General features: G+C 43.0%; 4 protein-coding genes, 2 non-coding genes and 2 pseudogenes across 6 annotated transcripts; 3 read left to right on the forward strand and 5 right to left on the reverse strand.

Annotated features, from left to right (window-relative positions):
* Window positions 1–7,883: 7,883 nt before the first annotated feature.
* LOC114200000 (thioredoxin-like) lies at window positions 7,884–8,405 on the forward strand (annotated as a pseudogene).
* A 35,938-nt stretch (window positions 8,406–44,343) lies between these two features.
* On the reverse strand, window positions 44,344–50,417 carry CNGA2 (cyclic nucleotide gated channel subunit alpha 2). Its single transcript, XM_028091979.1, has 6 exons — window positions 50,308–50,417; window positions 49,996–50,088; window positions 49,202–49,372; window positions 47,998–48,105; window positions 46,097–46,203; window positions 44,344–45,749 (listed from the first exon to the last, which is right to left on the reverse strand). The coding sequence occupies exons 1-6, from the start codon at window positions 50,415–50,417 to the stop codon at window positions 44,344–44,346; spliced, it is 1,995 nt and encodes a 664-aa protein (XP_027947780.1).
* Window positions 50,418–61,597: 11,180 nt separating this feature from the next.
* On the reverse strand, window positions 61,598–68,815 carry FATE1 (fetal and adult testis expressed 1). The gene is made up of 5 exons (XM_028091982.1): window positions 68,710–68,815; window positions 67,569–67,696; window positions 62,933–63,039; window positions 62,447–62,525; window positions 61,598–61,729 (listed from the first exon to the last, which is right to left on the reverse strand). The coding sequence occupies exons 1-5, from the start codon at window positions 68,813–68,815 to the stop codon at window positions 61,598–61,600; spliced, it is 552 nt and encodes a 183-aa protein (XP_027947783.1).
* Window positions 68,816–86,558: 17,743 nt separating this feature from the next.
* Window positions 86,559–87,636, reverse strand: PRRG3 (proline rich and Gla domain 3). Its single transcript, XM_028091980.2, has 2 exons — window positions 87,457–87,636; window positions 86,559–87,086 (listed from the first exon to the last, which is right to left on the reverse strand). The coding sequence occupies exons 1-2, from the start codon at window positions 87,514–87,516 to the stop codon at window positions 86,559–86,561; spliced, it is 588 nt and encodes a 195-aa protein (XP_027947781.2). The 5' UTR covers window positions 87,517–87,636.
* A 26,066-nt stretch (window positions 87,637–113,702) lies between these two features.
* Window positions 113,703–207,263, reverse strand: PASD1 (PAS domain containing repressor 1). The gene is made up of 17 exons (XM_028091963.2): window positions 207,062–207,263; window positions 169,730–169,778; window positions 168,344–168,498; window positions 164,404–164,492; window positions 162,201–162,290; window positions 154,807–154,906; window positions 154,267–154,380; window positions 151,465–151,595; window positions 148,795–148,880; window positions 128,281–128,350; window positions 123,796–123,922; window positions 121,738–121,964; window positions 118,835–119,014; window positions 118,350–118,526; window positions 117,666–117,979; window positions 116,154–116,415; window positions 113,703–114,376 (listed from the first exon to the last, which is right to left on the reverse strand). Exons 2-17 carry the CDS (start codon window positions 169,756–169,758, stop codon window positions 114,236–114,238), a joined length of 2,292 nt encoding a protein of 763 aa, XP_027947764.1. The 5' UTR covers window positions 169,759–169,778; window positions 207,062–207,263; the 3' UTR covers window positions 113,703–114,235.
* On the reverse strand, window positions 133,587–135,745 carry LOC114200006 (mitogen-activated protein kinase kinase kinase kinase 4 pseudogene; annotated as a pseudogene).
* On the forward strand, window positions 188,061–188,167 carry LOC114200024 (U6 spliceosomal RNA). The gene has a single exon (XR_003607381.1). It is a non-coding gene; the product is annotated as a U6 spliceosomal RNA (small nuclear RNA).
* On the forward strand, window positions 189,628–189,731 carry LOC114200026 (U6 spliceosomal RNA). Its single transcript, XR_003607383.1, has one exon. It is a non-coding gene; the product is annotated as a U6 spliceosomal RNA (small nuclear RNA).
* Window positions 207,264–288,358: the final 81,095 nt, after the last annotated feature.

Consider the following 288,358-nt stretch of genomic DNA (forward strand, 5'->3'; position numbering starts at 1 on the left):
GAACCTGCTCCAGACCAGGATTTGCACAAGCCCTGTTGGGGTGACAGGGCTGAGTCAGCTTTGCCAACAGCAACCCCAGGTCACTTGTACAAACCTAACTCTGCCACCAAACAGAGGAAAAGTAGACTGGAGAGTGTAGGTGTCAAGATGGGCTTCTTGGAAAAAGTGGAATTTGGACTGGGCCTTGAATGGTGAGTAGGTGAGTGATGTGTGAGGGGCAGGTGTAGTTGTCAGAGGGTTAAAAAAAAAACTTGAACAAAAGCACAATAGCAGGGAGAGGCATGAGTTTGGGGAACAGCAAGTCAGTCCATGTGACTGAAGAGAAGGGTTTGTGACTGAGAGGAGAGGTGACAGATCAATCTAAAGAGGTAGTGTGGAAGCAGCTCATGGAGTGACTCAAGGTACCTAAGGAGTTTTGACTTTGTTCTGCAGGAAATGGGGAGGAACTGGTGACCAGTGCCTTCCAACTTCCCTGGCCTTACCTGGCCTCCCACTGTGTTCTGAGCAATGTAAGTCAGAAAAAAATTCTTTGATGAGACATACTCCATGGAACTTCAGTTTGGCTTGTTCCCATCCTAAGCAGAATTAACTGTAGCCAAAAGAAGTGGTTGACCATGTCCTCTGCAGCTCAGAAAAGCAGCTCTCTATATAAGTCTCCCCAGGGTCCCAGGAAGACCAAGCTCTGCCTCAGCCAGACAGCCCTCTGCTAGACAGTGGGAGGCCATGAGCACTCTGGCAAGACCCTACTGATTCTTATCCTCCTCACCCTCCCTCAAATGTTTTTCTCCTCATTTGTGGCTTCTCTTCCCATTGTTCCCCCCAACCCGCCTCCTGGTCACTTCTGAATTCTAATACTCTTACGTTAATTTTAATGCCTATAGACCTAGCTAGCCTTTGACTTTTGACAATTTTCCAGCCACGGCTCCCCTGTCTGCTACTTGCCCCTTCTCCGGAAAATACACACAAGCAGGAAAATCCCTGCTAATGTGCATAGGTAGGCTTAGCAGGGTCTTTGAGCACAAATTCCTCCATCTTGTTAGTACTGGGGAGCCATTCTGTCTGGGTAGATCAGCCCTTTACAAACCTGACAATGACTAATCTGCCAAATGTTTATCATTGTCTAAACGTTCATAGCTTTGTTCAGAAAAGGTCAAACTTGTTGGTTTTAGTCAATTAGAGAATAATTTATTGTCTTTCTTCTTTCTGTGACCTCCAAGACCATATGTGGTTTATCAGTAAGGGGCCAGTCTCCAAGGCAAAACCAGGCACACCAATAATCCCCCAAAAGGCAGAAATGGGACAAATGAACTATCTGACATGCTCCAGGTTAGAAGTCTCACTGGGATTTGTTCCCCACAGATCCCCATCACAAGGAAGTTAAAGTAGGCTCCAGGTTCATCAAACACACTGGAAATTGCCAGTATTTTACAAATGTGAAGTTGTATAGTCAGACTTTAAGGTAACTATTCCCTCTCTAAAATTATCCTACTATTAGAACAGTCGCCGGGTAGTAAGTATCAGAGCCTTGGTTATATCCTTCTGGTAAAAACAGCTAGATTATTTTGGGGGAATGGCTAAGTGAATAGATTTAATAAGATTTACTACTCAATTTTAACCTAACAAGGAGACCGCTTCATTAATACAGCCTGGTATCAAGATAAACTAGAATGACTAAATGGATACACAATTAGAGCAAGGTTTAGAGAAATACAAGTCCCTAAGAACTTTAAAGAAACTTCCTTGCTAAGCCTAAAATGATCAACCTAGTACTTTCTTTCTCTTTCCCTTGCTTTAATCTGCTGGTTTCAATGTCAGGATTATACCAAGATTACTTCAAATTATTGACTGCCTGCTATCTCAAGCAAAGAATCTATGGAAGAAGAACGACTTGGTCATCTCTCCTTTAACACCACCCTCCCCAATCATGAGCTGTGATATTGAAGAAATCATTCTGTGGCTCTTCCCTAATAACCCTCTACTGAAGTCATTAATCACAGATGTCATTTTCTTCTCATCACAGTATTTCTGCGTTTGTTTCCAAGGAATCTGAGAGAATCCAAAAGGAAAAGAAAGATGGCCATGTATGAGCTGCTTCCCAATATAAAACCCTATGATTGCCTTTTCCCCAAACAGGAGGGATTAAATGTTCCTTCTCCAAACCTGAGTTCCTTGCCCTCAAGCCAGAGTGTATGGTATTCATAATATATGTTGGTCCCTTATATATATGGGACCACCATAATATATGATGGTCCCTTAGAAATCACTACTCCTCAAACTGTTTTCTGTTACAATTTGGACTTGGGAAACTTAATTATGCCAGAATGGAATGTTTAATATTCCAAGACCATAAGCAGATTTCTAAACAAGTGTATGTAAATGTTTTTTTTTTCCATATGTGCTGTGAAATCAGACCCAACATCAGAGTCCTCCACTGTAACTCTGCTCTAGGCTCCTTGTAGGAAATGCCTAATTGTGAGTTTTTTCCTATGGAGTGAGAATAGGGACTCTGGGACTAAGGCATTGCTTGGTCTGCAGCTGCTGAAGTGGGAAAGATTCAAGTCTGATTGGGAGATAGGCATCTATTTTTTGTTTAGATCAAACACTGGAAAGAACCTGCAGATCCAAGGAATGGAGAAGCACTGAAAAATAGAAAAAGTGTGATGAGCTTTCCCCACCCCAGGGACAAAAAAAGGAATTCTAAGGCATGGGATTCTGGACACTAAAATACAGAAGTTGGGGGAAAGGGAAGAAATGAAGACCAGAGACAAAAGGTGTTACAGGAGACCTTTGGAAGATTCCAGAACATTTCCCAGAAGTCCCTAGTACAAAAGGCCTGTGACTTCTTTAGGGCAGGAGAAATGAAAGTGGGAGCCAGGGGGCGCCGGGGTGGCTCAGTTGGTTGGGCGACTGCCTTCAGCTCGGGTCATGATCCTGGAGTCCCAGGATCGAGTCCCGCATTGGGCTCCCTGCTCAGCAGGGAGTCTGCTTCTCCCTCTGACCCTCTCATGCTCTCTCTCTCGATCTCATTCTCTCTCTCTCAAATAAATAAATGAAATCTTTAAAAAAAAAAAAAAGAAAGAAAGTGGGAACCAGGAAGATTCTCTCAGATCATTGCCCAAATGAAGGAGAGAAACCCAAAGGAGCAAGAGGAGGGGAATGGAAGCAAACAGTGGCCTTAGAACAGTAGGATGGAAGTAAAGAGTGCTAGGAATGACCCCAGGTTCTAGGAAATACCTTGAGGGTTTCACAGAACTCAGAGACTCCTATTAGCCCTTTGTCACTTCCAAACTGTCAGGAGACTAATCTGAAACACGCTGAGTCCTTGCAATCTCACCTGGCATTTCTACTGTGACCAGTCTGGGACTCTTGGCTTCAAAGAGGGCCTCTGCCCATTTTGGATTGGCATGGATTCTCCAACAAAACCTATCTCTGCACCACTCTTCCCCCACATCTGTCTCTGTCTGGCCAGAGGTCCATACCAAGAAACCTAGGTCTCCAGCCCAAACCCAGAGAAGCCTCTAGCCCACATTAGTGGTCTATCTCCTCTTAACTTTACTGTTTATGGTTCTTCTCCTGCTTCAGCCACTCATCTGGCTTTTGGCTCTTCTCTAGAAGAAGCCCTTCTCTAGAACAAATGACCAACCCTGTTTGGAGTGACTCTGGATGACCAGAAGATTGGCATTTGCCAGCATCCCTTCCTTTCCTTACCACTTTGTGTTTCTAGCCTCCCCTGCTACCCTCCTGGTTAAGTCTATGCAATGGCTGCCTGATCCCTGAACCTGAGTGTGTCATTCCTGGCCTGTGGCTTAGCTCTGGCTCTGCTCTGAGACTCATGGTACTGACTACTGGCTGAACTCCTTCATTGATTACTTGCAGCAGTATACCTTTCCCAATCCAGGCCTTGACCCAGATGTCAGTGTGCAGACCTTTACCTCAGCTTTGGATGTTCTTCCCATTTCTCTAGTCAGCCTATGTGGCAGTGACAGTGGAGAGGCCTAGATAAGCCTATGCTTAATCTTCCACATGGGGTTTAGAGGGTTACAGCAAAGCAAATTATCCAAGTCCTTGGCTCACAGCACCAAGGTCTGACAAGAGATAATAAGTGAAATTAAGGAGGCTAACGAACTCTGTCTAAAGAGCCATCAGAATTCTCTGACTGAGCTGGGATTGTCCCAGGAGCACTCAGAGAGCCAGAGGTTATAACCAGCAAGAGAGACCAAAAGAAACCGGTCCATAAATGGAATTAGTATATATGGGGATTGAAACTAAAGACAATTAAGAATATCCTGGTGCTGTATGTTTGATGGCCCAAGTGCTCATATGATTAATCAAAATCTTCATACCACCTCAAATCCCAAGCTTACCTAGAAATCAATGTTCCAGATCAGCACTGTCCAATAGTGGCTATAATACTGGATAATGCAGATATAGAACATTGCCTTTTTCTCCAAATGAATTTCTGGAATAAGGACAAAGAAAGAATGTACAAATGATTAGTCAACAGCTCACCAGCCAAAGGGGCTAGACAAGAAGGGAGGGATTGGTGCCACATGGGGAGAGAGAGAAGGATTCTGGTGTTTTGTTATTCCCAGGCCAGCTCTTTGCTCAGTGAGGAGCTTGGGACTGGTGGTCCTACCTTGCCTTCTTATATCTCTGCCTCATTGGCCATTTCAATTTTTACTTATATGACAAACACTATAAAATTCTATTGTCATTTAAGGACATTTAAACAAATGAAGAAAGAGAGCTTATTCCTATATGTGAAACCTCATTATCCTTGTTATCAAAGAAATGTCAACTCTCCACAAATCAATCTACAGATTTAAAATAATCCTAACTGGATTTTTGGGAACCTAGACAGGATGATTCTAAAGCTGATGTGGGATATAAACAATTGGTATAACTAAAAATATATTTTAAAAGCAAATAAGGGGACTCTTGCTATAACAGATATTAAAATATATTTTGAAGTCACAATAATTATGAGATGTGACATAAAAGAATAGTGTACAGAATAGATCTAAAAACAGACTCACATATATGAATATTTAGTATATAATAAAGGAGACATCTCAAATCAGTACAGAAATATGTTGAGATAGGGGCGCCTGGGTGGCTCAGTCATTAAGTGTCTGCCTTCGGCTCAGGCTATGATCCTGGGGTCCTGGGATCAAACCCCACCATTTGGCTCCCTGCTCAGCAGGGAGTCTGCTTCTCCCTCTGCCTCTCCCCCTGCTTATGCTCTCTCTTGCTCTCTCAAATAAATAAATAAAATCTTTTTTAAAAAAAGAAATATGTTGAGATAAATGGATAAGTATTCGGAGGGGGGAGGAAAACTAACTTAGATCTTGTCATGTAGAAGACAAAAAAGGAAAGGGAAGGGAAGGGAAGGGAAGGGAAGGGAAGGGAAGGGAAGGGAAGGGAAGGGAAGGGAAGGGAAGGGAAGGGAAGGAAAGGAAAGGAAAGGAAAGGAAAGGAAAGGAAAGGAAAGGAAAGAGAAAAGAGCAAGACATAATCTAATAGTAGTCTCTTCTACAGTGTCATCTGGAGAAAGCAGAAATTTGAATCTGAACAACAATTTACTCTTTTGTGTCTGGATTATTTCACTCAGCATGATGCTTTTGGGATTCATCCAGGCTATTGCATGCATCAGCAATTCTTTTTTATTGCTAAGCAGTGCTTTATTGGATGAATATGCCACAGTTTGTTTATCCCTTTTGTGTATCCAGTTTGTGCATATAAGTCTATCCAGTTTATTATTGTCTTGTTGATGGACATCTGGGTTGTTTCCATGTTTTAAGCTATTATTTATAAAGCTGTTATGAACATTCTTGTATGATTCTTTTTATAGGCATGTATTTTCATGGCTCTTGGGTAAATACCTAGGAGTTGAATGTTTAGGTCACAGGCTAAGTGGATGCTGAGTTTTATAAGAAACTACCAGACCCTTTCCCAAAGTGATTATATAATTTTATATTCTTACCAACAGTGTGTGACAGTTCCTTTCTCCACATCCTCGTCAATATCTACTATTGTCAGTCTTTTCATTTTTAACTACTCTGGTGAGTGTGTAGTGGTGTCTCATTGTGCTTTTCATTTTCATTTCCAAGATGACTAATGATGTAAGCAATTTTTATGTGTTTATTGGCCATTTGTATATCTTTTGTAAAGTGTTTGTTCAAATATTTTTGCCCATTTTCAGTTGTCTGTCTTTTTATTATTGAGTTGTAGTTCTTTACATATCCTGAATGCCAGTCCCTTATCAAATGTAAGTTTTTAAAAATAATTTCCTCCAATATATATTTTGCCCATTAATTTTGTTAGCAGTGTCATTTGATAAGCAGAAGTTTTAAAATTTCTGTGAAGTCTAATTTATCAATTTCTCTCATTGCTTCTGTTTTCTGTATCCTGGCTAAGAAACTGACTACTTCCAAGTGGCAAAAATATTCTTCTATAATTTTCCTTAAAAGGTTTATGGCATTTCACTGTATGCGTAGGTCCCTGATCCATGACAAATTAATTTTTGTGTATGGTGTGAGGTTAGGTTCAAAGTTCATTTATTCATAATAGATGGACAGTTATATAAATGCCATTTGCTGAAAATATTTTTCCTTTTTCATTGTGTTGCTTTGGCACATTTGTCAAAAATAAAATGACTATAAGTGTGGATCTATTCTGAGATATTTATTCTGTCACAGTGATATATTAGTCAATATTTATGCCAGTAACACACTATCTTGATTAATATAGCTTTAGAGAAAGGCTTGACATCAGGTAAAGTTTAATCCTCCAACTTTGCTTATATTTTTCAATATTGCTTCAGGTTTTCCAGGTCCTTTGCATTCCCATATAAATTCTATAAGTAGCTTGTCAATTTCTACCAATATGAAGTGTAGATTGAAAGTATGGATACCACTTGAGATGCTATTGTGGTTGTCCATAGATAAGAAATATGCACTTGAGTCAATGCAGTGGTAAAGTGGAAATTAGGAAATGCATTCTAGAAATTATCAGGACTTAATGATTGATTGGATGTGAAGACTGAAAAAGATGATGGAGAATTAGATTACTCTGATATTTCTGTCCTGGATGAACATAAGGATGAAAGTTCCATGATATATAAACCCTCTTTCATCTAGAAAGTATTTATTAAATGCATATTATGTAACAGAGGCTGTGCTTGGCACTGGGAACATAACAAAGCAAAAGCATACTCGGTCCCTACCGTACTGGAACACCTTGTGGATGAGGAAGACATTCATTAAATAATCAGACAAACAGATGTAAAATTGCAACTAATAAAAGTGTACTACAGCAAGCACACCTAACACCTAGATCTTGGTTCCTAATACCTTTCTCCAATAAAAAGAACCAAGAGCTCCTTGGAGAAACAGCTGCTTCTAGGACTGGGGTAGAAAATATACAACATAAGCCAAGTATCTTGTAAGACCAGAAAATAAAGTGCCAAAAGCATTAGCTTCAGGTGTACAACATAAGTGATTTAACAAGTCTATGTGTTATACTGTGCTCAGCACAAGTGTAGCTACCATTTGTTACCACACACCACCATTACAGTGTCATTGACTATATTCTCTATGCTATGCCTTTTTTTCCTGTGGCTTATTCATTTCATAACTAGAAGTGGGTATTTCCCATGTTTCTTCACCCATTTTGTCCATCCCCTAGGCCCCCTTTCCTCTGGCAACCATCAGTTTGTGTGTCAACTCTATTCAAATAAAAAAATTAAATACACAATTTAAAAAAAAATAAGTGCTAGTTGCTATGAAGGGAAGGCAGACTGCATGCTTTGCAAGCTCTGTCTAGCATTTTTGGATCCATTCTCATCAGTCTTCACCATTGTTCGTCAGACCCCAACTGCCAAAATGGTGAAACAGATAAAGAGCAAGTATGCTTTTCAGGAAGCTGCGAACAGTGCAGGAGATAAACTAGTTGTAGTTGACTTCTCAGCCATATGGTGTGGGCCTTGCAAAATGATCAAGCCTTTCCCTCTTTGAGAAGTATTCCAACGTGGTATCCCTTGAAGTAAATGTGGATGACTGTCAGGATGTTCCTTCAGAATGTGAAGTCAAATGCATGCCAACCTTCCAGTTTTTTGTTTTTTGGTTTTTGTTTTGTTTTGTTTTTAAAGAGGGAGGGGGTGTGGGGTAGGAGCAGAGGGAAAGAGAGTATCTTAAGCAGGCTCTATGCCCAGCACAGAGCACATCAAAGGGCTCCATTTCACAACCCTGAGATCATGACCTGAACCAAAATCAAGAGTCAGATGCTTAACCCACTGAGCCACCCAGGCACCCCATCCTTCCAGTTTTTTAAAAGGGACAAAATTGGGTGAATTTTCTGGTGCTAATAAGGGAAAACTTTAAGCCACCATTAATGAATTAATCTAATTATGTTCTCTGAAAATATAACCATTCATTGGCTATTTAAAATTTATAATTTTGTTTATTTACAAAAAGAAAGATCAGATATTAAGACTATATACTCAACTGCCATCTAATTATGTGACAAAAAAATATAATTTTACCCTCTAAAAAAGAAGTGCTAAAAATGAAACAACAAAATCCCACTATAATAGAGCATGTCAAAATGACACAGGAGCCAACTGAAAGACTTCTCAGTGGCCAAACCTGGAATAATTTAAGCACCAAAATAAAGTAATATTAGAATGTAACTCAAAGTATAAAGTAAATATTCATGAGTCCATAGTGATAGAAATAACTGATTGAATAAGATAATCGATGGGGGATAAGAGCCTCTCACACACAGGAATTACAAATAAATTGTATAGATACTAAAAGAAGGTAAGCATAACACCTACTCCTTGTGTGAGGGCTGCACATACTGATTTCTTTATAAAGAAGACAGTATGGAAAGCAGGGGAAGAAGAATCATTTTACAGTGTAGAAACCTAACCAGCACTACTTTAGCCAGGTGATCGAGGTCAACACCAACTATCATAAATCATGTAGATAATGTGTTGCCTTGATATGATGTGATGAAAATGTCATTTTACTTCTGAGGTTTTGCTCCCAAATATCATAACTCCTGTCTAATCATGAGAAAAACATCAGACAAATCCCAATAGTGGGGCATTCTACAAAATACTGGATGAGTCCTCCTCAAAACTGTCAAAGTCACCAAAAATAAGGAAAGTCTGAGAAATTGTCCAACCAGGAAAAGCCTATGAAGATATATATTTAGACAACTAAATATAGTATTGTATTTTGGAACACAAAAAGGACATTAGGTAAAAAGTAAGGAAATTTGAATAAATTACAGATTTTAGTTAATAATGTATAAATATTGGTTCATTATTATAACTAAAATTCTACACTAATGTAAGATGTTAATAATAGGGAAAACTATTGTAGGTATATGGGAACTCTCTGTACTATCTGCTTAATTTTTCTGTAAATCTAAAACTGTTCTAAGAAATACAGTTTATTAATTTTTCTAAAAGTTCTCTAAAAGAGAAGTGCATGGTCTAAGGGGGACTTGAGGCCAGAGACAGAAGCAATTGTGTGTTCAAGGAACAGAAATAAAATCATTGTGATTTAAGTTGCATGATCAAAGGTGAATATGGTGCAAACTACAATGGAACTGATAGATAAGGGCCAGAATGTGCAAAGCTTTGTAGACCATATTAAATATTGTTGTCTTTATCTTGAGAGCAGTGATGTTAAGTAGCAGGGGATGAGAGGTGACATGAGGCAAAGGGAGAGGTAAAGGATGACACCCACATTTTAGTTTGACCAACTGAATGCCTGATGCAGAATTTACTGAGACTGGAACACTGGAAGTGTGCAGGAGATCAATTTTAACCATGTGGGATTTAAGGTGCCTGTGGGACATCCAAGTAGAGTGGTGGTGGTGGTGGTGGTGGTGGTAACTTTATTGTTATGGCTTCAAGAAAGAATGAGAACAGACTACTTCTTTCAAAAATTTGGTGGTAAAAAGGAGAAGGCTGGGACAGTCATTGTGCAGGAATGAAAATTCAAGGGAGATAGAGACAGAAGAGAAGGGATAAGCAATAGAATAAAGTCTTGCCAAGCACCAAATTTAAATTCAATCATTAGGCATTACAATATTTGATGACTATCTTCTCCCCAACTTAATGGTGCCAGTGAATAGCTTACTCTATACTTCATCACAGGCATGGTTGTAGAGTGGTTGGGGCTTGTGATAGATGGGGAGGCCATAAAAATCTAGGTGCTGGTTTGAGATTTACCCTATATCAATATTTACTATGGATATAATCAATACAGCTGCTCAGAATGATGTTTCCAATGAAATAAGTATTTTCTCCAAAGTCAGTCCTTCCTCTACTTCAGGCATAAAAGAAGCAACTTTTGAATCCATTGCAGTCTTGTTTTTTGAGTGACTCTGAGTTGGTTGGATGGTAATTTGTAGCTCAGGCTGCAGCCAAGGAGCAGGCTTTGCTTCTGGCCCCCTCCTAGGCAAGATCTTTAATTCAACAGTGATTTAACCAACCCTTTCTCCACAACCTGCTCTGCTTCAGTCTTGTCTATTCCCTTGCCCACACTTCAGATCACCAACCCATGGACTTCCTTCCAGCAGCTAAAACACGGGAGCCCTGACTTTCTGGCGCAGTTCCATTCCTATTAGGTTTGTGGTTAGTAAGCTAGGTTCTTAGAATTGACTTAGGCTGGGACTTGGGTAATGGTAAGTAACTACATGTAGCCACCTCTGGATGTATTCTAGGTCCAGCATTGGGGTTGCCTTCATGTACTGTAACTACCATAAGGCAAACTACATTATCAAAAACCATCCTGCCTGCACAGAAACTTAGTCTGCCTGTCCCCTTAGAGTTAGGCATGGTACCCACCACTTCAGCTACACACACATAAAGACCCAAGTGTTCCAGCCTGTTGGCAACAGCTCTTCCTATCTTCACTGAGTGTTAGATACCAGACAGGTTTGCAGCCTGCACTGGTACACACTCTCTGCCCTGCTCTGTACTGGGCACAAATGAGATGCCCAGAGATGAAATAAAAAGTTTTATCCTCAAAGAACATAAGCAATCATCTAAATACAAACAGGGCAGATACCTAAAGACACAAGAAGAGCATGAACACAGAGCTTCACAGTTTACCAAGTACTCACATGACCTCACCTAGTTCTCACAAAGCCCTGCATAATAAATCTTATTCTTACTATACCCAAATTATAGAGGAGGCAACTGAGGTTCAGAGAGGTGAATCTCTTTGCTACAGTCAAGTTTTGTAAGTAGAAAATACAAGATTCAAATCCAGATCTGTTTGACTCTAAATTGTGTCTTCTTAACATCTTCTTAAGACTCTGCAAGGCTGTCTCAGAAAACACTGACCTTGCCAGTAATCCCCACTATCAAAAGCTGATAGCAACACCTGCTACAGGATGGGGGCATGTGGCTGGGGTTTCTGGGAAGGGGATGCACTGGAAGAGTAGAAACATAACCTGAGTACTATTAGTGTTGGCAGGTGCATACCACACCTCAACATAGCTGCTCTATTCCTCCATTGTGTCCAGGCTAATCCTGTCCTAGAAGATGTGGCATTTCATTGAATATGACCTTTGCCTCTGTAACAAGATTCCCTTCTCCAAGCAAAAATGATGGATTGGACTTCTGTTTGCTTAGCTGCTTACCTTTGAAAAGCCATCTCAGTTGACCCAACTTTTGAATCATTTACAGGAAAATAGTTCTGCTGCTAACACCTGCATTATGGCCTGACTAGGGTGTGATGGTGGATAAATCTCCCTGGGTCTCAGCTTTTCCATTTGTAAAAGATAGATATGTTGGATTTATTCCATCTATGTTCTATCAATTGAGGAAGATAGATTTAGTTATTCAATCAACCAACAAAAAATTATTGAAGACATCTTATGTACCAGGCATACTGACATACAAAGCATACAGTGATGAATAAGACAGGAATGATCCTGGTCCTCATGGGGTTTAGCATCTGTTGAGAGAAGTAGCCATGTAGCAGGTACATCATAACACATTGTAATCATAGCAGGAGGGCTAAGAGACCAGGTTGTCTAACTCTGCCTGGGGGATTGGGTAAGTTTGCCTTCCTTACCATTACCTTTCCCTGGATAATTTCTATGCATCATTCATTCCTTCATTCACTCCCCAAACATTTCCTGAGTGCCTGCTGAGTGTCAGGCACTGGAAATACAGTGAAGGTCAAGGTAGACAATGTCTTGGTCCTGTGGAGCTTACATTTAAGTAAAGAAGATGCACAGTAAGCAAGTAAACAAATACACATACAGACATAACTCAGAGTGATGAGTCATAAGGAAGAAAGTTCCTTATGTGGCAAGGAACCAATGTGCTCATAACCCTGTAGTTACTTTAGGTTGGCTAGTTCAGAGAAGGTCTCTCTGAGGAAATAACATTTAAGTTGAGGGTAATTAACAAGAAGGAGTCAGTCACATAGTGATCTGAGAGGTAGAGCTTTTCAAGCAAGTAGAAAAGTAAGCTCCAAAGTCCTAAATATAGACTGAGCTTGATCTGTTTAAGAAAAAATAGGGGGAAAGGCCCATGGGGCTGGCATATGGGGAATGACAAGAGAGTGACACCAGATGAGGTTGGAGTAGTAGGTGAAGCTAGGTAACTCAGAGCCTTGGAGGTCAGGATAAGAAGGGTGAATTTTATTTTGTCTGCAGTAAGAAGCCATGGAAGGTTTGAAAAGCAGGATAGTAAAGTGATTTACATTTTTAAATCACTCTATATCAGATATATGATTTGCAAATATTTTCTCCCATTCTGTAGCTTGCCTTTTCATTTTGATTGTTTCCTTTGTGGTGCAAAAGCCTTTTGGTTTGATGTAATCTCACTTGTCTATTTTTGCTTTTGTTGCCTGTGCTTTTGGTGTTATATCCAATAAACCATCGTCAAGGCCAATGTCAATAAGTTTTTTCCCTATGCTTTCTTCTAGGAGTTTTACATCAAGTCTTTAATCCATTGTGAGTTGATTTTTGTGTATGGTGTAAGATAAGAGTTCAATTTCATTCTTTTGCATGTGGTTGTCCAGTTTCCCCAATAGCATTTATTAAAGACACTATCCTTTCCCCATTGTGTATTCTTGACACCCTTGTCAAAAATCATCTGAAAACACACATACACCAGAATATTACTCAGCCATAAAAAAGAATGAAATCTTGCCATTTGCAATGACATGGATGGAGCTAGAGGGTATTATTGCTGAGTGAAATAAGTCAGTCAGAGAAAGACAAATACCATATGATTTCACTCATATGTGGTATTTAGAAACAAAACAAATGAACAAACAAGGGAAAAAAAAGACATACAGAAGACCTCTCTCCCTCTCTGTCAAATAAATAAATAAAATCTTCAAAAAAATAAAAAATATATAAAAAATAAAATTGCTTTAACTATTCATGGTCTTTTGTGGTTCTATATGAATTTTAGGATTTTTTTCTATTTCTATAAAAAATACCATTGGGATTTTTATAGAGATTGCATTGAATCTGGATATCATTCTGGGTAGTATGAATATTTTATCAATACTAATTCTTTTAATCCATAAACATGGGATATCTTTCCATTTATTTGTGAGTTTTTTATTTTTTATTTTTTTAAAAAGATTTTATTTATTTATTTGACAGAGAGAAACACAGCGAAAGAGGGAACACAAGCAGGGGGAGTGGGAGAGGGAGAAGAAGGCTTCCCACGGAGCAGGGAGCCCGATGCAGGGCTGAATCCCAGGACCCTGGGATCATGACCTGAGCCGAAGGCAGACACTTAAGGACTGAGCCACCCAGGCGCCCCTATTTGTGAGTTTTTTAAATTCTTTCATCAGTGTTTTGTAGTTTGGGGTATACAAGTTTTTCACTTCCTTGGTTAAGTTTATTCCTAAGTATTTTACTGTTTTTGATGTAGATGGGATTGTTTTCTTGATTTCCTTTTCAGATGGTTCATTGTTAGTGTATAGTGTATAGAAACATAACTGATTTTTGTACTTTGATTTTGTATCCTGCAACTTTACTGAATTTGTTTATTCTCCAAAAAAAGATGTAAAAATGGCCAACTGACACATGAAAAGGTACTCAGTATCACTAATCATCAGAGAAATGCAAATTAAAACTACAGTGAGATATCACCTCACATCTATCTGGTTGTCTATTATCAAAAAAAAATAATAGAAGACAAGTATTGGTGAGGATATAGAGAGACAATTTTTGGTGAGGATGTACACTTTTGATGGAAATATAAATTGATGCAGCCACCATAGAAAACTGCACGGAGGCCCCTCAAAAAAATAAAAATAGAACTACCATGTGATAAAACAATCCCACTTCTGGATATATATCCAAAGGAATTGAAATCAGGATCTCAAAAGAGATAGCTGCACTCTCATATTCACTGCAGCATTGTTCACAATAGCAAACCATAAAAGCAACCTCAATGTCCACCAACAGATGAATGGATTAAAAAATGTGGTGTATACATATATATAATGGGACATTATTCAGCCTTTAAAAAGAAGAAAATTCTGCTATCTACAACATGGATGAACCTGGAGGACATTATGTTAAATGAAATAAGCTAGACACAGAAGGGCAAATACTACATGATGCCACTTATATAAGGAATGAAATAGTCAAACTCATAGAATCACAGAGTAGAATAGTGGTTACCAGGGGCTGGTGGCAGCAGGGGGCGGAGTGTTATTAATCAAAAGGTAGTTTCAGTTATACAAGATGAATAAGACCTAGAGATCTACTATTCAGCATAGTGCCTAGAGCTAGCAATACTGTATTATATACTTAATTTTCTAAAGAGGGTGAATTTTATATTAAGTGTTCTTTTCATCATAAGTAAATAAATAGGGCAGGAGGAAACTTTTGGCAGTGTTCAATGTGTTTATGGTATAGATTGTGGTGATAGTTTCACAGTGTCAACTCCAAAGTCACTAAAGTTATATACATTAAATATGGACAGTTTTTTATATGTCAATAATACCTCAATAAAGTGGTTTAAAAAGATACTCTAGCTGCTGAGCAAAGAATAGATTGGGAGGCACGATAAGAGTGTCTTAGTCTGCTCATCTGCTGTAACAAAATTCAATAGACTGAGTGCTTAAACAGTAAAACATTTATTTCTCACAATTCTAGAGGCTGGAAAGTCCTAAATCAAGGTGCCATCACAGTTAAGTTCTTGGTGAAGGCCCTCTTTCTGGCTTGCATTTAGCCACTTCTTGCTGTATCCACATATGGTTGAGAGCAGAGAGAGAGGAACTAAGTCCTCTCTTGCCTCTTCTTATAAGGGCACTAATCCTATCATGAGAGCTCCACCCTCATCATCTAACCACTTCCCAAAAGCCTCACCTCTTAATACCATCACACTGAGGGTTAGGGTTTTAACATAGGAATTTTGGAAGGATAAAAACATGCAGTCCATAACACACAGAGACCAGTTATAGAGGGAAAGGTAACAGTGGCTTTAACAAGATGTTCCATGATAGCTCAGTCAAGGGCTGTGAACCTTCTCCGAGGCCTCCTGGCAGACCTGCTGCTACATTTCTATAGATGTAGAGAGTGAGTTACTTGCTGTGACAACCCCTACCCTCCCCCACAAGCTAAAAATGTCCATCTGCAAGCAAGAAGGTACATGGAATGGGGGGCCAAGAGGCAGAGGTCCCTCCTCCCACAGTCACTCTAACCTGGGTACCTGGTCTCCCTGAAGAGCCCAGGATTTCTGCCTATTTTTACCATAAAAATGCCACTTCAAAGTCATTGTACTATAAATGCACCAACTGGGCAACTTCTTCCCAAGATTCCTTCCAGGCAGAAAGGCCTGAGACTCCCCTCATCTTGTCTCCTCATCACAGTCTGGAAGAGCCTGGCCTGGCAGATTGGCAGCCAATCCCCACACAGGCATGACTTATGTGTGTAAGGCACAGGTCTGGATACATTAGAGGGTGGATCTGCAGGGAGATTAACGGCTCCTGCCTAACACCTTTGGACCTCTAAAGTGACTGTGAAAGCCTGGATTGTCACCATCTTCACAGTGACCATTGGCTTACCTTGTTGTGGAGCCTTCGGTAAGTTCCTCCTATTCTGGGCCCAAAATTCTCCTATCTGTAAAATGAAAAGTTGGCCTAAATTACCCCAACTCAGAGTGTTCTAACAATGCTACCCCATGAGCTCTGAGATAGGGGGGTGCTGGACTGGGTAAATGGTCAAAGTATAGCAAAAGTAGGAGATGGGAAAAAGCTGGCTTGAGACAGAGAGCTGGTATACTGGATCTTGAGGCATGGAAACCACTATGAAAAAGACCACAATGAAGGGCTCTGTAGTTACACACCACACCCACGACCAGTTGAGCCTGTAAGAGATGGGAATATAACCCATGAAACAAGACTGGCAGATAGAGACCCTAGGTTTTCCCAGGCATGCAGTAGTCTCTGACTGAGAACTTACTCTGTGCCTAGTCTTGAGATGGACTCTGGCTTGAGAGGCTAGAAGGGTTGAGGAGAATAGGATTGGGGAAAAGAGAGGAGGAATAAGGCAGCCACTACAGAAAATGGATTTTCAGAAAAAAAGCCAGGATGTTTAAAGAGACTATTAATGTTGTTTTGTGATATATGGTCTCTTCTCTGCCTCTCCCTGAAGGCTTCCAGTGAAATGCCACATTAACTGTCAATATGCATTTGCAGTTGGATTTTTCCTTTTTGAGATCTGACCAACATGCTGAGATTATCCTCTACAGGTACATAGTGCCAGAGCAGTGGTGGCCCAAGGAGGCCCCACACATTTGAGTTACATATAGAAGAGTTTTAGTAGCTTGGCCTGTTCACAGGAGGAAGATCTAACGGTTTCCCAGCTACTCACCTATCCCCATCTCCATATCCCCTATCCTGGGGCCACCAGGTCACAGAAACCCCTCTGCTCAAAAAGGTTGAGCAACCTCAGTGAAGAGTCAAAGAGGAAGCAAAGCCTCAAAGTTTATTTCACAGTGCAGTCATTTGTAATGCAGGCCCTGAGTCTCAGAGATCTGGGGAGTCATATATAGGGTCTAAATTGGACTGCAAGCTCATCAATACCATTGCCACCTACTATGGACTGAATTGTATCCTCCAAAAAATTCCTGTGTTAAGCCCTAACCCCTCAATGTGATGGCATTTGGAGGTGGGGCCTTTGGGAGATACTTAAGATTAAATGAGGTCATGAGGGTAGAGCTCCTGTAATGGGATTAGTACCTTTTTTTTTTATTTTTTTATTGTTATGTTAATCACCATATATTACATCATTAGTTTTTGGTGCAGTGTTCCATGATTCATTGTTTGTTCATAACACCCAGTGCTCCATGCAGAACGTGCCCTCCTCAATACCCATCACCAGGCTAACCCATCCCCCTACCCCCCTCCCCTTAGTACCTTTTTAAGAAGAGACACCAAAGATTCCTTTCTCTCTCTCTCTCTCTCTCTCTCTCTATGCTATGTGAAGACACAAAAATAAGGTGGCCATCTACATGTTGAAGAGAGCCCTCACTAGAACCCAACCATACTGGCACCTTGATCTCAGATTTCCTGCCTCCAGAAGTAAGAAAATAAATGTCTATTGTTTAAGCCACCCAGTCTATGGTATTTTGTTACGGCAGCCTGGGCTAAAACACCACCTCTGATAAGAAACCAGAGCTTTGCCTTTCACATACATACTTATAAGCATCTCTGTGGGTTAAGCATGAAAGGAAACTGCATTCCACAGAGGGGGAAGCTGAGGCCCAGAAAGCAACCTGACTTGGCCAAGGTCACAGAGTGACTAAGTTTTGGAGCTGTGATTCAAGTCCAGTACTTTTGAGTCTAAGTCCAATATCTTGGTCCCAGTTTCTCAAAGTGTGACCCAGGGACCACATGTTTCAGAGTCCCTGCAGACCTTCTTGAGCAAGCATAACTGGTGGGCCTCATCCCAGATTCACTAAGTCACAGCATCTGGGGGTGAGCCCATGAAATCTGCAGTTTTATCAGCACAGTGTGATTTTTATGCTTCCTAACACTAGAGAAGATATATCATTTAGCTGTAACAAAGTACCATAGGCTGGATGGTTTAAAAATAGAAATGTATTGTCTTTCAGTTCTGGTGGCTAGAAGTCCAAGATCAAGGTGTCAGTAGGGATGGTCCCTTCTGAGGGCCATAAGGGAAGGATCTATTCCAGGCCTATCTCCTTGGCTTGTAGATGGCCCTGTGTCCTCACATGGTCTTCATTCTGTGCGTGTGTGTGTGTGTGTGTCATAATCTCTTCTTCCTATAAGGACACAAATCAGGTTGGATTAAGGCCTACCCTAACAACCCCATTTTAATTTAATCACCTCTTTTAAGACTATATCTCTAAATATAGTCACATTGTGAGGTACTAGGTGTAAGGACCTCAACATACAAATCTTAGAGGTACATAATTTAGCCTATAACAGAATCATTGATCAAAAATATGATTCCTATGTTTCATCCCTACTGAAAGACAAGTCATTTCTCTTTCTCTCCCCCTTCCTCCCACTTTCCACACCTCTAAAAACAACACTGGCTTCAGGAGTTCCTGCTTCATGTTCCCATATCTCCCAGCTCAACTGAGGCCTTTGAGAATCCTCAGGAAGCTAGGGTCCTTCCACCCCTCTTTGATGGTGGGTATGCACGTGGGAGATGTGTGGAATGTGGCATAGTGCCTTGTGAAGAAAGGCTTCTATTCTCAGGTGTGCAAGTTGTCTCAGTCTGCATGTTTCTGAGGGCTGTAATTAGTCCAAAACAAAGTAGAAGGCATACTTCCAGCAACAGAAAACACACACCCATCACTCTGGCTCAGCACCAACACAGTAAATATTGTCTTTCATGCCCTGCAGCTGACAAGCTCATGTAACTCACATGAAACAATAAGAACTCATCTTCACTCACAAAATCAAGCATGCTAGCCAAAGATAGCAGAGAATGAAGACAATGTCTAGGGGTGTGCATAAGTACAACCCCTCTTCTTTCACACTGCACATCCTTGAACCACAGTTACTGGAGGGGTGGTGCCATGTGGAGCACCCCAGATTTACCCATAAGACCCAGCACAGAGGGTGTAAATCTCAACCCAATGGGACCCGAGATAATCTGGGCCCTTATGGTGCTCCTCCTATAGCACATTTGGCATTAGATGCACTGGAGATCTTGTCCCCAGAGACATTTGCTCACACAGCCCTTTCATACTCTCTGGAAAGCCTGGACATTTTCCAAGGGCCACATCCAATCCTTGCTCCCCTAAAAAGCTTTGGGCAAAATCCAATGCCATTTCTTCTGAACTCCCAAACCCCTGGTGTAGAGATTCCTGGTTTTCCCCACTCCCTTTGATCACTCAGTGCAGAGTTTAATCACACTGGGAAATTCCATTTGTTCTGAGAAATGGCCCCCTGGGCTGGGGCATTCTAACAACCCAGGAAATCAGACTGCAGCCACTCTCCCTCCAGTTCTACTTTCTGGTTGCCCAGAGCTGCTGTCCTGGTAGTCCTACTTCCCAAATCTCCTGTATTGGAAAGCATATGTGTGTACCTCCCCACACTCAGCCACCAGGCTGCTAAAGGGCCTCATCCTTGGGGTGTGAGGAGGGAGGTGACAGGGCTATAAGGGCCTCTCTGGCAGCAAGAAGAGAGAAGAAGGGAGGAAAAACATGTGAATACAGCTTTGTGACAGCCACACTCATATAAGCAAAGAGCTGGAGGAGGAGTGGGCACACTGGGAGAGAAGGAGATGATCACAAGAGTTAAAACAGGGCAAAGGCCCACTGTGCCAGGACCCACCACACTGCTGAAGTCCACTCAGCTTGTTTACTTGGGCTTTTTACATGGAGGCTATTCACAGTACTCCGGCATGATCCAGACATGGGTCATCTTCACCCCTGTTAATGTAGGTAGAAGGCTGGGAAGACGATGTCTCAGTCTCAGAGTGTAGGTCTCTTCTGAAAAGGGGCTAAATATGCCTGTAGGACCCACCCTGAACACACCTGGCTCAGCAGGCTGGAGCTGAGCCATTTCTAGTAGCCATGAAAGCAGCTGCTATGATGCTGTCCCATGCAGACAGCCCTGTTTCATAAGCAGGCTTGATGTCATCCCCCAGGCATCTGGGGTGGGATTGCAAAGCTCCCTCCATCCTGCCTTTGCCTTATTTGTATGCACATCTGTCTCTTTCACTTAACTGAGAGCCCCTCTAGGCCACCAATGGCCTCTGATTCCTGTCTATCACACTTACCCCACAGCCCACACTCTAGAACCTGACATTGAATAGATGATGGCTCAGTGTTTGCAAGGGAGCCCAGTAACCCAAGAAATCTATGAAGGTGAAGTCACAGCCTCAAATATGGGTCAGGAGATCAATAATTCTGGGACAGGCAGCCTCCGTCCTGGGACACAGCTAGGGCTGTTGCTGGGGCTCAGACTAATGTGAAAGCTGTATGCTTCTTAATCTAAAGGAGAGCTGGTTTGCTTCCTCCACCCATGAGGGATGTGCAGTGCTTGCTAAGGAAGCACTGGACTCTCTAAAATGCTCCCACACCTATACTAGCTTTACAAGGCCTTTCTTTTCCCCCTCCTCCTCACCCCCCTCCTCCATCTTTGCATGTTTTGACTTTCCCAATTTTACCTGCAATTCATGCTCATAAAAGAATATGTGAAACATTCTGAATAAGAGAAAGAAGTAGAAAATGCCATTCATATTCCACCCACCAAAGATAGCCGTGGTTAAGATTTTGAAGTGTTTTCTTCCAATATTTCCTCTAATCTTTCTGAGCAGTGAAGGTTTCTGTGTGTTTGCTTTATTTCTACCGCTTAGTGACAACTGACAACCAGGTGAGGAGGAGGGAGCAGAATGAGGCAATGTAAATGTTAGGAGAGTGGCATTTGAGCCCCTGCTAAGCTACTGACATGCTCTGTAGTATTGAGCATGGCTCGACCTTCCCTGGGCTTTAGTTTTCCCATTTGTATAATGGGGTATTGGATTAGGTGAGTTCAGAAATTTCTTCCAACTTAAAGATTCTTTGAACCCATTAAAGAGTAAGGAAGTCTTCAAAGAGAGATTGTTATGTGAACTGAGATTTAAAAATGGACACTCTGGTAGTAGATTTGGAAGCTGGCAGTGTAGGTGGAAGAAAAGGCAATCACAAAGAGAGAAAGGTTGGAAGACACAAGCTGCCCTTGGGAGACAGTCCCCAGAGGGTTGAGTATGTGAGAAGTATAGTGGGAGATGCAACTGGGGCCAGACACTAGATACTTGGAATTCCTTCAGTAGAAGGCTTGGTCCAAGATGGGTTCCAAGCACAGGGTGTCTATAGGCCTGTAGAATAGACAATGGATATTGAGAGATGAGTAGGGGACAAATCCAGCTGTTGCCCATCCAGGTGTAAGATCTCAGGGAAGGTCTGGCCTTGCTAGCCAAGCTGGGATGGAGGCCAATGGAATAAAGGAGGGCTAGAGTTAGGACCCTAAGGACTCCATCAAATGTAAACATGGCACATATTTGAGGGTGAAGGACTCAAAGAAGCCAGAATAAGAAAGAAAGAAAGAAAGAAAGAAAGAAAGAAAGAAAGAAAGAAAGAGAAAGAAAGAAAGAGAAAAGAGAGAGAGAGAGAGAGAGAGAAAGAAAGAAAGAAAGAAAGAAAGAAAGAAAGGAAGGAAGGAAGAAAGAAAGAAACAGGAACCCCAAGAAAACAACTTAAAAACAAAAGGAAAAACCATAAAAAGAGTGAAATGATGATCTAGACAGAGTTCAGATTATCCTGCCATCTTCACCAGGCTTATTTTCCCAAGTTGTGAACTAATGTCAGATAAGCTAGCAGATGGGAGTGCAGATGTTGAGAGAAACAGTCAAACTTCCTAGGAAAGATGTTTGGGGATAAGGGTTTAGACATTCATTCACCTATTTAACAAGCATCTCCAAGAACCTGCTGAGTGGTCAGCCCTTGAAAGAGGGTGCCAGCCAAGCTCTTGACCCTCACTGTCAAGACTTAAATATACTATATGTTGGCTAATTGAATTTAAACTAAATTTTAAAAAAGACTTATAGGTATAAGATAAGCATATCAGAAACAGCTGAGCATTGCCCAGAACTTTGTTCCAACCTAAATATACTTTGAGGGAATAACTGTGCTTAGGTTACTGCCTCATGGTCCAAACACCTTGGCTCTGCACAGACATCATTAACTAAAAAAAAAAAAAAAAAAAAAAAAACAACAAAAAAAACCAAATAAATGGAGCCTGTGTTTCCATCTACCCATAATACTTTATTATCACAAAATATAATAAGAGAACTTCAGGGCTGGACTGGAATTTGAAAGTCACTTAATCCAGAAGCGTTATTACTGATTTAAGCAGGCAAATATAAATATTTATTAGACTTGATGTTTCTAAAAAGAGACACAGGTTTCTAAATGCAAGTGGGTGAAGAAAGCTAGGTCCCCACTCACCAACCACCCACTATTATCCTCCAAGCAAATGATATAGCCAGGCTTGAAGAGAATATCTCACAGGGTTGTCTCTGGTAGGGTAGAGGGCTTCCAGAAGTTTTTCATCAACTTATATTCCCAAGCAATCAGCCAATACATGGTCTCAGTCAGCTGGACAGACATTTGGTGGCTGGTTGGATAACATGGTGGTTAACTTTGGCAAACCCAAAAGCCCCTTTCAGCTTGTAGGCATTTGCCATGGTTCCTTGCTCCCTTGCCTTTCCTCTTGTCTAAGAAGAAGAAGCATTGAGGCTCATCATCTAAAGGCTGTCTCCCCTCTCAGCTAGCTTCTGAAACTTTAAACATGTGTCCTATGTAAGGAGAGCTCTGGTCTTCCAGAAGCAACTGTGTCTATTTCCCATGCCTACTATGAAAGGCAGAACCTGATTGGCCCCATGACCCCACCACTGCCCAGTTTGTTTTGCCTCAACTAACCCCAGGAAGTATCAGTTACATCCTCTGAACCTTCACTGGCCATTTTCTCTTCCTTCTCCAATAGGAGATTTGGGGTCTTTTAGGAAGACTCTGCAAACTCCAGCATGAACTGGCAGACATAAGGAGCCCAGAGAATGTCCTGGTGGTGGTGGTGGTGGTGGTGGTGGTGGTGATAGCAGTAGTAAAAGTGGAGGGCTGTGTGTGGCCCTGCTTACTATGTTCAGTAGGGGGGACCTCTGCTAGTTCTAGAAGGTACTCAGCCCTGTCCCTAGCTTGACACCCTGCCCAGACCCTTTGTCTGTTTGCTACCTGCCTTCTTTTTAAATGCTCACAGCATGCTGCAGAACTGTGGAGTAGCATGAGCTTTTCATGGTGATTATAAAGGCACCTTCTTTATCACCTCCCTTTGTTATCTCTCTGGCCATGATAAAGCCAGCTCTGTCAATGTGGACTGAGAATCTCCCCTTGCCTCTGTCTACAACTGTCACCGTGCTTGCAGCTCTGGCTGCAGATTAAATATCTATCATGCTGATAAATGGCTTTTGCAGCAGGGGCAGAAATGCCAAGTCACCTTAGAGCAGCCAGTGGCAGGCAATCCAACCAGGGCAACCCTGTACAGGAAGCCCAGAATCTGGAGCAATCAGTTTTACATCTGTGGCATTGTGCCTAAGCTCACCTGTGGCTCATCAGCTCCACAGGTCAGCTCAGATGGAAGGATGCCAGGGAAGCTTGTTGATGCCCTGGCTAGCTAGTGGCTCTAGGAGAGCAAACACCCACAATTCCTCTTTTGTTATTCCTAGGCAAAATTGGAATCCCTGGCCCAAAGAGACACAAGACTGGTCTTGCAGCCTAGGCTTGCAAGGCTGTGTGTTATGGATGCAAAGTATGAGATAAGGAGCTTTGGCTGCCTCTACCCCAGACCAGTGGAAAGAAGCAGCTGGGAGCCCTGTGGGGAGGGAGACTGACAAGCAGGGTCCACATTTGTACATTCCTACAGCATCCCTGGTAACCAAATCCACCTCCTCGCCACAGTAGATGAATTTGCCAGTGAAATTCTGAGGAGTGCAGAGGCTCATGCTGTGGCTCGACAGCTCCACCATGACTCTCCTGCTTCATAAGGGGCTCCAGGCTGTCTCCAAAATTCTTGCTGCTCTGAAAGAGAAGGGATGGATTCAGAGTTCTGGAATCTCTGGGGACTCATTCTTTTCCACACTAATTGGCAAGTTCATCTCCAAGGCTTTTGCGTCATTGCTATCTGGCCATTCTCACCTTTGGTGAGTCATACCTCCTTAAGAGAGGGTTCCCTGGTGTCTCTGCTGCCTGTGGTGCCACCAAGTGCCACTGAGGTTCTGGCAACAAGCAAGAGGGAAATGCTGCAAACATCTGTGCCTATGGCTGGGACTGCTCTCCTGACAACATGTGGCCTCCAGCACAGTTCTTACTGATACGTAACTCAGGGGTCTTTTTGCTGGTCTAGAAGCTCTTTGTTGACAGGGTCTGAATCTTCTTTGCTTCTCATCTCAGGAAAGGGTTGTTGAATGAATGAATGATGAACAAATGAATGACCAGGAGTGTAAGAAAAAGAGTTCTCAGGTTGTGAGTCTTTTGGTAGACTTCTTCTAATTTGCAGCGTAATGGCTCATGTTAGGATTTCCTTCTAGGGCTTAAAGGAGGTAAGCCTGCTCTCTCCTCCCCAGGACAAACACTTAGAGACTTCAAAAGGGTGACTACATTCTCCCAGGAATCTGCTCCTCCCCATGCTGAATAGTCCTTCCACTTATTTCTCCCCTTTACCCATCCTGGTAATTTTCTTTTTCACACACCAGGTTGTCCCCAACTCTATTCAAGTATGGGGCCCAGAACTAAGCTCAAGAGTCTGGACAACAAGGAGTCTGGCCTGCTCAACAAGGAGTCACTACTTCCCCTTTCCTGGACAGTGCAACCAATTATTGTGGCAGCTTGTTCTCTAGCCACATCACACTCTGGACCCCTGTTGAGCTTTATGGTCAACCAAATTAGGTATTTTTCTTCTGAGTTCCTTCAGAGCCAGAGATCCTTAATCAGGGGCACAAAATTTATTATTTTAAAACATGATGGATTTGGGGGCACCTGGGTGGCCCATTCGGTTAAGTGTCTGACTCTTGGTTTTGGCTCAGGTCATGATCTCAGGGTTGTGAGATTGAGCTCCACATTGGGCTCTGCTCTTGGCACAGAGTCTGCTTGAGATTCTTTCTCCCTCTCCCTCTGCCTTTCCTGCTCATGCTCTCTCTCTCTCTCAAATAAATAAATAAATAAATCTTAAAAAAAAAAACATGATGGCGTTCTATGTGATCTTTCAAAAAGTCATTTTGTTGAGTTGGGCCAGGATGTTACAACTAACAACGACTACCTTCTTCTCTTCAAGCCTTATAAAAATTTGGTAAATTTGGAAAATGTGCCTTCTATGTCTTTAAAATTGGGACTGACCAAGATTAAGAACAGAGTTCTGGGACATGTCACATTTGACCTCTATTCAATGTTGAACCCCAGCTCTCAATGAACAGTTGAGTAGTTGGTGAGGTGGTTGTAAGTCAACCCAGTGGAATGAATTCAATTCACATTTCTGAAAAGATCATGAGAATTCTGATTGGGTGGCTTAACATACTGAGACTCCTAAAATGTCACAAGTGGAAGCACTCTTAGTGATCACTTGTCCCTTTTTTCATTGGACAGGTAAGAGAGAAACCCAGAGAGGGGAAGAGTGTGCCCAAAGTTACCAGTGTAGCAGAACATAATGAAGCTCTGCAGTCCAGACCTTGTCCTCCATAACTTGCTTCAGTTTCTCTTTACAAGGGGACAATGGACAGTAGCATTGTCTCCATCACCAGAATAGCTGAAGTTTCCTTCTAATTGACATTGAAAATTAAAGCAGAGACATGACACCCCATAGTCCCTTCTCTGGTACAGCAGTGGAAATTCAGAAAGCATCATTCTTTTTTTCCAATTGGCACTTAATGCCACCCAGCTTTCACATACCCAATGTCAAGGCAAATCCCTGGATGCTGCATCAGTGGCTCTTCTCCCCTGCCCTAAAGACATAGTCTGGGATAGCTTACACAATGACCTGGGTTGAGTGAAATCTATAAGGAGCCCTCAGATGCCAAGCCTGGGGCTAGACCATGAGGCAGGTTGGGGACAAAACCTTCAGCAGGGTGCCTAGATATCCATTAGTTATTTTGAGCTCTTGTTTGAGGGTGAGAAGCCTCTGTACCTATTTTCATGCATACTTTTCACAGATTGGGATTGAAAGGAAGAAAAGTAATGGATATAAAAATTTTGCCAGTACACTTCTTAACCAACCAATAAGTTTTTCACCTGTTTCCCTTGATATTTGGGGGTTGTTCCTTTTTTTTAACTTAACTTCTACCTCTAGAGCTTATACACATCTCATTCGTTGGAAGGAAGAAGTCATTTTTCAGAAGCTGAGCAAGCCAGCTCACTAGTTATACACATTTGTGCTTCCTGCTGGGCCTCTGGCCCTTTATCATTGGTATCATCCCTCCCTGACTCCTAGGCCTAGCCCATCATGGTTATTGATTGTGTCTCTCTAGCTCTGTCTCTGTCTTCTCTCATTCTCTCTCTCTCTTTCTCTCTCTCTCTCTCTCTCTCTGTGTGTGTGTGTGTGTGTGTGTGTGTGTGTGGCCTACTCTCAGATTTTGTCTCTTTGTTTCTCTCTGTCTCTTTCTCATTCTCTCTCTCTTCTCTCTGGCCTTAGGTACATCTCCCAGGCCCTAAAATCTGGAGGTTATAGTAATCCCTCCTAGAAACACCAGCACTTTCCCTTTAAACTTGTAGCTGTGGACCTTGCCCCCAGTTGTCTAACTTTAAACAATGACTGTTAATGGAACATATTGAGGATTTAGCACACATTATTCTCAGTGCAAAAAAAAAAAGTGCTCCTAGACTTAGGAAAATGTAAGATAAGAAAGAAGGGTGGGGCGCCTGGGTGGCTCAGTTGGTTGAGCGTCTGCCTTCGGCTTGGGTCATGATTCCGGAGTCCTGGGTTTGAACCCCACGTTGGGCTCCTTGCTCTGCAGGGAGTCTGCTTCTCCCTCTCCCTCTGCCTGCTGCTCCCCCTGCTTGTGATCTCTCTCTCTCTCACTATCTTTCTCTCTGTGTCAAATAAATAAATAAAATCTTAAAAAAGAAAGAAAGAAAGAAAGAAAGAAAGAAAGAAAGAAAGAAAGAAAGAAAGAAAGAAAAAAGAAAGAAAGAAAGAAAGAAAGAAAGAAAGAAAGAAAGAAAGAAAGAAAGAAAGAAAGAAAAAGAAAGAAAGAAGGGTAACTGCTGGGACTCCCTGGGGCTTAACCTGGCTTGTGTAAATGCACCCTGGGCCTTTAAAGGTGGCTTATAGTGAGAGATGCCTGGAACCAGATTGAGGCAGGGCCTTCATTTGGTGCTATCTTCCCCCACATTACACCTCTTCCAATGTTCCCTATTGCCCTCCAGACAAAAATGAAGCCCTTTAGCCTGGAGCACAAGGTCTGGTGTATCATGTCCCTGCCATCATCTCCATTTTCACCTCTCAACATGTCCTACATATACCTTCTTATTCAGCCATTCCAAGGTTTCTACCTTTCTCTCAACCCACCTTCCCTTTTCATGGCTTTATGCCTTTGCTCATGTTGTTTTCTTACCTAGAATTCCTTTTCCTCCTTCTACACCTCCCAACTGACAATCTCCTGTAAATTAAAAAAAAAAAAAGCCTGCTCATCTTCCCAGCCCAAATCAAAAGTTGCTCAATGATTCAGCCATTTAACAACTATTTATTAAGGATCTACTATGTGCTAGATATTCTTCTAGCTACTGGAAGCACAATTTTGAACAAGTCAGATAAAGTCTCTGCCTTTATGAAACTTTTAGCTTTAGCGAAGAAAACAGATATTAATCAGATAAACACACTCATGAAGGTATAATGATAGCTGGCCTAATAGCTATGACCGAGGGTTCCAGGATGCAATAAGAACATGTAACAGAGAATTTGATCTAGTATAGGAAGTTGGGGAGGTCTTGTTTGTAGAGGTAGTGTATGAACTGAGGCATAAATAGGATGAATTAACTAAATTTCAGCTAAAGAGATAAATATGTTCAAGGACCTTGAGGTAGGATGTTCATCCATGTTTCAGGAAGAGCCAGGGAATCAGTGTATCCAGAATAGCAGGAGATGAGGTCAGAGAGATAAGCAGAGGCCAGATTAGGCAGGGCTTGCAGGACAGGGGAATGAGTTTGGATTTTATTCTTCATGAAATGGAAAGCCACTGGAAAGTTCTGAATAGTAGTTACAAGCTTTGTAAACATTCTCTTGGCTGCTGTATGGAGAGTAGACTTTGAGAAAGCAGACAAGAACAAAGGCAGGGAGACCATTTAGGAGCTAAGACAAGCATATGGCAAACTTGGTTCTCAGTTGGTGAATCAAGACCAAAATGCTTGGCCCCAGGGAAACTCACAAGCTGGAGTAGAGGCAGGACAATCTTTGCTGACCAGGAGCAGAAGCGCAGTGCCCTAGGATCTCCAGACTGGAAATGATCTCTAAAGGAATGGTCCTCTGAATGTGTGTTATGCAAAGTGTGGTCCACAGATGAGTGCTTGCTGATAAGATCAGTATAACAATAAGAGTAGGTATTTAGGTACTATTTTAGCAATTTGACATGGCTGCAACACAGAAGTGTGTGATTTTGTATTTTACAAAAGTATTGATTGTGACAAAATGGAGATTGGAAAACTAGTCCTTCCCTCCCAGGTAGCGTGAAAAGCCCTTCTCTATACTTCTGGTTCCCTATCTGGGGGTAAGTCAACAGGGTAAGGACTGTCATCTGTGTTTTTAAGCCATTCCCAAGGTGACCCCTAAGTCAGTTTGGGAACCAGTGGACCAACAGTGTAGCATGATCTATACTCTAAGCACATACACAATCTCCACATTTCTACGGCCATGCAATCACTCCTTGCACACTTCCAGGGCTAAGGAAGGCCCCCATTCTGAGGCATTGGCTCTGACCTTTAAAAAGTGTTTACTCAGATGGGGCTAGGGTGCTGACTGGCAGCTGGGCCCCTGTGAGACTCAATTGAAGCAGTGTTTATGGTCATAAGGTGCCTGGATCAAGTCTTTCTGCTGATCTGCTGCTCAGGCTGGGTCCCTATTTAGACTCCTAGCCCCTCTTCAGGATGTCTCAGGAAACTCTGCTATGTACACCATCTCTGTCTGCAGGGCCTACTGCTGGCTTCTGTACTGCAGTAACTTGTGCCACCATGTTCTTTTTTCCCTTCTCCTGACCAATGCTCCCTGCTTGACTGCTAGGGTGTGCAAGGACTTGATTTGTTAAGACACATTCAACTGCTTCAATATCCACCCCCACAATGTCTCCATCATCTGACTCCAGAACTACTTCCACTGTCTCCCAAGCCCTCCTTTGCATTGCCTGAAGCCTCCCAACTATGCTTGATGACCTTCCTTGAAATGCCTATTGGTCTTCACCTTTTGCCTCTTCAAAGCAGTTCTGGCCATGCTGTCCCTTTAACTTGTTCATCTGAGTGGAGAATCGTGCTGGCAAATATTTGTGCTTTGGAGCATGAGTTGTCTATTTTCTTTAAATACTGAGTGTTAGCCTAGTACGGTGACAAGAGCCAAGAACAGGGGCTCAGGAAGCATGAATTTAAGTCCCACCACTCTGAATAACTCACTGTGCCTCTCTGGGAAACCCTACCTTTCTTTGAACCTCAGCATCCTCATCCACAAAATGGAGCTGCCTTCCTCGCAGGCTTCAACACTGACAGAATAGAGGCTTTGAAATAGGCAAGTCAATCTGCATAGGAGAAGAGCAAGGAGGAAGACTTGCCCTACAGATATTAAGATATAATACAAAGTTACAGCAATTTTAAAAATAACAATATGCAATGGTGTAGGAAACCATAAAACTGCCTAGATCTCCACCTCACACCACATATAAAAATTTATTTCTGATGGATTAAAAACCTAGATATGAAAGGTGAAAGCATAAAGCTATTAGAAAATGTAGGAGAAATCCCTTTAACCTTTGAGATCAGACCTAAAATAAAATAAAACCTTCAAGCCATATGAATTGATAAACTCGACTAATCAAAATCAAGGATTTCTGTTCACGAAATGGTAACATTGGAAAAAGAGATAAATGACTGAGTGGTGAATACATTTGTGATGTCTAAAGCCAAACCAAGAAGGGATCCTTCAGCAAGAAGACAGGGAAAACAACAACAATAACAACAAATAGATAAAGAATTTGAGTAGGCAATTTATATAACGGCCAATAAACATGTGAAAAGATGTTCAAGTTCACTAATAATCAAGGATATGCAAATTGAAGCGGTAAGATTTCACTTGGCCCCTATCAGTTTGGCAAATAATAGAAAGTTGAAAAACACCAACTGTCAGCAAGGACTAAGTGAAACTGGAGATTCCATGCCCTCCTGGTAGAGTGTAAACTGCTCTACTGTTTTAGAGAGCAAACCAGCAGGGCTTAGTAACATTATGAACACCTGTACTTTATGATCCATTGAGCCCACATCTGGGTGCCTATCCCAAAGCAGGTCCCATTAGGACATGTCCAAGGATAGCCACTGTGGCACTGCATGGAACTGGGGATGAGCCATTTTCCATTCCCAGGAGAATGGATAGTTTAAATAGAAAACTAAGCAGCAGTTTGTGGTAACTAGATGTATGTGCAACATGGACTGATCTCAAAATTAAAATTTTATTTTAAAATAAGAAACAGAACAAGATTTATAGCACAATAACATTTATGCAAATTAAGAACACATACACAAAACACTATATTTTACAAGAACACAGAGACTCATCTCAAATGCATTAGAGTGGGTGCCCATGGAAGGGGGAAAGGATGTGGGGATCTGGAATAAAGGGGGAAAACAACACAAGAAAGGGGCCTTGTAAACCCTGTCAGTGATTCTCATAGCCAGCCCTGAAATGGGGGGTGGGATTTAATTGAACTGTGCACCTAAGGTCCACAAATAAGTTTTATTTAGTCTTTTAAAGGGGAAAAAAAGGGAGAGGGAGAATGGAATAACTGCTTACTGGGTATGCAGTTTCCTTTTGGGATGATAAAAAAGTTCTGGAATTAGAAAGGGGTAATGGTTGCACAACATTGTCAATGTACTAAATGCTATTGAATTGTATCCTTTAAAATGGTTAAAATGAATGAATTTTATGTTATGTAACTTTTATCTCAATACAACCGAGAAGAAAAAGAACAGGAGAAGGAAAGAGGTACTGGCCATTCAGGGCTTCTTGGAATGCAGCCTGCCCTGAGGCCTTTTCTCATCACAACCCTGTCTCCTGCCCACGGGCCCTTGAGGCCAGGTTCCCCACTGCAGCTCAAGGATGTCTTGCGCCTGGGTCTGGCCCTGTGCAAAAATGGCATAGATAGCAGTGCCCTGGCCTATGCCTCTTTGGGTAGCTAATCCTGGTCCTAGCTACCTAACAGCTGCATGGTGAAGATCTAGGGTGTTGATGTATGGGAAAGAGCTCAGTGCCTGACAAAGCGCTATGCTGGTGTGAAGGATTGTTGGGGATATTTATGACCAAGCCAAATTGCTCACAAGGCAATTTTCTCTCCTTTATTCCTTCCTGACATGGCAGCCAACTTCCATTTTAGAGACCTGGGACTTTGAGGAAGCAATATCATAATCCTTCCCCTCTTTCCCAGAGTTTGCCAAAAATTTCGTCATCCCTCCTGATGTCAAATTAAAACAACCGAGAGGTGTGCAGTGCAGGAAGATGGGTTGGGGCCAAGGTTCAGAGCCCATCACTCAGACACAGGATGGCTTCTCAAGCAAAGGTTGCTTTGTCCCAGAGCCCCAGGCCTACAGCATGAATGTGTGCCTGTTCTGGTCCATGCATCACACTGCATGCCCAGGAGTGTTCATCTTCACCTTACATGGAAATGTCCTCAGAGCGGCGCTCTGGCAGGGATGGGACATTTCCATGTTGCAAGACAAGCTGATGGGAGACATCAGGACATTTCCTCTTTAGAGGGGCTTCTGGCCGCTCTTTCTTTGCTTGGAGGCCCATGTAGTTACGTCATTGCTACCACTGGGTCTCAGGATGCTTAGGAAGGCAGCCCTCCCCAGGGTCTTGGTATTCAAGTTCAGCACTTTTGGTTAGGAAAGGTCAAGGCTGGAGCTGGTAATGCTAAAATTCCAATACATGTGTCTTTTGTTATTACAAGCCAGGTCACCATGAACAACCCACATGCACCTTCCTGTCTAAGGAAGCCCTTAACTTACATTCCTCTTTCAGAAGGGAGATTGCTCACTGCTCCCCTCCTCTCCATCAATGTTGCTGCTGGCCAGCAGAGAAACAGCATTAAAACAAAGATCTGAATGTGTGTCTCCCCTGCTTTCAAACACTGCAAATAGATAACAAATACAAATGCTTCCTCCTGGCTTTCAAGGGTCTCCATGATAAGGCCCCTAGCAGCCTTTCTTCTGCCTTGAAAACTCCTGCTCATCCTTCAATACCTTCCCCAATTCTCCCAAACAGGGTTAGTCACTGCTTCCCCTGGGTTTTACAGCAAATATTCATTAAGCTTCTTCTGGGTGCCAAGCACAATGCCAGGACATAGGGGGTACAGAAGGGATCAAGACATATATAGTCTTATACTCACAGAGCTGGCAGCCTCGTAAGTGGAAAGAGATGGGTGTGGGCAGAGAGAGATTGAAGAAAGAAAGAGATAACGAAGGGAAATATGAGTGAGCAGTGCTGGCCAGAAAATAAAAAAGATGAGGTGGTGTGACAAAGAGTGGCTGAATGGCCACTTTAGACTGGGTGGCCAAACATGGTGACATTTAGGCTGAGGACTGAATATCAAGAAGGAGCCAAGGATTGTGGAGCCAACAGACCTAACTTCCACGTACTCACTGCACATCTGTAGCCAATCACTTAAACTTCTTGTGCTGTGGTTATTGTATGTGCAAAATGGGCAAACCCAGCTTGTCAAGTTAATGAGAGGCTTAAATGGAACCACATCGGGACACCTGGGTGGCTCAGTCAGTTAAACGTCTGCCTTCGGCTCAGGTCATGATCCTGGGGTCCTGGGATCGAGCCCCGTGTCAGCGGGGAGTCTGCTTCTCCCTTTCCCTCTGCCTCTGCTTCTCCCCTTGGCTTGTGCTCTCTCTCTCTCAAATAAATAAATAAAATCTTTTAAAAAATGGAACCACATGTGCCTAGAGCAAAATGGGCCTTAATAGGTCAATATCACCACAGCTGAACAGCCATTTAGTCTACTCCTCTGTTTAATATAGGGGCTCTGAGGCCTGATGTCACCCTAGCTTTGCTTCTGGCCCTAGTTTTTGGACTGCATGAATGTAGTGCTCTAGTTGGCCCTCAGTGTTTCCTGAGACAGTGTTTGTGCAGCCACTCCCACCCCTGCTCCCTTGGGTACTCTCTGAGTCCCCAGGATGCCATTGCTGCACTAGCTTCTGGCTGAGACTTGGAGCTTGCCTCTCCAGGCCTTGGCTGGGAGCAGAGGGACAGGGCAGCAATGGGCAGAAGCAGAGAGTAAGACAAGCTGGAAATGAACGGCCATGACATGGGCCTTGGGACTGAGAGACACAGGGGCAATGAGTAGCAATGTGCAGATGATGGGCAAGGATGGTCAAACCCTATAGGCAGAGACTGGGATGGAGAGCCATCCAGCCAAGGGAATTCCAAGAAGAAGACAAAAGGATCATTTTACAGGAGATCTGCCCATGACTTTGCTCCCTCACAGATAGCTCATTGCTGGGGGGTACCCATCAGAAGCATCTCCCACCAATTACACACTGACCAGGAGCTCACTAAAGCCCAGGAGCCTTCAGAGACCCCACCCTTCATTATTGTCCAGACAGCCATCAGCAGCCCCATTTGGCATGTTAACTCACAGCTGAGACTCTGCCCTAGCATGCCTGCCTCCCCTGGCTTGCTCTTTTTCTGAGTTCTTGCTGCCTGCGGGAGGGCTTAGGATGGCTGGAGGAGTGGGGCTGGGATTGGGGGTTGGGGTCCAGGTCCTTGGGCTAAGCACAAAGTCCATTGAGGCCCAATCCTCACCAGCTCCAGAGGCTGGGATGCAGGGAGAGGTGGAGGGGCAGGGCAGTCTAGGGCTCAGAGAAATGGGCAGGGGGGAAGCTGAAAAGGAAAGGGGCAATAGAAGGGTCTGGGGAGGCAGGTTGAGGAAGAGAGGGAGATAAAGAGAGCTTGGTGGTGGGGAAGAGCTGTGAGAAGTGAGGGCTGGATGGCATTAGGAAAAGGACAACCTAGAGAAGACAGAGAGAGGGGAGGGGAGAGAGTAGGAAAGGAAAACAGAGATGGATTGAAAGGATGGCAGATGAGGGAAATTATTCTGAGAAAGGGGAAGAGACAAGAGGTGGGGAAAGAGAAGGAAACAGGAGGGAAAGAAAGGGAGCTATTGAGGGAGAAAGAGGAGGGGAGGAAGGAGAAAGAGAACAAGGGGGGCAGCTGAGAAGCACAGAAGAAACAATAGAGGAAAGAAGGAGGGTGACAGAAGAGGAAAGAGCAAAGAGCCAGAGAAAGGCAACCAAAAAAGGTTTAAAGGCAGGGGAGGACCATTTCAGATGGCACTTGTGACCTGGATGAGAGGAAAGACCAGCCAAGCATATGAAGATCATTTCAAAGGGGACATGACAATGGCCTCCTAGCCAGGCTCCCAGGAGACACTGCAACATTTCTCCAACAGGGTCAAGCCACACACCTGCAAGGCCTACTGATTCTTTCCACTCCATGAGAGACACTTGTGCCAGCCTCCCCTAGGTGAGCCCTGCTACCCTGCAGAGCTGAGCACTAAGCTCGGCATGTTGGGTGCTAGCCTAGTTTGAGAGGTAGCTAAGCTTTTCCAGCTGTCATCACTCTCTGGCCATGACTCACCAGGATAGGGGCCCAGAAGTTTCCCTGCCTCTCTCCCTTCCTCCCTCCCTCCTTTCCTTCCTTCCTTCCTTCCCTCCTTCCTTCCTTCCTTCCCTCCTTCCTTCCTTCCCTCCTTCCTTCCTTCCTTCCTTCTTTCCTTCTTTCCTTCTATCCTTCTTTCTCCACTCAGAGATGGCCACAGCCTTACCTCTCCTCCAAGTTCTTCACTGCCCCAGTGAGGCAGGTGGAGGTCTGGACCCAGACCCAGGTCCAGGTCAGAGCCCACAGTGGAAGCCAGGCAGAACCCAGGTGCTCATGTGGCAATGCTTCACAGCTGTCTGCTAGCCAACACCTCCACTCCTTTGTGTAGTTGTGGATTTGCAGGGCCACTAGTCCAAAGTACTAGGTCTTCCCAAATGTAATGTGGCATGACACAGATCTAGCCATAGTCACCAGCTATGAAAAATACGCTCTTAAAATAACAGGCAAATATGAAGTAATGGATAGGATTTTCATGCCATTCACAAATGATCCAATACATAGCAAGATTTGAAAATAGACAAAAATCAAGTTCCAGCCAGCTCCAACTCAAAATCCTCAAATGTCACCAGTCAGTGCTTCAGTGCTTACTCCATCTGGCTGTGATGTTATCTCTGCACTTGGATAAACAACCCACCAGAAACTTGAGTTTTGGGCCCACAGTGACTCATTTGGGGGCTGCTGTCACTTCGGGCGGGGCTCAGGAACAACTTCCAGGTCACTTGCCCACAGCAACCAGTGCTTTGCACCGCTCACACCGTGGGATCTTTCTGAAGCTGTCCCATAGCAGGAACAATTAGCTCTTAACACATTTGGACACAGTCACCGGCTCACCCTACATTGTCTTTGGGCCAAGGAAAACTATTTTCTGTTCCACAAGATCAGAACAGAAAGGGAAGAACATGACCATGCCTGCAAAATGAGCGGCATTCCTGGGACTCTTTTCAGGCAGATTTCCTCTTTCCTAGACTCTGTTTCCCCACCTACCCCCTGGCTCACATCCACACAGAACTGGTTTATTTCCAGAAACCACTGCTGTGCTATGGACACACTGGATACACACTTGTTTCCTAAAGGGCTGTACTTTTATTCCATAGATATAGTAGGAAACACAGACAAATTCAAACTTGTTAAAAAATAAAGAAATACACTGACTGGTTTCCTCATTCTTTGAAGAAACATTTTTTGGCATCTTCTCTGTGCCAGACATTGAATGGGGACAAGGAAATTGAGCCACAAGAGGTAATTTGATCAAGCAGATCCAAGGGGATCTCTGGAGACCCCAAAATCAGGGTGGCTTTGGGAATGGCCAATTTCAACTTGAAGCCTAGGGAACTGGTCCCAGCCCTTGTAAAAGAGGGGCCAAGAAAGGGAAGAGATGAGGGCCATGACATCTGGGCCCCTCCTAAGGTGGCACTCCCCCAAATTGTTTCAGTGTTTAGAGGGAGGACTCCAACCCAGCCTGTCTTTCCAAGCACACTGCATATCCAAGTGCTCAGCGATGAAATCGATCTGCAAAGGTGACTCACAGGCAGACAGCCAGTGCAGTCACGGAGCCCTGTCTGCATTCCCAATTTGCCTGCTCAGGTTGTCGCCTTGTTAATGTTATTTACCAAGCCCAATGCCCCCAATGCCTGTCCCCAGCCCCTGCTAGAGCCCTCCAGCCATTGTCCCTGTACGCCTGTCACATCTTGTCAATGCCTTCTTGAATTCAACAGTTCTGGGCAGCCTGTCTACAGACTTGCCTGCTCACTCCCGGGGCCCCAGGATCCAAGAAAGTGGCCTAGTGGCTATAACCCCATCACCTCTCAGAGCAGGTCCCAGAAGGAAATATCCCACAGCTACATCTCCCCTGCCTTTCCTTGGGCAAGAAAGAGAAGGGGTTACCAACAATGACCCTGCACGTGGCACTGTGCTGCTGGCAGACACAGTCAGAGTCTCAGTGGGAAGCGGGCAAGGAAGGGGTGGGAGGGGATTCTATGCAGAGGAAATGGGGAGACCTGAGGAGGCCCCTGGAGAACTTCTTCCTGCCATGCCCTGTGCCCGCAGCTGCACTTCTCACCTCGCCCAAACCCATTCTTGCCCGGGGGTCTTGGAGTGCCCCAGTTTCCTGGGGTCCAGGTCCTGCGACGTGTAGGGTGGGCAAGGGCTTGGAAAGCGCGGTACTAAGCTCCACTCGCGGCGCGAGAGCGCCCCCACCATGCTCTGCGGCCAGAGGTGGAACAGCAGCTGGGTGAGCGATCTTGAACCTGAGCTAGCCCGGCCAACCAGTGCCTTCCAGACCCTGGCCCAGGCTGCTGCTCATCTCCACCAGCGGCCTGTTCACCCCACCTCGCTTGGCCTCCAAGACCTGGGTCCCAAACGCTTCTCCCCGCCCCAGCACTGGACAGTCCTCACCTCCCTAGAGCCAGAGTTCTCCAAAAAGCCAGAACAGAAGGGTCTCCAGAGACCTTAACCAATTATAAGGATAGGAAAACAGGCAGCAAATTCAAGGCAGATGTTTGTTCATGGGCTATGCTAGGAACTTCTGATTACTAACATCTTACCACTGCTCCCATCCAACACTAGCCCTGAAGCCTCTCTAACCCCCTACCTTGCCCCCTTAGACTGGCAAAGAGTCAGGCTATGCCCCAGGGACTCAGACCCTCAAGAGCCAGAGGATCAACCTACAAATTCCAGGGATACCCATTCTTCCAGCTGGCCTCTGATTCCACCACTCCGGGAAGAAGTTGGAAGGACTTGGATGTGGCACTGGCCCAGATTATGTAACTGAGTCGGCATTTAAATAACCTAACAAATTGCCCAATTTAATTTTTTTACTCAATCCAATAAAGGAGAAACAAGAAAACGTATCTAATTAAATACATTGATCCATAGAAACTGGCAACTCTGAAGGTCTGCCTGGAAGTTAGCAGTTACACAAACTTGGGTGACACAAGGGTATGAGTTGAGGTAAGACAAACTCATCGCCTCCCTTCCTCAGAAGGGCTTCAAAGGGTCCTGAAAAAGTCTTTTTTTTTTTTTTAGTAAGTGGGAAATTGAGGCCAAGAGGGAAAGAAACTCATCCAAGTTCAGCCAGTGAGGCCAAGCTAATCCCAGGTTCTGTGGAGCCCAAGAGAACATCAGGTTCATGCTCCACTCCAGCCACAGACTGGGGCCCTTGGCCTTGGTCTTCAGCATCCTTGCCCAATTGGATCCTTGGACCTGGCACACGATCCTGCTTGCCAAAACAGCTCCACTGCATCCCTCAAGACCCTTGGCAAATATCAAGTACTCAGGGACAAATCTGTATATGGAGAACAAAATAGGAGCTTGCCCAGACCCCCTTAGAGCACTGCCCGGTTTGATTCCTGTAAGTACAAGTAGGTGAAAAGTTCTGGAAAAAAGCAGGGCGTCACCAAGCCTGGAAGAGCCAAGAAAGAATGGTTTGATTAGAAATAATGATTTAATGCCTTCTTCCCCAACTCTACTACTGTGATTTGCCCCAGGTTTCCAAGGGTAGAAATTTCCACATCTCTAGCAAATAGGGTAGAATAGAACCTACCTTACATTCCTGGGCTCCCAGGCCAGTACCCCTATCAGATCCTACACACGCATGGCCCTGGTCCCAGCCACAGCACTAAGCCCCTTTGCAGCTGTGCTTAACAAGCCTTTTAGCAAGAAATACATCTTCATCACCCTCCCAAATGGTGCCAGCTGTAGCTGGCTTTGTATGGGGTCTTAAATAAGGACTGGATGGTTCTTCCAGGGAAATGTCTGCCTTTTCTCCAAGCAGAATCACTTAGTAGTTGGCAGCTCAGTCCATGCCAGGGGGAAGGTGACCTGCAACAGAACACATAGTTAGTATGGCAAGCCATTCCTCCTGCTGGAACCAGATGGCATCCCATGCCAGCCTACCCCAGTTCTCTGTTCGGCTTGCAGAGCTCTACCTTCAGTAGGGCCCTCTAGGGACCAAGTCCCTACCCACACTTCCAACAGCAAGAAGCTTCAGCCATGGAGAAGGCACTGTGAATCCCACAGAGAGGAGGTGGGGACTGGTTTTTATGTGGATCTCTGTGAGGGCCACTTCAGAGCCCTGAAGACAAAGAACCGGTCATGGCAAGGTCTAGAGGAAGAGGGATCAAGGCGGAGGGACAGTGAGTGCAAGGCCACCAAGACAAGAAGAAGCTTGGTGGGAGTGTGGAAGGAATTAAAAGAAGACTGGAGGGCTTGGGCCAGAGAGAAGCAGGAGGAGAAAAAGAGCAGGCAAGATCAGAGACATGGCCCGGGCCGGTAACAACAGGACCTGGAGACCACAGTCATGAGTTTGGATTCTATTATAGGAATAATGAGAAAACAATGGGAGGTTTTAAGCAGGGAAATGGCAAGGATTTCAGGAAGACAAGGTAGAAACAACGACATTAGTCTGAAGACAACTGCAGGCATCTAGAAGAAAGCTTATGGTGGCTTGGACCAGGGTGGAACCAGTGGAAGTGGGAGATGTACGTGGATTCTGACTTTACTTTGAAAGTTAAGCAGAGAGTAATTCCTGGCTGGTTGGATATACTGGATGAAGGAAAGAGGTAAGTCCAGGATGACTTCAATGGTTTTGGTCTCAGCAACTGGAATGGTGGACAAACCATCACTGACATGGGGAGGATGGGAGAGAGCTGGTTTAGAAGAAAAGCAATAAAAGGTGAGTTATGATGGTGTTGATTTTGAAATGCCTTACTGGTGTCAGGTAGGCATTTGGATATTCACCATTATCTGGTCACTACCTTCATGAGCCATTGGAACAATTATTCATATAAACATTTTCTTTAAATCAACCTTAGATCAGTTCACTTTTTTCTTTAACTCCATGCTAAGCAGTTATATTCATAACATCAAGGGTTTCATAGAATGCTAGTATTTTTTTCTCAATACACATTAAAATTAATAATGACAAACATAGTTTCCAGGTCCCCTTGAAGTTCAACCCTGACATTTTCTCCATGCCCAACCCTCAGCAAAGTCTGGGCACCTAGCAAACACAGACTTGAATTCAGCCATTGGCTTTGACACCCAGAAGCCTCCAAGGGCATTCGAAGGGATTGCAGTGGGGCATTCAGAGAGGAAGACCTGGTCCTATAGTTCAGCAAGGCCCTGAGGGCAGCCACCTAACTGCCTCAGTGAGCCCTGCTCAGCCCTCTGCTTGGTAGGGGGGTTTCACAGAGCGGTGCCCACCACCCTTTTCTTAGGTCCATGCGCCCTCTGGTGGCTGGGTTCTCTGAGTCTGTGCACTGGGGGCTTCTGAGCTCATTTCCAAGCTTCGCAAAAGTGAGGGACGCTCTACCTTGGCCTCCTTTCAAGGGAAGGGAAAGGGGTCAAATTAGCTTTAGGCTAAAGGCTAAGGGACAAATAGGTGCTGCTGAGGCTGGAACTCAAACTGGGCTGAAGTGGGGGCAGCAGTCTGCCAGCTAAGCTGAAGCAACCAAGCGTCAGACCAAAAGGGGAGGGAGAGTGGTGGGTAGCAGCAGGGGTTTTTGTTTTCTATAGAAGGTCACCAATGCAAAAAAAAGCACATTGATAGCCATATACAAATAGGGCAATTTACCTTAGGTGGGTATTTTCAGAGGAAAATAAAGAACATTCCAATTCAAATATTTTAAAATCAAGAGCAGGGAACATCAGACTATGCTGAATAAATACAACACATAATGGAAAATGTACTTCAGTTCTTAAATTACAGCCAGTTATGGGAGAGAAGCGGGGGTGGTGGCCAGCAACAGGCAAGAGAGAGTCACGCTCTTGCAGAAAATAACCAAGGAGGGGACTAGGAGTGGACACAGAGAGAAACACTGTCTGCCTAGGCTGACGTCCAGATGCTCACACAGGCATCCACACCACATCTACACAAGTGCGCACACACACACACACACACACACATTCACATACTCACACACCCCAAGCTTCATGGATATTCTTTCTGTAACTCTTTCATCCTTTTCTCAAAGAACAAACTGTGTTTAGATGAGAAGAGACCAACTGCTAAACAGACACAGCCAGTGTTCAGGACAGTCTCACATAGAAGGCTGTGGTAGGCCTCAGAGAAGGGGCCACTTAACTGAGTCTCAGAGGAAGAAAAGGCAGAAAAGGCAAAGGGAACAGCATGAGAAAAGTCCTAGAAACCTAAGAGAACATAGACATTCAAAGCACCGCAAAAGGTGATTAGACTCGAAGATATCTGGGGAGAGGATGGGAGCAGAGCCCTGAATCCAGCATCTCAATCCAGTGAGCTCTCCAGATGACCCAGATGAGTCACCTACTTTGCACTGGGGAAAATTAGGTCCAAGATTCAGTGTCTGCTAGATTGATGTGGGCTGGAAATCAGGCACCCATGGGGGCTGGGCCAAGGGTGAACCAGACTCCAGTGGAAAAGGCTGCAGATTTCTTGCTAAAACCAAGGAAATATTTTTCAGTGCACCCATCCCCCTTCTTCTGGGCCCAGTGCCATTCTAGGGCAACAAAACTAATATCTACTCTGGGTTCCAGCACGTAGTGAAACTGAGCTCTTTAGTGTAGCCTTAGCTATGATCAACTGTTGGATCCCCAAGGACCCCACCTCCTGATGGCTCAGCCTCTAATGAAATGAAGGGACTTAGAGTCCTTTCTTCCAGCCCAGCACTCAAAAGGAGAGCATACACATTTGTGTATTCATGTTCCATCATGAATGCTGCCTCCCTACTGCTGCCACTCTCAGGGATCAGGTCTAAGCATGGGTAATCCCTCCATGGAGAGCCCTCCAAGTGAGTCTGTCCCTGGTCAGGATTTGTTACTGTAAGGTAGGCAAGAGGCCAAGAAATTACATCTAATGTAAAAGAAGTCTGGCTAGAAGAATGAATTCCAGTGAAGATCAGTGGTGACACCTACATCCAGGCAAATTGGACTATATAAGAATTAAAAACTTATGTGTGTCAAAGGACACAATGAACAGTGAAAAAGCAACCTATGGAAAGGGGGGAGGAATTGCAAATCATATCTGATATGGGCTAATACCCAGAATATATAAAGAACTCCTACAACTCAATATGAAAATCAAACATGATTAAAAAAATTGCAATGGACTAAATAGACATTTTTCCAAAAAAGATATAAAAATGGCCAACAAACAATGAAGAGATGCTCTACATCACTATTTACCAGGGAAATGAATATTAAGAATACAATGAGATACTACCCACACCCATTAAGATGACTACTGTAAAAAAATAAAAACAAAAACAGAAAACAAACGTTGGTGAGGGTGTAAAGAAGTTAGAATCCTAGTGTACTGTTAGTGGGAATGTAAAATGGTGCAGTTGCTAGGGAGAGAGTATGACGGGCCCTCAAAAAATTAAAATAGAATTACCGTATGATTCAGCAATTCCATTTCTGGGTATCTTCTCAAAAGAAGTGAAAGCAAGAACTTGAGCAGATATTTGTGTATTCATGTGCATAGCAGCATGATTTACAGTAGCCAGAAGATGGAAACAACCCAAGTGTCTATCAATGGATGAATGGATAAACAAAATGTGGTCTATCCATACAATGGAGTATATTATTCAGTCTTAAAAAGGAAGGAAATCCTGACACATGCTATGACATAAATGAACTTTAAGGGCATTATGTTAAGTGAAATAAACCTATCACAAACGGATAAATAGTGTATAATTCCACTTACATGAGTATCTAAAGTAGTCAAGTCATATAAACAGAAATTAGAATGGTGGTTGCCAGGTGCTAGCAGGGAGGGAAAATGGGGAGTTGTTGTTTGATGGGGACAGAGTTTCAGTCTGGGAAGATGAAAATTTCTGGAAATTTGTTTCACAACAATGTGAATGTACCTAACACTACAAAACCGTACACTTAAAATAGTTAATATGGTAAATTTGATGTGTATTGTACCATGATCAGTAGATAGATAAATAGAGACATAGAGAGATGATAAATAGGCAGGTAGATAGGTAGGTAGAGATAAGTGGTATGCATAAAAGCATCTGAGTCTGCACCTAGAGCTTCTTGCCCACTAATTTACACTTACCCTTTGGGTTCCTAATTATCTGGTGGTATCCCACTCAAGTATCTGCTCCTCCAGAAGATCCTCTGCAAATCCCCAGATGTAGCCAGTGTTTCTGTCAAGACCCGGCTACTGGCAAATGGAAACATAAGAGTTTGGTGTGTTTGCTCATTGCCCCAGTGAATCAGTATTTTCTGAAAGGCTCCTCTGGGCCAGGCATGTCCCTGAGGCTACAGACAAAGCAGTGAGGGAGAGAGTGTCCTGAGCCTGCCCTCAAAGAGCCTACAGTCTGGAGGGGAAAATAGTTCTGTCAAAACCAAACACACAGCATGATAAGAGCCAGAATATAGACTCACAAGTGCTGTGGGAGTCTAGAGAGGGGGTGATTGACTGCCTAATTGGGAGCCTTCTCTAAGAAGGTGGTGCCTGAGCTGAGTCCTAAAGAACTCAGTGGGGCTTAGGCAGGCAGCAGAAGACAGCAGAGAGTGTTCCAGGCAGAGTGAGTCCTGGATAAGAGGAAAAAAGAGGGGAGAAAAGGAAAGAATGTGAATATCAGAGCTGAGCAATAACCACAACTCATTCAAATGAATTTATTGACTTGTAGGTGTCTCTACTGAAGATGTGAACTTGAAGAGTCTCCCACCCACTGCCAGCCTCAGGGCTTCTTCAGTAATGCTCTGTATAGAGGAGTGATGGCCAGAGCTCCCTTCTCCAGGTGGCATTTCCTTGCTCCTCACTCCCTGCCCTGGAATGGACCGGGAGCCAAGAGAATAATGATCTCTCTGGTTGAGAGAAGACTACAGAGACCTCACTCCTGGCTGGCAACATTCAGATGGATGAACAGAGCAGGACTTGGAGTGCTTGATGGAGAGGCAGCCCTGAGTGAGCACACTCCTACATGCCACCTTCCTTTCCCTGCCTTGAGAGATAGACACAGTACCTATGGTGACTGTCTGCAGTCATTTCTTGAACTACATACATGTGCAGGGAAATGGGGATATTCAGAACACATATTAGAAAAGCAAGGACCAGAACCAAGTGGGAAGCAGCTATGTGCAAAAGAGCCTGGAGAGAGGGCAGCTCTGCAGTAGGGTGCACAGTGTCCTGCAGGTGGGCTTCTTCAGAGCAGATCATTGCCCAGCCCCCCATGCCCAAGAGAGACCCCTTGAAGATAGTTCAGCTGCTCCTCTCTTCTCTCCTCAGACTTGGACAGGCTAAAGCTCCTGGAAGCTGAGCCAACATGGTCTGCACTGTGCATAAGCTTGGCTATTAGCCGGACTTGGAGGAGGGCTCCTAGAGGCTTCAAGGAGAATTCAAGAGGGTAATGCATACAATATGGACACCTGCATGGCTCTTCTAGTTCCTGGGGTCAAGGCCAAGGCTGGGAAGGCAGTTGAGCCCAAGCCCTTATGGCTCATCAGCAGCAGTTGGCTCGGGGCTATTCACCCCATCTGACAGGTAATCATCCATATTGTTCTGCTTCATCTTGGTTTCCAGAACTGTAATGCGCTGCTTGAGTTTCTGCTGGGCTCCTGTGTACTCAGCCAGCAGACGGCCAAAGCGAGTGTACAAGGTCTCCATGTTGGTCTCCAGCTGCTCTAGCTTCTCCTGCACATCTACTTCCATGCTGGCAGCCACCTCATTCTCATCCAGCAGCCCCTCCTTCATCAGGATCTCCCGGCCTCTCTCCTCCAAGACCTTCTTGGCATCAGGGTACTCAGTCACAGCTTCCATAAGATCATCCTTGGACAAGCAAAAGAGATCTGAGTAACCAAGGCTACGGATATTGGCTGTGCGTCGATTGCCCATTTTGCTGCCCTTAATGTTAAGGATACTGATCTCTCCAAAGCAACTCCCAGCCGAGAGAAGGGCATATTGAGTAACACCATCATCAGCCACTACTGCCAATTTGCCTTCCTTGATTATGTACATCTCCTTCCCAATATCCCCCTTGCGGCAAATGTAATCTCCAGGGCTGAAGACCTGAGGACGGAGCTTCAGTACCAGCTCCACCAGCAGGCCAGCCTCACAATCCTGGAAGATGCGCACTTTTTTGAGGGTAGACAGATGGACATTGATGGCTATCTCAGCCCTCAGCTTGGCTGGCAAGTTCTTGAGAACTTCCCGCTCATCCACACTCTTCTTATTGGTCCACAGGTAGTCAAACCACTTAATGACCTTGGCTTCCATCTCCTTGCTGACCTTTCGGAACTGCATGTAATGTTTGACAGCATCAATCTTGGCCTGGAATTCAGCCCGGGTAGCATTCATGTTGGAGATCATGGAGCCCACGTTTCCCACAATGGTGGCAAAGATGAGGACACCAATCAGGAAGTCAAAGATGACAAATAAGTACTCCTCATCCTTTACAGGGGGTGGCGTCTCCCCAATGGTGGTAAGTGTCAGGGTGGACCAGTAAAGGCAGTAGATGTATTCCCTAGCCAGGTAGCCATACTCAGGGTCAGTGATGTTGGGATAAACCCAGGTGTCAACCCCAAAGCCAATGGACTTGGAGATGGCATAGTAAATGCAGGCATTCCAGTGGATGATGACCAAGATATACAGGACCAGGTTGCTGATTCGGAAGATGTTGGGGTAGCTGGTGCGTGTCTCAGTGCGGTCAAAGAATTCAAACATGCGGGCAAAGTGTAGCAAGCGGTTAAAGCGCAGCTCAGGGCTGTGGATGCCCACAGCAAAATAGATCAGGTCCGTGGGAATGATAGAAGCCACATCCAGCTTGAACTGCAGGGTGTGGATATAGTTGTCCCGCAACTTCTTAGGATCTTTGACCAGCAGCCCTTGCTCCAGAAAACCTAGGAGAGATGCAAACCAGTATATCAGCTCTGCCCTCAGGCCTGTCCCTCCCAATAGGCTAATGCTCAGCAAGGGACAAACTGCGCATTCAGCCCTCCTTCCCAAGGAGAGGTATAGAAAACTCATTAGCAGAGCTGGCCTGAAAGACCCTAAAAGATGACCACCGGGTCTGAACCTCACTAAGCACGTGGGGACTGTGAGGTTCAAAGAGGAGGAGACACCAACTCAAGTCCCAGCTAAGCAGTTGAGTCTAACACAGTGTCAAGAGGGCTTCATAAAAATATGGACTCAGGACTTTGGACCTACGGGTCATGCTCCTGCATATGCATCCCAGTTGCTCACCTACCTGTGCGCAATCGGATGAAGAGGTCCGTGATGTACACTACATCTGAGAAGTAGTCCAGTACCAGCCATACTAGGTAGTAGCCTCTCTGTAGGTCACTGAAACAGGCTCTGCAGGAAGACAGGACTGGACTTCACCCTCAAAGTCAGCCAAGGCCCTCTGGAGGCCTCAAACTGAGTGCCCACTGAGCACAGGGCTTGGGATGGCTATACCAGGGACACTGACCAATCACAGTCAGTCTAATGTCATGAAGAAACTTACTGACAAGCAACTTATACTCCAATCCTTATTATTACATAGACATCCTTAAATAGACATCCACACTGACCATTACTTTTCTCTCATCCACTGGACTATGAGTACTAAGAAGGCAGAGACCACCTCTTAGTCATTATTCCATACCTTATGCCCTAGTCCAGAGCACCAGGATTTGACAGGTGTGAGTTGAATGAAAAATGAGTCGTTGGAAGTATGAATTATAATACACAGCTGAATAGCCTCGATACCCATCTCTGCAACATACACCTATTGAGAACCCAACACAGACCACTAGCCAATCCAGGTGAGAGAGGAGAGAATAGCTGGGCTTAGCCTAGAGGCAGTGGGAATGAAAAGAGGTTGGAGGCTGCAGGAGTTTTAGGAGGAATTGACAAGAGTTGGTGACTGAATGGGTAGGAACCTAAAGAGGGAGCCAAATAAGAGAACCCAGGATGATGACCCAATGAGTGTACTAGTCAAAGGGAAGAGCTGTTAATTCTGACTACTTGGTCACATTTCAAATAAAATCCCAGCCCCCTCCACTGCTGCACAAAGCCTAGAGAACAGTCTTGTGCCTGCCTGATGTTCACTTGAAGTCCTCCAGCCACACTAGGCCATCCTGAGAGGGGGTTTTAGCATTTGTTCCTCCTTCCTAGAATGTTCCTTTCACCAGCCTCAGGCACCTAAATAACTGATTCCCTCCCAGCATTCAGGTCTCAGCTAAGGTGTCACCTCCTCAGAGAGGTCTACACTGACCTTTCTCTAGTAGCTTCCTGCCTCAAGTCCCTTAGGCATTTGTTTTGTTCATGTTTACTGCCAGTGTCTCCCACTAGCCTGAGAGCTCCAAGAAAGCAGAGACCATGTGTGTCTTGTTCACCACATTATCCCCGGCACTTAGCACAGAGCCTAGCATCCAATGGGTGCTCAGTCAAACCCTTGCTGAATGAATAACTGAAGTGGGGGATGGGATGGGGTGGGAAACGATGTCAAGGAAAGCTACCTGTAGAGAGTGGCTTTGGAACTGAAACAGCAAGAAGAATCTCCATAGGCTAAAAATGGGGAAAGGGAATTTTCTCTTGAGGAAACAGCATGTTATGATCCAAAAGTAGTGAGTACTGGGGCTGGGGTATGCCCAGAAGGTGGAACTAGAGAGAAGGCTAGGTCCAGAGGGCCTTGAAGGTCACTCTGAAGGCTTCAATTCCATCTGGTGAGCAATGGGGGGCCATTGAAGGGTTTGTGAGGAGGAACTGACATAATCAAATATCAGTTTCTAGCAACCACACTAGTTGCAAGTGTGAAGGATGCATTGGAGAGGGCAAGAGTGCCTACAAGAAATGGGTGCAAAACTATTGTAGTTATCCCAGGGAGAGAAGAGGGTGGCCAGGACAGTATTGGTGTAGATGGAGAAGTAGGAACAGATACCAGAAAAGGATAGACATGAAGCTTTGGTAGCATATTAAGTTGGGAAGTAGGGGGCATTGGGGGTTAGTAAGGCAGAGGGAGGTGCCATTGGCAAGCAGGGAATCCAGAAAGAAGGCTGGGTTGGGTGAGCTCTGTATCCACAGCTGGGACTGGTGTACTCTCAACCCCAAGGCCTGTGCACTGGGATGCTTTGGCCACCCCCTCCCAGATCCCTCCCTGCTCACCTGGCCACCAGCAGGCACCAGTTGTAGAGGACAGGCATAGCAATGACAAATAGCCAGCGGTAGTACCAGTCCCCAGCTGGATCCAAGACAAATAGTTCAAATTTCTTCCTGAGGAGACAGACAGAGTCCAGGCTTGGGGACTAGGTCTTCAGTGTGGCAGCACCCCCAGGTCCCAGAGGCCAGGGGTCTTTTAAAAAGTAATTCTTAAGATGATGTGCAGGGTAAAGACTGGGTTGGCTCAGGTCCCCATTTTCAGGGAGCCACAACTTGGTAGTGGGCATCTGAGTAGAGCTCAGATGGGCAAAGGTCACCCTTCTTCCTATTTTAACCCCACACAAACCCATTGGTTCTCATGCCTTCTGGAGGTCCCTTGACCAGAGGGCAGGGCATGGCCAGGGGCAGTCTTTTCATTGGAGTGGGTCTCAGGGCCTGGGGAGGGACTTCCGCAGGATGGTAATAAAGGCTCAGGGCCTGTTCCCACATCTCTCCTGGGAAGAGAGAGGCACTCCAAGAAAGTGAGTGCCACGTGCTTCCTGCCCACCCCACCCTCCCTGTTTGGTCCCTGGTCTCCAGCTCCCAAATCGCTTTCCCATATGCTACATCCTATCTTGGCAAAAGCTCTTTTCCTCCACTGGCCAGAAGTGGGGAATGTCGGCTTGGCCAGACATCCCCAGTCGCCAGCTCATTCTTCAAAGAATAGACCCTCCAGCTCTACCTTCTCCGCCCTCCCCACCCCCTCCTGCTCAGTTGTTCCCAGGCCTTCCCCAGCCAGCCAGCCCCCAGTATGGCCTCCTCAAAGGCCCACCTCTGTACCGACATTGGCGCTGGTGTAGGCATACTCTCAGCAGCACTCCCTAATTGCACCCTTCTCTGCATTTACTGACTGCTGGAACTGAGACTGGGGTTGGCACACATTCATGTGTCCTTGCTTTTTGCTTCATGAGCAGCAAGAGGATATCTGGCAAGGCGCAGCTAGGGGAAGAAAAGCAACCAGGAACTCCCATGGTAATTGGCCCCTGGATGTTGGAAAAGCTGTGAACTGAGTTAAAACCATAGCAGGTCTCCCCTGCCAACCCTTTTGCCTGCCATGGCAGGGCTTGATATAGACCCCAGTCTCCCTCTGGCAGTGGCATAAGAAACCCCACCAAGCCCTACAGTTGAATGCTTGAGAGCCCTTCTAGTCCTACAAGCTGGACAGCTATACTTGGTGCCCTTGCCCTCGCCGTCCTTGTCGCCTTTGCCATCCCCTTGCTGTGTCGTCACAGTCTGGAGTTCGGGCCCACGGAAACGCTCCAGGAATGAGTCAGGTCGCGGTTCCTCCTCACAAAAATTCTTGTTGGCCCACTCTCTAATGATCCCCACCAGGCGGACAATCCTAGAGATGAGAGGAAACATGAGCCAGAGAGGAGAATCATGCTGTTCAGAAAGGATGTAGGCCCAAGAGCTCACTATCTGGTGAGGGAGATGGAGAACGGACCCTGGAAACAGGCCAGTCTATGATGTCTGCCATGCTAACAGTTGGGATGGGGGCCAGCACTGAGGGCAGGGACTGGGGTTCAGGTATGACTCTGAATGCAGCCTGAGGGGCAAGGGGTTGCTCTGGGAAGACTTCCTGTCAGAGGTGTCATCTCAGTTAATTGTGGAGAACAAATAGTGGTTTCCAGGGCAAGATAAAAGTTGGGCTAATGGAGGGCAGGCCAGGGGGAATATTGGTCCAGGTTTCCTGAGACCTAGGCTGCAGATCTCAGGACCCTCTACATAGACCCCTTTGCTGGTAAAAATTCCTCCCCCTTTCCCAATGCTGAGACAGACAACTCTGAAGGCAATACTCCACTGACCACTCCCAGCTTGCTCACAGGAACCTCCTCAGGAGAAAAGTGCTTCCCAGGGGTCTTAGAAGAAAGGTTCAGCGGGACTGAGAGAAGGTGAGTTATGGTAGCCACTCTGACAGGCCTCATGGACGGAAGCAGGTAGCAGGAGGTGAGTGGTGGAACCCACCTGCGGAAGCCACCCCTCCCCTGCTGGGGGGCATCCATCTCCTCCAGCCTCTGCAGTTCTGAGGAGGTGTCATCGTCGGCTGCAGACTGTGGCCTGTAGAGGAAGAAGCAGAGCTGACCAGGGTTTCTGTGGGCATGCCTTGTCTCCTATCAGCATTTTTCTCTCCTGGGAGGTGCCTAGAAATCCCATAGTCCCTTTTTAGAGGGTATCCTTAAGCCAAAAGATGGTTTGCTCTGTGATAATGAGGCAGAGCTGGGAGAAAGTAGAAGCCTCCAGGCCATCTCTGAAATGATCCAGCCTCAGCAGACTCACCTGCTGTTGGTCCTGTGGTCATCTTTGCCATTGGCCTTGATGGCAGGAGGTGCGTGGTGGTTGTGGTTATTGGCTGGGGAACTCTTCACACCATTGGATTTTTCTGTCATCCTCCATGTACAACGAGTATCCTCCCTGCCAGGGAGATGGCCAAGAGGAAGGTCACAGAGGATCTTGGATACCATATAAGGCAGAGGAGGTGCAAGTGAGCAGTGAGAACAGAGCCAGGGCTCATCTGGCAAACACCAGCATTCTTGGGACTGCTATGGCAATGCAGGACAGGAGGATTCAGCATTGCCTAAGTACCAGGCTCTAAATCCCAAGAAAATGAAGATGCTGTCACCACTCTGACAGGTAATTTAAAAGGCAAACAACATTAAATAATTTACAAAATGTGCTTATTTTTCTTTCACCCCGGTGAATTTTTTGACATATGAACTATCAAAGCTAAAACAAAACAAAATGGATTAAAAAAATAAAAGATGGTATGCCTGGGCAGCATAGTCAGTTGAGCATCCAACTCTTAGTTTTGGCTCAGGTTGTGACCTTAGGGTCCTGAGATTGAGCCCCAAGTTGGGCTCCACACTCAGCATGGAGTCTACTTAAGATTCTCTCTCCCTCTCCCTGCCCCTCCCACTTGTGTGCTTTCTCTCTCTCTCTCTCTCTCTCAAATAAATTAATTAATTCATTAAAAAAGACTGTCTAAGACATCTTCTGGTGCCCTGGCTTTCCAGATGTCTGGCACATGCTTAGGATGCTGAGCACCTCCAAACCAGCCACTGTCCCCAAACTCCTGCCCCATGGGAGAAAATGTATCTCCTTGGCCCAAAGCAACTGCCACTCCACCACTCCCCGCTGCTCTCTGGTTCTCCTGACCTAGACCACCTCAGAGCTCATGTTCCTCAGGTGGGAGTTCATCTCTCATTGACTCCTTCAACCAGTGGTACTGTCTCTGGCACTCCTTCCTCTCAGCTTTAGTCACATTCTCCCCAGTACCCTCCAAGTAATGTTGCATAAGCTGAGAAACAAAGAGGAGCCCATGGTTGGGGCAGGGAGTTAGGAGGAGAGAAGGGAGAGCTCCCATGGGCTCCATAAACAGTAGTACCAGTCAGGACTTTCTCCTTTGGGCTACAGGGAGCCTTGGAAGAGGTGAGCAGGACCATGGCTAGAACAGCATTATATTCTAGAAAGAGCCTCTGGCTGCTATGTGGAGACTGGATTATATGGGGAGAAAGATTGGAGGCAAGGTGGTAGGGAGAAGGCTGAAGAAGATCGTGCCAAAGGAGCCCGAGACAAGTGGGCAGTGTGGAGAACTATTCAGGAGGGAGAAAGGACAGGACTCAGAGATGGATGGGGTACGGGGAGCACTGGAGAGCAAGTGGGTGGGATTACACAGAAAGAAAATACAGACTGAGGGACCAGGTCAGAGCTCTGGAGAGCCCCAAAGTTTAAGGTATGAGTAGAGGAGGAGGTATCCACAAAATAGACTAAGAAGGAGCAGCCTGAGAGAGAAAAATCCTGAAGAGAGACAGGTGATTGCATTCACTCTGCAATGTTTCTTGCCATGGGGTCAGGGAGGCTGGGGAACAAGATTCAGAGCAGCTCTTCCCTGCTCAGGCTGGTCAGCATGTCCCACCAGATTTGATTAGAAATGGTCAGCACATCCCCCCCAGGTTGCCTATGGCCCCTACTGCTGAAACCCTGCCACACTCCCCATCACCTCATCCCCCCCATCTACCCGTTCCAGCTTCCAAAGCTGTCACTATGGTGATGGCAGACACACCAAGCTCTATGGTGTGTGGTAATAACAAGCAGCCTCAGAGCTGCTCGCTTGGTGTTCTCTGTGGGACTACGGCACTGGGATGCTAATGAGGGCACCTGAGGAATAAGAACCAGCATCTCTGAGTCCCTGCTTAGACCATGGAGGCAGCAGACCATGGAGACAGAAAGCTCCAGGCAATGCAAACAAAGGTAGTACCACTCACACTGATCAGAGTTGGCCTCAGTGGAGCACTGTTCAGTGAATGAATAGCAGGGGTACAGGTGGGGCAGTAAAGGGCAAGTCCTTTGCAGGGATGGAAGAGACACTGGTGTGAGGAGGCTGGACCTAGAATGAAATGTGAGCAGAGGAAGCCAAACCAACCCAGGGAGGCTGCAAATACCAGAAAGAGGACTTGAGGCAGCCTCTCACTGATAAAGATCCAGTGCAGGCCCTGCCAACCACCACTTGGACCTCTTCCTTACTAATCATCCCTAGTAGCTGTGGCCCTCAGCCCACAATAGAAATAACTGTGGGGGCACATGGCAACATTTATAGCCTCTCTAAAGTTCTAGCACCAAGACAGATTCCTCTCCCATTATTCCTGCTCCTTCTCTGCTACAAACAGTCCCTTCCTTCAGTCTGATTGCCCAGCAGCTGCCCTGCCACACATATTGCTGTTCATCAGAACCACCCCGTCAGGCTGCTTGCCAGAGAACAAAGGCAGGCAGCTATCTCCTGGCACTGTAGGCAGCTAGGCCAGTGGTTCTCAGCTGCACACTCTCCAAGAAACTTCCTCTAGTCCTAAGGCTTCCATTACCATCATGTCCCAAATTAAGGTCCCAATTCAGGCATCTCTCCCAAGCTGCCCACCCATATATCCAGCTGCCTGGTAGACATCTCCTTTGAGGCACCTCAAATGCAACGCAACTAAAACTAAACTTGATACTTTTACCTATAAATTGGCTTCTCCAAGTTACCCATCTCATAAAGGGGGGCTGCCCTCTACCCAGTCATCCAAACCAGAAACTTGGATGTCAACCATAATTCCTTATTTCCTTCAGTCATCATACCCAGATAGCCTCTGTCCTCAGTCAATTGTCCCCCCAAAGTGTCAAAGATCTGTCCATCTACTGCCCTCCATTCCCAAGGCCCTGGCCTGGTCTCGAGCCTTGACTGCTTCTCTCCAGACATGCTACAGCAGTCTGACTGCCTCAATCTTTACCAGGCTCTGGAATGGAGGGGAGATGTGGACACCATCAGGGTTTGCTGGGAGTTAAAGCTCTCACAGGGGATGAGAGCAGAGAAGGAGGCTGAGGATAACATTCTCAAGACCAGCAAAGGTGACATATGGCCCAAGGAGCTGAAAGAGTGGGGGAAATTGGTGACCTTATCCAAAGCAGCTTCCCACCCTTTTCCCCTCCAGCAGCCATTAGTTTGTTTTCTGTATTTACAGATTTGATTCTGCTGGCTGTTTGTTTGTTGGTAGGGAGATGGGCAAAATGGGTGAAAGGGGGTGGGAGATACAGGTTTTCACTTACGGAATTAATAAGTAACAAGGATGAAAAAGGTACAGTGTGGAGAATATAATCCATGGTATTGTAATGGTGTTGCATGGTGACAGATGGTAGTTACACTTGTGAGCACAGCATAACATAGAAAAGTTGGATCACTATGCTGTACACCTGAAACTAATGTAACATTGTGTATCAACTATACTTCAATTTTCTATTAAAAAAAAAAGCAGCCTCAAGGAGTGGTGGTAAAAGACAACATGTTTTGCAGGGTTTCATAATGAGTAGTAGGTGAGGAAAGAAAGATATGAATATGTCTAACTCTTTCCAGAAGCTTGACTGAGAGAGAAAGGAGAAAGATAGAGTAGAAACTGGAGAATGTGGGGTTGCAAGAGGTTCTCTGTGTTGCTCCTGTTATTCTTTTAGTGAGATAATAAAGCAGGTATAAAAGTTCTGAGGAGGGATTCAACAGATAATGAAAGTATCTGTGCATTTGACCAACTCCAGGGGGAACCTGATAGATTCCCTGGGTTGAGAAGACAGACAAGAGAATCCAAGGAGACCAAAGGCAGCTGGAGTTTGCAGAACAGAGCACTGGGGAAGAGAAAGCTGCACAGAGAGAGAATTCTGGAGATCTGCAGAGTCCCTTTCAAGTTTTCAGCTGAGCATTTATCAACACACATCTATGAGGAAGGAAGTTATCCATGGCTGGGGAAAGAACCATTCCAAAAAATTGTAGGTTACGGTTTCCAACCCTAACACAGGGCTTGGAATAGCGTCTGATGCCACCAACTAGACTGGAAAACTTAATAATTCATGGGGTATCTGGTGGTATATCCAGAAGGGTTCTGCTACTGTAGTGGGGAATAATTTGTTCCTAGACTGAACACTGTTCTGATCCCACTGAAAAAGGCTGAAAAGCAAGACTCAAAAGGATCAAACTTTCCAAATAAGTTAACTTCATCCCAGAGCAAGACTCAAAAATATCTTTTAAAATAATAAAATGTATCCAGCATCCAACAAGGTAAAATTCACAATGTGTGGCATCCACTCAAGAATTACCAAGCATATAAATAATGTCTCCATAATGAAGAGGAAATGATCTATTAATTAAAACAAACCCAGAACTGATACAAATGTAGAATTACCAGACAAGGTTGTTAAAAGTTAATATAACAAAGATAAAAGAGAATGATAAAAAGAAAGAGCAAAGCATCATTGAGCTGTGGGACAACTGCAAGTGGCTGAATATAAGTGTTGGTGAAGTTCCTAAAGGAGGGGGAGAGAGAAAAAAATATTTGAAGAAAAAATGGCCAAAAGTTTTCCAAGTTTGACAAAAACTATTAAGCCCACAGATACAAGAAGCTCAATGCTTCTTTCTAAGCATAAGAAACATGAAGAAAACTACACCCAGGCACATTATAATCAAATTCCCCAAATCCATTGATAATGGGAAAGCCTTAAAACTAGCCAGAGAAATAAGACAAATTATGTACAGTCACAAAAGTAAGGATGAAATCAAATGTCCAATAATAAAGGTAAGGACTTGATGGTAATAAGGAAAATCCTTCTGCTGAGCTTCAGGGTTTCCTTCCAGCTTCCAACTGGACATTACTCTCTGGCTGCCCTTGGACAGATGCAGTTCATCTTGTCCCAAATCACACTGAATTCACCACCATCAGCCCTTAGACAGACATTTGTGACTGACTGAGACTTCAAGCCTTCAGCTTCTGGCCTTCAGGGTGGCTTGGCACTCAAGCTTCTCCCTAAAGAGCATGTCCAGGCTCATTCTCCCTGTGCACAGCTTCCTGCCAAGTTCCCAAAGTCCTACAGTGAAGCCTGAGTCCAGATTATGCCACCCTTTTGCCAACACCCCTCTGCACTAGATTGTGCACTGCCTGAGGGCAGGCATTAGGATCTGCATTGTTATACAGTGCCTCCTCGTACAGCACTGCAGCTGGTTCCTGGAAATTGCTCCACACATATTGATGGAAGGAAGGAAGGGATGGGGGGGAGAACACATAAAGGTTAGACCTTGGTGCAGTTCGGAGGAATCTCAGAAGGCAGAGCTTAGAAGAGGGAACTGTTAGCAGGGAGACGCTCCAGTGAATCCTTCCAGGTGACTAGGTATCCCAACTTCTTTTATAATCCAGGCCATTCTGGCCTCAGATTCAAGTTAATACCAGCCAGATTTTTTCTGATTGGGAAGGGAACTCTTCCATGACTGATAGCCTGGAGAGGCAAGCTCCAAGTCTCAGCCAGAAGCTAGTGCCCTGGATATTAAATTTCAGCCATTACAGCAGAGAAAGTCCTAGGCTGTAGGCAGAGAATGGTATCAAGGGGTGAATTATGCACATCATGGGTGGCAGGGCAGTAAGGACAAGCAATCAAGAAAGCAGAGAGGTAGGCAGGCAAGCAGGCAGTGACAAGGAAGGCCAAGAAGAAGCTAGAACCTGGGGATGCAGGAACAGTTTCTCATTCGTTGAGCAACTATCGTGTGCTGAATACTTGACCTAAGTTAACTCATTTAATCCTCACAACAACCTGACAAGTTTGATGCTATTATTATCCCTACTGCACAGATTCACACCTAAGCAATCTCGCTCCAAAAGCACACTCAGCCACAGGGCCAAACTGGCAGGTGAACAGAGCCAGGGACTTGGGTATGAGTACCAAGAGGAGAGTTATGTCAGAAGTGCACCAAGCACTGCAGGCTCTTGTGAAGCTGAAGTTGCAGTGACCCTGCTAAGTCCCAGAACTAAGAACAGTGTCAGGCACTTATTGAATGGATGAGGGAATCATCTACATGACAAATTCCAAACTCTGCATTTGGGCATTCAAATCCCTTCTGGATCTCACCAGACCCATGTTTGCAGCCTCATCTTTTGTGGGGCCATCTCATGTTGGAGCCTGGTGGGGTGTGGCTAGGTCTGGTCCTGGCAGTTCTGAGGCAACCATGGCATCCAAAGGCCAACCAGGTATACACCTTGTCAGCCAGTTGGGGTTCAACTCAAAGCACATGTGCCCAGTCTAAGCACTCAGTGTCAACTGCCTCTAGGTAAGGCAGCCACCACCCAGGAGGCCTCACCTAACAAGTAGTGCTAAGGACTCTGCTCATGCTCTGTCAACAGCAGGGCCAGGACAGTGGCAGGAAATTTAGAGACCAGGCCACCCCAACATTAGCTGTCTCTTATGGCCACAGGCCAACATGGATGGAGCTGACATGACACTTCCTGGATGGAGCTGACACTTCCTGGTCTGGGGTCAAGCTCAGCTGAAGGACCAAAATGGAGAGTCTGTCCCTGTCCCAGTCCTGGCTCTGGGATCTTCCCTCAGCTAGAAGCTCTAAAAACTTCACTGCAGATGCTTTTGCCCAAATGGCAGAGGGGCTGGCTCCCAAAGCCTGAGAGACCTGCAGTAGACACTCTTCCTCAAGGCTCTTCTGAAGAAGCCAGGGTGCATTTGAAGGACTGAAAGCAAAGACTGTAATCCAGTAGGGTTTCTGGGAGAAGCATTACATAACCCCTGCCCCTACCTCCATTACTTCTCATATGCGGAGAGCCATGGAGCTCCAGGTGGCATACCCACCATGCTTTGAGTCTGGGATGCCCAGAAATGCCCTGGGCCAAGCAAGCAGCAGACGCAAGGGTGGGTGGTAAGGTCCATAGGCTTTTCCTTCTCTCCTACCAAAGCCTGCCTGGCCAAGCAGCCCCTTAGCCCCTCAGGTCCTGTACTCCAAGTCTTCTTCAGTCACTCTCCTAGAAGAGAACAAAGACTTAGCTGCCTTGGGCCAAGCCTAACATGGCACTCTGTGTCTTCATACTCCTAGAGCCCCCAGGATTTCATTCAGCTGCTTTGACAGGAGACAATGTTTCCCCACACAGCCACTTTCCCTCAGCTGGGAAAGACCAGTCACATGAAAGCTCATGTCAAGACAGGCTCTAAGACCTGCACACTTTCATGGGGTGCCATCAGCCTTGGCTACAAGAAGGTGCCAGTCCTTGATCAGTGGCTGCCTCAACCCAATGCCAGCCCCTTTCCTTACCAATCAGATGACTTCAGAGGCAGGGTGTCCCCTGACCAAGTCAGCATCCGTTGGCCCTTCTGTGAAGCCTCCAATCAGAGACAAACCCTTGGGGGCTCATCAGCACCTGAAGCCAGCAGTGACCTCCTGGTGTTCCTGTTCCCAGGCCACTGGGGTCCCTGAACCCCCACACAGCTGGGAGCCTCTCAGAGAGCTGCCTCACCCTGCCTGACACCAGCAGGGGAGACTGACAGTGGCTCAGAGGAGCTTATGCCCATGGCTGCAGCAAGCTCAAGACCCTGGCCCAGGGTGGCACCCACCCAATGGAGAAGCTGTCGGACCTGTTGTCTGGATGCGTGACACTCTCACTATGGGCCCTGTACACCTCAGGCTGTAAGCAGGTGAGGGCTGGATGCCGGGCTGCCTGACTGTGGAGGCTGCTTGTCTGCTCAGACCCAGGAGCCAGCCCCTCCCAAGCTCCCTGAGGAGCCCTCCCTTACATGGAGCATGCATCGCTCAGGGCTTTGTGTCTGGGGACTCAAAGCTACCAGCTCACTGCCCCAATGCACCTGCCTCCCACCTTGGTCACAGTCCTGGCCAGCCTACCTGCCAGATGACAAGTCAGGAAGAAGACTGGGAAAGAAAAGAGGTTCCTGGGGTGGAGCAAGGTTGGAAAGGAAGCCATTCCTTCTTTTCCAGGGCTCCCTGGACTTGGCCTCTAAGAGGGGCCATGGCTGGGGAAGTGAAAGAGGGCAAAAACCCTTGGGTGGCAAATCATTAGCTCCTTTTCAAGAGGCCAGGTACAACAAAGCCCCCTCTGTGCACCTCACATCTTTCCACATGCCCACTTTCTTCTGCCTGGTTTCCCCCAGCTGCTGGGAAGCCAACCTGAGACAGAAGAACCAGAATATTGAGTTTCAGCATCTGCATCTGCCAAGGCCGGCAGGGTTTTAAGGGCCAGCCCAGTGGGGCAGGCATGACCAGAGGTTTACTGCTTTCCCCACCTGCACACACATCTGGGGAACCGGCCCATCTCTCAGTGGGTTGTGTGGGGTGGCTTACATGAGATCCCATGCACAAAGCCCAGGACACATACAGGTACACATATCTATGCAACACTAGGAGGTCACCGATGGCTGTGTCACATATGTGACAGTGAGAGTTTGCAGGGATGCACACCAAGCTGACCATGGGAGTTAGTTCTATAGCAGGGCTTAACATTGTGGGACAAGGGGCTTTTTTTAGCTACACCTGTAATGTTTGCCTTTTTCAGGAGGATATCATCAAGCAGGACTCGTGTAATTATTTTTTACATGCAATGTGCTAGCACATAGTAGGCGCGCCAGAGAAAGTAGTGGTCAGAATTGACTTACTTTTATGCCAGAGGCTTTTCCACAGTGGGCATGCCCTAAAGACCAGGCTTGTAAGACCAAGGCAAGTCCAGCCCTCAATTCAGGAGGCCAGAATTGCTCTCCAGGGACTCTGGTCAAGATGCCATCCTACCAGCCCTTTATTTCTGCTAGGTGCCAGAGATGCAGAAGGCAATGGAAGTTAGTCCCTTCCCTTTAGCAGCTCCTGATCCAGTGCAGGGACCAACTACGTACCCCTCTAATGCCAAGCCTGGGCAGCCCATAGGAAGTTTCAAAGAGGAACGATAAACAACACACTGCAGAAGAACCCCTTCCCCCACAGTCAAGTATGAATGAGTCCTTCCCCTCTCCCACCAGCCCATGGGGAAATTGAAGTCTTCTTGGGAGATGGGTTGGGCTAATGCTGGAGTGCTTGGGCAAGGCCAAGGGGAGCTTGGAAGGGGGTGCCAGCCCCTACAATAGGGCCCCTCACAGAACTCTGCAGAGGAGCCCACTGCCTCTCTCCCAGGTCATCATGGAGGCCAGCATGGGGCAGCTTTTGCCTCTGTAGATGGAGCAGGGCTAGCAACAGCCAAGCAGTCACACCACAAGGTAAGGTATGGAGGGTAGCCAGGGTCTAGGCAAGTGCTCCACCTTAGCTCACCTAGCTGAGGAGGCATTTCTCCAGGGGGCTGCCACACTGTTTGTTTGCATCTCAGCTAAATTGCTCCCAAGGGTGAACCTTTGTTTCACAACATATTTTCAGCCAGACTTCTTCTGAAAACATGTCCATGTCTGCTCACACACCCACACGCACACCCGTGTCCCATAGGGTAGGCCTTGCCCCGACCTGCAGCAGCCTTCTCTTCCTCTGAGCCTTCTGGCACAGCCAGCTGGAACAGAAGAAAGGGGCAGCTTTCAGAGAGCCACTCAAGGGCAGGCCTTCTGGCATCCTTAAATCCAGGCCTCTCCATTCTGCTTGGTTGGCGTCCTTCCATGTCCTCAAAGGCAGTGGGGACTTTGGGCTTGTGGCTATAGCCATTAAGAAGTCCCTGCACCTTTGGGCCCTGATCTGCCCTGAGGCTGTGGGGAGGGGAGGGGTGGCCTGCAAGGAGGTTCCCCAGCCTTCCTCTTAGTCCTCAGATTATTCCTGGGCACCAGGGCCCATTTGGAGGCAGCAGGGAGGCTCCAGGCCTCTTGGCTTTCCCAACTAGAAACACTTGTGTCTGGATGCCACTCTCTCCCCATTCCACAGAGGGCTTTCCTCATCCTCCCTGTCCTCCCACTATCTCTATCTCTTTCTATCTCTGTCTCTTTGTCTCTGTCTCTTTCTCTCTCTCTCTTTCATACACACATACAGACATGGACATACACACACATACAGTCATGTTTATTTTATATCTAATGACTAACATACTTTCCTACCTTTATAGATGGAGATGCCCTGACAGATTAGGAAGGTCCAGTCAGCCGCTAAAGCCAATAAGAACTTTCTGGGTCCCTGCCCCTCAAGAGATATGTATTTATCTTTTGGCCCCAGGGAAAGGGGCAACAGCTCTTCCCAAAGCCTCCTGCAGCCCAGCACATCTGTCCCGTGGTCGGGCCCCAAGCAGCAATGCTCCCATTTGCTCAATCCAAGTCCCACTGTCCTACCAGCAATCTGCCCTGTCTGAGGTTAGCTTCATGGGGCTGTGGACATGGGGGAGAGGGGTTCGAAGCCCCTACATGTGACCTCCCATCCAGCCTCCACAGCTGAGTAGGGGTCTTGCCCTCAGTCAGTCTATATGAGACAGGCAGAGCTCGAGGCTGGAACACAGGAAAACCCATTCTAGACCTAACCCTGTCCCAGTCTTGCTGGATGACCCTGGACGATGTTCTCCCTCTCCAGGGCTCAATTTCCTCCTGGGCAAATGGAAAGGTTTCTGGTGCATTCCAGGTTTCCTCTGATTGAGTCCCTGCAATGCCTGGCCCAGACAAGCTGTTGAGAACAGCTTACCCACAAGCACTCATTGTCATGAGCCCAACAGGAAGGACTTTGCCAACCCCTGCCCCTAAAAAGGCTCCCTGCCTGGGCAGGGGACTTTGGGGAGGAGAGAAGGGAAGGAACCAGGACCCCTGGGTTGGGGCATCAGCCTGGTCCCTGCAACAGTGACTTTGTCCAGATGTAAGAAGATCAACCACCAGGGTTTGCTGCTATCAGTGAACTTTTATTGAGTGCATTTTCTGTGTAGAGCCCTGTACACAAAGTGGAAGAAAACGGAATGCACAGCCAAGCCCCTGCCACAGAGGATGGAACAGAAGGGACACTGAGGGCACAGAAGCAAGTTTCAGCTCTGAGATGGTCACTATGGAGCCCTGATGGGCAAGCAGGAAGCACCTGCCACTGGTGTTACTGTGGGGACAAGATGTCACCCTCCTCACTCTCCAAAGTGGCTAATTTCAGCCCATTCAGACTTTTGGAACGCCACACTTCTTTTACCTCCCAGCTGCTAGGGCCTCCCCCAGGCAAGCTGTGTAACCAGAGTTAGAAAATGGCTCTGATGCTGCTAAGGATTGCTGGAAGATGGAAGAAAGATGGACAAGGGCAGCTCAGGGAGAAAAGGGAAGAAAAGGAAGGAGAAGTGGGCTCAGGCGGCATGAGGCATCACTGGCGCATCCACAGCCACAGGTTAGCAATGCAGACCGACACCAGCATGGTGAAGAACAGAGCATCCCTGTGGCGCCAGGTGGCACCCTGGTCCTCCAGGTCTCTCAGCCGGCTGGTGATCACGTGCATCTGCAGAGACCAAAGGGGCTGGTGAGTGAGATTCTCCTGGGGAAGCCAATGGCTCACCACCGGGGAAAGTATGAACTTAGTACAGGAAGGGGCCTTGCTGCCCTTTGGGAGGCCAAAGTGCCTCTGGGTGAGAAAGAGGCAGAGCAACTGAAACCAGGGGCTGGGGTGGGCCCATGGCACCGACGGCCGGGCTGCCTGTGTTCGCAGGCCCAGTGGCCTTGCCCCCCTCACTGGTGTTCACCCACTTGTCTGGAAGAGGCCAGCCTGTCCCAGCTGTGAGGGGGGAGGCGGGGAAGGGCATTTCAGTCCTGGGGAAGGCCGGCATGGGGGCAGCTGCAGCACCAGAGTAAAGGCTCCAGGATGGGTGACACTCAGGGGCTGGAGAGGGCCACCAGGGCAGATGTCCCTTCGGGCCTGCTGTGGCCTCTCCTTGAGAAGACAACCTCTTCTATTGCCTCTTCATCCTCCTTTTGACTTCCCCTATTCCCTTCTCACACATCTCAGGGAGAGAGGCAGGGCTGAGGCTGCCATCAAGATGGGACACTAGAGCCCTGAGGACTGGGAGGAAAGGAAGGGGAGCCTAACCTCACCTCCACAGCTAGAGGCTAAGATGACTTCAAGGGGGGTGGTCTCATTGCTGCTGAGGCCCACCTGCCCCAAGACGCCATGATTCTGCTTCCACCCTCCCAGTGGGTCCATGGCACAAGAGATGCTTACCTGTCTTCTCATGACTTCCATCTCCAGTCCATTTAGCTCTTCCAGGCCAATCTCTGCCACCATATCTGCGTCTATGTTGCTGGGAAATAAGAAAAGACAGAGGGTCGAGGGCTGCTGGTGGTCCCAGGCCAGGCATGGCAGGGAGCATAGGAAGGCCATGAGGGCAAGCAGGTGAAGTCAGGTGTTTTTCTAAACAATGACTCTGTCATCCTGAGTCCTTTCCTTCCCGGGTAAGCAGATCCTGGGACCTGAGGGCTGGGAGCCACCCTAGCCCAGCCTCAGTGTGCTCAGAGGCCCCAAATGGGCAAAAGACCAGGAGGTTCAGGGGCTATGATGAGGAGACAACAGAGCCCCAACATTCCAAGCATGGCCAGCTGCTCACAACACCTTCCCAGTCAGTCTGTTTGCTAGCCCATCTGGTCTACCCTGGTCCCTGCCCAAAGAGCTCCAGCTTTCCTCCTGCAGGATCCCTGGGATCTCTCTTACCGCTCATAATGGAATCTCATGTTTTGGAAGCCACCAGGATACTCCTGGGGGTGCGCACCACCATGGCCTGGTTCTCTCAACATTCTGGGCATTGGCAGCTGGGACCCCTAAAGAAAGGAATGGTCAGTAAAAGTAGCCTACTCAGTCTCAACTGAGCAGCTACCCCCCATTGCCTAAGACCAATGGTGTACCCTATCAGGAGTCACGTGGTACCTGATCCTCTGGAATCAGGGGTTGGCAGCTTCAGACCACTAGAAGAGCTTGGGAATCCCACAAGTTGGCCAATTGCCACAACTCCGCCCATACCATGCTCCTTAGTAGCTTTTAGCCATCCAAGCTATGGGGAAAGAAGAGCAGTGACAGGGATCCCTGTCCTCTGCCGACACTGTCACATGCAGACATTAGCTGAGTCAGAGAGGAGAATGGAAAACCTCAATTTTAGAGCCAAGGAAACTGAGGCCTGACAAATGACTGCACTTCCCAAGGACACACAGTAAGTGTTGGAGTTCAGGATAGAACTCTGACCACTGGGAGACCATAACCTCCTTCTCTGGGTGAGCACAGCCATCCCAGCGGCTTTCATTTTTATCCATCTGCTAATGACTACATGGAGTGGATGTCTCTGGCCCACAGCTCTGGGGCTAGGGTATCTCATGCCCTGAAGAGCCAATGTGCACTAGAGGAACAGAACGTGCCAGACCCACCTGGATTCAAATCTCAGCTCTAGGTTTCCAGTGCAAGATGAAAAATTTCACAAGCTATTTGGTTTAACACATGCCATATGTCACCCTGTAAGCCCTTACCAACATCAAGTCATTAAATCCTCTTCATGACCCTTCAAAATAGGCATTACTATCATCCCACTTTGAAAGATGGGAAAACTGAGATACAGAGAGGTCACATTACTTGTCCGAGTCACACAGATAGTAAGTAGCAGAGCAGTCATTTAAAGCCAGGATATTTTGCTCCAGAGGTTGTGCTTTTAATCATTATACCAGGAACCCTCTCATATTGGACACCACTTCCCCTTCAGACTCCATTAAAATGAAAGTGAAGCGAGTAAAATGGTATAAAACCTATAAGAAAGAAGATAACAGGAGAGGAGAGGCCACAAATGATGAGAGAGGTCAGCAAGACTGTGGCATTCAGAGAGTGTTGAGAACAAAGCCAAGCAAAGCAGGCCATGTGGCTCAGAAGCAGATGGGGAGCAGCAGAGGAGGGAGTCCCCCTCCTGTCAGTGGCCAGAGAGGACCCAGAGCTGGAGGCTGCAGGGACACTGGGGTGGTCTTGAGGACCTGCTGGGTGGGGGTGGGGGACAGCTGCCTTGGCTTAAGGTCTGTACATGGAACAGTCATCTAGCCCTCTTACCCCACCTGGCTGGCAGCCAGGCACTTCCCCCTGAGTTCAAACCTGAGCTAAATGAATGGAGAAGCAGGGGTGGTTTTGCCACAGAGCAGAGTCCTCTCCACTTTGGCATTTACAGGTACCTCCTGCACAGCCCACCTTGCTGAAGTAGAAACCTGCTGTCTCACAGGCCTCTCCAAGACACAGAATTCTTGGTTGGCTCTATTTGCCTCATTCTTAACAAGAAACAGACAACCTAGGCTCACCCGTCACCTGAAAAATATCTGCAGCCTTCCTATGTTCTTAAGAGCAATAGTAAGCTGCAAAGTTGAGTGATTTCTGTATAAAGGATTTTCATGGGAACTTTGCCATCATGCTCCATTTGTTGTAATAATGCAAAATTTCTCTTTCTCAAAAGTGCACACAGATATTGGTGTCACTTTTTCTGTGTGAACAGTACTTGACAGTCATGCTACTATTTTATTTTCCTCCTCATCTTCTTCTTACAATACCTCAAAAATAGGATGAAAATGACAGTGTGTGTCAAGAAAACCCCAGGACAATAAAGGAGAATTTGATTGAGAGTTTCTCTTAGAACAATTTCCACACCATCCCCTTGATTTTCCTACAGATTGGGATCAGAAAGACAAAAGGTTTTTTGAGAGATCTGAAGGCAAATAAGGATGAGTAACTGGTGGCTGGGGTTTGTTTGTTTGAAATAACATAGTTTGTTTTTAACACATAAATATAACAAGAATTAATGTGACAACAACCGCAAGTCGATGATAGCTTATTGTGGTTTCCATCATAAGACAGGTGTAACTGTTCAAAACCAGTTGTCTTGTTTTTAATTTTAGAAACCCTTTATTTAGAATATATGCATTGTAAAACATAAGACTTTTATAGCAATTTGATGGAGATTAAGAAAATCTATGAATTTCAACAAGTCCTAGCTTCCCTCTACTATTTCAAAAAGTGTTATTTTTATGTTCATGTACTTTTCAAGGCACACTACTTCCCCCACACCCAAATCAGCAGAACAGTATTATGAAATTTTTTTGTCCTTTCATGTTGTGGTTCTCTCAGAGGTGGTTACGGTTCCATCCTTTTTTTTTTTTTTTTTTTTGGCTTAAAAGTAAATGATAAATAGAATTGATAAATTTCTTAATTCTAAATGTCTGATTTCTTTTTTAAAAAAAGATTTTATTTATATATTTGACAGAGAGAGATACAGCAAGAGCAGGAACACAAGCAGGGGGAGTGGGAGAGGGAGTAGTACGCTTCCCGCTGAGCAGGGAGGGGCTCGATCCCAGGACCCTGGGATCATGACCTGAGCCGAAGGCAGACGCCCAACGACTGAGCCACCCAGGCTCCCCCTAAATGTCTAATTTCTAAATTCAATATAATGACTGTTTATTTTTAAAGTACTCCTGTTGTCCTAATAGGTAACTATAATTAATCCAGAGATTATGTCTCCCTACTGCCCCCCAAACACCCTATTCTCCCTCAGTCTCATGAGCATGGGTGGCTTGCTGGAGCCTAAACTGCTGGAGCAATTTGATTTGAATTCCACTTTTGGACACAAGAAGCCAATTCAATATTTTGGTTTATTTTCTTTCCCAGGAGGTCTCTCATCTGGGAGCTCTATTTCTCTTTATTCATTAGCAGTGGAATCATTTGGGCCTTTATCATAACTCATTCCCTAGGAACAGCCAGGCCTCCCCACTCTCCAACCTTGTTGCCTTTCCCCACTAACCTCTGCAACACTGTAACACCATGGTGACCCTGGCTAACAGAATCCACTACAGAACTACGCGACTCAAGAAATCCCCCAGAATATTCAGGTCATCCTCCTCTCCAAAATGGCTGCCTTTTCCCAGTACCCTTTGCAACAATATGGCTGCCATTTTTTCTTTCCGGAACATTCCCTCACCCAAGGTGAATGTAGCTTAAAGGATTAGCTACAGAACAATGGGACTCAGATGATTTCCCAGAACATTTGGTCTCCCTCCCTCTCCAACCTAGTCGCCTTTTCCCAGTAACCTTTGCAACAGTATAACAACCATTTTTCTAAAACTTTCCCTCAGGCGCAGTGAAAGTAGCTTTAAAGGACTGGATACAGAACTTGAAACTCACATGATTTCTTCCAACAGTCAGTTCCCCCTCCTCTCCAACTTGGTTATCTTTTCCCAGTAACTTGCAACAGCATAGCAACCATGTTTCTAAAACTTCCCCTCGCCCACCAGTGAATAAAACCTAAAAGATTGGCTACACAGTGAGAGAACTCACGTGATTCCCCAGAACACTCAGGTTTCCCTCTTCTCCAAAATGGCTGCCTTTTCCCAGTATCCTTTGTAACACTGTACCTGCCATTTTTTTCTAGAACATTCCTTAACTCACATTAAATTAATTTAAAGGATTGGCTACAAAATAGTCAGATTCAATTGATTGGAATTCCTAACAGCAAGGGAGCATAGGAACCTAATTTGCCTTCCCTTTGTCCCAGCCCTGAGAAATATATTATTTATATATATTTATATTTAATCTATTAGATGCGGCCCATCCACATTATCAAAGATTAGTAATCCTTTACTTAAAGTGCACACAGTGTAGATGTTAACAAAGCTACAAAATACCTTCATAGCAACACCTAGACTAGTGTTTGGTGGAATAACTGGGAACTAGAGGCTACCCATATGGACAGGTAAACTTGACCCTCACAGTGGTCTAATCACTAGGGAAGCTGAGGGAGAATTTGGACTTAGACCAGGGACTGTAGGGCATGCCTGGGGATGGTGAGACTTCCCCATTGGCTGCAGGCAGATCCCTTCTTTCCTGCCCTTCCCTCCTTTGGTTCTCATGGTTCCTGCCCAGGCTGATTATTTAATTAATAATTAAATAATTTATATAATTGTAATTATAATTTATATAGATAAATATTTATACATAAAATATAGATATATAGAGAAATATAGAGATTTATTCATTCATTTATTTACGAAGGAAAGTTTCATTTCACACACACTAGAGTTTTGAGGAGTAAAGTGTATATGTAGTCCCCAAGTAATATGTGATTCAGGTGTTCTGGACTCTCAAGGTTGAACTCCCAGCCTACCAAAGGATGGTCGTGACCTCTCATTGGACATCCCTGCCTTCACTGCCTCACCAGTACACAGGAGTTTCCTCCCTTGCCCCCAAGTCAACATCTGGCTCTGCTTGACCTACCATCATCAGGCAGCCTGTACGCCCAACCCCAACCCAGCTGTTGCATGCCAAGGGCTTCACACAGTACCGTTTTCTTGGGCCGGGTGGCAGTCATATTCCAAACTGGTTGACCTGCAGCAAAGCCAGCAGGCTTTGCATCCAACTTTTGTCGCCGCTGAGAGACACCCAGGGACTGGGATCCATGCTCCGTCATTTCTAGGGAGAAGAAGAAAAGCCCCAGGAACACCCATAGAGGCTGTGCCAAGGCTTCCTGGGCACGGGATGCACCAGAAAGAGGATAAGGTACCCAAACTTCTTAGGAATCATTCAACACTCATTAACTGCTGTCCATTGGCAGATCCCAGGCCTCAGTCTGTTCATCTGTTCAAAAGTTTAGCAAGTATTTACTGAGGGCCACGCTCTGGGCTAGGTTATTGGAAGGACAGCAATGACCAAGAGACAAGATCTCAGCAATCAAGTAACCAACTGTCTGTGTGTGCATAGCGTGAGTGAGGGGGCAAAACAGAAATAATCCATCAGTGTTAATTCAGATCAAGAGATACATGCTCCCAAAGTGATAAGAACAGGGCAACATGGCAGAAGGAAGGGACTACTTCTAGAAAAGTCAGAAACAACATTGAGGCAGAGACCTGAAAGAGAAAAAGATCCCTGCCATGTAAAATCTAGGGAAAGAGCATCCCAGGCAGAGGTAACAGTCAACACAAAGGCTGTGAGGAAGAACCAGCCTTGGGCTGTTATAAGGACAAGCATAAATGCAGTGTGCAGTGGTTCACCGTGCCACAGCATGAAATATCTTGAGGAGGTCACCTTGATTGGCTCTTGTAGATCATAGAAAGGAGTTTGGATTTTACTCTAAAGGAAGAGAAAGCATTGAAGGACTAAAGGAGAGAATTGATCTGATTGATCTTATAAATTGAGCCCTCTGGATGCTTTGCCATAGACACAGTGGTAGCTTGAACAAGGGGGAGATAAGGACCACCCATGTGGTCCTTATCCTACTCTCTCACAGGCTGCAAAATGCTCACATCATCAATTCCCTTCCCCCCAGCTTCCCTGTCCCTCAAGACACAAGTACATGTATATGCATACCAAGGCACTGACACATCTGTAGCCACACATACATGCATATATATGAGTCTGCCTAGCCATACACACACCTTGCACAGGTGCAGACACCCAAGGAAAGGGACATTACAAGGGCTCCTCACCTGCTATCACCAGGTGCTCTTGGTTTTGCACACAGCTTCCAGGAACCGGCTCTTCAGCCAGGGATGTTTCCATCTCCTCCTTGATGCTAGGGGGCCCTCCTGCCATCACAGCCAGTTTTATACTTTTAAGCTATAGCCAAGGATACACAGGAAGCAGGGCACAGAGCAGGCACTTGGAAAATCAGCTCTTCAAGGGGTAGGAGCTCAAGCAAGATATAGCTGGATATGGGGGTGGAGCCAGACTCCCGCACCGGGCTCAGGCCTTGGACCCAGCACCTTGTGTTCCTGCTGTATCTTGTTGGCTTGGTTCACAGCCTTCTCCCCTGCTACTCTGTAAGCAACTTAGGAGGAAAGATAAGTGTCAGAAACTTTGCCTGTGAGAACTACCCTGGCTCTCAGGTCACTTGATTTGGCCCCATTGAGGGGCAGGTGGGATCCACCCTCCATCATTTCTAAAGAGAAGCAAGTACTAAAAAAGAATAAATAAAATAAAGAGAAGCAAGTACTGGCACAGGACCCCAAAGCCAGTCAGTAGTCAAAACAGGGTTAGATCCCAAGACTGTCATGGCTTCTGCAAGCCCAGCTCTGGCTAGTAATCCAGGCCACGGCACCCCTTGGAAGGCATCCTCTGCAGAACACATCCTGTCTCTCCTAATCTGGAGTTCCCAGGGAAGGGAGATGGCCTTTTGATGCCCTGGGTCAGCCTGGGCAGGAACCATGAGAACCAAAGGAGGGAAGAGCAGGAAAGAAGGGATCTGCCTGCAGCCACTGGGGAGGCCCCACCATCCCCAGCCAGGCCCTACGGCCCCTGGTCTAAGTCCAAATTCTCCCTCAGCTTCCCTAGTGATTAGACCACTGTGAGGGTCAAGTTTACCTGTCCATATGGGTAGCCTGTAGTTCCCAGTTATTCCACCAAACACTAGTCTAGGTGTTGCTATGAAGGTATTTTGTAGCTTTGTTAACATCTGCACTCTGTGGACTTTAAATAAAGGACATTACTAATCCTTGGTAATGTGGATGGGCCTCATTTAATCAGTTGAAAGGCCTGAAGAGCAAAGACTGAGGTTTCCCAGAGGAGAAGAAATTCTTCTCAAGACTGCAGCATCAGGAAACAAGAGCAAACATAAACTACTGTGATTATATCAAAATAAAAAGCTTTGGCACAGTAAAGGAAACCATCACAAAATAGAAAGGCAACCTAGTGAATGGGAAAAGATATGTGCAAATGTTATATCTGAGAAGGCCTTAAAATCCAAAATATATAAAGAACGGATGCAACTCAACACTAGAAAAACAAAAACTCCAATTAAAAAATGGGCAGGGGACCTGAATAGACATTTTTCCAAAGAAGACATCCAGATGGCCAACAGACACATGAAAAGATGCTCAGCCTCACTTACCATGAGGGACATGCAAATCAAAACCACAATGAGCTATCACCTCACACCTGTCAGAATGGCTAAAATCAACAATACAAGAAACAAATGTTGGCGAGGATGTGGAAAAAAAGGAACCCTCATGCACTCTTGGTGGGAATGTAAATTGGTGCAGCCACTGTGGAAAACAGAATTGAGTTTCCTCAAAAAATTATACATCCACATGGATGGGACTGGAGGAGATTGTGCTCAGTGAAATAAGTCAAGCAGAGAAAGTCAATTATATGGTTTCACTTATTTGTGGAACATGAGGAAGAGCATGGGGGACATTAGGAGAAGGAAGGGAAAAATGAAGGGGGGGGAAATCGGAGGGAGAGACGAACCATGAGAGACTATGGACTCTGAGAAACAAACTGAGGGTTTTTGAGGGGAGGGGGGGTGGGGGATGGGTTAGCCCGGCGATGGGTTATTAAGGAGGGCACGTACTGCACGGGGCACTGGGTGTTACACGAAAACAATGAAAATCGTCGATCACTACATCAAAAACTAATGATGTATTGTACGGTGACTAACATAACATAATAAAATAAAATTTTAAAAAAATTATAAATAGAAATAACATATGAAACAATAATTCTACTACTGGGTATTTACCCAAAGAAAATGAAATAAAACAACAACAGCAACAACAAAGAAAATAGAAACACTAATTTGAAAAGATATATGCACCCCTATGTTTATTGCAGCATTGTTAACAATAGCCAAGATATGGAAGCAGCCCAAGTGTCCACCCGTAGGAATATTGGATATTGAATAAGGAAGATGTGGCATATACATATACAGTGGAATATTGTGCAGCCGTTAAAAAAAGATGAAATCATGCCGTTGGTGACAATGTGGTTGGACCTAGTGGGTATTATGCTAAGTGAAATAAGTCAGACAGAGAAAGACAAATACCATATGATTTCACTCATATGTGGAATCTAAAACAACAAGCAAAAAGCAGAACCAGACCTATAAATACAGAGAACAAACCGATGGTTTCCAGAGAGGAGGGGGGCAGGAGGGTGGGTGAAATGGGAGAAGGGGAGTGGGAGATACAGACTTCCAGTTATGGAATGAAAAAGTCATGACAATAAAAGGTACAGCATGAAAAATATAGTCAGTGATATTAAAATAGCATTGTATGGTGACAGATGACAGCTACATTCGTGCTGAGAATAGCATAATGTGTAGACTTGTTGAATCATTATGTTGTACACCTGAAACCAATACAACATTGTGTGTCAAGTACACTCAAATGTAAGAAAAATTTTTTTAAAAAACTGCAGCATCTCTCCCTGCCTAAGATTCCAGTGTGCAAGCCTGCCCCGCAAATTCTGGCCTTGCTAGCCCCACAGTGGCAGGAGCCAACTCCTTAAAAAGAAATCTCTATGTATATACACATACATACATATATCCTATTGGTTTCTTTTCTCTAGAGAACGCTGACTGATAGAACCACCAGAGGTGAACCCTCGGCTCTTGGGAATAACTCCAACGTCCCTGGGGGAAGAGGAGGCTATTTGCAAAGGGAGCCAAGCACAGCTGGGGCCAGGTGGGAGGAAGAGGAGGAAACAGGGAGGAAAAGAGGAAGGGAGGAAGGAAAGTGTGAGAGAGAAAGGGAAGAGCTGGAACTTGCCTAGAGAGGGTGGCATGGTCTGGGTTGCCTGGCCCCCTCCCTGGCCCCACCTGTCCCGCTGACATAGGCCCTGCCTACATTCCTGAGGGCCCTGAGGAAGCCCTTCCCAGATCCAGTGGAGCAGCTGCAATGAAATCTGAGCTTTCTGGAAGGCCACCTTAGGAGCAGAGAAGTGTGTTTTTGTGGGACTCAGGAGCCTGGGAAGCAGGAACCATGGGCTTCTGCCTGGCCAGGGTTGCCAGATTGAGCAAATACAAATACAGAATGTCAATTGAATTTGAATTTCAAATAAACAACAAGGACGTTTTTAGTGTTAGTACACTCTGTGCAACATTTGAGACAAACTTGCACTAAAAATTTAATCATGGTTTATCTGACATTCACATTAGACTGTGTATCCTTTATTTTATATCTGGCAACCCTATGCCCTGCCCATCCTCATCATGATCTCATTATTTGACCTTGAGCAAGTCTTTCCTTTCTTTGGGTCTCAGTCTCCCCATTTGACAATGGAGCTAACAATCCCTTCTTCACAGTGTGGCTGGTAAGCCCCCACTGTCTAGTGTGCCAACCTTGGCGGCTTGAAGGCCTAGAGCATCCCTAGAGCAGAGAACTCTGCCAAGCCTTATGGGGGCCCGGAGGATGGCTCATGGTTAGTGTAGGTGGTGGGCTTACAGAGACCTAGACCCCAGTGGAAGGCTCCCCAGAAAAGAGGGCCAGAGAGCCCAAAGCTCTTTCCACCCCAGAGATGAGACAGATGCCTCTGGAAAGGGGAAGGAGGGGTCCAGAGAACATCTGGCTGAGATGTGTGTATATGTTTGCAGTGCTTTACATAAATGAGATCATACATTTGAGGTACATGCCCATTCTGCAGTTTACTTCGGTTTTTTTTCTTTTTTTGCAAGTACCTGAGACATAGTAGGAAAGTCCTTATAAAAGTTTAAAAGAAAAACACATAGAAATGTGTAACCTTACATGTACACACTTCAGTGAAAGGAAGGCCAGGGAATTCTTGTCTATCACTTTCTTTCTTTTTTTTTTTTTTGTAGATTTCATGGAATTTTTTTCTCAGTTTTATTGAGAAATAAGCAACTTACTTTTTTAAGTGCACGGTGTGCCTTGGAGATCTTGCATGTCAGAACAAATCTCCTTCACGTCTTTTAAACACAGCTTTTGCTGCACAGCTGCGCCCCTGTTTATTGACCCGCTTGTGGACATTTTGGGTGTCTAGAGTTTTTCACTTTTATAAACAAGAAACTGTGAGCATTCCTGGACATGCCTCTTTGCACACATATGTAAATATTTTTGTAGAGCAGGTGCCTAGAAGTGGAATTTGCATGGTTCTAGGGTATGTGTGTGGACAATTTTTACTAATATTGACCGATATTGTCAGTGCCCTTCCTAAGTCTGAGACTGTGCCAAGTGGGACCTCAACAAGGGGAAGAAAGTTCTGTTTTCTTCACAGCTTTATCAACAGAAGATATTATGAAACTTGCTAAAATGCATCAGTATGATGGGTAGAAAATGATATCTATCTCATTGTTGCTTTAATTTTATTGCTTTAATTATGAATAAACCTGAGCAATTTTTCATATGTTTATTGATCTTCTGTATTTCTTTCCTGTGAACTGTCTGCTGGAGGGCTTGGATCTTTATTAAAATGAGAGCTGTTTTATTAACAGAAAGGGATGGAGATGAAAGCTCTCCCTCCTTTCAAGCTAAGCATCTCCAAAGAAAACATATCATCTTTTTCCCTAAAGGTGATCATGAGCACATAGCCTCCACCGGGGGACAAACAATTCCAGTTAATTGCATCCAAGTTTGTGCTGAAATCTAGAGGGCATCCAGCCCCGCCACGGAGCAGGCTGTTTGCCTGTCTGCCTGCCTGTCTGCTCTTGTCTTATGTATGTCTGTCTCTCTGCCTGCCCAACCACCTGCCTCCAGGAACCCGGGCCCAGGATCCGTACACCTGGGAGTGACACCGGGGCATCTTAGGCTAGTTGTTTCCCATGCTCTGAGCCCCTGTTTCTCATCTTCACGTGGAAGATTGGACTAAAACCCAGTTTTAAACTATGTTTTATGGTTTCAGGGAGGTATGTTGGGGCTACCTGGGCTTCAGACTCCAGCCTCTCTTCACAGAGAGCAGCTCACTTTTGTCACTTTCTCATATTGGGGTTCTATGGAAGAGACCATTCAAAGTCAGCAGGTGCAGTGGTCTACTGCATCCCAGCCCTGCTCAGTTTCAGGCAGCTACAGTCCCAAGCCCAAACGAACAACCCTGAATTGGGCTGCAAACTTAGATCCCAGGCATCTGGGCGCTTCCTCTCCTCTTGCTAATGAAACTTATGAACCTGTAAACAATTCTCCTTCCTGCTCCTGGAAGCAGCTGGCGCTGATGTCATCCCTGGAGCCCCAGGGCCTCCCCGACCAGAAGGGAAAGGGAAGGAGGACTAGCGGAGCCTTGCATTCCTTAAAGATACAGGAAGGACAGAGGCATAAACTTCAGGGACTGTAAGGCCCAGGGAATGAGGGCCACCTCGTAAGCAGAGAGAGTGAAATAAGTGGCAGGAGCATATGGGGGCAGCCTTTGGACTCATTCCCACCACCACCACCCGCCCCCCCGCATAGGGACAGGGCCACCAGCAGAAGGTTATAGGGAGTACCGCGACTTCCAAATGTGGGCACCTCTCATTCAGTATGACTGTCTTGAATCAAGACTGACTGAGTGTCAGGTCCTGAGACTAGGGATAAATTTCCTGTCTTCATGGAACTCAGGCTCAGAGGGCAGACAGAAACAAGCAGACAGACAGGAAGGAAGTCCATGGGTCTGTGGGGATAGTCGTGGAGGCTTATTTTTGTGGCAGTGCTGCCCTAAATCCTGGAAATGTGGTCGGTGGTCCCTCGAGCTTTGTCAGCCTAAGAGCGAGAGACTGACTCTTGTCCCCAGCACCGACAGCCTCTGACTGCACACCTCCAGGACAGTTCACTACTTCCTGAGGTGGCTTGGACTAGGTGGAAATGCTGGTCATGACCCCACCCCCCCAAACTCTGGTCCAGTCTGGAGGGAGCAGCCCCAGGAGAAGTGGGTTAGAGACACTGACACAGAGCCACAGCCCTGGCTGCCAACCTTGCATCTCGGCAGTCATGGCGCTCCCTGCAGCCCCTGGAGTAGCCCCCACAGGAGCAGGCTGCCTGAAAACCTGCTGTACAGCTACAACCAAGTGTAGGGGAATTGTTGCTAGTTAGGTGCCCAGAAGGGAACTCAGGACTGCACTGTGTGCCTATGGGACAGAGCAGCCCCAAAGAGCAAAGACTGGGAAGCTTGCCTTCTGGTTCGTGGTGTAACCAGCTGCTGTCTCTGCTGGCCTGAGAATCCCTTGCCCCCAAAGCTGGCAGCACATTTGGAAACCTGGAGGGGTTTAGTTGTCTGCCTGTCAGTTACCTTTGCTCCATGTACAGGGAACCCTTGGAGTGGGTGGGAAAGGCCCTTTCTCCTGATCCCTGGCGAGGGCATCAGATAAGGTGACCTGGCAGAGTCCATGGCCTCGCCTGCACAGTGACTCCTCAGATTGAAATGTATCTGCTTCCAATTGTTTCTGTGTCCAGAGACTGAAATGTGATGTGTATGTAAAATTCAGGAGAATCAGAAGCCAAAGGAAAATGACCAACAATAATGAAGAGGTGGGAAAAATGGTGCAGCAGCTGCTCCTCTGAGCTGGAGAATGAGGTGGAGGAGAGGAGAAACCCAAGCTGAGAAACACAGGCCTGAGAAGCTGTGTGTTTTTTTCCAACAAGCAGATACTCCTCCCAGTATCCCCCATTTTAGGTGGACAAGCTGGGCCCAGCCACTTCACAATTCTGTGGCAGGGCTTAGAAGCAAACCAGTGCCTTCAGACTGGTGATCCAGGGTCCTTGGCAGAAGAGGAGGCGGTAGGTCCTAAGGGAAGAACTGGCTCAAGAGAGCCTCAGCAAGCATCCTCCAGCCCCATGCCACATTGACCTGCCCTTCACTCTCCCAAGACAGAGCTAGCAGGCAGCCCCTAACACAAAGAACACACATCAGGGAAGATGGGGTGGGTCAGAGCCCAGGCTCTGCAGTCCAACAGTCCCCTCCCCGTAACCTCTTGGGGTTGGAGTCCTAGCTCCTCACTTAGTAACAATGTGCCTCAGTGGTCGTATCAGGGGAAAAGGCACGTCAGGAGGCATGGAATATGAAGCACTCAGCTCCTAGCAGAGTTAGTGCTTGAAGCCCAGCTGCTGTGATTCTCACAGAGGCCACGAAGCCTCCTGCTCATTATAAAAGGTGCTCCAGCTTTATCAGTGACCCATCTCTGCGTTTGCTAGGGTCTTCAGCTTCTCCTCTTTGCCAGGATGATTCTCTTCAGCACTGAAATATCATCACATCTTTCCCAGCATGGGGATATTGGTTCCATGAGAGCAGAGACCTTGTCAGCCTCACTCACCACTGTCTGTCTCCCATGCACTTGGCACAAGGCCTGACTCCTGGTAGGAGCTCGTTAAATTAGTTGTTGAATTAAAATGGCCTGAATATTAAAAAAAGAAAAAACACTGTCCTGCCTCGGTGTCTTGTCTCACTCATACTACTGGCCTTTCTCAGCTCCTTGAAAATGTCGTCATCACCATGCACACTGTCCTTTACCTCCCAGACATTCCTCTCCTGATTCTAGTCTGCCTTTCTCATCCACAACTCAACTGAAACTGCCTCAGGCCAAAGTCACAAGCAACCTCCTGGTAGCTCCTTCCCATGAACCCACTTCACTCTTCATCTTACTTGACTTCTTGGAAGCATTTCACATCATTGTCCTCTCTCTTCCTCTGCTCTGACCCTTCCCAGTGAATGGTCCTGCCATCTACCCCACAGTCTGAGCCCCCAAGCCTCAGAGTCATCTGGGACTTCTCCCCACCCCTCCCAACCAATCAGTCACTATGCATAGTTCTGTTCCACCTATGATCATTAATTTTATGTGTCACCTTGACTGGGCCATGGGGTGCCCAGATTAAACCTTGTTTCTAGATGTGTCTGTGAGGGTGTTTCTGGATGAGATCAACATCTGAATCAGTGGACTCAGTAAGCAGATGGCCCTCCCCAGTGTGAGTGAACATCACACAATCCTTTAAGGGCTTGAATAGAACAAAAGGTAGAAGGAGGGGGAATTCACCTACTCACTCCCCTTGTTCTCACTCTCTCTCTCTCTCTCTCTCTCTCTCTCTCTCTCTCTCTCTCTCCCCCCTCCCTACCTGACTACTTCAGCTGGGATACTGGTCTTCTCCTGCCTCTGAACTCTCTCTGAACTCTCTGTCTCAATGAACTCCCTCATTGGCTCTCTGGATCTCAGGCCTTTGGACTCAGATTAGAACTTTACCACTGGCTGTCCTGGATCTCCAGCTTGCAGAGGCAGATTGTAAGAATACTTGGCCTCTATCATTACAATTGCATGAGGCAATTCCTTATAATAAATCAATCTCGATAGATGATAGATAGATAGAAATATAGATGGATAGATAGATAGATGGAGAGAGAGGAAAAGATAGAGATTACAGATATAAATATATAGATTTCGCTGTATCTGTACAAAAAGTAGAGCATTCCTATGAAATCTTTCATAAACCAAAATGACTTAAGGCAAGAAGCAATTACTATTAATTTATATGGAAAAAATTTTTGAGTGTCCTCAGACCCAAAAAATAACCCCTATCAGGCCTTTCTGATGCCTTAGGACACCTCTTGCTGACAGATGCACAAAATAAATCAAGATAAAGCACAGGTCAGCCCCTGTGGAAAACAGTATGGAGGTTCCTCAAAAAGTTAAAAATAGAACTACCCCTTTATAGCAGCAATGTCCACAATAGCCAAACTATGGGAAAAGCCCAGCTGTCCATCGACAGATGAATGGATAAAGAAGATGCAGTGTATATACACAATGGGATATTACTCAGCCATCAAAAAGAATGAAATCTTGCCATTTGCAATGATATGGATGGAGCTAGAGGGTGTTATGCTAAGTGAAATAAGTCAGAGAAAGACAAATGCCATATGATTTCACTCACATGTGGGATTTAAGAAACAAAACAGACGAGCAAAGGGAAAAGAGAGAGAGGCAAACCAAGAACCAGACTCTTAACTCTAGAGAATAAAGTGATGATAATGGGGATGAAGGAGTGTACTTGTGATGAGGACGGGGTGATGTATGAAGTGTTGAATCCCTATATCATACACCTGAAACTAATATTACACTGTATGTTAACTAATTGGAATTTAAATAAAAACTTTCAAAAACAGATAAAGCACAGATGCTCATAGACATAGTTCAAAGCTGAGATGTCAAGTGCAGCTTGTGAGGAAGAAGCTTGGTGGGTGCACACAGCCTCTGGAACAGGTCACTGCAAAACAAATGTTCAACAATGGACAGTGTTGTTGCTTTTGGCCTATTTTTGTAAAAGCAAAAATCTTCTGCTGGTTTCTTTCAGTTAGCAAAAACAGGTACTAATGTAGGTCTTTCATAAAAGTGACGTAAAGCAAACTTGAAAAGCGGGGGGCACCTGTATTTCCAACTTCCTATCTCTGTATACATCTCCTACTGGTTCTGTGTCTCTGGAGAACCCTGATACAATCGCCTCAATATATAATTCTGTGTTTGAGCAGAAATCTTCTCGGTAGTCTACTTCCCTCTGTCTCCTCTGCCACTCCCCTAGGCAATCCCGTCACCGCCTCTTGCTTGGATCCTGTCATGACCCCTTCAGCCCATTACCCACATAACAGGCAGACTGATTATTTTAAATGTAACAGGCCTGGCCATGTCCTCTTGCTTCTCAAAGATACCTCAGTGCCTTCCCATTCTCACTAGAGAGTAAAGACTACAGCCCTGAGTGTGGCCTCCGGGCCCCGCATGGGCTGCCTTCCCTCGGCTTCTCCAATCTGATCTTGCCCAAGGATTTCCCCTTACGCTACCCTGGCTTCTTCTGTTTCCTTAAAAACATGATAGCCTTGCTGGACTCCAGGCCCCTTCACATGCCATTCCTCTGCCTGATTTAATTGTCTTCCATGCTCTTTGCCTGACTGATTCCTATTTCAAGCTTTAGGTTGGGCCTGGCTTCCTCAGGAAGGCTTTCTCTGGCAGCCCGCAGCCCCAGCCCCCCAGACTTCCCCTACCAGAAAGTTCAACATGATTCATTGCTGTGGCTTGTCTAATGCCTTCCCCACAAAACTAGGCCCAGAGTTCCAGAAAGGGAGGACCTAGCATGTTGCTGTACTCCCTTCTGGGGCCCCATGGCTTGGCAATTTGAAGCAGGGACACAGCCAGCTTCTGGAACACTATGCTCTGTCAGCACCTACCCCCGTATGCCCTTGTCAGCCCCAGGATTCAGGAGGGCTAGGACTGACTGGCCCACCCACTGTGCTGTTGCGATTTAGTGTAACCAGTCTGATATGAAATGTTAGCCAGCCCCTATTTTTGTAGCACATAGAGCCTGGTGAAACTGAATCCATCATGCAGTTTGAGTTCTTCAGAGAAATTGCTGAAAGTCATTGTTATTTGAGCTGCTGGTCTTGTGATTCTTAAAAAAAAAAAAATACATATTTTGTCTATAAAAAAATCTGAGGGGACACAAAGATTTTGTCTATTCTTCAGGCTTTGGGTTCTCACATCAGTCTCCTCAGAGGGACCCTGGGGAAACTGTTCTGAAGCCCACTTCTGTCCCAATGCCACCTGGGCTGTTAGGACCTTTGGCAACTGGCCCAGGCCTGTCCACTTGTGGCACGGAAGAAACTGCTGTGGGGGGCCTGATTTGAGACTGACGAGGTGCCCCTGTCTTTGCCAGCATCTCAGAGCTAAGTCCTGATGTCCACCCCCAGGCTTTTCCAGAGCGTATGTGATGTGCTCAGGGTTGGGATAAGGAGCAACAAAGTCTCCCCCTGCTACAAATGGAATGTTATAGCCTGAATTGTGTTTCCCGCCCAAATCCCGCCCCCCATTCAGATGTTGAAGTCCTGACCTCCAGTACCTAAGAATAGGATTGTTTTGGGAGATAGGATCTTTAAAGAAGTAACTGAGGTTAAATGAGATCAAAAGCGTTCGCCCTTACACCAAGAGGAGATTAGGACACCAACACACACATAGGGAAGAACGTGCAAGGTCACAGGCAGAAAAGGGTGGTCTACAAGCCAAAGGGAAAGGCTTTAGAAGAAACCAACCCTGCCAACACCCGGATCTCAGCGAACCAACCTCTAGAACCGTAAGAGAATACATTTCCGTCATTTAAGCCATCCAGTCTGTGGTACTTTGTTATGGCTGCCCAAGCAAACTAACACATGAAGCTTGGGTCCTAATTGGAGAATATAATCAATCGACACATTTTATTTCATTGAACACTGACCGTGAGCCACTGTGCTGAGGTCTAAGGGGGAAGTGGGGAGAAAAATGTTTTACATGGCCCCTGCTCTTGTGGAATTAACAGTTGGGCAGGACGAGGTGTGAGGGCGCTGGCAGGTCGGACAGTCAACGGGAAAACAAAAGCAAAATAACCTCCAAAGGAGACTAGCAGTGTCATATGAGTGGCTGGGGTGTGGGGCATTCAGGACAGACGTGAGTTCCCCTTGATGAATCAGGGCAGCACTTCCTGTCTGGGAGCCCTTGGTCAGATGGCCTTCCTTCCCTCAGCTATCACCGGTTTGTTGGAAGGATTGTCTCAATTAATGCATCCACAAGGCCTGGCATACCCTAAGTGCTCAATAAAAGCTGGCTATGATTATTTCGAAGCACAACTCATGGATCCTTCCTACTATCCCTCCGTCCCTTCACTAGGTGCAGTCTCGGACCAGCTGCTTGAAGAGTTTGGCAGTAATACAAGAGGAGGCTTGGGGAAAGAAGGACAAAAGGGATCCCAAGCCACACCCAAGAAGCAGTCTCTGCCCCCTTCCCTGCCATCCCTCCTTTAAGTCTCTGCCTCGGCCCCACAACCTGCGGTCTTGTGGTACAACATGCAAACAAGAAAGCGGGGCCCAGTCCCTCAGATGGTGCCCAACAGGGACTTTGGGAGCCTGGGGCCTCCCTCAGGTATTAGCTTCCTCACATGGGCTAGCCTAAGACTCTAAGTCACTGCCTAGAATGCTTGTTTCTGACAAAAAGAGCTTAAAGTTCAAAACCCATATTCAGAATGTGACCCCACCTGTGTCCTGGAGTCTGCTTGAAGAGTATTCACTTGACTTCTCCACATCCCCAGAAGGTTGGCTTCACTCGACAAGCCAGTCCCAGATAAGAATGGAACCCAAGGCCCCTGGTTGTCAGTTCTGGCATTTAGCCTCCACATTCAATCCTCGGGGAGGCCCTAAGTTTCATTGTCATTTTCTCATCACTGCCATGGCTTTTCCTATTAAAGCCTGGATTATTTTCATTACTGGGGATTGGCCCAACTTGTACTGGCAATGTCCCATGGCCATATCTCACCCCACACCAACAGCTGGGAGTGTTTGGGGCTAAGACTATGCTTCCACCAAGGGGAAGCAAGGGCATCCTTGCCCTCCGAACAGCCTCTGACTCTTGCCATCCTCTGAATTTAGGAAGCAGAGCCAGGGCAATGCCTGAGTTTTAAATCCTACCTTCACAGGACACAGAAAAATTTCTCCCTCCCAACCCTCCCCCAGCTCTGAAACCAAGCAAGGCATCCTTTTAGCAAGAGACAACTCTGTTAGTAACCAGGGATCAGGTGACAGGGAAGTCGCTAACTTGATTTGTGAGACTTTACTAACCGCATCCCAGGGGGATGGGCCAGGAGATCATCTTACACATATGAGGATAATCTTTAGCACCCAGGACATCTCCGCTTCCTGCTTCTAAACTGGTTTGGGCTGTTTCCTTATCTACAGTCTGACTTTTGGGAAAAACAAGTTTGGCCCACAACCATTCATTCCCCTCCCCCCCCCCCCCCCCCGTGAAAGTTTGGGAGTCAGCAGGGAACCAAGACGGATGAGGACAGGACACAAACGAATGCCATGTGCTCTTTATTATTATTAATTATCTCCTTGTACAGAAAGGGACGAAATTTAACAGCTAAACTCAACAATTATAAAAAGAGAGAGAGAGAGAGAATCAGAAGCAAGTATGTTGGTTGCTCCCAGGCTCCAGTGAAATCCTGACATACTACTGAATGTACAGACTTCCCAGCTGACACGGGTCAACACATGAATACAAGCACAGTTTAAAGTGGTACCCAAATTAATCCATTTCACAGTAATCATGTCTATAAGCTCAGTTGCACGTATCAGGGTTTCCACTGTCACAAATTCACAATCACAGAGTGAAATAGCAGGTGTGTTCAGGCCTGGGAAAGTGGCATCCAGAAGGGGAGACAGATCGGGAGGCAAAAGCAGCTGTGGGATTTGTTCCAATCTTGAATATCTGTGTTAATGCTCAGCCCGGGGGTGGGGGAAGGGCAGGCACCGTTCAGCGGTCCGATGTCTCAGTACAGTGTTTGGATATCCTTGTCAGAGAAATTCTTGCTAGAGAGAGACTCACCGCCCACAGCCTGTGAAAGGAAAACCTCCCTACATTTAATATTTGGGGGCGAATGATGGGAGTGGCCAGTCTGATAGCAAAACATCTGCTTTACAGAATATTTAGCAAGATACACAGTTATGTTACTTTAAGTTGTAGGCTAGGAGCATGAAAACCTGCAGCACCCACCCTTCCCACAATGGAGAGAGACCGAGAGACCATCCCACGCAGAAAGAGCCTTGCGCACGAGAATTGCTGAACCCCAAAGCTGAAGGCACGGTGAAGGGATCCCTGATATCTTGAGCCTTTTATTTGAATAAGGTGCTCATTTTAACTAGATCCCTCTAACACATAGGACCCTGAAAATTGACTACAGTGAAGAATATTTCAAATATTTCTACAGAGCAAGAATCGCAGATACCATGAATTATCTTAAGTTGTGATTTTCTATAAGTTCTGAATTAGTGGGCTTCAAATTAATAGGCTTTTACCATGGTTGCAGGCCGTCTGATTACAGTACTTTGAAATTAGCTAATTATACTGATTAGTATGAGCAGAGTTCAGTGGGGAGGATGTGCTTGTTTCTGAATCGGCACAATCCTGAAATGGAGCTTCATTACTTGTCAAGCCGAAAAGCTTTGCTGCCCAGCTCTCCATTTTGGCCTTGAACATGAGAGCACATGCAAGACAGAGCACACAGGCACACTCCTAGAAACACAGAGAGTAGGTGAATAGGACGCCCCCCTTCCCCACCTCCACCCCCAGACAAAAAAAAAAAAAAAAAACAATCTAGAGGCAGTGTTGTTTTTTCCTTCTTCTCATGGGATGCCATTTGTTTGTCAAAAGATCAACCCGCAGCCAGAGAGGAACCATCTGGCTCCAACTCCTTAACAAAAAGACACTTTCCTGTCCCGAATTCCTCATATTCAGGCCACCAGAAAGGCCACGTCCAACCCACCGGGCAGATTCCTGTTTTCCCAAGCACCCTCAGGAATTCACACTAATGGCAGTGGGATTCGCAAGCAGAAGAGGAGGCTCCTGGCCTCCAGGTCAGCCTGCTAGACGTTGCTGGGCACCCGTGCGCTTCACTCTTTCTCTTGTGCTTTCATCTTGAAAACCCCAGGCGATGGGGAGCAGCGTGGAGGGACAGGTTTGCGATTCTCATTTAAAAAGTCTTAAAAAGGTTTTTAAAGCCTTTTCTCTTTTTTCCTTAGTGAAAAATATCTGAATAACTAGCCCCACCAGTCCCAAAGTCAATAGTCGCACATTTTTTCCCACCAAAATATAAAAATAAAAAAGAAAAAGAAAAGGCTTAGTCTTCTCCCAAAACTTTTTGTGAAGTGGGGGCAGAAGGTGACTTTGCGGGGGCTTGGACAGCTTTCCTCCCTCAGGGCCCTGTCAAAAGGCTGTCCAGCCCCAGGAGGTGACATTCCTCCCTTCAGACTGGTACCCTCCTGGTACAAATATAGCCACACACCGGCTCTTGTTTCAGATAAGCATATGAGAAACGGCAACGTGCACACGTGTACAGGCACACGCACACACACACACACGCACACAAAGTCCAAAAACAACAAAAATGTGGCTACTACAGATTCAGCAACATATCAAACCAACGTCCATACAAAGACAGAGTTTGAAAAGATATATACAGAGCATTCGTAAAAGCCAAATGTGCACCGCGAGGAGTTATGACCATGGTGTACTGTACAGTTTTTTTTTTCCTACAATATACTGCAAAAAACGTCCCAGAGACCACGGTGGCAAGCCCACCTGGAAGAATCCTGCGAAGCACCTTAACAGAACACAGGGCCCTAGGAGCTGCCTGTGCGCTGTCCCTGCAGGCCCTGGCTTGGCGCCTGAAGGACACAACACGTGCTGTCCTCCACCGGGCCAGGCTCCTGCTTCCCTCTCCCTCCCATCTCCACCCAGCTTGGCAGGGAAGGGCTCAGCAGATGCCAAAGGCAGCAGGCATTCCTTGGCCTAGTCCCTTCGGCTCTGGTCACTGGGGCCCATGCCTGGCTCTCCCATGCTCCCGGGTCACACGCAGCCACCTGCCTGAGGAAATGCTGGGAGGGCAGGGCTGGCCCCAGAGCTTCGGGTTGCCCCAGGTCCTCCAACATGGCCAACCAGGAGTGACCACAGCCTCCGTCGTGGAAAAAGGGGGGGCCTCTCTAGGCCCAAAAATACCTTTGTGAGGAAGGGCAGGAGTGTAGTGTTAGAGGCCCGGAGGGAGGAAAAGGGGAAGGAAGGAAAGGTGGAATGCACCTGGTCAGCACCTCGGGCATCAGGGAGCTCTTGGGGAAGGAGGAGGGGGCAGAAAGTGTCAACTGGCAGGAGACTGACACCCCAAGTTGAGACTCAACATCAGAGTCACATGAGGGCCTCCACTAAGACTGGTCTCCTATAAGCTACACATTTCTAGAAGACTCTTCTTAAGGGCAAACTGCACTAGCTCCCTGGTGCTTCAAGAACTGCACAGACATTAGCTCAGTCAGCCTCCCATAGGCCTGGGAGGGAGTGGGAAGGATGGAAAACCCCAGCCACCGGGTCAAGTTGTCGAAGCTGGCGGCCTCATTGGGATAAGAACACAAGTCTCCTAAACTTGAAGCATGTCCCAAGGCCAGTCCTCAGGACGGGAGGGGCCTCCAGAAGTCATCTGTGGCCTCGAGGCAGGGTTGCAGTCAAAGAAGGAGACCCGATGCCTGTCGTGGAGAGCCGTGTTTGGACAGAAAGAAGCTTGTCTTCTCAGTGGCTTGCCGATAGACCCTGGCTGTGCACTCTTTTGGACCCCACAAAAATTTGCTACATTTTTTAAAGCACCACAGAGGAAAAGTGATTTGGCCCTAGGGCCAGAAGGATGGACATGCAGGGGTGAGGGGAAGCGGTACCGAGAGTCTTTTACGTGGTCACGGTCAGTTAAAGGGCAGGTCACTTCTGCCCCACTGCTGTCCAAAGCCTCACTGAAATGCAGAGGTGGACAGCCCCTAGGCCAGAGAAGGGGGTTACTAAAAATGGACCAGCACCTGGCAATAACACAGCAAACCCTGAATGGGCCTTCGACCCCACGTCACAGGCTTCCCCACCTCCCCTGCCAAGAAATTTCTAAAAAGGGACACTTCAGGATCTTTTCCCCAGGTGGGCACCATTATTAAGGAGAAGTCAGTCATCTGAAGTTCAAGTTCAACTCTGTACCTGCTCACGGAAAAGGAAGTATCCTAAAAGTTCAAAGCCAGAAAGCACAGTGCTGAGGAGGCCAAGTTCATGGGTTTAGTCATTCCATGGGCCAGTCAACCTCTGTAGGAGAAAACTTAAGCTCTCTGCCCCAGCCCGTACCCTCAACCACTCAGAGGCCATGGGCTCCCCAGGCAGGGTCACCAGCGTTAGTTTTCTCAGTGCTCTGATTGGGCTCAGGCCAGTGCGTAGCGGTTTTAGCACAGCTGGTACACATGTCTAGAAAGCCAAGGTCTTCAGGAGGCCAAGCCCACTAGAACCAGAGCTAGCCTCCAAGATGGCCAAGTTCACACAGGCCTCTCGCTCAAGCCGGCAGCTATGCCCTTGCCCCTCATCCTTCACACACCCTGTCCTCCTTCCAGCTTGCTCTAGATATTCCTTTTAACGTGGTCAGCAGTGTGGGTGTTGGGGCAGGGGAGTATCACAGATCTGATTTCCCTCAGTCCCCTATGAATGGCCCAGGTTATATTGTTTTGTTTTATTGTGTTGGTCACTTACTCATTTGTTATTACCCTTTGTTGTTGTTGTTCAGTCCTTATAAAGCAAAGACAGAAAGCACAGGACTGTTGAGGAAAGGGGGTTTGCTGAAAGGCTAACTTCTCTCCCTCAACTCCACGGCCTAGGCTTCCAGAGACAGGTCTCCAGCCAGCTGCGTGGCCCTGGGGCCTGAGTCTATGGACATTCTGGCCACAATCAACTCAATGGGGTAATACCTTTGGCATAAGAGAAGCCAGTTCCTGATGGGAGGACAGGATGGTGGGAGCATGGGGGTTTGGGGAAGAGCTGGACTCTCTAGCCTGTGGCTCTCCCCAGGGGCTTTGACGAATGTATGTTCTCAACCCCCCCCCCCCGTCCCCTCCACCTGTCTCTGACAACTGACTTCCTACAAATCCACGGTTAGGAAATTATTTGGCAACAGGAGGCTAAGGCTGTTTTGTGGTGGCACAGTCTTTAAAAAGTAAAAAAAAAAAAAAAAAAAAAATAATAATAATAATAATAAGAGACCCCCTTAAAGAGGCTTTCACTCCGGACAGGACAAAAGTCCTACTACTTGTCCGAGCCAGGGTTGGTGGCCACTATCTCCTCATACTTCGGGGGTGGGTCGCTGTAAGAGATGCTCGCCTCCTCATTGCTGCTCTCCTGGGGTGCAGTCACCTCCTCATAGGATGGGGGAGGAGTGGCACTGGACAGCCTGGAGAGAGAGAGCTCAGGGAGGTAGAGGGTGCTCTCGAGGCGAACCGTGGTTCTGCCCCCTCGACTGGGCCCCAGCACCACCTGCGCGTTGCTCCCCGCCTCACGGTGCCCAGAGGACTCCCCCTGGCTATGCCCAGCGCCCCGGTACACCATGACCCGGGGGAGGCTGTGCCCGGCGCGACTGGCTAGGTACCGGTTCTGAGCATACGACGGGTGATGACGGGTGGCTTTCTGCAGCTGGCACCTCCAGATGATGAACAGGGCAATGACAATCAGCAACGCCACCCCCAGAAGGGGCACCACCACGTACATGGCATCTGAGCTTTGTGCAGGGTCTCGGACTGAGTAGACTGCATTCGGGTACCCCTTCCAGAACTCCATCTACAAAAGAAGAAGGGCCGCTTACACTTCCATGCAAGACCTCATGCCCCAGCTGGACCTCAGAGACCTTCGGCGAGTCCGGCAAGTTCAGCAGGGCCTGGGGCCGCTCCCCTCCCTGCCCCATCTGACTGGCCTCTCAGCTACCAGAGAGGCTCTGGAATGCACCCGGGACAAAGGACAATGCTCCCAAGTGAAGAGGCCCCAGAATCAGGCAGCTGGGACCCTAAGGACATGTTGTCTGTCCTCCTACGGCCTGAGGCTGGGCTGAATTTCCTTCATTGCTTCTGACTGGCCTGAGATACCAGGGCCTGCTCTTGTTACTCCCGAGGCTGCCCCTGCTCCCAGAAGCCAGCCCCGGGGCGGTACGTGCCGTTTTCTCCTTGTCCTCGAACACCTCCTTGACCTCCTCGTAGCTGCAGACCTCCTCCATGCACTCGCGCTCAATGGTGCCCTGGCGCAGCTCCTCCAGGAATTCATTGGCACGAGGGAAGCGTTTCAGGACCGAATGGGCATTCTTGGCCTCCAGAAACACTGAGGAGAGACCTGCACTGAGGCCTGGAGTGTGGGCAGGGGCCCAGGGGCTCCTTCAAACCAGACTCAGCCCAGACACAGAAGCATAATGAGGAAGGGAAGCAAGACAAAGTCGGCGGGCAGGACACCACCCCAGATAAGGCTGACTTTCTCTGATGCCATGACGTGTCAGCTTAGAATACCACCGACCCGAGGAGACTCAGGCCTCGGCTGTTATGGAGGAAGATAGGATCTGACTGAGAGGGAAGGGCACGCTGCTGGTGACCAATAACCAATCACCCCATATGACTCTACCAGGGCGGCGTCCCTCCACCTGAAGGGCCACCTGTGCCATCATCAATAGCCTGGCCCCAGACAATCTAGTACAAACCCAGTCTGGGCTAGATCAGGGCATTGGGTGCATACAAATCTGAGAGTGCCTCTGGGAAGGAGGTAGCAGGATCTATGTGGAGAATCTAAGCCTGTGTAGACCACACAGATGCTTCCTGCAAAAAATGTCACTGCTGGTCACATCTACTTATTCCAAAGGGAGGGACCCAGCTACGGTCCAGCCACCCAGCATGGTGTCAGCTCCATATGCCTCTGTAAAGCTGCACTAGTTCTCCTGTCACAACCGGCCCCTTGCAGGGTGCCCAGGCAGGCAGGGCTTTACCAAAAAGCAGGTGCCCTTTCCCACAGCCTGTAATACTAGTTTCTCTCATAGCGGCCTGGGCAGTTGTACGTCTACAAGGTCACCCTGGGGACAAGCAAGCTGGAAAGGACTTGAAAAGCGAGCATGCAGGGCTCCTGGGTGGCTCAGTCGGTTGAGCCTCTGCCTTCGGCTCAGGTCATGATCCCAGGGTCCTGGGATCGAGCCCCGCATCGGGCTCCCTGCTCGGCAGAGAGCCTGCTTCTCCCTCTGCCTCTGCCTGCCTGTCTGCCAACTTGTGGTCTCTCTCTCTCTATGTCTCTGTCAAATAAATAAATAAAATCTTAAAAAATAAAAAGAAAGAAAAGTGAACAGGCACCCTTCCTGTGAGCCCCTGGGCATGGCCCCTCACCCCTTGGCCTGGGCCCTGGCAAACTCACCTGCCATTGTTCCTCCCTCAGACCCAGCGTCTCACTTGCCTGGCAAAGGAGAAAAGCAGAGTCACAATGAAATCACAGCCCAAAGCCTACAGGGCACCCCCTTGGCCCTGGGATGTGACGCCCACCCCCGCTGGCCTGGTCAAAGGCCAAAGGGGCACCTCATGACACAGGTCACCCCCTGTGCCACTCACAGCTTCCCATCCTTCCCTAGGCTCTCTTCCCAGAGCTCCCTGAGGCCCAGAAGAGCCCAAAGCTAACCTTCCAGCTCTTTGCCCCATGAACAGATTCAGAGAGTGTAGAAGACCTAAGGGTTGACTTTATTCTTAAAAAAAAAAAAAAAAAGAAAAAAAAAACCTCCTACAGGCCAAGGTTCCTCCTTCCTCACTTCCCGCAACAGATCTTTGCACTGTTAAGTCGGAAAGGACCTCAGAGAGACAGAGATTTACGTGAGGTCAAGCACATCAACAGTGACAGAGACAGGACCCAATTTTTGGAACTCAGTTTGCTCACAATGGCAAGTCCCAGATACCTCTGATGACAAGCATGTTCCTTGAAATTAGGCAGCACACGTTGAAGAAGCAGGTACTGACCAAGCTTAACGCAGGGAACAACAGCCATCTCAGAAGTCACAGACCAAACCCAGGCGCCCCGCTGTTTGTCTGCACCGGATAAGGCACTGAGGATCTTCTGAAACTGAGATGCTAACTCAATGCAAGCGTTGCCTCTAATGTGAGCTATTGTCCAAAAGCCTTGCTCCTGCTCAGGAATCATCCTGCCACTATGTAAACCGTGGCCACAGCACAGTGCGCTCCGCACCACACATTCCCACTCACACACACATTTCAGAGCTTTGCCCAAGCTGTCCACATCTGGGAGCATCACCCTGCTGCCCCCCTCCCCAAGCAGAAGCTCTGGTTTTATGACTTAACTGGATGCAAGACACCTGAACAGTGTAACCCGTCGTGCCACCCTTTTTGCCTAGGCTGCCAGGAAGTTCAGTGTTAACACTGACCATCAAGCCCAGCTGTTGAGCACATATGCTTCTCCCTTGCAGCGCAAAAGCGCAAAAGCACACGCTTTTCTATTTATGTGTTCAGACCTCAAGTATGCTTCAAATACACCTTCTAATCCTTTCGGCAAACAGGTAGGCTATAAATCATAAATAAAATTAAAGCTAAAGGAAAAACAGCAAATCTAATATCCATCTTTGGAAACACCATGTCAAGGGGGATTTTCTCTTTTGAACCCCACAATGATCCCACCCAAAACTATCAGTGAGTGAATCTGTCAACAGATGGATCTACCATTGTTAAGAAAAGTTGGCCCTTGATGTTTTAAGAGTGAAGACGGACTATTTATCTCAAAATTCTGCTTCATTACTGATCTCTGGGTTTCCAGGGGCGGGGGGCATGCCAGTCACATGGTGATGGTGTGGGTGTGGCATGCCTAACAGCAAGGGTTTTCATTGAATTAAAAATGGAGCTGTTGTGTCAGGGTTTGAAAAGAATGAGTAAAGGCTGAACTAATAAGTGAAGACAGAAAAACATACATTTCATTGCCTATCAAAGAGAACTGCCGTGTGATTTTTGTTCATTTTTATGTGGAAAAATTACATAACAGCTTACATATAGCCACCTCTTGTCCCAAACACACCTGACTTTGGTGCGTGCATGTCCACACAGATCATAGCCACGAATGCGGGCTTTCCTCACACCTGCCAAAGTTATTAGTTCATTTTTAAGCTGCAAACAAGCCAGGAACGCCCCCCAAACAGCTCACAGGGCATGACCTACTCCATTAATAATTCTGTAGCCACCATCACTGCTACTGCAGCTATGAGGCTGCCTCCCCCACCTTCCCCAAAATTTAGCCTGCTTCTTCCCCTATAAATACACCATCAATAGGGCGTTGCTATGGCAACAGCGAGGAAGCATGAGGGCTCCACGACAGAGAATGCTGCTGCAGTCACGCATGTACATGTCCCTCCTACCCCTGGTTGATACTGTAAGGCTGACTGTAGGCCGAAGGAATTTTTAACCCACTCCCCCCAAGAACACAGCTGAATCCTGAAGGCCTGGAAAGGAAGGCAGGCCGGGACGGGCCACCACAAAGACCTTCCTTAACCCCAGCCTAGGCTGAAGCTTCCAAATCACAGCACTCTGAAACATCGCTCCCAAAATCCCTCGCACGGGGACAGGAGGGCATCAGAGCACCGGGTGTCCCAAGACGTAGCCTCCAAACCACTTCTCCAAATCCTATAGCCCTTTTCATTCCCCTCACTCAGAACTGGTCGCCAGGAAAGACTTCTGTGATCGCCAAAGCTCATGACTCATGAACCTACCCAGTGACATGGAACTCCCAAATTATGCTCAAACTCAAACTCTGGGCCCTCCTTGTCTCCTTCCACTCATGCCAGCCCTTAAAGTGCTCGCCCTTGCCCACCGTCGCCCTCCAGCTGCGCCCTGCCCAGGAACTCCAGCTTCTGGCCCAGCCACGCTCTTCTCCTGGGTCTGCTCAAGACCCCCAACGCCTTGGCCCGGCCGGGCCCTCCCCCAATAGTGCCCCGCGCCCAGTTCAGGGGCCCTGGACACCGAACCATGCCCTCGGGGCTGGGGCACCCAACCCAAACGGCCTCACCGTTCTCTGGGCCCAGGAGGCGGCCGCCCTGTTTGCGCACGCAGCCCACCACCTCGCTGCGGCGCCTCTTCCAGCAGGGCCCCTGTCCCCGCCCACCTGCTCCCCGTCGGCCAAGCCCCCGGCCCAGCCCAGCCGTCTCCTCCCTCCCTCCCTCCCCGCCCGCCTCCCTCCCGCCGCCACGGGGGCCCCCGTAACCGGCCCGGCCAAGGCCAGGGCCGAGGTGCGCCTGGAGCTCCCGCCCCTCGCAGCCGGGCGCCCGGGCCCTGCCCGTTACCTCGGCACCCCCCTGCCCCTGCTCTCCTCTGGGGACTCCGCCGCTGCCCGCCCCCCACGCCCTGCTGCGCCAGGTCTGGCCTCGCGCCCCGCGCCTTGCGCGCCACCCTCGAGCGCCACGACCACCGTGCCCTGATCGCCAGGCCGCGATCGTCGCGCCCCACCGCGCGCCGGGCCGCCGGGCCGAGGACAGGAGAGGGCTGGGGGCGAGGAGAGCGGGCCGAGGGGGAGGGAGGGCAGGCCGGCAAGCTGGGCCGGAGGGGCGGCGGCGCGCACCGAGCACTGCGCGCCCGCGCCCCACTCCGCCGGCGCCGCCCCTGCCCCCGCCCGTGCTGCCAGGGGGCGGGGCCTGGCCGGCGGGCCCGGGCGCGCCAAGTACCCCCAGCCAAAGGCGCGGGCCCCGTCGTGCCTCCGGGCATTGGCCCTCGGAAGCCCGGGCGCCAAGGCGGGCTGGGGCGGCCGCGCCCAAGGCCCACGCGCCAGGGGCCCCGCACAGCGCACCCCCCCCAACTGTCCCCGATCCAGGCTCACCTGTCATTGTGGCCAGCCCGCCCCCGAGTGCCAGCTGAGAAAAGAAGGGGCTCGGGCCAGCAGCCTGGGCCCACCTTGCCGGGCTCCAGCGGGCCCGTAGAAGGGCTGGGTTGAGGCTGCGTTCCGCCAATGACTGGGTGACCTTGGCTTCTTCACTTACCTCCTCCCCCCCTCCAACCCTGCCCCAGGACGACAAGCTTCTCTCCTGTCAAATCTGGTAAATGGGGAGAATCCTGCCTCCCTCGCGGGGCTGCAGCGAAATAAAAGAAGAAATGGGCTTGGGAAACTCTTAAGGCGCAGAAAGGGAAGAGGAAGGGGAGCGCAGGGGTGGGGAGCGGGGCAGGGAGGGGTCTCAGGAGGCCCTGCTGTGGGAGGTTCAGCATGACAGGACCAGACGCTGGTAGATGACACTAGTCCAAGGAGAACCACGCGACGAGGTGGACTGCTAAGGGAAGGCAGGACCGTTCTGGGGGAGCTCAGGATCTGGATCTGGCAAATCTTCCGAGGAGGCGTCCGGTGCACCCTGCTGGGTCTTCAGGGTTCTTTTTGTTCTCTGAACCTCTGGAGCCCACCTTGCAACTGAAGTGGGCGCCTTTCCCACCCTTTTCCCCATTTTGATGTTTTGGGCAGGATGATCCTGAGAAGGCATACCCAGAACTACCCCCACCCCCATTCCCGGCAGAGAAACACCAACTGCCCTGCCGCCAGGGTGGTGGAAAATAGGGGTGGGGGAAGGCCTCCATCACCTAGGGCCTCTTCCAGTCCAGCTCCCAGAGCTAAGCAGTCCCTCTGCCCCTCTCTGTCCCTGCCCTTCTCTCTCTTCCCCCTTCCCCCACTCTGGGCGCTTTGCCCTCCACCCCTGCCGCCTGTTCTCAGAGTCTTCTCCTGACTTGCTTGTTCTTGCAAGGCTGCAGGAGCCCTCTTTGCCCAGGACAGCCCCTCTGTGCCCTCCTCGACGAGGGCAGGAGGGCGGCATCCCCTTGCCTGTGGGGCAGGCTTTCACAGAAAGAAATCAAGATTTCCCAGGGATAAGAATGGGGGTCCTTTGGGGCCCAAAGCACTGTGGATACTTTAGAGCCCCTCTCAGTTCGGGGGGAGAGAGCGTGGGTCCTGGTTGGTGGAAAAAGTGGTTTGGATCTCCTCAGAAACTTACTTCCTGGGTCTTCTAGTCCACCACCAGGTTCCCATCCCAATCTTAACCACGTCCGCAGGCAACTTCGCACAACTTTCAGTGTGTGAGGCCCAGGTCTGTGGCTTTCACACTCCTCCCAGCGCCCAGACCTAAGCTTCTAGTTCCCACCCTGCCCAGAATGCCTTTCCTCCCCCGCCAGCCTCTGTGCACTCGCAGTCATTCTTCCCACATAGCTCAGATGACATCTGTCCTCAGGTCTTGCAGGATTCTCCACCCCTGCCCATGCTGACTGTTCCACTCTCAGCTCTCTGTCTGCAGATGCCACGGGTGAGAAGGGTGAAGAGCGGCCCATCTGCAGCGTTCTGCCTGCTTCAGCTCCTGACAAGACCACACATCAGCTGTGATCTTGAGCAAGTGACTTAACCTGTCCTCATCTCATCGCAGTTTCCTCATCTGTCCAAGGAGAATGAAGAGAATAGTAGCTACCTCAAAGGCGGTGAAGAGAGCAAATGGGGTAGTCACATCAAGGGTGCTGGCATCCAGCTGCATTATGATCCTTTGGTTGCTCACTTGAGCTGCACATTCACCTCCTCTATCTTGGGGCCAGGGACCTTGTTTCTTCATGTGTCCCTCGCATCCAACAGAGTCTCATCCACAGCAAGCCCACCAGATGTTTGCAGAGCTGAGGTAAGAGAGGCCCAGTTGAGGTGAGGAGCTGGAGGAGGGTCCATCTTCAACTTACCACCGAGATGTTGTCCCCAACACCCCCAGAAGCTCTGGGCCTGTCTCCTCCCCGTGGGGATCCCGAGTCTGGGCTTCCTCCAGACCTTGGCTTCCCCGGAAGTCTTTCTAATTCCCCTCAGGAGAGTTCCAGGCACTTCCAGGGACCAGCTTCAGAGGGCTGAAGTCCCCCCTCTCCCCAACAACTGCTTTGAGATCTTGATCTGAACAGCCTCTGGTCTGCACCAGGATGGGAAAGACCTGGCCACTGGTTTATCCGCCTTGGTTAGGCACCCCGCAGGTTGGTGCTCTAAAGGACTTTATTTTCCAGCCAAATTGCACCTCCCCCAGACTACAGGTGCAGTCCAGACCCTCATTATCTAAATCCTAGAGAGATGCTCTGGTCTCCCTGTGAGCCTTCACTCTCCTCCATCTCCATCACACCCAATGTGCACCCTTCTCTTACTTGCTACCAAGCGGTGTTGGTGATCTCAACAAACACACCTTGGCACACATCAAAGTCACATATGTAGGGCATTAAGGATTGTGGGAGGACCCACCTCAAAAAGAGTGTATATTACAGTTGCTAATAATAATAAAAGACGGCAAAAGGCAGACCATATTTCCGTAAAGATTCCCTATACATTGCAAAAGAAAAGACCTTTTTTACCCAACCTTGTCCTAACTTCTAACCTGTCTCCATTCCTGATCCATATCCCATAGGGCAGGACCAGCTTCATGGGTGTGTTCCCTACACTTGGTTTAAGGCTCATTGAGGGGCACCGTGGTCTGATGTCTATTCTCATACAAGTGATCAATGGGGCTGCTCCCTGAGAACAGATTAAAGAGAGAAAAGAGTGGAAGCAGGGAGACTACTTCGGGACTCTTGAGATAATCCAGGTAAGAGACGGTGGCGGTTTACACCAGGTGATGCAGTGAAGCATTGAGAGGTAGGTAGATTCTGGGTAGGTTTTGACCACAGATTGGCATCAGGCTACGGCACAAAGACAGAAGTCAAGGACAGCTCTCATGGTTTTAGGCAGAGGAACAGGAAGGATGGACGTATATTTACCAACGTGAGGAAGACAGTGGTGGAGTCAGTTGGATAGAGGAGTGTGGAGTTCAGGGGCAATATCAGGGCTGGAGATACAATTGGAGAATAAGTAGCAGTATTAAAAGTCATGAGACTGGATGAGGTCAACTAGGGAGTGAGTATAGAAAAAGCAAAGCAACCCATGAACTGAGCCCTGGGTAGCCCAACATTTAGAGGTGGGACAGATGAAAAGGAACCAGCAAATGAGACTGGGAAAGAACGAGCAGCAAGGTGTGGGGAAACACTGAAGAAAGCGGATCAGGAAGGAGGGATTGGCCAATTCTTCAAATCCTACCAACTGGAGTAGTAAAAGGACAAAGAACTGACCACTGGGTTTAGCGATGTGGAGGTCATTGGTGGCCTTCCAGAGCAATTTCCACAGAGAGGTGGGGCCTAAGGTGGATCAGAGTGCTTCCAAATCAAGAGTGGGGAAGCAGAAATTGGAAACAGTGAGCGCTGACTGATGACTCTTTTGAAGAGTTCAGCTGTGAAGGAGAGCAGAGACATAGGAGAGTGGTGGCTGTAGGAATATGAGGGAACAAGATAAAAGTATTGTTTTAATGTGTGAGAAATTACAGCATGGTAACATGTTTGTGTGCCAATGAGCCAGTTAAGAAAGAAAAAGTTGATGATGCAAGAGACAGATGCACAGATGCAGGGAGGTGGGAGAGGTGATGCTGGAGCTTGGAGCAGGTATCTTCTGGTGGCTTCTCTTTTCTCAGCAGAACAGGAAGCCAGGCCACTAGCTGGGAGTGAGGGTGGGAGAGGAGTATTGGTGGTTTAAGGAGAAAAGGCTTAAAACAGTGTTCTGGGAGACAAGAAGGCTGGGTGCTCTATGGAAATGTAGCATGATTGCTAGGCTGCATTAAGGGCCCACTTGAGGTTTAATGGCCATTAATTTAACGTGAAATTACTCAGCATGTCTCCCTGGTTTTCACCAGACGTGTTCAATCTCAGGGGTGCAGACCCCGAGTAGGTAGAAAGTTGGATTTTATCAGGGTTGAATTTTCCTACATGAGTACAAAGAAATGACAGAGGGACACAGGAGTTTTGTGTGGTTCTAGGGAGAAATGAGGATGACTGGTCATGGATTAATGGGTAAGGAAAGAAGTAAGGATTGAGTCAACATTTGGTGAAGGGCAGTGAGAAAAACACTAGGATTATTGGTTGAAGGGTCCCAGGGGCAGTCAAAGGATTGCTGGAGCTCTCGTAGTTCTAAAAGGAAGGAGCTGGCTTTCAAAGGCTGGGATATAATGGAGATTGTGGAGATGTGGTGGTGACAGTAATGGCAACATCTTAGGATACGACCACAGAAGTCAAGAGGAGGGAAAGAGTATCAGGGGAGAGCAGGTCAAGGGACTGAGAGAACAGGGGTTTGAACCCTTTCTGTGGATATTGACATCACCAAGAATGTGCATATTTAACCACTTCTTGTACCCGAACCCTTGAAGCCTTATCTCCTTCTCAACCCCTCATTCCACTCCTTGGCTTTGTCGTGAACCTGAGGGGCATCCCATTCTTGAGCCTCGCCTGTTCCAAGAGCCTCCCTCCTCTCTCAACTTCATTTGTCCTGAAGGTCACCCCACCACTGAGCTTACACCCTAGCAAGTGCCACATACCTTCTCTGAGCCTTGCTCCTGAACCTTTAGTTGAGCACCTACTATATGCCAAGTGCTATGCTTGGTGCTGGTGACATAAAGGTGAATCAAACAGACCAATGTCTACCCTGCTTCCATTCTGGTTGGTGAAAAGAGACAATAAACTAACAAACATGGAGGATACCTAAGACGGCAGTTAGTAGAGGTACAATGGAGGAAACCAAAGCTGGGAAGGAGGACAGGGGGCACCAGGTCATCCGGATTCTAACCCATGCCTGGAGCCTCTCAGTGTGTGGGCTGCTAACCCCAGGCCAGCTCATGGTGACAATGTGTAGCTTCATCCATGCCCCCAGAGTCTCCCCACTTCGACCCTAGGACTGACCCTCACCTCACCCCCTCTGTGGGCTTGACCTCCAGATCAGCTCCCGGTGACATTCTTGATTCTCATCTATTCCTCAGCCCTCAACTGAGTTTCATCATCAAGCTTCATCTATCTGCTCCCTCAGCTTCATGTTGTCCAGAGGCTTACTTCCTCCACAAACCTCCCCCAGCCCTGACCATCTCTCCTACACAGTGTCTCTCTCCACTCCGTCCCTCAGCCCCACCCCACCTTGGACCCAGACCCCATCTGGTCCTAGGTTTACTCCTGAGCCCCAATACCTCCTCCCTTACTCCTGTTCCAGCTCTGACTCTGTCAGAGCAGCTTCTGCCTTCCCAGCTGACGTTGGACTGCCTCTCAGCAATCGGCTCAAGTGCTCAGAATCCCCCTTCGTGTGGCCCAGCGTGTTCCTTGGGGAGACAGGGCCTGAGGGTTCAGGGTCCTGGCAGTTTGAGGACAGCTGAGGAAGTGCCCAAGATTGGAGGCTAGTCTTTCCCTGGGCAGTCATCTTCCCTTTGGCCACCTGCCCTGATGGGAGGGTGGAGGAACTTCTAGACCAGTATTTCTCAAAGATTTTGCTGTACAGGACTGGGGAACCAAAGACAAGTGTGGGTGGCCATCATCTAGCCCATCACAACCACACATCCCTTCTGTCCCAACACAGACACACGCACATCCTCCTCTGGAAAAAGATGCCTAAGCAGACAAGTAACCTCAGCCCCGGTGCATTTCATTTTCCCTACTGCCACCTCCTGGACACAGTGGACACTGTAGCCACCACCAGGACCCCCGCAGGTGCATTCCTTTCCTGTGCCGGTCTTCTCTGGGTCCCATTATCACACGAGTTCCATCAACCATGCTGGAGGGCTCCCAACTGAAGTCCAAATACATCCCTTGCCCCTGGCTCTTATGTTTGGGGGTGGGGAGCCAGAATCATGCCAGTGTTCAGAAGGGGACTGAGCCTCCCAGAGCCATTGTCTAACTGGAATGCTCACCAAGCAGCAGAGGTACCAGCCACCAGCCTCCGGTCCTTGGGAGCAGACACTTAAGGGAGAGGATGCTGATGAAAGCCATGAGAGGCCCGATGACAACTGTGGTGGTCAGAATGCACAGAGCTCCAGCCACAGCGGCCTCCTGACTATTCCAGAAGCACCTCAGGGTGTTTGCACTTGTTCTTCACTCTGCTCTTTGTTGAAAGTGTGTAACAAATGTTCATTGAGCACTCACTATGCCCGGGTATGTTCTAGAGGCTGAGGGCACAGCATCCAAGTCAACCGAAGGCCTTGTCTGCATGAACAGTGCAGTGAGGGAAGACAGACGACACATTAATAAATAAGCACAATGTAGACCATGTTTCATCAAATCTGAGATGGCATCAATTGCATGACCTAGCAAGTAAGCCGTGCTTCCAATTAAGCCATGATACAACACTTTCTTACCACATATAATTTTTATTTTGTACTTATTGAAAGAGCTCTGTAGACTTCCACCAGACGTTGATTTTTATCATAGATCTCTCTGGTACTTGCATAACCAAGGAAAATATAAAGCAAACTAAATTGGTTAAAGTAAACTTGCTGCCATTCAGAGGCCAACCCTCCTGAATCATTTTCTGACCAAGCCTTGTAGATGGCAGTATCATCAGGAGTGTTGGGGAGGAGGCCTTTCTGTATTTTTTTTTTTAAAGATTTTTATTTATTTATTTGAGAGAGAGAGAATGAGAGATAGAGAGGCACGAGAGGGAAGAGGGTCAGAGGGAGAAGCAGACTCCCCGCCGAGCAGGGAGCCCGATGTGGGACTCGATCCCGGGACTCCAGGATCATGACCCGGGCCGAAGGCAGTCGCTTAACCAACTGAGCCACCCAGGCGCCCAGGCCTTTCTTTAAATAATGTATTTTTTTTAAGCCTGCAGACCCTAAATCAGGCTTTGGAATTCCCAGAGGCTTGCTTACTTCAGACTCCTGCTTAGGGCATGCAGCTGATGATGTTTGATCTACCACCTCAGCACCACTCTCCACCCTGTGCCCATAGCCATTGGTTCCTAGAAGTTAAAGAATTAACTCCCTATTGTCCCGGGGATTTCTTCTCAAACACTGACACTCACCCTGCAAGTTTTGATGTTGGCACTTTTGATTGGTGCTTGCCTGGCAGCATTGTAAATGAGAGTCATCTTTATTTCCGAGGCTGCAATGGGAACGAAATGGAAAAAAAAAGACATTCCTCTTAGCATGTCAGATGGTGATAAGGCCTATGGAGAAAAATGAAGCAGAAAGGGGGGATGGGAAAGGCTAGGGGGTGAGGGATAGCAATTTTCAATTATCTGGTTAAGGAAGAACTCACTGTGAAGATTTGAGCAGTATTTAAAGTAGGTAATTAAGAGAGTATCCTGGAAACCAGGAACAGCAAGTGCAAAGGCCCTGAGGCAGGAGTATGTTTGGCACGTCTGAGGAACAGGGAGTGCCAGGGAAGGGCTCTGCCATGGCACTCCACTGCAGCCTGCCTCAAGTCTCGGTGGGATGCCCTGTGATCCTCCCAGGAGCATTGAAAGATGGACGGTCTTGTGAGGAGCTGTCACAAGCCCCTTCCTCACCTGCCTTTCTATCTGGTGCGAGGCCACCACGAGGCAGTTTCTCATCCACTTGCCTGGTTCTGGTGAGGGCTGGGACTTCCCGCCGTGGCCCTCCCCACCTTTCGGGGACAGTGCCAACTATACCAGTGTCTTGCTCGAGTATGGAATTGGCTCCTCAGGGCCAGAGCACCGGCCTCATGTGTTGCCTGTCACCTGATCCTTGTGGAACCTGAGGCGGGGAGCTCGGTGTGGAGGAGTGGCAGAAGAGACCACTCCCCCCTGCTCCCTGCTTCCAGTTACTTCCCAGCCCTGGGGTACTTTCCTTCAGAGCACCTGCTACTCCCTGCCATCTTTCTGATTCATTCATGTTTCCTTGTAGCCTGCCTGCCTCTCCCACCTGATTGTAGTCTGGACTCCTTCCTCCTTTTCTAATCTTGTTTCCCACCACACAGCCCAGGAATTGTATTTTTTTTCAATTCTGATCATAAAAAAGTAATATGCTTCCATTGTGGCAATTTTAGAAATCCCACCAGCCAGTAAAGCCCTTATTAAAATTTGTGTATATTGCCTTCTTGTTTTTCACTCCACAAATCTGATTTTACATCATTTAGTTCATACGATGTAAAGACTTTTTTATTTCCTTTGTTTTTATCTGATTATGAAAGACATAGCATGAAAAAAAAGAAAGACATAGCGTGTACATTATTAAAATATTAAGACAAAACGTACATACATAAAATAGAAAGTTAAAATCACCCCTAATCTCACCACCTAGTGAGAATCATGTTAGTATTTGGGGTCTATCCTTCTGATATTTTCCTCTACATACATATTTTCTCTCACATACACACAAAGGAATTGTGAGCTTTATCCCCTCAACAAGGCCTCGTGAGCTCGTGGGCGGCTCTCCCTGTCACAGCAACACAGAGTATGACTGAGCCAACACCTCCTCACCTCGGCCTTCTCTCCTGCTTCCTATTCCTAGTGCTCTCTCTTTCCCATCGTAAATGCTGTCACGACCTTCTGCTGGAACGCACATTGGAGGCATTTGACAATTTTCTCCCTTTGCTGTCTCATGCTTGAAAAGGCCTTCTCCGCCCCCAACATTTAAAACATTTATTATTTTCACTGTACATTTTTATGTCTTCATTAGTTCACATAAGTTTTTTAAAGATTTTATTTATTTATTTGAGAGAGCTTGAGCTTGAGAGCACGGGGGGGGGGTAGGGGGCGGAGGCAGAGGGAGAAGCAGAACCCCCCCCAAGCACGAGGCCTGCCGCGGGGCTCGATCCCAGGACTCCAGGGTCATGACCTGAGCTGAAGGCAGATGCTTAACCAACGGAGCCACCCAGGTGCCCCAACATGTAAATTTTTAATCTGTCCAGAACTGAATTTGGTTTAAGACTTAAACTAGGGATTCGCTGTATTTTTCTGTTTAATATTTGTGGAACACCATTTCTCCAGCAGCGTCAGAGAGAAGGCAGGGCTTAGGGGGCTAGGGCCGCTACAGTATCCACTCACTGTCCCCCACCCTGCATTTCTTTCATAATAACTATTTCCTGAGCCTTTGAGAGTCCTCCCCCGAGATGCTCCCCGCCCCACCCCGCCAAAGATTCACCTCTAAAACAACTCTGGAGCCTCAGCTCTGACACGGAAGCACCAGTCCTACCATGTCTTTCTTCTGTATTGTTGGCTCTGTCTCTGGTCTAGTCCATTCATCTTCTTATTCCAGTCACATACCGTGAAGACCAGGGTAGCTCTAACGCACTGGCAATATGTGGTGGGTCAAGTACCCTCTCAGCCCTTGCCCCCAGTCATTTCTATTTCTTTCCCCCAAAATCTCATTATTGCTTACTTACTCCACCATCTAAACTCAGGAATAGTCTCATCAAGTTACAAAAGAAAAATAACACCATAGCTATCTCGCTTGTAATTGCTTTACATTTATGGATTAAATTGGGGGATTTACAATGCAATTTTTTTCAGTCATGCTCTTGGTATTTCTCAGGGCCCCTGGCTGCCTCAGCCAGTAAATCATGTGACTCGTGCTCTCAGGGTCAGGAGTTCAATGTTGGGGGTAGAAATTACCGAAAAACAAACAAACAAAAAAACCGGAGGCCTTAGTATTTCTCTTTATTTTCCTAAATCTTGTGTGATGTCCTTCAGTAAGGTTGTCTAGCTTTCTTCTTATTTCTTCTGTTCTGCATATTTTTAAATGTTTTATGTGTAGTTTATATATATAAACATTATATATGTTTATATGTAATTTATATTTATATAATTTATAATTTATATATATTTATATATAAACGACACATAAAATGTTTAAAATACGCATATATATTATAAGTATTCTCCTGTACATTGTTTATATTATATATTAACATATATAACATACATATATTTCTTGCAGTTGCGAGTGGGATATTTTTTTCTGTCTTGTTATTGTTGGTTTATAAGAAAGGTGCTGAGTTTTGTAAAATTATCTTGCATTGAAACAATGAATCATGGAACACTACATCAAAAACTAATGATGTAATGTATGGTGATTAACATAACATAATAAAATTTAAAAAAATTATCTCGCATTCATCTGCCTTGCTAAAAACGTTTTTTAGTTTTTTAAGTAGGCAATCATAGAATTTGCAAATAATGATAAATACGTCTTTTCCTTTCCAGTATGCATGCCATTTGTTTCTTGTTCTGCTCCTACTACAATGTTCTGTCCTTGGGTTTCATGGCAATGCCTCTGACTCAGGATGCATAACAATGTTTCACCTACCATTGGTTCAGATACATTTGATGTATCATGTTGATGAAGAACTCCTTTATTCCCAGTTCACTACTACTTGTTATTTTAATCAGGAATAGAGTTGAATGTGATTAAATAACTTTTGTTTATTTGCAGGATTTTTTTAACGGATACAATTTCATTGCTTGGAGGTTTCAAAATGTACCTAACAATTCCTCAGGGAACTGGAGGCTTAAGTTTTTGTTTTTTTTTTTAAGATTGTATTTATTTATCTGACAGAGAGAGACACAGTGAGAGAAGGAACACCAGCAGGGGCAGTGGGAGAGGGAGAAGCAGGCTTCCCGCCGAGCAGGGAGCCCGACGCGGGGCTCGATCCCAGGACCCCGGGACCATGACCTAAGCCGAAGGCAGTCCCTTAACTACCGAGCCACCCAGGCGCCCCTAAATGGCTTAGGTTTCTGTTTCTCACTATTGTAAATGATGCTGTGAATGAAAAAAAAAATTTTTAAACATGCTGCTGTTGCTGCTCTCCTCCTCCTCCTCCTCCTCCTCCTCCTCCTCCTCCTCCTCCTCCTCCTCTTCCTCCTCCTCCTCCTCCTCTCCTTCTTTACATAAACAGGAAGACAAGCAATTGACCAAGATTATCAAGCAGCACTTATGTGTATGGGATCAGGGCTGGGGTTTCAAGTGGGCTTGCCTTTCTAGTTCACCTGTGCTTGAATTAGTTGGGGGGCATCTTTAACAGCCACGTTTGGGTGAAGTTTAGAGTGAGTAGGAGGTAGCTAATACAGAGTAGTCTAATCCTTTTAGAGTTCTATTCATTTTTCAGCTTAATTCAACTCAATAAACAACCACTGAATTCTTCTCGTAAATCAGGGGTGATATGGATCACAGACAGATTCTACCCAGCCTCTGCGTTCACCATGTCCTCATGTGAGTGAGAACTTCTTAAAAGTAGAACTGTGGTTCCCTAGCAATAAAATTCCTTGTTAAAGGATATGAACCTTGAAAGGGTTTGACCCCGAAGAGCTGAGTTGTTATACAAGATTGTAACAAATCCCAATGCAGAAAGGTGTTTTTAGCTCATCTTTTCCAGCAAGAAACTGTAACTCAATTTTTTGGTAAAAATTATTCAAATATTTCATTGTTTTGGATTATATTTTTATCATGTTTATTTTTTCACACATTCCCTCACTATTTTCCTTTTCTGTGAATTGTTTATGCTCTTACTTCTCTGCTGCAATCTTAGTGTTTTTCTTATTGATTCACATACGCTCTATGCACATTAGGTACACGTATTTACGCCCTTGCTTGCCTCTTACTGTTGCTCATCTTCTTGTCATTCAAGCATTTATTATTTTAATGTAGCTAAATCTATTATTTTGTTTCTCCTTTGCAATTCTTTCCACCTTTTTTAAACATGGAAAGCCCCATCCATGCATGGAGCAGAAAGCTGTTTCATACATTTTTTCTTTTTTTTTTTTTTTTATGGCTTTTCAGTTAGAGCAAAACATGAATCCAGAAGCCTAAAAGGGGTGGAAGTTCATGGAGGGAGTTGGGGTTATAACACTTTTGTAGCTCCCAGGCCTTTGTCGTGGCTGTTTCCTAACCCTATAATGTTCACTCCACCGCCTCCTCCCCCCACCTTCTCTAACTGGTGACATCCATTTGGAGCTGAGACCCAGTAGAAGCCTGCGCTGACATTCCCTGACAAACCACTGCTGGCTTCTCTTAGAGCATCTCTATTTCTTTCTTCTTGTTTTCAGCATACATCTGACGACTGCCCACCCTATGCCCTGGACTTGGCGGGAGTGGGGAATCAATCTCTGCCCCACTTTGCAATATAGTTCAGAGGCGGGGGCAGAAGCTAAATTGTTATTTATTCAATATGGGTAAGTCTACTTATTTATTCAACAAAATCATATACAAATAGAAGTTGAGATGATTTGTGTTGTTATGAGAGTTTCTAACAAGGGAGGAGATTTTAGTTAAAACAATGTACTAAGATTAGGACAAGAAACAAGAGGCATACATATTGGAAAAGATACATTGCAAAAAAAAAATGTGTCATTTGCAAGTTCTATAAAGGCCTGCTTAGAAAGCTAAAGTGTTATGTAGTGTGGGAAATGATGGTGGGAACTTCAGAGGAGGAGAGCAGTAGATGGATTCCAGATCAATTTTGGAGGTAGAGCCAACAAGATATGCATGTTGGGTGGATGCCAAGGGCTTAGGAGAAGTAGTTCAGAGTGACCCCAAGTGTATCGGTTGGCTAGAGTGCCACAGACTGGGTGGCTGTATCAGTCAGCTGGGGCTGCCACAACAAAATGGCACAGAATAGGGCTTCAACAAAAGACATCTATTTTCTCACTATCCTAGAGGCTACCAGTCCCAGATCAAGGTGTTTCAAATGTGGTTCTTGCTGAGGGCCACCTTCCTGTCTTTTCACTGTATCCTCACATGGACATTCCTCTGTGTGTGCCCAGTGAGAGAGGAATTTTTGATGTTCTTCTTCTTATAAGACCTATTGGACTAGGTACCCACCTTCTGACTTCATTTAACCTTAATTACTTCCCTAAAAACCCTCTCTGGAAATAGTCACATTGGGGTTTAGGCTTTCAGAAACACATGAATTTTGGGGGGATGGAGTTCAGTCCAGAACAGTGGCTTATACAAGAGAAATGTATTGTCTCACAGTTCTGGAAGCTAGAAGTATGAGATCAAGATGTTGGCATGATTGTTTTCTTCTGAGGCTCTGAGAGAGAATGTTCTCCCCCAGGTTCTAGTGGTTTGCTGAAAAAAATTTGGCATGCCTTGAAGTATAGAAGCATCCCCCCAACCTCTGTCTTTATGTTCACATAGGACTATCCTTGTGTGCACATCTATGTTCAAATTTCCCCTTTTTGTAAGGATACCAGTTTTACTGGGTCAGGGGCCTCCCCTACTCCTGTATGACCTCATCTTGACTAATAACATGTGCAATGACCCTATTTCCAAATAAGGTCACATTCTGAAGTACTGGGGAGTTAGGATTTCACCATATGAATGTTTGGGGGACACAATCAATCCATAACCCCGATTTCTAGCTTAAAGGGTTAGATGAACGAGGGTCCCATCTACTGAAAGAGGAAAGAATATGCGGCAGGCTTGTGGGGTCTCAAAGGCTTTGTTTGGAGCATATTAAACTTGAAATGTCAATAAGGTATCTAAATTTTGAAGTACAAATTGGGCAGTGGCTTATGAGTCTGGTTCAGTAAAGGAAGGTACTTTGTGTGTGTGTGTGTGTGTGTGTGAGAGAGAGAGAGAGAGAAAGAGAGAGAGAGAGAGATTTATAGCTATGGGACTGGAGGTAGAGAAAAGCCCAAGATGCAAGTTCTGTGCCTTCCAGGGTTTAGAAGTCAGGAGGAAGAACCAGCAAAGGAGAGTGAGACGGAGCAGCCAGTGAGGTAGGAGATGGCGGCAACAGAAGAGAGGTGCCATAGCATCCTAGAGAAGGGAGTGTTCGCAGACATAAGGGACTGTCCATTGTATCAATACTGCCGAGAGCTGGAGTAACATCACTCGGGCAGAGAAGTGCAGAGTGAACTTGACAACACAGAGTTCATTGGCAACCCCTGGTAAGAGCTATTTCAGTGGTAGGAGTTGAGACTGGATCTGAGGGTGTTGACGACTACACTGAAGAGAGAGAGGAAGTGGAGACAGTACCTGCAGACTGGCACTTGGAAAGGGAGCGGAGAAATGTGGTGCTTGCTGGGGAGGGATGTGGGAGTCGAGGGAGGAGTTTTGTTCAAGACAGGAAATATTACAGCAAGTCTGCATGGTGATGAAACTGGTCAAGTAGAGATGGGGAATCGGATGATGGGAGAGAGAGGGGCCTGTGGGAAGGGATGGCATTTAGAATGCAGAGAAGGCATTGGCCTAGAAAGGAGAAGGGATACTTTTGCCATTTTACCTTGAGGAAAGGAGGAAATGTTGAGTACAGAGGTAGACCAGCTGAGAGGCTTGGTGAGAGAATGATGAGGGAATTTCCATTCCACATCTTCCAATTTCTAAATCAAACACAGATGAGGCAAACAGGAGGGAAGTGAGAAGACATGAAGACCTTTGAGAGAGCAAGTCACCATTCTAGAATGGGACTGGCAAACACAAAATTTGGAAGGCCTTCTGAGCATTAATGCTTCTGAGCCCGGATGAGGCTGGAGATCATAAATCTATAGTGGTACACAATCTGCCAGCTTGTGTAATTCTCCCTAGTAGCACAGAGACACTTAAGTGCAGGCACACAGAGGACAAATAGTTGGATTCATGCAAAGTTGGGGATTTGCCAGCAATTGTGACAAAGGAAAGAAGGGGCAGGAGCGACTACATGATGGAGGGTGACTCTGAAGGTACTTGGAGAGTAGAGAAGTTGGAGATACCAGGGGCTGACCAAGGGCTGGGCCAAAGTCTTGAGAAAAGAATTTTGCCGGCATAGGGTCTGGCCCAGAGTCGGTGCTCAGGAAATGTTAGTTGATTTGGTCACAAGGGAGGCCACTAGAGGGCTGCAATACTGCAACCGTACGCCAGGGGGCAAGAGACGACAAGGAATGAGTCTGACCAAGCCCCGCCTAAAGTTTGGGGGCCTGTGGCCAGAGCTCCAGTGACCCTTCTGACTGCTCTAAGCTTCCCTAAGGCATGGGCCTGAGTGGTGCTGCCTACCAGCTGGAGCCTGCTGTTGGTGCCACCAGATGGCTGGTGGTGGGATGTGTAAGGCAGGAACAGAAGAAACCATGAGTCCCAAGACACAGATAAGGGAAACATCCTTCATTGGTGCCAGTCCTGTGCTCCTGGCCCATGTCTGGGCTCTGTCCAATGCCCCGGCCTTGAGAAACCACAGGAAGAGACCCTGAGTGTTCTCTTGGGTACCCTGAGGTATGGGAAGCTGGTACCAAGAAGCTCAGCCTATGTCCTGGCCCTGAAGAGCCATCAAACCTCCTTCTTGAGGCTGGTACCGTGGTATATAGCCCCACAGGCTGGCCCCAACCTCAAGGGCCCCTAGAGTTAAATGTCCAGAGCCTGGAGGTGTGTTTGTGCCCACGCAGTGGCCTGGGAAGGCTCTGGTGGAGAGGAGAGAGCCCATTGCCCAACAGCTTTTCCCTGATACCTACATGCCCAGCCCGTGCTGGGTCCGTGAGACCATATAAACCATCTAGCCCTCTGTTTATTCATTCACTCCCTCGTTCATTCACAGTTTCCCTGCTCCTTCTGTGTGTCAGTGGAGGAAACAGACAATTATGCCCAAGAGGATAGACTGGGGAAAGGCTGGAGTTAAAGACAATGTCTGACTGCTAGCTTGGGTAACTGAGAGGATGCTGGTGCCAGTCCCTGAGAGGGGAGCTGGTGAAGAGCCTTTGGCTGTGTTGACTTGAGGTGCCTGGGGGACACCCACGGGGAGATGTCCAGTGTGCAGTGGGATTTTTTTTATTATTATTATGTTCAGTTAGCCAGCATATAGTACATCATTAATTTCTGTTGTAGTGTTCAGTGATTCATTAGTTGCATGTAACACCCACTGCTCACCCCAACACATGCCCTCCTTAAGACCCATCACCCAGCGTGCCGTTGGATCTACAGGGCTAGAGGCCAGCAGGGAGATCAGGGGTGAGCTACTGAGGTTTGGGAGTCGTGGATCATTTCCCAGATGGAGGCCAGAGGGCTGAGGAGGGGGAAAGTACAGCCATTAAAGGAAGAAGTGGCTCTGGAGGGAACATTGTCCTGAGAATGCTTGTAAGTTGAGCAGAGCAAGAGGGTAGATAGCAGGTAGAAATCTCAAATAAAAGTTCAACGTCTTGCTTTCCTCAGCACCACATCCCAGATGGAAACTGCTGGGCTTTGCTCGGAGGCAGCTGAGGGGAAAGAATAGAGGAGCAGCCCTAAAGCGGGTGACCCTACCTCCTTCCTGGGTCCCTTGCTGTAAACAGACACCCCTCCATGCGTGCAGTCCGCCTTTCCTAGCAGATCATGTGCTCCAAGGTTGTGAGTGTAAATCCCCCCCCCCACTTCGCCCGGTTCTCAGCTTAAGTCACACCCCACCTCAGCTGAACTTTCAGCCTCTCTCCCACATACCTTCCCCACAAACTGGGGGGTTAGAACTCTAAATAGATTACACAAACACTTGAATGCACAATTCTAAATACTGCAATTTGTCTGTCCTGTCTGTTGACCTTTGCCTCCGTGCCTTTGACGTGTTTTGATTCTGCAGGGCTGTGGGTTTTGTTTCATCAACAAGGTGACCATGTGGTTAATTACCCTTTGACCCTTAGGGCCAGGGCCTCCATCTGGGCAGGAAACATCCATGGCTCTGGAAGTTTCAGGCCTCTTGGCATTTAGTTGTCACTGTCAATTCCCCCCTGCTCTGCTCCCCCCGCCGCCATCTCCCTGCAGGGTTCCTGCCTTCTGTGTGCCACAAAGCCACTTGCAGAGGTTCACTGGAGCCACTGCCACTGTTGGACACTTGCCAACTCAACTTCCACCCAGTTCTCTCCTCCACTAAGCAGCCTCCTCTCCGCTTTCCAGGTGACTGCTAAGGACTTCAGTTACAAAGATGTTCACTGGAACATTTGTAGACGAAAAGGCTCAGTCTGCAAGGCATGGTATTCTGGGGGCCTCCAAGACCTGCCCTGATCTCTGCCACTGTAGCTCAGTCTAGAAGGAGCAATGCCACATGTGCAGCAGGAGCTGAACGGAGACACAAATGCTCTGAGTGAGGCACAGGCGGGGGTGGAGGGGGGCATGGAATAGACCAGGACTTCCCAGCTGAGCTCTGCACCACGCGCAAGTGTTGGAAATGCAGAGATGGGAGGGAAGGACATGCCAGGTGTATGGAATAGGGACAAATCCACGAGGGCGGAAAGACCAGGGTTTGTGCTAAACCCAGTGGTTCAGGGAGGCTGGGGACAGAGTCTATGAAGGGAGGAGGGATGCGCAGTTACTTAATATCCCCTATGAAACATGCAATTGGGTCCCAGCTAAAAAGCAGAGGGTTTTCATGGCAATTGTGGTAGCCCATTTTGAGAGCTGGGGATGGGGTTTGGCGTGCTCTCCTGAGGCTGGAGACAAGTCTCACCCTGGTGAGAGAAGCTGCAGTTCTAAGCTCCCATGCCCACCTTGCCCTCTCCCCCTCTGCAGTGTTTCTCCCTCACTGCCCCCTTTCCTTCCCAGTGATTTTGGCTGAACAATATTCACACCCCAGAATGTCCCTTCACTCTCATTCACTACTTTTGCTCTCATCTTCAAAATGCTTGGAACGCTGGCGATGTTGCCAAGGGCATCAGACGGTGCTGCGCTGTCCATGAAAATGATCTTCTTTCTTCATCAAAGGCATTCAGGAGTAGGGACATTTATACATTTTTGATGCCACAGAAAACACATGAATATTGAGCTGTTAAGGCTGGGTGTGGAGTACTCTATTATGTCCATGCTGAGTCTTGCTCAGTGAGGAGGCTGTGTGGCCCACCTGGGGATAAGTTGATGTGGGGGTCGTGGCAGCTGTGTCTGGAAGTTCTGCCATGTGTGGCAGCTGGGACACTTCGGTCATGTTCTTCCAGCCTCCCCTGCCCACTAACCTGCAGAGAAATGCAACTCCTGTGCTTTCCCACACAGGGGAAGCGAACGTGGCTGCATGCTGGAGAGGTAAACAAATCCACACTGAGCCACCATCAAGGCTTGTGGGGTCATGGTAAGGTGACGATGGTCTCAGCCAGGGGCCACCTTCCTGACAGCATTGCTGGGGGCTGCCCGCTTTGAATGTCGGGGCTGCTGATGGCTGTGTTGTAGGAAGGATGGCCAGGGCCCAGGGTTCCTGGATCTCCTGGGCAAGCAGCTGGGGTGAGGGAGGAGGCCACAGCTGTCCCAGCGGAAGTGCACGGCAAAGCCAGGAAATTCAGGGAACAGGCAGACCTTGTATCCCAGCCAGTGAGTAGAGTGTGGGCCATGGGGTTCGGAGGCCAAGGCAGAATGCCACTGCCTCTTGGGAGCCACCCAGGTGGGAGAGCCAGGCAGCTGAGCTTGGGGAGCTGGGGGTGGGTATCCTGGGAACAAGACCTGCTTTGCCTTTGGAGTCCCCCTTCTAACCCATTCACTGGGATCTGCCTGCCCTTGGGCTGCTAGAGAAACTGCTCGTCTCCCCCTGCTCTCTCTCCCACACCCAGGAAGAGCCTGAGAGAGAAGATTAGGTGGCTCAGGTGCATCATGCACTGTGTGTACAGCATGTGGGGCCGGGAGGGAGGGTGATGGAGCAGTTCCCGGTGTGGCATCTGAAGATTTCTCTGATGAAACTTTGTGCTGTGGGCTGCGAAGTCCTCAGAGCCTCCTGGAGCAGTTGAGCTTAGCACAGACCACAAAGACAGCCATGACTCCAGTTTGAGTTGCGGCCTTAGAAACTTCTTCTGTGACCACTCTTCTTGACTCAAGTCTTGCCCAAACTTCTGTCCTGCACTGGGCAAGGCTGGTACAGGCCCCACCCCTCAGTTCATGCCTGTCTCCGATTCCACTGTTGCTAAAGGAACACCAGTCACCCCTTGCCCTTGTGCTGTCCGGCCCTCCTCCACTCTGGTCAGCCCTGCCCCCTCCAAAGCCTGCAAGCACACAGCTTTCTCCCCGGCTGCAATCATCAGGAGACCCTCTGGAGCTAGGGGAATTAGCTCTCATGCCTGGGAAAATGAGCCAAAAGGTAAATGCCAGCCGGCCCCAGTTAAAGCCAAGTCCAAGTTCTGGGCCAGGAGAAGCAGGAATGCCTTGGAGCAGGGACTGGGCCCAGAACTGCCAGAGAGGCTGCAGAGAAATCACTCAGCAGGGTTTGCTTTTAGTAATACACAGAACAAACTCACAACTGGCCCATCCTGCATGTGAGCACTGGTTCTAGGATTTGGGACCCTTGTACCACCCTAAAATGGGATGTCCTTACAGCTATTCCTGTGGGGATCTCCGGGAAAGAGCAAGCCCAAGCAGCCTGCCCCTTTGACCCTCTGGCAACCTCATCCCGGGGCTGAGCCAGGAGCTAAGCAGTTGACTGAGGCACAGCTTGAGGTGACCACAGACCTTCCCAGGTCAGGGTCCTTGTCTGAAATCCAGGGGGTGGTGAAGCCTGAACTAACTGGGCTCGTTCAAACAAGTTCTGGCCCAGCCGGGCACACTCTAGACACTGAATTCAAACAATAATCCCAACCAAATGCCTCCAGCCTCGTCAGCTTTTATGGTGCCTCTCCCAAAGTCTCTATTTATCCTTACCTGCTCTGAGAGCTAGGTAGGAAAAGCATCGTCTCCTCCTCACTCCTTTTTTCGGATGGAGAAACTGAGTCTCAAAGAGCTTAAGTGACTAGTCCAAGGCAGAACAGAGCCTCCGCTGCATCTGATGGGAGTGCGCCATTCTTAGGGCCTGCCTGACCATGTAAAGGGAGAAAGGAGGCAGGACCAAATCATTTTCCTATTGGAAGCGGCAGGCCCAGCTGTGGGAACTATTGCTACTACACAGTAAACCTCTGAGCCTCCCCCGTGGTCAGAGTGGTCAGAAGGCTACCAGCTGACTAAGTGGCCTGAAGGCGCCTACAGGGCCAAATGCCACCCCCAGCCCACACAGGGTCCACCAGGCAGCTCTGGAGCTCTGAGCAGTGCTTCTCGTTCCCCCACTCTAGCAAGCGCAGCATGGCTTGTACACGTGTCGTCCTTCCGTGCTGCCTGGCAGGAGCGGGAAGGTGGCCCCCTGACCCAAGAGAGGCAGCTGCAAGTGTAGGAGGCCACAGAGTCCCTGCCAACACTCCAGAATGCCCATCACTTCCAACTCTGCTCATCCACAGTCAAGGCGGGCATCAAGAATGTCCCTGACCTCCCTGTTGCTGTCTCTACTGGGCAGCCCAAGAGAACTGGTTCTTGGACATGCTCTGTCTCTGCTGAACACAATGGGCCAAGGAGTGACTCCGGCAAGTGAGCCTTCAGCTGCTCCTTCCCAATGGCTACAAAGTGACATTCCAAGAAGCAAACTGCCCCTGTGTCTTGGTCAGCTCAGGCTGCCATAACAAAATACCATAGATGGGGGCTTCAACAATAGGCCTTTATTTTTCACAGTTTTGGAGGATGGAAGTCCAAAATGAAGGTTCCAGCAAGGTAGGTTTTATTCTGATACCTGTTCCCTTGGCTTGTAAGTAGCCACCATCTTGCTTTGGGCTGACATGACTTCTTCTTTGTGCACACAAGGTGAGAGAGGGGGCAAGCTCTTGGTATCTCTTCTTATAGGGGTATTAATTCCACTGGGGGAGTCCCACCCTTATGACCTCATCTAAACCCAAGCACTCCCCAAGGGCCCCACCTTTGTTTTGTTTTGTTATTTTTTAAAGATTTTATTTATTTATTTGACAGAGAGAGACACAGCAAGAGAGGGAACACGAGCAGGAGGAGCGGGAGAGGGAGAAGCAGGCTTCCCGCTGAGCCAGGAGCCCGATGCGGGGCTCGATCCCAGGACCCTGGGATCATGACCTGAGCCAAAGGCAGACGCTTAACGACTGAGCCACCCAGGCGCCCAAGGGCCCCACCTTCGAATACCATCACATTGTGGGGTAGGACTTCAATATATGAATTTGAGAGGGACACATTCCATCCATACCACCTTGGTAGAGATCAGGTTTCCTGAGGAATGCCAAAATCTTCCTGTGGGCATGAGGCCTCATGTGCCCCCTTCAGCTTGTCACTGGAGACTGGGGGCTTCCTTTGCCTTCTTCCAGCAATAACTCATTATCTTAAGACGGGCATGAAAGGCTTGGGATGACTTCTGATAAGGTTATCCAAGTGCCCCCCCACCTTGTCCCCTGTGCAGATAGCTGGGAAGATGCTCTGCTTGGTGTCTGGCCAGAGAACAAATCACTTTCCCTCCAGGGAGTACACCCTGGAGGAAAGCTATAGGGCAGGAGAGAAGGAACATGCATGCAGAGCATCCAGGCTCACCTTGGAGGTGATATATGAGGCAGAGCATGGTCTACACGGAGTGGGTAGCCTCTAGGCCCACTGTTTTTGGCCCGGTAGACCTGTGGCTGCCCTTGGCATCAATGAAGGAGCCAGCAGGCTTCAGCTACACAGAGGGCCTGGGCACACAAGCTACTCACTCAGGAAGGCAGGAGCCATTGGTCTCTGCAACTGTGGCAGGCAGCAGAGGTGCCCATGAGGGGCCCAAGTCCAGGAAATGAGCCCTTTCTTTGCTCAGGATCCCGGTACCAGTCAACTGGGTCAGTACCATTTCTAGGTTCCAAACGTCCATCATAAGTTCACAAAGAGTTGCAATGAAAGACAATTTTTATTAAGCACTGGAGCTGTGATTATTTCAGTACAAAGCACCTATGTTGATCTGATTTCAGCTTCCCACCACTGGAATGCTGTTCCCCTGTGGTTTCCCCAACATGACTGTGGAGGAGATGCAGGGCCAAGGTTTTAGAACTCTTGTGGCTTAAGACAGAACAGCTTCTTACTAGATTGCAAACCATGCTGGAAAATGTTTCTTGGCAGGAAAAAAACAAACAAACAAACGTATTCTAACTTGAGTAGACTCTGCAGCCTGCCAGCCCATGGTAGAACAGGTGTGTGCAAGGCCAGACAAGGTAGGTGGGGGACAACAGTCTCCTGCTGTGGCCCGGCTGCTGTCACACATTAGCACACAGGGGGTCACGGGCTGCCTCTGCAACATGGCTTCCAAGAAACAGGTTGTGCTCAGCAATCTCAAACAGAACTTATCAGGAAAGAAAGGAAATGTCCACCCCCCGCTCCCCAACCCCTATTCCAGGAAACTCTGTGAGCCTTGGAGTTCCCTGGTCATGGAGGCCTCATCGGCCTGTCTGCCCCTCTTCTCTCAAGGTCTGGTATGAAAGTGCCGCCAGCGCTGGTGCTCATCCAAGCTAGACGGCTCTGCAGACATGAAATAGCTGACATGGCCTGGTGAGTATTCGTCAGGGTCCTGGGAAGCCTCCAGACTTGCCTCAGAAGCTGGCGCCTGCCAAGAAAAACGGGGACAAGGTGAGACATTCCCTCTGGTTCGAGTCAGCAAACTGCTGAGAAACACCTCTTTGGAGCACAGACTTACAAGGCGCTGGTAGGAGGTGTAGCTAGGGACAATGAGGTTCCTCTCCACTTTTGTCTTCCAATAGCATCTTGCCTTAAAGACCAGCAAGAGTAGCCCTGGGCTCTCCCAAGGTTTTCTTCATGCCTAAGGCTACTGGGTTCTGTGTCTGGCCCTCCCTGGCCCAGCTTCTCTGCCAGCCATAGGTAGCCAAAGGCTTGGAAGCTCTCTCCCTGCCCCTACCCTTGCACCTTGCTATTACTCTGCTCAAACTAAGTAACTTCCACGCTGAGCCTTGATGGGCAGCTACCTGGCCTACGTGAACAATGTGATGGGAAAGGTCACAACAACCCACTCTGAGCTGTGGAGTGGGGAGGAGGGGCAGACACAAAGGTGGTATTACGAAGACTAGGCTGGGGGAGTCTTTTCTCTTTGAGACGAAAGGACTCTGTGGGCTGCGTTCCGAAGGTGATGCAAGAATTCAGTAAGTGGAACCCAAGGGATGGGAGAGAAGACAGAGGAACGGAAGAAGCAGGGCTGGGTTCTGGGAAGAAAGCCGGATGTGTCTGGGAACCCAGGGAGCAGTGGAAATGAGTCAGGGCAGGGTGTGGGGAGCCCCTGAAGTCTTGTGGACAAGGAAGCCCCACATGATCCTGCACCTGGCTGCCCCACTGCACTCTCTCAACAACCTTCCAGGCATCCTCGGCTTGGTCTTGGCTCTGCTTCTAAGGGCCCAACCAGATGGTAGTGCCTTGAGAGCAGACATGATGAAGAGTTTCACCAGAGGAGTATGCCTTGGGAACTGAACCACGGGATCCACTGAGCATCTACGTGGTCTCTTTGCATGGGCAGTCCCTCTCATGGATCAGCTTTCTGGAGGATTGGTCCAGTCCAGCTGGTCAAGGTGTGTATGTGAAAATAATCACATCTTTAGCCATTTAAAATATCCAAACTCACTCATTCTGCCTTAGCTTACTGGGTTCTTTTTTCCTTGTTGTTGTTAGTTTTAAAAAATCGGAGGTTAGGCTCCATGAAGATTTCTAAAGCCAGAATCAAAACACCCTTTGTAAGTACTGTTAGTCAGATTGAGAGTGTGTGGTCCCAAGGGGCTCGCTGGGAGTGTATCTGGGAGCAAAACCCAATATGTGCCTGCCCTCTGGACCAGCTGCCAACACTGCCCTGGAAACATGACCATTACAGATGGTCCCTGAGGTGGGGTCCGCCCTGGCAAACATGGAGCACCCTGTGGATGAACACCAAGCACGTTCCATAGAAGGACCCTTGGTTTATTTTTTAGCACAAGGAAACACACCCACACTAGGCTCTGGATTTTGTAGCAGAACGAATGATCCACAAGTTCAGACAGGGGCCTGGGCTCGGGCAATGAGCTCAGCATATGGCCTGACTCACTTTGTCCAGGTAACATACGCTTGAGAAGTTTTCACATCAGATTGCATTTAATATCCATGAGGACAGCTCACTTTTTCATGGAAACTTGAAAGGAATCTTTTTACTCAGCAGAGTGTGTGCCACCACACACATACGAGTAACCACCCTCAAATTTACTGAGCTTCGAAGTCTGGATTTCACACCCAGAGCGTACTCCTGTAGTGTGTGCCTTTGTGGGAAGGGGCCCAGCCTCCATGCAGAACGCCCTGACCTGGCCTGGGGCGGGGGGGCTGGTGGGCAGAGGAGAAAGGAATGGTCATACCTGGGGCTGGGCGGCTTGGCCCTGCAGAGTGTTCTGCTCACTGGAAGGCCAAGTGTTCACTTGGAGGTAAAGGTGATACTGTGGATCTCGTGGCTGTTTCAAAAGTTGGATGTAATCCTGCGGGGTGTCCACGGTGACGAGGCTAGAGTCAGAATTTATGGGAGACTGAGGAAAGCTGATCGAAGTGACTATGTCAGAGCCTGGGCTACACACCAGTGGCAGTGGATTCATGGACACCCCCCGCTCCTCCTCAGAAACAAAACTGAAAGAAACATGTTACAGTGACATGGATCTGGGAACCGTGACCCAGGAGTCATTGCCTTGTTCATTGGTAGGTGCCTGCGGCATGACTGGTGGTGGCGGCTAAATCGGGAGTCACTGGTTTGTACCCTCACTTTGCCCGAAGAAGATTCCATTTGCTGGAGTCAAGTGAATGTAAAGATTGAGGTGAATCAGTCTTTTGTCTCGAGTGGTTTTATTTGTACTACTTGGACAGTCCTCAATCTGCTACGATGGTGATCTCCGTGGTCTCGGGCCAGTCACTTTACCCACCCAAAATCAGGGACGCGCCCTTTGTCGCTAAAGGAGCTAACAGCAGAGTGGGGCTGGCTGGGCCAGCTCCTCCCTGCAAATCCAGGGCTCTCTCTACAAGAGCCCCATTTATCCTGGGTAAGTAGGGACTTCTGAATGTGTACTTTCCACAACCTCCTCAAGTGCATTCTGATGATCAGGCCAGCAGGAAACACGGCACTAACCCACCCAGCAGACGTATCAGGGTCACTGATCCTACAAGGGGGCCCAGAAGGAAATCTGGAGAGCTCTGGGAGGCCCGCTCCGAGAGCCGGCCTTCACTCAAAAATATTCCCTGGGCACCAAGCATGTGCTCCACAGCCCCTTTGGGGCTGAGCAGAGCCTTCTCTTTCTGGCATTTGGGACCACAGACTTTATCACTGAGCAGAAAATGTGTTCATGTTCCCATACTGCCTCCCAGAACATAGTCCTTCTGGGAGCTTAACTCTTTGGTATCCAACGGCCATTTCACACCCACTTCCCTCACATAGATTGTCAATGCTATGGAGACCCCTTGCTCTGGTCCGCTGTGATCACCAGATCGCAGTGGAGTGGGAGAAGCAAGCTGGGAGCCCAGGAGTCATCCCGCTATGGGCACTTGAGACTTTGCTATAGACACCCGGCGCCATGAGACTGGGCTTGGGTGGACCGAGCCAAGCGATTTCAAGATCCGCATGCCAATTCCCTAGCTCGGGAGCTTCCTTATCTAGGCCTCCTATTTTCACAGAGTCTCCTCCATTCCATCAATACATGCTTGGCCACACACTGTGCCTGCAGAGGCGGGGGGAGGGGGCGGGCAGAGCAAGATGAGTGGGAGCACATTGGTTTTGATGAGGGGTTTGGTGCCCTGTGGACAAGTCACTCAGGGTCGCGGGCACACTGTCTGGCCATAAGGGGAAAGCAGGGACCTCAGCCCTTATCACCATTCCATGAGCTTCTTACCTAGGACGGTCATCTTTGTTGTCCCCCAGGGTTTCATCTTGATAGTAGCCAGAGGCATGTTGTCCAGCTACTAACTGGACAGGAACAGCGATGGACTGGGTCTGCATGAACGTCCCAGGGTCCTCACAGAGGGGCACAGCTACGGTGGCCCGGCCCAGCAGGCGTATCGGCAGCGCCTGGCTTCCCGCTGCGGCATTAGGTGGCTGTGGCCACTTCCGTGTCTGCAGCTCCCGCAGGAGAGGCTGCCCCACGTGCTGGTCCTGCACCTGCAGCAACGCCTGCGGCAGGAACGGGTCCTCCCCCTGCAGCAGTGGCTTCAGAAGGAGAGACAAGAGGACCTCAGTGCCCGCAAGAGTCCCCCAGAACCGGACTGAACACCCCTGCTCCATTCTCCCAGAGCAGAAGATGACAGTGGCCCTGCGCCTCCAGGCGTGGTCTGGGTGATGTCTACGTGTTGATCGGGGCACGAGTTGCAGCCCGGCTCCTGGCTGCAATCCAGAACACACATGCGAACACACACTCCTGGGCACGAGCATCTGGGTCTAGCTTGCCAAGCATTTTTCTCTCAGGCAAGTGAATTGCAGCCAACTGAATAGCCACCACCCCCTCAGGAGAACCGGGTGGGCCCCAAGGTTTATGAAAATGAAATCTTTCAGCTCCCCAGTTGAAACAGGCTTTCCATACCTGGCTGGAGACATCACAAGGCTCCTCAAACTCCTCAGAGAATTTGAAAGAGTGCGATGAACATGAACCACTGGAGAGGTTGATCTCCTTCATTTGCTCAGTGCGTTGTTTCTTGGGCACTGGCTCCAATGACTGGGACTCAGGACGGTCGAGGTGGTGTGAGACGCGTGGCTGCATCTGGAAAGACACAGTATCACAGAGGTCTTATTCAGAGGCCGCGCCTTTCCTCAGGGCACAAGACATGCTGGGCATGGAGCGGGACAGGCCGCCCGCTATACAGGAGTCCCATCTGCCACTGCCAGAGCCTAGCTGGGCCCACCTCAGCCACTACAGCCAGCAGACAAAGAGCACAGCCCTAAGTCCCCACTGAAGACCGCTCCAAATGTCCCTCCTAGCAGGCCCTGGTGACTAACTGCTTGAAAACTATCAAGGTCCCTTTTCTCCTCTCCCTTCTGCCACTGACTTACGTGGAACTGGCCTCTGACCTGAAAGCTGGAATCCTGCATTCTCTGAAGCTGTTCCTTCATCATTTCCAGTGCGTCCTGCTGGCTTCTGATGTTAGCCTGCATTATCTGCGTCTTCTCTTCCAGTTGCTCCTTAAACTTTTTCATCAGCTCCAGCTCCCGCTTGCGGATGTATGATGTAATCAAGGGCGGTGGTTGTGGCTGGGGAGAGGAATGGCTTGTGGTTCATAGATAGGGACACCAGGTTCTCCAAATCCTACCAGACTGTCTTATTGCCAAGTTTGGAAAGACTGAGAAATGAGAATCATTCCTCCACTCCCAATTTCACTCATCACTAGAAAGTCTGAAGCAATGGCTAGAAAATCCAGGAATTCAAGATCAGAAATGGATCATGGGAATCATGCAGTCTGATTTTTTCCTCAAAACATAAAGCTGTGGAATTGGCCCCAAAGTGTGAAGCGACCTGCCCCAAATCCTTAGTGGAAGAGTCAAAGTGCAGCGGGTCGTATCACAGACAAGGCATGTGGGAAGCATCTATCAGATGCCCCCATTAGCAAGGCAGTAAGAAGAAGAATGCTCAAATGACACTTCCTTTGTTCCAGGCACTCTTCTAAGCACTGCAAAGAGATTCACAGATCTGACCTTCACAATGTCCTCAAAAATAAGTACTGTCCCATACACAGTTTTCGTAGAGATGAGAGTGGCCTGAAACAGACCAGAGGCAGGAGACCCAGAAAGGAAGGGACACATTTGAGAGAAATTAAGAAAGTAAACACGGCTTCTCAACTGAACGGCTGAGGGCGGAGGAAAGAGGCAGGGTTCTTGGAAAAGACCTATCTGCGGAAGCTATTCTTCGCCTTGATCTGGGTTGGCACTGTGTGTATCAACAAGATGAGGGAGCCACAGTCCCAGTATTAACGATGAGAAGGCACATATACATGCGACTGCTAGAGAACAAAAACAAGAGTCTATTCTATCATATACTGTGGCCTTCAACCCTTTATGGCTAATGGAACTGCAGAGCTGAGTTATTAAAAAGAGAGAGAGCAAAAAACATGCAAGCTGTTTTTCACACTTGGAATAAAAAATTATATATATATTTTTAAGCCACTGAAAATTGTCCAATTGTCCTTCTTTTGCTGTAAAGTATACAGATGTTCCTATAAGAAGGTAGGCACTCATTAAGCCAAAAAAAAAAAAAAAAAAACAAAAGAAAAAAATAAAAGCTCTAAACTCGGGACTGAAAGCCACAAACCCTACAGGTTATCACATCCACATCCCCATTCTCCAAGCAGGGATCTTTTCTCTGCTGTCCCTGGCAGATGAGCTACCAAGCCTGCCTCAGACCCTTCCGTTGGAGGGGAGGAAGCCCACCACGTGAGGAAGGGACCTAAGCCATCAGAGCAAGGCTTTCTTGCGGGGAGTGGAAAGCTGCCTGCCCTCAGCTGCTAGGTTTCCTCCCTAGTTCGATCCACTGGAGGCTCGTCTTCCACTCCGGGAGCATGGCGGCTGTGCAGCTACTTGGAGAAGGCTGTCCTGTCCCTTGCCAGTCTCCCTTCTCCAGTGCCTTCCACTGTGACTACCTTCCATTACTGACAACATGACATTCCCCAGCCTCTCTCCATCCTGGTCTCCAGCTTCTGGATACACTCCAGTCTGTCAATCCATGGCAGTCAAAAATAAGCCCAATATGCTACCACACTTATTGCTGGTTATTCTATTCTATTTTTTATTTTTTTAAGATTTTATTTATTTATTTGAGAGAGAGCGAGAGAGAGCATGAGCAGGGAGGAGAGGGAGAAGCAGGCTCCCGGTGAGCAGGAAGCCCAATGTGGGGCTCGATCCCAGGACCCTGAGATCATGACCTGTGCCAAAGGCAGACGCTTAACGACTGAGCCACCCAGGCGCCCCTATTCTGACTATTCTAAACAAAAGTTATATTTAAAGTTTAGTTATGACTTCATTCCAAGCAGAAGAGAAGCTTGTCAACGTTAAAGGGGAACCACAGCTTTTTGGCATAATAAAGACATAACTAAGAACAACATGGATTTCTACAGAAATTTTTTTTTAATTGTTCAAAAAATTTTCACAGCAGTCTAGAAATCCCCACAAGGCAGGCAGTCCAATTCAAGATGGAGAAACTGAGACTCAGGGATGTGCCAAGGTCAATGCCGGGGCCAAACTCAAACAACTGTCTTCTAGCCCTCAGTTCTTCTCAGAAGAGGGAGTGACTCATCTTAGGCTTTGTAATTAATGAGCACGATTCCACGTAACAGACCATAAACTCATTATCTTGCCTGCCAATCCTGATTTTAATAATCCTGCTATTATAAAAGATGATTGCCCAAATCTGTGATTATGTACACAAATTTGAGGATAGAAGAGCAACAGAGTAGTAAATCCAACTGCACTGATTTGGCCTCGGACCATACACCGGTGCTGCCATTTGAAGGTTGGATACAATTAACATTCTGAAAGGCATGCTTCTATCTAATAAACATTCCATTTGGAGAAACCTAGCTCGTGGTGGGGAGGTGTTGGTGTGTTAGGCAGGAAAGTCATCTTCCCCTGAGATGGTTAGCATCCCCTCCCAGGTGATAAGGAACACAGCTCTTAAAAAATACTGCTTTTCCTTAGTAGATAAGCTTCCTATTTGGCCCAAACTTTCTCTCCAGCCCAAAATGTCTTTGCATATTTTACATTAAGAGGAGAACCGAGATTTCGTCTTACTTAAAGAACCTCCAACCTCCCTGTTTGCTAGGGTCCACTGGATTCTCAGCTGCATCTGAAAATCCAGTATGACAGAAATAGTGATAAAAATAGGATGCTTTCTGCAAAGTGAACCTGAACACAAGAGTGGAAATTCAGGCCTTTGCAGGGTTAGTGGTCCAGACAAATATGTGGAGCAAGACTCCCAGAGGTACCTCATCACTGATGCCAGCAGCCGCATTGGAAGGTGAGCGGGCCTCCTCCTCCACTTCCTCCACCTGCTCCACCTGCTCCACCTCGTCCTCTTCATCTCTTTGTTCCACCTTGCCCATCTCGCCCATCTGGTCTACCTCTTCCATCTCATCCATTTGTTGCACTTCATCCACATCATACACCTGCTCCACGTCCGGTTTGAAATCAAAGCTCTGCGAAGATGATGTAGCTGAAGAAAGCACAGTGGAATGCATGACCAAGAAAGCAGAAGTACCAACATTATCAAAGAGATTTGCAGATTTCTCTTTATTTCCTTTTGAAGTCACAAAAACAGGAGCGTCCAGTTTTATTCCATGTTAAGGATTAGATATGCCAGGTACCAAGAGTAATTCAGAACATTCCTTAAAATTGTGTTTATGTTTCAAAATAAAGAAAAAGGAAGGAGTGTCTGACTTTACCTCCACCCACCCAAGCACAAGTGGGTAGGTACCCAAACCATTCGTGTTGAGTGTTTTTTTATTATAAAATTCTTCTGGCCGTGCTTCTGGAAATTTGGCACCTTCCAACTGATAATACCAAATCAAACCTAATCATAAATCACTTCCAAAAAAGTAGGTTCCCCAGAATGTGGGGATCTCTGGAGTGCTTAAAGTGCTGGTGGAGGTGTTGAGAAATGACTCTCCTTCAAAAAAGCAACGTGGAGAACATTATTTGAAGAACGCAAAAGGGCAGAGTCATTTTGGAAAACAGTTTGGCAGTTTCTTTCACACACGCTTCCCATATGACCCAGCTGTCCCGCTCCCAGGAATTTAAACCAAGTCAATTAAACGTTTGTACCCACATAAAAAAACCTCTATGCAAATGGTTATAGCAGCTTTATATATAATCCCTGAAAAAAACACCGAAACAACCCAGATGTCCTTCTGCAGATCAATTGGTTTTTAAGCAAATAACTGGTACATGCATAAGGTGCAGTACTACTAAGCAAGGAAAGAGGACTGAACCGCTGATTCACACAACATGGATGAATCTTGAATGCATTTTGTTAACAACAAGCCAGACCAAAAAATGAGAGACTATGTGATTCCACTTACATGACATTCTGGAAAAAGGAAACCAGAGACGGAATACAGACCAATGGTTGCCAGAGGATGAGGGACAGAGTTGGAGTTCAAAGACACAACACAAAGGAATCTGGGGATGACAGAATTGTTTTGCCTGGTACTGTGGTGGCAGATACAGGACTCTTTGCCTTTGTCAAACCCACAGAAATGTACATCCCAAGGAGTGAAGTTTACTGTGTGCAAATTCAAAATTAAGTTTGTTCTTCTATGTTTCAGAAATCACAATCATGGGTTCACGGATTCCCCCTCCCCAAATCAATTGTTTTGAAAAGATTTTTTAAACAAAGTTTGAGACTGACAACAATAATGTAAGAGTTGTTAGCTAGAATATTAAAAAAAATAGAGGTATTAGTTCCATATATGAAGATTCCACAATACAAAGACTCTATGCTAAGGTCAGCGAATCAGAGGACAGGGTCTGCATTACGCATCCGGCACCGCTTCAAGTTTTGTGTTTTTTATACAATTATATTTATGACATGTCCTTAATATTGAAGATCATGTAATAAGTACCACTGTTTCTGAGATACTACCCTTTTTGGCCTTTACCAAAAATTCTTCTTATAGTACGGTTCTTTTAAAGACAAGGGGTTTCTTTGGACTGCAACCACTATGGCACAGCAGTGAAGACTGCATGAGGACAAAGAGATAAGAGGCTACTCCTCCAAGGGCTGAGATCTAGCACCAATCTTTAGAAGATTAAATTTTAATGGGACAGAATAATACCATTCCCAAGCACTTGAACCATTGATGAGATATTTACTTTCCTCGCTCTCAAATCATCTCAAAAAACTTACAGAGGATGAAGAAAGTTCACTCTCGTGATTTCACACCATTATGAACAGAACATTCTCATCCTCTGAAAAAACAAGAACTACCCTGTGGGCCACCGTTTTTCTTCCGACAATCCCTAACCACATGTCCACATGTACCTACCTGGCGATGCTGGTGAGCTTTCCAGGGACGATGTGCTGGAATCATAATATATATCAGACTCTATCCCATTTACATGAACAGATTCTTGGGGGCCATACGGCTCGACCGTTAGAATATCAGCTTGATCCTGGGAATTTCCAAAAGAGGAGAAGATGACATTTCAATTTGGAGACAGATATATAAACAACAGGAAACACGGGCAGAACACAAACTTGGATGCATGTCACATCACAATTCCCAACACTGCTTCTATCAACTGAATACCTAAACAAAACCATCATGAAACACGTCTTTGAAAAATATTACTGGAAGGTAATAACAAGCAGAGATTATGGGTGCCACATGCTATACTCTGGCAAAACTGAGAAAATAAACACAATACAGATGCGCTGAAAGCATAAGCATAAGAAAATTGTGTGCCACTCAAAGGCCGTGGCACCAAAAAAAAAAAAAAAAAAAAAAAAAATACACGCCTTTCCCAGGTGTTGGTAAGATGCTGACCCGGCCGTGGGAGAAGGGCACCGCCACCAGAGGGCCTGCACATGCAGCCCGCGCCGAGAGCAAGGAAAGGCCAGATTGGAGGCTGCTTAATGGCCACTTCATGTCTTCAATGCAGGTTAAAGTTGGAAGTATTATTACCAAAAACATCTTTACTATAGTAGCACAGAGATGGAAATGGCCCTGGAGAGCTTCTAGTGCAATCTCCCCCTTTGATAGTGTCAAAGAAGACAAGGTCACACAGCAGTGCAGGAGCAGAGCGAGAGAGAGTCCAAGGACTTCAAACCCAGCGCTCTCTTCCCTAACCCCGGTGCCTCAACTGAAGCCACCTGCTGCTTTAAATTGTACACATCATATTGTGAGTTTAGTGATCCACTTCTACTTCCTTAACGACTGGATCCCTTTTGAAAAGTCTGCAGCTCCCTGCTCATATGAAATATAAGTACCTGGTTTAGCACTGGAATCTTTTACATCTCTGCTAAAAATTTTAGTGCTTGGGCTGTGTTTTGTTTTGTTTTGTTTTGTTTTCAGACTGGATTAAGACACAGACCCATGCCAATTTTTCTACAAGGAACCTGTTTGTCGGAACACACTGGCCCAGATCAAATTCCAGCATTTTAACTTCAGGAAACTGCACAACCTCCCTGTTCAAGTGCACTGTGTTTTGTACTCCTGAAAATAAGCGGTATGTTGCTGGGGATGTGCCAATCTTTTCATTATTGAGAAAGATATTCCTTCTGCTTTTTATCATAGTCATATATCAACTTAATCTATAGCTCCTTGCTTCCTGGATGAGTTTCGATAGAAACGTGTATACTCGGGTATTGAATAAGATGTCCATTTTTGTGTGTTCATATATTTTATTTAGCCTATCAACATAAATTCACTAAGCTTAAATAAACTTAAAATGACAGAATCATGTGTGCCAATGGTAACTGGCTTGGAACAAAAACAAAGCGAAGAAACTATTTCAGAAGCAAAAAGATACCAGTGAAGGGGAGCAGATTTACAACCTGGAAACTCATTATGTAGTAAAAGCTGTGGCAACTGTAGGGCTCATCTGATTGTTTCCCATCTCTTAAGAGTCCCTGGTCCCTTGTTGCCCTATGACCAACCGTTTTCTTGAAAACTATTATTTCATACATTTTGTCGTCAGGGGCAGGAAAGTTAAATCTGGTCCTAGTCACTCCACCTTGATTAGAAGCAGAAATTTCTCAATTCCATGAAATATTATACAGTTACTGAAATGATTAAAATTGGTAGACTGAGACAGAATGGGAATAAGCAAAATTAAATAGCAATTGTGCCATAGTGGTGGGACTATGGGTGTCTTTAAAAAAAAGTTCCTTTACATGTTATAATTACTTAGGTTTTATACGTTTATGAAGTGAGAATTTCTAAGTCCCGCTTTCCTCAAGACACACTAAATTGAAGGACTCTGGATTGTTCACACATTACACACTACAGATCCTAAGTGAGTATTTGTTGACTGATGAAGTCAGGCTGTCAGCAGCATAGATGCTAGACTGATGGCCAGAGCTCTATGGATGTCTTGGCCTCTTTCCCTAGCATAACTGCAATTAGTTTGTGTGTAAACAGAACACTGCTCTGTTTAAATTAGCCTTTTTCTACCTAATTTCATCCATTTCATACTTTCTTGAACAGAATGTTAGGCTAAGCAGATGTACTGTCTTCAAGAAGCTTCATCTACAAACAAGTAGCTTGTTACCCTTGAAGTTTCTTCTGACTGGTCTAAGAAGTAAATTCACATCAGACAGATTAACAGGAGAAAATCAAACATGGATACCTCCTGTATCATGGGAGAGATCCAGGAAATCTAAGAGACTCCCCAAGGTGGCCGAAGCCATCACCTTAAATACCATCTCCAGCTAAAGACAGAAGAAGATACTGGGACTGGGGGAGTCAGTTATGGGAGGTGGCAAGGAGAAGCGGATTAATAAGGGTAAGTCTTCCTCCTCTTTCTGACACAGAGAGGGAGACACCCTTAACAAAGGGAGATTGCCCTTATAAATTTAAATGTCTCTCACAAAAGTTTAACTTCTACTCAGTCCTTTTGAGCTTCTCCTGTGTTTGCACTTTCTTAAAAATATTCAGCTTAAAATAATCTTTACTCCAGAGACATATTTTAGGGTGGTAAATTCTGCTCCCCTACAATGAGCAATAGTTGGAAAATGCAATACAAAATGCACTTTGTATTTAAAACATAGGTGTATCTCCTATGTTAGAGGAGAGCTTAAATAGTATAGTATAAACCCCTGCTGTCTGCACAGGCCCAGAAACACGCAAATCCTTTCAGACAAAATCACATGCAGGCCTGAAAACCAAAGTGCGAGTCCACCCACCTAGCCTATATCTATACTGTTCTTGGGATCTCTCATCTTACATTTGAAGAGTGCTATAAAAATAACAGTGTTGTAACATACAATAGTCCTCTGTGCATCTAATATTTATGAGCACCTAATGTGTGTGGCAAACCTTGTCCAAGATATTTGGGGATAGGCCGATGAACAAGACAGCCCCTGTCCTCACAGAAGCTTTGTTCTATTGCAGGAACACAGAAAATGCACCGATAAATGAGGTTACATCCAGATGAGAGAGCCTGGCAGATGACCACTCCCCTCTTACTGACGGGAAACAGAGGCTCTCCATCAGCAAATAACTTTTCCTAGGTCACAAAACTGGTAAATGGCCGAATCAGGAATTGACCCTTATCTTTTGACGTCTAGGGCCATCTTTCTCTCTGCAGGACCACCACCACGGCAGCTGGGTCACAGGCACCCAGGGAGTGGCAGGTAAGGTGGAACACCATCCACAGGGAAGGCTTTCTGGGAGGCTTTTTCTGTTCTATGCCTTTTTTTTTTTGCACTTTGATCTTCTCTCCCAGACTGGAGTTTCAGATCGCTGAACGCAGATCCAGATTTCATATTTCTATTAATGTGCATCCCTCTAAGATTCTCTCTAGTGATGTCTGGTGAATGGATAAATTGATGATACATTCAGTGGCTTAGGAAAAGGATGGGGACAATCTAGGCTAATTAGGGGCTGGGTTCTGCCCATGAAGGGATGGTGCCAGCTCATGAGTCTACCCCACATTAGCCTACTGTAGCAGGCATATCAATAAACTTTCTTTTTGAAATGTACTCACAAGTCAAAAAGATCTTGAACAATGGCACAGAGCTCAGCTTAATTTTTAAAAACGTGCTATAAGGACAATTCCAAGTGCTGGGGGCCAAGAGCAGGCTGCCCCAAGATAGGCCACTTTGGCATGAAGATTATTTTGAGTTAAAAAAGCAATCAAAACCCAGCAGATTCAGGAAAAACTCTTTGCCTGCCCAACAACTGCCTAAAAGAATTTAGATCGAGGCCCTGCTCCAGGAAGAGAGCCATCACCATATACCATTATACCATGAACTAGGGATGGTGGACAGGGAGGAACTTAGCAATGCCTGTTTGATCAAAGTCCTGTGTCCCATTGTTTCTGAGTGGCCCCGCAAACATTTGTTTACCAAACATTTACTCTTTCTCATTCTTCCTGAGGATTGCGTTCCTTCCCTTTGAAATCCCAGACCCCTACCTCCCTTTCCCTCGTTCAGAATGACATACATACCTCATTCTGCTTGACTTCTTTAAAATTTCCATGCCTGTGTGGGTTCCCTCCATGTATGCTATTAAATTTGATTTTCTCCCATTAATCTGTCTCATGTCGATTTGATTCTTAGTCAGGCTAGAAGGACCTTGAAAGGGTCAGGACATTTTTGCTCCCCAACACAAGCATGGCTGTTGCCCGCTCCCAATAAGAAATGGTTACAAAATGGCAGCTGTGGAACACAGCTCAAGTGCTATGCCCAGATGGGATACTTCTCCAGATTAAAACCTTTTTCTGTTGGCAACACACGTTAACTGAAGAATCAACATTACAGGGAGAAGGATCCATCCGTTTACCCTATGACTCTCTTATGTACATACATCTGAGGCAGCATCAGCAGATTCAGGATGCAGCAATTCCATTCTAGAAAATTTTTTCTGGTCCTGGCTTCTATAAAGAGATGAAAAGAGAAATGGTAAGCTCATCTCACTTGCCATTTAAATCTAAATTTTCTATTGTACAGTAAAAATAAGGTTTAAATAAGAACAAATATTTGAGGGGTGCCTGGGTGGCTCAGTCATTAAGCATCTGTCTTCAGCTCAGGTCATGATCCCGGGGTCCTGGGATTGAGCCCCACGTCGTCAGGCGCTGCTTCTCCCTCTCCTCCCTGCTTATGCTCTCTGTCACTATCTCTGTCTCTCTCTCTCAGATAAATAAAATCTTTAAAAAAAACAAATATTTATTTTTCTTAATACATCACATCAATCTTGGAGGTGCTGCTATTCCGACAGAGAAAGTTGTTCTACACCATGTCTATAAAGTAAATCATCTGGACCCTCATTAGAATGAAGTTTGCCACAGGTCTCAATGCCTCTGGTTAAAAGTGGTGAGCAAAGCAAGCTTAAAAAAAAAAAACACAAAAAAAAAAACCAAGGCATATGAGTGAATCTTCTTAATTTTTAAACCAACTGCATTTACAAAAAAAAAAAAAATGCCTTCAGGCCAAATTTAATTTTGTTTCCTGTTATTAGAAAAACTCTATTCTTTGGCTCATTAACAATTCATTTCTATCAAAATTAGAATTTTGTTGCCCAAGGTGAGAACCCAGCTTCCTGGCTCTGGAGTCTAAGTACTAGCTTCTTCTTTTCACCAAATGAGTGGAAGGTGAGAGAGAACTTGGGGGGAGAGAATATGAATGAATGAGAATCTTGGTTTTAATACTGGAATTACTTTTTAAGCCTTAAAATATTCCTGAAGATCTGTTATGGAAATGTATTTTGTTTTCAGGAGTTTTTCTTTTGCAGGCCAAGGCCAAACAGTGAAAAGCCCCCTCACTCCACAAAATGAGAAACTGGAGTCTGATAACGGATATGATAAAAAGCAAGTCCTTAGAACTGCAACACAGTGACAAAATGGTATCTGTGAAACCCTCCCAATTCATTCAGAAAACACAAAACAGAATAACTGGATTACTCTGAAAGGTTTCAAAAAGTCAATACTGATATGATCGTGAGAAATTTTCCATTCGGTATTTCACAGGACCCAGCCAAAACATCAATTTTACTTACATCATTTTTTAAAGATTTATTTATTTGGGAGAGAGGGGGGGTGGGGGCAGAGAGGTAGAGAATTTCAAGCACACTCCCCACGGCCCTGGGACCTGATGTAGGGCTCAATCTCATGATGCCAAGATCATGACCCAAGCCAAAATCGTGAGACTGAGCCACTCAGGTGCCCCTTACATCATTTATTTTTAATGGTAGAAAACCAAGAAGGCTTTGAAAAAATATATTTTGGTTATCAAAATATATAACATTTAGGAAGTAGTGATTTAAATTGCATAAAACAACTACTTAATGAGTAAATTCAGTCATTTGTGTATATGATGGGGCTATAAAATGTCTACTACGTATTTCTTAATGGTTCAACTTTCAGCATCAAATAACATAAACAGCGTTACTTACAAATTTGCCCTGACATCATTTAAAAATAAAATTCCTGAAAGATTATCATCTATATTTTTAATTTTTTTCAGTGTTTGACTACAAGCCAGTTTTAGTCTAACATAATGTTTTCTTACTAAGTGTTGGTACTTCTTCAAGGTTGTTCTTCACTTTTCTGTTCTTTCTTTATATCATCTCCTTGCAGACTGCATTTTGTCCCTTGGCTTCAACTAGGGGCATCTCTGACATCTCTATCTCAAGACTTCTCCCTGGGCTGCAGACCCAAATATCCAACTGCCTTCAGGACATGCAGTCTCTTGGGATGACTGACTAATGTTAGTCTGGATGCCTAACTCCAGATGGTCCAATGTGACCCCTCCTTCCTCTTCCTCATTCTCCTCCTTCTTCAGTGTCTCCTCTATTGGTGATGAGTGCCACCCTCCACCCAGTCACTCCAGACTACAACCTCCAAGTCATCTTTGACTCTTCACTCTTTCTCCACTCTCTTCGGTATGAAAGTTTGTTACTTTCTGTCCACCTTTTCTACTTGGTGAATTTCCTGAAGGCAGTGCACATGCACTGAACCTCTTGTACCCCCAGCAACTAGCACAATGCAGAGCACATATTAGGTGCTCCATGAACATTTGCTGAGTGAATAAAGGAATAAACAATCTGACCAACCAGCTCAATTGAAATATTTGCACATTCCTCCCTCACCCCAGGTCTGCTTGGCTTGACACAATTATTTTCAAAAACAAACTGAGGCTTCTATCTGTTCCTTAAAAGCAATTAAATGTCACTATATTGGCTTCTAAACAGTAAATATCTTTATACCTGAGATAAACAGCATGTGAACAAGTATATTGCTGCACTGTCCAATATGGCAGCCATTCACCACATGTGGCTACATTAAAACCAAAATTAAAGGAAATTTCACATTTATTTCTTCAGTCACAACAGCCTCATTTCACGTGTGGTAGCTACATGCGGCTATAGCGGCTATGGTGTTAGAGCAGATTAAAGAGCATCATTGTCATCACAAAAGGTTCTATTGGACAGTGCTGTATCAAAGGATGCAATGAGTTTTACTGAACAAGACACTGACTTTGACAACAAAACACTATGAGGTGATGAGGATCTGCTTTAAATCCACTGCTTGGATATCAAGAACGTAATAGTTTTCCAGATTCTTCCATGAATTTATACTTCATGCTTCTCTAGACATCAATATAGATGGCAAACTTCTGACTTGTAATCAGAATGCAAAACAAAATAAGCACATACATGCTAAAAAAGAAAAGCATTAAAGAGTATTTCATACCTAACTAGTCTGTACATGTAAATAATTAATTCAGGCTCAGGACAGGAGACGTAATGGAGGGTTTGCAACCACAAACATTGCTGCCCTTTGGTTAGGAACAGACAGAAACAGAACTTTCCCTTTCTAAATCGCATCAGTTAATTTTCAAAAAGAAAGAAAATGATCAAAGAACACTTTGTTAGCTGTATTTACATGGAAAGAACACCTTCTAATTTTACTAAGAAAAGTACCTGTCTCATTATGTAAAACCTCAAAATGTTACTCTTAAATCGAGCCCTTAATGTTTCTTGCTCTCTCTCTATTTTACATCTTTGTCAAGGTTTGATATTCATTGGTAAAGCACTCAATGCTGCTGAATTACTTTAATGGAAGGTTGTTCTTGGCTCAAAAAAACCCATCTACTTATACTTGCTATGTACATGAAACTGTAAATATGAAAAAGATATCCAATGAATACTGTCCTTTCATACATCAATGCAGTAAAAACTAAGGTGTTGTTTTGAACTGTTGTGGCAGTAAATATAATCTTAAATGTCTCTCCTTGTTTAACTTAACAGCTGAGATGATCTTATCTAAAGCCAGGTTTCCCTTCTTGGTCACAGGTTGTGACCAAAGTTTAAGAAACTAATTTTCAAGATTACTCTAACCAAAGCTAGTCCATAGGCTCACAGGAGAAACCCGCTACCAACTCCCTGTCTGAAATGGGAAACCTTAGGTCAAGACCCAACCGCATCATTTCCTCCAGGCCCCACTGCATCTCAGCCATCCTTGACAACCGGATTGGTACTAGCATCTCCAGAGCCTACCTCTCCCCAAGTCACTATTCTCCTAAGTGGTCCCCTAGGGATAATGCCTGGAACAGCCTCCTATTTTTCCCATTCCCCAATTTTCACCATTGTGTCCAGCATTCCAGAGCTGCCAAAGGAAGTTGGACAGAATTTGAGGTCGCACAGACTTGGGCTCAAACTTCAGCCCTGACACTTCTTAGCTATGAGCCTTAGAGCAAGTCCTTTAGCTTCCCTGAGCCCCAGCTTCTGAATGTTTAAAGTGAGACTCATAATATGTACCTTGCAGCATTCTTGTAAAGATGAAATAATGTTTGGACAAAGTGCTTTGTAATCTGTACAGTCCAACATGATCATCTCAAATGCCCTCATTAGTCATTCTCCCTTTGATTGCTCCATTCCTCTAAGTTCTTCTCCACTTAAATATATGATTTGGGATGTATAAGACTATAATTTGCTCTAAAATGGCTCTTTTGTGATTTTAATTCTCTCTCCTAGAAAATGTGTTCCACAAAGATGAGTTCTGCATACGCTACCATTGCTCTATTCCTTCAGAGCCAGCAAGCAGACTCTCCAGGGTTAAGATAAGCAGACTGGGGATCAAGAGGTGCTATTGCTGTAGATCACCCAGATGGTTACTCCTCTGGGCGAGGGTTGGGGGAGGAAGAGAGGTGTTGTGTTGTATGGCTATATGTAGGTGTGCATAGAATGCACACTTGTAAAGAGCCCCTGGATCAATGTACAAATTGATCCCTACTAATACAAAATATCTACCCTGCCTTTTAAATATTTCTTCTCTTTCACTGTAACACCTTTTAGTAAATAAATTATTGGAGAATGTCATCTTAATAGACTTACATTATTTGAAGATGAAATTAGTTTATTTGGGGGAAACTTACTGAAAGGCAGATAGGCAAAGGGGATGATTTTGATCAGTTCAGGACATCAGTAATTTGAAGTGAGTTCCCCATCACCACCCTCAGTTCTAAGGCAACTGTTAACTAACCTTACTCCATACCTCACCTCTAACTGGCAGGGGAAACACTATTATTTACTGAGTTCCTACCAGGTAGTAGGTATCTTACACATATTACCTCTTTGGATCCTAAAATAACTCAATGGCATGTGTTCTATTATCATCCCCACTTTACAGATGAGGGAGACAAGGCTCCACAAGGTGAATAATATATAAGGTCATAACAAATAACAAAGTCTGAATATAAACCCAGTCTGCCAACTCCTTATACTAGTGAGGGTAATAGTTACATCATCACCATGAGGGTGGAAAGGAGCAATTTGCCATCCTGAAATACGCCTCTTTGTCACAGGGATTATCTTGAGCTGGTTATTCTTTTTTTTCCCTTTTTTTAAGAATGTGAATAGCACCAGCTGCACTGCAGCCTTGATTTATTTTTGAGTAGGAACAAGAAGGGGGATAAACTGGTAAGAGGTGCATAAAGAAATGAAAACAAAACAAAACTCCCCACATGTGGTGCCTGCATGCACGTGCGCGCGCGCACACACACACACACACACACACACACACACACACAGCTGTGTGGACTACACCAGTGCAGCACTGGACTCCAAGATGCAAGGAATTCCAAGTTCTCAGGATCTTGAAAAATCCACTGCTTCTACCAGCTCAGAAGAGAAGCCCTGCCTAACATCATGAAATAAACCTGACTGCTTCTACAGGATGCAAGAGAAGCAAAGAAGACCTTGCCCTTGTGTTCACATAAGAATTTTAGTCTTTGAGCCCTTTTGTGCATAAACACACCATCCAAGTGACCAGTTTCCACAGAATGGAGCTCTATGGCCTTTTCTCCCCAGCCCAACGTCTGACTGGATTGCATATATACTACAGATGTTGGCACCTCTCCCCACTTCAGAACCACATCCTTGGGGATACTTCCATAGGTATTCACATAAACCCCTTCATCTTCATAGCACACCAGAAGCTCCATGCCATCTGTGTTGAGGAGGATGATGACTGCATGGGGTTTGATGCTATACTGGATCACAGAGTGCAGGTTCTTTCTTATGTGTGTTGATAGATAAATGTCATAGACCAATCCTGAATCCACATCAACAGCATGGAATCCAGCACAGGATCAATAGATCACTTTCAACCTCTGGCCTTCCTCAACAATGAGATCCACCAGTAATGGCTTATGTACCAATTCTCCAAATGACTTAAAGCCTATAAACTTGTGATATAGCTTGGGTGCCCATGCATAGACCTTCACAGAACTCTGCAGTTACCAGAAATTTGAATCTTTCATATTTTACAACTTTATAGAGTACACATCCTTCCAAGTCTCCCACAGTTGTCCATCCCTGCTTCTTCTCAACTTCTGGATCATTGTGAAGTATTTTATTTCTTAGCCAGGACCAAGAGTAGACACATAACTTATCCTTTTTGCCAGATATTGTCAGCAAGACATTCAAGCCTTCAAGGGCATCCATTTGTTGAAATCAACTTCGGTTAATCAGAGGATATACCTTCCCTTGGCCTCTTCTGTTGAGCAGCATCAGGCCACTCTCTGTCCCCATTAACAAATTCACTCCCCTTAAAGCAGCACACAGAATCTCAGGGTTAAATTTCATCTTATATTTACGAATCTCTGGGGTGTCACTCTGTGGTCTAGTGTTCATGGGATTCACACTGACCGCTGAACCCTTCCGGGTAGAATCTTGCTTTATGGCTTCTGGTCTTATTCCATCACAGGAAAATCCCACCACAGAAGTCACTGTTGTCCCACTAGATGGAGAAATCTATAATAATCTGGGGTCTATAAAAGGTATAAAGGGGAGGAAGATTCGTGTTTCTGGAGCGTGTTACTAGCAGACTGAGCCTGGTGGATGATAAGAGTGCCCTCCTTGGCTGAAGTCATGGCTGGTTCACTTTCTACATCATCATGGACAATCATAGTTTTCACAGATTCTGTTTCACCATTGCTCAAATTCAGAGATGTTGCTGCTCTGGTGTCCTCAGGTCCAGAGGTGGGTTCCTCCACCCCTTCTTGTTCTACACCATCATCTTCCTCATCTGTTGTCCCTGACTCCTCACTGGATGAGCAGTCATCTGTCACTTTGTGTGGGGGTCACCCATCTTCCACTGCTGAAAGCTCTATGGCCAATGCAGTCGAATCAGCAGGCTTGAGAGGTCTAAAAAGTTCTTTCTTCTCTTCAAGTTTTTTTCACTGCATTTCCGAGGCACTGAGGTGGAGAGCCTTCAGATTTGGATGACAATCTCACTCTGAAGCACTCCCCCGGGCCATTCTAAGACCCAGGGTGGAACACAGACTGGGATCCTGAGTTGCTGGACCCCAAGGAACTGCCACTACCAGGCCTGGGCACCAGCTTCTCCACTGTCTCCCATAGCAGCCTGGGCTCAATACTGCTGGTGGAGTTTCTTTGACCTGCTTGGCTATTTCGCTGTCCACTGCCTTTCAGTGGAGAATCCCAATGGGACAGACAGAGGAATAAGACATTGTCCTCACAGGAACCTTGTGACTCAGCTGGGTCTCTACAGGGCAGGATCCATAGACTTGGAGTTGTCACTGGAAAAAGACTGTTCTGGAAGGCACACGTGGCTCTAATACTCTGCTGTCTGCTTAGACTGGGCATCAGGGAAGCTGTGGTTAGTTTTCTTAAATCTATCATCCACCTCTCGAACTCTATCAGCAGTGAGCTGGTTGGCTTTTCTTAAGAAACACAGGTCAAGCTCTGAAAACTGAGGAGAAGTTACCTTTTTGTAAGAGAAATTTACATTTATTAGGGAAATCTCCATTTATAAGTGTATCTCCCTCTCTAGAAACGCTTATCAATAGCGAAGGCAATGACCTAAATCCACACAAGCACCATACCCTTGTTTACTGTGCTTTTCCTGATAGCCTCCATAACTGACCTTCTCCCCACGCCCAACATCTTTTTAGCTGGGGATGACTTTTAAGGTAGTGGCTTGGGCCATTTCAGGGAGTTAATCTGTCTTTTATAACAGGACATCTCAGCCAAGAACCTGGAAAGGGAGGAGAACTTATTTTTCCTCCTCTACAAGGGAGTAGTAGAAATTAGATAATCTTTAGTTTTGTTCAATTCAAGCTGGAAATGTCTTGATTTTGCCATGCCACATGTTCAGTATGACTTTGTTTTTATTATTATAGCATGTATGTCCTGTAAATTAATCGACCACATGTTAAAATCAGTTCCATTCCTTAACAGGTCACACCTCAAGCTAACCTACACACATCTTTCACAGAATGAACCACCAATGAGTATGTGTTTTTACCAACTCTGCCAAATAGTCTGTACAGACTACCCTGCTCTCCATTCTTTCCAGAAAGGATATAAACTTGCCCCACTTCTGGCTCCTTCTTAGCTTCACTTTTGGGAAGCCTCTGCTTTCTAGGATGGAAGCAGACTGATTCACCAATTCAATTTATTAACATCAAATTTGCCAAAAGCCAACTTGCCAATAGACCATTTGGCTAAATGACCAATAAATCAAAGGATCTATCTGCCAAATTCGTTGGATATACGGATTTACCAAAAACATGTTTCTTCAAATTATTCATAAAATTTACAGTGCAATGGACGGGCAGAGCTCAAGACTGGAGTAGGAAGTAAGGATTTCAGAGTTCTGGGACCTTCAGGCACCAACTTGGCTCCTGATCCCCTTCTCTCATGGACACAAATTTTCCTCTCTTGTTGCCTGCTCCATCCAGGTGCAGCAGTAGGGAACTGGGGTACAGACACATGGAACTGTCCTTAAAATGCTAATAGAAAAACTCACCAAGGAAAATATTCCAGGTACCTTCAAAAACTGTTGAAACCTCTCAATCTACTCTAAATCACTGAACTTTGACACTTAAAAGATACATGTTTTGGGAAAATTGGTAAACTTGGTAAATGAATCTGTGGTGATAAAATCTGAAAACATGCTAGATCATTGAAAAAAAAAACAGAAAATGAATTCTTGACAAGATTAATACCACACTAAAATAACCTAAAATTCTTTCATATGAAATCCTAGAATAAATACTGTTGTTTATTCACTGAATGGTAAACTTTCTGTGACTTTTAACTTCTAACAAGTGGAACACCCCTTAAAATGCTGATAACAAGAATATATCCACTGACTATATTTAAGAATGTAGCCACTGTATATGATCAAGAATAACATATTCATATGAAGAGATATAAATTATTTTAATATATAAGGGGCCCATGGGGTGTCTGGCTAGCTCAGCCAGTGGAACATGTGACTCTTAATCTCAGGGTCGTGAGTTCGAGCCCCACAATGCGTGTGGAGGTTACTTAAAAATAATATATATTCCAAACTACAGCCTGTGAGTCAAAATTGGAAGCTGCCCATTTTCATATGCGGTAGGAGTGATTTTTGCTCTTTTAAAGAGTTGTAAAACAAGCAAAGAATATGCTATAGAGAATTTATATAGCCTGTAAAGCCTAAAATATTTACTATCTGGTCCTTTTCAGAAAACTGTTTATCATCAACCCTTGGAATATATTCAAAAAGCTTATTTCTTAAGCCATGCTTTTTGATGAATCAATACATTTGGGTAATCTTTGTAAACTGGACATTCGACAGATAGGTTTTGAATGAACTGATTTTTGGCAATTTCGCCACTGAACAAATTGATCATTTGGCAGAAAGCTTTCCAAGAATTTGTTTCTGGTGAATTCACCTGGAGCTTATCATGACTTCTCTCAAATGAAAGACTATGGAATTTTGACATATCAAAATTTGAAAAAATAAGCAGGTGAAAGATTTCTTTTCTCCCAATGATTATGGAAACCAATGAAAAACTGAGTCCCACCAGCGAAGCCCCATCTATTCTCACTTGGGAAAGATCTTGATGGACTAGAAGTTGTTCAAGATCATAGTCTCCTGCTAACAAAAGGACAGCAAATCCCACCCCCACTTTTAAAAAACATTTTAGCATTTGAATATGAAAACACTTTATTTTTTTATTTTTTATTTTTTTATTATGTTCAGTTAGCCAACATATAGTACATCATGAGTTTTTGTTGTAGTGTTCAATGATTCATTAGTTGCATATAACACCCAGTGCTCATCCCAACATGTGCCCTCCTTAATACCCATCACCTGGTCACGCCATTCCCTCCTTCTCCCTTCTGTAACCCTCAGTTTGCTTCCTGGAGTCCAGAGTCTCTCATGGTTTATCTCCCTCTTTGATCTCTTCCCATTCAGTTTCCCCTCCCTTCCCCTGTGGTCCTCTGCTCTATTCCTTATGTTCCACATATGAATGAAACCATATGATAATTGTTTTTCTCTGCTTGACTTATTTCACTTAGCTTAATCCCCTCCAGTTCCACCCATGTCGATGCAAATGGTGGGTATTCATCTTTTCTGATGGCTGAGTAATACTCTGCTTCCAAAAATGTTTTTTGGGTTAAATGATCATTTTTAGTCTCAAAAATTTTTTCTTTCTTTTTTTATGGGAGGGGTGAGGTATGATATTCCAGATATTCTGAATCAAAGTAGTGTGCTATTTGAATATCCAGTCTTCTCCGGGAGAGTAATTTATATTATTGACTATCCTATATTGAAGACTCAGGCAGTTTTTAAGTGCAAATTCTGGCAAAAAAAAAAAAAAAAAAAAGAAAAAGAGTATGTATTTCCTGACCCATTACTCCAGGGCCAAAAAGGATAGAGCAGGGAAATGTTTGAGGTGTGTGTGTTTGTATGTGAGTGTGTGTGAGGGTTGGGAGGTAGGCAGAAAGTGAAATAAGATGGCTTGGGAAATACTTGGTTCTTCTCCTCTCAGATTCTCTACTCTGAGCCCTGCACCCCTCACTACTCCTTGGCCAAAGTGACAAGAGGACTGGTGCTCCTGAGAAGATGACTTAGGGTCTCTAAGACAAATGTACCAATGGCATCTTCCTTTCTTCCTGCTGAAGAAAGCAGGAAGCCACGGACATAGATTCTTGTGGCTTTTAAAATCATATTGTTTGTGTGGGCTGATATATATTTGATATACAGCTGATATATCTGAAGCTAATATATCTAAGTTGCTATGTTACCAAACCTACATCATACAGGAAGTTCAGATGATCTTACATATTAGAAGAAGATAGCAGGAGGGGAAGAATGAAAGGGGGGAAATCGGAAGGGGAGATGAACCATGAGAGACTATGGACTCTGAGAAACAAACTGAGGGTTCTAGAGGGGTGCGGGGTGGGGGGATGGGTCAGCCTGGTGATGGGTATTAAAGAGGGCACATTCTGCATGGAGCACTGGGTGTTATACGCAAGCAATGAATCATGGAACACTACATCACAAACTAAATGATGTAATGTATGGCGATTAACATAACATAATAAAAAATAATACTAATAGAATATGAAGATTTAAAACAAAATGTTGAGTTTCAAATGTTTAAAATACAGGGTCCCTTTCCCCCCCGCAAAAAAATAAAATAAAATACAGGGTCCCTTTTAAAATTATCTGGGAGGTAATTACTTTTATCCCATAGCTAAGAAAACTCAATCCTTGTTTTAGTAATATGTTAACAGACTTGTTTCCATTCACTGCTGATACATAACTAAAAAGGAACAAAACTCAAATGCTCTGACCCTCATATATTTTGGTGTTTTACAAAGGATGGAGTCCAAATGGGAAAGTTTCCATCAAAGGCTTACTCTATCCATTTCATAGAAAACATGACTCTCTAAAGGGCCAGTCTGAACTTCTGTAATGTGCTTTCTTGGTTACACCAGTTTCCCACAAACACATCAAAAGAGGAAAACCATTCAGTGGAATTTCCTCACCAGAAGAGAAAAACAAGAAATGCACAATATTCATAACACTTAGAAAGTACAGACAAATCATCAACATGGTAAAAGCCATAGCCTGATGTCCCCTGTACCTCGAAGGGCAAGTAACCTATAATCAGCAATGCCCTGCTGTCAAAGAATGGAAAGAAAACAAACACCAAGTAAACAAAAACCCTATTGCTATAAAAATATGGTCAGTCATCAATAACCAAAAGAAAAAAATTTCAAGGTTTTATCATCTTGAAAAGAACACTGCTGTTATTGGCCTCTTCTGAGCAGCATGAAAATATTAAGTAAACAAGAAGGGACCTTTAGAATCTGATTAGTGTTCTGCAGTCTGCCCTGTTTTCAAACATAGAAAAGGTGACATAGAGTGTTGGTTAGTGAGTCACTGGAACATGCCTAGACCTCAGCCTCAGTGCTAACATTCACAGGCAGACTGAATGTCAAAGCTACACAGTTCTCCGTCGTATGTTTGTAGAAAATTCATTCCAGGAGAAAGTCATAAATCGGACAAGAGTCTCTACTAAGACCAGCACTGTGTGGGAAGACATAAAGAGAGTTTGCTCTGTTCCCACTTACTAATAAGCCTGTTACACCAAGCTTTGCAGTACAGCACAGGGTTCTATTGGATGTATCTCCTACTCCAAGAGAACAGTCTTTGAAGGACTGGAACTGACAGTTGAGACGTGTTTTTATAATTCATCTGCTCCTGTATTTACTTGCATACTTCATTATTTTTATATTTAGATCTATTATCAAATATTTCTTCCAGGTTGAAACGATTTGAAAACTGTTTTATGAATTAAAGTTCATCATTGTTTAGTCAAAATTATTCCCTTGACATAGCACTTCAAAAAAAGGAAATGCAGACAATATTTTTACACAGAAAAAAACAGAGTTGAAGATAACTATAAATTTATGAACTGCAAAAAGCATGACAAAGGTAAAAGAGCAGGATGCCATGGGAGAGAACCAAAAGTGGATCTAGAGGACCAGTAGGAGCCAACCATGGGACAACACAATGGAAGAATATTCCAGGTTGAGGACATAAGCATGTGCAAAGGCTCTGTGTTCGAAAAGAGCTGTGAGAATTCAGAGTGCGGATGCAGTACGACAGATAGGAGGGAGTGTGCCACAAAATGACGTTTGAGGAATAGGTAAGCATGACAGTGGTGTGCCTTACAAATCGTACAAAGCGCTTTCTGATTTCATTCTAAGAGCAAGGGGAAACCACTGAGAGCTTTTGAGCAAGAGAGGGACAAGATCATATTTTAACAGATGGGTTTGGAACAACTGGACATCCATGTGCCAAAAAATATGAACTTCAACCTAAACCTAAACCTCACACCTTATAAAAATATTAACTCAAAATGGATCATAGATACAAACTTTAAACCCAGAACTATAAAACTATAAAATCTGTGATCTTTGGTTTGGCAATAAATTCTCAGACAAAGCACCAAAAGCACAATCTATCAAAGAAAAAAAATGGCAAAACTATCTTTCTTTAAAATTAAAAACTTCTGTTCTGCAAAAGACACTGTTAAGAGAATAAAAAAAGAAGCTACAAACTAGAGAAAGTAATTACACATCAAATATCTGACAAAGGACTTGTATGTAGAATATACAAATATTTTCAAAACTCAATAGTAAGAAAGTAAGCAACATAGTTTTAAAAGTTGGCAAAGCATCTGAATATTCAAATGATAAAAAGATGCTCAGGAAACGACAGATGCTGGCAGGGATGCGGAGAAAGGGCAACCCTCCTACACTGTTGGTGGGAAGGCAAGCTGGTGCAGCCACTCTGGAAAACAGTATGGAGGTTCCTCAAAAAGTTGAAAATAGAGCTACCCTACGACCCAGCAACTGCACAACTGGGTATTTACCCCAAAGATACAAATGTAGTGATCCGAAGGGGTACATGCACCCCAATGTTTATAGCAGCAATGTCCACAATAGCCAAACTATGGAAAGAGCCAAGATGTCCATCAACAGATGAATGGATAAAGAAGATGTGGTATATATACACAACGGAATATTATGCAGCCATCAAAAAACCCCGAAATCTTGCCATTTGCAATGACATGGATGGAACTAGAGAGTATTATGCTAAGCGAAATAAGTCAATCAGAGAAAAACAAGTATCATATGATCTCACTGATATGAGGAATTCTTAATTTCAGGAAACAAACTGAGGGTTGCTGGAGTGGTGGGTGGTGGGAGGGATGGGGTGGCTGGGTGACAGACATTGGGGAGGGTATGTGCTATGGTGAGCACTGTGAATTGTGTAAGACTGCTGAATCACAGACTTGTACCTCTGAAACAAGTAATACATTATATGTTTAAAAAAAGAGAAAGAGAGAGAAGATAGTAGGAAGGGAAAAATGAACGGGGGGGAATCGGAGGGGGAGACGAACCATGAGAGAGAGACTATAGACTCTGAGAAACAAACTGAGGGTTTTGGAGGGGAGGGGGTGGGGGGACGGGTTAGCCTGGTGATGGGTATTAAAGAGGGCACGTTCTGCGTGGAGCACTGGGTGTTATGCAAAAACAATGAATCATGGAACACTACATCAAAAACTAATGATGTAATGTATGGTGACTAACATAACATAATAAAATAAAATTAAAAAAAAAGATGCTCAACATCTTTAGTCATTAGGGGAATGTGAATTAATGCCATAATTCAATACCCTAGAGAAATTAAATGAAAACTTACGTCCACCAAAAACTTGTATACAAATGTTTACAGCACCTTTACTAATAATTGCCCCAAAATGGCAACAACCCAGATGTCCTTCAACAGGTGAATGAATATGGTACATCCATACAGTGAAATGCAACTCAGCAATAAAAAGTTATTGATGCATGCAACAGCAAAGGAATTATGCCGAGGGGAAAAACGCCCATCTCTAAAGACTGCATACCGTATGACTGTTTATAGAACATTCTCAAAAAGACAAAACTATTGGGATGCAGAATAAATGAGCGGCTGACAGGGGTTCAGGGTGAGGTCAAGTAGGGGTGACTATAAATGGACAGTACAAGGAAATTTTTGGGGGGTGGTGGAACTGTTCTTTATCTTGATTGTGGTCATAGTTACACAAATCTATGCCTGTGTTAAAACCATAGAACTGTACACCAAGAAAAAACAAATCAATTTCACTTTTTAATTTAATAAATAGTTTAACAATTTAAAAATGAAAATATATGTCCACAAAAAGACTTGTAAAAGAGTGTTCCAAATAAAAGTTCAAAAGTTAACAAAAAAAGTTTAACAGAGCTAAAGCAAAAAGAATATTCTGGGATACAAAAAGGTAGAGCAAAAAGCATTAGGTTGAAAGAGAGCCAGATCCGGTCCCTTCCTCAGATCCTAATACTCAGCTTGACATCTTCATTACAGGATGACAAATGAACACCATGAGGAGAGAAAATATTACATTGTTAACTGTCTGAGCAGAACAAGCAGCTGCCAGTATATTTACCCAAAACTACTTTTCCTGAAATAGGCTAATGCTCAGATAATTTGTTCCCGGTTTTTCTAAACTTTGTTATTTATTAGACTTCTTTTCATTACTGTCTAAGCCCTCAGTGATTTCAGAGTTGTTTCAATGAGTTTTGAGTACAAACCCTTACTCTGAGTTTTTCAAAAAATATTAACAATGAAATTGCTCTTATCATTTGCAAATCTAATAAGACAGTCTAATGACTTTATGCTTTGAGATGATCAAAATGATTTGTCATGTAGCTAAAGATGGGATACGGGTGGGCTAGGGGTCATATAAAGACAATGAAACATAAAACCCAGAACCCTGAGCCTGCTCTCCCTTCTCTCTTCTTCTTCTTCTTCATTTTTTTTAATGGCTGCCCTGCTCAAGAACTAGGTCCTGTACATACCAACGGGACAAATTAAATGGAAACCTTATCTGTTAGCACCAGGAGTCATCTTGGTTTTGTATAGTATTTTACAAAGCATATAGATCTCATTTACTTATCAAAGAAGATAGATCTCATTTCCTTATTTGATTATGATGCACATTCTGCAATAATTATCCTTACTTTTTATAGATAAAGAACCTGAGACTCAAGGAAGCTTCTCCAAGATCACACAAGCTGAGAAATAAAACCCAAATACTGTAGTTTAAAAATCCCAATCCTATGGGTTTTTTTAAGTAGTACTGGGCGCCTGGGTGGCTCAGTTGGCTGAGTGACTGCCTTCGGCTCAGGTCATGATCCTGGAGTCCCGGGATTGAGTCCCACATCGGGCTCCCTGCTCAGCGGGGAGTCTGCTTCTCCCTCTGACCCTCTTCCCTCTCATGCTCTCTCTCATCCTCTCCCTCTCAAATAAATAAATAAAATCTTTAAAAAAAAAGAAAAGAAAAGAAAAGTAGTACTACGCCACAAGACCTTCACACTATTTGCCAAAGATGACGGCAGGCAGTGTGGAGTAAAATTAGCCACGTAACTTGCACAGGGAGAGCAGGGAGCCTTGACTGAGGCTTCAAGAGGTTGTGACAAGGTGTCTTGTGGAGAGCCGAGCTGGCCACCCTACTTATTACATGACACTATTGGGAACTGCCAACATGGCACCATCTCTTAACTGATAAAAATGTCGACTGCATATGGCAAAACCTAAATCAAATGTAACCTCCCCCGACAACCTTCCCTATCCCTCTTCATTGCTTAACATTTTCCCTTGGCCCTCCTCGCCATCTAACCTACTCTGTTCTATTGATTGATGTATTATCTTTCTCTTCCCCTAGAATGTAAGCTCTAGCAGTTAAGGATTTTTGTTCACTGCTGTGTCCTCAGAGCCTAAAACAGAACTTCCCACAGAGTAGGTGCTAAATATTTGTGGTATGAATAAGTTTCAGTGGGAAAAGAATGATGAGACTGGCAAGCTACCTCCTTAGTGGTAGAGACACCCAATCGAACAGCCTGTGATACAGTGGTATGCAAGGCCCTTCCCGTGCTCAAGATGGGGCAGACAGGAGGAATGAAGTCAGAATAGAATAGTACCAAGGCTCCAAACAACAAAAGTGTGCTAATTAGGGCGCCTGGGTGGCTCAGTTGGTTAAGCGACTGCCTTCGGCTCAGGTCATGATCCTGGAGTCCTGGGATCGAGTCCCACATCGGGCTCCCTGCTCAGCGGGGAGTCTGCTTCTCCCTCTGACCCTCTTCCCTCTTGTGCTCTCTCTCTCTCATTCTCTCTCTCTCAAATAAATAAATAAAAATCTTTTAAAAAAAGTGTGCTAATTAGAATCATCATACATCTTTATAAAATTCTCTTCCCACCTTTGTACAACATAACTCCTCACCGACACAAGGTGAAAGGGGAATTAGGCAGGAACATTCTTTTTGGTGCAGCTGCTGACAGGTGGAGTCTCCCCAGGGACCAATTCCAGCACTGTAGCAGTTTTTGAAGACTGCAAGCAAATGTAAGAGCTACTAGAACCCTTGGAAACGCTTGCCATTTGATTTTCCTGTGTTCTTTACTCTACCTGAGGATGAGAAGATGCTGTCTTCATCAACAGTGTTAGGGTTAGTCATCACAGTCTCCTCTCTATTAATTGTTCTCTCCTCTACATTTAAGGTGAAATTAAAGGAAAAAAAATTTCTCTCAATAACATCCCCAAACAAGGACTTCCTAAAGACTCCTTGAGTTTTCTCCTTGGAATCCCATACTAGCCACAGCTCCTGAAATTCATGTCCTGACAGGAATAAGCCCAGGAAAATCTGGGTCCCAATTCCAGCTCTACTGTGGAACCAACTGTGTGAGTTTGGGCAAATCACATATCCTCTGTGGACTATATTCCAACAGGTCTAAAATCTACTTTATAGATTTGTTTATAACTAAGTTAAGGAGCATGAAATCCTAACGTGAAGGATAAAGTACAGAATGCATCTGTACTGAGATGACGCTACAGTGGGAATTTGGGCCTTACCTCTACGTACCACTGGCCCAACTGAATGAGTAGCTAGGTATATCCTCCGACTCTAGCAGGAGACACATAGGAGAGGGCTACACAGTATTCACTGACTTTCAAGTACCCCTTACTTCTTTCTATCTTCAGTGGTCCAAGCAAACAAGACCTTCCACTCCAGTGCATCTGTAGCTTTAATGGAAAATGACCCAACCCTTGAGTCCCTCTCCTGAAATGAAAAGTTCTTTAGCCTCAAATCTGAAACATGCAAGGACAAGATATCCTCTATGGAAACAGATCCTTTCTTCTAAACATCTCAAATTCCCCTCTTTGTGTTTCTTTCGTAAGCACAGACAAAGCTTTCAAGCCTCTTAGCAAAATGCATCTTACTTTCCAAAGAACGTGTAGAATTACCAAGAAAACTTCCGGAAGAACTTTGGTCCCTAGGGTCCCTATGACTTCTGTGCCTGATTACTTTTCTAACCATCCCTCCGTCTATAAAATGGGAGCCAGATTACCAATGACTGCAAACTATGACCCTGACATGCCGCAATCTCTTCTCCTTCTTATTATTTAAAAATATCCTGAGGACAAGGCACGAGTCTATGACAAAAATAAGGCAATACTAGTTTGCACCGATTTATAACAATACTGCATTATGTTTGAGAGGTCTCATGGCATGGAACGGATTACGATTTTGATATAGGCTCAATCAATCAGTCGGTCCCTGAGTAGATGTTTGTTTTCTGCTTACTCAGTGTGAGGCTCTGTGCCAGACAGGGACAAGGCTGACAGGTCCTCCCTTACAGACCTCAATACAGTGGACGAGCCAGGTCTACCAACAACCCATCATGTGAGAGCTGAGGTGGCTGAGAGCAGAGCAGAGCAGAGACCATGGTGTTGGAGGAGGGGAGGGATATGAAAACAGAATTTCTTCATCAGATCCATCAGCTCTGTCCTCACTGTCATTTTTCCATCTTACTGTCTACATGATAAATAATCCATCGCATAATTTTTGAAGAAACTTTAGTAACATTTTATGGAAGTACAGAACATACAAAACTATAGTGCATTCATCTACACTGGAGTGACAATTTCTTACAATATAAGAAGCGGTCTTAAGCCTTAAGAAAACACTTCTTTTATATTCTATGTAGATCAGTGGCATAGATGCAGTAGCTGGCTTGCTTCTGCAACAGAATATTTTTCATCCAATTAAACTCTACTTAAAAGTAAAACACAGGTTTCCTCACTCTCTGAACTCTCACTATCCAATATTTGCTACAATGATCTTTTGATGGATAACAAATTCATTACCCATGTGGTTCGCCGCTATTGTATCTCAGATATTCTCCTGATAGGAGAGGGTCTTGAGTTCATGTTGTTTAAACATGTGTTTTTGGTTTTTGGTTTTTGGTTTTTAAAGATTTTATTTATTTGACAGAGAGAGACACAGCGAGAGAGGGAACACAAGCAGGGGGAGTGGGAGGCGGAGAAGCAGGCTTCCCGCGGAGCAAGGAGCCCGACGCGGGGCTCGATCCCAGGACCCTGGGACCACGACCCGAGCCAAAGACAGACGCTTAACAACTAAGCCACACAGGCGCCCCTCATGTTGTTTAAACATGTTATGTTTTATAAATATCCTTTTCCCCAGATTATTCAGTAAAAGGTCTTCTAATAAAGTAGAGAAACTAATGAAGGAAATGGTCACGTTTAAAAATCCTAAATAAGCACATGCACTACAAGAAAAACCAGGAGTGATAACGCACATGGAGAGAGTTGAATGTGCTTGGCCTTAAGCTTAGCCATGCACTCGTCCTGTCCCCAACACCTACAAACTACAAATACAATGCTGAATATTCACAAGAAATTGGAGATTCCGAAAAAAAAAATAAAGTTTCGCTGGTGCAAGTGAGTGTGATCCTGGCATGAGCAGACTTGTCACATTCACACAATTACAAATGCAGTCTCATGTTAGCGAGAGTTGTAGGACACCAAGCCCATGGAATGCAAACAGACTGCCATGGGGAGGGAGCTCTGCTTTCCATCCCATTGCCCTGTGTGTAGCTTCAGACAAAGGTTCACAGCCAAACACCTCTGAACTCTCCTGCCAGGAAGGGAAGATGCTCCCCCCATTGCATAGATCCAGACACAGATGAACATCAGACATTTCCTGTTTAATTCATTTCTTCACCAGCTCTTTCTTCCTTACCACCCCCCACCACCAAATAGCAACAGTGACCACAGCCTCCAGCTCCCTCCTCTCACCACCAGACCTCACACAAACATGTCTTTAATCATAAGAAACCTCTTGAGAAGTTATCTTGTTTATTTTATTTTGCTAAGTATTATTGGCATGTGGTGCACATCTTTAATATATTATTTTGCTATTTATTTACATGTACATATACACTGTGATGCAGAAGAAAATGTAATCCACACTCGATACTCTACACTGCACAGTGTCAAGTATTATGGTTTTCTACATACAGACATACCCACCAATGAGTTTATCAAGTATTAAATAACTAGGTAGTATCACAAACAATTTCTGTTTTGCAGAAATCCTTGGTGGATTGTTAAATAGTGTAAGAAGGGGTTTTAGTGATATCTGGTCAACTGGCATTTTCCTGTGGGTTAGGAATGCATTTTTATGTTTCTTTTCTCTCAAGAACCATGGAACACTGCGTCCATTTTCTGAAACTTGGTTAACAAATGTTAAGAAACAGATTATATTCACAAAAAGGGGGACACCTAATAGTTTGCCACAATGCCTACTTGCTGTTCTACCACTTAAAAGTATTTCAAGAAAAAGAAGTAATCACGTACTACTTTTAAATGCATTGTCTTAAATTGAAAGTGCTTTTTTAAAAAAATAAAAAGCCAATCATTTGTATTTATATTTACCTGGAGAAGTAAGATTTTTATTAGCTGGGCAAAGGAATTCAGCCTAGTAGACTGCTCTTCTGGATTCAATTGTCTGTTTTTTCATTTTAAAGGGAAAATATGTGTAGATATTATTTCTCTCGTTTCCGTTTTTTTAGTGAAAGTGTGCCCTAGGTCTCCATCATTTACTTCAGCATGAGCCTCTCACCTGCGTTCAGGAGATACACGCTCCTCATCATCTGAGTCTTGTATCAGCAGAACCTCTTCCCCAGGTTTCTTTACAGTGAAAACTTCCTGCAGAAAAACTGGCATTTTAGATACTTAAAATGTACTTATATAGTAAAAATACCCAACACATTTGTATAGCATGTAGTAAATTTGGAAGCAATCTCATATCCAGTATCACAGCTAATCTGCAGAGCAATGTGGGAAAGGCACTTGATTTTACAGATGTGAACAGTGAGGATTATAGACATGTAATGATCTGGCCCAAGATGCACAGCTAGTAGATTCAAGATCAAAGTAGATCCATCTCCCAGTTGTACTCTGAGTTCCCTGCTCTGTCCACTGTGCTCCAGTCACACTGTGAAAAAAAAAAATCTTCCTTCAAAAAGCCCTCTGTTAGGACAGTAGGGGCGCCTGGGTAGCTCAGTCGTTAAGCGTCCGTCTTTGGCTCAGGTCATGATGCCAGGGGTCCTGGGATCGAGCCCCGCATCGGGGTCCCTGCTCAGCGGGGAGTCTGCTTCTCCCCCTCCCTCTGCCTGCTGCGCCCCCTGCTTGTGCTCTTTCTCTCTGTCAGATAAGTAAATAAAATCTTAAAAAAAAAAAAAAAGCCCTCTGTTCTCACAAGATTTGTTCTCCAAAATGACCACTAATATGGAACAAATATCCTAGAAACCCAGAGGAAAACTGCAATAGATCACAAATAGGGATCCTTGTGCCATGAGGGGTTGAGGGGGAGAGAAGGGTGCCAAATGAGATTTTTTTTTCTTGGAGGAGGGAGTAGCTTTCGGAGGACCCCCAAAATGGGATGTCTGCCTTCTCGTGGCAAATATGAGAGCTCAAATCCCAGAGAGCTGCCAGAGAGGCATAATGATTGGGGCAATCAGACCAAGCAATTTCCTTCAATTGCTTTTCTCTCTGCCACTTTTCTCACGGTCTTAAATCTGGAAAAATGATGACGTACATCACTGCTCTACAACTGAATGTAAAGGGGTCCTTCACAGTTTCCGAAATGTAGTCAGTTAAAGTCGGCATTCTAAACCAGAGAGGAAAAGTAAAGCAGGTCTTTTGCCCTCTCTGGATCCTAATGATCACAATAATAATGAGAATGATGATTGTTTACTTTTCCTCTCTGCCGCCTCTTTCCCAAGTGCTTACCATGCATGAGGTGCCATCTTATTCACTCTTCACAACAACCCTAAAAGGAGGTTCTAGTCTCAGCATTTATACAAAAAGAAACTGAAGCTACAAGACATAAGTGACTTGGATGAGGTCCTGCAACTGGTCTGGATCCAGAGGCCTTTCTCGCAAGGCAGTTGGATGTGTTGTATGTCACAATTTATCATAATGTTAACATGGCTCTTGATTCGCCCCCCCCCCCACTCCCACATTGCCCGATCCATAGTGTCCCTGTCTGGCTCAAGTCAGTTAGTGGCACTTCCATTCACTGAGCTGCTCAGGCCTAAAAGCTAGGAGTCGTTTTTCTCTCTTCTCCCACCCACTTTCATCACATCAGCAAGGACTTTGTGCCCCGTCTTCCCAGTGATAACCCAAATTGTTGTACCTCTATCTCCATCACTCTAGTCCTAGCCAGGGCCCCATCAGCCCTGCTAGCACCCCTCTTGCCTCCACTCTTTTTCCCCCAGATTCCATTTCCCACCCAGCAGCCAGCCTAATCTTTTAAAAACAACAACAATGAAATCAGATCATGTCATCCTGCTTTCCACTCCACTTGAGTAAAACTCAAACTCATGATCATGGTTCTCAAAGTACTCCAGAACCTGGCCTCTGTCTACCTCTTATTTTCTACTACTCCTTCCCTCTTTCCCCTTCTTCTAGTCACATAACGGTATTTGTTCCTTGGAACTCTCCAAGCTCATTACTACCTCAGGACTTTTACAGCTGCTGAGCCCTCTAGCGAGATTGCCTTCCTTTTTTGCTGGGTTGACATCATCATTGCGGGTCTCGGTTCAAAAGAGAGGTCAGCAGAGAAAGACCTTCCATGACCACTCTGTCTGAACTTCCTATTCCCACCAGTCATTAGTATATGATTGTTTTATCATCCCTGTGGCACTTTTCAATATTGTCTATTGTTTATTTCCCCTAATATTACTCCAGAACCTAGCAGAGCACCTGGCACATCATAGGTGCTTACTTAGTACGTTACTTGGTGAATAAATTCATTGAACTTGAATCTACCCAATGAATTCTAAAGTCTGATTTTTCTTTTTAGAGATAGAACCTGGGAGTGCTATATTAGTAGAATACTAGGTGAACAGTGGTGGTAGGCACTGGGGAGAGCTGCCTCAAAACTCACCTCGTGACAGAAACCTTCCTTTATCCACCTCCCCAAATGGTCACTTCTCTTAATATATCCCACCCCCAGCCCCCGTACACCTCTTTCATATCACAACAAAACCACTTGTAAATAACTGTACATCTCTTTTGGGTGTGTTGAACTCTCCACTGACATGCTCACCTTCTGAAGCACAGGGGCTGATCTTTCCTCATTCACACATCTTGCTTAGCACAACCCCTTGCACACATCGGGCTCCTCAGCAATGCTGTCCAGTAGCCGAGGGACCAAAGGGCACATGGCCTTTCATAGGAAGCCCACAATGCCACAGTAGGGAAGACGCACACACAACATACTCACCCGTAGGGTCTGAGCCCTGAGGAGACAAATGGACCCCACCAGATAAAATCGATCCTCCAGAGGAAGGTATGTAGGAGACGATTCAGCATAGGAGTGGCTTGGGAAGAAGCTGCTGAAGAGCACCAAAGGCTCTAAGGGAGACAGAGACACACATGTGACAGTCAAATAGAAAAGCAGGCCGGCTATACAAGATGAACATCTGCCACATCAGTGGGCTGTTAGTCCACTGACAATTTTCAGAATTCTGAGCCACAGATTTTTCCTGCCATCCTGCTGTACCAGCTACCCTCCTCACCCAGGTCTCCACCAAAATGTGAAGAAGTCATTACTGAGAAATAACTGTTGTGACTTCAGGGTGATATTCAGCCTTGTGTTCTTACTCTGTGGATGGATGTTGTAGTCTCTAAAAGATAAAGTTAGCTCTTCTCTTTTATGTAGCCCACACGGGTATTAAATACGTGTGTAATTTGTGTGTGTACATAGTCAAGTAAGTTTTTTAAAAGTATCTGACCCTTAATCTCCAAGACACGACAAACATATCAGACAACCATTGTGTGAGCTAATTTTCATTGTTTATTTACTCACTCATTTACTCACTCGCTCGCTATATTTTTAGACCTCAGTGGCAAAGAACTGAGTTAATTACACTTAGTCCATGGCATATAATGAACATAGATTAAGTCCTCACTCTTGTTTTTCTTTCTGCCTTTTCACCCACAGACACCCTTTGCCATCTACCACCTTTAATATATAAACTTGTAAAATATGTAGTCTGGTTTTATGTCTATGTGTTTACCATTTACAAAGGTGGCATTGCAGTATAGATTTCATTCTGTTTCTTATGTTTTACAGTCAACAATATGGTTTTAAGATTTAACCATGTTGTAGTGTGTATACCTAGAGGTCACTGCTTTCAAAGTTTTCCATATCGTATATTTCCCACATTTTACTTGTCCATTTCCCTAACAATGCATACCTAGGCTGTCTCCAACTCCCTCCTACCACAAACAACACTATGACGTACATAGTACATGTCCCCTTAGACACAGATCTCTCTGTAAGTTCGCCTCTGGTATATTTTCACCCAGTGATGGGATTGCTGAGTCACAGGATAATTAACATAATTTAAGTTCACTCTGTGTTTCAGGAATGTTTCATGAGTTTACATTCCTCTCAACACTGTATTAGTTCTCACCCCCTCGCCAATATGTGCTTATTATTCACACTGCCTGATTGCTGTCATGCTGATGGGTGTACAGTGCTATCTCACTGGTTTTTAAATTTTTCATTCTTTGCTTACTAGTGAGTTTAAGCATCTTTTTACATATTTGTTGGGCCATTTACCTCTGGTTCAAGCCCTAGATGTTTTAATGGCCCCAAATCAGTGTTCATGTCATTTCTCAGCCTATAGTTCCTGAAACCTTAAAATTTGTAAATTTGGACCCTGTATCCACACAACACAGATTTGGGTTTTGATTTCTTGTAAATGACACATTTTTTTTCCATTCAAATTCTGAGGGAGATGGCAAACTTATTCTTCCCCTAGGCCAGGGGACAGAATTTTACCGATCATTTGAAGTCTCTAGGTTTTATGTGTTGGTCCTTGAATGACTATTAGAACTCCAGACCCCAGCCAATGGAGCCCACATATGATTTATGTAGCCCACTTAGGACACCACCTAGGCCTCCTGTTACCATGAGAGTCTTGTACTTAATCCTTTAATTTCTGGCACCCATGGACGTCCCTTTTCTTTAAGCTTGGCTATGCATCAAACTGCTTTTGTTATGTTTTAAGAATCGCTTCCTGGTTTTTATAGAAGGAAAGAGTCATTCTTATTAGCTCAATCCACCATGTTACCATGTGACCCTACCTTGCAAATTTCACTATGTTTTAAACTGAATATCTAATATACTTTTTAAGAACAGAAGGAATGCAATAAGGATTAGAATTTTATAACATATGTTAGGTATTCCTGTAAAAAGGATTCCATTTTTCAAAGGAGTTTCCCCTATTTCCCTCTCTTTTCCACCTTCCTCAGAGCGATAAACAGTAATTACAACTTGCATAAGTAAGCTGCTTCATTGTGCTGGACAGCAATTATATCTTTATGTTTCAAGTGCTCATCATGTCCCAAAATCCCCTTTCCTTGCCCTGCACAGTCTCACTGCTGTTTCACAGTCTCACTGCACTCTGCTCAAATTCAAAGAGCCTGAACAAAAAAGCTAGAGGCCCAAGGATTTTGGGGTACCGATTTAGTAGCAGTGTCTACTGGCACAAACCTTCTATCCATTCATAACTGCAATAGCAGAAATGAAAGCTACTTTAATGAACAAGGAACTGAGGAATGAGATCATTAAATATAACTAAACATATTTTAAATATAACATCATGTATTTTCCGATTAGTGTCAGGTAAGTCTAAGCTATCTATCCCGAATTCTTGTCTCAGAGAAAAAGATCAGAGACAATTACAAGCAAGGTGCTTCATATTATCAGGTCCATTTTTAAAACAATGAGATCCTTTGGAACAATCACTTTACTCTTTCTTTTTATCAGAGATTTCCTTTGGTCCTTTTGTTGGTAATCCATTAATGTCTGCACCCTTATTGTCTACTTTACCTTTTTTTTTTATCATGGCATTCTTTTTTAAAAGTCTGATTAATGTCTATAACCAAAACCTGTGCTCATAGGGATATCAGAGAATGTGAGAGAACCAACAGTGGAAGGGCGTTTGTGTTAGCAATGAAGGGCTAGGTAATGCATTAACTTCATCTAGATCAGATTAAAAGCTTAACTGCTTACCACTTGAAATATCTTTGACTGTCAGGATGAATTTCACATATTCATAAGTAGGTCTGTTATCATATTCAACATTTCCTCTCTTTAGATGACAGCAAAAATCAATATGTTTTCCCACTAAGGAAAAAAATAACAGATACAAAACAAGTTTACAATTGTACGTTACCATATTCTGCAGGATTATTTCATAGGACTATTGTCTTACTTAGAACAGATTTTACAAAAATATTATTTTCTCTCCAGGAACATTAGCACTTGCATACTGTCTATGTTGTATCTGTAGAGTGGAGTACAAGCTAGAACATTATTTGTATAACACTAATGCAATTATACAAAAGCTGAGATTATCAGGGTTCATGAGAAAGAACAAGATTTAATGGAGGAGAATTTTTTTAATACTGGAAATATAATTTGTGAAATTATATTAATATATAATCAGCCGCTATACTGGCCCCAATGTTTTTATTTTTATTATTCCTCCAAGTGACTGTTACTTGTCTCTTAAAATCTAAGAGTTTACCATTGAGAAGAAACAATCTGTACCTGAGTTTGACAAAGGAAGTTTGAGAGCAATCTTTCCAAAGACTTCGTTTCTCTCATGATCAGGCAGAAGACTTAATAACTTTTTACCCACGATATCATTCTTGAGAAGGAGAGAAAATACATTTTGTTATACGTGCTACTACTACCGCTCACTTCCTCCACCTCCTTACCTGCAGTCAGCTTCTCGTCGGCTACTTACTGTACTTCTACAAGTCCCGGTTCATTACCCCACTCTATGCCCATTACCTCGTCCCTTTCCCGTGCACTCATACAAGTACCCCACCTCCCCAAAAACTATTCCACACACTGACACCTCCAGTCCATTCCCATCACATTTTCACTGGGCATTATCTCCTGCAAATTGCCACATCCCTCCTTACCCAGCTCAGATTCCTTGGTGGATCATTATAATCACTGCCATGTTCTCTTTCTCTCTGACACATCTGCCTGGGAAAATCCCAGCTCTGGTTCATTTCAACTCTTCATCTACCTTATACCTTCACCCAAGCAACTGCATGTCTATGGCGAAAAACCCACAACCATATATTATTTTAAATGGGCACTCAGATCTGTCTGGAAATCGTCTGCTCTTCAGTGTGATCATGACTTGCCTTTTCCTCCTTCAAACCTCCAACCCTCCTTTCATCCTCCTCATATTCAGCTGGGGATCTCATTTCTTATTGCAATTAAAAGGAAAAAGTAAAAGAAACATCAGTATCTTCCTGCCATCAAAGGTACCAACCTATCTGTTTCTGTGGTTAGAAACCTACTTTTTCTCCTATTCCAATGAATAAGCTTCCAACGAAGACTAGTGCACTGCCTCTCATCCTCTCTCAACTAGTCAAGGACATCATTCCGGAAATTTCCCTGTTCCCCACAGCGTCAAGCTTTCCCTCTCTACCAGGTCTTTCCCAGAGCATGCAAATGCTTGATCAGAGATGCTATAGTATCAGTCATCTTAAAAACAAAAACAACACAAAATTCCCCAAATCCAAAACCTTCTTTGACCCTACACTCTCTCCCCCAGCCCTTCTCTGGTCTACTTCAGAACAAAAAATCTTTGAAAGGAACTATACTTGCTGCCTCTCATTTCTTCAGCTCTCACTCTCCCTTGAAACCACGCTAATTAGATTTTTACCCTAACCACTCCACTTTTGTCAAGGTCACCAGTGACCTCCACATTGCCAAACCCAACGGTCAATTCTCATCTTACCTGACATCGCAGCATTCGATAGAATGAATCCCTCCTTCTTCTTGAAACATTTTGCTTACTTGGCTTCCAGGATGCCATACAAATATGGGGTATCTTTCTGCTTCAAAGGCTACACCTTCACAGTTTTCTTTGCTGGAGCTTTCTCCCCTCTCTGACTACTTGGCATCGGAGTGGCTAGGGCCTAGTCATTAGACTGCTTTTACTGTACTGCCTCCCTGGGTGGTCTCTTCCAGCTCTGGCTTATTAAATACCATCTATCTTCCCACCTCTGGTCCAGACTTCTCTCTGAACTCTTCTAGATAACTTAGATGTCTAGTAGGATTTCAATTTTACGATCTTCAAAACACTGTACCTGGATCTTTTCCCTCACAAAACATGCTCCTCCCTCAGTCTTCTGCATTTCAGTAAAAGGCACCACCATTTACCCACGTGCTTGTCCTTGACTTGTCTTTTTCCTCTTAAACCCCAAACCCAGTTCATCAGCAAACTCTGTTAGTAATACAGTCAAAATACAGGCAGAATTGGTCCACTTTTCACCACATGGGCTAAGCCATTATCTCTAGATTGGATTACTACAAACAGACTTAACTGGTCTCCCTGCAACTATTTTTGCCACACCCCATCTCCCACTCCATTCTTCACAAAGCAGTTACAGTGTTTCATTTAAAACATAAGTCAGGTCAAGTTATTCCTCTACCTAACATTTTCTACCAGCTACCCAAGTTATTCAAAGCAAAAGCCAAAGTACTTGTTCATCTCCAAAAACAACAAGCAAATACTCACCTTGGGGCCCTTAAACTTGCTCTTCATTCAGTGTGAAACATTGTTTCCCAGATATTTATAATGACGCTTTCCCTTATTCATTCAACTCTCTACTCAAAAGTTTTTTAAACAGCACCAGTTTCCTGACATCATCTTCCTGCTTTTTTTCATAGCACACGCATCACTACCTGACATTACAGTATATGTTTACCTGTTGATTATCTGTCTCCCTCAGCAAAATGTAAATTGCAGTAGAACAGAGACCTTGGCTGTCTTATTCACTGTTACATCCTCAACACCTAGAGCACAGCTTGGCACAAGTGAGCACTCAATAAATGTTGGTTAAATGAATGAATAATGCTGTACCATGTAGCTGAAATAAGGTGACACAAGGATAAATTGAATATAAGGCATTAAGTAATGAGTTTTTAATGTGATAGGAACAAAGTAATAAACAAAGTATTCTTTGTAGCTGAATAATGGTTTTGGGTGATGAACCAAAAATTCAAGTCATTTTTTAACTGATTAATATTAATAATATACAGTCAAAATTCAGAAATATATTTTTATGGCCCATTTGTAGAAGCCAGCCTATGAGTTAGCCAATGCTTAAATTAGCAGATGGATCCTATCTCAATCAAGAAAAAGCATGACTTGATTCAGGGCAGAAATAATACCTTAATTTAGCAAACAAAACATTATGAAATTAATAGGCAATAAATTTTGACAATGAAAGTCACTCAATAAGAAATTTACTTCCCAAAAGAAATATATTTTTTATTAAACTTAACTTTTTCAATAAAAATTCTTTTATTGGTTTAGTTATAAAATAAACTTTAGGTACCAAACCAAGTTACCTTTGGTGAGTGGAGACCACTCATTCATTCATTTGCCTAACACACGATTAACAACCGCTCTATGCCAGACACTGTGCTAGTTTACATAATGCCCTGTGAGAGGAAGAATTATCTCCTATTTTATTCACAAGGAAATTAAGGCTTGTCCAATCAATGAGAAGCCAGAAGTTCAGAGATAAGATTCATACCCAAGTCCATCCAACTAACTCTATGTCCATTGCTCCCTCCGCTACACCACGGCTGCCTCAAGTCCAATTTGTATCAGGAGCACTTGGCTTGCTACTGGGCCAGTTTCCTCACTGTGGACATTCTACTTGAAGTAATTTATCAATTTCTTTTTTTACTAAGTACTTAGAAGGGTTAAAAATGATGATCCTGACATGAATTCTAATTTTAATGAATACAGAGTTCAGTAACGCAGATGAGACAAGACACAAAATGATGATGCCAAGTATACAACAAGACCCTAACAAGAGGTACAAAGTGCCACGGCTCACCAGTTCTTTCATCGGTAGAAGAATAAAGGATAGCCTTGACACATAAAAGAATTCAAAGTGAGCAGTCTTTTGAGAGTGTACATTCCCTTGGATGGAAATACTGGCAATTAGTTTCCTATTAATTAACTACGTTCTTTAAGGAACGTGATAGTGACAATTAATGCCCTATAATTGACCATCAACTAAAAAAAGTGAATGTAACAATCATTCCAACGATCCTGCTCTGTAGTTAGATAAAGGGCAGAGATCTGAAAACATTATCAACATCACGTTATTTGTGTAAATCTTTGGCATTTGCTCTTCTTATTACACAAGGCAGAAAGGATCAAGGCACTCAAAGCTTAATGAAGCAAGGATAAATACCAGTGAAAAGTTAAGGAGGTTTCTCAAAAGCCAAGTTTGCAAATACCTATTAGTTGTCCCACGAATATTAGTATGGCAAGCCTCAGTCATGCAAAAAAAAAAAAAAAAGTAAAGGAATTTACTCCACTCTATGACATTTACTGATAATCTGGGCAAGAAATATCTTTTTGTTGGCAGAGACATTCACATTAAACATGCATTAGAAAACTGTTCAACTGCATAGGGCACAGGGAAGGATAAGAGCCTCTGCACAAAATTCAGACTGCATTTTGAATCAAACAAGACTCATCACTAGTAATTCTCTACTATACTGTAAGCTTTGCAGGGAGAACAGAGCAAAACTCATCACAGTTATCATGAACTAACCATATACTTGGGTTCAAAACCTGCTAAAGTTTCTTACAAACTCAATGCTGAGAAACTCTTTCCATAAGGAAATATGTGTTTGAAAAGTTTCATTTGCTTCAGAATTGTAAGAGAACAACTACATGTAAATTCCCAGTTTTAATTTTTTTTGTCGGGGGGTAGTGATGAAGTGGAGTGAGTAGGAGGGCAGGCTTCTCGGAACTACAAGTTAGTACTACAAGTGACTGCAAGTTTTTCCAAAGGAAAACACTGTCAAGGAAAATAAATGATTGGGAAAATACGATGGCAGATTTCAGATATAAATTTAATACATGATGATGGTAATAAGCCATCATTTTAGCCATGACTGCATGTGTTACAATGCCATACCTTGGACTCTTCACATCTTTTTGTCACACCCCCACATCAGCAAAACTTATTTTACCTACAGAACACTGATGACTTCCACGTCCACCTTAATGCAACCCATCACCATCTAATTGCCTTGACTATTGCAATAGCTTTCCAAGTGGACTCTCTACCTTTCATGCCTGCCCCCGTAACCTACTCCTTTCTTTTTTTAGTTCCAGTATAGTTAACATACAGTGTTGTATTAGTTTCAGGTACAATATAGTGATTCACCACTTCCATACAACACCTGGTGCTCATCACAAGTACACTCCCTAGTCCCCATCACCTGTTTCGCCCCCCACCCCCACCTCACCTCTAGGAACCATCAGTTTGTTCTCTAGAGTTAGAGTCTGTTTCCCGGTTTGTCTCTTTTTTTTTCCTTTGCTCATATGTGGGATTTAAGAAACAAAATGACCCACTGCCTATTCTTAACACAAGAGCCAGAGTGATCCCAAAAAACTTAAGTTCAGATAATTTCCCTCATCTGCTCCAACCTCCACAATGGCTTTCTCCCATCTCAGAGGAAAAGGCACAGTCATTACAATGGCCCTAAACAAAGTGGACCTTTGTTACTGCTCTGGCCTCATCACCTCCTAGTATTTTTCCTTTTGCTCACAGGGTTCCAATCACAACGGCCCCTCTACCGTACGTTTTCCACATCAAGTACATTTGTGCTTTGGTGCCTTCTCACTTGCTTTTGCTTCTGCCTGGAACATACTTGCTCCAGTTATCTGCATGACTCACGGACTCACTCCACTCTGGCCTCTGTTCAAATGTCACCTAATAAGGCAGGTCTTCACTAATCCCACATTTGTAATAGCCCACCTCCAGTCACTCTCTAAGTAGTACTTTTTTCCACATTTACAGATGAGAAACTAAAGTTCATGTAGCTAGTGAGTGATTGAACAAAATTTTAATCTCCAGATTATCTGACTTCAACGACAAAGTTCTTTCCATCCACCATGCTATCAGTTTAGAGTTGCCCAAGAGACAGAGGTATCGATATTTAATGAAATTGTGGATTCCTGGAGCCAGGAAGATACTCTAGAAATAGTTTTTGTCTCTACATTAATATAAAGTAAATGATTTATAAAATGAAATTTTTAATCAAAGCCTGGAAAAAATTGTGTGTTGTTACAAATTAAGAAGCCTTAGGATTTAATGAGGAAAAGTGTGAAATCATGCCTCGGCTATAGTCTGTTTCAGCAATGCTATATAACTTCATTCCCATTTAATGTTTATGTACAGACCTAACAGTCATAGCTTTATTTTTAAATATACCTATCTCAGGTAATCAAGTCCATGGTTTAAGATTAGTCATTCAACCCCATGTCTCAGACACCTCTACCTTCGGATGAGTCCATGTGTGTGTATTACCTAAAATGCTGAAAGGTAAAAGATTCTCTTGAGAGTGAAAACTTTGAACCAAACTACATAAAGAAACAAGGATAATACAACTAAGACCATCACTGTGCAAAATCCTCATGTACTAGGAAAAATTCACCAGACTCAATGACCAGTTTGGTTTAAGTAATATCTAATACAAGAATTTGGGAAGCTTTCTGGTCTTCACTATAACAAAACTTAAACTGCCATGGATCACACTCATACATTCTTTCTTTTAATATAGATTTAATAAGATCATTCTTCTTCTGTGATATCAGTACTCTAAAGTACAATTCAATGAAAATCTCTAATATGTGTATTTTATTCAGCTGTTTTGGTATCCTACAATTATAAACTGAGTTTGAAAATGCCAACTGTTTTCTAAAAAAAAGAAAGAGAATGAGAAATAAAGATATGTATCGTATTATTTGTAAATAAAGAGAAAATAGTAGACAAGCTCTCTATGCTTCTAACCGGGCCATGCAACATGTTAGCTGGAATAGCATAACTGGTTGAATAAGCTTCTAATACACTTCTAAGTTAACTGAAGAATAATGTAACAAAACTTCTATTAATTTACATGTTTCAAACTTCAGTACTATAGATCTCTGGGTCGGGGTTTGTCAAGTTCTTTAGTCAACTCTGTGGAATGAGGAATATACAATGAAAGCAACAATCCAAATATGATTCACAAAACGAGCCAAGTGACAGAGATTTCAGGAGTGGAGGAGGGTGTATTCTAAATACCTTCTCTTCACACACATGCGTTAATGGAATAGGAAGGTATGTAGTACTTTCATATTTAAGTGGCATATTTGTTAGATGTGCAGCCTGAAGGTCCAGAAAAAATTTTTCAGAAATCACATATTCTAAGCCAATGGTCCTATGAAGATAGAGAAAGCTTTTCTGAAGAAAGGCATAGTGACACCAAAGAGCTCAGGACTGAGTGACCTTTTTGGACACCACAGACCCTGACTGCAACTCGTGGGTAGATGTCTCCTGCTAAACTATGTCATCACTTCCAAAATTTTTTTCTAAATGAGATCATAATTTGTGCTTCAATATAAAGAAACAAAAACAAATCAGATCTGGGAATGGATGCCATGGGCCAGCACAAACAAATCATGACATTCATTGTTTAATCAGTATATAGTGGACTCTAAAGAAATGTACAAAATCAAACATATCCATTCCAGTGAGGGCTGCCTCGCAAAGCAGTCACCTTGGAGGTTATCCACTGATACTGAGGAGACTGCCATTTCAAAAAGCACATTCTTCTTTGAAGACTGCCTTCAGGGGCAGTTTAGAAACTACACACACACACACACACACACACACACACACACACACACACACACACAGCACTGCATTACCTCATATCAGAATTTTGTTATTATAGATCTAAAACTGAAACCAATGAAGATGACAATAAAACAGGTGCACATTTTGACAACATTGAGCAAACATCTTCTCTGATGAGTTATATGCTCCTGAAAACAAATGATGAACCTCTAAACAATAAACCAGAATGATCCTTCCCACCAAACTGGAAAAACTTACTGGTAAATGGCCAAGGAGACAAGTGATGTTTCCAGGGACAAAAATTATCACTCCGTCTGTGCTCAGTATTATCATAAAGCCATCTAATGACTAATGAAGAGAGAATAATAATGTAATTAAATAGTGGAACAATAATAAAATGATAGCTTTATTTCAAAATGCATAAATAATTATAATAGCACACTGAAAATGTATTGTGGTCCTTAAATATCAATAAAGCAGACACAGACTTAATTAAAATTCCATTATTCTGCCTCCTACACAGGATCTACTTAACCTTAAGCATGAGCTGTTTATCAAATGATGTGTCACTTAGACAAACAAATTTTAACGTATACCCAATTAATACAAAACTCTCCAACACAAGCTAGGAAGATTCATTTCCGTATGTAGGTTGTTTCACATTTAATTCAAAATTAATTTCAAAAATGCTAAGAATATTTTGCAGGGCATTTTATTTGTGGTTAGTTTAGTCATCTACTTATAAATATGGATATTTCCATTACTTTCCTGCTATATAATGGATTTGATATCCAGACAAATGCCTCCTGGTAAAGAACCCCTAAAATGATGAATAAAGTATATAAAAACTTCTATTTCATAAAAAGACCAAGCTTATTGTAAAGTAAAGCAAACAATCTGGTATCGGAAATGACTAGAACATGGGAATTAAAAGGAAAGGGGATATTGGAGTCTGTATTTGCCTTGGAAATACCTGTACAATACTGATGGCATAGAGATTGGGGGAGAGAAAGCAAACCCAGGCTTACACAAGGTGGGAAGTGAAATCAGAGACTTCTGCATAAAACCAAGCTTCCCAAAGGGTAACACTCTTAGCAGGCAAAATAGATCTTATCCAGCAAAGGGAGACAGTGAATGCACATGCCTGCCTGAGCCTCGGCTCTGGCTAGAGAGGGAAAACCGAAACTAGTCTCTTCTTAGAAGTGCTAAACAGAGGCCCACACTCACACAGATTGGGAGCTGGAATTCACGAACTACCTGTGTAGACTTCCACAGCCCAAGCCCATTATTCAGTTTAAGGGGTTCCTGACCCCAGGCATCTAGTAAAAAGAAACTGAAATCATCCCTAGAGAATCATTCTAAAACCAGGGCTCAAGGAATTCATGTGGATAAAGCTCCAAATAACATGAGCTTATAATAAGATATTAATAACACCAGGAAGAAATGAAACATCATGAACAAGGGGCAGTACAAATAATAAAATGCAGAATCAGATTAAAAAACAGTACATACTGGAATTATTGAAGATAAAATATAAAATAAGTTTCCTTAAATGGCTTAAATAAATAACAACGGGTATTGAAAATACGATGAAGGAACAAGAGACTCAGAACTGACCAGGCAGATGTGAAAAAGAAACACAATTTCTAGAAATGATATTATCGTCAAAAAATAAAAACTAACTACACAGTTAAATAGCATGCTGGAACACAGCTGGAAAGAACACAGAGCTGAAGAAATGACTCAGATCTCAACACAGAGAGACACAGGAATAGAAAATATGGGAAACTGAACGACATGGAGAAGGGAGCGAGGAAGTGTGTTAGATATTTTACACCTATCCACTTTATTCTCACAACTCAGTGAAAGAGATTTTTTAATACCCATTTTACAGAGAAAGAAATCAAGGCTCAGGGACAATAACTCTCTCAAGGACACAGAGCAAGTAAATGACAAAGGCACAAATCATAGCCCTGTCTGACTCAAAAGACCATGGTCATTCAGGCTTTAGCTTTTGGCCTTTGAACTTAGTGAAACTAAGCAGTTTCCTTGGAGCTAGAAACCATAAACACCTCATGTCCTTGAGGGGAAAAAGTAAGACTTGAAGGCCTGTTTTTTAGAGGCTAACAATCTATGTTGAAGGGTCTACCAGATATTATTTAATTTGCCACGAACAAAGACTTGTTCGTATTTGTTGTCACTCAAGATGAGTGGTTTCCAAAACTCAGTTATAAGAAGCATCTGGAGAGCCTGTTAGAAATGCAGGCTCCTGGCCCTACCAGAATTGAGACTCTGATTCAGACAGTTTAAGGTGGGTCCCAGGAATCTGTATTTTTACCAAGCTCCCTAGGTAATCCTGAGATGCATGGTCTCTTAGTCACACTGTGAAAAACACTATTCTTTATCTTCTATTGGACGTGTTCTAACATATGAGGTAAGCCAAGAACAAACCCCCTCTTACTTGTAGTGTCTTGCACTTGAAGTCTTCATAGCTATGAAACGATGGAATCCAATCAGATTGCTCTCTGGAGGTTTCTGGATTGACTTTGCCTTTTTAGAAAAACAAAGAAAGGATAGAAAACTGTCACATTAAAATGATTAGCTATGGGTATTAGATTTTTCAGAGTTATAATTAATTTTATAGAAAAGACTCTCATGAGAAAATGCTGAGTGCTAATGAAGGAGCTGATGTAGACTAACTAATTGCTTGTAAATTATCATAAACAGAGAAGTGTTTCAAATTGAAAAAGACCTTGAAGATCATCCAATTCAATTTGCACTGTACACACCTCGCCAAAAACTTCATGATTTTCAACCTCCAGTTCTTTCCTTTTCTTGACTTCTTTAAGTCTTCTGCATTCCACCTAAACCCAGTAATCATAATATGCCAGCGAAGGTATGGCTGTGTCAAGGCCTCTAGGCAGATCCAGACACCTAACTAGAATATCTTTAAGCCCTATCTCATATCTCTTCAAAGCTGTTAATAAAGTTGCATCTCCCAACCATCCTTCTTCATTCTTCAAGGTTTTCCAGTTTTCCCAATGAACACCGTTTCTGATGCTGTGCTCACTCAGAGCCTTTGCTATCAACATCTGTCCCCACCACCTGCCCCAATCCGACCTATAGTCCACTAACTTCACTAATACAGGGAATTCCCTAACACAGCCCTCCAATCTCCAGTTATTTTAATGCATGTCAATAACTGTTAGTTTCTTCTCCTCACAGAACAGTTAGAGACCCATGGCATACAACTTTGATCCCTTTTAAAAATGTTAAATGCCCTGACAAGGATAATTCTGATAACAGAGCTTGTTTTCTCAGTGGGTAAGAGTCTCAGATCCTTTCCTATCAGTAGATTTGGATAATAAGGAGGCCAAGCATGAGCAGAAAAGCATCAGAGCCCTCACTAAAGAGGGAATGAAAAGAGGGTGTATAACTGTCTGGGAAATGATGGAATATAAAAATAAACCACACCAATTGCATAAATGCCTCATGATCAGTGTTTCTGACTACTGTCCCAGCCGGGAAACTCAATTCTGGTCACAGCTCCTCAAGATCAAGAAAAAACCCATGACACTCTCTCATAGCTGATTGCTGAAGTCATTTCCCCACTGACTTTCAGCTCTACCTAGTGATTTTCATCTCCTACACTCCCTCCAAAGAAATAAGTAAGACTGAAGAGAGTCTACATATTTCCAAGATAATAAAACCAATGTATTTTATCAATCAACCATAAAGGGCTTTTTACATTACTATTATCCATAAATTTATTCTTGTTTTGCTTGTAGGATGGGCACCATATCCAATTCTTTGCTAAAACCCCAGTATCTAGCATAGTACTTAACTCATAATAGGGACTTGATAATTCTTATGAAACTAAACCTCATTCATTCGTTTATTTAACTAATATTTTTTAAAGATTTATTTATTTGAGAGAGCACGAGTGGAGGGCAGAGGGAGAGGGAGAAAGAAACTCAAGCAGACACTGTGCTGAGCATGGAGCCCAACACAGGGCTCGATCTCACGACCCTGAGATCTACAACGTGAGCCAAAACCAAGAGTCAGATGCTTAACCAACTGCACAACCCAGGTGCCCCATTATTTAACTAACATTTACTGAGCTCCAACTACGTATCCTGTTCTGTTCTAGAGGCTCAGAATATAGTACAAACAAGACAAGTGACGTGACTGTCCTTCTGTATCTTACAGAACGGTGAGAGGGGTAGACAGACAACACACACATGGACAGGAATGACAGGAAGACAGCCACAGGAAAACCTGGGGGCAAAGCATCTTGAGCAGAGGAAGGAGTAAGTACAAAAGAAGCAGAAAAGAATTTGGCCTATTTAAATTACAAACAAGAGGCCAGAGTGGCTACAGTAGGATGACCAAGGGATAGAGTAGTAGGAAATGAAGTTTGAGAGACAGGCAGGGTCAGATCATGTAGGGTATATGTTAAGGAGTTGACATTATTCTAAGTGGAATATGAGCTACTTTTAAGCAGGAGAGTGATAGGTGTTTTGAGGGGAGAGGCATAGGGAAAGGGAGAGAGAGAACCTTAAGTAGGCTCCACACCCAGTGCAGAGCTCGATCTCACAACCCTGAGATCATGACCTGAGCCGAAATCAAGAGTTGGACGCTTAACCAACTGAACCACCCAGGTGCCCCTAGTGACATGTTTTTAAAAGACCACTATGGGGGCACACTATGGATGGCTCAGTTGGTTAAAGGGTCTGCCTTGGGCTCAGGTCACGATCCCAGGGTCCTGGGATCGAGCCCCATGTCGGGCTCCCTGCTCAGCAGAGAGCCTGCTTCTCCCTCTCCCTCTGCCTGCCGCTCCCCCTGCTTGTGCTCTCTCTCTCTCTCTCTCTCTCTCTCTGTGTGTGTGTGTGTGTGTGTGTGTGTGTGTTAAATAAATAAATAAATATATATATATTTTAAAAAATAAAATAAAAAATAAAAGACCACTATGGTATTTTGTGCAAAATAGATCAAACTGGGGAGCAAGCCTAGAAGCAGAGTATACCTAGGAGGCTTCTACAAAAGTAACAGATGCTGGTGGCCTGCATTTGGTTGGTATACCAAGGCTATAGAAATGGGGAGAAGTGAATGGATTTGAGATATATTTTAGAGGCAAAACCAAAAGGGCTTGCTGAAGAATTAGATGAGGAGGTGGAAGAAATGGAGGACACAAGAATGATTTATACATTTTTAGCTTGGGCAGCTGGAAGAATGACTGGTGGTATCAGTTACTGGAATAAGGAAACCTGGGGGGGGGGGGCGGGCGCTGAGAGGCAATGGAGTAGAGAGGGACCAAGAGTTCCTTTATGGCCATGTTAACTTTTCTATTAGATATCCAAGTGAAGAAGTCACATAGGAAACTCTTGCTGATTTAATAATGAGTATAGTTCTCAAGGATGGGCCTCAGGTAGGTCAGGGCTAGAGACAGACTTAACAAGCAGGGGTCACTGACATCCAGGTAGCACTTCAAGTTAAGAGACTGGATGAGATTACCTAGGAAATGAGTGTAGCTAGAGAAGAAAAAAGGTCCAAGGACTGAGCTCTGGGGCACACTGGTGTTCGGAGGTTGAAAGGGAAAGTGGAAAAGTAGAAAGAAGAAAAGAAGGGAAGGAGCAGCCAATGAGCTAAGAGAGAAACCAGGTGAGTGTGTTATTCTGGAAGCCAGGAGAAAAGTACTTCAAGAAGAAAGGAGTGGTCACCGGTCCAGTGTTTTTAAAAAGGCCAAGAAAGATGTGGAGAGTTAAGGACCAAATAATTCAGCAGTGTGGAGGTCACTGTTACCCCTGACAAAAGTAGCTGTACTGGAGCAGTGAAACCTGTAGCCCCAGGGGAGTGGACTGAGGAGAGAATGAGGGATGAGGATGTGGGGACAGGGTCCGTACAATCCTTTCAAGAAGTTGTGCTGTGAAGAGGGCACAGAAATAGAGTAATAGAAGCATCATGGGGTCAAGAAAATATTTTTTTAAGTAACAGATTTTTACAGCATGATTATATGCATATGGGTATAACCTGTTCAGATGTTTTGAATTAAGTCTACTTAAATATTATAGGTACTATTTTACACCCTCAGGGCCACGTTTCCCTTAGCAACATTTACCATATGCTTCAAGTGCCTAAGATACAGAAATTTGCATTATTCTTGCCCAGTATACTTCTATTAATTCTCATTTCCTTGTTCCACTTTTACATGAACCTTAACAACATTTTCAGCATTGGCTATAAACAAACTATGAAGAGAGAGAAACTACGTATCTGTGTATTAGAAGGGGCTTCAGGAGACCCTCTCTTCATTAATCCCTCCCAGCTGTCCCACCCGCAACCAATTTTCAACATGGCTAATCAAAAAGCTATAAGGATGAGTTGGGGTGCCCAGATCAAACCTTCCTTCTTCTGTGAAGGGGTGGTAGTGTCCTGCGCTGTTTTAGATCTGTCTCCCTTCACAGGATAACCATGAGTTTGCAGCATGGCACGCAGTTCCTTAAAGAAGGCATTAAACCGGTCCTTCTTTTTATTTTCAGATATATTAGGTACATCCCTAAGTGACAAAAAACAATCAGCATTGTTAATGGTAAGGGTAGGTCTAGGAATCCAGATGATGAAACAATGGATGGAGAAGAAATAAGAAGAGAGAAAGGGAATTGTTAATGTCAACTTTTGAGCGAAAACCCAGATCCTTGATCATTCACAGGACAATAATAACTGCCAATATTAAAATGAGGTAATGAAAACCAATCTCATCTCCCTTAGACTGGGAGGTCCTCGAGGGTAGGGACCACATCTGTCTCAGTGTCTTCCAGCGCAAAGCCCAGCACAGTGTCTGGCACAGTAACCTAAGAATTATATAAAATAAGTTAAATCCAAATTAACTTGAATTTACTGGTGGATCTTTGTTCCACCATATATTCTTACCTGCTTTTACAAGAGTACTTCTGATTAAAGAAAATTCTTTCTATATGATATATAATTACTCAAGAGGCTCTTGCAAAGCCATTGCTCCATCTCAGAGAGAAGGCTGAACAATAAAAGGCTAATTGAAATCTTTTTTTTTAACTTTGAAAAACAGATCATGCCGAAAAATTTGGACAAAAACTTTTTGATCAGTGCACTGGAATTTATTTTTTTAAACTAACATATTTTTTAATTTAAAGTCAATTAGCCAATATTTGTACATTGTCAGTTTCAGATATAGTGTTCAATAATTCATCAGTTGTGTATAACACCCAGTGCTCATCAATCCTGTGCCCTCTTTAATGCCCATCACCCAGTTACCCCATCCCCCCAATGCACCTCCCCTTCAGCAAACCTCAGATTGTTTCCCAGAGTTAAGGATTTCTTGTGGTTTGTCTCCCTCTCTGATTTCTTCCCATTCAGTAATTTACTTTAGATGCTTGAACTGGAAAAATAAGGTAATTTATCTTTTCAAACATACACGATTTTAAGCTCCAGGCAAACCATGGCCCCAAAACAAGCTTCTAAACCTACCAGGGAGTGTAAAGCAATTATTTAGTGTCAGCTCCTGGCAGCCACTGTGTAAGTCATGGAAGACACAGTTTGATGAGGGAGGTTGTCAGGTACATAGGTAATGCACTAAGTATTATAATAGACTTGGGGCCAGGGGTTATCGAAAACCCACTGGAGAGACCAAATTTCCCTGAGTCAGGCTTCCCCAAGGAAGTAGGAGTTTGCAAAGACGTGAAACAGGAACAGAAGACAGAAGACAGGGGAGAGGGCTTTGACAGCAATATCAGTGAGTTATGAATTCATACCTTTTCTCTTCTCTGTCAGCCTCATCCATTATTCAGTGATGTAACAATTCTAAAATCAAAGTGGAACAACATTTTACTAAGAAGTCAGTCTATGATGAATCACAATAAAGCAATAAGACTAATCAGAATTCTCAATTGCATAGCACCTTTCCCTTAAGGAATGCCTACTTCTTTTAAAGACAGAATTTCATTAAGTACCAAAAACCCTCTCATACGTTATGTAGATGTTGAAGACTTGCTTTGTTGTCTGATCCCCAATAAATTTAGTCACAATAGCATTACAAATGAATATATTTGAAAAAGTTACAAAAACATTCTGTGAAGTTACACAACTTAATCCAAAAGTATCTGTACGTTTAATTCCATACCCTTAAAATTCCTTTAACATCCACTAACTTGAAGAACACTTGAAACAAAGACAGATGTGGGTTAAAAGTTTCATATCTATACACAATACCATGCCACAATAGACAAAATCTGCATTTATTGCTATCACAGAAATCCTGGGCATATAAAAAATGGCCCTAAAATCACCAAAGTCCTCTGCTTTGAATTGTATAATTAGACTCACACATTACCTCAAGGTCATAGAAGTCAATGACGTTCAAATACATGTCTGTTAAATAAGAAGCAGCTAAAACATAACAAACATCCTTCAAAAGCTCTCAAGAAAGTAAGGGAGAGCTTAGGGGTACAACACTGAGAAGATGCTGAAAACCAAAGCTGGTTAGTACCCCAACCAGTGCTGTTGTGAGGACCAGGAAGCAAAGCTATGCAACAAAGGACCTCGGATATTAAGGCCCTCTTTGGTGACAGAAAATCCAAGCAAAGCATTGAAACTAAAACCCACCACCTCTTCCCTACATATAGGCAAGACTCCCGGAGGCTTTGGTTTCATTTAAAAAGCCCTCCTGACACAAAGGAAGAAAACAAGGAAGTTTGGCTATCTCAGCATGTTCTCTGGGTAGGAAAAAAAGGGTGCTATTAGACTGAATAGGGCTCTAAGGGATGCAAAGACAAACCCATTCTGGAGAGATACTCTCTAAAGACAAGTTCCACAGAATTTCCACAGGTAAGGTAATGCTGAAGACGGGCTCACCATCCAGAATTAGAAAGTTATGTAAGGAAACAATCCACCATATAGGACACACACACACCAGCACCACCCCAGCAGTATGAGACCTCCAAGAACTTGAAATAATTAAAAGATCTAAAAGCCATTATAAAATAATTGTGTTTAGAAATATGAAAAACAAAATAGATGGAACTGAAAACATGAGAAAAACCAGGTAGACATGAAAAACAACAAAAGTGAAATTCTATAAATAAAAACATATTCAATGGAATTAATTTCAAAAGGATGGATTAAGCATGTATTAACAAAAACCAGATGAGGGGCACCTGGTGGCTCAGTCAGTTGAGGGTGACTCTTGCTTTTGGCTCAGGTCCTGATCTCAGGGGTCATGAGGTCAGGCTCCATGCTCAGCAGGGAGTCTGATTCTCTCTCTCTCCCTCTGACCCTCCCCACCCTTTATCTCTCTCTCTCTCAAATAAATAAATAGGGGCGCCTGGGTGGCTCAGTCAGTTAAGCATCTGCCTTTGGCTTGGGTCATAATTCCAGGACCCTGGGATCCAGCCCTGCATCATGCTCCCTGCTCAGCGGGGAGTCTGGTTCTCCCTCTCCCTCTGCCTGCTGCTCCCCCAGCTTGTGTGCTCACTCTCTGTCTCTCTCTCTCAAATAAATAAATAAAATCTTTTAAAAAATAAAATAAAATAAATTTAAAAAACAGATGAGAAAATTAATAAATGGAATACAGACATGAAGAAATTTACCATATTGCCTCTACAGAGAGATAGTAAAGTGGAAAATAAGAAACAAGAGATTATGAAACATGCATAACAGAATGGGAAAGCCTAATATAGTTCTAATAGGAGTTCCAGATGAAGAGAATAGCAAGAATTAGAGAAAGGCAGTAAAGAAATAATGGCTAAAATTTTCCCAGAATGGAAAATGTGACCCAATCTGGATAAATTAAAATAAAACCACATTTGAAACATCATAGTGGAATTTCAGAGCATGAAACACAAATAGGCCATTCTAGGCCATAAAACAGATCAACAACTACCAAAGAACCATATGCTCCAGTCCTAATGCCATTTAATTAGAAATCAAGAACAAAAAGATAACATAAAACCCTGTAGATCTGAATATTTAAGACAACAGCAACAACAAAAACAAAATTTCCTAAATAGCTCTGAAAATCAGAAAATATTTAGAACTGAAGGACTGTAAAATACTATATATTAAAACCTATAAAATTCAGCTAAAGCAACACCAAGGAATTTAGACCCTTAAATACTCATGAGAAAAAAATGAAAATAAATGAGCTAAGCAGTCAACAAAACAAATTGTAAAAATAAGAGTAAAGCTGGGGTGCCTGGGTGGCTCAGTCGTTGGGTGTCCGCCTTCGGCTCGGGTCATAATCTCAGGGTCCTGGGATGGAGCCCTGCATCGGGCTCCCTGCTAGGTGGGAAGCTTGCTTCTCCCTCTTCCACTCCCCCTGCTTGTGTTCCCTCTCTCGCTGTCTCTTTGTCAAATGAGTAAATAAAATCTTTAAAAAAATTAAATAAGAGTAAAGCCAGATAAAGGAGATGCAAGGAAATAATAATGATAGGATGAGAAAACCACTTTGATAAAAAAGATACAATAGAACAGGTAAACAAATCTGTTAATTAAAAAAAACAATAAAATAAAATATTGTTATACCAGATAGATCAAGAAATAAAGGAGAAGACATATTCTGGAATGGAAAGTGCATACATATGAATTTGAGATGGTAAGAAGTAGTATGATCAGCTCTATGACCATAAATTTGAAAACAGAGATGAAATATTTCCTAGAAAAATGTATTTTCACCTATTAAACCTCTTTAATAATACAAAGAAAATTGGAAGCAATCATATAAATGTAAAGAAATTAATGCAATAATTAAAAATCTATCCACAGAAAAGCAACCTAACCTAATCTAAACAAAACAGTCCCAAGGCATTCAGAGACTGATACTTCCACACATTTAAATAATAGGTGTATCATATTTCATGCAAATTATTCCAGAAAACAGATAAAGAAGTCTCTCACCTCTCAACTCTTTTTATAATCCTAGTATATTCTTTATACCAAACCAGATAAAGGAAGCATCAAAAGGGAAAATTTTACAAGCCAATTTTATTTATGATCCAGATGCAAAATCCTAAGTAAAATTATCAAACCCAAACCAAGAGAGTATTTAAAAACTTAGGCTAACTCTAGAAATACTAAGATAATTTCACATTAGAAAAAATATAATTCAATATATCAGACAAAAAAAAAGAATGTGATCATCTCAGTAGATGCAGAAAATGCATTTGATATCATTCAAAACACATGTATACTTTTTTTAACAGACCAGGTAGAGATAGGAGCTTCTTTAACCTGATAAAGGGAAACAACCAAAAGCATACAAAGATCATACTCAAAGGTAGAGCATTAGAGGAATTCTTTATATTCAGGAAAAAAAAATAAGACTGGCTGCTAAAACATTTAATACATAGTGCTAAAAGTACTAACCAATGCATTAAGATAAGAAAAAGAAATAAAATCAATAGCTCTTGGAAAGGAAAAATAAAAGTCCTCATTCATGAACACTATGATTATCTACATAGAAAATCCAAGAGATTCTGCAATTTACTAAAATAATAAAATACTTCAGCAAGATTGCTATATACCAGATTAATATATAAAAGTTAACTTTGTTCCTTTATACCAGCATTTAGAAAATATTTTTTGAAGATGCAATCAAAACAGAAATTTATAGGGACTACTGCTTATGGCCATGGAATAGCCTCCTGCCATGAACAACTAAGAGACTGGACAAATTAGAGGAAATACCTATTGGGAAACATTGGACAGCAGGCAGCACATGCCTGTGATCCCTGGGATAAGAGCAAAAATGAGACAAACACTACAATAATCCCAGCTTTCTACCTAAAGGTACGTTCAGACCATGGTTCGTGAAGCAGAATCCCAAGCAGAGTACAGTGGTCTCACTGAGATTAGGAGACAGAAATAAGATTTCAGGAAAGCCAAGGTGGTTGGAATTTGTGGAGCAGAATACCAGAAAGAAAAAAGCTATGGCAAAACAAACAAACTCCAGAAATCTGAATACAGAGTCCCTTGAACCTTTGGCTGTGCCTGTGCAAGGTGATACTCTACACGACCAATCAAGGAACAACTACCAGGGAAAGAACAAACCCAGTAAATTCAAAACGTTTTAAACAATCATAGCTTATGCATGGCTGGAAGACAGATCTGAGTTTCATCCAGCAGAGTGGAGAAAAAAGACTGAGAAAATGCACAGAGCCTCACTGTGGGATAAAATCAGGCAATGTAACTGGATTCCCAGAAAGGGGAGGCAAAATAATTTGAATAATGGCCATTTTTTCCATACTGGATGAAAAATATAAACTCATATTCAAGAAGCTCAATGAATCCAAGAAAATAAACACAATGGAAAACGCACTAAGGCATATAATAAACAAACTGCTGAAAACCAATTATAAAAAGAAAATCTTAAAAGCAAACAAATAAACACATTTAATACAAGAGAAAAAAAAATGACCTCTGTCTGACTTCTTATCAAACAACCCAAGCCAAAAGAAACTGAAACATCTTTAAAGTGCTGGGGGAAGGGTTTGGAATCAAGCTAGAATTCTATATCCAACAAAAATACACCCTTCAGAGAAGTTGAGGGTAAGGACACCTTTAGATGAACAAAACCTGAAAGAAGTCAAGGCCAGTACATTACCACTACCAGAAATGTTAAAGGAAGTACTTCAGGTAAAAGGAAAATGACATCAGATGGAAACTCAGATTTACATAAAGACATGAAAAGCACTGGCAATGATATATATGTAGATAAATATGAAATAATTTTTTTCCTCTTTATGTCCAAGAGAACTGAAATAAAAACAAACGACTGTAGGGCTTATAATATGTGTAGAAGTCAAACCTATGATAATAACAACGCAAACGACAGGAGGGTGGACAATAACAATGTACTGTTGTCAGGTTCTTACATTATACATAAAGTGGCACAATAGGAGTTCACAGCACACAGTAATAAGTTAAAGGTGTATACTATAAACTGCCTAGAGCAACAAATAAAACACACATGTGATATAAATTATAAATCAAAAAAGATAAAATGGCATACTAATTAAATACTCATTTAATTCAAAAGAAAGAAGAAAAAGAAGACAAAGATAACAAAGATCAAATGGGACAAACAGAAAACATGTAGTAAGATGGTAGACTTAAATTTAACCATATTAATAATTATATTAACTGTCAATGGACACAAATGTTAAGTCTGGAACTGCTAAAAGTGGACAGAAAAGTAAGGCCAAGGGGCACCTGTGTGGCTCAGTCGGTTAAGCGTCTGTCTTCTGGTCAGGTCGTGATCCCAGGATTCTGGGATCAAGCCCCACATCAGGCTCCCTGTTCGTGGGAAGCTTGCTTCTCTTTCTCCTCCCCATTCATGCTCTCTCCCGCTCTCTCTCTCTCTCAAATAAATAAATAAAATCTTAAAAAAAAAGAAAAAGAAAAGGAAGGCCAAACTACCCTTGAACGATGTGAGGGGTTAGGGCACTGACACCCCCCACATAGTTGAAAATGCACATTTAACTTTTGACTCCCCTAAAACTTAACTACTAATAGCCTACTGTTGAGTGGAAGCCTTACTGATAACATAAACAGTCGATTAACACAGATTTTGGATGTTATATGTATTATGTACTGCGTTCTTACAATAAAGTAAGCTGGAGAAAAGGAAATGTTATTATTGAGAAAATCATAAGGAAGAGAACATACATTTACAGTACTGTCCTGTATTTATTTAAAAATCCACATATAAGTGGACCTGTGCAGTTCAAACTTGTGTTGTTCAAGGGTCAACTATTCAAGTGTCTACAAGATACCTTAATTATAAAGACACAGCTAGGTTACAAGTGAAAGAATAGAAACATATATACTATGTAATCCTAACGATATAAAGGTTGAATGGCTAATTAATATCAGACAAAGAAGACTTCAGGTAAAACATAGTACTAAGGAAAAAGAGGGATGTTTCACAATGATAAAGGAATCAAGAAAACATAACAATCCTAAATAGGTATACACTTAATTACAAAGCTTCAACATGAAGTAAGAGCTGAAAGAAGAAATAAACCCACAATTTCATTTGGTGAGTTCAACTCTTCTTTTTTTTTTTATTTAAAAATTTTTTAAATTTTTTATTGTTATGTTAATCACCATATATTACATCATTTGTCTTGGTGTAGTGTTCCGTGATTCATTGTTTGTTCATAACACCCAGTGCTCCATGCAGAATGTGCCCTCTTTAATACCCATCACCAGGCTAACCCATCCCCCTACCCTCCTCCCCTCTAGAACCCTCAGTTTGTTTTTTTTTTGGTTTTTTTTATCTTTTTAATTTTTTATTGTTATGTTAATCACCATATATTACATCATTTGTTTTGGTGTAATGTTCCATGATTCATTGTTTGTGCGTAACACCCAGTGCTCCATGCAGAATGTGCCCTCTTTAATACCCATCACCAGGCTAACCCATCCCCCTACCCTCCTCCCCTCCAGAAACCTCAGTTTGTTTTTCAGAGTCCATCGTCTCTCCTGGTTCGTCTCCCCCTCTGACTTACTCCCCTTCATTCTTCCTCTCCTGCTATCTTCTTCTTTTTCTTTTATCTTAATATATGTTGCGTTATTTGTTTCAGAAGTACAGATCTGTGATTCAACAGTCTTACACAATTCACAGCGCTCACCGTAGCATTACCAGTAATCAATGGAGCAAGTAAACAGAAAATAAGTAAGGGTATTGCAGACTTACTACTCTGCCAACAAACTTGGCCTGTGTGTTTACAGAACACGATGCCTAGCAACTATAGAACAGAGACGTTTTACATTCTATATGTAATTGTTTTAAAGATTCAAAATATGCTGGACCATAAAACCAGTTTCAGTAAATTTAAAGCATTAAAATCATACAGATTATGTTGTCTTATCAAAATAGAATTAAATTAGACATCAATAATAAATAAACATCCTAATATCTGGAAAACCCCTGAACACTTGGAAATTAAATAACATACTTCTAAATAATTTGTGGGTCAAACAAGAAACCTCTGAAAAACGTTTAAACAAAGGAAATTAGACAAATATAACTGAATGATTATGAAAATTATGTTTTAATTTTACAAACTTCAATCACCAGATTGTAATTTATTAAAATTGCACTATACATACTTTTGGTCTTATATATTTCCAAAAAAAGTTATCTCTCTGTAATTACACAAATCACTTTTTCATGTTTTTAAATAAATTTATAGGTTTCTTCATATAGAAAAGAAACTGGTGGTTGCCAGAGGGGAGAGGGTGGGGGGATGGGCAAAGTAGGTGAAGGGGATGAAGAGGTACAAACTTCCAGTTACAAAATAAAGAAGTCACGGAGATGAAAAGTGCAGCATAGGGAATGTACTCAATAATACAATGTAATAGCCTTGTATGGTGACAGATGGGGACTACACTTATCATGGTGAGCATTTCATAATGTATATAAATGTCAAATCTCTATGTTGTGCACCTGAAATGAATATAACATTGTATATCAACTATACTTCAATAATGAAAATATTTTTGAAAACTATTAGCCTACTTAAAAAAAAGAAACTATACAGTGCTCGGTAGTTAATCTAACAAAAGTGTGCTAAGACATTACACAGAAAGTAATGTCTTTATTAAAGCAGACAAAAGAAGATCTAAATAAATGGAAAGATAAGCCATATCCCTGGACAAGAAGTCCTGATATCATAAATCTATCAGATCTCCCCAATTAATCTACTAATTAATGTAATTCTGGTCAAAACCCAGTAGATTTGTTTAGATTTACTTTTCTATATAACTTCAGAAGTTAATCACAAAATTCCTATGGAGAGCAATGAGTCAGAAAAATCCACGATAATCCTGAAGAACAACAGCAGTGTAAAAGGATGTGTCCTAATAGACACTGAGGCTTATTATAAAGCTATAGTTATGTCAATTCATTAAATTCCTTATCTTGAAACATTTTGCAGGGGCCACATCTGGGGCCTGTGTGACACACAGAAAACATGTGCCATCATCTCCCAGTAGGAACAGATCAGGACTAAATGATACTAAAGGCTTAATCCCGAATTAGAATCAAAGTGAACACATCCTGAGAACTATTTCAGGACTCCGGTAGGCTCACGGTTAATTGCACCGTGCAGCTGTGGAGGGGAGAAAAAAGGCTGAGGGGCAAGAGAGTAGCAAGATCATGACTTTCTTTGGACACAAACCTAGAGGAGTAGAAACGTCGGAATGAAGACGACATACAGCCTTGTAATTCAAGGAATTTACTCACATATCTCAGGGCTGAGGGTGACCTTTCCAACAAATTCTCCACAATTTCAGATTCATCCACCTTTGCTTGTTCTGCTTGAGGATTTATAAAGTTGAATTTTAATGAAGCTCCACATAAAATGTCTATACACTTGTTGCATTCTTCAGTTTGAAATAGACTAATATTGGCCCACCGCTAGGAGTCGAGCTCCCTTTATCCTTCCCCCTGAGATTGTATTTCTTATTTCATGGAAAGTCTCCATATTTGTGACATTACCCAGTGGATTTTTCATGTGTTTTTTAATCAGTGCAGAGGCCACTGAAAAGCATGTTTGTGAAGAATCTGCATTATGAAAAAATATTTGTTATCATATAGGTGAAAAAGAAGGTCATAAAATTGTATATGTTATATTAGCCCAATCATGTTAAACATGATACACACACGAACAAATAAAATCCCGTGTAGGAAACAGGACTAGGGAAAGAAAACATTCAGAAGTGTCTCTGGCTGATGGAACAATATGTGATTAAACATATTTTTATCTTTATTTAAGTTATTTTATTTTATTGTTTTCCAGAGGGTTTTTTTGCATTTCTTAAGTTCATTATATGTGTAACATTCGAAATTAAGAAACACCTCTCAAAAATAATACGGAAGCCAGTGTTGAACAGTGAAGAGTTTGGGCTTTGAATCAATTGGACCTGGGTTCAAATCCCAACTCTATCCCTTTAGAGTTGTATGGTCTTTGTGAGTTCCTTAATCTTTATGAGTCTCAATTACCTGAACTGTAAAGTCTGAGTTATAATACCTACATGCCAAAGTTTCTGTGAGAATTAAGTTAATGGACATAAAAGTGGCTAGCACTGTGTCTAGCACATAGTAGCCACCCAATACACTGTAGCTTTAATCAGAGATATTAATATTAGCAGCAGTATACAATCTAAGGGACTGTGAGTAAGATGCACTCTTCTCAGGGAGGGAATCGAGGGCAAACAACTGGTGATACAGAGGTTTCTTGATGCCACTGTGACAAGAATGAGAGAACCCTGAGATCAATCACCATGCAGTGGACCGGCTGGATAAATCTAACATGGCATGAGTTAAGTGGCGTCTCGGGCCAGAGACAAGAGTCGGGCTATTCTGCCACCTAATGTATGTCCTCGTCATGATCGTGTGGTGGAAGAGCATGACTCTAGAGTGGTACTAAGCAGCACAGAAGCAAGATCTTCTCCAGAGCAACAAAGAGCCCACATATAGGAATGGACGAGGGAGATGATTAGATTGATCTTTGCCTGGAGTTTTCCTGAGCACCAAGGAAGACAAGAGGCACTAAGGATATTGGCCAGAAAAAGTACCTGGAAGTTGTGCCTTAATGTAAAGACTGACTAAGAAGCTGGAGGCAGGGATAGGGAAGGTTCACCAAGAAAAAGTACAGCAGTCAAGGGGCTGAAATAAATCCGAAGAGAGAGAAAAGCAGGGCTGCTAAAAGTGCCATGGAAAGAACAACAGGCGAATCACGGATTCTAGCATAACTGGGGAGAATTCAGTTGAAAATGTCACCAGTAGTTTCCGGTGATAACCAAATGCAGTCATGAAAAATATCTTTCATAAAAAGAAAGATATAGCAAGAAAGAGAGCACATCTTCACTGTGCCACATCTGAAGAGGCTGAAGTTAACTAGCTAGTGCTCTGTAACCAAGGAACAACTGCCCTCTCTCCCAGGCAGTCACTGGGGGGCTCAATGAGCCAGTCAGCAGATTTAGTCCTAGCTCAGCAGCCGCCCTAACTGGGCTCCTCTGATCAGTTTGCCCACCGCCCCAACCCCGACCAATCTGTCAGTCAGCCTGGCCCGACTGACAGAGAGAAGGAAACGCTTGCAGCCTTCACAGACCAATAATGGCCAGAAAGTGTTTGGCTCATGTAAACATCATTTAAAACGTTTATATGGAATTCTAAAGAAAACCAGATTGGGTCTGAAGAAAAGCAGAATGTAACGGTGAATCCATCTTTGGCTATTACTCTGGTTACAATATTTGTTTATTTTAAAATAAAAACCTCAAAGTATTTAAAATGCCATTGTGGAGGATAATCATGCCATACATTTGTAGTTATAAAATTTGCTGTGCATTATCAAGGACCAACTCTTCCTTTATGCACAGAGAGAGAGAAACGTACCCACACTTTTTTTTTTTTATAAACAATTGCTCACATAAAGGAAAGTGGTCTTTCAAATCTCAATGTGACTCTGGGGGATTTTTTCTTAAGTTTATAGGGGGAAATGCATGATGGCATGCTTCATCAATTTGAATGAAGTCATCATCTCTTACTCATATAAGGTTTATTAAAGATATTCAAACAGTGAGAAAGAATGAAATATTTACAATTCTCATGTAGACAGTAATGATGTTAAATGTGTATGGCATAAATAAATCAACCAAATCATGGAATTTTCCAGTTTATTTTCAATCAAAACTGTCTTCAAAAATTACATCTTGTAAGACTCTATTTCATCAGATACTCATCTTAAGGGAATATGATTTTCCAATGGATAAAATTAAGAATGAAAATTAACCTAGACTGGATTAGGTAACATGTGTGCCAAGTCCAATGCTGTATAAACCAGGAAATGGCGAGTGGCAAAGTCATGCCCCAAAAGAGATCCAGAAACAGGATCAGGCTTTCTGATTCTTTTGCATTATCCCCAGAGGATGGTTCTCTTTTCTCTAACCTGAGTTTTTTCAGCAAGCTTTCACTGCACAGGCATGGGCCTTGGTCTGGATGAGGTGGTGCAGAAGACGGGCACTGAAGAAAATGAGCCTATCTACATACCTCCACAAGTAAAATGTCCACTCTTTCCTAGACCAAAGCTGATGTTCATTTTGTGCACCTTCTGTGGTCCCTTCTGAGGACAGGGTCAGGTGATTTGTGTCCAGTGTTGTACTCCCCACACCCCAAACTGTTCCTGGCAGAAAACCTATGCTGAATAAATGTTTGGTGGATGAATCAGTTAAAAAAACACTGAGTCCTACCTGGAAAAGTGCTGATGAACAGCCAAAGGTTGCTGAACATCTCTCATCCTGCTAATTCTGTTCTGTTCCTAAAAGACAAACAGGAGAAAGAAAAGGAAAGAAAAAAGAAAGAAAGAAGAAAAAGAAAAAGAAAGAAAGAAAGAAAGAAAGAAAGAAAGAAAGAAAGAAAGAAAGAGAAAGAAAAAGAAAGAAAGAAAGAAAGAGAAAAAGAAAAAGAGAGGGAGAGGGAGGGAGGAAAGGAGGGAGGGAGGGAGGAAGGAAGGAAGGAAGAAGGAAGGAAGGAAGGAAGGAAGAAGGAAGGAAGGAAGGAAGGAAGGAAGGCAGGCAGGAAGGCAAACCCAGATCGATAGAGAAACAAAGTCGGATCTACAAGTACATCTCTTACTGGTTTTGCACTTTTGGGAATTCTGTATGGCATGTTCTCTTAGTCTGAGACAATACTAAGAAGCAAAAGGTTTCTTACATCCTTCAATATTCTAGCAGGATATTTCCAGTTTCTATATGGTGCAGTAAAAACTGAACATGTCCCTGAAAGAAAGCAGCAATTCATTAAATTCCTGATCTTAGTCATATTCCAACTAAATCTTTGGATCGTCTATAAAGCATTTCCATGGTCCTGCCAGTTCTGAAATTTCAGCAGTTCATTCGATCCCTGTGCTCACTACATCCTGGCAGCGCACAGGCTTTACTGCTGCCTAGCATGTGAACCCGGGCAAGTCACCTGACCTTTCTGGGGCCCAGTTTCCTCACCTAGGAAATGGGAATAATAATAGCACCACCTTACTGGGCTGTTGTGAAGATTCACTGAAATAACGGATAGCAAAGTGTGCTAAGAAACAGAAAGTAAGACAGTGGGCTGGGGGGCGGAGAAACGGAGCAATATTGTTTAACAGGTACGGAGTTTCAGTTTGGGATGATGAAAAAGTTGTGGGGATGGAGAGCAGCTATGGCTGTACAGCAGTGGGATGCACTAAATGCCCCTCAGTCGCGTGCTTAACACGTGGTTAAAATGGTAAATTTCATGTTATGTGTATTTTACTACCACAATAAAAAAGGCAAGACAAAACCAAAAATAAAGTGCCAGGTCTGCTCAGCATGCAACACAGTGCGATTGAAATCAAGAATGCTTAGGAAGGTAGGTTGGAGCCAGAAGCAAAGAGCTTTGAATATCAGGGGAGGCAAAGTGTGAATTTGGTCTACCCTAGTGTCACATGGGAGCACTTGGAGGTGCTATGACTCGAACTGATATTTTGTAAAGATATAATGGATATTGATATTTTATAAAGATCACCCTGGGGGTGGGTTAGATGATTACAAAGAAGTTGAGGCTGAAAGAAGGGATGCCAATTAGACTTCTGCTATTTAAAGTGTGGCCCCCAGGGGCGCCTGGGTGGCTCAGTCGTTAAGCAGGGTCCTGGGATCGAGCCCCGCATCGGACTCCCTGCTCAGCAGAGAGCCTGCTTCTCCCTCCTCCTCTGCTACTCCCCCTGCTTGTACTCTTCCTCTCAATCTCTCTCTCTCTCTCTCTCTCTCTGTCAAATAAGTGAATAAAATCTTTAAAAAAAGAAAGAAAATGTGGCTCCCAGCCCAGCAGGGTTGGTCTTGCCTGAAAGCAAATCCTCAAGCTGTTCCAGATCTGCTGAATCAGAATCCTCGTGCTACAAGACCTCTGGTCACCCCTGAGATGCAGAAAAGGAGTTTTAACTATGGAAGATTCACAGGGACAGTACTGGTTTTCTTCCAGATGTTTTGTCTGGTGCTATCTTTCCCTGACTGATTCCTTCAATTTCTATTCCTAGGGCTAGTCTTTCCTTAGCAATGAGAGTGACTGTGGGGTTTGGAGGAGAAATCTATTTTTTCCGGCTTTATTAAGGTATAATTGACACATAATGCTGTATATATTTAAAGTGTACAATGTGATGATTTGATATACATATACACTGTGAAATGATTACCATGATACATATACACTGTGAAATGATGACCACGATCAAGTTAATTAACACATCCATCACCTCACATAATTATCTTTTTTTTTTGTGGTGAGAACACTTAACATATACTCTCAGCAAATTTCAGGTATAAAGTGCAGTACTCTTGGGGCGCCTGGGTGGCTCAGTCGATTGAGCATCCGCCTTCGGCTCAGGTCATGATCCCAGGGTCCTGGGATTGAGCCCCGCATCAGGCTCCCTGCTCAGTGGGGAGTCTGCTTCTCCCTTTCCCACTCCCCCTGCTTGTGTTCCCTCTCTCGCTGTGTCTCTCTCTGTCAAATAAATCAATAAAATCTTTAAAAAAAAAAAGCGCAGTTACTCTTAACTGCAGTCACATTACTGTACGTTAGATCTCCAAACATAGTCAACTTAAACTGAAAGTTTGTACTTTTAAAGCTATTGCTCAAAATCCTTACATTTCTAGCTAGGCCACTCTACACCAACCTCAATTTTCTATTAATCCATGAAATGTATAATATTCTCCTAATTGACATTTAAAAAAATCTAGCGAGAACTAATAGGGAAGCACCAGTAGGTTTTTATCCTATCTTTTTTAGATCTGCTTTTGATTTTCCCTAGACTTAGTCTGAATTCTTTCAGAACTTGGACAGATGAAAGCACCCTAACTCAAAAAGCTAAAGCACTGCACTTATTTGCATTCATGCAGTGCCTACCCTGTGCCACACTTCGCAATCCAGGGACAAGGATGACATAGTCTCTGCCCTCGTGAAGGTGACAGTCAATAAAGGAAGAGGCATTTAAACTGATAGTTATAATCCCTCAATTTTTAATTGAGGATTTCATTGGGGCGCCTAGGTGGCTCAGTTGGTTAAGCGTCTGCCTTCAGCTCAGGTCATGGTCCCAGGGACCTGGGATCGAGCCCCATGTTGGGCTCCCTGCTCAGCGGGGAGCCTGCTTCTCCCTCTCCCTCTGCCCCTCCCTGCTTGTGCGTACACTCACTCTCTCTCTCTCTTGCTCTTACTCTCGCTCTCATAAATAAATAAAATCTTTTAAAAAATAAATAAATAAATAAAAAGGATTTCATTAAGTTAAAACAGATTGCTAATTCCAAAAAAACCCACGCAGAACTGAAAAATATTGCAAACTTTTCAATTTAATCACCAAGGGTATGTTTCTATTTCCTTTCTGAAATCACAAAGAAACTGGGGTGGAGTTTGCTTAGAATCTGTCTTAAGGCCCCTTGCTCTAAGAGTTCTGTAAAGATGAAAACAGCCTCATTACAATGTTATTTCTACATTTAAGCAATAAAGCCCCCTTGGGATAGGGCCCAGACTCAACCGCATTTACTGAATTTATCTTTATAGTAGTAGGAAGATAGCAGATTTTTTTAAAAAGTTTAACGCGGTAATAACATTAAGTGACCTTTATTAAACACTTACTAAATCCAAGGTTCTATCATTACCATCCTCATTTTACATGTGAGGAAAATGGAGTCCAGAGAGGTTAGCTAACTTTCCCAAGGCCACCCTGAGAGTCAGTGGCAGTGCCTGAGCACTCACTCCCTAGTGGACCGCCTCTCTGTGACATGACATTGGCCCTCTTTGCATCTGCAAACATCACGTGTCATCTCCCACCTACCCTCCTCCCACCCTCCCCCACCTCCGTTCTCCACCCATGACCTTGCAGCCGACTAGAAGTAAGCACAAACATCTCATGTTTCTCCCAATTTTGGTTCCCCAGCCTATCGACAATCACATTTATGTCCAATAACCTTTCTGCAATTGATCATGTCCTTGAAACTCACCAAAAATCATAAATATGCTGACAAACTGTCTAAACACATCAATGTCCTCTGCTGAAAAACATAGGGGAGTTTGGTTTCTATCCTGGTGAGTGTCCAGTCCCTTGACAGTGATTTGTGAGACACAAGATTTGAGTATTTGAGAACCTCTGGTCTATAGCAAAGAGTGACAGTCTGGTGTACTTCAAGACTCTTTAGAGCATCAAGGCTGAAGTGCAGGAGCACTCAGGCTTTGTAAAGGGCAAGAATCTTCAAGTGCATTCCATCCACTCCTTCCCACCTTGGTTCCCTCCAGTGGTTGGAAATGATGGGTTCCAAGGCCCCGTCACACCTCTCTCCCACCCAAGAGCTCTACCAAAGCCCCCTTGTGTGTTTGCTGCTGTGATTATTCAAGGGGATGATGGCATCGAACCAAGTCTAACACTCTTAGACTCACTCAAGACCCAAGAATGCATTGTTGAGCCTATTGTCCCTGAAGTTTCCTAGTCAGCTATTTACACAGACAATTTTCCTTGTCTATTCTTCACATATTATAACTCTGTCCTATTTCAGCCACTCACTGATACTGCGCAAAACTGAGCGAACAGGGCTGGCTGTGCAATGCCTCTCTTTCCAGGCTTAGTCAATGGACACTTTCTTTCTCTAGCCTACTCTTTTCCTATCTCCTTTTTCATCACTTAGTCCCCATATTCCAATGTTGTTTTATCTGTAAAAGAATCAACCCAAGAATTTACCAAAAATGAAGAATGAGAAACTCAAAAGCTGTAATTGGCAGTCCATCTGTAAGGAAAGGAGTACAGGGGAGATGCGAAAGGGGAAGAGCCAACAATGAGAAGCTCCTATGTCCCAATACCCTGGTTCTCTTTCCCAGAGAGCTCTTAGTAAAAAAGAGACATTCAATTGTGGAAGCAAAGGAATGCATCCCTTTATCAGACAACACATCTTTCCTGAAGGGTTGTATATAAGTTAAATCCCATTTATTTACTAGACATTTGATTGACATTTTCTAAGTGAAGACTCTAGGGCAGACTCTGGGGGATAAAGAGATGAAGGTGATATGGATTGCCCTTTGAGAGATCAGACTTGTAAACAGATAACTAGAATACAAGGTTGAAACTGGCAAAATTTAAATTCACATAAAGCGTTCTGGAAGCTGAGAAGAAGGAACAAAGATGAGGGGCACGGAGGGAAACACAGGAACAAAAATAAATGAAAAACGGAACACAGGAACAGAGGCACAGAAGCTGGGTCCTGATGTTACAGGTAGCAGGGCAGCATCTGGGTTAAAGTAATCACACTTTTTCTTAAATGTAACCCCCTGAACCCTGCCACAGTGAAGCTCAGGGTTCCCTAGCTAGGAGAAAGCTTGGACTTATGTTGAACTTTTAAGATTTTTAATTATGAGTCTTTACTGGCTCATAAAACAAACATTTGCTATTAAACTGTCCGCATTAGATCTACTTTATATGCTATATAAACAGAAACTGACTTTTTAAAATTATATATTAAATAGAATTCCAATTATATTCATTGAAAAGAAAACCCACTAAAACTTGATGCCAAGGATTTCAAAATTTTGCAGAATGAGTAGATTACTTTTTACTGTTTCTTTAAAGAAAAGTTAATTTGTCAAACCATATGCAAACTCAATTTCCTACAGTGGAACAAGATGGGTTCTCAGAAACATGGAATTGGATTTGGTCTGTGACCCTAATGGCTCAACAGATGATTCTTCAAAAAGAAAAAGAATCAAATAACGTATTCTGAAACTCTTTTCTTTAACTCCTTTCTGAAGCAACACTTCCTCTGAGCGTTCTTGGAAGGGGAGGAGACTTTGTCGTCACCGTTGTGATGCTGGTCCCCACGCTTCCCCTCCAAGGACATGGTCACGGTTACCAAAGTCCATCCTCTCAAAGACATTCAGTACAGAGGGAGAGGGGGAGAGACCTCTGGCGAATGTCAATCCTGTGCAATAGCATTAAAGAGCAGAGGGGACTGTGCCAACGAGTCTCTTTCTTCCTTTTGGGGGTTGGCCATTGTTTTCCGTTGTCTCTGTGGCTGACCAAGTGCTAAGCCTAGAAGGCCAGTTTCTGAACCTACTGGAGATACCACAGAAGTTTTTGCTACCTTCAAACCTGCTGGACCCTAAATCAATGCAAACATTCATGGCCAGTTATCCTAGGAAGCTTGAAGTTGTGATTAAGAGCTGCTAATCTTCTTGCTCAGAGATGGCTGGTAAATCTTACTCCTGGGGACTTTGAGAATATCAGCCTCAGATGCCATTGCTTACATGCATTAAATGGTCTAATACAAGTAACCCAGACCTTCCTAAAGGTCATTGCTTCCACAGAACACAGCACCAAAGAATGTTAATAGGTCTGAAGCAAATATAAAAATGAAGTGTTCCTTGGTTGGGTACATTTGGAAAATGCTGAGTTAAATAGAGTGAAGCAGATTTTTTTACTACAGAACATCTCAGGGCTTTTTATAGGTTTTAGGAGCCCTGGGAATCTCCAAGATGACTTCACTGAGTCTTTGGTTTGCTTTACTTTGCATCCTCAAGCACCTTCAATGACAAGAAGCATTTTAGCTTACAAATGACAGAAAGGAAGTTTTGGAAACCTAACAATAAATATTTCATGAGCTTTAGAATGTAAACACCAGTCTAGGATCCCCCGAAAGATTACGAAGGGTCCAGGCGAAAATGAATGTGGTAAGTACAGAGGGCATTTTGAACTGGTTCATTGGTTTCAGTCCGCGATGCTCCCCCAAACAGTCCCCAACAAAGCCTGCTCAAACACCTGAGACACAACTCTAGGGATAAAGGGCTCACATCTAACCTTTCTTTTTTTTTTTTTTAAGACTTTATTTATTTATTTGACAGAGAGGGATACAGCGAGAGAGGGAACACAAGCAGGAGGAGTGGGGGAGGGAGAAGCAGGCTTCCCGCCAAACAGGGAGCCCGGTGTGGGGCTGGATCCCAGGACCCTGGGACCATGACCTGAGCTGAAGGCAGACACTTAACGACTGAGCCACCCAGGCGCCCCTAACCTTTCTTTTAAAGAACAACTGAAAGCAGAGCTCGCTTGGGCAGCACACACAGTAAAATTGGAACTATGCAGAGAAGACTGGTATGGCCCCTGTGCATGGATGACACCCAACTTCATGAGGCATTCCATAATTTTTAATATGTTAAATATATTACAGTAAAGCTGAAATTTTAAAAAAGGAAAACGGAAAAGACTTTCTTTTAACATGAAAAACAATTGCAATGATCATGCATTACAAAGGTGTCTCACTCAGAATTACCTATGTAAGAAAATGGTCTCCTTCATGCATAGTATGAGCCACTTTAACATGAGCCAAATTAATAAGCCCTTAATACTTAGCATCTAAATAACTTTGAACCCAGAAACAAAGTAAAACTTGTTCACCAGGTGTAACCACCACAGTGGAATTTCTATATTAAGAAAATATTCCCAGTATGGAATTTCAAGGCTGAACAAGGACAATTTGTGTTTCTATTGAGATATTTTTATAAAATGAGCAATCTGGCATGAGAGACATGTAAGTTCAATGCAATCTTTGAAAATATATTTGTGGAAATGACCAGCTGCATTCCTGGGAAAATGTCCCTTTTGCAAGAAATGGGTGAGAATGAGTATAATGGTTACATCTTAAGATTTATAAACAGACTTTCCATATCTGTTCATTTTTTCAGTACAGAAATACCAAAGTTCCCAGAGAACCTAAACATCAAATTACATTTCTTGCAATAAATGTATATTACATTTTATTTTATACATCACAGTTCAAGGGAAATATGTAGATTGCGTTTTCATTCATAAGAGAATATGATCATATGCATGCCTATATAAATATAAAATTAGATGCAAAAAATCAACATTCAAGTTCAGTTCTGTTTGCATTTGTTCTCCAACTGAGTTTGCATACACACACACACACACACACACACACACACCTCAATCTAAAATCCACAATTTATCAAAACCAAAAACATCTTTTCTTTTCTTCACTTTATAATTCTCTCAGGAAATGGGTAGAATGTTACATTTATTTTTTTATTATTTTATTTATTTATTTGACAGAAAGACACAGCGAGAGAGGGAACACAAGCAGGGGGAGTGGGAGAGGGAGAAGCAGGCTTCCAGCCGAGCAGGGAGCCCGATGTGGGGCTCGATCCCAGGACCCTGGGATCACGACCTGAGCCGAAGGCAGCCGCTTAACTGACTGAGCCACCCAGGCGCCCCAGAATGCTACACTTAGAGTAACCAAGTAGAATCTCTTTTTCTTTTCTTATTTAAAAGATTTAACTTAATATTTGACAGAGAGAGACAGAGCACAAGCAGGGGGAACAGCAGAGGGAGAGAGAAAAGCAGGCTCCCCGCTGAGCAGAGAGCCCGATGTGGGGCTCAATCCCAGGACCCTGGGATCATGACCCGAGCCGAAGGCAGATGCTTAACCGACTGAGCCACCCAGGTGCCCCATAATCTCTTGAGATGAAATATTACTTGAATTTAAATCTGTAGCTGGTGAAAATCAAGGACATATATAAACAGATATTTTTATGTGTGCTATACAATTTCACATGCATTCAGATCACTGGTGTTAAGAATCGATTGTGGTGCTTGCTTCAGCAACACATATGCTAAAACTGGAACAATTACAGAGATTAGCACGGCCTCTGCACAGGATGACATGCAAATCTGTGAAGCGTTCCATATGAAAACATAAAAAGAATTGTCTGTGATTACTTGACGTTACATCTTGACCTGTGCTTTAAACCTGACTGAGCATGTCTTGATAGTATGAATTATTGATTAAGTCAGGTGTTACTATTATTTAAAATGCAACTCATTACTTAGATTTTCCCCAATCACTTACGACTTGTCGATCAGTTTTGAAGCACAGAGGACTCTTACTTGCATTGGATTATAAGTGCTCAGTAAAATATAAAAGATACGTATACGAGAAAAGTCTGAAAGATAAAAACTGTTTTCTTACCCAAGAACAAGAGATGAAGAAACTAAAGAATGTTTTGTCTGGGGACAGCAGATAGTCTATCCAGATGACCTTCAAAGAAAGAAATGTTTCTAGATCAAAAATAGCCCTTCTAGCAACACAAGGGAAGTCAATTATCATATAGCAGCACATTTAAAATAAAGATGAGAACCCTTTTCAACTACCCAGATTTTCCAGGTTAGAACTGACTATTCCATACAGTGCTATGATTCTCACAGCAACGCTTTGGGGTGGAGAAACTAGGATTGCTTCTCACTCAAGAAGGTTCTTCAACTGCTTCTAATTCTGCATGAAGACAAATTTCCTTAGTCTCCTCCTAATTCCAGCCCCCTTCAATCCTGCTTCACCAAAGATACTGAGCTTTCCAATGCCATCTTGTCCAGTGACCTTGATATGACCCCTAAAGCTGACATTAAGATTTGCCTCTATACAAACTCTCCTTTATGTACAATTAAGAAAAACTTTTACGTGTAATCCTAGATACAGAAGTGTTGATGTTCATGAATTTCTTCTAACAGGTGCTATGGACTTGCTTCATGTCAGGCAGCAGTATTCCCACCTTTTCTGAGGGACACATGATCCTTGTACCATCTGAGTGGTACCAATTCTGCACAACCTAAAAGCATGGTCCCAAAATAAAAATCCATTTCTGATGTTTGGCAAACATACCCCACAGCCTTTATGAGGCCTAAAGGATCTGGATATATGAGTTTGGATCCAAAAAAATATCATTTTTCTCAAGTTTTTCCAGAATTGTGTAGAAGGCTCTCTTGTGCATGCTCTCCTCATATTCCTCCTCCATGAGCTCCAAGGAGTTCACTGTCTACCAATGTCTCAGGGCACTTGCCACTTTCTAGGGTGCCTGATCACTATTCCAGCCCTTGCTGGTCCCCTGCCTCTACTGGAGTATGAGCACAAAGCCAGAATCTGGTCTCATTCTTCCCTGTCCATAGCACCTGGCACAGAGTAGAAGCACAAGAAGCATGCACTGAAGGGATCATGAGCCACACCACTGCTCACATCTTCTGAATGCCAGGAAGTACTTGCCATTACCCAAACACACACTCTTCATTGCCTCCCATTGCCCTTGCTCAGTGACAGTCTCCCGGCCTGGAATGCCCTTCCCCATGTCTTTACTGATTGAAGACACATTTATCCTTCAAAGGCACATTCCCCAAAGCACTTTCTCCATGAGTGCTTTTCTGATCCTCTCTCTGGGACCCCTGATGGCACCAGCACTCGCTGGCACTGTATGAAAACCATGTGTTGCCAGTCTTTCCTCTCTGTGGGGGAACAGGGTTGGTTCCTCTCAACAACCCATGGTTGTCTGAACATAGCCTGTAAAACTATGAGGAATAAATCACATTCAGTTGGGTGAGGACTATGACAAGAGCTTGCTCTTTTCTCCAGAGACCCTAGGGCTCAGGAAAAGAATGACCAAGGATATAGAAAAATATGTAGGAAACAATGTAGGAGAGATGACTTCCTACGTGGAGCCCTCTCTTTACATAAAGGTATATTTTAAGGGAACCATTGAAAGAGGTCTTAGTGAATCGTTTAATTAAGAATCTGATAGGTAAGTTTTCTCACCCTTCAGTTCAGTTTAAAATATTGAGAGCCAAGACAATTATCATACGGTTTCACTCATATGTGAAACATAAGTAATAGCGTGGAGGACCACAGGGGAATGGAAGGAAAACTGAATGGGAAGAAATCAGAGCAGGAGACAAACCATGATAGACTCTGGACTCCGGGAAACAAACTGAGGGTTACAGAAGGGAGGGGGGTGGGGGATGGGGTACCCAGGTGATGGGCATTAAGGAGGGCACATGTGGTGCTGAGCACTGGGTGCTATACATAACTAATGAATCATTGAACACTACATCAAAAACTAATGATGTTGGCTAACTGAACATAATAAAAAAATATTAACTGTAAATAAAATAAAAATAAAAATTATCCTTTAACATCACAAAAAATAAAAATAAATAAAATAAATAAAATAAAATATTAAGAGCCAACTGGTAAAACAAACCAAAGAAAATGATACTGGAACTGTTCATAGCAGAACTTCCTAAACAGGAAGATTAACATACATAAAGTCACAGAAATACTGAATTTGAGTCAAGAACCTGAAAGTATTACAGATTATTTTGGAATATTTTAGGCCATTCTTAGTCCGTATTTAGTTAGGCTCATTCTTCTTGACCACTATAGGAAGCTACCAAGGAAGCAAGAATTCTCTTTTCAAGAATCTGAGTCCTACACTTCTGGTTTCTGGGCAAATCAGGGTGTCTACAGTGATTTCCTGTGCTTCCATTTATTTGCTCAGTTGTTCAGGTCCCAGATAGTTATCTACTATGGGCAAGGCACTGAGCCAGCTAGTTTTACTGCTGCTGCTGCTGGTGTTGTTGTCATCAGCCCTTAAAACTAAAAGAACTACAGAGAAATAACAATTATCATTTCAAAGAAGAGCTACATAACTGTCAAAAGAATTCTCTAAAAATTAAGTAGTGAGAATGTTGAAGAGCCTAAGAATCAAACGGGAAAATCAATGTGGTCAGACAGGCTGGGTTCTCTACCTGAAGATATTAACATTTTTATTTAATTTGTAAGATAGCTGGGCACTACTGCAAATTTCTGAGAAAGTGACTACCAAGTCTCTAAGAGAGATGATGCAGGGAACTCAAGCAGATGGGCTGAGGAAAGGCTTGAGTTTAGAAAGTAGTTGTTACAGAAGGAAGAGAAGAAAGTTGCAAGAGAGGGTGGATTTCAGACATGCTCTAAAGGAGGCGGACTAATAGAAGAAGGGACAAAGGTGCGGATGTGAAAGCATCAATCAAAATGGGCCTCGGGGCAGTGCCAGCTGGAGTGGATGAAAGTCGTAAGGCCAGAGATGTTTTTTACTAAAGAGAAACTGGGTTATGGAAGAGTCTAGAGAGACAATTCACCAGTTTTGGGTTCTCTTGCATCCTCAGGCATCAATGAAAATGCAAGAAAACCCATCTTTACTTGACATGAATGATCAATTTGACCACATAGACATGAGAGATATTTGGACGGACGACTTGGAGATCTCTTCCAGCTTGGGAGAGTCCACAATTCTACAAGACACGTGCACAAAGAATATCTGAAATTTAACTAATCATCGGAGTGCCCTAAGGGAGTTATTTAAAGGGAAGATGAAACCTAAGAAATATTCAATTAGAAGGATGGAGGGAGAAAGCAGCAGCTTCTCTAATCCAGACAAAAACAAGGAAGGCCTTGATAACAATACATTAATTGTAGGAGACCTCAATACTCCACTCTCAGCAATAAACAGATCGTCTAAGCAGAAAATCAACAAAGAAACAAGAGCTTTGAATGACACACTGGACCAGATGGACCTCAGAGATATATACAGAACATTCCACCCTAAAACAACAGAATACTCATTCTTCTCGAGCGCACATGGAACATTCTCCAGAATAGAGCACATACTGGGTCACAAATCAGGTCTCAACCGATACCAAAAGATTGAGATTATTCCCTGTATATTCTCAGACCATAATGCTTTAAAACTGGAACTCAATCACAAGAAAAACTTTGGAAGAAATTCAAACACTTGGAAGCTAAAGACCACTCTGCTCAAGAATGTTTGCGTCAACCAGGAAATCAAAGAAGAACTTAAACAATTCATAGAAACCAATGAGAATGAAAACACATTGATCCAAAACCTATAGGATACTGCAAAGGCAGTCCTAAGGGGGAAATACATAGCCATTCAAGCCACACTCAAAAGAATAGAAAAATCCCAAATTCACCAACTAACTTTACACCTTAAAGAACTAGAGAAAAAGCAACAAACGATGCCTAAGCCACGCATTAGAAGAGAAATAATTAAGGTTAGAGCAGAGATCGATGAACTAGAAACCAGAAACGCAGTAGATCAGATCAACGAAACTAGAAGCTGGTTCTTTGAAAGAATTAATAAGATCGATAAACCACTGGCCAGATTTATCCAAAAGAAAAGAGAAAGGACCCAAATTAATAAAATTATGAATGAAAGGGGAGAGATCACGACTAACACCAAGGAAATAGAAATAATTATTAGAAATTATTATCAACAACTATATGCCAATAAATTGAGCAACCTGGAAGAAATGGATGCCTTCCTGGAAACCTATAAACTACCAAGACTGAAACAGGAAGAAACTGACAACTTGAATAGGCCGATAACCAATAACGAGATTGAAGCAGTGATTAAAAACCTCCCAAAAAACAAGAGTCCAGGGCCTGATGGATTCCCTGGGGAATTCTACCAAACATTCAAAGAAGAAATAATATCTATTTTTCTGAAGCTGTTTCAAAACATGGAAACAGAAGGAAAGCTTCCAGACTCATTCTATGAGGCCAGCATTACCTTAATCCCCAAACCAGGCAAAGACCCCATCAAAAAGGAGAATTTCAGACCAATATCCCTGATGAAAATGGATTCCAAAATTCTCAACAAAATCCTAGCTAATAGGATCCAACAATACATTAAAAGGATCATCCACCACGACCAAATGGGATTTATCCCCAGGACGCAAGGGCGGTTCAACATTTGCAAATCAATCAGTGTGATAGAACACATTAGTAAGAGGAGAGAGAAGAACCATATGGTCTTCTCAATTGATGTAGAAAAAGCATTTGACAAAATGCAACATGCTTTCCTGATTAAAACTCTTCAGAGTATAGGGATAGAGGGAATATTCCTCATGTTCATAAAATCCATCTATGAAAAACCCACAGCGAATATCATCCTCAATGGGGAAAAGCTGAAAGCCTTTCCCTTAAGATCAGGAACATGTCAAGGATGCCCACTCTCCCCACTATTGTTCAACATAGTACTAGAAGTCCTAGCAACAGCAATCAGACAACAAAAAGAAATAAAACTATTCAAATTGGCAAAGAAGAAGTCAAACTCTTTTTTGCAGACAACATGATACTTTATGTGGAAAATCCAAAAGACTCCACCCCCAAATTACTAGAACTCATACAGCAATTCAGTAATGTGGCAGGATACAAAATCAATGCACAGAAATCAGTTGTTTTCTTATATACTAACAATGCAACTGTAGAAAGAGAAATTAGAGAAACGATTCCATTTACAATAGCACCAAAAACCATAAGATACCTTGGAATAAACCAAAGAGGTAAAGGATCTATACTCTAGGAACTACAGAACACTTATGAAAGAAATTGAAGAAGACACAAAAAGATGGAAAAACATTCCATGCTCATGGATTGGAATAATAAACATTGTTAAAATATCTATGCTACCCAGAGCAATCTATACCTTCAATGCCATCCTGATCAAAATTCCAATGACATTTTTCAAAGTGCTGGAACAAACAGTCCTAAAATTTGTATGGAAACAGAAAAGACCCTGAATCGTCAAGGAAATTTTGAAAAAGAAAAACAAAGCTAGTGGCATCACGTTACCCGATTTCAAGCTATATTACAAAGCATCAGCATGGTACTGGCACAAAAACAGACATATAGACCAATGGAACAGAACAGAGAGCCCAGGTATGGACCCTCAACTCTGTGGTCAACTAATCTTCGACAAAGCAGGAAAAAATATGCAATGGAAAAAAGACAGTCTCTTCAATAAATGGTGCTGGGAAAACTGGACATCTATATACAGAAGAATGAAACTCGACCATTCTCTAACACCATACACAAAGCTAAACTCAAAATGGATGAAACACCTCAATGTGAGACAGGAATCCATCAAAATCCTAGAGGAGAACATAGGCAGTAACCTCTTCGACATCGGCCACTGCAACTTCTTTCAAGATACATCTCCAAAGGCTAGTGAAACAAAAGCAAAAATGAATTTTTGGGACTTCATCAAGATAAAAAGTTTCTGCACAGCAAAGGAAACAGTCAACAAAACAAAGAGGCAACCCACAGAATGGGAGAAGATATTTGCAAATGACACTACAGATAAAGGGCTGGTATCCAAGATCTATAAAGAACTTCTCAAACTCAACACCCAAAAAACAAATAATCAAGTAAAAAAATGGGCAGAAGACATGAACAGACACTTCTCGAAAGAAGACATACAAATGGCTAACGGACACATGAAAAAATAATTATTATTTTTCATCATCAGCCATCAGGGAAATTCAAATCAAATCAAAACCACATTGAGATACCACCTTACACCAATTAGAATGGCAAAAATTGATAAGGCAAGAAACAACAGATGTTGGAGAGGTTGTGGAGAAAGCGGAACCCTCTTACACTGTTGGTGGGAATGCAAGTGGTACAGCCACTTTGGAAAACAGTGTGGAGGTGCCTCAAAAAATTAAAAATAGAGTTACCCTATGACCCAGCAATTGCACTCCTGGGTATTGACCCCAAAGACACAGATGTAGTGAAAGAAGGGCCATACGCACCCCAATGTTCATAGCAGCAATGTCCGCAATAGCCAAACTGTGGAAAGAGCCAAGATGCCCTTCAACAGATGAATGGGTAAAGAAGACGTGGTCCATATCTACAATGGAATATGACTCAGCCATCAGAAAGGCTGAATACCCAACTTTTACATCCACATGGATGGGACTGGAGGAGATGATGCTCAGTGAAATAAGTCAAGCAGAGAAAGTCAATTATCACATGGTCTCACTTATTTGTGGAACATAAGGAATAGCATGGAGGACATCGGGAGAAGGAAGGGAGAAACGAAGGGGGAGAAGTCGGAGGGGGAGACGAACCATGAGAGCCAATGGACTCCGAGAAACAAACTGAGGGTTTTAGAGGGGAGGGGGGTGGGGGGATCGGTGAGCCCGGTGATGGGTATTACGGACGGCACGTACTGCATGGAGCACTGGGTGTTATACGAAAACAATGAAGCGTGGATCACTACATCAAAAACTAATGATGTACTGTATGGTGACTAGCCTAACATTAAAATAAAATAAAATAAAATAAATAAAATAAAATAAAATAAAATAAAATAAAATAAAATAAAATAACAAGGAAGACCAAGATCAGGAAGGATATGAAGAGAACTAGAAACAAGAGATACAGACGTAATATATTTTGCATAATGTCAAAGATCAACAATTGCAGCACTCCCAAACTCTATGCCACTTTAATCTGTTCCATTTGAGGAATAATTTGTTCTTTGTCAATAATATCTGAATTGTGAGAAGTTTTTTTGCCAGTGTTCAATTTATTAGCAATGGCATTTACAAAACCATTTCAATTGGCTTTTCTTCCCAGGAGCACCTAACCTGGGCGATCTCTCTCCCAGCCCTGCACAAAGCCTATCTGTCCAGAAAAGCTTAGCTGGCCTCTGTCTCAGGGGGAGCCTTTCAACAAAGAAAAGGGATTTGCATAAAGGTGGTCAGCTGAACACAGCCCCTATTTGAGGCTGTATAGCATTGAAAGGGCCTTTCTCCAACCTGGCAGCGTAATCCTCATGGAGAGCTTTTGTCCCAGAGGCTGTGGTAGGCTGCTTTATTCAGCTGACAATACACAGTAAAAGAATAAACGAGAACCGCCTCCTTTTGGTAAAGCTAAGGCAGCTGGCAGCCCACAAGCCTGACAGCTTACGGAATAAGAGGCGGGACAATTGTTATCCCCAGACCCAAAAGGTGCTCTGTAACGGAGTGCCCACTGCTAGTGCTCCTGGCTGCATGCTGGGCGTTCACCACTCAAGACAAAGGTCCCGGGGCCACCTTCACATCAGAAAGGAGCAGTGGGATCTGGAAGCGCCAGCAAAGCCCTTCCCTACAATCCTTCCAAAAGAAATCAAAAAACCTTCCATCACTATGTAGCCCCTTCGATAGCTTCGTAGAACACTATAATCATTTCCCATTAGAATGTTGAGAAAGAGCCAGCCTTCTTGTTTCTTTTGACATTTCCTTTTTAAAAAGAAATTTAGTTTAGTTTTCTTATTTTTAAGAGCGTTAAATTTACAAAATGGAACAGAGAAACAACGCAAACATAATTCTACCACCCAGGGGCAAATATTGCCATTTCAGATGATTGCTTTCCAATCTTTTTTATGTAACTGTGAAAACTCTGTAAATACAGTTTGTTCCCAAGGCAAGTCTAACTGATACCTATTTATCAACTAAGGAACAAGCCCTTCAGAAGTTAGGTGGCTTCTCCTAATTTATTTTAGCCCCCTGACCTTAAGGTAATTTCCCAGCCCAATCTCCAGTTCCCCTCAACATTATTCCACTCTTCTGTATATCCTAGGCTGCCTTATCCGAGAAAGCAGGGAAGCTGTCTCCCAGAATCTGAATAATTTTTTAAAAGGGGCATGTCCCTGAATGAAAACCTGTATGCAACAAAAATAACTTAAGACCAATACATGAATTATGTGCCAATATCGCATGAATGATCAAAAATATATATACCACCTTGGTAAAAAGTTACTCAATATATTAGCCACACGGTTCTCAAATTAGAAGAGGGACCAAAGAAACCTTCCATTTCCTGAATGAAAGACTGCGGACCTCCTCACTTAAATGAACTCCCTAATTGTTGCTGACTCTTGGCTTTGCCCAAGCCACATGCCCTCCTGCCCACCCCACTCCCAGCCCCCATTCCTACCCAATTCTTTTTCTTAATGCTGATGGTTAAGACACAACCACATTAAAGTGAGGCTCCGCAAATGCCCTCATTGACAGCCACAATAGTGCCTCTGCTCGATACACTTGAAATGCTTTCTGTGATTATGTAAGTTGGAACTTCACACAAAGGTTCCAACTTGTTTCTTGTGGAATGTAGAGAAAGATGAAACAGCTCTCACTGAGAGTTTCCAGATTTTTCATGTTGATTGACTTTGTTTGTGAATTTCACCTCAAAGTACAATCCTTTAGTGCAGACCTTTCCATTTCCCAAAGTCCTGCCTGTTACTTTAAAGATTTCTCACTTCCAAGCACTGTGTGGTCCACACCATACAGCACAGCTCACACGTAGGTTCTTGAGAAGATCAGCAAATGGAGCTTATGCTAGAAAAGGCTAAGAGTAAACAGCTCTTCTGAAGTCCTGTCTGCAGAGTACTCACGAATGTTTCAAAGTGGGTTTGACACACCCCAAGGAGGAGAGTGAATCTTCTACAACTCTTCACCTATACTAAGGGAGATACTTATTTCTTCCTGTGAGGAAACGGTTGACTTACAAGTTCACACTTTAAAAATTATTGATCCAGTGGCTTCACTAGGGAGGTTGCAAAACTAGTGGAAATCAACAATATTCTCGCAGTCAGAACGCTTGGGACCTAGTCCCAGTTCGGCCCTAGCCATGTGACCTTAGGACAAGCCATCTGGCCTCTCTGAGCACCTGTAAAATGGTGTTAAGCCTGGACCTCACCACCCCATAAGGTCCTCTCAGGAAGATCAGATACCATAAAGGAGGGCAAGTTCCATGAAAAGTCTAAGATGCACAGCACACCCATGTATTTGGTGAGTGCCCCAAATGATAAGGTTCATTTTAACACTGAATGTTAAAGTTCACTTAAACAAGGAGACAAACAGCATGAAGACACACTGGGAGTACAACACCTCTTGGACGCCTTCTTCTGAAAAACAATAGCATTCATGAATTCAACAAATACTGCGGCAAGTACAACATACATCGACAAAAAATAAAAAGAAAAATCTTGGAACGTTGTGTGCATACATATATTATGGTTAAATATCAATACAGAGAGAAGAACACTAATCAAAGTCATGAATTTATGCTTTAATTTCCAAAGCTAAATATTAGCTTGATTGAGTAATATCTAGTGTGCCTAGATCTCAGGTATTAGCATATGAAAGGCTGACTGCCCTTAGCTCCCTGCCCTCCCAGAGGTGCAACTTGTACATTTAAATATGGGGTACATTTATTAGTGGTCATGAACACTCTATAATCAAAGAACAACCTGTTACTTAAACAGTGTGCTTAACTGTTAGAAACAGAATCAGAAGAAAAAGTCATCAACCTCCAAAGCACCCTTCCTTAGCGGGCCATTAGCTAAACTCAAGTCAGGACACATACTCCATAAATACGTATCAAATAACAAGAACAATATTCTATTCCTCATAAACAGCATTCATAGGTCAATTTAATATTTATGTAGTGTTTGGGAAAAGCCTTACAGAGGTCTTACTCTCTTGATAAAGGACAAAGGGAAAAGGTAAAGTTTCTTTGCAAACTGTGAACTGGGAGGCCTACCTCAAAGGCAGTTTATGTGCTCTATTTAAAAACCTGAGAATTTTTTGACTCTTGTGTTTCAAGAGACTGATGTTCTGGGATCATCACCTTGAAAACCCAGTGGGAACACTGTGTCACACATAGCTTGAGTTCAGCTATCAACATTCAGACACAGCATGGGTTACATGGCATGACCAGGGGCAGAGCAGTTTTTTATGGCTGGAGTGGATAGGCATGACTCAGTTTCCCCACGCCATAGCCATAAAGAGGTGCCAATAGTCCACAGAAGCCTCTGCCAAAGGGAAACCTCCACGACTCTAGGTCTTTATTTCCAGCCCAGACTGTTCCCTTGAGCTCTGGCCCTGGATGCTTCCTAGATGTCCCACCAGTACCTCACACTCAGGTTCTAAACTTGCCCAAACTTCCTGCTTCAGTGCTAGGTCACCTCCTGCTTTGGAAAACACCATCCTTCTTCAGTCCTCTTTGATTTTGTTCATCTATGCCCTTCCCTCCGCTTCCCCTTCTAAGGATATAGAATTCATCCTTCAAAGCCCAGTCTAAATCTCTCTCTTTGAGGAAGATGTGCCAAGGCCCAACTGTTTCCCCCCGCTCCAAGGGAAGTCAGCCACTCCTTCCTCTGCTGTACCAAGGATGCTGTCACACATTCAAGCATAATGCAAGCACTTCGTGACACAATCGCCCTCTAGCCTGTGGGGCTTCGCTGAAAGCAGTATCTCTTACTCCACTGGCTTTTTGCCGGTCCCCAGCTCCAAGAATGCCTGTCACAATGTGAACATGTTGAATGACATTTGAATTGGGGCTAAAACCAGAAGAATTAAGCTATACTTTCATCACTTTTTTTTGTTTGTTTTACCACCACTAACCAATTGCTTTCCCCACAACCATAATTACTTCATTAACCTAAACAGCTTTCGGTTAATTTAAGAGGAGTAGGAGGGTTTTTTTGTTTTTTGTCCAATTCATTCTAATCACTAAAGAATCTGGGTACCTGTGAATTGATCTGCAAACAAAGTTGCACACAACGGTCTTGGCTTAGTAAGGGAGAGGGACACAGCCTCTATACCTGCCCCTGGCAATTAGAAGAAGGGCCCGGTTCCCTCCCCTCCCTACAAATGCCAGGCCATGCTCGGCCAGGTTCAGAGGCAGAGATTTCTCTGTGCAGTGACTTACTGATGGGTGGGGGGACACCCAGGCCTTCTCATCACTTAGCCCAAACATCTCTCCAACCTAGCCATTTTGGCCCACGTACTTTCAAAGCCATGAGTTAATGCTTTCCAGCGATTCCCTGGAGTTTAATGGAAAATATCCTCTTTCAATGCCTTGGTGTAGTCACACCTCTATGCTCCCTTTTCTTGCAGAACACAGAGAGAAATAAGCAAAACAAAGCTACATACTTCAGACGCAACTGGACCGTATTATTTCTTAGAGCAAGCACTTCAGTTGGCAGTATTTGTTTCTGAATGTGATCAAGGCGAATGCATTCTGGAGTGATTAAAATAGACTGGCTACCTATTTGGTGGCAGAATTGCTTAGTTTTATAAAACAAGAGGAATTTATGATTCCTCCAAAAGTGACATTTTCCCCCTTGTGCAGCTGCAGCTCTGGGTAAGAGAAGGACCCTGCTAAGAGGTCCTGTCATTGCTGGGATGGACTTTCAGCCTGATATTCTCCTGCCCTGATATTCAAAGTCAAGCGACTAACCTCAAAATAAGGGGATTAAAGTGGGAATTCATTCCATTAAGAAGAACAAGAAAAAAATTATTCCTATGCTATTTTATTTATCTATGGAGATATACCATACATGCAAACCTTTCTCAGAATTGTTTAAAAATGTGGGGCACCTGGGTGGCTCAGTTGGTTAGGCAACTGCCTTCGGCTCAGGTCATGATCCTGGAGTCCCGGGATCGAGTCCCACATCGGGCTCCCTGCTCAGCGGGGAGTCAGCTTCTCCCTCTGACCCTCTTCCCTCTCGTGCTCTCTATCTCTCATTCTCTCTCCCTCTCAAATAAATAAATAAAATTAAAAAAATAATAAATAAAAAAGAAAAAGAAAACTATAAGAAAAAGAATTGTTTAAAATGTATTTTCCTGAGAGAAATAACAACATTCACAAGGCAAGGACCCAAAAGAGAATCATTTTGGGGTTTTTTTGTTTGTTTGTTTGTTTTAATTTTTATTGTTATGTTAATCACCATACATTACATCATTAGTTAAGAGAATCATTTTGTAGTGAAATAACCCGCCAGCATGGGAAATCCAAGCGTTCCTCCCTGGGTCATCACACAATGACCCCCAGTGGCCTCGCCCACCACCCAAGGTCCCCTGTCGCAGGGGACCACACTCAAGCTGCTGAGCTACACAAATAAAGGGCTATCTTCATTTTAATCCAATTACATATGTAATAACCCCAACTGACCAAGCCAGAGCCCCTGGATGATTCACTGGCCTGCTTGCTCACTCTGTTTTCCCAGTATCAAGCAATTAGAACTCTGGGGCTCCTCATCTGCCATTTTAAATTAGAAAAGGAAAAAACACACTTCTTTGAGGGGTTAGTCACTATATGAGAAGTTGATCCTCTTTTTCTTTTGTTTAAAGGAATAGGTCAAAAATAATAATGCAAAATTCCCTTAATCAGTATAATGAAAATTATGTTTGCTTTCAAATTCCTTCTTTATGTGTGCGGTCACAGAAATTAGTAATCTACTGATGAATACACCCCAGAAGAACAGCAGGGAAACCATATAGACCTTGCCCTGTCTTTTTTCTCCCTTTTTTTTCCTCCTGGCCTTGCCGGATTTACAGCTATCTATTCTCTCATCTTTCAGGTTTTGCTTCCACCTGGGAGAGAGCAAAATTCCTTGAAATCTTAAAAATACTAGTTTCTACTTTGCTCACAACATCCGAATAGCTTGGTGCTTTAACTGCGCTTCCCTAGTTTGCTAGGCACTGACCTTGTGGCTACTGCCATCACCACCTGTGGGGCAATGGCATCTAGACATTTGTGTTTTAAAATACTTAAGAACTGATCACATTTCATGGCCATGATGTGGTCTGGTTTTTTGTTTTTTGTTTGTTTTTTTTGGGGGGGTATTTCCAATTTCAAACTCCTAGTACATGGCTTTGTGGTAGTCTTACTTTCAGAGTTATAAACTATGCAACTATTTACATGCAAAGTTTGACTTTATAAAATGAAGGTAGTATGTGCTTGTCGGTAACAAAGTAAAATTTGGGACCCTTGCTAAAATAATTCATTAAATTTCTCTACCAAGTTCATCTGGTTGATTATTAAATAAAAACTCCATTTCTTTAGTTCATAGGAGAGTTAAAAGCTGCAGCTGCCCCCACGCCCAATGCAGTGCAGAACATGCTATTCTTCCTTTTACTGATAGAAAAAAATATTCAAAATTGCCAGAGTTCCTTCCCTCTCATACTCAATTTGGCTGTATTTTTCAAAAAAAGAACAGTTTCAGAAAATCAATTTAAACACAATAAGACTATTTTTACATAAGTTGTTCTATTAACCATAAAAGCTTCTCCACAAACTGAGTTGTTCACTTGATTTGTTTTTGTTTATTTTGTTCACTTTGGGGGAGGGTCCTATTTACTTAATGCTGTTAAGGGCATTTGTTTATATTTATCTAGGCTTCAGTTATGAATACTACAGGTTTTTAGATTCATAACGGGGGTTCAGCTTTTATGTTAGCATTACTCCATTTTAAAAGAAAGGATTTTCGGGCGCCTGGGTGGCTCAGTCGTTAGGCGTCTGCCTTCGGCCCGGGTCATGATCCCGGAGTCCTGGGATCGAGTCCCACATCCGGCTCCCTGCTCAGCAGGAAGCCTGTTTCTCCCTCTGACCCTCCCCCTGCTTGTGTCCTCTCGCTGCTCTCGCTGTCTCTCTCTCTGTCTTTAAAAATTTATTTAAATTTTTTAAATTTTATTTTATTTTATTTTAAAAAATAAAATCTTTACTTTTTAAAATAAAATCAATTTTATTTTAAAAAATAAAATCTTTATTTAAAAATAAAATCTTTAAAAAAATAAAAGAAGGGATTTTCTGGAGTAGCTGAGAGTTCTCTGCTCTCAGTCTGGATGGGCTCAGATACCAGTCCTAAAGCAAACGCCTTATCTTCTGAGAACAGAACCAAAGGAAACCTGAAGTGGCTCCTTTGAAAACTCACGCTTGCAACATGGCTTTCGAACTTGGAAAGTCTGCAGTTTCACCGTGCACCAGCTGCTCGGCCTACTACAGCCAGGTCAATCTCCTGCTTTCCATCCCGCCTCAACTGTGCTAGCCTCTGGCTTTCCTACTCCCTCACCTTCCTCGCCGATCTGTTTCTCGGGCTTAGGCTGATGCTGGGAACTTTCTAGAAATTTCCAAAGAAGAGTGAAAGGGTGCTTCCTGCAGTGCCACCTGCGATGCCGTCCCTATGGAGGCCTCAGAACGCCGGCTTTCCCACCCGCCCACCCCACGGTCCTCCCAACCAAGCCACCCTCCTGAGGTGCTCCGGAAGACGTTTCTCTGAACCCCCGGCGGTGGCAAATGGCAGCGTGCCACCCAAGGTCTGTTACCTCCCGGGAGCCCTCACTTGCCTGTGCTTACCCTCTGCCCTCTGGGACGCCTCCACTGCGAGCCGGGTGCCCGGGGTCCACGGGAGCCGAGGAGCGGGCCGGGGCGGGCTGAGGGTCTGCAAGCTCCTCCTTGGCCTCCGGCCTCGCTGAGAGCCCCGAGAGTCCGTGAGTGAAGCGCCGCCTCCGATTCCTCAGAGAGTGAAACCCCCAAGCCAGCGGTGCTCCCAGGGTACCCAGCGGGGGGCAAGGGCTATCTCCGCCTTGACTTGAGCTGTTGGGGTCACAGAGACCGCCTCCGGAACTGGGGTGCGGGACGCCCCTTCCGCGCAGCTCCTGACTTCCGATCCCCCTAAGGTTCCGCTCCAGCGCAGAGCACTGCACAGCGGCACCTGCTGAGGGCTGTGGAGCCGGAAGATGGGGGTATTTTGGGTCCAATCGGGGCTCCGTAGTGGAGCTAAAGAGGCTCTGATCTCCTCCTAATCAGAAAGGTCCTTGCAGCCTGAGGGGAACCAAAATTTCATCCGTGGTTGAGTAGCAAGCCAAGTAGCAAGCCGAGTATCAAGCTGAGTATCAAGTCCTGCCGGGCCAGTGCCGCTCTTTGGGGGCAGCCTCAGTGGTGCCCTGAGCCCCAGAGGACAAAGGGAGGGCAACTGTAGGCTGTTCCCCTTGACTTGTCATCTCATTAAGCATGACGATCCCAACCACGAGACAGCTTTCCTTCACCTTCTCAGTTTGCCCTCCTCACCAGTCTTTTCCTGCGGAGACATCCAGCAGAGCTTTGCAGGGTTGCCCTGCACTACACGATTGGACTTCCCAGGTCTGTTTCTAAAGACTCAGAGAAGACAATTCCACCACTTCCCTCAGCCACTCACTCCAGAACTGAGTAATCCTCACTGACGAATAGGTTTAACACGACATGTTGTTTTCTCAAGCTGGCCAATTTTGTTAAAAAGACAAGGTAGAAAGACCTCCAATGAGTTGAAAGATTGAAAACCACCTTTAATTCTGACCCAGCATACAGTATGGGATGAACAAAGTAAATATTACTTTAACAATATCATTAATATTAAACTTTATTCATAATAGTGACAACATTTGTCCCTCAAACAAGGACATGCCACAGAAAGGGCTCCAGAACTTTCTATCTACAACACAATCTTTCTGATTTCAAAACTGGACCATTCAAGCATTGCACAAAATATATGTATATGTAGGATGTAAAAATATATCAAAACACCATGTTGTACACCTCAAATATATATTTTTTAATTTGTCAATCATATCTCAATAAAGCCGGGGAGTGCATCACCATGGGGTGGCGGGGGGGGGGGGCTTTGGATATATTCTTTTCCCCATTCTAAAATTAAACTTAAAATCCTGGTACCCCTGAAACTAACATAACATTGCATGTCAACTATGCTTCCCTTAAAAACAAGTTAAAATCCTAAACTCCTTGTGGAGTTTAGAAAGAAGCTCCTAAACTCAGTTTCAGGAGGGACTCATTTTAAAACAGTATGACTCTTCCCAGTGCATTTTAAGTACACCATTCGGATTTGTAGCCGTAGTACAGCCTTCAGGCACCACAAATTCTCAGTTTCAAAGCTTCAGCATGGCATGACATCCGAAATAACCAGGAAATGATAGAGCAAGAAGCTGTTCAGTGAGGCAGGCATTTACATAACACTTCCCTAAATCCTGAAGCAGAGTGTTGCGTAAAGGGCAGAAAAGCCAGGTGCCATTGCCCCCAACTCTCAAGTTCTTCTCATCCTAAAACAAACCAATTCTTTCAGTGCCAGATTACATGCAACGAGGGAAGGATAACGTGTAGGTATGTAATGCTTGTCATTTGTAGAGCATATCATCAGCATTAATTACCTTTAATTATACAATTACTACTGAGTTGTCAAAGACAACATTCAAAAGAGAGGGATTACTAAAAGCATTAATCCTAAAATGACTGACCAACCTTCCTCAGAAACAAACCATGACTCGCCCCCAAAAGCAGAGAGATTAGCAGCAGCAGACCAGGAAGAGCTTGGGCTTAAGTATAAATCTTGGCCAGTCTTGGAGAATGTCATTAACTTCTCTGAAGCCACAGTGTCCTCTCACCAATGGACCCAATAATAGATAGTACCTGCCTCATAGAGTAGGGAGGATTCGATGGGATGATTCATGCAAAATGCCTGGCACAGAGCCCAGCAAGAAGGAGGCCCGGGTCAGTGGGGATGTAATTACCATCAGGAAGGACAATAAAATACTCACCAAAGGCAGGCAGGGCTTCCAGATGTCCATCCCCTCTGAACACAGCATGCAAGATTTGGGGGACTTCCACTTGAGATTCTTCTGATCTTGCTTGGAGGTACCACTTTACCTCTGGTCTTTCTCACAGGGGACCTGCCAATATCAGAGACTAGGCATTCCTCTGCAAAGAACAGCCACGAGTAGCCTCTACGGCAAGCCCCAAAATTCCATGGAAATCTCCAAAGGAATTCCCTGGAAGACAAAAAATAAAACAAAAAAACAAGTGATGTAACATTTTATCTCCGTGTGGGCATCAAACTGCCGGTTGTTTGCTTCATCCCCAAAGGAAATAAGTATCCCATTTTTATATCTCTTGAGGGAAAAGACAACACACTTGCACAATATCAACTTCAAGTCACTCCTGGCTTATAAGAGCACTCACACCTTTGTTCATCTCCAGTTCAGTCAGATGCCATTTTGTGAAAATGTAGTAATATTTCTAGTACATCTGGAATACATGGATCAATGTGTGAGTTGAGTTTCTGTTAAAAGTCCCCCATTTTTCCTGGTATGATACTAATATATAGTGGTGTACTTTAGTGAAGTATGACCTATTTTACTTATGGGAAAATTCAATGATAAATACATGAAAGGAATTTAAGGAGTGCTATTTCATTCCGTCTTGAATTAAAAAAAAAAAAGCAATCAGTGATTTCTGCAAGGATCCACCCTTTTAGTCCACAGCCCCTTCAGCTCTGGCCTGCACCCCTGACTGGAGTCCCTCCTGCTCTCACTCTTGTCCCCTCCAAACTGGTCTCCACCCAGCAGCCACGGTGCCTTTCAAAAAGTTCATGTCACATCATTCCCCCGGTGGGAATACTATCTGTGCCACAAGGACTTCGGGCTGTTGAGGAAAACCCCATCCCATTCTCACAGCCTCTAATACCCTCCCAATCATAATGGGTGCTCTTCTCTTCTCACTGCACAACAGTTAGAACTTTGCTAGAGCGTTCACTAAATATTTTAATGTGACAAACTACGGAAGAGACATGTTCTGGCTTTGAAACCAGGAAGAAAGATAATTTTTTTTTTTCTGGGAGATCGTTAACTAAAAAGAAAGACCAATTGTTAACATATGTTCCCAGAGGGCCTAAATGCCCATGTGTTCTTCCTGTACTCTCAACTTAGCAAGAGTAAGTTTGGAACATTCAAATTACCTATGCTCTCCAACCTACAGACTGTGGGTGAACCGCTAAGGAGCTCTTACAAGTATGGGACTTCCTGGGGGTTCTGCCTTAGTGATGCTGGTGTAGCCAAGTGAGTCCTTACTGATGGTTTGGCCCAAGCCCCTCATTTTCCAACTAAGGACACGGAAGCCCACTGAATCCTTTGGGAAGGATTGTCCAGAATCTGAGAGCCCAGATGAGAAGGACTGGCTGCTCCCACTATATCATGCCCTCATGTATTTTGCATCCACAAAAAGTCCCTATGTCTGGTGACAAGGATGTCTTTTTACTTCTTAGTATAGGGAGGGTATTTTTCATATGGGAGATTTGTTTCCTGCTTTCAGGGGGACAGAGGAGGGGCTGAGTGTCTTTGCACCAGTTGCTTCCCATGTAGCTTCAATTCAAAATAATCAGTACCCCACTGTGGTACATTTTGGGCAGCCTTCCCTTGGCCCCCGCAGCACAGGACTTTAGGATGCTTTTATAGGAGAAAACATCTTCACTTAAGACTGTGAGCAAGGCATGTTTTTGTTCTCTGGCCATTCTTTTCAGCATTTGTATAAATATTTGTAGCTTCAGTTGCTATGGAAAGCAAACACTACTTACCATGACAACCATAACAGCTTAAGGTACGCAGCTTGACTCAGACTGTGAAGCTTTAAACACACTGAAGTGTGTAGGGCTTTAATAACCCTCCTTTAAAAAAAAATCAACCAAATGTTCTTCTCCCCAGAAAAGCCACCTGAGTATTCTCCACTTTCTCTGTGTTATCTGTCATGAAAAGCCAGCATACCTCAAGGAATACTTGAGGGCTGAAATCAAAGGAAATTTTAGTAAAAATTGATCTAAAAAAAAAAAAGGTTGGTAAGATTCAAAGAAAAAATAAATGAAGATCTACTGATCTACTGTGTACCTATTCTGTGCCAGAAGTGTGTAGATTCTTTTACATATATTTCATCTGATTGTGATTGTACTTCATTTTACAGAAGAGAGAAACAGACCCAGGAAAACGAAATAACTAGTCCAGGGAGACAGAACTGGGATTCAAACTCAGAGTGGGCTGGCTCCACCCAGCCCACCATACATTGTTTATTCAAACAGTCTAGTCACCCGATTATTTTAATCAGTCCAAAACCGAGAGTTCAGATGAATTTTTGTCAAAAAACTTTAGAAAACAAATAGTTCTTGTTTTAAAAAAAATCAATCCACTCCTCCAATCACTGGCCTTCTTGTCACCCAGTATACCCAGTATACCCAATAGTTCCCTTCAGCTGGCTCCAGCTGCCCTGGCTCAGATCCGAAATTATGAGGATGGGCAGTGGGTTGGGAATTCTGGCTGCAACCCACTAGGATGGCTATCAAAATGACAGATGATAAGAAGGAGTGTTGAAGATGTGAACAAATGGGAACCTGCACACCCTGCTGGTGAGAATGCAAAGTAGTACAATTATAACCCAAATGTCAATCAGCTGATGACTGGATAAACAAAATAGGGTCTATCCATACAGTGGAATATTATTCAGCCATAAAAATGGTAATTCTATGTTTAACTGACTGATGATACAATATGGGTGAAGCTTGAAAACATTATGCTAAGTGAAATAAGCTGGTCACAAAAAGACATATATACTGTATGATTTCACCTATATGAGTACCTAGAGTTGTCAGATTCATAGAGACAAAATGTAGAATAGAATAGTGGGCTGGTTGCCAGGAGTTCGAGGAAAGAGGAAATGGAAAATTGTCATTTACGGGGACAGAGTTTCAGTTTTGCAAGATGAAAAGAGTTCTGGAGATTGGCTGCACAACAATGTGAATATACTTAATACTATTCAACTGTATTCTTTAAAATGGTTTTAAGATAGGGTCCCTGGGTGGCTCAGTTGGTTAAGGGTCTGCCTTCGGCTCAGATCACGATCCTGGAGTCCCAGGATTGAGTCCCACGTCGGGCTCCCTGCTCAGCGGGGAGTCTGCTCCTGGCCCTCCCCCCGCTCCTTCTCTCTCTCTCTCTCTCCGCCCTTAAGATTTTATTTATTTATTTGACAGAGAGAGACACAGTGAGAGAGGGAACACAAGCAGGGGGCGTGGGAGAGGGAGAAGCAAGACTCCCGCCGAGAAGGGAGCCCAACGCGGGACTCGATCCCAGGACCCTGGGACCAGGACCTAAGCCGAAGGCAGACGCTTAATGACTGAGCCACCCAGGCGCCCCATAAAATCTTAAAAAAATAAAAAATAAAATTGTTAAGCTAGAAAGTTGTATGTTACATGTGTTTAACCATAATAAAAAAGATGCCATTTATAACGAAATGTCCAGAATGAGCAAATCCATAGAGACAGAAAGCAGATTAGTGGTTCTGGGAGCTGAGGGGAGGAAGAATGGGGGCAGTCCCTACCAAAGGGGACAGGGTTTCTTTTGGGGGTGATGAAATGTTCTGGAATTACATAAAGGTGATGTTCATACAATCTTGTGAATACACTGTAAAACCACTGAATTATATTCCTCTAAAGGGTAAAATTTAGGATATGTAAATTATATATCAATTAAAAATTAGAAGTGAGAAAATGAGACTCTAGGAGTGAGAACTGGTATGTATGACAGAAATAAAAGGGAGAGGAAGGAGAGGAAATTGATAATTATGAGAAACCATACAAAGGCAATGCACCGACCTGCTTGGCCCCAAACAGCTTGTTGTAGCCTGGTTGCAGACAATCATGTGCCACAGTTAGCTCAAAGCAAGTATGGGCTTCATGGCTGGAGATCAAATATTTGAGCAAAATATGTATACAGCTTTATGATTATTTTAAACATGACACAAAATTACTATAAAACTCAGTTGATAACTAGTCATAATGCCTAACTAGTCATGGCTAACTGGAGGATACAAAGAAATAATTATAATATGAACAAGTGCTGATACTCTATTTGCGTACAACCTGAAGGTAGTTATATATTCCCATTGTATGTCTTTTGAGTAAGTCCTACCTCATTCTCACTACTGATGTTGGATAATAGAAATCTCCGTGGACAGCTACCAGGATACTAGGGTAAATTAACAATAAGCATCATTTAGTTAAGCTGAGAAAATCTGCTGCCTACTGGATTTGTTACAAGTGCATCAAAGCTCTTGATTTATAGCAATTTATGGCACGAGTTCCTGGCTGTCCCATGGGGCAAGGAATTGCCACAAACTCTTTAGAATGAAGAAAAATGAGAATTGGAAACTGAGCTAAGCCTTCAACTTGCAAGGAGCCCTTGGCACAAAAGTGTTGCCTATACCAAATCCAGCAGGTGAGCCCCTGCTCAGATTTGTCTTGTAAGCTTGGCTTTGTTTTGTTCTGTTTTGAGGAGTTATTACTTTCCGAGCACTGAGGAAAATAACCAAGGTGAATGCACACAGAGTCAAGCTCAAGTCATGCTAGAGATAGTATTAAATTTAAGCAGACTATGGAACAAAATAGAGTTCAGAGAGAGACCCAGATATATATGGGATCATAGGATATGATAAAAGTGGTACCACAGATTACAGGAAAGGATAGATTATTTGGTGGATGGTGTTAGGAGAATTGTCTTATAATGGGAGGAAAAATCAAACTAGGTTCCCATCTAACAATCTGTATGAAGGTGGATTCCTAATGTTTTCAAGAATAATTATGAAAGGAAAAAATAACATTGAAAAGGAAATTACAAAAATATTTTTTCATCTTGGAGTAAGGAAGAATTCCTTAAATAAGAAAATCTTTGTTTTTCTCTAAACCCAAAGATGTGAGGTGAAAATTAATAAATTTAATTACATTCCAATTAAAGATTTCTGTTTAGTGAAGGACATCATGGAAAAAATTAAAGACAGATGGTAAGATGGGAGAAAGAAATTGCAATATCTAATGCCAACAAAAACTAATATTTCAAAAGCATCACCAAAAAGATAGGAAGCCTAATAGGAAAATGGGGAAAGAATAAAGGAACAAAACATTTATGAAAGAGGAAACCCAAAAAGCAAGTATATAAAATGCTCCAGCTCATTAATTAATGCAGATTAAAACATCTATGTGATATCTTACATCTGTTGGCCTGGAAAATATTAGAACGCTATGGATTACCAAGTGTTGACAGAACTGAGGTATTATAGGAATCCTCATGCTTTGCTGTGGGAGCATAGACAAGGCCAGGCATTTGGAGAACAGTCCAGCACTACTCGGTTAAATTAAGTATACACAATAGCCCGGCAATTTTGCTTTTGTATTATGTATGTTTGTATGTATGTATTTGTGTACGTAAATGTGCAAAATTTTAACATGTTCATAGCAGCATTATTCATAATAGCTATAAAGATGGAAACAATCTAAATGTCCATCAACTGATGACTAGATAAACAAAATATGGTATATCCATACAGTGTAATATTATTTAGCCATAAAAATGAAGTACTGATTCATGCTACCATATGGATGAACCTTGAAAGCATTATGCTAACTGAAATAAGCCAGACACAAAAGGACAAATATTGTATGATTTCATTTATATGAATATCTAGAATAGGCAAAGCCACAGAGAAAGAAAGTAAATTAATGATTGTTAGGTACTAGGGGTAGGGGGAGATGGTACTTGACTTGGGATAATGGGTATGGGATTTCCTTTTTGCGTGATTAAAATGTTCAAAACTTAGATTTCAGTGACTGCTATGCAACTCTGTGAGTATATTAAGACCATTGAATTATGTGCTTTAAACGGGTGGGTTTGTGGTATGTGAATTATATTACAATAAATCTGTTATTTAAAAGGGAAAGAATGAATGGATGCATGAATACATGAAATAGATAAATAAAAATGCAAGCAGGGCTTTGCATGGAGTTATGATGAGAATGTGCCCAGAGGAAGGTAATTAATTCAGTCTTCTGCTCCAGTGGTATCTGCCTCCTTTTCTCTGACTACAAACTTCCTGGACGTTGTAGATTTTTTAACGTATTATCTTCTCCTTTGATTTGCTCCAGACCAATCTATCTCAGGTCCTCAGCTCCCATGCACATGCTGGGCCTGGGTTTGGCCTTGGTCTGAGCCACACTGCAGATGCTATAGGCCAATCAAAGCCTCCTGCAGATAGAGGAAATGGTAGACAACTTCTGACATGACTTTCAGTGATCCTCATCTCCTGGTATTCATGATTTTGTGTAATCTTCTCCTCCTTGAGTATGGGCTGGGACTAGAAACTTCCTTCTATCCGACAGAACATGGCAAAAGTGGTAGGATGACACTTCCATGATTACATTAGAAGAGACTGTGACTTGTGAATTTCATCTTGCTAGCTCTCTCTCTCTCTTTTCTGTCCCTATTTTTCTCGTTCTCACTGGTATTATCCCGTGCCCTCTCACTTGCTTGCTGCTATGTTGTGAGATGTGCTATGGAGAGTACACATGACAAGGAACCAAGAGATGTCTTCAGTCAACAGGTCATGTGGAACTCAGGCTTCACTCCAACAGTCTGCAAGGAATGGAATTTTGCTACCTACCATGTGAGTGATCTTGGACGAGGATCCTTCCTCAGTTGAGCCTTTTGACTAGACCATAGCCCCAACCAATACCTTGACTGAGACAGCCTTGTTAGGAGTCTATAGCAGAGAATGAATCTAAGCCATGCTTAAACACCTGACCCATGGAAACTGTGAGATAATAAATGCGTGTTAAGCCATTAAGTTTTAGAGTAATTGATAACTAATCCAGGGGATAAGACATGTTAAACATGCTCCTTCCCTGTCATCAGAACTTTGGAACAAAACCTCCCTTGTAGTTGGGTGGGGTCAAGTGTCTTGTCCCATAAAAACTTCTCAATTTGGTGACTTGTTTGTATAGTTCAAAACTCTACCTTGACCTTCCAGTAATTTTAAGGTAAAATCCAAAATAAGTTCTTACTGTAGCTTACAAGACCCTCCATGATGTGCTCCAGGCTGCCCTTCTGGACTCATCCTACTCTCCCCTTCACCCACTCTGCTTTGACCTCACTGGTATCCTTGCTGGTCACTGAATCAAATATGTTTTCATTGTGGGGGCTTCACCCTTTGCTTTTTACATTTAGAGAACTCCTCCCCCAAATCTGCAAGACTCACTACCTCCCTTTCTTCGGTTCTCTGATCAAATATCACATCCTCAAAGAGGTCTTTCCCAACAAACACTAAAGTAGGCTGCAATTCTCAATTCTCAGTGTATTCCATTCTCTCTACTTAATCATCATCTAAAACTGCATGCACGCAGTTTTAGATGATGATTTAGAGACACTACATCAAAAACTAATGATGTAATGTATGGTGATTAACATAACATAATAATAAATAAATAAATAAAAAATAAAACTGCATGCATTTACTCATGTCTTTGTTCTGTCTCCTCCCTCTAGAAGGTCAGTTCCATGAAGACAGGGACTTTGTTTTGTTCACTGGTGTAGCTCCCGTGCCTGGAACAGTGCCTGGCACCTATAGCTAGATCAGGAAAGAAGGTATTGGAAGAGATGACAGGTCACTTCTCAGGGACAGCTCTAATTTGAAGCAGAAAGGAGGAGTTTTGGCAGCCAGAAAGAAACAGATGAGTATTCAGAGAGCCCCAAATCTGTCCTGGGACCTCCAGGAATTCCTGGGGGAAGCCAGGGTATATACTGAAGGGGGAAAGACTTCTCAGCAAATCTCTCATCTAAACTGCAAAGTTAGTTCCATAAAAAGCCCTTCAGATGACTACTTAATAGATTAATCTTCCTATGAGGCTAGAAAATATATTCCTCATGAGGTCTACTTTTACTAAGTTTTCTCTATTTGCATTTTGTTCTTTCATGCCCAATTATCATGCGTAATTTAACTGCATGATTTAATTAACGCCAAAATGCAAAAGTGCAAAATTTTATGTATAAATAATTAGTGACACAGGCAAACTCTTGTTACTTTAGAACGAACAGCTGGTAGCTAATTGTGCTCACAATTACCTAATTGTAGGTTTAGCAACTTTTGGACTTGTGTTATATTCAAAATAGTTTCCATCTTCTTTAATTTAAAAAATTGTTCTAAATTTAAAAGAAGAGTACATCTAAGTGAAAGGTTATAATATGATTTTGTAAAGCATGCAGAAGAATACTATGTGGAATAAAATCTAATTAGAACACAAATTAATGTTCCATCTAGAGTAGATGAGATGGAGTTTAGGACTGTGTTTATTGTCACAGTTAACAGATTCTGTAAGATTGACAAAATCCAATGGGAGAAGATGTGAAAACATTCACAAAAAGTAAAAAACAGAAAAAAACCCACTGTGAAGTACATGAATGCATGCCTAGTGGTTCTATATATCCTGAGGGCACAAATGAGGAAAGACCAAAACAAAAATCAGGTTAGGAAACAGAGCTTAAAACAAACAAACAAACGAAAACCTGTAACTCCGGTAAGGATTTTGAAGCCCCAAGTAAGCAATGTTGGGGGAAATGAAACATCCCGTTTCTGTGTGTTGTAGCTAACCACTGGATGACTCATTCTGCTAGCAAGTCAGGGAATCCTTGGACAACAATATGGAGGCGTGTGTGAACACAGACTTAGACACAGTCATCTCCATCCTAATTATAATCCCCAAAGGGAAAACAAACCTAGGCATAAAGCTACTCCTTGTAGGTTTACACACTAAATGAATGATTCCAGGAATGAATGAAGCATAGTAAAGTGAATATTGCAAAATAAAGAGATATGGTTATAAGATTTTAATAAATAAGCAAAGTAAAAAGACTGCCTCATTCAATATTATGCTCAGGGTATTTTCAGAAAGCCGGTAAAACCAATTTAAAAGTTTATGTCATTTCTGATAATGAATCTTCTACTTTGACATAAGAGGAACAAGAGTTAACATCTTGGTTTGAGACAAGACATATTTTTGGCAATTTTGTTTGTTATGGTAACTATTGTTTCTGGTCAATAAACGTCCTAATCAGCATTAATTCAACTATGCAGTGTCAAATATTTTGAATGAAACTGAACCAAATATATCTGTCAATGTTTGATTTTTAAGACTAGCACACAGATGATTCTTTTAAATCCTGCTATGTTTTAGACAAACCATATATTCGGGGCACAGCTTACCTGCCAAATAAGGGTCCAAATTTAAAAACAATAAATATGTATACATTATCTATATCTATTATCAACTCAAAAGAAAAATTATACCCTTTTCATAAAGTCACTCTCTCATATTATTTACTGAGTGTTTATGAAGCTGAATTCCTTTCTTCTCCACTGATTTATTCATAACCATACAAATTCAGCTACTGGCTTTAGTTCTCAACTCAGTTTGATTCTATAAGCACATATTGACTATCTACTATACACAAAGCAACATATTTTTTTCAGGGACGTTTCATCAGAAATATTTCAGAGCTATTTCCTCAGAGAAATACATAACTTGTTAAAATTAGAATTGCTACTTTACATACAATGGCATTTAGATTGGGGATGTTGGTATTTACATATTAATCAAATGAAATGCATCAGTCTTCACCACAACCCCCTCCTCCTGCTTAATTAACTACCTTTAATATCAATCTTCTGTCATATATATGTTTTTGTGTTGGATTATCTATTTATGATTATAAACATTCTTCTAGCCAGAGGGTAATTTTGCAAGAAATGGGGACCAGGCCTACTCTTTCAATGCTTTTTTACTGTTGAGAGCACAACATGCTGTAAGAACACAATGATGTAATGTATGGTGATTAACATAACATAATAAAAAGGGGGGAAAAAAAGCAAATGTGGATTGATTGCTTGATAACTCTACAGTATAATCTGCAAATAAATTGTAAGCAACTGATGCACATATTCACCCCCTTAAAATTTTGGAAAAGGTGTAATCGGTCATTTAAAAATGCAGTCAAGTCTAAAAAATCCTAGCAGACACTGGGAGAGTTGTCCTGAAACATTTAAGTTGAGCTTAAGGAATATTTTAGAAGACAGTCACTTTCCTTATTTCTGCATTTACCAGCAACACGCATGAAGGTGCAAAAACAGTTACCAGGACCCTGTACCAAGATAGAGATAGGGATGACATGCAAACAGGATGCCACTCACTTGGAAATGAATGATTTCAAATTTACTTTTAAGACTGAGCCCTCCTTAGTTGTGTTCACCTCTGTCCCTTCCCTACCCACCCCCTCAAATGCATGCATGCACACACATTAGAAAACGTCATCTTGAAATCTACCAAATAGGAAACTTCAGTGTTTCTTGGCTTGATTTATGGTGAATTCAGAATGCTTAAATTAAGAATTTGTAATGTTTGACTGTGGAGAAAACTCATGGCTGATCAAGTCAAAGAAATCTCCAGGGGAGCTTAATTTAGGGCTTCTCCCTTGAAGGAAAATGACCAAGCCCTGCCTAACGTCAGCCCCAGGGAAAGACTTCAGGATCAGGAAGAAGGATTTACAAATTCTTAAAATTGCCCTCTGTTTATAGCTTAATTTTAAGACTCAACAATTCCTTTAAATTCTGCTCAGTGCCTTAACCAGAGTGCTTCCATATTGAAAGCATTAAGTGAAATAGCTTCTGGCTGGAAAATACAAACAAATTTCAGTTATCTCGATCACCAAGAACTGGAGAACAAGGCCCACCCTGCCTAGCAAATGAGCAATTAGCTTCTTGGGTTTGTGCGGCTAGTTGAAAATAGTTAATGAACTTGCTAAAGCTGTTTCCCCAGCCCCACAGGTACCTGATGAAGGCTGGAAGCTCTTGGGTAGGTTGTTTCAGCACTTCTGGATCCCACCAGTAAAAAAATAACTAATAGTCTATGAGAGGGAGAGAGAAAGACACACACACACACACACACACACAGAGAGAACATTCAATATTAATAAGCATCTTAAAAGCCATAAGCTGCCCAGTGCATACAAATAATAGGGCCCTTAAAAACAGTGCCTTAACAAAAGTGTTCAGGTCTTCTATCGGGGCTGATTTCCTAAAACCTCATGGCTTTGCATTCCATGGAATGCAATCAGCTCTTCCTTACAGGATCCTGAGTTTTGCCTGCTCCTACATGAATTCACTATTTACTCACACCTAATACTTGAAAATGGGTTAATATGCAATGTTGGAACTGGGGGACTGGATAGTGTTTGGTGTCAGGCCAAAAAGTGGAAAATGATTCCCTTTGAAGGTTTTCAGATTGTATACTTCCTTACTGATGTGGTAAAATAAGCTCCAATTTAGATGGCCCTTCTGGATAATGTTGCATGTTGGTTTGTTGTTGGACATCTCATATCTCTTTTCAACTCTAATTATTTGTTTATTTGAACTAGTCTTAGCTATGGTCAGTGGTGAAATGTGAAGGGCTAATTTCAGCAGATGTTTGAAGGCAGCTCTGCAGGGAGCCTCTACACAGGACCCCGTGTAGGATGAGGGGGAAGGGCCTGGAGGTCAGGGTCATAGGTAAATCAGCATAAGCTTCCAAAGAGTGAAAGCAGAATCAAACCAGAGACAGGCCAGGGTCTGTCCGGTCCTGGGAATTGAGAACGAAAGATGGCACATAGTGGGTGATAAGTTTGGAATAGAACACACAAGGAGGTGATGATGCAGGGAGTTAAGGCCTCAATAGCTGAGAGCAGAGAGATGCTAAGACAACATCTAAGTGTATGGATGGGCTGAAAACAGGGCCAGATCAAACTTGATGCTTAGTTGGTACCTTCTAGAGAATGAGGTACAGGATGGAGAATGTGTGTACTATTTCCCTGCTAATTATTGCTACCAGACACTGTTGACCTACTGTTTTGGAAGTGTATCTCCTTGATCACAAAAACAAGTTGAGAGGAGAACAGGCAAGGCTGAATGCACCCCATCCATCCATACAGCTGTATGAGTCAGCAGCGCCTTGGTGCATGAAGGGTCCTTTGAGCATTCATTTCCGTGCTCATCTCCTGTGGAACATCTCCAAAAAGACCCTTGCCCCTTTGTTCATTTCAAAATAGATTGATCTGCATCTGAGAGATGTATCTATCAAATAGGGACAGATGATCCATCAGCTGATTCGTGTGTTATTAAGGCAGCTAGGACCACATAAATACAAACAGTATTCAAATGAAGGTAACCTTTCTGTGCAAAAAGGTCCCTGCCAATTAAAACTTGTGAAAGTTGCCTTTGTCCCCTTGTGGAACAGCATGGTTGTTCAATAGGTGCCAGTCTATTATGTTGAACTTCAAATTGAATATTCAAAATATTTACATAATACCTCTTCAAACTAAATTGAAAATTTCAAAAATATATATATTTAAATTACACTCTCATTGTGTGAAATTAGAGGACATGGACAAAATGTTATTTTTGTTGGAGAGTAAGTGACCTTTCCATGTAGTAATTTCAAAGGGTCGCTTAATCAACAGACAGATTTCTGGGGTTATCATTTGTGCTTTTTACCAACATTACCCCAGCATTGTATTGGCAACTGTGAAGAGTATACATTGTGCTTTTTGAAAACAGGGACTAATAGGAATTGTTTTCCCTATAAATAATGCATCAGGAAGAAAACATAGCCCTTTTCATTATTATTTGTCAAGTACTCTACTTTAATCATTTTGGAACAATTGAACATACATCATCTTTGTCTCTTTTTATTATTATAAAAGCAATGTGTGTCTTTGTAAAAAAATAAAAAGCTTGAAGAACAAGCTTAAAAACACATAATCTCATCAGGCAGAAGCAATCATGATACTGACTCGGTACACTTCCTTTCATTTATATTTTCTTTTACATAATTGAGACCATATTGTGCACTTAATTTTACACTCTGGTTTTAGAAATTAACATTATAATAGGTTTCTTCATGTTATTAAATAAAATTATACAACCTGATTTTAATGTCTGCATGATAACATATTTTATGGAGATACCATAATTTATTTAAACGTACCCTTCATATTGTACAGACTCGTGCAATCATATGTTGTGCACCTGAAATTAATGTAACACTGTGAGTCAACTATACTTCAGTAAGAAAATACCCCTATTGTTTTAAATACTATTGGACATTTAGGTCGTCTCTACTTTTCCCTATTACAATGTGATAACTGTCTTTGTGCATAAGACGATTGCTTTAGAATAATGTCAAAGAAATCGTGTGCATAAAAGTACTTCCTAAGAGTACAAAGAAATAGAATTAATTCTTAAGATCAAGGAAAGTCTTATGGCCCTTGATTCACATTGCCAAATTGTTTAACTAAAGATGGCTAAAAACATTTTTCAAAATGACTACATCGTCCAGTTAAATTTTTCTCTGGCCAGTTCAATAGAATAGAATTTGAATAACTTGGAAAGGAGCTATTTTATTTATAATTGAGCTTTGTTTTTATCTGTGAGTTCTGAACTTTCTGATATCAGCTAACCAATAACCTAATACATACGGAAGTACTTCTAGAATTCTGAACAGTCAGAGTTTGGAGGCATCTTGGTGAGCATCTTGTTTTAATTCCTTGTATAGGAGGGGACTTCAGGAGACAGGAGACAGGGAACTGGCACAGCTGAGACTAAGCTTTAAGTCTCCTGAGCCACAGCCTAGCATTCTTCTCATTGCAGGTGTTTTGTTTTGTTTTTTTAATATTAAAAATCCCCACAATTTTCTTTTAAACCTTGACCAAGTTGGCCCATTAGCGCCACTGCGTTTTAATACAGAAAGTCAGATGTTTTTATTACTATTAACCAGAGATTTCATAAAGCAAGTTATCTGGAATGGATACACATGATTGTTCACTTTCTGATCCTTTTTTGAACTGTACCTTACAGTTTGTGCACTTTTCTCTAAGCGTGTTATACTTGAACACATTTAAAAACCACATATTATAATGTATAGAGAAGTTGAATCACTATGTTTTACACCTGAAACTAATGTAACACTGTGTGTCAACTATACTCAAATTTTAACAACTATTAAAAAGTTTTTAAAACTCATACATTATATAGAAGCAAGAAATCTCTAACTCAGTAAATCAGGTATGATACAAAAAATTTTCTCTCCTCTGCATACATGGAAAACTGTCTATGTACTCACTGGAAAATAAAATGTGATGTTTTATTTTAATTAAAAAATAATTGCATCCACCTGAAAATTGAAGGAGTAAGATGATCTCACCAATGAAAATTAGATCAAAGAGACAATAAATGAGTGATTATAGACTATAAAACAACGAAAACCAATACAGTTAATATTAAATCTATGAAATATATCTGAAGAAGTATTCAGAGGTAAATAGATACCTTTTAATATTTTTAAAAAATGAAAATAAAATAAAATGGCTACTATTTTGGAAAGGAAACATTAAATCCGGAGATCACTGTGGGGAGCAGTGATATGTGTTCTGCCCATGGGCCCCAGAATCAGGTGTCTTGCACCCAAATTTCAACTCTATCACATTCATAGTGGTATGATGTTGGGCAGGTTACTGAACTCAGAAATTTAATTTTCAGATCTGGAACATATCTGGATAGCAAACATTCTTTGTAGAGGGCCAGACGGTAAATATTTTAGGCTTTTGTGGGCCACTGAGAGTCTTTCTCTCAACCACATGTAAATAATGAGTGTAGACATTGGGGGGGGGCAGAATATGCTACTTCAAAATATGCCCCTTTGGCATTTTGATTCTTTTGAATTAAGGTTACTTAAGAAACAGCCAGTACAAAAAGGACACTCTGACCTTCCTTTGTCTCCCTGAAAATAGGAAATAAATCTCCCATGTGAAAGGTATGCTCCCTGTACCAGGAGGAAGAGAAGCATCCTTATCACTAGAGACAGGGAATTTAAGGCTGAGAAACCTGTATAAATAAACCCTGTTACTTCCTCACTAATTTACCACCTCAAACCCAAACTTCTTTGTCTTGTCAATTCTTCACAAATGTATTGTTTCTCTGTCTGAAAGGTATAAAAGCTGCCTGCTTTGGTCACTTCTTTGAGTTTCATATTTTTATGAGCTCCTGTATGTACAATATTAAATCTGTTTTTCTCCTGTTAATCTTTCTTATGTCAATTTAATTATTAGATCAGCCAAAGAACCTGGAAGGGAAGATGGGGAAAGGTTTCCTCCCCTACACTATGTTCCATTTGTCTCTAAAACCTTATTTACAAAAACAGGCAACTAGAGGCTGAATTTGGTCCCATGTGGGTTGTGGTTTGCTTTAAATCAGTGTTTCATGATATTTAATTAAAAATAATAAAGTTTGTGAAGTACTCTACAGAGAAAATGAGGATAGTATAGAAAATAAACCCCCCCACACACACACACATACATACATACACCAACATTGCATTCCTGGGTGAAATCCCACTTGGTCATAGTACATAATCCTTTTTATATGTTGTTGGATTTAGTTTGCTATCACTTTGTTGAAGTTTTATGCATCACTATTCATAAGGAATATTGGTCTGTAGTTTTCTTGTAATGTCTTTGTCTACTTTTGGTATCAGGGTATGACACTGGCTTCATAGACTGCATTGGAAAATGTTCCTTCCTCTTCTATTTTTGAAAGTTTGAGAAAGATTGGTGTTCATTCTTTAGACATTTTTGTAGAATTCAGTCATGAAGCCATGTGGGTCTGGTCTATTCATTGGGAGGTTATTTGAGTTATTAAACTCAGTCTCTTTATTTTTTAAAGGTCTATTAAATTTTTTCTTAAATCGAGTATTTTGTGTCCTTGCAGAAATTTTTCCATCTCGTCTTGGTTATCTAATCTGTTGGTATATAATTGTTCATAGTATTCCCTTATAATCCTTTTTATGCTGTCAGAGCAGTAGTGATGCTTCCTCTTGCATTCCTGATTTTAGTAATTTGAGTCTTCTCACATTTTTCTTGATCTACCTATCCAAAAGTTTGTCAATTTTATTGATCTTTTCCAAAAAGCCAGCTTCTTTGAATAGTTTTTCCTCTCCCCTCCTTTCTCTTCTCTGAGCTCCAAATCTCTGCAACATGGAGCTGGAGCAGATGAGAAATGCTAGCAGCCTGCTTCTCCTGGGGAGAAATCAGCCCTAGCCTGTAGCTGGGAGTATAGAGATCCCTTAGTCCTGAGTGGTCCTGAGCTACAGCTGGAAGATGTTGAGCTTCCAACATGCTGAGCTTCGGGGTGGATAAGGGAGTGGGTCACTGTTCCTACTGCAATTTAGTAGATTTTTTAAAATAAATGTTTCCCCATTTGTTGAATACTTTCTGAATTTCCAGAGACTTTAAATAGTTGTGTTCTTCAGTAACATTCACCATTTATGGTTGTTTCACAGGGAAGAGGGAACACAGAGGTATTTATGTCACCATTCTGTAAATTGCTTCTCCAGCCTGACATTCCTTTTGATACCCAGATGAATCCCTTCCATTTTAAATGAGCCCCCTTTCTTGTGCTGGGTCATCTCTGGCTTGTCTAGCTCTGTATACTCTCTTTGGCTGTATGCATCATGGAGGCAAGTGCCTGGAGAGCCCCAAGCTTGTTTTCTGTCAACTTGATTCCTATTCAAATTTGGTTTCCTTCCCTTCTATCTTTATCTAAGCTGTCTGCCCTTCCCTTCTATTCTTCTTGATGCCGCTGCCCATGTACTTTCGAAGGTGGCATCTGCCACACTCCAGAAGGTGCCCCCTGGACATAACAAGCCAGCTGGAGAGGAAGTGATGTGAGGTGCAACTTCTTGCCAAATAAGGAAGTCCAGTTACCATCTACTTAATCACCACTCTTTCAAAAAAGGATAGGTGTTTCTTATCAAGAAAACAGGAAAAATTAAAATCTTGAAGTAAAACATTTTGGATACATTTTACTTATGAAAAACTCTTCACATTGTCCAGTGGTACACATTCATACAGCAAGTACTGGTCCACGGGAGGGCAGTTTGGAACTGCTCACCTAAAGAACACATCTGACTGCACTCTCAACCCCACTCTTACCCCTACCCCAGCGACTGCACCGTGACTCTCCTAACACCCCCTCCTTCCTGCTCTCTGGCACATTCTTGTAATCAGACGGTTATTGATGAGTCAGACTGCCTTGTAAGACAGTGAGCATCTTGAAAGCAGGGATCCTGTCTTCTTCATCTCTGCATGCCTAGTGAGAAGTAGGTACAGGTTCTAGCAGAAAGTAGTCTATAAATGTATGCTGAATGAGTGAGTGAATAAGTGAATGAATTGTTGCACGTTGGCAGAAATCATAAAATTCAAACTTCTTAGCCCGGCTTTCAGGGCTTTCCCGATCTGGCCCCTGCACACTGTTCTACCAATCTTATCACCTTCAGTTCTTCTTCCCAACATGGACTCTCCATTCCAGCCCAGCCAGTCTGCTCTCTTATCCTCAAGTGTCCTGCATCACCTCACCTGCTCACAGTGGCAGTGCTCTTGCCCACAGCTCTGTTTATTTGAATGCTCCTTCTCCCTTATTCAAGGCAACTCTTGAGACTACCCAGACCCTTTTGCAGAAGTGGACATCTCCTCAGAGCAGACCAGGCCTCTTTCCATGAGGGCAGGCAAAAAACCTTCAGATGTGACCAGCTGGCTCGAATGTCTTCTCCTGTGGTATTGATAGAAACAGTGACTAGAACAATGTCAGGGATATTCCTACAGCACGTGTCTTTGAAAATGTTTCTCCAGTCTGACAGTAATTTTTTAAATCTGCTCACTTTGGGAACAGATGTCCAACCAGCCTTTAAAATCACCCAGTCTTCACTTTCTGGAATTTGCCTCTTTCTGTTTATGGAAAAATCAGAGTAACTTTTGCCTCTTTCAAGTCTTGTTCTGCAAGGAAATTTGTTTCTCATTCAACAAATATTTAAATGACCACAACAAGCCAAACAGGTGCTGCTTTACAAATAGTGTGTTTGTTATTCCATCTAAAAATGCCTCAGGCCCGGGGGATGGACTGGGTCTGTGTGAGGTAGCTTTGATTCCTTTAAAAGCTCTAGGTGTTCTCTTACCCTTGTCTCCTTAAACGTGAGTTGCCAATCCCTCTTTACTGTGTGGGATGGTTGAATGTAGCCCTTCCTGGATTGGATGGTCCCTGGAGTCTGTGTTCTGTGTAACAAATGAATGTCCACTCTCCTTGTGACATGACTTATCCTTGGAATTTGACTATTGCAAACTTTTTGCATATCAAGAGTGAGCTGTTAGTCCATCTGGGCCATCCCTGGGTCCATTCTAAGCATACTGCCATTGAGAGAATGAGCCATGGCTTCATATTGTCCCATCCTCTGTCAAAATGCTATGACCTAGCTTTTTAGGAAGGAAAAACAGTGTAATCTACTCCAGAAAACTGGGTTGGGCTGGCACATGTGTTTTCTCTAATGAGCACCTCCTTTAGCTGTGTGGGAAGCAACCAACTCACTCCAGAGTCCTAGAGCATTGATGTTGGGGAGTCCTGAGGAAATCTTTGGTGGCAGTAACAGTGCGATTGAGGTGGGACATTGTGACAGCCATCCTTTATGTATGCACAGTGCATCATTCTTTATAAAGTGCCATAAGATATACTGTCTCACTTGATTATCACCATGAGTACTGTGAGGTAGGCAGGATAAGAATTACGATTCCCATTTATCAGAGGAGGAAACTGATGTCCAGGGGGGCAAAAGGCTTGTTTAGGAACACAAAACTAGTGAGTAGAAAAGCTGGAAGAAGAATCTAGGATTTTTGACCTCTGTGATATATCTTCCAGCTGAAATGGAACTGCAAGAGCCCTGAGTACCTACGGCGTATGGGTAATGTAGGAGTGAATCCAAATGGTTGCTCTTGGCTTATCTACCTCGAGGAATGACGTTTTTTCCTGAACTTTCAGGTAGCCATTTACATATTTATTCATTCAATAAATATATAATGAGCCTCTACTATGTTCCAGGTCCTGGGAATACAGCAGAGAACAAAACCAAACACAGTTACTGACTTCCTAGAGTTTATGGTCTAGTGGAGGAGAGATCTATTGAAAGGAAAATCACAAATTGTAATAGGTGCTATGAAAGAAGAGTATAGGATGTTATGAAACAGAATAAAGAGAGGACCTCATTCAGTTTGGGAAGGTCAGAGAAGGCCTCTCTGATGAAAGCATATTTAACAAATTGAAACCTAAAGGATGGAGTAGGAGTCACCCAAAGTGTTGGTTGAGGATGGTTGGGTAGCACAGGTGAGGGGGTAATAAACAAATGGAACAGCATGAGCGAAGACTCTGAGACAGTACTGAGCTTTGTGCATTAGAGGAAGAGAGAGAAGATTCATGTGGCCAGAGGGCAATGAATGAAGGGGGAAATAAGAGAAAGATGAGCCTGGAGAATGAACACAGACCAGATCATAAAGTCCAAGAACAACTTCCTTTTGAGCCTGCTTTGAATGTACTTGACTAAGGCGTAGACTACTGAAGACCCTGTGAGTGCTTATAGATTCATTATTCAGGCCCCTTCCCATTCATCTTAGATGCTCTGGGGCCACCTAGAGGCCAAAATACAGTGCCCAGGAAGAGAAGTAGGCAGAAGCCTGGAGATGCTATTATTTAAAGGGCAGGCCAAAGAAGATTTCACTAGACTATACACTCCTTCAGGGCAGAGACTTCAACACCTGGTATGACAACCTGCACATAGTAGGGTTCTCGAGAAATATTCATCAGATGGAGCAAGAGGAGGCCACAAAGAAGACTGGGAAAAAAGACACAGAAATGCAAGGAGAATCACGATGGTGCATTGTCATGGAAGTTAAGGCACCAAAGAGCTTCAAAAGAAGGGAGAGGTCAAATGCTGAATGCAACAGAGGGGCCAAATAAGATCAGGAACATGTTTTGTATGTTGATGAAACAATTCCAAGTTCATGGGCTCCCAAATCTTGATCTCTAGCCCAGAACTTTCCCCCTGAGCTCCAAATCTGAATATTGAAGTCATTGCTGACCATTTCTATGTTGATATCCCGTATACAGGTAGAACTTTTTCACAATGTCCCGTGTCCCCAAATAAACATACTATCTTTCTTCCATCGCTTGGCCCTCTTCTTTTGTTCTCTATTTTATAAATGGCATTGCTGAATCTCATGAACAAACTAGAAACCTAGGAGTAATTCTAGACTCATCCCACTCCCTCTGCCACACCAGTCAACTGTTCAGTCTATCTCCTCATAGTTCTCGTATCTGTCTACTCTGATCGAAATCCTCCACTTAACTGGTCTATTCACATCTGCCCTTACTCTCTCACAAACTTTTATCCAGAAGCCAGCCAGAGGGCTTTTTTTCCCTCATGTATATAGTTTTTAAAATTTAAGTTTATTTTTATTTATATTCAGAAAAAATCACTCTTTTGGTATACAGTTTGATGAGTTTTGACAACCACTACCACAGAGTCATACAACCACTACCATAACCAAGACACAGAACAATTCCCTAACTAACCCCCCAAAAAGTGCTCACATGCTACTCCTTTGTAGTTAAGCACTCTGTCCCACACACATAGCATTTCCAGGATGACATAGGAATGAAATCATACAGTATGTAACCTTTTCAGATAGGCTTTTTCCACTTAGCATAATGCATTTGAGATTCAACCTTCCTGTGTGTGTCAGTAGTTTGTTCTTTTTATTACTGAGTAGTATTCCATTGGATGGATGTGTCACACTTTATTTATCCATTTCCCAGTTGAGGGATGTTTGGGTTGTTTCCACTTTTTGTTTGACATTATGAATAAAGCTGCCATAAACATACACATACAAGTTTTTGTGTGAACATGTGTTTTCATTTCACTTGGGTAAATACCTAGGAGTAAGATTGCTAGGTCATATGAGAAGTGTATGTTTAACTTAAAAAAAAAAACAAAACACTTCCAAACTGTCTTCCAAAGTGGCAGTACCATTTTGCATTCCCACCAGCATTGTATGAGGCTTCTAGTAGCTTTATAATCTCACCAGCACTTGGCTTGTCAGTTTTTTCTTTTTTATACAGTTTTGAATGTTAGTCATTCTAATAGACGTGTAGTGGTTCTCATTGTGGTTTTACATTGCATTTCCAAACCAACTAATGATGCTGCACATATTTTCATGTGTATATTTGTCTATATAAATATGTAGCTTCCATGTATCTTCTTTGATACATCCACATATCTTCTTTGGTGAAATATCTGTTCAAATCTTTCCATTTTTCTTTTTTTTAATTTAAATACAATTAGCCAACATATAGTACATCATTTGCTTTTGGTGTAGTGTTCAGTGATTCATTAATTGCGTATAACACCCAGTGCTCATCAGATCATGTGCCCTCCTTACTGCCCATCACCCAGTTAACCCATCCCCCCACCCTCCTCCCTTTTGGAACCCTCCGTTTGTTTCCTGGAGTCAAGAGTCTTTTGTGGTTTGTCTCCCTCTCTGATTTCTTCTAATTGGATTGTTTGATCTTATTTTGGGGTTTTGAGATTTCTTGGTATATTCTAAACATAAGTCCTTTTGTCAGATATGTGATTAGCAAATATTTTCTCCCAGTCTATGGCTTGTATTTCTATTCTTTTAATGATGTCTTTTACAAAGGAAATGTTTTTAGTTTATATGAAGCCCTATTTATTATTTTTTCTTTTTATAGATCATGCTTTTGGTATTGTATCTAAAACCTATTTCTCTAACTAAAGTCACAGATTTTTCCTGTTTTCATCTAAAAGTTTTATATTTTAAAATTTTTCATTTAGGTCTATAATACATTCTGAGCTAATTAACGTGTAAGATTTGACGTATGTGTAAATTCAAGGTTCAATTTTTTGTGCATATGGATTTGTGAAATTGCTCATGCAGCATTAGTTGAAAAGGCTCTTCTTTCTTCATTGAATTGCCATTGCAATTTTGTCAAAATTCAATTGACCATATTTGTGTGGGTGTTTCTAGGTTCTCACTTTTTTCCCATTGATCTATGTGTCTATCCCTCTATCAATATTACACTGATTTGTTTACTTTAGATTTATATTAAGTCTTAAAATCAGGTAGGGTGAGTCTTCCAAATTTGTTCTTTTCCAAAAATTTTTTCTATTCTATTTCACATGGTTTTCCATATAAATTTTAGAATAAGTTTGTTGATATCTACAAAAAACCTACTGCGATTTTGGATGGGGACTATGTCCATAGACCTATTAGTAGAGAATTGACATCTTAACGATGCTGGGTCTTCTAATTCATGAACACAGTGTATCTTTCCATTTATTTAGATCTTACTTAATTTTTTTTTCACCAGTAGTTTGTAGTTTTCAGTATACAGGTCCTACACATAATTTGTTAGATTTACATATAAATATTCCATTTTGGGGGCTACTGTAAATACTTCCTTTCTACATTATGCTAGGTAAAATAAGCCACTCATAGTAGGACAGATACTACATGATTCCACTTATATGAAGTGTCTAAAGTAGTCAAATTCATAGAAGCAGAGAGTAGAATGGTGGTTGCCAGAAGCTGGGGAAAAGGGAACTGGGAAGTTGTTCAATGTAAGATGCAGAAGTTCTAGAGATTTGCTGTACAATATAGTGCCTATAGTTAACAATACTGTACACTTAAAAATTTGTTAAGAGGAACTGAGTGTTGCTGGAGTGGTGGGGGGTGGGAGGGATGGGGTGGCTGGGTGATAGACATTGGGGAGGGTATGTGCTATGGTGAGCGCTGTGAATTGTGCAAGACTGTTGAGTCGCAGATCTGTACTTCTGCGACAAATAATGCAACATACGTTAAGAAAAAAGAAAAAGAAGAAAATAGCAGGAGGGGAAGAATGAGGGGGAGTAAGTCAGAGGGGGAAACGAACCATGAGAGACGATGGACTCTGAAAAACAAACTGAGGGTTCTAGAGGGGAGGAGGGTAGGAGGATGGGTTAGCCTGGTGATGGGTATTCAAGGGGGCACGTTCTGCATGGAGCACTGGGTGTTATGCACAAACAATGAGTCATGGAACAGTTCATCAAAAACTAATGATGTAATATATGGTGATTAACATAATAATAAAAAAATTAAAAAAATTTGTTAAGAGGGTAAATGCCATGTTAAATGCTCTTATCACAAAATAAAGCAAAAACAGAAACCAAAAAAAGGGACACAAGGAAACTTTGGGAGGTGTTAGAGATATCTATTACTTTGATTGTAGTGATGGTATCATGGGTAAATGCACATGTCCCCATGCATCAAATTGTATGCATTAAACATGTGCAGGATTTTTGTACATCCATTATACCTCAGTAAAGCTGTTCAAAATTTCCATTTCCAAATATTCACTGCCAGTATATAGAAATACAATTAATTTTTGTATATTGACTTCTACAATGTGACTTTGCTAAACTCACTAAATAGTTTTAAGAGTTGAGATTTCATTAGATTTTTCTACTTAGACAGTGGTGCTGTCTACTAATATAGTTCTATTTCTTCCTTTCCAATGGGTGTGTTTTAGTTCTTTGTTCCTCCCCTATTGTACTTGCTAGAATTTCAAGGATGATATTGAATAGGATTGGTTAGAGCAGACATCCTTGTCTTGTTCTTGACCTAGAGAGAAAGCATTCAATTTTCCAACACTAGGTATTATGTTAGCTTAAGGATTTTCATAGATGACATTTATCAGGTTATCAGGTTTATCTTTTATTTCGGGTTTGCAGTGTTTGTATCACAAATGGATATTGAATTTTGTCAAATGCTTTTTCTGCATCAGTTGATATGATAATGTGTTTTTCTTTTTTAGTATGTTATATTGATTGATTTTTGCATGTTGAACCAGCCTTGCATTTCCTGGATAAACCCTGCTTGGTCATGATGCACTGTTTATATATTGTTAGATTCAATTTGCTAATGTTGTGGTGAGAACTTTTACATTTATGTTTATGAGGAACACTGCTCTGTAGTTTTCTTTTATTGTAATGCCTTTGGTTTTGGTAATCATGTTAATGCTGCTCAAAAAAATGAATTTGGAAGTATTTCCACCTCTTCTATTTTCTGGAGAGTTGTTGTAATGGAATGAGTATTATTTCTCTTTTAGGTATTTAGGACAATTCACCAATGAAACCATCCGGACTGAAGTTTCCTTTTGTGGAAAGTTTTTAACTATGAATTCAATTTCTTTAATAGGAATACAACTTTTCAGGTTATCTGTTTCTTAAGTGACTTTTTGTTAGGTAATTTGTCCATATTATCTAAGATGTCAAATTTATGGGCATAGAGTTGTCCATGTTATTAATTAATCATCCTTTTAATGCCTACAGTATCCAGGCTGATATCCTTTCTTTCATTCCAAATTTCGGTAATTTGTGTCTTCTCTCTCCTTTGCTTGGTCCATCTGGCTAGAGGATTATCAATTTTATTGATTTTTATAATGAACAATCTTTCTTAAATTCCACATATGAGTGAAATCATGTGGTATATCTGTCTTGGTTTAATAGGTGATGGGAATTAAGGAGTGCATTTGTGATGAGCACCAAGTGTTGTATGGAGGTGCTGAATCACTGTATTGTACACCCGAAACTAATATTACACTGTATGTTAACTAACTGAAATTTAAATAAAGACTTAAAAAAAGAACAAGCTTTTGGTTTCATTGATTTAGCCTATTTTGTTTTCAATTTCATTTATTTCTATTTTATCTTATTTCTTTACTTTTGCATTCTTCTTGCTTTGAATTTACTTTTCTTTTAGGGATTTTATATATTTATTTGACAGAGAGAGGGAGAGAGCGAGAGCAAGAGAGCACAAGCAGGTGGAGCGGCAGGCAGAGGGAGAGGAAGAAGCAGGCTGCCCACTGAGCAGAGAGCCTGACATGGGGCTCAATCCCAGGACCCTGGGATCATGACCTGAACCAAAGGCAAACAATAACCGACTGAGCCACCCAGATGCCCCTGAATTTACTTTTCTCTTGTGCTTTTAGCTTCATAACATAGGAGCTTATATCACTGATTTGAGATTTTTTCTTTTCTAATGTAAGCATTAAATAGTATAAATTTTCCCCAAAGCACTGCATTAGCTATACCCCACAAATTTTGGTTATGCTGTTTTCATTTTCACTCAATTAATGATATTTTCTACTTTCCCTTGAATTACAATCTTTTTAATTTAATTTTATTATGTTATGTTAGTCACCGTACAATACATCATTAGTTTTTGATTTGGTGATCCATGATCCATTGTTTTCGTATAACACCCAGTGCTCCATGCAGTACGTGCCCTCCTTAATACCCATCACCAGGCTAACTCATTCCTCCACCCTCCTCCCCTCTAGAACCCTGTTTGTTTCTCAGAGTCCATAGTCTCTCATGGTTCATCTCTCCCTCCGATTCCCCCTCCCCTTCATTTTTCCCTTCCTTCTCCTAATGTCCTCCATGCTCTTTGACCCATGGATTATGTAGAAATGTTATTAATTTCCAGATGTTAAGAACTTGCCTGGTATCTTTCTCTTAATGATTTCTAGTTTAATTCTGATACAGTCAGAGCATACTTTCTATGATTTCAATTTTTTAAAATCTGTTAAAGTTTATCCTATGGCCTATGATGTTACGTATTCTAGAAAATGGTCCATATATACACGAGAAGAATTTGTAGTCTACTCTTTGGGGTAAACTACTCTAGAAATGTCAATTTGGTCAAGTTGGCTGATAGGTTGTTCAGCTCTGACATATACTTTCTGATTCTCTAACTACTTGTTCTACGTATTACTGGGAGAGGAGTGTTGGATTCTCCAAGAATATTTGTGGATTTTTCTGTCTACTTTAATTTCTGTTTTTGCTTAATGTATTTTGGAACTCTGTTATGAGGTACACACACATTTAGGATTGTTAAATATTTTGAGCAAATACACTATTTAATCACTATGTAATGTCCCTTTTAACCCAGGCAATTGCCTTGTTCTGAAGTCTCCTTCTTGATAATATACACATGCTTGCTTAATTTCATTGATGTTTACCTGTTATATCTTTATCAATTCTTTCACTTGTAAATTATATTTAAAATGGGCTTGTTAAAGGATCACTATGTTGTACACCTAAAAGTAATTTAACTTTGTATATCAACTATGCTCAATTTAAAAAATAAATAAAATTCAGTTAAAGTTTAATGACATAACACACACAAGAAGAGGAAAAAATAAATGGGCTTGTTGAAGAATGCATATAGTTGGGTCTTATTTTTGTTATCCAGTTTGACAGTTTTGCTCTTTTTTTAAAGACTGATTTTGAGAGAGGGAGAGAGCTAGGAGGGGAGGGGCAGAGGGAAAGGGAGACCAGCAGACTCGCCACTGAGTGGGGGTCTGATGGAGGGTTTGATCCCAGGACCCCAAGATCATGACCTGAGCTGAAATCAAGAAAAGATGTTGAACTGACTGAGCCATCCAGGCACCCTGACAATTTTGCTCATTTAATTGATGTGTGTATACCTTTTATATTTAATGTACTTGCTGATATGATTGGATTTAGGTCTTCTATTGTATCAGTTTTGTTTGTTGCTTCTGCTACTTTTATTCTTTATTCTTCCCTTCTTAACTTTTTTTGATTACTTGAATATTTTAAATATTCCATTTTAATTTACATATTTGATTTTTGGCTGTATCATTTTATATATATTTAAAGACATTTTTTAGAGCAGTTGAAAGTTCACAGTAAAAAAAGGAGGGTACAGAGATTTCCCATATACCCCTTGCCTTTATGCATGCATAGCCTCCCCCATTATTAACATCCCCCACCACAGTAAGACATTTGTTATAGATGATAAACTTACATTAACACATAATAATCATCTAAAGTCCACAGTTTACATTAGAGTTCACCCTTTGTGTTATATATTCTATAGGTTTGGACAGATGAATAATCACTATTATAGTATCATACGAAGTATTTTCACTGCCCTAAAAATCCGCTATGCTCCCCACTTATTCATCTCCCCCTCCCCAATTCCTGGCAACCACTGACTTTTATTGTTTCCATAGTTTTGCCTTTTCCAAAATGTCATATACAGTTGACATTTGACCAACATGGGAGTTAGGGGCATGGACACCCCATGTAGTCAAAAATCCATGTATAACTTTTGACTCCCTCAAAACTTAACTACAAATAGCCTACTGTTGACCAGAAGCATTACTGATAAATAGTTGATTAATACATATTTTGTATATGTATTACATAGTCTAGTCTTACAATAAGTAAGCTAGAGAAAAGAAAATATTATTTAGAAAATAAGGAAGAGAAAATATATTTACAGTACTGTACTGTACATCAAAAAAAATCCACCCATAAGTGGACCCATGCAGTTCGAACTTCCACTGTTCAAAGGTCAACTGGTGTTTGAATCTTACAGTGTGTAGCCTTTTCAGATTAAAAGGCTTCTTTCACTTGGTAATACGTATTGAAGTTTTCTCCACATCTTTTCATGGACTGATAGCTCTTTTTTTTAGTGCTGAATAATATTCCATTTTCTGGATGTATCACAGTTTATCCATTCACCTACTGAACAGCCTCTTGTTGCGTCCAAGTTTTGACAATTATGAATAAAGCGAGTATAAACATCTGTGTGCAGGTTTCTGTGTGGAGGTAAGTTTTCAACTCCTTTGGGTAAATACCAATAAGAATGATTCCTGGATCATATGGTAAGAGTATATTTACTTTTGTAAAAAACTGCCAAGCCATCTTCCAAAGTGGCTGTACCATTTTGCATTCCCACCTGCAACGAATGAGAATCCCTCTTGCTCTACACCTTCACAAGCATGCTGTCTTCTTTATCCATGTGAGCCCTTCACATATTAATCATAGTAGTTTTAAATTCCTGGTCTAATAATTCCAACATCCTTACCATGCCTGGTCCTAATGCTTACCCTGTCTCTTCCAATTGTGTTTTTTGCCTTTTAATATGCCTTGTAATTTTTTCTTGATAACCAAACATGATGTACTGGGTAAAAGGAACTGCTGTAAGTAAGCCTTTAGTAATGTGGTGGTAAGGTCTGGGGGGAAATGTTCTATTGTCCTATGAGTATGTCTCACTCTTTTAGTGAGCCTGTATCTCTGGACTGTGAACTTCACAAGTGTTTCATCCTTTTCTCCCACACCCCCTTAGGTGGAACAGGATGACTAGAGTAGGCTGGAGTTGAGTATTTCCCTTCTTCCACATGGAAAGCTAAAGCTAACTGGAGTTGGGTATTTCCCTTCCTTCTGGTCAGTTAGGCTCTGATGATACCCCAGCAGGTTAGGCTCTGGTTAGCTAGGTTCTCCTGAGGTCAAGCCTGGTTACAAAGAACAGAGTGTTCTGGCATATTTCAAAATGGTTCTTTTTTTTCCTTCCCGCTACCAGAAGCCCAAGGGCTTTTTTTCTCCGACATTTACTGTGGAACCTGGTTGAGGTCCTGGAGGTAGATCTCACATTATTGTGCCCTTGCCCCACAACTGGGTCTCCCTGGAGGGTTTTTTTTTTTTTTTAAGATTTTATTTATTTATTTATTTATTTATTTATTTATTTTTATTTGCGAGAGTGAGCATGAGTGGGGGAGGAGCAGAGGGAGAGGGACAAGGAGATTTTGCACTGAGCAGGGAGCCTGATGTGGGGCTCGATCCCAGGACCCTGAGATCATGACCTGAGCCAAAGGTAGATGCTTAACCGACTGAGCCACCCAGGCGCCCTGCCGTCTCCAGAGTTTTTAATTCAGAGTTGTCCGCACCAAATTTTCAGCAATTCATCAATTATAGTTCAGGTTTTCTTACCCTGGCACTGACCATCATACCATGGAACACTACCCAATGATAAAAAATGAACTGTTGATACACACAACCTAGATGAATGTTCAGATAATTATGCTAAGTGAAAAAAGTCCCAAAATCTTACATACTGTATTATTCAATATATAGAAGATTCTTGAAAAGATGAAATTATAAAAATGGGAACAGATTAGTAGTTGTCAGGGGAAGATGTGGGTATGGGAGATGTGTTAGTCAGCTCAATGCGTTATAACAAAGTACTATGGACTGGATGACTTAACAGAAATTTCTTTCTCATAGTTCTGGAGGCTGGGAGGTACAAGATTAGGTGCCAGTCAGTTTGATTCATAGTGAGGGCCCTCTTCTGGTTTCCAGACAGGTGCCTTCTTGCTGTATGCTTACATGGCAGAGAAAGCAAGTTCAGGTTTCTTCATCCCCTTATAAAGGCACCAATCCCATCATGGGGGCTCTACCTCATGACCTCATCCAAACCTAATCACCTCCCAAAGTCCCCAACCTCCAAATACCATCACATTAGGGATTGAGACTTCAATATATGAATTTTAAGGGGACACATTCAGTCTATAACAAGAAGGAAGTGGATATGTCTATAAAAGGGTGAAATGAGGTTTCATTTGGTGATGGAAATGTTGTGCATCTTGACTGTCTCAATGTCAATATCCTGGTTTCAGTACTGTATTATAGTTTTGAAAGGATGATGTTACCATTGTGGGAAATTGGGAAAAGTATACCAAATTTATTTATTCATTTTAGAGAGAGAGAGCAAGCATGAGCAGGGAGGGGTAGAGGGGGGAGAGAGAGGGAGAAAGAATCTGAAGCAGACTCCACACCGAGCTCAGAGCCAATGCAGGGCTTGATCCCACAACAGCGAGATCACAACCTGAGCCGAAACCAAGAGTCAGACCTTAACCGACTATGCCACCCAGCCACCCCTATTTGTATTATTTCTTACAACTGCATGTTGATCTACAATTATCTCAAAATAAAAAGTTTAATGAAAAATTGTCTGCAAACAATGCTCCCCTTTGTTGCCCGCACTATGGGTGAATCACTCCCACGGCACTCCCTCACCTTTGTTAGCCAACGGTATCATTCCAAGTTTTCTTAACAAGAACGTAGCCTAATCAGTCCTTAAGGGTGTTGTCATTGACTTTTAGTAGGGTGAGATTTTTGGTCCTTTTGGGGGGGGGGGTCTTAGTTTCTTACAGCACAGGGCAGGATGCTACAAACAACACTATGAGGTAGGTAGCCTAGAGGTAATGTATTTTATGGCAGTGTCATCCCACACACTTCACCCAATATAGGTTCCTGCAATCTACATCCCTCTGTTGCTGGCCCCCAACTGCCTGCATACACATGCAGAAACACCAGACCTTTTTTCTCCTCGCCTACGAGATAGTGTTATGAAATTTGTCTTTAGTGCTCAGACCTTATCTAGTCCTTATTCCCAATGTTTGTCTAATTGTGGACTTTCTAGTCTAACCCCCAACTCGGTACAACCCCACCTCTCTCCTTTCTCACACACTTGCCTCTTCCCTTTGTCCTTCCCTACCATCAGAGAACACACAGAGACACACATGCAAATTTTCACACAAATTTTTGTTTTATTCATCACCATGGACGTATCCTATTTGTGCATGGTTTGGTTCTAAGTAGTTGGCCATTTCTTAGTGACTAGACTTTGGAGAATTCACAGATATTTGAGGTCTCTGGCCCCACTCTTAAGTTCTGGCTGTCCTTAAATGTCATCATTTAAAGTGGTGGGTGTCTCTACACTCTCTTGGTCCTGCTCTGGCTGGTTTTGATTCAGGTTCTCATTCAGCCTGTGATAATGGCCGAATAGTATTGGTCCTTCCGTTTGTTTAGACTTAATTAAAGGAATGGGTACTCTGGGAGAGGTTTCTTCTCTCAAACTCTCTTGAAAGTGTCTTTTAGCTTTCATAGTTGTCTTGGCTACCTGCAAAGACAACAGGGCGAGCACAGATGGGCACTGATTCAGGGGGAAGAAGATGGAAGGTGGAAGGGAGCAGGGGCCTCAGGAGAAGGGAGAGGCTGGGGAGGATATGTGTGCCAGGCAAGGACAGGGAAGGAGTCTATGGGACAAGGAATCAAAGGAGATGAGGAAAAGCGTGAGTGGAGTCATCTCACCTTGCCACTGCCTCTGAACCGGGGTTGACAAGCAGTCTTCTTTTTCCTCCCTGTGGTGCTTGAAGTCGGTTTTTCTATAACTCTACTAGAAGCCTGTGGTTTACAGGTTACCCTTCCCATGCCAAAATTCCCAGTGGCCTACCAGGCCTCCCGACCTACTTATACATGCTCCCCAGGATAATGAGGGGACACACCCTTCAGCTTTGTTTGGTCTACAAAGCTCCCTCCAGCCAGGTGGGAGCCTTGAGATGCTTAGACACCACAAAAGACCATGCTGACAAAACTTCAGGGGAGGAGAGATGCGGCAGTGGGAGAAAGGGGGAATTTTCATAGCACCCCTTGAGTCTTCCACACTGACCTGTCACCCTCCTCATCTCTGTATGTCAATTTTGGTGGGTCACATGGCAAGGAGGGTGTCTCCTCCAAACTTCCCCACAGCCACCCTATTCAGTGATACGTCCTGTTCTCTCCCACCCTTCACCGATGCCAAGTTGTTGTGTTTTCTTTATATCTTACCTTCAATCCATCCATGATAACGTGGCCATATTTAAGTCTATGCAGAGATGCAAATCATCTCATTTCCCTCCTACACGCCTTGAAGATCATTCAGTTCTTGCCAGTACCAGGGATCTTTTTTATTCCCACCTCCTTTTTACCAGTGACCACATAGCTCTCCTCAGTTTTCTGTTTTCCAATCTGTAATCATTACCTTCAGGCTATCAAGACTTCACTGAATAAACTTGCTCTGTTGGGTACCTCAGTCTTCTTTCTTTTCTAAAAATTTATTTTTTTGAGAGAACAAGCAAGAGAGAGTGGGGGAGGGGCAGAAGGAGAGGGAGAGAGAAAATCTCACGCAGGCTCCATGCCCAGTGCGAAGACTGTGACGGGGGCTCCATCTCGTAACACTGAGATCATGACCTGAGCCGAAATCAAGACTTGGACACTTAACCAACTGAGCCACCCAGGCGCCCCATGGGTATCCTAGTCTTGTTTCAAATCTGGGGGTCTTGCTTATCTCAGTAGGTGTACTACCCAGGCTTAGGTTTTAATAGTGTAGGGGGGATGAGGCAGATACATAGATGCTGCAAGTTGTAATGGGTGTTTGCATGCAAAAAACTACAAACTAAAACTGATGAGTACACCCAGAATCGGGCTCGTCTCAACATGTATCTTCACCCACAAGATACTTTTATTTTACTGCTGGCACTCTTAACATCCTAACTCCTTTCCTTCTGCAGGCTTCTGGAGAAATAGACCTTACCTTCCTGGAGGAGTACTGGTGGAATTCTTTTCTTATGAAAAGCCGTAACAAGCTTCCAGCTTCTAGGTGAAGAAACTTTGTGATCATTTTCAGTTCATTCACCTCCTTAGGTAGACAGTCTCTCATTTGGGTTTTGTCCCTATAGGAAAGAGGTGATGGAGTTAACTATAGGCCAGAGTGGCTCTATTAATAATCAGACAAAAGAGATTTCAGAGGAAAAAACATTATCAAAACTAAGAAGTCATTAAATAATAATAAAGTTGTCAATTAATCAAGAGAACAAAATATCCTTAACATTTTGCTACTAATAGAAGATCTTCAAATTACATGAAACAAAAACTGATAGAACTGCAAGGAGAAACAGACAAGTCCACAGTCATAATCAGAGATTTCAATACCCCTCACTCAATAAGTGAGAAAACAAGTAGATAGAAAATCAGTAAAGATATAGAAAATTTGAACCACATTGTCAATTAAATTAACCTAATGACATTTACAGAATAATTTAAATAACATCAGAATTCACATTCAAGTGCACATGGGACATTTACCAACAAAGATATAATACTCTGGTCAGAAAGCAAGTCCCAATAAATTTAGAAGAATTCATTTGATGTGAAGTTTATTCTCTGGCCACAGTGGAATTAAATTTAAAATCAATAAGAGAAATATGTCTAGAAAGTAAATAATATACCTATAAGTAACTCATGGGACAAAGAAGAAATCAAAGGGAAATTAGAATGTATTTTAGACAGAATTAAAATGAAAACACAACATAACAGAATTTATGTGATGCTGCCAAAGTGGTACTTATAGGGAAATTTATATTACTAAATGCCTATATTTGAAAAGAAGAAATGCCTCAAATCGATGACCTCAGCTTCTTTCTTAAGAATCTACAAAAAGCGGGTGCCTGGGTGGCTCAGTTGGTTAAGCGACTGCCTTCGGCTCAGGTCATGATCCTGGAGTCCCGGAATCGAGTCCCGCATCGGGCTCCCTGCTCGGCAGGGAGTCTGCTTCTCCCTCTGACCCTCCCTCCTCTCATGTGCTCTCTCTCTCTCTCTCATTCTTTCTCTCAAATAAATACATAAAATCTTTAAAAAAAAAAAAAGAATCTACAAAAAGAAAAGCACCTTAAACCCAAAGAAAGTAGATGAAAGAAAATAATAAAGACTAAAACAATATCAATGCAGTAGAGAAAAGAAAAACAATAGAGAAAACCAGTGAAACCAAAAGGAGATTCTTTGAGAAGGATGATAAAACTGATACACCTTTAGTCAGACAAATGAGAACAAAAGAAAAGACACAAATAACCAATATCAGGAATGAGAAAGGTGACATCACAATAGCTTCTACAGATATTAAGATGATAGGAAAATAGTAGGAACAATGTATGTGAATAAATGTGACAACTTGCATAAAATGAATAAATTTTCTGAAAGACACAAACTACCAAAGCTCACTTAAGAAAAAATACATTTCAACTACACCTAACTTTATGCTTATGAGGTGACTCTAGATGGGCTCCAAGATAGCTTCAGGAAGGAGGCTAGTTGCCTGAGTAACCAACAATGTGATTAGAGGATTGGAAATTTTAATCCCACCCCCAACTTTTGGGAAGGAGTGACTGGCTGAAGATTGAGTAAATCACCAATGACCAATGATTTAAGAAATCATGTCTATGTAATGGAGCTCCCACAAAAACCCCTAAACTAAGCTATTTGAAGAGCTCCCAGGTTGGCCAACACATCAAGGTTCTGGGAGGGTGACACGTTTTGAAAGGGCATGGAGGCTCTGTGTCCCTTCCTCCATACTTTGCCCTACTGCATCTCTCTGTTTGGTTCTTTCTGAGCTGTATCCTTTATAATAAGCCAGTAATAGTAAGTAAAAGGAAGAGGAGGATGGAAGGAGATTTAGAAAGAGGAGAAGAAGGGTGCCTGGGTGGCTCGGTCGTTAAGTGTCTGCCTTCAGCTCAGGTCATGATCCCAGGGTCCTGGGATCAAGCCCCGCATCGGACCCCCTGCTCAGCGGGAAGCCTGCTTCTCCCTCTCCTATTTCCCCTGCTTGTGTTCCCTCTCTCACTGTGTCTCTCTCTGTCAAATACATACATAAAATCTTTAAAAAAAAAAAAAGAAACAGGAGAAGAAGAAAAAAAAAGAATACATAACCCAAATAGCCCTCTATACATTAATAAAATTGAACTTGTAGTTAAAAGATATCCCAGAGAGAAAATATGAGACCCATATGGCTTTACTGGTGAATTTAACCAGATGTTTAAAGAAGAATTTACACCAATGCTTCACAAACTCTTCTAAAAAATATTAGAGGGAACATTTCCAAACTCATTCTCTCAGGCCAATATTACCCTGAAATCATAGCCAAAGACATCACATGAAAAGAAAACTATAGATCAATAGCCCTTGTGAATATAGGCACAGAAATCTTCAACAAAATACTAGCTAAACAAGTCCAGCAACTTATAAAAAGGATTATACCACATGAACAAGTGCAGTTTATCCCAAAAATGCAACATTGGTTTAACATCCAAAAATCAATCAATGTAATACCGCATATTAATCGGTTAAAGGGAAAAAACACATGATCATCTCAATAGAAACAAAAAGAGCATTCGATAAAGTCCAACATCCTTTCCTGAATAATAATAATGATAACAATAATAATACCTCAACAAACTAGAAATAGAAGGAAAGTTCCTCAACCCAATAAAAGCAATGTACAAAAACACCACAGTTAACATCATACTTAATGAGTAAAGACTGACTAGTTTTTGCTTAAGATCAAAAACAAGGTAAGAATGCCTATTCTTACCACTTCTATTCAATAAGGCAATTAGGCAAGAAAAAAAATAGAAGGCATCCAGATTGGAAAGGAGAAAGTAAAATTGCCTTTATTCACAGATGACATGCTACTAAAACTAATAAATGAGTTTAGCAATGTTTCAGATCACAAGGTCAGTATACAAATTCAATCAATTTTATTTCCATATAGTATCAATGGTCAATTGGACATTGAAATAAAAAATTTACAATAGCATCTAAAAATAAGATACACTGAGAGAAAAAATTAACTAAATAGATGAAGGACCTATGCACTGAAAACCATAAAATTCAATTACTGTTACGATGCCAATCTTCCCAAATTGGTCTACAGGTTTAGTACCAGCCCAATCAATATGCCATTAGTTTTTTTGTACAAATTGGCAATATGATTTAAAAATTCAAATGAAAATACAAAAGACCAAAATAACTTTAGGAAAGAACAAAGTTGCAGGACAAACAGTGCTGGTTTTGACTTATTATAAAGCTACAATAATCAAAGTAATGTGGTTTTGGCATGAAGATAGATAAATAGATCAATGGAGCATAACAGAGAATCCAGAAATAAACCCACACCATATAGACAACTGATTTTTGACAAAAGTGTAATTCATTGGAGCAAGTATAGTTTTAGTAACAAAGGTGTTGGAAAAATGAGTATCAATATACAAAAAAACATAGAACTCTGATCATCCATACCTCCCATCACATGCAAACATTAACTCAAAGTGGATTACAGATGTAAATATAAAACCTAAAACTATAAAACTTCTATATAAGGAGAAAACAGTTATGACCTTAGCTTAGGCAGAGATTTTTTAAGTATGACACCAAAGTACAATCCATACACGAACTAATTGATAAATTGGGCTTTGTCAAAGTTAAATAAAAAAATTCTACTCTTTGGAAGGCACTGTTAAGGGAATTATAAGACAAGCAGCAGGCAGGGAAAGAACATTTGCAAAGCATATATATGATAGAGAATTTGTATCCAAATATATGAAGAATCCTCAAAGTTCAGTAACAAGAAAGCAAACAACACAATTTTTTTAAACTGGGCAAAGGATTTGAACAGACACTTCATCAAAGAAGATACATGAATGGTTATAAGCCCATAAAAAGATGTTCAGAATCACTGGTCACTGGGGAAATGCAAATTAAAACCAAAGTAACACATATATACATAGTTATTAAAAGGGCTAAAATCAGAAAGACTGACCCTACCATGTGCTGGCAAGGATGTGGAGGAACTAGAACTCTCACACACAATTGGCATTAGCCCATTGGAGAAGAGTTTGACAGTTGCTTAGAAAGTTAAAAACATATATCTATGTATCATATGACCTCACTGATATGAGGAATTCTTAATTTCAGGAAACAAACTGAGTGTTGCTGGAGTGGTGGGGGGTGGGAGGGATGGGGTGGCTGGGTGATAGACACTGGGGAGGGTATGTGCTATGGTGGGCGCTGTGAATTGTGCAAGACTGTTGAATCACAGATCTGTACTTCTGCGACAAATAATGCAACATATGTTAAGAAAAAAGAAAAAGAAGAAGATAGCAGGAGGGGAAGAATGAAGGGGAGTAAGTCAGAGGGGGAGACGAACCATGAGAGACGATGGACTCTGAAAAACAAACTGAGGGTTCTAGAGGGGAGGAGGGTAGGGGGATGGGTTAGCCTGGTGATGGGTATTAAAGAGGGCACGTTCTGCATGGAGCACTGGGTGTTATGCACAAACAATGAATCATGGAACACTACATCAAAAACTAATGATGTAATATATGGTGATTAACATAACAATAAAAAATTTAAAAAAAAAACATACATCTAAAATATGACTTCACCATTTCACTCTTAGGTATTTACTGAAGAGAAATGAAAGCACATGGTCATACAAGAACTTGTACACAAATGTTCATAGCAGCTTTATGTGTAATAGTCCCAAACTGAAAACTGTGCAGATGTCCATCAACACATGTATGAATAAGCAAACTATGGCATAGTCATACAATAAGCACACACTACTACTGAGCAATAAGAAGAATAAACTACTGAATCTCAAAATGATTATTCTGAGTGAAAGAAGTCAGACCAAAAATTGTACATGTTGAATGATTGCATTTACATAATACTCTAGAAAATACAAAGTAACCTATAGTGACAGATAGCAGGTAGTGGTTACCTGGGCCCTGGGAGTGAAGAGAGGTAGGAATGAGGGTGCAAGGAAGGTTTGGGAGTGATGGGTAGATTCACTATCTTTATTTTGATCATGGTTTCCTGGACATACACGTGTCAAAACTTATCAAATTGGAACTTTAAACATGTGTAGTTTACTCTATGTCAATTACACCTCAAAAAACTATTAATAATATAATGAATATAATAATAATAAATGATAATCTTTAATCAAAATAGATCACTCCTTTTGAGCTGGGCCCTAGCCTTAGGGCTGTGGATCTACCATGGGATTTGTCCTACAGGCCAGGCTAATAGTGATAATAAGGAAAAACTCCCCTTTTGTTCCTGGCACAGCACTAGGTGCTTTCATAGGTATTATCTAATTTAAACCTCAGAGCAAACTTATGAGGAAAGCTAAGAGGGTGACTGACTTGCCTAAGATCAAACAGATAAAAGGAGTCAAGAGCATCAGTCTAGGTCCAAAGCTAGTACCCTTGTCATTGGCAATGGTGTACAGCATTTAAAAACCAGTCAATGACTTCTCATATGCCAATGACTCACTTGGCAGCACCTAGTGCAGAACGCTCAATGAAGGGTCAAGTTTTGAGGCATCATTTTAACTAGCACTCACTTCATAATAACACCGGGAAAATGGAGCTGCTTTTGTTTTAGTGTGTCATAATTTTGAGAATCTCACCAATTACCCTGACATACACAAATATCTGAAACAGAGAAATTTGACTTTTGAAATAGCTATAGTCGTTTTTCACTAGTGCTAGATGCATCTTTCTAAAAATATTTCCTTCCTTGGGGCATCTGGGTGGCTCAGTAGGCTAAGCATCTGCCTTCAGCTCAGGTCATGATCTCGGGGGTCCTGGGATCGAGTCCTGCACTGGGCCCCCTGTTCAGCAGGGAGTCTGCTTATCCCTCTACCCTTCCCCCCTGCTCATGATCTCTTTCTCCCTCTCAAATAAATAAATAACATCTTAAAAAAATACTTACTTCCTCTAACTCCTGCCTTAGTCCCCTACTACTCACAAAACCCAGTATTCATGATAAACCCAGTCTATGAAGCCAGAATTATTTCTTACTAATACTTCATACTTGATGTGCACTTTACAGTTTCTTAAGCTTTTCCTTATAATGACTGATTTATAATTCTCACAAAGGGAGAGGAATTAGAATCCCATTTACCCTGTTCATACCCACTAGGATGGTTATAATAAAAAAAAAACTGGCAATAACAAATGTTGATGGGATGTGGAGAATTGCAACCTTCATACATTGGGGGTGGGAACATAAAAAGTTGTTTCTCTTTGAAAAAGTTTGGAAGTTCTTCAAAAAGTTAAACATTGAGTTACTACATGATCCAGCAAGTCCACTCATAGGTATATAATCAAAAGAATTGAAAACATGACTGCACAAAAGTTGTACGTGAATGTTCATAGCAGAGTTATTCATAATAACCAAAAACAGAAACAACCAAAATGCCCATCAGTGGGCATGGGTTTCATTTTGGGTTGATGAAAACATCCTATAATGGATTGTGATGATGATCTCAAAACTATGAATATATTATCAGTACTGAATTTTATACTTCATAAGTGTGGATTCCTGCCTTCAGCTTTGTGAGCTATTCTGAAGCTCAAAATGTTCAGAGAGAACTTGGGTTAAATCCTCCTTTCCACCATGGCTGTTTCTTCTTGGTCCTTTAGCCTACCTTGTCCTTGCTTATTCAAGCCACCACTGACTGAGCACTAGCTGTGTGTTCAGCACTGTTTCAGGCACTCAACATATATGACTCCAGACCTTCGCCCATAAGAAAGGGCTATTATTTTTCTTCCCTCGCTTCGAAGAAAAGAAACTGAGGCTCAGAGAACTTAAGAGACTGGGCCAAGATTACACAGTAATAAGAAGACCCTAGATTTGAGTCTAGGTCTGAGTCTGGGCTCATTGCCATTATCATGGCAATATGTCCTCATGTTTCCACTTCCCCCCACACATATATTGATCCTGCCCACTGGAATGCCTTTCCCTCTCTCACACGTATGCAGAGCATATGCACCCCTTCCCTAAGAACTGCTTCTGTTTCCCAGATTCCAGTGGCATGTGGAAGGATTAGATAATTAGACGTTCTGATTTTTCTAAAAAATCAGCCCAATTCATTTTGACATTCCAAGTCCTATCTTGAAAAGAAAGGGAGAAAACAAAGTTTTGCTTGTATAGGATGCACTTCAGAAATGATAACTCTCAAAGCATACTGTTTTTTGGAGAGGAAGGAAGCTTGCTGCCCCACTTTAAAGAAGTGTCCAGCTCTGCACCTGTATAATAGTGTCCCTATGGAAAGTCTGATGTAGGAAGACTGCAGTTTTTCTAAAGCTGTCAAGCAGATTCTAAGGTATGGTTTGGGCCACATTTCACTGGTGGAAGGGTGATGGTTTTCCTGAACCCCACTTGTAGAAGTTATCCCTCACTCCTTTGAATCTCCTTCCCTGACTCCCCAAACAACAGAGTATGTTTCCATGTGCTCACCCTTCTCCCCAACCAGACACAAGGTTTTCCAGGATGGAGCCTGTGCCTTGCTTGACTTAGTATCCTTTACTGTGGCTGACACAGTATGTCTTTATTACATGTGTGATTGCATACTGAAGTTTAGATCAAATAAAAGAGAAATCAGATCTTTCTCAGCTTGGGAGAAAAAAATTCTCATCACTTTATAAAAGGTCAATTTCACCATAGAAAGCTTCCCTTTTATCCTTTGAAGACATTAAAACACTGCCTAAACTTAGTTCTCCTGACAAAGGTTGAAACAACAGTGCAAAAGGGAGACAAGAGTATTGGAATAAGGGAAGGAAATGAGGAACTTCACTCTGACCATCCCTACTCAAGGGATGACTGCTTTAGAATGAGAGGTGGGTGGCAGCAGAGAGTTGCTACATCCAGCTAAGGAATCTGCGCATATCTAGGGGAGCTGATGAGGCATTTTGCCCCTGACATCTGAAGGCCAGCATGAGAGGCAGACACAGGCCAGTGGGAAATTAGTGTGAGGGCATTAGGGTGGGAGGGACCTACTTAGCTTCAGAACAGGGTCAGGGTCAGACCAGAGCAAGGGAGGTCCTGAAAGAAAGGTGCTGAAATGCCAGGCAAGTTATGCCAATAAAGGCAGGTCCTGAAAGGTGAGGGCGAGACTAGCAGCCAAACCAATTATTGGCTGAACAAACTGAGATGCTGACCTGAAGTTGCTTCAGTCTTCCTGAGTAGCAGATTGGGTCACAGTACTGGGGAACCAGTGTCTTCAACTGGGAGGAGAGGAAGATTGTTCTTCAGGCAGAACAGAAGAATTCAGCACTGTCACTGAGGCCCTGCCTCTTCACCCAGAGTTGTCTTCATTGTGTTCATTGTGCTTATTGAGCTGCTATTATCCTTCTTTTACTGATGCTCAGACAGGTGAAAAAAACCTGTCCATGATCCGCCCGAAGGTCTGTCTGACCACAAAGCCCAGCCACTTCATCAATAGAGGCTGCCTGAATGTTTGTCAGCATATGCTGGAGAGAAAATTCAGCCATCACATAGAAGGTTGTTGTAGATAACCTCCAGGGTAATCCAAACCAGAGAGTTTCTGAGTCTTTAAAAAGGCTGGGAAGATCAGCTGATGGAGATACTCAAATGCCAAGGATTGAGAGAGCTAGAAATTGAAGTGACGAACATCAAGGAGTTACAGCAGCTCTTGAAAAGAACAGTGACCTATGTAACCTCTTCATTCCAAGTCCGGTGTCAAGAAATATTTATTATGCATCTACTAAGTGCCAGGCACAGCTCTAGGCACTAAAGAATACAGCAGTGAACAGGGGAGACACAAACGGAGCTTGCATTCCTTAAAGAGTAAAACCACATGTATGTTCATCTATTAATAAGGTCAGCTCTTCAGTGGGTAGGCTCTCTGAAAGGGTATTGTACAAGTGCTCTTGGGGTGTTTCTTTGAGACTTGCCATTGGGTAAGTGTGTTCCACTTTCCAGAATCTTACCCTTTGCTCATTACACCTGGGGTTCATAGAGCCTGCCTGCTTTCTAAGGTTGATATAGTGGCAGACCACTGAAAACACACAAGGTACCTGATACCTTGCTAATGGTACAAGTATTTGTTGAATTCAATGAAAAAAGTAATAGCACGAATAGTGATATCACTTTGTATTCACGTTTTTCAACTCAAAAAAAAGTTAAGATGGAGTGCAGGCAAGATGGCGGAAGAGTAGGAGAACTGGATTTCGTTTGGTCTCAGGAATTCAGCTGGATAGGGATCAAACCATTCTCAACACCTACGAACTCAACAGGAGATCGAAGATAAGGATATTAAGAACACTCTGAACAGAAAAGCGACCACATTCTGGAAGGTAGGACGTGCAGAGAAGCGAATCCGAGGTGATATTAGGGAGGATAGACGGCGGGGGAGGGGGCCTCCGTCGGCTGCTTCTGGCAAGTGCTAGAGCCGCGGAGCACAAAATCAGAACTTTTAGAAGTCGGCTCCGCGGAGGGACGTCGCTCCAGTGGCTAAGCGGGGGGGTGGAACCCTCGCGGGACAGTGTGGTCTCAGGACCCTCGGGGTCACAGAAAGACCGGGGTTGCCTGAGTGCCGGAGATCGGAGCGGGGAAGCCGGCTGCAGAGACGGAGCCGAGGCGCGGGCTCTCACCTCGGGGTGGCCATAAACTGTGATCTGCGGCCCAGTCGGGCCACTGCTCCTCCAGCAGGGACCCAACAAGCGGCAGAGCTGGGGAGACTCCCCTTCCTCCCCCAGGAGGAGCGGTGCGGGAGCGCACCGCAGGGATCTGCTGGGTTTGGAGACTCCACACGGGGTCGGGTGCCAGAGATAGAAACGCTCGGTCACAGGCCGGGTGAGCACGGAGTGCGGCCGGAGACCGGGAAGATGGGAGTGACTGCTTTTCTCTGGGGGCGCACTGAGGAGCGGGGCCCCGAGTTCTCAGCTCCTCCGGGTGGAGATTGGGAGGCCACCATTTTCACCCTGGTCCTCCAAAGCTGTACTGAGAGCTTGCAGGGAACAAAAGCTCCTGAGAGCAAACCCGAGCAGCTTGCTTAGCCCGGACCAACAAGGGCGGGGCACTCCCGCCTCCGGCAAAGACATTTGGGAACCACGGCAACAGGCCCCTCCCCCAGAAGATCAGCACGAACAGCCAGCAAGCCAAGACCAAGTTTACCGATCAAGGAGAACGGGAGAACTCCAGCGCTAGGGGAATACTGCACATAGAATTCATGGCTTTTTTACCATAATTCATTAGTTTTTCAAAGTTAATTTTTTAACTGCTTTTTTTTTTGAATTTTTCTTTTTCCCTTTTTCAACCAACATCTTATCAATCCCTTTTTAAAAAAAACACTTTTTATTTTTCATTTTTAGAGTCATATTTTTATCCTTTCATAGTAGTTAACCTTATTTTTGGCATATATATATATAAGTTGTTCTCTCTTTAAAGTTTTGAGATACAGTTTCTTCTAACAGATCAAAATATACCCTAAATCACTAGTGTATGGCTTTGTTCTAGTCTCCTGCCTGATCACATTCTCTCCCCCTTTTTTTTTCTTTTTTCTTTTTTTTTAAATCTTTTCTTTTTAAAAACAACTTCTTATCTTATCAATTCCTTTTATAAAATCTTTTATAATTTTCATCTTTACAGTCATCTTCCATCCCTTCATTGTATCAACCCTTATTTTGTACATATATAAGTCTTTCTTCCTTTAAAATTTTAGGAGGCACTTTCTTCTAATGGACCAAAATACACCCAAAATCTAGTGTGTGGCACTGATCTATGCACTAGCCTGATCATATTTGAACATATTCTGTTTTGTTTTGTTTTGTTTTGTTCTGTTTTTGTTTATTTCTATCTTTTTCTTTTTCCTTTTTTTTTTCCTCTTTCTTCTTTCTTTCCCTTTCTTGTCCCCTGGTTTCAGGTCTTTTCTGATTTGTATAGAGTATATTTGCTGGAGACATTGTTAACCTGTTAGCATTCTGTTCTCTCATTCATCTATTCTCCTCTGGACAGAATGACAACATGAAAAAAATCACCTCAGCAAAAAGAACAAGAGGTAGTACCGTCTACCAGGGACCTACTCAATACGGACATTAATACAATGTCAGACCTAGAGTTCAGAATCATGACTTTAAAGATACTACTGGGCTTGAAAAAAGTGTGGAAGTTATTAGAGAAACCCTTTCTGGAGAAATAAAAGAACTAAAATCTAACCAAGTTGAAATCAAAAAGGCTATTAATGAGGTGCAATCAAAAATGGGGGCACTAACTGCTAGGATAAATGAGGCAGAAGAGAGAATCAGCGATATAGAAGACCAAATGATGGAAAATAAAGAGGCTGAGAAAAAGAGAGATAAACAACTACAGGATCACAAGGGCAGAATTCGAGAGAGAAGCAATACCATAAGATGAAACAACATTAGAATAATTGGGATCCCAGAAGAAGAAGAAAGAGAGAGGGGGGCAGAAGGTATATTGGAGCAAATAATAGCAGAGAACTTCCCTAATGTGGGGGAGGAAACAGGCATCAAAATCCAGGAGGCACAGAGAACCCCTCCCAAAATCAATAAAAATAGGTCAACACCCCGACATCTAATAATAAAACTTATGAGTCTCAGAGACAAAGAGAAAATCCTGAAAGCAGCTCGGGAGAAGAGATATGTAACCTACAATGGTGGAAACATTAGATTGGCAACAGAGCTATCCACAGAGACCTGGCAGGCCAGAAAGGACTGGCATGATAGCTTCAGAGCACTAAACGAGAAAAATATGCAGCCAAGAATACTATATCCAGCTAGGCTGTCATTGAAAATAGAAGGAGAGATAAAAAGCTTCCAGGACAAACAAAAGCTAAAGGAATTTGCAAACACGAAACCAGCCCTACAAGAAATATTGAAAGGGGTCCTCTAAGCAAAAAGAGAGCCTAAAAGCAGCATAGATCAGAAAGGAACACAGACAATATACAGTTAACAGTCACCTTACAGGCAATACAATGGCACTAAATTCATACCTTTCAATAGTTACCCTGAATGTAAATGGGCTCAATGCCCCAATCAAAAGACACAGGCAATCAGATTGCATTAAAAAACAAGACCCATCAATATGCTGTCTGCAAGAGACTCATTTTAGACCCAAAGACACCCCCACATTGAAAGTGAGGGGGTGGAAAACCATTTACCATGCTAATGGACACCAAAAGAAAGCTGGGGTGGCAATCCTTATATCAGACAAATTAGATTTTAAACCAAAGACTGTAATAAGAGATGAAGAAGGACACTATATCCTACTTAAAGGGTCTATCCAACAGGAAGATCTAACAATTGTAAATATCTATGCCCCTAACATGGGAGCAGCCAATTATATAAGGCAATTAATAACAAAAGCAAAGAAACACATTGACAACGATACAATAATAGTGGGGGACTTTAACACCCCCCTGACTGAAATGGACAGATCATCTAAGCAAAAAGTCAACAAGGAAATAAAGACTTTAAATGAAACACTGGACCAAATGGACTTTATAGACATATTCAGAACATTCCATTCCAAAGCAATGGAATACACATTCTTCTCTAGTGCCCATGGAACATTATCCAGCACTGATCACATCCTAGGTCACAAATCAGGTCTCAACCAGTACCAAAAGATTGGGATTATTCCCTGCATATTTTCAGACCACAGTGCTTTGAAACTAGAAGTCAGTCACAAGAGGAAAGTCGGAAAGAACTCAAATACATGGAGGCTAAAGAGCATCCTACTAAAGAATGAATGGGTCAACCAGGAAATTAAAGAAGAATTCAAAAAATTCATGGAAACCAATGAAAATGAAAACACAACTGTTCAAAATCTTTGGGATACAGCAAAGGCAGTCCTGAGAGGAAAGTATATAGCAATACAAGCCTTTCTCAAGAAACAAGAAAGGTCTCAAATACACAACCTAACCCGACACCTAAAGGAGCTGGACAAAGAACAGCAAATAAAGCCTAAACCCAGCAGGAGAAGAGAAATAATAAAGATCAGAGCAGAAATCAATGAACTAGAAACCAAAAGAACAGTACAACAGATCAACGAAACTAGGAGCTGGTTCTTTGAAAGAATTAACAAGATTGATAAACCCTGGCCAGACTTATCAAAAAGAAAAGAGAAATGGCCCAAATCAACAAAATCATGAATGAAAGAGGAGAGATCACAACCAACACCAAAGAAATACAAACAATTATAAGAACATATTATGAGCAACTCTATACCAGCAAATTAGATAACCTGGAAGAAATGGGTGCATTCCTAGAGATGTATCAACTACCAACATTGAACCAGGAAGAAATAGAAAACCTGAACAAACCTATAACCACTAAGGAAATTGAAGCAGTCATCAAAAATCTCCCAACAAACAAAAGCCCAGGGCCAGATGGCTTCCCAGGGGAATTCTAACAGACATTTAAAGAAGAATTAATACCTATTCTCCTGAAACTGTTCCAAAAAATAGAAATGGAAGGAAAACTTCCAAACTCTTTTTATGAGGCCACCATTACCTTGATCCCCAAACCAGACAAAGACCCCATCAAAAAGGAGAATTACAGACCAATATCCTTGATGAACATGGATGCAAAAATTCTCACCAAAATACTAGCCAATAGGATCCAACAGTACATTAAGAGGATTATTCACCATGACCAAGTGGGATTTATCCCTGGGCTGCAAGGTTGGTTCAACATCCGCAAATCAATCAACGTGATACAATACATTAACAAAAGAAAGAACAAGAATCATATGATCCTCTCAATAGATGCAGAAAAAGCATTTGACAAAGTACAGCAACCTTTCTTGATCAAAACTCTTCAGAGTATAGGGATAGAGGGTACATACCTCAATATCATAAAAGCCACCTATGAAAAACCTACAGCGGATATCATTCTCAATGGGGAAAAGCTGAAAGCTTTTCCCCTAAGGTCAGGAACGCGGCAGGGATGTCCACTCTCACCACTGCTATTCAACATAGTATTAGAAGTCCTAGCCACAGCAATCAGACAACAAAAAGAAATCAAAGGCATCCAAATCGGCAAAGAGGAAGTCAAACTCTCACTCTTTGCAGATGATATGATACTGTATGTGGAAAACCCAAAAGACTCCACCCCAAAACTGCTAGAACTCATACAGGAATTCAGTAAAGTAGCAGGATATAAAATCAATGCACAGAAATCAGTGGCATTCCTATACACCAACAACAAGACAGAAGAGAGACAAATCAAGGAGTCGATCCCATTTACAACTGCACCCAAAACCATAAGATACCTAGGAATAAATTTAACCAAAGAGGCAAAGGATCTGTACTCAGAAAACTACAAAATACTCGTGAAAGAAATTGAAGAAGACACAAAGAAATGGAAAAACGTTCCATGTTCATGGATTGGAAGAACAAACATTGTGAAGATGTCAATGCTACCTAGAGCAATCCACACATTCAATGCAATCCCCATCAAAATACCATCCACTTTTTTCAAAGAAATGGAACAAATAATCCTAACATTTGTATGGAACCAGAAGAGACCCCGAATAGCCAGAGGAATATTGAAAAAGAAAAGCAAAGCCGGTGGCATCACAATTCCGGACTTTCAGCTCTCTTACAAAGCTGTCATCATCAAGACAGTATGGTACAGGCACAAAAACAGACACATAGATCAATGGAACAGAATAGAGCGCCCAGAAATGGACCCTCAACTCTATGGTCAACTAAACTTTGACAAAGCAGGAAAGAATGTCCAATGGCAAAAAGACAGTCTCTTCAACAAATGGTGTTGGGAAAACTGGACAGCCACATGCAGAAGAATGAAACTGGACCATTTCCTTACACCACACACAAAAATAGACTCCAAATGGTTGAAAGACCTAAACGTGAGACAGGAGTCCATCAAAATCCTAAAAGAGAACACAGATAGCAACCTCTTCGACCTCAGCCACAGCAACTTCTTCCTAGAAACATCGCCAAAGGCAAGGGAAGCAAGGGCAAAAATGAACTATTGGGATTTCATCAAGATAAAAAGCTTTTGCACAGCAAAAGAAACAGTCCACAAAACCAAGACAACCGACAGAATGGGAGAAAATATTTGCAAATGACTTATCAGATAAAGGGCTAGTATCCAAAATCTATAAAGAACTTATCAAACTCAACACCCAAAGAACAAATAATCCAATCAAGAAATGGGCAGAAGGCATGAACAGACATTTTTCCAAAGAAGACATCCAAATGGCCAACAGACACATCAAAAAGTATTCAACATCGCTTGGCATCAGGGAAATCCAAATCAAAACCTCAATGAGATACCGCCTCACACCAGTCAGAATGGCTAAAATTAACAAGTCAGGAAACGACAGATGTTGGCAGGGATGCGGAGAAAGGGGAACCCTCCTACACTGTTGGTGGGAATGCAAGCTGGTGCAACCACTCTGGAAAACAGTATGGAGGTTCCTCAAACAGTTGAAAATAGAGCTACCCTACGATCCAGCAATTGCACTACTGGGTATTTACCCCAAAGATACAAATGTAGGGATCCGAAGGGGTACGTGCCCCCCAATGTTTATAGCAGCAATGTCCACAATAGCCAAACTGTGGAAAGAGCCAAGATGTCCATCGACAGATGAATGGATAAAGAAGAAGTGGTATATATACACAATGGAATATTATGCAGCCATCAAAAGGAATGAGATCTTGCCATTTGCAACGACATGGATGGAACTGGAGGGTGTTATGCTGAGTGAAATAAGTCAATCAGAGAAAGACATGTATCCTATGACCTCACTGATATGAGGAATTCTTAATCTCAGGAAACAAACTGAGGGTTGCTGGAGTGGTAAGGGGGTGGGAGGGATTGGGTGGCTGGGTGATGGACATTGGGGAGGGTATGTGCTATGGTGAGCGCTGTGAATTGTACAAGACATGAATCTGTACTTCTGTACTTCTGAAACAAATATGAAACATCATTAGTTTTTGATGTAGTGTTCCATGATTCATTGTTTGTGCATAACACCCAGTGCTCCACGCAGAATGTGCCCTCTTTAATACCCATCACCAGGCTAGCCCATCCCCCCACCCCCTCCCCTCTAGAACCCTCAGTTTGGGTGGTGGACATTGGGGAGGGTATGTGCTATGGTGAGCGTACTTCTGTACTTCTGAAACAAATAATGCAATATATGTTAAGGAAAAAAAAAAGAAGAAGAAGAAGATAGCAGGAGGGGAAGAATGAAGGGGAGTAAGTCGGAGGGGGAGATGAACCATGAGAGACGATGGACTCTGAAAACCAAACTGAGGGTTCTAGAGGGGAGGGGGTGGGGGGATGGGCTAGCCTGGTGATGGGTATTAAAGAGGGCACATTCTGCGTGGAGCACTGGGTGTTATGCACAAACAATGAATCATGGAACACTACATCAAAAACTAATGATGTAATGTATGGTGATTAACATAACAATAAAAAAATTATTAAAAAAAAGTTAAGATGATTTGGGCTTCAGACCATACCAAGACTTAGAGAAGAAAACTAATTTAATGTTTTTTTTTTTTTTATTGAAGTGTAGTTAACACACACTGTACATTAGTTTCAGGTGTCCGGCATAATGATTTGACAATACATTATGCTCTGCTCACCACAAGCATAGCTAGCATCTGTCATCATGCAATGGAAGTAATTTAGTTTTTAAAGTAGGTTATAAAGTTCAATACACAACAAAGCTTGAGTGAAGTTCTGACATATAAGTAGATAACATTTTGGTTTTTATTTCATAAAAAGAATAATTATTCATAATGATTCATAATAATTATGAATAATTTCATAAAAGAATAATAAGACCAATATTTCACTACACAATTTCAACTGTACTGACAAAAATAGCTATCACTGATTTCTGAAGTGGCTAGTGCAAATGAACTGTCAGCTTTCTGAGTGTGTCTCTATCAGACAGTAACTTTCCTTATCATGAAAATCTCTTTTAAAATGGAGAAAGTGGAAAATATTCCTTTATTTTCTCTATCATTATTATATAATGCTCTTATACTTCTTCAAAGAATAGCATTGATTTTTTAAAAAAAAGACAGTAGGTAGAATCTCAGCTAAAAGTCCAAACTGCAAAATGTAACTCCAAAGAAAATATTCATCATCACCGAAGTCAATATAAGTCTGGGAAATAAGAAAATTTCATTGCTTATTTTCGCAGTCAAAATTTCTGCTACTGTCAGTCTAAACTTGAATACTTTGCAGAGCAGTAACCAGGTTAAAAAAAATCATCTCACCTCCACCTCTCTTCTTGAAGCAGGTGGGAATGCTACTAAAATCCTGTAAATGTAATAATGTAAATGCTTAGGAAGAGTGATGAAGTATGTCTTTGAACAGCAAGGCTAACTCATCAGCCATGAGGTTTCTGTTTCCGTATGCCATACATACTGAGATTCCCAGCTGGATGGGACCTTGGACATCAGCTAGCTGGCTCAACACCCTCAATCCCTCAAAAGGAAACTCTCTGGATATCCCATCAAGACACAGCAACAAAATTGGCCCTTCCAGTTGAACAAACTCCATTTTAATAAGGCCCCGTACATGAAATCAAAACATCTGGATACAAAATAGGTAATTTCCTTTGACAGCTGAATGACTTGTTTATGGGCCCAAACCAGGATCTTGTTCCTGATCCCAGTGACCAGGCCATTCTTGGCAGGTCCTGAAAGGTGAGAGCCTTACATGAAAGGGTCATATGTTAGGTCAAGGTCCACAAAGAGGCCTCTGTAGGCATCCATGGCTGGGGTAATACACAGATGTTAGAGGTGTAATGGCCAGATTCTGAGTGCTGGCAGCCCAAGTTCCCAGTATACTTTGATGCCTGCACCTTCTTGACACAAAACTGCCACAATGTGGCAGAGGCATGCATTAAACAGCAAATTCTAGGTGCAAATATAGATTGAGGAAGTTAAGCTAAGAGATGTTGCTTTAATACAACTCCTTCAATGATGTTTCTCCATAGTAACAAATGCAAGTGAGGAAACTGACAGAAGTTTGACATTTTCTTGTTTGACTTTAACATTGACTCACCACAATGATGATAAGGTTAATGCATCCAGAGAGATGAAATGCCAGAGACGTTTTTAAAAAAATTGACACCGTGTCAGTCTCTTAAATTGTTAGCATTCTTAAAAACTATAGGGTGTGGTTGCAAATAAACTAAATAATGAACAGTAACACAAAACAGTGAAAGAACTGCAACTTAACTATCTTTATTTCATTGCCCAGGGTTCATTGAAAGAAAAAAAACCCCATAATTCAATTCTCTCTAGATGTGGAAACCAAGGCTCAGAGAGGAGAAAGGACTTGCCCAAGTCAGTAGCAGAGATAAGACTGGAACCCAGACCTTCCTGGGCACTAAACCAGTGCTTGTAAACCCTGCTGCACCTATAAGTTGGCGAGAAGCACCTTCTCTTATTAAGGGTGCATGAATTCTGGAGCATGGCTCATCAAAATTTAGAGAGCCATCAATGTCTGCAATAAAAAGTTCAACTAGATTTCCTTTTTTTATTTTATTTTTTTTGCTAGATTTCCTTTCTAATGAAAGTATTAAAAACACCATTTGAGAGAACATTGTTTATTTGCAATATCTCTTCCTGTTAAGCTTGATTTAGTGTTTAAGCAGAGAAATCTAATCTCATGTAAATCTCAACAGTAAATAATTCAGGTTTCAAATCAGATAAGGTATGAATTCGACTTCCAGATTTGTGTTCCTTTCTCTAATTGACAATGCAGCCTTTAGCTGCCATTCACGCAGGGGATAGTGTGTCTCGCCTATAATCAGATGAACTCTGAATTAAATACTGCTCAGTTCCCTTCTGCTTTGAAGTTTGTTTTAAACAATCAGAATCCACAAGTTTCTTCAATTCAAGCAGACATTCACTTTTGTTTGTTGAAGTATTATTTTTTAATTTCTATGTGAAGGTAGAAGAAATCTATAGAGTTTTGAAGTCTTAATTATAACCAAGCTTTATATACTGAAATTCAAAACAAAGACAGTATTAGATATTTGAATGTCATGTGGTATATACTCAAAACTTGTCTGATTTCCCATGGGCTAATGCAGATAGCAGAATTTCAATCATTTGCTCATTCTGACTTCTGGTTTTCCACATCAGCAAACATTTTCTGATTGCCCATTCTGAGCAAGGAACTATGGTAGATGCAGAGATGAGATGTGGAGTAGGGGCTGGAGGAGGGAAGTGGTGGACAGGTACAGGGAAAAATGAACCCTGTCTATCTTCCCATCACTTGCGGTCTAGAAAGAGTATTAAGACAGGGACATATGCATCACTCAGGAGGGTCAGTGGAGGGAAGAAGTGTTCCAGGGCAGAGTTTCAGGAGGGCCTCTGAGAGGAGAGGGGATGGGAACTTGCCCTTGAAGAATGGGAGAATTTCAACACGCATACCTGGGGGGCTAGGAGCAAGAGAGTATTCCAGGTGGAAAGAAAAGCAACAACAATGGCACAGAGGTGGGAAAGGGCAGATGAGACTGGGGACGGAATGGAAACAAGCCCATAAACTTTGATTGACTGTGTTTGGTAGGGCTCATGTATGCAGCAAAACCCTATAGCTGGCTAACTAGAGACACTCATTGCAATGCTCTTGTGGCATTAAGAGAAGCTACAGGCAGCTCACAGTCCAAGGCTGATTTTTGTGACTGTAATCCATCTAATGGCAATGGCTTGTGGACTATTGTCTGGCTAGGTCCCACTGGCAGTTTCTATCAAAGCTAATAATGAGAACTGGGAGCTCCAAAGACCTAGGACAGATGTAAAGCCTTCCTCTGTGTCTCACAAAGTACCATAATTCTTGTGTTTGCTTGGAACTTTGCAAAATCAAGACAGAGCAGGAAAGCAGAGGCCAAGGCAGCCTGTTTCTTTTTGACGGGCCCCATAATAGTTCTGAAGGAGTCCACAAGCAGCAAGCCTCTAAAATAACATTGACTGATTTCAGAATGTGCAAAGATAGAATCTGGAAGTCTGAGGCTGGGAGCTGTAATTCTCTGCAAAAACCTACAGATGCAAACTGGAGCAAACTATTTAGAAAAATTAGGAACTGTTTCACTAAATTTGTACAACAAGCAAAATTTTAAAAATCCTTCCAGAAATTTCCATTTTCCATTTCCCAGTGGGGCACAGCTCAAAGCTGCCCTTTAATACATGTGGAGGACAGCTACAAACCCCAAAGCAACGATGGACTCTGGGAAACAGACTGAGGGTTCTAGAGGCGAGGGGGTGGGGGGAGGGGTGAGCCCGGTGATGGGTGTTAAGGAGGGCACGTACTGCATGGAGCACTGGGTGTTACAAAAACAATGGATCATGGATCACCACATCAAAAACTAGTGATGGACTGTATGGTGACTAACATAACATAATAAAATTAAATTAAAAAATAAAGTGGGCTTCTTGAACCTAAAAAAAAAAAAAAAAAAAAAAAAAAGAAGGAACTGACCAAAGAAACATTCATCCCACCTATACGGCCAAATGTTTGTGTGACTGCTTTAAGCCGCATGCTCTTTCCTCACTAAGATCAGAGTCTACGATGATCATACACTGTGCATTTGACAGTAGTGTCCAAGATTGGTCACCACTTCCAAGTACGAACACTTGCAATCAAAATAAAGGGTACTTTATGACAGACTTAGGAGCAGAAACTTCATTCACAAAAGGTAATTGCTCTTCCCTACTACAAGCACTACCTCATGTTCATTGATTTACTTATTTTAATTCAAATAATGTATGTTCTAACCCAGCAACCTGAAGAATGGGCTATGTAATATTTTAACTCAAATTTCTTGAAGTACAATTTATATACAATTCACCCTTTTTAGCATATAGTTCTACGAGATTTGACAAACACATAGAGTTGTGTAACTATCACTACAATCAACATATAAAAAATTTCCAATACCCCTAAAAATTCCCTTGTGCCTCTCCATAGTCAATCCTTTCTGACATCTCCATTTCTTGACAACTATTTTTCTGTTCCTTTAGTTTTGCTTCTTGCAGAATGTTATACAAATGGAATCATATAGTACGTAGCCATTTGAGTCTGGCTTCTTTCACTTAGCATAATGCATTTAAGATTCGTCAATGTGGTTGTGTACATCAGTAGTTTATTCCTTTTTATTTCTATATAGTACTCCATTGTACAGATGTACCACAATGTATTTATCCTTTCATCTGTTGAAGGCCATTTGAGTTGTTTCCAGTTTTGAAGGTTATGAATAAAATTTTTTACAAACATTCACACCCAGGGCTTTGTGTGAACATAAGATATCTCAAGCTCAACACATCTAAAACTAAATTATTGATCTTTTTCTCCAACCTGCCCCTGATGACTTTCCCTTTCTCATTAGATGGCAATTCTATCCTTCCAGCTGGTCATGCCAGAAACAACTGCATCAAACTTGTCACTTCTCTCATGCCACAACAATCTGTCAGCAAACAGTGATGGCTCTACCTTAAGAATGTATCCAGAATCCTACTACTTTTCACCACCTCCACTGCTACCACCTGGTCCAATCCACTATCATCTCTTACCTGGATTACTGCATTAGCCTTCTAAATGGCCTCCCTGCTTTGGCCCTTGACCCCTATAGTTTAGTCTCAATATAGCAGCCAAAAAAAAAAAAAAAAAAAAAAAAAATCTTTCTAACGTGTTAAGTCAGATTGTGTCACTCCTTTGCTCCCCATTTCACTCAGAGGAAAATTCTAAATCCTTAAAATGCCCTGTAAGGCCCTGTACTATTGGGTCCCTTTTCCTGATACCTGTCTGATCTTCTGCCACTTACCTTGCTCTCTCTCCTAGCCACATTGGTCTCCTTGCTCTTCCTCAAATATGTGTGTCTCACTCCTGCCTCAGGACCTTTGAACTAACGGTTCCCTCTTCCTAGAATGCTCTTTCCCTGGAGTTTCATAAAGTTAACTCCCTCACCTCCTTCAGGTCTTTGCTTAAATGTCATTTTCTCAATAAGGCCTTCCAATATACTATTGTTAAATTCATGTATGAATTATGTGTAGTATCTGTCTTCCCTTGCTAGAATGTAAGTTTTATAAGGGAAGGACTTTTGTTTTATCACTGAGATATTTCAAACACCTAACACACTGCCTGGCACAAAATAGGCACTCAACAAATATTTGCTGAGTGATGGACTGAAAGAACTTATGCAAGAACAATCCTCTGTGTGCAGTTTCCTAATACCCAATGCCAAGCTGGTCTTTTTAAAGGTCCTCATGAGCTGCAGCAGCCTGAGTGTTGTGTGCAATTTGGAGAGTTGGGGAAAGGCACTGCCAAGAATCTAAGCCTTTAGGGGAACATTAGAGAAGTCTCTGAGTGTCATGGTGCCAAGCCCTGGGACATTTGGCCAATCTACATCAAGGTTTAGCCTCCATGCTGCAAATAGCAGCTATCTTTAGTACAAGCAACTTTTTTGGACTGCAACATCAAATGTGTTCCAAGTAGTAATTGCAAAAGAGGAAAACTGCTCAGTATGTACAGTGCCTCTGAAGGGACAAGGGAAATACCACACTGAGCCCAGACCTCAAAAGTAACCAAATAACCACTTGGGTTGGGCTAATCTAGCTGATATATTAGTTGAGATGGCAAAAATATGAGGAACTTTCCACCACGCTGAATGAACCCTCCTGAACATCTGCTGGTTAATATAAAAGTGTTCTTTTCAAGAAAAATTGACTCATGTTGTTGGTACCGCTTTCTGATAAATACTGGGATATTCTTAAAATTGCTGCCCCAAAAGCACAGACTCTGGAACACATAATCAATTAGTATTGATTGAGTGAACAAATGAAACTGTAGGACCATGGAATTTAGTATATGAAGTGGAAACAGCACTGGATTTGGGGAGAGAGAGCCTGAATTTGAGTCCAAATACTAATACTTCTGAGCTTTGTGATACCAAAACTTTGAGACTCAGTTTCCTCACCTACAAAATAGCATAATGATTCTTGCCCTGACTACCATGTAGAGTTATCAGGAAGAGGAATAAATGACAAAATGGATATGAGAGTTATTTGTAAATTGCAAGGCACAGGACACATGCATGTTACTATGCATTTTAGAGTTGAAGAGTCATCTAAAGCAATCCTCTTGTTAGAGAGATCCTGAGGCTCATAGAGGGACAGATGCATGATTAAGGTCACACAATGAGGCAATAGTATTGCAGGGTCTACAAACCAGGACTCTTGACTCACAACCCAGTTCTCTTTCTATTATACCACAACTGTTTTGTACTTCTCTGAAAATGAGGAAGTATGCTGAGAGTCTGGGGAGACCAAGGCAGCTAGAGTTAGCTGGGACAGAGAGAGAACCAAAAGAAAACACCCGCACAGAGAGAAAATTACAGAGATTCACAGAGGATCCCTCTCAAGTACTCAGCAGAGTACTGATCAGCACATACATATGAGAAAACTAGCCAGGCTAGAGAAATAACTTCCCCCCAAATTCTTGGAGTTCTTATAGAGCTGGGAATAGAGCCAGTTCCCACCAGCCATGCTGGAAACCTCATGACTCACAAGGCATAGGGTAGAGTATTCAAAAGGGTCTTGCCTCAGTGGTAGGAAATAACTATAGAACAAATGCTGCTCTGTTTCCTCCTAAAGTTTTAAAGAAAGACAAGAAAAGATCAAACTATTCCAAGTAATCTAATTGCATATCGGAAAAAAAGTTCAAGAAGAATGCAAAAATATTAAGCACAATCAACAAAATATAGGCAAACCAGCAACATATATATACACAATGATCAAATGGGATTTATCCCAGGAATGCAAAGTCGGTTCAACATCTGAAAATCAATTAATGTAATATGTCATATCGATAAAATAAAAAAACAAAAATTACATGATAATCTCAATAGATGTAGAAAAACACTGGACAAAATCCAACACCCTTTCATGATAAAAACACTCAATAAGCTTGTAACCGAAGGGAACTTCATCAACCCAATAAAGGGCATCTACAAAAATCGAATAGCTTAGAAGAAAAGGCATAGACTGGGAGAAAATATTTGCAAAGATGTATCTGATAAAGGACTGTTACTCAAAATGTACAAAAACTCTTAAAACTCAGCAATAAGAAAACCAACAACCCAATTAAAAAATGGGTCAAGGGCCTTAACAGACACCTCACCAAAGAAGATATACAGATGGCAAATAAGCATATGACAAGACGCTCCACATCACATGTCATTACAGAATTGCAAATTAAAACAACAACGAGATACCCCTACGCACCTATTAGAATGGCCAAAATCCAGAGCACGGACAACACCAAATACTGGGGAGGATGTGGAGGATAGGAACTCTCATGTTGCTGGTGGGAAGGCAAAATGGTAGAGCCACTTTGGAAGAAAGCTTGGCATTTTCTTACAAAACTAAATACACCCTTACCATATCATCCAGCAATCACACTCTTGGTAATTACCCAAAGGAGCTGAAAACCTATGTCCACACAAAAACCATCACGTAGATGTCTGTAGCAGCTTTATTCATAATCAGGCAAAATGTGGAAGCAACCCAGATGCTCTTCAATAGGTAAATGGACAAACAGTGGCACATCCCAACAATGGCACAATGGAATATTATTCAGTGCTAAAAAGAAATAAGCCATCAAGCTATTAAAAGACATGGAGAAAACTTCAGTGCATATGCTAAATGAAAGAAGCCAATCTGAAAAGGATACATCCTGGAAAGGGCAAAACAATGGAGACAGTAAAAGGATCAATAGTTGCCAGAGGTTCGTGGTCGGGGGTGGGGGGTGGGTGGGAGGATTAATAGGTGGAGTACAGGGGGTTTTTAGGGCAGTGAAACTATTCTGTATGATGCTGTAGTGGTGAATATATATCATTATACATTTGCCAAAACTCATAGAATGTACAACACAAAGAGTGAACCCTAATGTAACCTATGGACTTTAGTTAATAATAATACTTCAAGTTGGCTCATCAGTCATAACACTGTACCACATTAATGCAAGATGTTAATAACAGGGGAAACTGTATGGCTGGGAGAGATTGGGGCACATAGGGAAACTCTCTATACTTTCTTTCTTTTTTTTAGTGTTCAACGATTCATTAGTTGCATATCACACCCAGTGCTCATCACATCGCGTGCCCTCCTTAATGCCCACCACCCAGTTACCTCATCCCCCCACCCACCTCCCTTTCCACAATCCTCAGTTGTTTCCCGGAGTCAAGAGTCTCTCATGGTTTGGCTCCCCCTCTGGTTTCTTCCCATGCAGTTTTTCCTTCCTTCCCGTATGATCCTCTGCACTATTTCTTATATTCCACATATGAGTGAAACCATATGATAATTGTCTTTCACTTAGCATAATACCCTCCAGTTCCAACCATGTTGATGTAAATGGTAATTATTCATCCTTTCTGATGGCTGAGTAATATTCCATCGTTTACATGAACCACATCTTCTTTTTTTAAATCTTACTTTATTATGTTATGTGAACCACATCTCCTTTATCCATTCATCTGTTGAAGGACATCTCGACTCCTTCCACAGTCTGGCTATTGTGGACAATAAACTGTCTATGTTTTCTACTCAATTTTTCTATCCTAAATCTACTCTAAAAACTAAAGTCTATTAACTTTAAAAAATACCACTTACAGTATTACAAAAAACAAAACTCTTTAGTCATAAATCTTACAAAGTATGCAATGGCCCTTTATGGAGAAAATTGTAAAATCTTATTGAAAAACTCCCTTCAAATATGGAAATAATGGAGAAATGTATCATAATCTTGGATAGGAAGATTCATTATCTTAAAAATACTCATGTGGGGAATGGGCAAAATGAGTGAAGGGGAGTGAGAGATATAGGCTTCTAGTTACAGAATGAATAAGTCATGGGATAAAGGCACAGCATAAGGAATAAAGTTAATGGTATTATAGTAGCATTGTATGGTGACAGATGGTAGCTATACTTGTGGTGAGCACAGCATAATGTATAAATTTGTCAAATCATTACGTTGTACACCTGAAATTAATGTAACATTGTGTGTCAACTATACTTCAATAAAAATATTCATTCCTAAATGTATCTATATGTTAAATGCAAGTCCAATAAATTTCCCAAGGTTCTTTTGTAGAATACAACAAGTTAATTCCAAAATTTATGCTAAAAAACAAAGGGCCAAAAGTAGCCAAGACATTCCAAACAAATGATCCAGAGAGGAGGATAAACTGCCAGATATCGAGATTTATTGTAATCAACAGAAATAATGTGCAAAAAAGGCTGTGTGCTTATGATTCACCTCTGATAATAATTAAGGAATAATTAAGGAATTGTACGATAAGAAATTTGCAACCTGATGTTACACCGATGCCTAAAATAATTTTATGTTTCTTTCACATCTTCCTAATAAAAATAATTCAAGGGAAAAACTATAGTAATTAACACCATATGGTTTTAGTGCAAGGGTAGACAAACAGTCTATTGGAATAGAATGGAGTCCAGAAATAAATGCACACATACACAGTATCTTGACTGATGACAGAGAAGTAATTATAGATTATTGAAAAGGATGGACTACATAATACAAATGATTCTGGGAGAACAGTTTATCTAAAAAAAAAGAAAAGAGAGAAATCCCTATTTTGCACCATATGAAAATGACTTGTACTTATACTGAAGATTGTACTTGGACTTAAATGTAAATGTGAAACTATAAGATGTTTAGAAGACCACACAAGGGTACAACTTTATGACCTCAGATTACAGAAGCAAGCGAAAACCAACAAGAAAAATGGTGAACTCAGCTACAATAAAATTAAGAACTTCTTTTCATTAAAAAACCCTAAGGAAATTTACAAAGACAAGCCACGTGTTGGAATGAAATATTTAAGTAAATAAAGCTAATAAAAAATTAATATGTACAATATATAAAAATTTTTCTAAAAATCAGTAAGAAATTATAACCTAACTTAAAAACTGAACAAAAGACACATTTTGAAGGAAATGAACTGTACAGGGTCCATAAACTTATAAACATATGCTTAAGATCATTTTAATAAAGAAAATGTAAATTAAAACTAAAATGAGATATATTTCATACCTACCAAATTGACAAAGGCAAAAAAGTTAGAGAATATTTGTTGACAACAGGAACTTGCATCTACAACTAGTAGTAATGTAACAACTACTTTGGAAATGTTGGGTATTACCTGCTGACATTGGCATGCCCTTACCCTATAACCTTGCAATTACCCTATAACCTAGCAATCATATTCCTTGGTTTGGAGAAACTCTTTTATAAGTGCATCTAGAGGCCTATAAAATATAGTCATTTTAGTATTGTTTGAAATGTGCGAAAACTTGAAAGAATTACCCAAGTATCTATTAATAGTAGGATACATTGCGGTATATTCATACAATGGGATACTATGCAGCAGTAAAAATGAATAAATTATAGTTACATGCATCTTACAAAGCTGAATCTCAGGAACATAATAAGTGAAAGAAGCAAGTCACAAGAGAAAATGTGGAGAAAACATGTGATATGATTCCATTTATGTAAGGAACAGGCAACACCAAACAATATACAGTAGGGATACATGAACAGTAAAATTATAATAAAAAGCAGGTGAATGTTCAATTTAACATTAAGGATAGTGTTTGCCTGAAGTCTTTGAGGAATCGGGAGAGGTTTATAAGAGGCTTCCAAGGTACTAGTTAGGTGTTAATTTTATAATTTTTAAACTGTACATGAACAATTTATATATTCTTTTGTATGTATTATGTACTTCATAAAATTTTTAAGGGTAAAGCATTAGGACAAAAAAAAGGGTAAAGCGTTAAGAATAAGCAAAATACTTTGAAGACTAAAAATGAAGTGAGGGAACTCAGACTAATGGAACAAAATAGAGAATCTGGGGGAAATGATAAAACTACATTTTTACCCAACATCATGCCAAAAATCTTTGTCAATTTTCAGGTAGATTAAAGAAGTAAGTATGAAAATAAAATCTTTAAAATCCTTAGAAGAAAAGTTTAAAAATCATTTTTATAACTTCTGGGCAGGGAAGAATTAAATAAGTAAGATTAAAAAAGTATAACTTGTAAAAAAAAGAGTGATAATTTTCATTACATTAAAATTTAAAATTTCTTTGCATCAAAAGTCATTGGGAAAAAATAAACGGAAGGCAATATCATGGAAGAGCTATTTGGAACACTTATTCCTAACAAAGGAGTAGAATATGTAAAGGACATACTAAAAACTCTTATTTATCAATACTGAAAAAAATATATTTAAAAATGTGCAAAAAATAGAAACAGGGAATTCATGGAAGAGGGAACCTGAATAAACTCACGAAAATATGTTCAGCCTCACTAGTAATCAGGGAAATGCAAATTTAAAACATCCCTTAGACTGGTAAAATTTTTAGTCTGATAACACCAAATTTTGATTCAGATATGAGAAACTGGAAGTCCCAAACACTGTTGCTGATTGTATAAACTGTTATGACCACTTTGGATTGCAATTTGGAAATACTGAGTAAGGTTAAAAATGTGCATACTCTATGATCCAGACACTACCCTGTTAGATATGTACCCTAGATTCTGGTTCTCCAGATTGCTGGGGGTTCCTGAGAGCCTTTAAGGGGGTCTACTAGATCAACTATTTTCATAATAACACTAACAGATTGTTCTTTTGTGGGGTTTTTTTTGTTGTTGTTTTGTTTTGAAGATTTTTATTTATTTATTTGAGAGGGAGAGAATGAGAGAGAGCATGAGAGGGGGGAGGGTCAGAGGCAGAAGCCGACTCCCTGCTAAGCAGGGAGCCCCATGGACTCTATCCCGGGACTCCAGGATCATGACCTGAGCTGAAGGCAGTCACTTAACCAACTGAGCCACCCAGGCAGCCCACATTATTTGTTTTTATCTCATGAGCATACAGTGGAGTTTTTAAGAGGTTACATGACATATCATATGACAACAGATTGAATGAAGAAATAGGTAGGAAAATCTAGATGTTAAAGAGATTTGCAAAGATATAAAACAATGGCACTCTTATAAAGTTTCTTTTGTTTTGGAAAATAACAGGTTTTCTTTTTCACAAAAATGTTATTTCTAAATGAACAAAGAATTATTTAAATTTTCTCAGCTTTAATTTCCATTTCTGTTAAAGAGCATTAACTACAACCTACATAAACAAAAGTTCTTTGGGGTCTTCAATAATCCATGAGTCTCCAACTGGACTCATTTGCCAAATATTTGCTAAGTACTTTCTTGGTGCCAGGCTCTGGACTGGGTTCTTTATGGCACAGAGGGACACAACACACCCCAGCTCCATCTTCCCTGTGACTCTAGCTGAATCTGGTTGATTCCTCCATAGACAGGTGACCCCACTGAAGCCTCAAGCTATTTTGTCTATAACACTGAAAGCCTCAGCTGCTTTCCTCCTACCCCTGAAATGTTGCAATTTCCTAATTGTTCCACCATCATGTTACCAGTGCAGTCATCTACCAACCTCAGGGCCCAGGGCCTTGGAAGATTCCAGTTAGTTCCAGTGGCATCTGTGCTCCTAGTTTCAGTCATATAAGTTGCCAGGTCATGGGGGAAAAAAATGGAAACAGACATCTGTGCCCATATTTAATTGCCAGCTGAGTTCAACTAGTTACCACCACAGAATCTTTGATTTGAATGCTGTTCCCTCTTAGCCATATTACCCACTCATTCTGGGATCTTAAACGTGACCCCAGAGAGCTATTGTTATTAAGATTATGGTACTCTTGGGGCACCTGGGTGGCTCAGTCGGTTAAGCATCTGCCTTCGGCTCAGGTCATGATCCCAGGGTCCTGAAATTGAGTCCTGCATCGGGCTCCTCAGCTCAGCTTGCTTCTCCCTCTGCCTGCCGCTCCCCCTGCTTAAGCTCTCTCTCTCTGACAAATAAATAAAAAGATCTTTTAAAAAGAAGATTATGGTACTCTTCATAAATACCAATATAATACCACCGTTAACTCATCTGAGCATGTGGGCATTATTGGCCACTGACAGGACTGCCTAATGCACTCAGAGATTTCATTCCACAAATTTTTGGCTCTCCACATTTTTTTGAAGGTCACCTGTGTGCCAGAGCCTGGGAGATCTACTCTATCCAAATGTGTGTCAAATACATCAGTGTCATTTTCTTCACCAAATCCTTGTAACAGCTCTGACAGCTAATGATATCATCTTTATACAGACCCAGAACATACGTGCATTTCAGTGCTAATGTTAATGCTTCTCGGTTGCTGGTGCCATTTGAAAAATGGAGTACGGTTGTAATAACGTCAAGAGGGACCTGCTTTCATGGACTTTGTGGACTGTCCATTTATGGAGTGGGATATCTCTCCACGGGTTCTCTATCTATCCATCATCTATCTATAAAGTATCTACTTTTATCTATCTATCAGTGTGTTTTGATATACATACATAGATGTCTCTCTCTCTCTCTCTCTCTCTCTCTCTATATATATATATATATTCATATGTGTGTTGTTCCCTCATTTGATATTCCCAAGAAGGGTTATTATACCCACCTTAGAGATAAGGGAGGGCTCAGAGGCAAAAACTTTTGGTTAAGCCACTTGTCCAAAGTCATAGAGCTCCTAAGTGGTGGACCATGGCTTCTTGCTCAGTCTTATATGACTTCCATGAGATTTCCTGACACAGTTCCCCAACCCCATCCTATAGCCTTCTCTGACTCCTTAGTAACCATCTCCCTTGCATGGCCCTAATCCAAAGAAGCCCAGAGTAAAAAATTAATGGAGTGGATAGCTTCCTCAGAGCCTACCCAAATTTGCCATGGGTCCTACTCCCAAGCTTTCAAGATTCACAGGGAAAATCTGCTCCTACCATGACAGCTCTTCTGAAATGGCCCCTGTAGATTGTTTCTGCCATTAACTAGCTGTGTTACCTTGACTGTCACTCCCTTCTGAGCCTTGGTTTCCTTGCCTGTTGATTGAAAAAAAAAAATGGATTAATGATCTAAGTTACTTTCTAGCTCTGAGATTCTATAATTCTAAGATACAAAAGAAGTCAGGTCTTAGTAAAAACCAAACTACTCTGATATGAATTTCCAAGACTAGAGAGCACACTTGTGGATTAGCTGATCTGTAGAAGGCACAGATATTTGACAGAACATAACCTCTTGAAAAGCTGAAAACCAAAGCAGCCCAATCCCACACCATTTGATCAAAGTTGAAACACAGCAAAGCAAAACATCAAGCCCAATTCAGCTGCCACCCCTCTCCAACCTGACTCATGAATGTCAATTGCCAAGTGGCTTCACATGATCCTTTATAGGCAAAGTACCTGCTAGTGTGAGGGAATAAAAGAAGTACTGACCTGGAAAGTAAACAATCTAAGTTCAGGTCTCAGCCCAGCCACTTTTGGGCTGTTTCACAACCCTGAGCTTCAGCTTCCACGTCAATAAAGTGGGATAATAATTCCTGCCTTGTGTGGCCTTCACTGGATTGTTATGCAGTGTTTTAGTGGCTGTCAAAATGCCTTAAAAACTGTAATGCAGTCAATGTGAATTTAATTTAATGAGTTCCTTGAGAACAAGAACCAAGATATCACCAGGCCCAAGGATTCATGGAATTCAGTATGACCAGCCAGACAGGGAGGTACCTGTCACACATCAAATTTCCCCTATAAGTGTTTTGATAAAAGCCAAACAATGGAATCTTCCTAAAAGAATGCAAAGATAGAGCTAATAACTGAGGCCAACACTTGATTTAAGAGTAGGATTCAGTTTGATCACGATCACAAATGATGCACTTACCTTATGTGCCCAGGACCAGAGGAGGGTGCCTATAAGCCCAGCCAATCTGGATGGCTCCTGGAAGGCCAGGTCTTTCTGTTGTTGACCACTCAATGGCAAGTAGTGGTGACATGCTTTGTGGGCAGAAAATACCTATCTCCCATGGAGAGGAGGATAGCACTATCCAGCCTGGTGATCTTCCTTCTGAGACAGGTTCCCTCATTTCTTGTCCAGAGTGGTCTTTGCAGAAGCCCCAGGGGAACAGGCTGTTACTCCTGGGCTCAAACAGCTTGGTGATCCTTAAAATGTCTCAATCTAAAAGCCTAAGGAACTACAAAGAATAGAATTGGCTAGTTGACAAGATCCTCTTTGTTGTATGACTCATTCTCTTCACCAGGAGACTCACAAGTAAATTGCCACAGAAAGAATCCTTTTTGTGGATATTCCTCTGGTGTAGGCAGCCAGAGTCAACCGGAAATGAAGCACTCTAAGGGACTTTGAGAACCTCGACAGCCAGTTGGACAGGTGGGTAGGCAGTGGGGCAGGTGGGCTGGCAGGCAAAGGCTCTAGCTTGGTGCCCAAGGACCTGTTGGGAGTGGGAAGAACAGTGACCAGAAGGAGCTAGTTGGCTAGGAGGGAAGAAGACCGAACTCAATCATTTGCTCACAAGCAGACTGGAATCCAGTCTAGATATTTGCAGTTGTTGAAAATCTTCAGATGTTTTGGAAGAGCAAAAGGAGTATTAGGTGTCAAGCTTTTATTCTTTATTTTGTCCTGAGAGTTAGAAGAAGTAGGAGTTCAGTCTGCTGAGCCTGGACCAGGGGTGAGCCTGCTCAACAGACCTCTTCCCAATGACATTGACTACTCAAACTCCACATTTTTCCATTTTCCAAGCTCTAGCCAAACAAAACAAAACAAAACAAAACAAAACAAAACAAAAACAAAAAAAACCCTCAAGCTCCTCAAAATATCAGCAAGAAGCTGGTCTAGTTGCCCCATAAAGAGCCACTCCTGAGAACCACACTGCTCCATGCCCAAATCAGATCCAAGTCTTCAGGATGACAGTGGCCTTTGGATTTTGTTGTTGTTGTTTGGTCCTTGGTTGCCTCATGGTAAAGCTGAGTACAGAGTACCTAAGGATTGTCTACAGTGCCTCCTGGATCATCACTGCCAATAATCTCATGACAGTTCCTCAAAATTCAATGTCTCTAACTAAATTCATTATCTACACTTCCACACTTACCCACTTCCACATCTGCTTCTATCTCAGTGACTGCTGGTGTTCCTACAACCTCAAGTTAGAAACCTGGGAAGCAGCCTAGATTTTACCACTGATGTTAAGCTTGCTCACCTTGTGCTAAGGCCAGTGCTATGTAGTTTATGTATATTTTGATTACCTAATCCTGTTGATCTTATCTTCTTGATATCACATGAAACTTGTCACTAGTAAGTTCAGCCTTGCACCATCTCTTGTCTGAACACTTGCTGTGACTTCATTCGTTCATTTATTCAACCAATATTTATTGAGGTTTTACCATGTGCTAGTCACTGTGCCGAGGATTCAGTAATAAGCAAAACATACCAAGTCCCTCCTCTCATGGAGCTTACATTCCAGAAGAGACAAGGGTTAAGCCAGTTGTTCAATCCATTCTCACACTACAGCCAGCCTGCTCTTTCTAAAACACATATCTAACCTTTTAGGTCACTACCATGCAACCTTCAGGATAAGGTCCAAACTTGTTAACTTGGCTTCAAGGCTTCACAGGCCTTTCCCAACTTTCTTTTTCAAAGTCAAATTCCAGTTTCCCTCCCTAAGACAGATGGGGACACACATATACACACTTACATCCCTTCCTTCTGCTTCCAACATCCTATCAACCAGCCAGACTTGACTGAAACCATGCTCTCCTAACAGCTCATGCACAACCACACCTGCATGGCTTCAGAGTTTCTCTTGGAAAACCAGTCCTTGGGGGCTCTCCCCATCCCAAAGGCTGGTGTCCCAAGAAACCAGATTGCCCATAATGGGGCTGAATGTTGGAAGAAAGCCTTGGCACCCCCACTTCCTCTGCCTGTAAAGGTTTCCCCCCTGTACCTGGCTAACTCTTACTTATCCTTCAGAACCCTTGGATGGTTCCTTCTCATGCAGGCCTTCAAGGTACCCCCTTCCTGAATTTCCCCTGCAGCTCCCTCCTGGATGAGGTACCCATCCTTTGTGTGTCCCAGAAAACATTGTACTACATATAGTAGATGTCAAAAAACAAATTTTAAAGTTCATATAGATAGATAAAGGAACTAGAAGAGCCAAAAAATTTTAGAGAAAAAGAACAAAGTCATAAGACTGACATTATTTGACTTCAAGGGCCCATAGAACACACACACACACATTATAATCATATAGAATATATTTTGTGACCAAAATGAAATCAAACTGGATGTTAATAACAGAAAGATAATAAGGAATTCTATGAACGCATAGAAGCTAACTAACACACTTCTAAATAATGCATGGCTCAAAGAGGAAGTTTCAGGGAAATAAAAAAAAATACATTGCACTGAATGAAAATGAAAATACAACATACCAAAATGTGTGGGACACAGCTGAAGCAGTGCCAAAAGTGAAATTTATGGCACTAAATGCATAAAAAAGGAAAAGTCTCAAATAAATAATCTAAGCTCACACCTTAAGAACCTAGAAATAGAAGAGCAAAATAAGCCCCGAGGAAGCAGAAGGAAGGAAATAATAAAGATAAGAGCAGAAATTGACAAAATTGAAAACAGAAAAAAAAATTTTAACCAATGAAAGAAGGAACTGGTTCTTTAAAGATCAATAAAATTGACAAACTTCTAGCAAGACTGACAAAAAATATATATAGACACAAAACACAACTGACCAATATCAGAAATGAAACCGGGGATATCATAACAGACCCAGGAGACATCAAAATGATAATAAGGTCATACAGACAACTCTACACACATACATTTGGTAATTTAGACCCAAATGGACCAGTTCTTTGAAAAACATTAAAAAAACTATAACTCATTCAATATGGAACATATAATTTGAATAATCCTATAACTATCAAATAAATCCATAATTCAAAATCTCCCAAGAAAGAAATGTCCAGGCCCATATAGCTTTCCTAGAAAGTCTTACCAAACATTTAAGGGAGAATTAACATAAATTCTACACAATCTCTTCCAGTAAATAGAAGAGGATAAACACTTTGTGATTAGCTTTATGAAGTTGGTGTTACCATGATACCAACATCAAACAAAAACATTATAAGGAAAGAAAACTATAGACCAATATCCTTCATGAGCAAACACAAAAGCAAAATAATAGCAAAATAATAGCAGATTGAATCCAGAAAATATATTATAAAGAATAATACAGTATAGCTAAGTGGGAAGACAGTGAACCTATAAAGGAGACATGGAAGAAGAGAAAGAAAGAGAGAAGAAAAACAAAGAAGAACACCATGTCTTATAAGCCAAGGTTAAAACCCTCGGGTGAGGAGGTATTAGTCAAGTTCATTAACTGTTGTAGAGAAGCCAAGCAAGATGAGAAAAGAAATATTGCTTAGTGACAAGGATGTCACTGACGACTTTGGTAAGAGCAGTAGAGGAGAGGTGTTGGAGACCGAAGCCAGATTACAGTGGGAGGGGAGTGAGTGAAAGGTGAGAAAGTTAGGGCATTGTTATAGGCAACTCCTTCCATAAGAATGGCTGTGAGAGTAGGAGAGAGACAGTTTGTTAGCTTGAGAAGCAGCCAATATAGGATATGGGGAAAGATTTCTAACACAGGAAGATTTTTGGATACATTTAATTGCTGGGACAAAAGAGAGAGCCCAGAAGATGTCATTCCCATAGATGACAGGGAGTAATTGATGAAGAGACAGATCCCCAAGAAGGAAAAAGAAATGGATCCACCGCACAAGGTGGCAGTGGAGTGGAGTGGAGAGGCTGGCCTTCGCCTAGGGAAGGAAACTTATTCCCCTACCATAAGAAAGAACAATATAGATTTGAGTCCTGGACTATCTTGTGACTTTGGGCAAGACATAGCACTTCTTTAAACTTCAGCTTCTCCACCTGTAAAGTGCTACTAAATAGATCTAACTTCTGTTTTTCTTTCCTTCAGTCCTACTGGATTAAGATCCTATCTCACATACAAAGCCCACCTGAACTCTGTCCTTTGACATCAATTGATGTGATGTGGTGGTTAAAGAGCCACCAACAGTATGACCTTGGAAAAGCCACTTAACCTCTCAAAGCTGTAGTTTCCACATTTGTAAAGTGGGGATGATATTACCTCTTACCTCACAAGGTTACTTGAGGATTTAAGGGAGTATGACACGTAAAGTGCTTAGCATAGCAGCTGACTTTTTTAAGTGTTTAATAAATTGCAAGTATAGCCTACAGGGGAGAAAATAACTTGAGAGCAAGATTTGCATTTTGCTCATCTCAGTATATCTCACAAGACTTGTTACGGAGTTGGCACTCAGAAGATATTGCTAAATTGAACTGCATTTCCTAGAGCTGAAAGACACTGAGACAGGTAGGGATTGTTCTAGGTCACATAGTGGGTCCACTGTCTCCCAGTCTAGGGAGGGCTCTTTCTAGTACATTATACAGTGGAAGGTGGCATGAACACACATTTCTAAGAATACAACTATTGTATAGGGCAACAAACTGTAAGTAAAGGCCCAGCTAGTAGATGGAATAGAAAAAGACCTTTAGTTGCGTTTGCCAGCAGAACCTCACAGCCAGGTCACTCCCACCTGCTATTATGATGTAGTAGCTTTGAAGCTTCCCCTCTTAGTTCTGATTCATCTCACAATTCTCTACGGCTTCAGGCTAATTTAATTGTTAGAATTAGCCCCTTGAAGATTTGAGACTCACAATGATCAAGTTAAATTTATACGGCATGATCAGTGTTTAATTTGATATTGTTGCAAAATCCTTGTTAATTATAATGTTGGTATCATTACAAAATGATGATTCACTTGTTATATATCTCAGAGGAAATTAAGGCAAGGCATATTGGGACCTGGTGCCAGCTAAAGCCCTGAAAAGGTTAAAAACCCAAGGAAGCCCACACCAATATGCTCAACGGACTTTTGACAACTGTGCAAAATAAATCCAGTGGAGGGAGGACGGCCTTTTCAATGAATGGTGTTGGAGCAATTGGACATTCAGAGGTCAAAAAAAGTGAACATAGACCAAAGCCTCACACCTTATACAAAAATGAACTCAAAATGGATCATGGATTTAAATGTAAAACATAAAACTATAAAGGTTTTAGGGGGAAAAAAAGGACAAAATCTTTGTGATTCAGGACTAGGCAAAGAGTTCTTAGACTTGACACCAGAAGGATGATTTGTAAAAGGAAAAATCAATAAACTGGACCTGGCAAAAATGTAAAATTTTTGCTCTTCAAAAGTCCACGTGGAGAATGAAAAGATTAGCTGCAGACTGGAAGAAAATATTTGCAAAGCACATATCTAACAAAGGACTTGTATGTGGCATATATGACGTGCTCTCAAATTTCAACAGTAGAAAATAACAAGCCAATTAGAAAATGGGCAAGAGATGTGAAGATATATTTCACCAAAGAGGGTATGCAGATTGCAAAAAGCACATGAAAAGATGCTCAACATCATCAGCCATCAAGGAATGCAAATTACAACCACAATGAGATATCACTACACACTTATCCAAATCACTAGAATAAAAATAGTGACACCTTCAAACACTCGGGAGGATGTGGAGAAACTGGATCACTCACACTTTGCTGGCAGGAATGTACAATAGTACAGCCACTCCGGAAAACCGTTTGGTAGTTTCTTATCAAACTAAACACGCAACTTCCATACACCCCAGCAACTGCACTCTTGCACATTTATTCCAGAGACTTTAAAACTTGTGTTCATACAACACCTTAGGCATGAATGTTTATAAAAGCTTTATTTGTAATAGTCCCAAACTGGAAACAACTGAAGTGTCCTCCAGTGTGTGAATAAAGAAACTGAGGTTAGCAGTCATAATGTGGGATTCCACTGACCACTAACCAGGAACGAACTAATGATACACAGGACAGCCTGCATACTGTATGATTCCATTTATGTAACATTCTTGAAATGACAATATTACAGAGATGAAGAGCAGATTAGGGGTTGCAAGGGGTTAGAGATGGGACCACATTTCTCCAGGCCAGACCTCTCCTGTGAATGCCAGATATTCCCTTCAGTAATTTGTTGGCTTTGCTTCTGTTTTTATGAACTTTTGATACCTGAAGTGGTACTTAGTAAAATTTTATTGTGCACACATGAAAAAGACAGTTTGCAAACCAGGAGCACTCAAAACAAAACATGGAATGAGGATCTGGAGCATACTGTTCTAAAGCAGCTTATATAGTGAGAACACCACTAAATCACTGGAGAGCTGGTGAGGCTAGAAAGGGTAGAGATTTAGAAGATTGAGTTAAAAGATTAGGCTACTGATATGGGACTGAAGGGAAAGTCATGGAGGACGGGAACTGAGGGAGGAGTTGCAGTTTTGGCCAATCAATGGGTGCCACTCCCTGAGATGCCAGGTAGCGAAGAGGAAACAAATTTCGGTGGGATAAGATGATGGTGGTTTTCACTTTTTCACTTGCCTGTACAGGATGAGTTTGAGGAGTCTGGGGGCCAACTGAGTGGAGGTGTCCAAGAGGCATGTGGCTCTAAGATCTGGCATTCACAGGAAAGAGAAAAGAGGACTGACCCGTTGAAGACGTAACAACTTAGGAAACACAGAATTGGGTAATTTCTTGTTCAATGTTCATCTTGCTGCTTCCCTGTAACAGTTCTTTGAAATAATAATAATAAAAAAAAAGCAAAAACCTTTATGAAAAAAATGCCAGAAACCATGAGAGACGATGGACTCTGAGAAACACACTGAGGGTTCTAGAGGGGAGGAGGCTGGGGGGATGGGCTAGCCCGGTGATGGGCGTTAAGGAGGGCACGTTCTGCGTGGAGCACCGGGTGTTATACGCAAACAATGCATCATGGAACCCTACATCCAAAACTAATGATGTGATGTATGGTGATTAACATAACACTAAAAACATTTTTAAAAAATTAAAAATAAAAATAAAATGCCAGGATCTCAGTAGAAAATCAATGCATTTGATTTAATTTCCAATACAACATCTTTGCTACCACAGCTGCTATACGTTTTGCACAAATTCAGGCGGTGGAACTTACTGCAGAGAAATTAAACCAAAAAGGATTTGTTGAGGAAGACAGTGTACTTTGATGAAATGAAGTTTGTTCCCTAAACCACTTTGAACAGCCCTTCATCTCATTTTTCAGGATCAATCTTTTTAGACAAAAACCTATTTTGGTCAAGTCTTTAGACACTGGATTAGACAAGGCTCCTTAACTGATGGGGCTGGAGAGAATAATCAGACAGCAATTTCCTTGGTCCTAGTGGAAAAATCGTGATGAGCTGAGTAGAGGCACTTTGACCAACTACATACACAGCATAAATTTATGTCTAAGCTGCTGATGACAGTACGTATTTCCCATAATAGGTCCTCTAACTATATGAGATAATGAACTGAGGGGAGGTGAGAGGCTGTTGATGGACTTACAAAAACCTTAGCGATGGCAAAGTGATACTGATTAGAGGGCGTTGAGAGGCCATATGACTAAGCCTAGTACCTCAGCACTGAAGTTTACTTTCCTTTTAAGCGACAAGAACGCATTAAGAAGGGCTGTGTAAATCAGAAAAGTTTCCCTTTCCCAGGTAGGCTCTGGTGATGAGTCCTTGAGGCGAGGACACTTGATGCAGTCCCTGTTCCAGGAAAGGTACTTAAAGCCTTCTGATAAAGAAACCCTTCATCACCAGCTTTCTCTCTCCTTCCGCTTCCAGAACCTGCCTGTTAGGAAGACAGGAGTGACCACTGAGACAGTGGCTCTCTCCCTGGAGCCTCTGACGCCTGCTGTGGGAAGTGAGGTGAAAGGAATTCTCGGGGGGACCTAAGTAACTAGGAACGGCCATATGTCACACTGTCAGCTCCCAGTGAAGGAAATCCTGGGGAAAATCTGCTTTACCTGCTGTATTAATTTTCTAGAGCTGTTGTAAAGATTAAAAAGTACCAACAAACTGGATGGTTTCAATAGCAGATTTTTTTTTTTTTTTTGGTCTCAGTCTGGAGGCTAAAAGTCCCAGATCCAGGTCTCAGCAGGGTTGGTTCCTTCTGAGGACCGTGGGGGAAGGATATATTCCAGGTTTCTCTCCATGGCTTGCAGACGGCCATCTTCTCTCTGTGTCTTCACGTGGTGCTGTTCTCCCTGTATGCATGTCTGTGTCTGTGTCCAATTTTCCCCTTTTATTAGATTAGGGCCCACACTAATGACTTCATTTTAACTTGATTACCTCTATAAAAACACTATCTCCAAATAAAGTCACATTCTGAGGTTTGGATTTCAACATATCATTTTTGGTGGGGGGGGGCGGAGAGAGGCAGACACAATTCAACCTGCAGCACCTGTCAAACATGTAATCTGGCCCAGGGAAAGCACCGTTCCTACACTGTGGGACCTACTGCTGGTAAGAGACTTGGAGGCTTGGACCAGTACACTGAGGGCTACAGGGGCCCCAAGAGACCACGCAGTCCCATAAGGGACTGGTCCAAATTCACAAGTCAGTGGCTCAGTTGAGGCCACAACCCAGTTCTCAGGAAGAGCCAGAGCCTAAGGCAGAAGCCATGGGGAAGATAGCATAAGGAGTATCCTTTCCCAAGGATTAACCCGCAGAGCAAGAGCCCCTCCCCGAGGGCTTCCTCTGACGGTGAGTGAGTGGTACTCCTGGCCACATTTCTCCTTCCCCTGTTGTCTGTCCTCCTTCTGGCCCTCAGCCATTCCTGGTGTCCGAGGCCTGACAGTGAGTTCAACTGACACAGGTTCTCTCACCCATCCAAGTACTTTTAAATCCATTTCAAAACTGAAAGAGAGAAGACAGAAGGAGGAAATAGAAGTGACTCGGCTCATTACAAAATGTGACTGAAAATTATAGTAACTTGAACATACACTGAGCTTCCTCTTTTAATAATAAAACAAAGATCAAATTTATTGCTTAAACTTCATGAAGTTTTCTCTTACTGAGGTCTGCACATTAGTCTCTTTTTAAATTGTGGTGAAATACACATGACATAAAAGTTACCATCTTAACCATTTTTCAATGTGACATTCAACATTTTCATGAACTGCAACAGAATACTGATATTTATCTTTTTAATATTTGTTTTGAATCAGCCTCTATCTTATGAAACATTAGTGATGATAATAGTTGGTGCCTTTTATACTTTGTGGAAATATGCACACCCACAGCAAGCTACTGATGCTCTCAATATCAATAAACATTAACTTATCTGTTTATGCATTTGTTGAAAATGACAATATTTCAAAGTCACACTTTACTGCACCCCATCAGATTAGAAGGATTGTAAATAGCTGTGTTTTGAAATATATGAGAAGAGAAGCATATCAAATATCAAGAAGAGTATTCTTCAAAATAGTAATATCCCCTTTAGTCACTGCTTAACCTTCAAAGATATAGCTGAATTTTCTACGAATTGTATTTTTCATGCATCTCTTCCTTGATGACATAACACAATGCAGTATATGCCGTGGATATTTTCTAGTCATTTGGGTTTGTTCAAGTATTTACGTACATTCGCATTGTTGTGCAGCCATCGCCCCCAGCCATCTCCAGAACTTTTTTAACTTCCTAAACTGAAACTCTGCCCCACTGGACAATAATTCCTCCCTCTCCCTCCCCAGCCCCTGGCAATCACCATCCTACTTTCTGTCTCTGTGAATCTGACTGCTCCAGGCAACACATCTAAGTGGAATCACACAGTCTTTGTCCTTTTGTGACTGCCTTATTTCACTGAGCATAATGTCCTCAATGTTTATCCACGATGTAGCAGATGTCAGAATGTCCACGTTTTACTTTTTTTAATATAAGGTCTGGCTTTAAAAACGTGGCCACTGGATTATTTTTAGGTGGGGAGGCCACTCAGACCAAGTGTAACTCTAACTAGAAAGTCGTGTTGGGAAGTGAATTTTGGGCTCAGTGAGCAAGGCCTGGAGACAAGGATAAAGAAGAACAGAGAAGTGGCAAGCTCAGAGGCTTCCCTCCCATCACACTTGCATCTGTCCAGGGCACTAGCCCAAACTTGCAGGGCAGAGTCTTTGGCCAGCAGCCTTATGTATTCAATCCAACTCAACACATATGTCTTGAGTGCTGATACACAAAGCACCACAGCCTATGCAGAGAGAACTTTGGTGGCTTAGAGCACGCCAGTGCAATGAGCTAACCTACAGAAGGCAGGAAAGCAAGGGGAGGGCACCAAAGATATCCACCCATTTGGCCTTTACTCCTTGTGTACATGTGACTTCCTCTCCGCACTCCCTGGCACTGCACCTCAGGAAACTGCCACCAGCCATCTTCGGCTGCTGCAAAGCCAAGTGTAGGAGACTGACTGATTGAGGTCCCATTTGTTCACCCCCTGCCTCATTCCAAAAAGGATTTAAGGGGGCTGATGCAGGTCACTGAACCTTTAAGTTCTCTATACCACAGCTTCCCACCCGGTGTGCTACGAATTAGTCACAGGCTTGCATGCATAGTGATCCCCTCAGCTGTTCCATCGGCTGGCAGAGCCTGGGGCAGGAGATCAACCTGTGGGCAGGACATTTGAAGCTGTGAACAGCCTTCTTTGCCCAACTCCAATGTACCATAAAATATTATCATTTTCTAAGAAGGTCTTTCCGTGAAAAATAATTGGGAAACTCTGAACTATGAGTTGTCTTTGCTTCCTCCGAGTGTGTCAACCTTATCTATTCCTACCTCATCTGTGCAGTCTCCTTTGTCATTTCCAGCCCAGGACTCAAGGCACACTGATTTCCCCTTCTTCAGGGTTGAGATGAAAAGATACCCATTAACTGCCTTATTCTGAATGTCAGTACTATACCATGCACAGGAGCTAAACAAGAGAAGGGAAATAACCAACACTTACTCAGTGCACACTAAGTGCAGGGACTCACATCATCCTCACCACAGTGGCCACAATTATTAACCCCAACTGACAGATGAGAAAACCGAGGCTCAGGAAAGTTGGAATAATTACCCAAGTTTATGGCTATGACATGGTAGAGGCAGGATTTGAACTCAAGGCTCTCTTGCTCCAGAGCCTATACTCTCTTTGTCTCAAACTTGACTGCAGACCTAGTCATGCCTTCTGGTTCACGGCCTCCTACCACACCAAGCATGACTTCCACTTTGACACCCACACATTGTCAAAAAGTGCTAGGGCACATAGGAGGCACTTCCAGAAAAGTTCTTAAACTTGTCTGTATAGTTGATCTTTGAACAACATGGGGGTTAGGGGCTTCGATCCCCCGTACAGTTGAAAATCTGAGTATTACTTTTTACTCCCCCAAAACGTAACTATTAATGGTTGCTGTTGACTGGCAGCCTTGCCAATAACATAAACAGTCGGTTAACACATACTTTATATATTATGTGTATTCTATAATGTATTCTTACAGTAAGGTAAGCTAGAGAAAAGAAAATGCTATTAAGAAAGTTGTAAGGAAGATAAAGTACATTTATAGTACTGTCCTGTGTTTATTGGAAAATCACACATAAACGTGGACCCATGTTGTTCTAGGGTCACCTGTCCTTGCACATGTCTGACTCTTTCCTCGGGTGTGAAGTGCACTGTACTGCTTTGCAGCACGACACCATCCAAATTCTACAGCAGCCCAGGCTTCTCACTAACATCTGTGGATTAATGTGACCTGGTTCAGTCAGGTGTGTAATTTTCTCCCAAAATGCAAGTGGAGTTTCAAAAACTAACACCTGAAAGTTCTATTTGAAAAGCTGAAAGGTAGCACACCATAATTAAATGTGTACACACGATTTTAGCCCATTCAGTCTCGTGGATCTACAATCACTTTCAAGTTACTATTATGACTTTATTTTCTGACCCATTTTTGCATAAAGTTTTAGAGCTTTTAAACTTCACATGACAGCAGAACACACAGATATAGCCCTATGTTCTACCAGCACTAGAAATAATGTATTGATGTCAAAATACCAACTTGGCAGAAATCAACTTACAAGCCTTAAATCAAAACCTCTCATAGAGCATATTGTAGATGATTAGAGTACTTACCCTCTAAAATAAATACTTCAACTCCCTGTGAAATTAGAAAACAGTGAACCCATCTTCAAGATCATTGAAATTCAGAAAATCCTTCACAGAATACTTTACTGAGTCCCCAAAACACAATTGCTGGAGCCTTCATCACAACTGCCAATCAACACTGCTCAAAAGAAGGCAGGATGGGGCTGTGTGGTCTGGGTGATGTGCACAAGGTGATTTCTCTTAGTCACTCCCCAATCTACAAAATGAGGGGTCACTGGAGTAGTTGATCCTAGATTCTATCAGTCTAAAATTGCCACTGTTTTTTTTTTTTATTAGGTTCAAGAATATTGTAATCAAGACAAGTGGCCCTCTGATTTTTGTGTTCATAGCCTATATTTGATTATTACAGTTTTCTGTGGCACATCCTAAGGGATTAAGACTCAAAACAATACCAAACAAGCAAGCAAAAATTACAACACACCTCAGTATAACAATGTCTGTCTCTGTACCCAAAACCAGTCAACACCGAAAGAACAAATGATCCAATCAAGAAACGGGCAGAAGACATGAACAGACATTTTTCCAAAGAAGACATCCAAATGGCCAACAGACACATCAAAAAGTGCTCAACATCGCTCGGCATCAGGGAAATCCAAATCAAAACCTCAATGAGATACCACCTCACACCCGTCAGAATGGCTAAAATTAACAAGTCAGGAAACGACAGATGTTGGCGGGGATGCGGAGAAAGGGGAAGCCTCCTCCACTGTTGGTGGGAATGCAAGCTGGTGCAACCACTCTGGAAAACAGTATGGAGGTTCCTCAAACAGTTGAAAATAGAGCTACCCTACGATCCAGCAATTGCACTACTGGGTATTTACCCCAAAGATACAAATGTAGGGATCCGAAGGGGTACGTGCACCCCGATGTTTATAGCAGCAATGTCCACAATAGCCAAACTGTGGAAAGAGCCAAGATGTCCATCAACAGATGAATGGATAAAGAAGAGGTGGTATATATACACAATGGAATATTATGCAGCCATCAAAAGGAATGAGATCTTGCCATTTGCAACGACATGGATGGAACTGGAGGGTGTTATGCTGTTAGCAAGATCTCATTCCTTTTGATGGCTACATAATGGGTGTTATGCTGAGTGAACTAAGTCAATGAGAGAAAGACATGTATCCTATGACCTCACTGATATGAGGAATTCTTAATCTCAGGATACAAACTGAGGGCTGCTGGAGTGGTGGGGGGTGGGAGGGATGGGGTGGCTGGGTGATGGACATTGGGGAGGGTATGTGCTATGGTGAGCACTGTGAATTGTGCAAGGCTGTTGAATCACAGATCTGTACTTCTGAAACAAATAATGCAATATATGTTAGGAAAAAAAAAGAAGATAGCAGGAGGGGAAGAATGAAGGGGAGCAAGTCGGAGGGGGAGATGAACCAGGAGAGACGATGGACTCTGAAAAACACACTGAGGGTTCTAGAGGGGAGGGGGGTGGGGGGATGGGTTAGCCTGGTGATGGGTATTAAAGAGGGCACATTCTGCAGGGAGCACTGGGTGTTATGCACAAACAATGAATCATGAAACACTACATCAATAACTAATGATGGAATGTATGGTGATTAACATAACAATAAAAAATTTTTTAAAAAGATTATGCAGGACTTTAGGGTTTACTCTATGTAAGAGTTTTGGGCAGAAGAGTAACATGATCTAAGTTTTACTCTTAGAACATCAATTTAGCAACTGTACAAAGAATATATCAAATGGGACAAGGGCAGAAGCAGAGAAAGCAGGCAGGAGTCGACTGTAGTGATTCCAGCAAGAGATGATGATAATGACAATGACAATGATGAGTAGGACTGGGGTGGAAGCCATGATGATAGTGAGAAGTGGCTATGTTTAGAAGGAAATATGGACAGAGTTTGTTGATGAATTAGATTTAGGGTAGGAGAAAGCAATATCAAGTTAAGGCTATGCAAAATTCACAGTTGGGTGTACAAGTCTGGGGTTCAAGGGAGAGGCACAGGCTGGAAATGTAAATCTGGAAGGAGCACACACATGGTTTTTAAGGCCATGATTTTGAGCAAGATCAGAAAGGCAATGAGTGGAGAGGAGGGAAGTGAGGATGAGGAAGAAGCCTTATGGCCCTCTAACCTTAAGAGTAGATGAGGAGAAACTGTCAAAGGAGAGGAAGCAGCAGCAGCCACTGTAGTAAGAGGAAAGCCAAAAGACTCCGGAGCCCCAGAAGCCGAGGAAGAAAATGCAACGTGCTTACTTCAAAGATCTGTCTGATATACACCACCATAACAGAGCATGTGACTGAATTATAGGAAAAAAATCTTTCACAATGAACAAAAATGTGGTAGTGCTACTACTGATCCACATGTTCTAAGCAAAACAACTGTCCTGACCAACTACAACACTGCCTGCCATGATCCAAACCAGTGCTACTGTTGCCCCTAGCTCTTTCTCACCACTGAGTGCTCATGGAAGCGCTAGAGCTGAAAAGTTGAGCAGGGATCTTAGATCTCAGCCATATCTAGGCCCAAACTTCAGCTCTGCCACAGACCGGCTATGTGACCTTGGACATGCTGCTTGACTTCTTCTCTGACCCTTAAGTTTCATTTTTAAAAGGAGGCTATAATTCCCAAGGTATTGGAAGAGTAAAAATTAGCATCTATGCACATATCACTTGGCACAGAGTTAAAGCTCACAGTGTCTAATCTTATTAATCTTGCAAAAAATAACATTTAGTCTATTCTCTGAGAAATCCATCATGCCGTCTTTAAATTACCAAAGCTCAGAGAAAAATAAATCCTTGAATTCTAAGATACATGGAATCTCCCTCTTCCATTGCCCAGCCACTGCTGTTTCTCACTCATCTCTCCCCACCTCCCAGCCCAGCTGCATGCCGTCCATGTTGGTCTCTCTCCTTCTAGCCCTAACCCCAGCTGGATGCAGAGGAACGGCCACTTTTAGCCCTGATCCCAGTGGCTCTTGAAACATCCTTGGACACTTATGTGAAGCCACACACTCTGGTTCTCATCCCTCTTGGTCGTCTTCCTGGACTCCTCTTCCTCTACCTGCCCTGTAAAGCCTGGGCTCAGAGGCTGTCCTGGATCCTCCTCTCCCATAAGCTACGAAGTCACCCTGGGCAGCTCATGAATACCCAAGCTTTACCTCTCCACTGTGGTACATGCTCTTCTTTCCGAAGTCTACTACACTGTAGGCTTACCCTGTCTCCTGAGCTCCAGACCCACCAACTACCAAGTGGGCATCTTCCCACCCCCTCAATATCCTGGCAAGCACCTCCAGTTTAGTGAAGGTCTCAAGCAGGCTTCTCTCCCCAGTCCCCGCAAAACACCTGCTTCTCCCCTAGTCATCACCATTTCAGCTACCTGCACCAGAAACCCGACGTCCTCCCTTCCCTCACTCTCACAGTGCAGTCAGGCTGGCAACAAACCCTGTTAGCATCACCTTCAAAATATATATATATATATTGTGATATCCATGCCTCTCTGTCCCCTTTAGGATGGTGGTCAGCTGCTCGGTGTATCATAGAGTTGTCTCTGAATCATGGGAGTACTGGTGATTTTAACTTTTCCTTTTCATTTGTTGCTGTTTTCTAAGATTTCCTCCACAAATATCTCCTAACTAGCTCTCTAAATCCTCGCTATTCAGAGTGTGGTCCCCGTATCAACAGCAGCAGCATCACCTAGGAATTTCCGGCCTGACCCTAGGCCTACTGAATTGGCCTTTTAAAGCAGATTTCCACGTGACTGTCATGAACACTTAGTTTGAGAAGTACTGGTCTAACTTCCTAACACTCCAGTCTCCCTCATTATTCTCATCTACCTCCTGCAACTTCCCCACATGTCCCATGATGCTCCTCTGCCTGCCATCTCATGGCCTCTCCCCACCATCCAATCTTGCCTTGTGCCTTTGTACTCCCTTCAGGAAAATAAACACTAACGGGAAACACTGGGTTTATGACAGGCAAAAAATATTCTTAATATAATAGATCTTAAATAGAAAAAACCCAACAACCTAAACATACAATTCGAAAAATGTAAGAGAAGGAAAATAAAATGGTCAATAGGATTTTGAAAAAATAAACCTCATTAAAAAAATCAAAGAAATTTAAAAAAAATAGAGCAAAAGTGATATATACTGCATTAGCTATCTATCGCTGCATAACAAATTGCTCCCAAACTAACCAGTTTACAGAAACAATAATTATTATCTCACAGTTTTCGTGGGTCGGCAATTTAGGAGTGGTTCACCTGGGTGTTTCTGGCTCAGGGTCTCTTTGTCAAGATGTCTGCAGGGACTACAGTCATCTTAAGGCTTATGAGACTGGAGGACCTGCTTCCAAGTTGATTCACTCACATGGCTGGCAAGTTGGTGCTGGCGGTTGGCAGGAGGCCTCAGTTCTATACCATATGGACCCCCATAGTACTGCTTGAGTGGCCTCATGACAGTGTTGGCTTCCCCCAGAATAAGTAACCCAAGAGAGCAAGGCAGAGTGGCAATGTTGTGACCTAGTCTCAGAAGTACATACCTTATATATACAGTGGAATATCATGCAGCTTTCAAGAGCAAGGAAATCCTGCCACTTCTAACAACATGGATGAATCTGGAGGACATTATACCAAGTGAAATAATACAGACACAGAAAGACAAGTACCGCATGATCTCACTTATACGTAGAATTTAAAATAGTTAAATTTAGGGATGCCTGGGTGGCTCAGTCGGGTAAGCGTCTGCCTTCGGCTCAGGTCATGATCCCAGGGTCCTGGGATCGCGCCCCACGTCAGGCTCCCTGCTCAGTGGGGAATCTGCTTCTCCCTCTCCCTCTGCCTGCCACTCTGCCTACGTGTGCGTGCTCTCTCTGTCAAATAAATAAATATAATCTTAA

The sequence above is a fragment of the Eumetopias jubatus genome, unplaced genomic scaffold (assembly GCF_037043125.1).
Source record: "Eumetopias jubatus isolate StellerSeaLion01/CBP00866 unplaced genomic scaffold, mEumJub1_p1.0 scaffold_11, whole genome shotgun sequence".
Taxonomy (NCBI): domain Eukaryota; kingdom Metazoa; phylum Chordata; class Mammalia; order Carnivora; family Otariidae; genus Eumetopias; species Eumetopias jubatus.

Coding starts and splice junctions, on each gene's coding strand:
- CNGA2 (XM_028091979.1), bottom strand. CDS start 50,417: ATGACAGAAAAATCCAATGGTGTGAAGAGTTCCCCAGCCAATAACCAC. Junction 48,106..49,201: donor GGCGAGGGCAAGGGCACCAA/GTATAGCTGTCC, acceptor CTGTCTCCTCAG/GAAGAAATTTGAACTATTTG. Junction 46,204..47,997: donor TGGTGCCTGCTGGTGGCCAG/GTGAGCAGGGAG, acceptor GTCTTCCTGCAG/AGCCTGTTTCAGTGACCTAC.
- PRRG3 (XM_028091980.2), bottom strand. CDS start 87,516: ATGGAGGAGGTCTGCAGCTACGAGGAGGTCAAGGAGGTGTTCGAGGAC. Junction 87,087..87,456: donor TCGAGGACAAGGAGAAAACG/GCACGTACCGCC, acceptor CTTCTTTTGTAG/ATGGAGTTCTGGAAGGGGTA.
- PASD1 (XM_028091963.2), bottom strand. CDS start 169,758: ATGGATGAGGCTGACAGAGAAGAGAAAAG. Junction 148,881..151,464: donor TCAGGGCTCAGACCCTACGG/GTGAGTATGTTG, acceptor GTTTTTCTGCAG/GAAGTTTTCACTGTAAAGAA. Junction 119,015..121,737: donor CTGCTGGCATCAGTGATGAG/GTACCTCTGGGA, acceptor TCCTCTCCCCAG/CCACAACCACCGCCCTTGAT.
- FATE1 (XM_028091982.1), bottom strand. CDS start 68,815: ATGGCAGGAGGGCCCCCTAGCATCAAGGAGGAGATGGAAACATCCCTG. Junction 62,526..62,932: donor ATGAGATTCCATTATGAGCG/GTAAGAGAGATC, acceptor CTTATTTCCCAG/CAACATAGACGCAGATATGG. Junction 61,730..62,446: donor TGGAAGTCATGAGAAGACAG/GTAAGCATCTCT, acceptor TGGTCTCTGCAG/ATGCACGTGATCACCAGCCG.